Raw genomic sequence first — 269244 nt, 5'->3', positions numbered from 1 at the left:
TGGGAGCTTTTCCACCCTCATAACCTCAAGGGCTGCTGCAACCACTGAACTGGGGACTTCTTGAAAATAAAGTGACATCAGGCTTCCAGCCCCTTTGGGGTCGCTCCCTGTAGCCACAGTCCAGAGCTGAGACGGTGGACGCCATACTGCTTCTCTGCCCATTGTGTCCCTTTGTCCACCCCAGGGAGCCCTTCACGTCACCTGTTCCACACAGACAGTTCCCAACTCCTGCCCAGACTGTGGTGGGCCCTGGAGAATTTGTGTGATCCCAGAGCTTGGACATTTTGTGCGGGCTTCCTGCCGGGGAGAGGGACCAGAAGGGCTGGAGTGCTGGCTGACTTCCATTCAGACTCTCTTCCTGCCCTGCCCCTCCCTCGCCCACTGCAGCAGAGAGGGACCACTGAGCTGAGACTCGCAAAAGCAGCTGTGGTCCCTGTGTTGGTTGCGCCCACGAGTCTGAGGCCTCCACAGAGAGTGGAGCCCACACCTGTCCTCCTGAGGACCTGCAGTGGACCTAGGGCTGCTCAGTCTGGGAGTTCCCTGCCCATCAGCACAGATGCCCGCTGGTGGGACAGGCACACAGCCTGGATCCTGTACCCTTAGGACTCAGTCGGATTACTTGGGGGCACACAGGGGAAACATGAAAACTAAACCTGGGAGTTGAGGGAGCCCACGTGGGCAGAGAGCACAGAGTGGGTCCAAACCGCAGCGATCTGGTGGAGCACCCCTCCCTCCACAAGAGAGCTGTGCCCACAAGGGGCGGGTCCTGGGACAGAGAAGTTCCTAACCTGTGGCACCATTGCTAGCAACCTTAGTGAATTCGGGTGCCCATTTGTAACCAAACACTGAAAAGAGACTCACCGGGCAGGGGAGGAGGGAGAAGAGCAGAAACTCACTCCGGACAGCCAGTCTATGAAACCCAGACAGCCCCTTCCCCACAGCAGACTTTTCGGTTGGGTGAGGCACTTCCAACCCCTTTCCAGCAGCTGTCCCCAGCAGCCTGGGAGCAGACCTTTGCTCCCAAGTCAGTTCTAGGGCCTACCTCTGCAGAGCCAGAAGACCCCACTCAGCCTGGCTCCCCCACCCACCTCTCCTGAGGTGGAGAACTAGGAATCCTCTGGGAGCTCCAGGGCCCCGCCCATGGCCTGGGGCATCCAAGTGCTTCTCCTGAGGGACTAAAGCCAGTCACAGGCCCCCCAAAACAACACTGCAGCTGGCTCTTCCCTGCAAGTGCCACCTACCGACAGGGATCACAAGGTGTACAGCCCACAACAGCATCTACTGACTCAAACAGGGCATGGCCAATTCTTACAAGCACCACCCACCATCTCAGAGATTAGTTGGGTGTCCCAATGTAATTCACACTGCTGGGGGTGGGGGGAAGACAGCAGAATAAAAGCAACCCCCAGGGGCACCACTTTTAAGGCGACAAGTGAAAGTTGCGGCAGCTTGAGCTGTGAGGGGTCTGCCTTTGCCACTGCAGACCTCTGGGTTGATCCAGCAATCCCACTCCTCGGTATCTACCCAGGGGAAAGGAATTCGTTTTATCAAAAAGACACCTGCACTTGAATGTTTATAGCAGCACAATTCACAATTGCAAATATGTGGAATCAACCTGAGTGCCCATCAATTCATGAGTGGATTAACAAAATGTGGTATATGTATACCGTGGAGTACTACTCAGCCATCAAAAAGGATGAATTAATGCCTTTTGCAGCAATTTGGATGGAACAGGAGACTGTTACCCTAAGTGAAGTATGTCAAGGATGGAAAAACAAACACCACATGTACTCTCTAATAAATTAGAACTAATTGATGGACACACAGGTACACAGAGGGAAACAAAAGTCATTGGAAATCAAACGGGGTAGGAAAGAGGAGGGGAGAGACAAAAACCTACCCAATAGGTATAATGAATGCTATGTAGGTGATGGCACATTTATAGTCCTGACTCAAGCATTACAAAAGCTGTCCATGTAACAAAAATGTTTGTACTCCCTTAATATTTTGAAACAAAGTAAATTTTTCAAAAAAGAAAAAATACTTTCATCTCTTCCAATTCTATATTGACATTTAATTTGTGGAATTTCTATATAAGTAAATTTTACAACGTGACCATAAAATGAGTGTTTCTTTCTAATTTCTACTTATCTTTGAATCAAATACTTAAGTATTAAAAATAAAATATTTGTTAAAAAGGAAACAAATGAAATTAATAAAAGGCCATAAGATTGGTATGTCATAGGAGCCTGAACTCTGCAAACATATGGGCATATTTAAAATATATATATAACTGGCCACTGCTTCCTAGCTTGCTCTTCTATAATTGCTCACTACTCAGGAGTCACACAGCTGATGATCATAAGGATTCTTATCTTTCTTCATTGCTCCCGTAGATAGCATCACCCTTACGAAATCTAAGGCTGGTCTTTGAGATGTCTTCCAGACTGCATGCTAGTGACCAATTAACCCAACCAGACCCATGGCCCATAGCAAGGAGCCAACTCGACCGGTGTTGTGACCTGGGAACTGACTCAGCATAAGAAGACAATTTCTGTTTCTTGACCCTGTGAGTTTATCCCCAGCCTATCAGCAGATTGAATTGCCTGCCAAACTATCTTTAAAAGACCTGGCCCCAAAATTCTTAGAGAATGGATTTGAGAAATTCCTCCCATCCCCTTGCATGGCGCCTGTGATATTAAACTGTTTCTCCGCGGTAACCAGCTATCTCAGTGAACTGACTTCCTCTTGAGCAGTGAGCAATGAACCTGGGTGGGCTGTAACATCTGGGTCTCTCTTCACTCCCTCTCCTTTGGGGGTCAATGACCCTGCCAAGGCCTCGGCCCAGTTTCATGTCCCTTCCCCTCCCCCACACTCTATGCCCTCTCCTTTCCTTACTGAAGTCCCCTTTGTCCTTCCACTTTGACTCTTCTCATCCTGAGGGCTCAGCTGTAGGCCTCAGCTTTTAAGTCACTTCCTCTGTAAAGCTTCCCCTGACTCCCACATGAGGGATCATTTGGGGACCACATGGTGGCAGAGATAATGGATATATCGAGTAGGCTGGGCTTGATGGGCTAGACTCAGAAAATAGCTTTCTACATTTTCCTCCTACCCTGGTATTCACATCTCTTTTCCTCACCCAAAAAACTGTATATCCTTGAGCAGATCATTTATCTTTTCATTATCAAGAAACAGGTTTTTGAGACCTTCCCAGAAATCTAGCACTTTGTTCCCTACCCACAGGATTCTCAGGGGTGCAGCATGCACTCCTCTGGCTTCGGGACAGCTCTGCTGGAAAAGTAAAAGACATCCAGGTGTTGTCTCATCCAAGCCTTACCATGATCTTACCAGATAGCTGCTATTTTTATCCCCATTTTGTAAAGGAGGAAACTGAGGCACAGTGGGGTTAGTCTGTGTGTTCATCCAGTAAGTAGCACAGCCAAGATTTAAATTGTTTTTTTTTTTTTTTTTTTTTTTTTTTTTAATGGCAATGCTCGGGCATTGTCTCATCCCCAGGCTGCTTCCAAAACCTTGGGTCAGTCCAGACAGGTCACCAAAGTCTCCCTGAGATAATTAGGGTTGGAAGGAGATAAAGAAAAATATGTTCTTCATGCAATCATTCTGATTCCTGACATAAACCCCCTGCCCTGGGAGATTCTGAGTCTCTACCATGGGGGTCCTGGCCCCAGAGTTTCCTAGGGGGACACAGCAATTCTCCTCCTCCTCCTCCATGTGCATTGGGTCCCCATTGTGAGTCAGGTTCTAGGGACACAGAGGTGGCCGCAGACTGTGCACAGCCTCCGACAGTGACCCTTTTAAATCCTTTGCTTTTACACTGCCACTTTGCAGAAACACAGTGTTACCTACAGGAAAGACACCAGACTTTGAAGTCAGATCTGAGTCCGACTGTAGCACTTATAAGCTGTGGGGTCTTAGCTGAGTCACCCGTCCTCTCAGACCTCAATTTCCTTATCAATAAAATGGGGCTCTGTGCAGAGTTCTTGTTAAGATTGAATGTAAGCATATGTATACACATAGCATTGAAGACGTGAAGTAGCCATTATCTTTCAACAAAAACGATCTCAAGGAAAAACTTGATTTTCCATCTCACAGATTTCCAACTGGACTATGCTATCCTGAAATGTGTCTAGGAGTCAAAATTCTTTAAGAAGGAAAGAAAAAAATCCTGCATTGAGCAGCCCAGCAAAGTTCACCACCATGACCTGGCAGTGTCCCCAGTGGCCAGGTGCAAAGGGTTGCCCAGAGAGAGGTTTTCAGACCATCCCAAATAAAGTAATGCACCCACACAGTCACACACCCACATCCAGATATGGACACAGCAGCAAACACATCTTCACAACCACACATAGACACTCACCTGCAAATATCTACAATCATACTGATGGCCCCCTACACTCACACACATTCACACACCAAAACACACACCTACATACACACACAGTCTGATGCACATGTCAAACTCATGTGTAGGCATGTGGACATACACTTATATGCAGAGCTACATATACACAATAGTCATACACACAATCACACACACATTCATACACATACTCACACATACACTCACACATCTACCAACACACATGTACATATACAAGCAGACATAAACAGCTGTACACATGCTCATACAGCCTGACACACATACTCACACATGCACATATACGTATACACAGTCCCATGCACTCACGCATACATAGACACACATGTACACAAACTCACATGCACAGTCTCACATACATGCATTCACAGAACCACACACATACAACAGCTATACATACACCCACACACACGGTCACATACACACATACAACTTATACACATACACTTATGCTGTCAAACACACAGCTACACAGTTCACATGGTCACACTCATTATCATGTCAAAATATTTTATTTTCTTCATAGCCCTTATTCATTCACTCAAATATTTACTGAGCACTTACTATGTGCTAGGTGTCCTAAGTTCTTGGACTAAATCGTTGAAGAAAACAGGCAAAGATCTCTGTCCTCATGAAGTTTCAATTCTAAAGACATGAGACAGAGGCAAAAAAATAATGAATAAGTAAATTCTATAATATTTTAGAAGGTGGTAAATATTAAGGAAAATAATTCCTGGTAATCGGGAGGAGAGAGAACCACTTTGGAGGTAGGTTGCAATTTTAAGTAGGTGATCGAGGTAAGCTTCATTGGGAAGCTTACAAGAATATTTGGCAAAGATTTGAAGAGGAGAGGGAGTTAGTTATCCATGTGGATACCTGGTGGAAAATCAGTCTGAGAGGAGGGAACAGCAAGTACAAAAGCCCTGAGGCAGGTGTGCCTTCAAGGAACAGGAAGGAAGATAGTGTGGCTGATGTGCAGTAAATCAGGGGTAAAGGAGGAGGACGTCAAACCAGAGATGAAGAGAGTGTGTGTGAAGATCATATACGGCCTTGAATAATAAAGTGAAAACTCTGATGTTAATTTTGTAACAAATTGAGATTCACTGCTGGGTTCCGAGCAGAGGATCCACCCTCTAATTTCCCTTAATAGTATCTAAAATGAATTTAATCATTTTACATGTTATTTTCTGTCTTATCTCCAAACAGAAAAAAAAAATCCATCTTGGTCACCTCTGTTTGCATGTGAGAGCTGCACTCAATCAATATTTGTTGAATAATTGACAGGGATGACATTTCCAGGGAGGACAGTGTTCCGTGGTACTCTTGGATATTTGTCTTCTAAAAATCTCGTGTTGACATTTGATTTCCAATGTTGAAGGTGGGTGGGCTAATGGGAGGTGTTGAGCTCATGGGGGAGGAGCCCTCATAAATATATAAGTGTCTTCCCTTGCAGGTGAGTTCTTGCTCTTTTATTTCCCACAAAAGCTGATTGCTAAAAAGAGCTTAGCATCTCCCCTCTCTCACTCTTGCTTCCTCTGTGGTCATGTGATCTCTGCATGTACCGGCTCCCTTCACCTTCTGCCGTGAGTGGAAGCAGCCTGAGGCCCTCTCCGAGTGCCCAATCTAGAAATTTCCAGCCATCAGAATCGTGAGCCAAATAACCTTTTTTTTTTTTTTTAAAAAAAAATAAGTTACCCAGCCTCAAGTATTCCTTTATAGCAACACAAAACAGACTAAAACAGAAAATTGGTACTAAGGAATGGGGTGTTGCTATAAAGATACCTGAAAATGTGGAAGCAGCTTTAGAACCAGGTAACAGGAAGAGGGTGGAAGACTTTGGAGGGCTCAGAAGAGGACAGAAAGATGAGGCAAAGTTTGGAACTTCTTAGAGGTTGGTTAAGTGGTTGTGACCAAAATGCTATCAACCTAAAATAATCAAAAGGCTCAAGATCTAGTTAAAAGAATTTACTCAAGCACAAAGTGTGAGGGCGCTGTCCTAGGAGCAGAGATACACCAAAGAGTGGTGATCGGTGCTCCCAATGTGGGGAAAAAATGAGGATCATTGATATCGGCAAAATGGAGGTGTTTTTCATACAAGGGCTGGTATACAGATAGAAGATTTGATTGGCTACTATTGATTACACTCCAAGGGAGGTGTTTAACATTCTATTTTAAAGAAGTAACAGACACAAGGGTCTCTATCTCTATGTCATTTAAACTAGGTTTGAGTAAAATATAGGGAGTCTGTCTGGAGTAATAAGAAGACTTTTCTAGTATATTAGGTGGCCTAAATACTTAACTTGTTTTTGACAAAATTGAAGTTTTTCTTTAGAAACCTTATAAGGCTAACTATTGTAATAAATGTATTCTATCCTCTATGGAAACCTGTTTGTTCTCTGAACAAAGAAGTAAATTGACTACATATTGTAGTAAGACAGATATTTCAATGAAGTCAACATCTGAGAGGTATGTTTTTAGTATTTGTGAAAAGTAAGTCAGACTTTCGGTGTATCTGTGGGACATGACTGTCCAAGTATATTGTCTGTCTTCCCAAATCAAGGCAAAGAGAAATTTCCTATCTTTGTCTAAAAGAATGCTAAAGAATGTACTGCTTATGTCTACAGCTGTAAAAAAAAAAAAACAAAAAAACTGCATTAGATGGAATAGCTGTGAGCAGTGTATGAGGATGTGGCATTGTTAGGTGCTGTGGAATTACAAATTTTGCTTAAGCAGCAAAAATTCACTTCCTCTTTTCAAAGAGAAACTATTTACTTCTTGACTAAGTTTGAATGAAAGGAAAGGTTGCAATCCTTAAAATCTTAATGCAGAACTTCAATTCAAGCCAAATCCAGTGTGGAATCTGGTCACTTGAATGAAGTCTGAATCTCAAAACCAGGGAGATTCTAAACCTAAGAGAAGCTTTCCAGAGACCCCTGATAGCTCAGAGGCTAGAAGAGTGAAGGCCATTCATGCCAGTACCAAAGCTCAGAATGTCAGCAAAGCAGTGAAGATCTCAAGAGGTTTGCTTCAGGTCCCTTCATGTCACCAGAATGTCAACCTAAAATAATCAAAAGAGTCAGGATCTAGTTAAAAGTTTGTATTCAATTTTTTTGTGTGTTTTTGCCTTTGTTTGTGTCTATTCTTTTATTGGCAATCTAAGATAAGTTGTCATCTCTTTAAAATAACTTGTTATATCTATAAGATATTTTTTGTAAGCTTCATGGTACCCACAGTACAAAATAGAATTACCAAAAAAAAAAAGCAACAAATTAAAACATACTACTACAGATAATCACTTCACCACAAAGGAAAACAATAAGAAAGTAAGAAAGGAGTCTCAAAACAACCAGAATACAAGCAACAAAATGGTAGTAGTAAATCCTTACTTATCAATAATAACACTGAATATAAATGGTCTCGATTCTTCAATTACAAGGCATAGAATGGCTGAATGGATAAAGAAACAAGACCTGGTTATATGCTGCCTTCAAGAAAACCACTTTACCTAGAAAGACACAAATAGACTGGAAGTGAAGGGGTGATAAAAGATATCATACGCAACTGGAAACCAAAAAAGAGCAGGAGTAGCTACACTTACATCAGGCAAAATATATTGTAAATCGAAGACTAAAAAAAGACAAAGAAGGTCACAATGTAATGATAAAGGAGTCAATTTAGCAAGAAGAAGTAACAATTATAAATAACTATGCACCCAACACTGAAGCTTCCAAGTATATAAAGCAAATATTAATAAACCTAAAGGGAGAGAGAGATTTGAATGCAATAATAGTAGGGGGCTTTAACAACCTACACTCAGTAACAGATCATCCAGATAGAAAATCAACAAAGAAACAGCAGAGTTAAACTACACACTAGATCTAATAGGCCTAACTGACATTTTCAGAACATTTCAGCCAACTTCGACAGAACACACATTCTTTTCATTAGCACATGGAACATTCTCCAGGGCAGATCATACCTTAGGCTACAAAACAAGTCTGAAAAAAGTCAAAAGAATACAAATCATATCAAGTATCTTTTCTGACCACAATGGAATAAAACTAGAAATCAACACGAAGAGGGACCTTGGAAAATACACACACATAGGGAAATTAAGTAACATGCTCCTGAACAACCAATGAATCAATGATGAAGTTAACAAGACTATTTTAAAACTTCTTGAAACAAATGAAAATGGAAGCACAACATACCAATATATATGGGATAATGCAAAAGTAGTGCTCAGAGGGAAGTTTATAGCAATAAATACCTATATCAAAAAAGTAGAAAGACTTCAAATAAACAACCTATTGCACCTCAACAAACTAAAAAAGCAAGAACAAACCAAACCCAAAATTAGTAGAAGAAAATGAATAATAAAGATTAGAGCAGAAATAATGAAACTGAGACTAAAAAACCATACAGAAGGCCAATGAAATGAGAAGTTGGTTATTTGAAAATATGAACAAAATTAGTAAATCTTTAGCTAGACTAAGAAAAAAGAGAGAAGACTCGAATAAATAAAATGAGAGAGAAAAAAGGAGACATAATAACTGAGACCTCAGAAATACAAGAAATCATTCGAGAATGTTATGAGCTATATGACAAGAAATTGGAAAGCCTGGAAGAAATGGATGCATTCCTGGACACATACAACCTACCAAGATTGAACTATGAAGAAATAGAAAACCTCAACAAATCCATAACAAGTAACAAGATCAAAGCCATAATAAAAAGTCTCCCATTAAAGGAAAGCTCAGTACCTGATAGGATTGCTACTGAACTCTACCAAACGTTAACAAAAACTAATCCCAATCCTACTCAGGACAATTGTCTGGGCAAAGATTTGTGTGTGTGTGTGTGTGAGAGAGAGAGATACCCCCAAAGCACAGGCAACCAAAGCAAACATAGGTAATTAGGATCACATCAAGCTAAAAAGCTTCTGCACAGCAAGGGAAACAATCAACAAAATGAAGACACAATCCACAGAATGGGAGAAAATATTTGCAAACTATCCATCTGATAAGAGATTAATAACCTGAATATATAAGGAGCTCAAACAACTCAGTAGCAAAAAAATAAAAAAATAACCAAACAATCCAATTTAAAAATTAGCAAAAGATCTGAACAGACATTTCTCAAAAGAAGATATACAAATGGCCAACAGGTATATGGGAAAAAAATGCTCAACATCACTAATCATCAGAGAAATGCACATGAAAACCACAATAAGATATCATCTCATCCCAGTTTAAATGGCTTGCATCAAAGAGACAGGCAATAACAGATGCTGGCGAGGATGTGGAGAAGGGGGAATTCTCATATACTGCTGGTGGGAAAGTACATTAGTATAGCCACTGTCTAGAACAGTATGGAGGTTCTTCAAAGAATTAAAAATAGGCCCACCATATGGTCCAGCAATTCCACTACTGGGTATATATCCAAAAGAAAGGAAATCACTATATCAAAGAGATATCTGTACTCCCATGTTTATTGCAGCACTATTCATCATAGCCAAAATATGGCATCAACCTAAGTGCCCATCAATGCATGAATGAATAAAGAAAATGTGGTATATGTACACAATGTGATACTATTTAGCCATAAAAAAGAATGAGATTCTGTATTTTGCAGCAACATGGATGGAACTGGAGGCTATCATGCTAAGTGAAACAAACACAGAAAGATAAACATCCCATGTCCCCATTCATACGTGGGGGCCAAAATCTTGGATCTCATGAAGATAGAGAGTAGACTGCTAGTTACTAGAGGTTGGGAAGGGAAGGGTAGACAGAGAGGATGAAGGGGGGAGAAAAAAAATAGAAATGTATTCATTGCTACTGAATTGTACAGTTAAAAATGGTAAAGATGGTAAATTATGCATGTATGATTTACCTCAATAAAAAATAAATTAACATGTTCATAAATAATGTCAACAAAAAGAGTTTATTCAAGCTCAAAGCAGTGAGGACACCATCCTGGGAGAGAGCTACATCAAAGAATGGTGATCAGAGCTCCTGGTGTGGGGAAAATGAGGATCATTTATAATATATAGGCAAAATGGAAGTGCTGAGCAGAATTGCAACATTTTCCATACTAATGCTAACACACAGATATAAGATTTAATTGTCTACTATTGATTACACTTTAAGGGAGTTATTTAACATTCTATTATAAAGAGGTAACTGACACAAGGGTTTCTACCCCACTTCATTTAGTCTAGGTTTGAATGAAAACTGGGAAGTCTGGTTAATGTACAACATCTCAACACAAAGGTCAAAAAGCAATGGGCATGGGTGTTATGTGAACCAGTTTTCAGGGCTTAACTTTTCCCTTTGTCATATTAAATTTGGAAGTTTGTGAAATTTTATTTTCTGTTTACAATGCTGATAGAAATATAGACAGTAACATTAAGGCTGAAGAAGTCTCCAATGTAAATTAGAAACTTACTGGGAATTGGAGCAAAGGTCACTGTTACACTGTAGCAAAGAACTGGGATGCGCTGTATCCATGCCCCAGGGCTTTATGGAAGACAGAACTTAAGACTGATGAGCTAGGGTAGCAGGTAGAAGAGATTTCTAAGCAGCAACGTGCTCAAAACGTGCTGTGGTTACTATCAACAGCTTATGCTGAATTATGGCAGCAAAGGAATTACCTAAAGGCAGAATTCATAACAATAATAAAAGGGAAGCAGAGTACAAAAATTTGGAAAATTCACATCCTGGACATGTTGTAGAGAAGGAAAGAGCATTTTCAGGAGCAGAATCTAAGGGTGCAGTAGAGCCACCGCTTGCTGAGGAGATCCGCGTCACTGAAAGGAAGCCAGGTGCTAATATTCAAGACAGTTGAACAAGGGCCCCAAAGGCAGTTCAGAAATCTTTGAGGCTGCCCCTCCCATTGCAGGCCAAGAGGCCCAGGAGGACAGAACGGTTCCAGGCGATAGGCCTAGGGCACTGCTGCTCTGAACCACCTCAGGATGCTGCTACCTGCATCCTGGCCACGCCTGCCCAGCCATGGCTCAAATGGCCCCAGGTACTGCTCGGGCCACTGCTCTGTCGGGTGCAAGTCCTCAGCCTTGGCAGCGTCCAAGTGGTATTAAGTCTGCAGGTGCCCAGAATGCAAGAGCCATGGAGGCATGGCAGCTTCTACGTAGATTTCAGAGGATGTTTTAGAAAGCCTGGGTGTCCAAGCAGAAACCTGCCACAGGGGCAGAGCCATCACCGAGAGTCCCTACCTGGGCAATGCCTAGTGGAGCTTGTGGGGGGGAGGGGCTGCCATCAGGACCCCAGAATGATAGAGCCACCAGCAGCTTGTGACTTCAGCCTGGAGAAACCTCTGGCATTAGACTCCAGCCTCTGAGATCAGCCACATAGGCTGCACCCAGGAAAGCCACGTGGGCAGGGCTGCCTGCATCATGGGGAGCCCATGCCACACATCAGTGTGTCCAGGTTGCAAGCCATGGCGTTAAAAGAGATGATTTTGGAGACTGGAGATTTAATGTCTGCCCTTCTGGATTTTGTGCTTGCATGGGACCTGTTACCCCTTTATTGGCTCATTTCTCCCTTTTGGAATGGGAATGTTTACCCAATGCCAGTACAACCATTGTACTTTGGAAGTAAATAATTTCTTTTTAATTTTACAGGCACATAGTTCGAAAGGACTTGCCCTGAGTCTCAGGTGAGACTTTGAACTTTGAATTTTTAAGTTTGTGCTGAAACCAGTTAAGACTTTTGGAACTATTGGGATGAAATGATTCTATGTTACATTGAGAAGGGTATGAGATTGGGAGACCAGGGGCAGAATGCTATGGTTTAGATGTTTGTCTCCTACAAACCTCATGTTGAAATTTGATCCCCAGTGTTGGAGGTGGAGCCTAATGGAAGGCATTGGGACATGGGGAGGATCCCTCATGAGTAGATTAATGCCCTCCTTTGGGGATAAGTGAGTTCTTGCTCTATTAGTTCCCCAAACAGCTGGTCGTTTAATTAAAAAAAAAAAAAAAAAAAAAGCTTCTCACCTCCTCTTGCTCTCTTGCTTCTGCTCTTGCCATCTCTGAACACACTGGTTCCCCTTCATCTTCCATCATGAGGCAGAAGAAGCCTGAAGTCCTCACCAGATGCAGGTGCCCATCAGAATCAGGAGCCAACAAACCTTTTTTTTTAAATATAAATTACCCAGCCTCAGGTTGTTAGGGTGAAAAGCCTAGCAGGTGCTCACAGCACAGGTGGAGAAAAGCTTCTCACACAGAGATTAGGATACGTAAAAGTAAAGGGGTTTACTTTATCAATTTAGAAGGAGAGGGAGAGAATGAGGGAGTGAGAGAGAGAAGAGAAAGAGAAGGAGAAAAGAGAGCAGGGAGATGCGTGGCATCCTAAAGAAAGAGAAGGGAGGTGCCCTCCCTGAGTGGCTTGCTGATTTTAAGGGGAATGAAGAGAAAACAATAGTGATGGCTGTCAATTGATAACAAAAGCAGTGGCAGAATGTCAAAGTCCAAGAGTTGGTTTCCCCACCTTTCCTTGGAGACGGGATTATCGCAAATGTGACTCTGCCTTTGAGCTATGGTTGAGGCTGTAACTCATTCTCCTGCTGTTCACTCAGGAACTCTGGAAAAGCAGATTCTCTAAAAAACAATTTTAGAGAGAAAGATTTACATCTCTTTTCTGTCCGTTCAGCTCTTTTCAGAAGTTGTGCAAAACAGAACTCCCGTGGGGTGTCTGTTAGCGGGAGAACTCATAGGCTTGATCTTTAACCGTTACTAGGACATTGTGGGATTAGGTATTATCCTGTTATTTTTGCAAGGCTGCCCCTTTCAAGGTATTGCTTTATAGCAACATAAAATGGACTAAGACCCATGGCTTGCCTTCTGGAACTTGGATCCAGCAGCTCCCGAACCAAATGTGTCTGTGGATCCTTTAGCCCCAGTGTCTGGGAGGACAAATAACTTTTTCTTGAGCTTTCTTTCATTCATGGGACTCTGACTGCCATTCCAAGGACCATGTCCCTCAGTCCCCAAATCTGCTGCATCCATTTGATCTGCAGGAATGATCAAAACAATCTCCAGACCCTCCCTCCGTGCAGGTGTGTCAGTTTGAGTCCAGACTCCTCCTCTAAGCCTCCCATTCTAAACTTAAGTAACTGTGAGTTATTGAGTGCTTACTACGTGCCATGTGTTTGGTTTATTTTTTTATTTCAGAATATTACAGGGGTACAAATGCTTTGGTAACATAAATTGCCTTTGCACTGTCCAAGTCCAAGCTACAAGTGTGCTCATCCCCCAGACAGCGTGCACCACATGCATTAGGTGTGAACATTTCCATCCCCTCCTCCCCCCTCCTACCTGCCCGATCCCCAATGAATGTTACTTCCATAGGTGCACATAAGTGTTGACTGATTAGTACCAATTTAATGGTGAGCACATGTGGTGCTTGTTTTTCCATTCTTGTGATACTTTACTTAGAAGAATGGTTTCCACCTCCATCCAGATTAATATAAGAGGTATTAGTTCACCATTTTGTTTATGGCTGAGTAGTACTCCATGTAATATATGTACCACATTTTACCAATCCACTCATGTATTGATGGGCACTTGGGTGGTTTCCACATCTTTGCAATTGTGAATTGTGCTGCTATAAACATTTGAGTGCTGATGTCTTTTTTATAGAATGTCTTTTTTTCCTTTGGGTAAATATCCAGTAGTGGGATTGCTGGTCAAATGTTAGTTATACTTTTAGTTCTTTGAGGTATCTCCATACTACTTTCCATAGAAGTTGTACTAGTTTGCAGTGGATGAGTGCTCCTGTCTCTCTGCATCCACACTAGTATCTGTTGTTTTGGGACTTTTTGATAAGAGCCATTCTCACTGGAGTTAAGTGATATCTCATCATGATTTTAATTTGCATTTCCCTGTTGATTAGAGACATTGAGCATTTTTTTCATATCTTTGTTGGCCATTAGTCTATCTTCTTTTGAAAATTTTCTGTTCGTGTCCTTTGCTCATTTAATGCAGTTGTTTGATTTTTTTTCTTGCCAATTTGCCCAAGTTCTTTATTTTTTTTAAATGTTTACGTATTTCATTTTTGCATAAATAAATTAAATTTATTAATGCCATTATTGCGTGATTATCAGGAGTGGGTTAGTGACCATGGGAGTGGCTTTGTTATAAAAGCAAGCTCTCTCTTACATGTGTACTCTTACCCTTCCACCTCCTGCCCTTCCCCCATGAGATGACCCTCGCCAGATGGTGGTGCCATGCTCTTGGACTTTGAGCTGAATAAACCTCTTTTCTTTGTAAATTACCCAATCTGTGGTATTCTGATAGAGCAGCAGAAAACAGATGAAGACAGGGGCACAGAGCAGCAACAGCAAGAGGGATTAGAGAAGACACGGAGAAGAGCTTCCTAGAAGAGCATTTGAGAGGCTCATGACTGTGATCAGGAAATACCTTTTGCAGGGTTGTAGAAGAAGGGATGACAGATACCTTCGGGGCTGGCGGAGAAGCAGGCTGGGAGGTGGAATTCTATGCATTTTCTCACAACAGAAAATCGTTGCTGCTCTACATAAACAGGGTTTTCAAGCCCTGTCGTTTCTAGAATAGGCCCAGAGAAAAATATGAAAGGGGCCCAAATTGCTTTTGGTATCTTCCCCAGATGTATCTCCTCTCTTGTCCCTCCAGACCCCCACTTGGACCCTGCTTCTGGGGCCTTCAAGACCCTCTGGCTCATTCAGACGTCCCCTGGCATGGTTCTTTGTCCTTTTGTGCTGCAGCAGTTAGTCATGGCCAGGTATTTGGCACGCACATCTTGTACCTGGCCTGTGGGTCCTTGTGCCCAGTGCTTGCATCTCCAACAGAAATCTCACTATTTCAGGAGCTCCAGCCATGCCTGTCCTGAGGGCCTTTTAGCAAATGGACTTCTGGTGGCCAGCACCCGAAAGGAGTAACTCTGTAAGAGTGGGCCCCTGAGGTTCACACTGGTCAGGGTAGGAGGGAACAGGGAAGCTCTGTGACATCAAGATCACTTTCTCCGTCTGGGGAGATACAAATCTGACATGGCCTATAATTCCAGCAGTCCCTTATCTGGCTGTGGCATTTTTCCCTTTGGTGGTGTTGCTGGAAAACATCGTATCTCAGAAGCTCAGAGCCCTCTGATTTCCAACTGCAGTCTCAGGGCCTGAAGACCCACCATAAGTCAGCAGCCCCAGGCTGGGACACTCTTTGGGGAGGTTAGGGTTTCTAGGCCCTGGCCTGTGACTGACATGCAGTGTGACCACAAGCAATTTACTGTTCTACTCTAGGGTTTCATCTTCTCCACTCAGTGATCTGAAAAGGCCTTTGTTTTCTTGACTTTGTGGATGCCTCAAACAGAGCTGCAGACCTGACATTCCTTCTCTTACTAGATTCCCTGACCGTGCTCAGTGTTTTACAAGCATTGTTTCACCACATCCTCTCACACACCTCATCAGAGAGGGGCTGATATGAACCCCATTTTACAGATGGGGAAACTGAGACTGGGGGGATCACTGGCTGTCACCCAATATCGCAAAGTGGAGTCAGGTTAGAAGAGATGTCTGATTCCAATGCCCGTGCGCTTACCAGTTCACTAAACTCAGGATCACTGAAAACTGGATGGGCGTGAGAGTGAATGTTAGGCATTTTGAGAAGTGTCAAGTGGCTCAGGAGAGGGATGGAAGGTATAAACCATCGCCCAGATCACACAGGGGTCAGGCAGGCCTCAGTCTAAATTAAGCCACACTAGTGCCTTGCCAACCTCTCTGAGAAGCAGAGAAGAATGAGCTTTCAGGCCGGGCGCGGTGGCTCACGCCTGTAATCCTAGCACTCTGGGAGGCCGAGGCGGGTGGATCGCTCAAGGTCAGGAGTTCGAGACCAGCCTGAGCAAGAGCGAGACCCCATCTCTACTAAAAATAGAAAGAAATTATATGGACAACTAAAATATATGTAGAAAAAATTAGCCGGGCATGGTGGTGCATGCCTGTAGTCCCAGCTACTCGGGAGGCTGAGGCAGTAGGATTGCTCAAGCCCAGGAGTTTGAGGTTGCTGTGAGCTAGGCTGACGCCACGGCACTCACTCTAGCCAGGGCAACAAAGCAAGACTCTGTCTCAAAAAAAAAAAAAAAAAAAAAAAAAAGAATGAGCTTTCAGTGGGGTATAGAAAGCCCCAGTGAAAAGAATGCATGATGGGAGCTCAGATAGATGGTCATTTACATTTGAGCTCTCCTTTCTCTTGCCAGGGGATCTTGGGATCTTCCAGCCTCAGTTTCCTCATCTATAAAGAGGGGATAAAAGTCATCCAGGCTTCATAGGGTTGTTCTGATGATGGAGAGGGACGATTTATTGAATACACACTTATTAAACCTACTGAGTTGTACTAAACACTGTTTTAGGACTTGAGAAACAAAAGTAAACAAACATAGAAGTCATTGCCCTCAGAGAATTTATGTTTTAGAAGGAGGACACAAACAAGTAAGACATATGTAGAGAGTGACATGTATGTGGCCAAAGAGAAGAAAGATGGCAGGAAGGTGGAATGCAGTGATGTTAGATCAGGTCAGCAGAGGAGAACTCACTGAGAAGACGGCTTTTAGTAAAGATCCAAAGGCAGCAAGGAAGCTGGTCATTTAGGAGAAGAGAATTTCAGGCAGTGGGAACAGTAAGTGCAAAGGCCCTGAGGCAGGGGTGTGTCTGACATGTAGGCAGAACAGCAAGGAGGTCCATGTGACTGGAGCAGAACAAGTAAGGGGAAGAGTTTTTGGAGACGAGGTCATTGAGGTAATGACCTTACATATGAGTGCAAGGACGTGGGGTTTATCTCTAGGGGTTCATGGTCTGACTTCAGTTTTAAGTCTGGCTCACTCTGGCTGCTGCATTGAGAATAGACTACAGGGAGACCAGAGAGGAGGCCACAAATCACCCTGGTGGAGAGAAAATGGTGGTTTGGATTAGGGCAGAGAATGAGTCAAGTCTGGAGATAACTTGCAGGTGGATCTGAGGGATTTCCAGATCCAGGTGTTAAAGAAAAGAGTCAGGGAGACTCCAAGGTTTGATGCTGGAAGACCTAGAGGAACAGGTGCCATTTGCTGAGATGGGTAAGAAGGCGGCTGCAGTGGGATGATTTGCACAGAGGGATAACAGCAGGTCCTCAGCGTTGGACGAAGTGTGTTCGAGAGGCCTTTTAGACATCCAGGTGGAGAAGCCAAGCAGATGGGGACGCAGGAGAGAGATGCAGGCTGCAGACACACTTGTGGGGTCACTGGCAAGGCAGGTGAGGGCCAAGCCATGGCAATGGGTGAGCTCATGTGCAGAGTGAGTGTAGATAAAGGAGATGATGAGGAGTCAGCAGAAGAGACTGGGAGTGAGAGGAAAGCCAGGCAAATGTGGTGTGCTGGAGCCAAGGGAAGGAAAGGATTAAAGGAGGTGAGAGAGTGTTCATCCAGTCCACTTGAGCTCCATTTCTCTCTCCTTGGTTGGAGCAATAACTTGCTGTCAGTCCTGGTCATGAACCTGCTTTTGGCCCTTTGGATTGAAAGAGCAGGTCTGGTTGGCCCCTGGGGCTCTAGGGCTGTGCAGCCCGTGAACTTGGCTAGAAGGACTGCTGTTAACCCAAGTAAGACTTCAGGGTTACCCACTGTTAATGATTATCTCTGCTCCCCTCCGAGGCTGCAGGGGATTCTGGGGCTGTCTGCTTGATTCGCTGTGCTCTCCTCCAAGGCTGCAGGGGAATCTGGGGCTCTTTGCTGGACATCCCAGTGTGGACCAAGCTCTCCCCAGAGAAACTTCCTGAAAGGACTCAGCAGGTGAGCGCTGTTGCAAGGAATGGACTGATGAGGCCATGCCCCACGATGACACTCACAAATCTTTAGGAGTCATGACCAGTGAGGAGAATGCAAGTCCCCAGAGAAAGACAATCTGCAATTCCTGGGTGCTTTGAAATGGGGTGCCTGCCAGGTCTCAGTGAGGAGACACTGGGCAAAGAGAAAGGTGCCTTCAGCACAGCGATAGTGAGGGACTGGGTGGCTGGGATAAGGGCGGTCCAAGGGACCTGGAAGTTGAGTTGTGGTCAGGGAAGGAGACATCTCAGACGAGGTGAGGCTGGAAGAATGAGAAAGAGCCAGTTATGGAAAGAGAGAGGGACTGGCAGGTACAAAGGCAATAGACATTCCTACCCAGGAGCTGGTAAGGAAATCTTCATTTCTTATTCCATAAAAAGTAAAAGTGAAGACAGAATTGTCAGACACCTTAAGCATTCTGGCTACTGCTGCCTAGACAAAATAAACTGTGAATTCAGCTTTTTAACTGGGCTGACTGGATTCCTCCAATACATCATAATTAAACTTAAATTCTACAGCCTTCTCAGGGTTCACAGGGTGTAATTCAAAGATCAGCCTACAGAGCCCTGGAACAACTTTCCCTGGAGCCATGTATATGGAAAGAATAATTACAAGAGCTATAATTGCTAAAGTGATTGTATTAGGCCCTGTGCACTAAGTGCACAGTATTTAACATGTATCAGTGAAGATTCAATTTAAAGAAATAGATGGTAGTCTGGGAGTGGTGGCTCATGCCTATAATCCCAGCACTTTGGGAGTCTGAGGTGGGAGGATTGCTTGAACCCAGGAGTTTGAGACCAGCCTGAGCAGTATAGTGAGACCCATGTCTATAAAAAATTAAAAAAAAATTAGCCAGACATGGTGGCACACGCCTGTAGTCCCAGCTACTCAGGAGATCAAGGCAGGAGGATTGCCTGAGTGTAAGAGCTGGAGGCTGCAGTGAGCTATGATCATGCCACTGCACTCCAGCCTGGGTGACAGAGCAAGACTCTGTATTTGAAAAGGAAGGAAGGAAGGGAAGGAGAGAGGAAGGAATAAAGGAAGAGAGGGAGGGAGGGAGGGAGGGTACTTGTATTAGTAAGCATTAGCTATAGTAACAAACATCCTGAACATCTCAGTGCCTTTTAACCATACATACAGGTCGGTAAGTTGACAGTGGTCATGCCAGGCTCAGCTTAACTTCACCTGCCTTGTCATCTTGGGCCCCAGGCTGAAGGTACAGCACTGATCTGGAATATCCAACTCTCACGCAGAGGGCAGAGATGCAAGAGTCTCTGACCAACTGCACGATCCTACTCACTCACATCCTATTGACCAAAGCTCTCCCAGAAGCAAGCCAAAGCCAATGAGATGTGGATACATACTCTTCCTCCAGGATGCGCCACGAAGACACACAAAAACGAATGTGGATATATTACTGGAATCCTAATACAGGAAGGGAACAAACTGTTGGGAACAACATTCTCGTCTACCACCCACTGTATTTTCAGCACAAAGGGATTTATTACATGGATTCGGGTGTTCACAAAACTGTCAGAAGTGTTAAAGAGGTAGAATCTACACTGGGTCTAGATTCTGCTGTGCTTTTGGAGAATAGCACACCCTAAGGAGACAGATGCTGAGTGCCAATTCACTCATGACCACAGCAAATTAATTCCTCAGAAGAACGATGTGCACTTAGGGAAAATCTCTGGAAGCAGCTGATGCTTAACAGAGCAATCTATTCAAGAAGCGCTCACCTGTGTCTCCTGTTTCCTTTGCAGGTCTGATCATGCATTGGCTGCGGAAACTTCAGGGACTTTGCACACTATGGGGTGCTCAGATGTCCAGCCGCACTCCCCACATTATTACGAGGCAACTGGCATCCTCGCCGTGGGGCCACCAGCAAGTTCCTGCCACGTTTAACTTTGCTAGAGATTTGGTTGACCACTGGGCTGACATGGAGACGGTAAGGGGGTGGAAAGAGGCACCGAGTGAGACAATTTGGCTGACTTCATTAATTCATTCCATAAATATTTATTGAGCACTTATTATGTGTCAGGCACTGTAATAAGCTATGAATAAGATGCTCATCTTCCATGAAGGCAGCATGCGGAGGGAGGAGGACAGCATGATTGGCAGAAAAAGGTCACAGGAGTCAGGCACAGGGTAGGGCACTCTGGAACCCCCAGGCAACTGACACACAGTTGGCTTCCACATACTTCACATGCTCTGTTGTGACCTCCCGAGACAAGGATTAGTGGGTTGGGGTCACAGAAGAGGTGGGTTTGAATTTGGTAAGAGCAAATCAGGACTGACTAAAGACTAAGCCAGTCTGCTCCGAAGGTTAGGTCATTAGGGGTGTGCAAATAGGGTGGCTACTAGGCAGGGATTTTCCCTTTTTTTTTTTTTTTTTTGAGACAGAGTCTTGCTTTGTTGCCCGGGCTAGAGTGAGTGCCGTGGCATCAGCCTAGCTCACAGCAACCTCAAACTCCTGGGCTTAAGCAATCCTCCTGCCTCAGCCTCCCGAGTAGCTGGGACTACAGGCATATGCCACCATGCCCGGCTAATTTTTTTCTATATATATTTTAGTTGTCCAGATAATTTCTTTCTATTTTTATTAGTGATGGGGTCTCGCTCTTGCTCAGGCTGGTCTCGAACTCCTGACCTCGAGCGATCCACCCGCCTAGGCCTCCCAGAGTGCTAGGATTACAGGCGTGAGCCACCGTGACCGGCCTAGGCAGGGATTTTCAAAAGAGCCCCAAAACATTAGCGAAAGAGAGTGATGCAGAAATTTATGATTTTCCCTTCCAGCCCTGGGCTTCTGGAATTCTAACTCATTCCTTGCTTTACACTGTTGCCTTCACCTGAAATCCTGTGACCCTTCCTGGAGGATGGAAGGATTTGTCCTGGCTGGGATAAGGGAAGGGATGGTTCTACCAGCATGGGCTTAAAACAATAGTGCTCAAAGGAAGTCATGACCATGATGTTGTCTTGCATTCCCAACACCATAACACAACCTTAATGCAGAGATTGCAAATGCCTGGCCGCTAGGCTGAAGGTACCTCTAGGTGTAGTGTACTCTTAAAAAAAAAAAAAAAATAGATCAACATTTTAATATTGAAAAATTATAGACACAAATTTAGATATCTAGATTTTCTTTAAAAGTTATATTTCCTTGGGATATTGAGGAAGGCCCTTACTACCGTGATTGACAATTCTGAATTTATAAAAGGAATTATTTAATACATTTTATTACAAAAATATCATAAAAGCCTCTACATTGACCAACAGCGCCATTATCAAAATAAAAACTAATGGAAACTGGGGGGAAATATCCAACTCAAATGACAGCAAGAGTTAATATCCCTAATATAAAAACAGCCCCTGGAAATCAAGAATAAAAAGGCACAACCCAAAATAAAAGTGGGCAAAGCGTGAGCAGATAGTTCATACAACAGTTAACTCAAATGGCCATTAAACAAAAGAAAAAATGCCCACCCTCCCCCATAATAAGAGTACTGCACGTGAAAACTTTACTGAAATAATATTTTTTAACCTGTCTTATTAGTTAAACACAGAAGTTTAACACCACACTCTTTTGGCAAGGCTGTGAGGAAATAGACACTCTCATATGTTACTGCAAAGTGGTATGACTTCGATGGAGAGGAATTTTGATATGACAAAATTACTAGCATGTCTTCTCTTTGACTTTGCACTATTAATCTCAAACTATGATCAGGGAACCCCTGAGGATACACGAGACTCTTTCAGGGGATCTGTGAAGTGCAAATTATTTGAAAATAAAACTTAGAGAAATTGGAACCCTTGTGCACTGCTGGTAGGTATTTAAAATGGTACAACTATTATGGAAAACAATATGGTGCTTCCTCAAAAAATTAAAAATAAAATTACCATGTAATCCAGCAATTCCTACTCTGTGTATAGACCCAGAAAATCAAATGCCAGGTCCGTAAGAGATATTTGTACGCCCGTGTTTATAGTAGCTTTCTTTGCAATAGCTAAAAGGTCAAAACAACACAAATGTCCATCAACAGATAAATAGATAATCAAACGTATATATTTACAATGGGATACTATTCAGCCTTAAAAAGAAAAAAAATTCCGATATAGGCTTCAACATGGATGAATGTTGAAGACGTTGTGCTAAGTGAAACAAGCCAGACAGAAAGGGACAAATATTGTTTGATTATGTTTATATAAGGTACCTGCAATAGGCTAATTCATAGAGACAGAACGTAGACTGGTGGTTACCAGGGCCTAGGGGGAGAGAGGATGAGGAGTTATTCATAACAGGGACAGAGTTTCAGTTTTGGATGATGAAAAAGTTCTCAAAATGGATGGTGGTAATGGAGGCACAGCAATGTAAAGGTACTTAATGCCACTGAACCATACACTTAAAAATAGCTAAAATGGTACATTTTATGGTATGTATATTTTACCACAAGATAAAACAAAAATAAATAAGTAGAGATAAATATAGAAGTGAATCTAAGATATATTAATAAATAGATATTAATTATATTAATAATTATATTAATTAATAAATATTGCATATTTGCATTTTCACTCTAATTCTCTCATAAGTATGCAGTGACATTCTCCAGAAGGTATGTCTTGGGTAATACTGAAACAGAGTGAGTACAGAGGCAGATAAGAGAATCCAACACTCTTCTAAGGCAGAAGTTAAAAAGATTTGCAAAAATATAAAATGATACTCCTCTTATTATTATTTTTCTTTGTTTTGGAAAGTGTATCTTTTATTTTAAAAATTTGCTTCATGCTAATATACATGGGTTTATTACCATTATTTTTTTTTTTTTTTTTTTTTTTTTTGTTGAGACAGAGTCTCACTTTGTTGCCCAGGCTAGAGTGAGTGCCGTGGCGTCAGCTTAGCTCACAGCAACCTCAGACTCCTCGGCTTAAGCGATCCTACTGCCTCAGCCTCCCGAGTAGCTGGGACTACAGGCATGCGCCACTATGCCCGGCTAATTTTTTCTATATAGATTTTTAGTTGTCCATATAATGTCTTTCCATTTTTAGTAGAGACGGGGTCTCGCTCAGGCTGGTCTCGAACTCCTGACCTTGAGCAATCCACCGGCCTCGGCCTCCCAGAGTGCTAGGATTACAGGCGTGAGCCACCGCGCCCGGCCTATTACCATTATTTTTAAAAAGCACACATTTTTTAACATTCTCAATTTTGATTTCTAATATGGTAAATACAGATAGATATAACCCCTATAAATAAAAACTCTTTAGGGTTTTTAATATTTTTTTAAGAGCGTATGGGGGTCCTGAGATCAAAAATCTTACTAAGCACTGACTTGGCAATCCCAAGACTTGGAAATTATCCTACCTGTTTGTGTTCCAGCACCCCTTAACCAGTGGGCTTCTCTTCCCTCAGGCTGGCAAGCGACCCCCGGGCCCCGCCCTGTGGTGGGTGAGTGGCGAAGGGGAGGAAGTGAAGTGGAACTACAGAGAACTGAGTGAAATCAGCCGGCAGACGGCCAACGTCCTCGTGGGGCCCTGCGGCCTGCAGCGTGGGGACTGTGTAGCAGTGGTGTTGCCCAGAGTACCTGAGTGGTGGCTGGTGACCCTGGGCTGCATTCGAGCAGGTTAGTAACTGACCCCCTTGGACAGGGCACAGAGAAATGCAGCCCCCTCTCCCCAAAGAAGTCCCCTCCACAGAGCATGCCGTCCCTCCTCATATGAAGATACCACCTTTCTTCCATTTATTGAAGCGAACTATGTACCAAGCACTTATGCAAGAGGTTGCTTATGTACATGGTAAACAAAACACAACCTGTGTATTCATGGGACTTACAGACCTTTGGAAAAAGCTACCCAGCTATTCATTGCACACATAATTATTTAATCACAATTTTGAAAAGGGGCATGAGAATTTTATTAGAACCTACGGAAATGAAGTTAGCAAACTATGACCCACAAGCCAAATCCTGTCCACGGATTGTTTTTGTAACTAAAGTTATATTGAACACAGTCGTGCCTTTCTGTTTGCCTATAATCTGTGGCTGCTTTTCCACTATAATTGCAGGCTTGAGTAGTTGGGTCAGAAAGCATCTGACCCATAAAACCTAAAATATTTACTATTTGGCCCTTTACAGGTAAAGTTTGCCAACCTCTCATCTAAAGGGAGACTTGAACTAACTAATCTGAGGAGTCATGAAGTCTCACTGGAAGTGATATTTGATCTGAGATCTGAAGGATGAGTAGAGTTTGGCCAGGAGAGGAGGCAGAGAGGATTGTGCTAAGCAGAGGAAATAGCATGCATGAAGACAGAGGGGAGGGAAGCTTGAAAATTTTGAGAGAACCTGAAAGGATGTCTGTGTGCCCCGAGTCCAGGAAGCAAGAGGAAAGTGGTGGCAATAGAATGAACCTGTCAAGATGGGCAGGTGCTAAATTGTCAGTGCCTTGTGGGCCATGGTGAGACTTCTAGACACTTATCCAGTGGAGAATGGGAAATCATTGGACTGAGTGATGTAATCACTCTGTTTGTGAAATGTCATGCAGGATGCTAAATAGAGAATGAGATGAAGAAGGCAAGAGTCGGGGTGGAAATTTCAGATAAGAGACAAAGGATGATGGTGGCTCCAATTTGGATGAGGTGGTAGAGATGGAGATAAGTGGATGGATTCAAGAGACAGTTGGGGGAACTGATAACAGGGTTTTTTGTTTTTTTTTTTTAGGAAGACAGCCAGGGAGACAGAGAAGTCACAGACACTTCGGCAACTGGGTAGATGCTGCTGTCTTTGACTGAAGTGAGGAACATAGGCAGAGAAAGAGCTATGGTGGGTGTGTTAGGAAAAGATGACAGCTTGGTAATGTTGAGTAAGGGGTGCCTATGTGATATTCAAGGAGGGATGAGAAGTAAAAAGTTGGATTTAAGGACCCAAATTCTGAGATGGAGACAGAAATTTGAGAATCATCAACCTTTAGATAAAAATGATGAGATGTAAAGAGGTTTAAAAAGAGCCTCAAGGAACTCCAGCATCCTCCTTCATAAACTGCTCTTCCCACTTCTCTTCTCACACAGCCCATCCCCATATATTATAAAAGCTCCCACCCCACCCCACCTTCTGGGGACAATGGACTGAGGGGGACATTAAGGAGGAAGATATAAATGTGACCAGGAAGTAGGGGCAATCAGGAGCAGCTGAACCAATTTTAGGGTCTTGGAACCTCATGGAAAGAGTAAACAAGCCATAAGAGAAAGGTGATATGCTGAGAGATTATGACCTGAAGGCAAGGAGAACCCAGAGGAAATGTGTCTGTTCTTCTGTGTGTCTGACTCAGTATGACCATCGTGGTCGAGAGACATTGGAGGATGTTTACAAGTGTGTGGTGAGAATCATTGTGTTGAGAGTTTGAAGAAAAGAAGTTACATTTAAAAGCTATTTAACAAAAGGAGCAGCACGTGGTATCAACTTCATAAAAGGTGAAACATAAGTCTAGTTATTCTACAGAAGATTTAAAAAATTATAGGGGTCTCATCAAGATAGTAAACAAGAACAAGAAATGGAGAGGTGATAGTCAAAGGGTACAAAGCCTCAGTTAGATAGGAGGCATAAGTCTGATTTTTTTTAGATAAATTGCAGAGCATGCTAATAATTGAATACTGTATATTTATATAACAGTAAGAGAGTAAATTTCTAATGTTCTCATCACAAAAATGTCAAATACTTAAGATGATGGTTATGTTAATTGGCTTAATTTAATCATCTCACATTGTTGAGAGATGATTAATTTAAACATCTCACATCTCTCATTAAAAAATCATAACACCACTTTGTACCCCCAGAATATATACAACTACATTGGGTTTGTGTATTATATATACACATAAAAATCAAAAGCATTCTTGCCTAAGAAAATGCATTCAGTACCCCCAGGTTGGGAGAAATAGCCAGGACCTAGAGCACCAAGATATTTCCGGACCACGGACAATTCTAAGTGCCTTTCCTCATGATTTTAGTTACTGTATGAGAGTGTGAGATACAGCAAACCCCTGTAGGGCTTTTTTTTTTTTTTTTTGGAGGGGTGTCAGTGAGTGGGGGAGGATTGTATGCGTCCTAGACTATCACCAGTATGACATTAGGCAACTCAATTTCTTTCCTTAGTCTCAGTTGGTCACTCACAGCTCTGACAACCCAGGGAAACCTGAGTTCCAGTCACTCCTTGATTCTCACTTCCTTTATTATTGATACTCCTCATTGGTCAACACTACTCCACCCTTCCGTTCCCCACTTGCTTCCCACTGGATGTTTATATCGGGCTTGCCTAGGAACAAAGACAGCCCTTCCTTCCAGCTCTGTAAGCCATTTGCCTTCTCTAGGACTCATCTTCACACCTGGGACTATTCAGATGAGATCTGCTGACATACTCTATAGGCTGCAGTTGTCTAAGGCCAAGGTCATCGTGGCTGGAGACGAAGTGGCCCAAGAAGTAGACATGGTGGCCTCTAAATGTCCTTCTCTGAGAATTAAGATCCTGGTGTCTGAGAAAAGCCGAGATGGGTGGCTGAACTTCAATACACTTCTAAAGTGAGTATCTGCATGTCTCAGCCCAGGTTTTCATCAAAAGTAGAAACTAAGCCAAGTACGTACGTGCTGGTGCTTTATCTGGGAGGTCCAGGAAGTAGAGTATGGGACTAGGGAGAGTGAAGCATGGAAGAAAAAAAAGCCAATACTGAGCTTTTTGTTGAGTCATTGCAAGGGCTAAGTGAGGCTTGATCTGCCAGGACCTTCTGAGGAGCACATAGAATGTCTCCCAGGACTTTCCACTAAAGGGCTGATGAGAATTGACACATTAGCACCTGACCCCCATTGGTTGAGGATTATCCTAGGGGCATTGTCTACCCCACACTTCTGGACTGTACATACATGCATGAAGAATAGGATCAGAGTCCCATATCATGGTGGCAACAGAAACCATGGGCACAAAGACCATGGGGCACAGAGTGAATCACCTGTGGTGCCCCCTAGAAACAACAAGGTTTTAACACCAGTAGGTTGCAGCCCACCCAGAACTGTTCACTGCAACATGGCTCAAATCAGAGATGAGGCCAAGAGCATATGAAGTAAAACCCAAGAGATAGCTGATATATCATGTTTCTAGGCTCTTCTTCCCACCTTCTGTATCCTTAAACTAGGCTTCTCAAGGACAGAGGAAGCTCTACGTGTCCTTCAAAAGTTGATAGCAAAACTGGCTGGATGAATGAGTTTCCCTGTCACATCTCATAGCCCCCAATTAGGAATGTATGCCTTTAGAATCTTTTAGAGAGAACGTCCACTTTTTCTTTCTTAATGTCATGAACTTTAAGGTAACTGTCAGAAAAATAAACAATGTGATACCAACTTTGAGTCCAAAATGAGGACAGTAGAGGTGATGTCCAAGAGATGTGTGGGTGCTTCCAGGGAATAGAAGAGGGTGCCAAGAAAGTACTTGGAAAATACATAATAATTGCACAACTCGTGTGCTCTTGGTATGCAAGGGCTTTCAACAACAATTAAATTACCATTTATTGAGTTTTTGCTAAGCAAGCTGCTTATTTCTTTACTGGTATAGTTAACTTTCTCTATAACTCTATACAACATGTATCATTGATCCCACTTCACAGATATTGAAAGTGAGACTCAGAAAAGTTACATAACTAGTCCAAAGTTACATAGTTCACAAAGTGCCAAACCTGAGTGGTTTTCAAGTGCAAGTCCAACTGACTCAGAATCCCATGATCTTAACCTCCCAAAAGTCTCCCTTCTGAAGTAGGTTGACTGACTTGCCCTTGGTCAACATGGGAGATGATAAGGAAAGATGGATCACTGTGACAGCTGGTGTCTAGTCTAGATCTGAGAAAGTGACCACCTGTGTCTCCTTCAGAGAGGCATCCACCACTCACCACTGTGTGGAGACTGGAAGCCAGGAAACCAAGGCCTTTTATTTCACTAGCGGGACCAGTGGCCCTCCCAAGATGGTGGAACACTCCCATGCGAGCCTGGGCCTCAAGAGCAAGATAGATGCCGGGTAAGCAGAGCCCTTTCACTCTATGGAGAACTGCATGACCAGGCATGAAGACTTTTCTGAGTTCAAACCCAATCTTCCTGGGCTGGGCTACCATCTGGTGCTTCTAAGAAAGACAATTGGGAAGAAAGGCTGAAAGGCACATGGGTTCATATGCTTGGCTATCCAGAGACCTTCGATGGGATACTTCTGTTTCAGCTAACATGGGATCTTGAAACCTCTTCCATGTTTTAAGCCATGTGCCTACTAGCACAAGGTTTCTAGGCATTTTCCCCAAAACAATCTCTATCTTGCCCTTTGGGGTGCTGGTAACTTGCTTTGATGCTAATCCACTTTCCAAGAGTACATTTTTGTCAGCAGAAAATTACTTTTCAAATTCATTGAACTGGAAAGTATTATTGGATGAATTAGATGAAACGAGATCTCAGAATTTCTGGATCACAGATCTTATAGTTCAGAATTTTCTTCCACTGCTACATCAACCCCATCTATGAAATCAGAAAACACTGTGCCCAGCTCTTCATGCAAGGATAACTACAGATCTTTGGGGTTTTCTTCAGTAGATCCTGCCTGCCATGTTAATTTTATTATTAGAATGGAAAAAATATTTTAATGCAAAAAACTAACAAAGCTTAAATATCCTACCTATGAGCCTAGCAAATTAAGTAAGTTAGTAAAAATTATTTAATAGAAGAGCTGTGGTAAAATACAGTTTCTAAAAGATGGGATAAATTACTTAAATATAACTAAGATATTAGATTCCCACCCCAAAAAATTTGGTCCCGATGCGCTATGATATAATTGCCCTACAGAGCTGGAAGTATTAATCATCTTCAGGAAAGGGCACATTCTACAGCAACTCCCAGTCACAAGGAAGTTGTTCATGTATAGCCTAAATCATTTTTGTTTTAAACCAGACCTAATACCTTTTATTTTGCCCTACAGAGAGAAAAGAAACAAGTTTCACCCTGCATAAGATCCTCAGCTATACTTAGGCAATTTATGATGCTTGCAGAAAAGAAAACCAAAGATCTACTTAGCCAAACTTGAACTTGGCAAGGCCCCTGTTAGGATATTCATCACTTAGATGCTTTTTGTTAGTAAATTTTCCTGGGTGGTTCTTGCATGCCAGAAACTGTACTAAGTTTGGGGGATAAAATGAGCATGAGATCCAATTATCTGTTAAGTCACGTTAACTGGGTTCACATCTTCTAAGCTCTCAACCCTTGTTGATGCAGGATATGTGGCTAGAACAACTTTCCTCCTTACACTTAGACACATTCCTACCAACATACATAAACACAGGCAGATACACACACACTTGTGCCCACACACCTACTCCTCCTCCACTACACACACCCTCAGCCTCCCCACACCCCCTACATGGATTCATCTATATGTATATGTGTTTTATTTGTGTTCTCAGCTCTTGGACAGAACTGCAACCCTCTGACATAGTATGGACTATATCAGACACAGCTTGGATATTGAACATAATAGGTTCACTTTTGGAACCCTGGACATCAGGATCATGCACATTTATCCATCACTTGCCGAAGTTTGACCCAGTGGTCATCCTAAAGGTAAGAGAGGATCCAGTCTGCACAGGTTGTTCAGAGTGAGCCCAGGGTTTGCACAGTTCAATTTATTGTAGTTTATTTCAATTTATCTAATTTTTGCAAAACCCTGGCCACATGTGTAAACAGTGTTCAGTAAGCAAGATGGAAATGGTCCCTAACCTCATGGAGCTCATGGTCCAGGGAAGGAGAGGGACACATATACAGATAGAAGGAGTATGTTCAGAAGACAGGCATCGTGGATCATTTGTTCACCAAACACATTTAATGGGCTCTTCCTATGGAGTCAGATATCAGCTAGATGATGGTGAACCACATATAAAACAGAGGGACAGAATAGTGGGGGGCAATGTCATCTCTCTCCTGTGTGTTTGTGTGTGTGTGTGCGCGCGCACGCTCATTGTATTTCCTTTTTTATTTACAGTATAACACACATACTGAAGGTAAACTGCATAGAGTGCTGTCATCAAAAGTTTACAGTTTGAAAGATAATTTACCGGCCGGGTGCGGTGGCTCATGCCTGTAATCTTAACACTCTGGGAGGCCAAGGTGGGAGGATCGCTCGAGGTCAGGAGTTCGAGACCAGCCTGAGCAAGAGCGAGACCCCAGCTCTACTAAAAATAGAAAAAATTAGCCCGGTGTAGTGGCACACATCCATAGTCCCAGCTACTCAGGAGGCTGAGTCAGAAGAATCGCTTGAGCCCAGGAGTTTGAGGTTGCTGTGAGTAAGGCTGATGCCACAGCACTCTAGCCCGGACAACAGAGTGAGACGCTGTCTCAAAAAATAAATAGGTTAATAAATAAAATAAATAAATTCTGCACAAAGCAAAGCATGGGACAAAGATGTATCACATAATAGTTAAGAGGGCATGCTGCAAATACTGGTTCTGCTACATGCTGCCCCTGTGACCTCGGGCAAGTTACTTAACCCCGTGAGTCATGATCCCCCTCTTTATAATGGGGATGATGGTACCGGCTCTGTGAGATTATTGTGAGAAATAAATGAGATAGCAAAGGGCATGGCAAATATTCACTACCACATCTTTTTGTAAACTTTCTTTTGAAATGCTGGGTGCTTTTAACTTTTCAAAGAACTTTTTCACCTGAGTTACATCCCAAAAATACTTTCAAGAAAATAGGGCTGGAAATAATGTACTCTAAAGCTGGTTCTAGAAGGTTAAGGGACTTAACTAAGATCACATAGCTGATTTGCAATAGTGGCTGATCTCTTGCTGATGATTGGTGGTTCATGTGCTTCTAAGGTTGTGTTAACGAGGGCAAGTCTTAAATTGGCAGCAATAGGCAGCCAGGATTTGACAAAAACATTCCAAATTAGTCCTGGAATTTGGATACTATGACACATATTTATTTCTCTGTTATTTGTATCTTGAGGGTACATGAGAACTGAGGGGTTCCTTTAGCCCAAAACAGACACAGCAGACAAGCTAGCATTACAGAGGAATCCAGACCTCTACAACTCCGTAGACCACAATTGTAACCACCGTGCACACCAGTAAGTTTGGCATCTGACCTGGCGACTAGTGTCACAGCTGCCTCTCTTCCTCCAGACGCTGTCCAGCTACCCGGTCAACAACCTAATTGGTGCCCCCATAGTTTTCCGGATGTTGCTGCAACAGGACCTGTCCAGGTGATGGGACTTTGGAGGGTTGGTAACAGCCTCTGGGCCCCTCCCCCTGCCTTGCCCACATGCACACACTCCCATCCATCCAACTCTCTGACATGGGTAGCCCCAAAAAGCTAGCCCCATTATCAGAACACCCAGAACCCAGCATCAGGCCTGGGTGGACTTTTGTTCCAGGGAAGCTGAGGAGGAATACTTATCTCTCTTCTGCAGTTACAAGTTCCCACACCTAAAGCACTGCTTCAGTGGAGGGGAGAGCATTCTTCCGGAAATCCTGGAGAAATGGAGGGCTGCGACGGGACTGGACATCCGAGAAGCCTATGGCCAGACAGAAACGGTACCTGTTCCCAGGAGAACACCATGGGCTGGGTGCACCCTTTGGGCTTCAGAGTCTCCTTGACAAAAAAATATATATGTATATATTAGCTACCATTTATAATTTGAGAAATATTTCTTGAGCACCTACGATGGGACAGGCACTAGGTATTGAAAATTCAGCAGAGAGCAAAACAGGTAAAGCTGTTGCTTTCTGGAGATCGCATTCTAGTGGGAGTTGGGGAGAGAGAGAGTAAATTAAGAAATATCTGGCACGGCAGGTGATCAGAAATGCTATAGAAAATGAAAAGCAGGTGAGATGAGATGAGCTGTGGGTAGGTCAGATGTGACAGTCAACACAGTCCTCTGTGATGGAGAAACATCTTAGCAGAGACCTGAGTTTATCAGTCATGTTGTCAAGCCCTGTACTTACTGCTCAGATTGAAGCAAGGGATGGGGAGAGGAACCCACTAAGGCCCCACTGCACCTAATAAGATATCATCTTGGAGGCCTTGGAGTCTCATGTGCATTATATAGATTCACACTGTTCTATATGATGCTACTTATCAAAACAACGTGGGGAATACTTTCCCTCAGTGATCTCTCTCCTTTTCCCAGTGCTTCTTATTGCAACCCTCAGGGCTTCTTGCCTCCTCCCCTCCGCTCTCTTACTCTACAACCTTCTGTGGCTAATGGATCCCCCTGGCACAACTCCTGCAGAGGGCTGCTGGCAGCCCTGTGCTGTGGAATCCTCAGGAAGAGCATTATGAATACAGATGAGGACAAGGGAGTTGTGGCAAACATGTCCTGACAAAGGTTTCCAGCCAACCAGAGGAGGACGTGGTCAGGGTAGGCTTCTCAGGATGCCAACATCTCAGATGGCAGGGGTCATTTCAGAATCCAAGCAGAACTGGTCCTACCATGGGAGATAATTTTAAGAAACATCTTTTAGGCCACATAGACTGTAGATTGGTAATTCCATATGGTTTGAAAGGGCTTTTGGTGTTCCCGTGATCTCTTATTAAAGGGAGGCTCCCCCTAAAGAGATTATAATGTGGTTGTTAGTCCCTCCTCCCTAGGGAGCAGCCACTCAGGTTGCTTTCTGAAGAATTTAGCGAAGCCCCTAGGATTGCAGTCCCAGTAAAGGTGAGAGAGCAAGGGGAGGGGAAGGGAGGGCTCCCACCGAATGGGAGCCAACTGCAGGTCAGTGTCAGAGCCTGCTCTGCTCGATCCTCTTTTTATTTTCTTTCTGTGACCTTGTGTCTCCTTCTGAGGTTTGCCAATTATCTGCTGTTTTCCACAGGGGCTCACTTGCAGAGTCTCCACGACAATGAAAGTCAAACCAGGCTACATGGGAGTACCTATTTCCATTTACGATATGCAGGTTGGCTGCGGGCACTAGGGAGGGAGGGAAAATAGGGAAAACACTAGTTTTTCAGTAATTTATTTATTACGTCGTTCATTGAGTTAAAAACATTAATAGAAAGTAAAAATATTAAGATCATCTAAACAAGAGGGAGAGGAGGGGAGGGGGACGGAGGGATGGAGGAAAATAGGAAATAATTTATATTCTTATTAATTCAGAGAAATCCACTTTTTTCCCCTAGCAAATTAGCTAGACAGCTTTAAAAAAACAGAAATAGGGATGAATCGTGACGTAACATTTTGTAACTTGCCTTTAACATTTAACAATCTTGGGTAACCATCATTCCAGGTCAGTAAATACCAATCTATGGCATGATTTCCATGGGTCAATAGCAGTCGATGGTATGGACTCACCACTCCTTGTGCCTTTTTTTGGCCCAATGGATGACGACTGAGTTTTCATTAGTAAAAGCAACACCCTAATGAATATGTCATACCTAAAGTTTTGCTCCTTTCTTTAATTATATTTGGGCTCAATTCCAAGAACTAGAATTTGTATTTGTGATTTCATGGTTACATGTATAATTCTGTGTATCTAAAGTGTAACAGCAATTTATACTCTATTCAGTATTATGTGCAACTAACTGCCACTCCACACATTATGATAACCACTTACTGAGCCCCGTTTTTAGTATCTTATTTTATTCATGTAAAAATCCTGAGACATAAGCTATCAGTTTCTCTGTTGTAAAGATTTTCATGTGCATTGAGGTAGAGAGCTTAAGTAATTCAAAGTCTGCTAATAAGGTAACAGAGTCATGATTTGAGTTTTGATCGGTCTGATTTTTAAGTCCACAGGTGAAGTAAGCCTCAGAGACCATGGGAGGCTATTATTTTTCCTGAGCTCCTAGAGCCAGAAGCATCTTGCCAAGCTCATCTGACCCAGTCTCAATAAAAGGCTTCACCTAAACCATCCCAGGCAGGTGGATCAGAGATCTGAGTTTAAGACTCTTGGCTTCCCTTGGTTTCTGGTTGCCATTTTCAGTCCCCACTAGAGCAAAAGAGTCATTTGTTTGACCAGCTTCACTCTTTTATGCTGCCATTCAAGTCATCTCCTGCTACGTGGATCATTCTTGCAATCTGCTTCTTCCTCCAGGTCATAGACAATGAGGGCAATGTCCTGCCCCCTGGCACAGAAGGAGACCTAGGCATCAGGGTCAAACCCATCAAACCTATTGGCATCTTCTCTGGCTATGTGGTGAGGAATCTGTGTTATCCTCCTCTTCTCCCCAGTGGGGACAGGGAGCATTAGGTGGGATGATGGAGGCCCAAAGTTAGGTATCTCCCAAGAGGCATTGGAAAGATTTGGGAACAGAGAGTGTCCAATGACCAAGAATTGGTGCTTTGTCGAGAGAGGAAAAGACTGTCTGTTCACCCTTACCATGCTCAGCCTATCACTACAATCTCACTGGAAGTCTTATCTTTCTCTAGTTAGCCCTTGTATCCCTAAGAGCCCTCTGGTCCATGCCAGAAATCTTATTGCCCCTGAAGTATAGACAGCAGCGTTCTCCCAAAGACAGCCCAACTCCCCTCGAGTATTGTCACCATGCTATATGCGACTGATCTCCTTTAGAGCCATGGGGCAGGGGGCACTTTGAGACTTACCATATAGTTGGAGGCATCCCTCTCTTCAGACTTGGAAAGGCAGAGAGGGATCATCTTTGAGTCCGGCCACCTCACTTAACAGGTGAGGGAGGATGGTGGACCAGAGATTGCAAGACTCACTCAAGCCCACAACTGTTGGAAAATCGGCAGAGAAGACCCCAAACACATGCCCTCTGACCCCTGAGGGAATTAATTAATAAACTAACTGTTATAAATAACAAATCTAATAATAGTAGTGGCTACCATTTATTGAATGCATACAAGGCAAGCACTGTCCTAAAGCACCTCGCATACTCTAAACTCATGTAATCCTCCCAGCCACCATTATAAAGTCCTTGGAACTAGCTTGCTGGAGTTCAAACCCCTGCACTACCATTTCACTGTATGGTCCTGGGAAAGTTACCAATCTCTCATGCCTCAATTTTCTCACCTATAAGTTGTGTGTCATGATATCTCATGGCATTATTATGGTCATGTAAAGACACTGATAATTGTGAAACATCTAGAACCTTGCTACATAACAGGGTGTAAATAAAAGAATTGATGTAGATACAAATTATCATTCTGATTATACAAATGAGGAAAACTGAGCCTCATTCTGCCCTTCTCCAAGAATTTCCCCTGCACTGCCCCACTCTAGTCACACACGCCAGTGAGATAGCTAAGGTGTGGGCTTCTCCTCCTTTGACACATGAGGAAACAGACTCAGAGGAGTTAGCAGATTTCCTTAAGGCCACAGAGTTAATGCAGCTGCACAGCAACTGTGAGAAAGTCAATCTAATGGTCAAGAAATTTGGCTTCTGTCCTCAGCTCTCCCATCTGTAATGGCTGTTCGGCTGTACACAAACCTCTTGATCTCTGTGACCTTCAATACTTCTGTATTCCCAATGAAAGAGCTACGCTAAGAATTCTTTATGTCACCTTCTAACTCAGTAACTGAAGATCCAATCTGGAGCCCACACTCCTATACCTGAGTAAGGCATGAAGGTGCACTGACAAAGGGTATTACTCAAAGCAAGTGCCTCAGCTGAATAGAGGGGCCCAGTGACTGTAGAAATATGCACATTGGCTGGGGCCCTGGGACTTCTTGCTATGTCTCCAGAACTTTCAAATCTAATAAAAGAGCCAAGAAAAGTGCCTAATCCAACTGATAGCCTCAAGCAGTGTCATGGAGTGAGCAGGGGTTAGGCTGTCTGTGGAAGGAAGGTGGAATCAGCTGGAAGAAATACCTTAAAGCAGTGGTCCCCAACCTTTTTGGCACCAGAGACTGGTTTCATGGAAGACAGTTTTTCCATGGATTGGGGGTGGGGGGATAGGCACAGTTCAGGCGGTGATGCGAGTGATGGGGAGCGGCTATAAACACAGAGGAAGCTTCCCTCACTCGCCCAGTGCTCACCTCCTGCTGTGTGGCCGGGTTCCTCAGTTCCTAAGTTTCATGGAAGATAATTTTTCCACAGACTTGGGTAGGGTGGTGCATAGGGGGGAAGCGGAACTCAGGAAGTGATGCACGGCCAGTTCCTAACTGGCTACAGACCGGTTCCAAGCCACAGCCTGACAGTTGGGGACCATAGCCCTAGAGCATGAATGAAAGAATACATCAGTATTATCCATCAGCCTTGACCCAGGGGAGTAGCTTAGGGGCCATAGGTGGACTAACTGAAATAAAGAGGGAAGATCCAGTTCAACCTGGAGTCCGGGGTTGTCAGGTTCAAGGCAGGTCCACCATGTGCAGTTGTTCATGTTGTAAAATGCACACCTGCACATCTTTTCGTAGCAGCACTGGGGCAGGGGGATTTGGGGTTGGCATGTGCAATGACTCTGTCTTCCTGTGGTCACCAGAACGATCCCCAGAAAGTAGCAGACAACATCCGAGGAGATTTTTGGCTCCTGGGAGATCGAGGAATCAAGGATGAAGATGGCTATTTCCAGTTCATAGGGCGGGCAGATGATATCATTAATGCCAGTGGGTGAGCTTGGTGTCTGGGCTGGGAAGGGTAATCTGGATCTTTATTCTGGCTGGTTCCAGGCTTTGGGGATGGCCTAGAGGTTGGTTGGGTGTCCAATCTTCTCTGAAGTACAGGTTCTTCTGCAGGTACCGGATCGGGCCCTCAGAGGTGGAGAATGCGCTGATGGAGCACCCTGCTGTGGTTGAGACGGCTGTAGTCAGCAGCCCAGACCCTGTCCGAGGAGAGGTGATGGGGGAGCTGTCACCCGGGAGTGTGTGGACATGACGCACACGGGCAGTGTAGGGTGGCCGTTAGGATCATGGACCCCGGGGCTGAGCAGCCTGGGGCCAAATCCTGGCCCTGCTGCTTACTAGCTATGTGACCTTGGGCAAGCTACCTAGCCTCTATATTCCTCAGTTTCCCCATCTGTAAGGTGAGGGGCTGTTATGAGAGTTCAATGTGTTAATATTTGTCAAGTGCTTGGAACAAGGCCTAGCACATAGTCAGCACCATATAGGAGCCATTATTATGGGGCTGGAGGGATTCCATCCTGCCATTTGGCATTTGAATTAGAATCTGATTCCTGACCAGCAGAACAGAGGAGGGATTTGAGCCAAGAGAAAGAGCCCCTGAGACATGGGGTTCCCTGTGAAAATAAGAGGAATAAAAAAAGATCCCTACAATGGCAGAATTATAGGAATAGGCCCAGATGGAGTCTAATAGAGCTCAGTGTGTGTGTAGGGAAGGGTTAAGGTGGGAGGTGTGGATCAATGTCCTCCTACATTTCTGCAGGGTGCAAGTTTGGCAATATGTTACTTCTAGCAGGTATGGAGCACAACATACAGGAAATCATGAGAGCCACTGGGCAAATAAGGACAATAAGGGATCCTCTACTGAGAAAACGCCCTGTGCCTGGCTCTCTAGCAAAGCCCTGATGTATAGATTTCATTTTATTTCCCATTAATTAGATATGAACATTTTATCCCCATTTTACAGATGGGTAAACTGAAATTTGGAGAGGTTAAATAACTTAGGGTTATGGTCCCTAGTTTTTATTTTCCTCTTCTCTCACTGTGTCTACTTTCTCCTCATCAGTCTCTATTGTCCCTGGGGTATGCAGTGAGGCTAGTCTCAACCTATTGTCCTACCTATTCATCCAGTAAACCACTTGAGAGAGAGATGGAACTTCAGCCATTCCTATCCCCAGTTTCTCTTTCCCTTGACCTGGATGTTGGGAGGTGCAATTGAGGAGATACCAAGGTGGTGCGTGTGGTGGAAGTCTGAACACTGATTTTGCATGGTTCCAGGATATGACTATATACTCTAATCCCTTCTCTCTTGGCCCCCATCCTTGATGCAGGTGGTAAAGGCATTCGTGGTCCTGGCCCCAGAGTACCTGTCCCATGACCAGGCCCAGCTCACCAAGGAGCTGCAGCAGCATGTGAAGTCAGTGACAGCCCCATACAAGTACCCGAGGAAGGTAAGACTTTTGGGCTCCCACATCCCCCAAACTTGGGGAAGGAGAGATGGTTCTCCTATTATAATTATCTTCTTCAAGGTGAGGATGAGGCTTCTAATTGCATTTTTTCCCTAATTATGACCAAGAAAGCCCAAAAAGACAATCCAGCAGCCAATCTTGATACCCAAAACGTGACCACAGTCTTTATGCTGAATTAAAAGTCAAATGCTTCCAAGGAAACAAATTCTAGCCAATAGAATTATAGCTCCACTCTCTGCACTGGGATCTTGCTATAACATTCAGGATCATGCAGCTTTCAGTTGCAGGTGACAGAGACCTAACTCGAAATGTATTGCTCACACAATTGCAAAGTCCAGGGGTGGGAAAAGCTTTCATCATAGCTAGTCCCAGGCATTCATATGATAAGGCCAGGAATGTCTCTTTCACCTCTGAGTCTCCCTCTTTTCTAGTGACTTCATTTCTTGAAAGGCTTTCTCTTTGTATCTCCATCATCTGCAAACATGCATTCTTAGCAGCTTAGCAAACTCCAGTAGGAAAAGACCATGTTTTTCCCCAAAGGCCTCAGCATCAATCTCTGGGTTCTCATCGGACCCATGTAGGCCATGTGCCCACTGCTAAACCAATCCCTGTAACTGGTGGGGGAGGCCTCTGATTGCCTAGTTCTGGATCACGTGGTCATCCTTGGTTAAAGTGCAGGAAAAATGGCAGAGAGAAAACTGCCCCATATCATGACATGGATGGAGTGAGGGAGGGGTGGCTCCCACAGGAAAATGGAACTGCTCTTACCAGAAAAAACAAAAAGCCTAGAATCCACTACACCTGCTCTCAACCCCATTGTGGTCACAGATGACCCACCCTGGGCTGATTTTTCCCAACAGATGGAGTTTGTCTTGAACCTGCCCAAGACCATCACAGGGAAAATTGAGCGAGCCAAGCTTCGAAAGGAGGAGTGGAAGATGTCTGGGCAAGCCCGGACCCAGTGAGGCTTCCAAGGGGCTCTCATTTGGGCTCTCCTCTTCTCTCCCTTTCTCTTTCCTTTTGGGGCCTCAGCCTTCCTGCGAGGATATGAGATTCTTTATGAAAAGGCACACGTGTAATTTTTGTCTTTCCTTGGTTATTAGCACAAAACATGGCCATGCTAGATGTGAAAAAAGAAAGAGAGGGAGGGAATGACAGAGAGAAAAGGGGAGAGGAACAGAAAGAGGAAAGACACGTAAGTCAGAGAAAGATTAAAACATCAAGGGAAAGCAAGCGAAAAAGAAACAGAGTAGGGAGGCAGGGAAAGGAGGAAGAAACAAATGGAAGAAAGGGAGGGAGAAAATATAGCAAGGAAAGGATTGAAGGGAGGATCAGGAAAAGAAAGAAAGAGAGAAAGAAGGAAGGAAGGAAAGAGAAAAAAAGAGGGAGATGGGAGGGAAATAGAGGAAGAGAGGGAGGGAGGAAGAAAGAGGAAAAAAGAAAAGACTTAGATCAATAAAAATAGTAAGAGAAGCTGATGAAGAAATGATAGAAGGCAGGAAGGATGGGAGAGAGGCGGAAAGGCAGGAAACTTGTAAGTTCTCCCACAGAGACAGAGTGACAGCCAAGCAGAAAACTGGAGCTTAAGAAAGAAATGAAAGGCCGTGGCACACCCCTTTGCCCCTGGAACAAGCCCTCAATACAGGGAGACGTGTGTGGAGTCAGGACATTGCAGTCATCCCTAAGTCACCCCAAACCTTGGGGCCGTCATGACCAGGGTAGGGGAACCACCCTTTATTGAGCATTTGCTATGTGCCAGGTACTGTCCTAGACATATTATAAAGACCATCTTGTTTCATCTCTGTGTGGCAACTCCAGACCTCAGATCACAGCTGCGAGAACAATGTAAGCCCCTCAAAAGGTGTCACATCCCCATGGCTCATGTGTTTGGTGTTATCTACTGTTCCTAGAATCAAATAATAAAATCGTTTTAAAATCAAGACCCTGAGAATGGTCTCTGAGGGCAAGGAAGAAAGGGAGGGATGAGATATGTTGGGGAAGCCATGGAGATAGACGGGGCAGGCAGTGTGGCCGTGGTCAGCTAGTGCCTCAGTTCCTGGGGCTACTGGGACACCGGCTCTGTAAGTCCAGGATAGAGGGGGAGGTGAGGACTGTCAAGGCTTCACCAACAACCCAGAAATGGAGGGTGAACCTTCCTCAAAGGTTTGAGTAAGCAGGAGAAGAAAGCAAAAGTTCTCTGAGGACCTATGATACTTCTTCTTCTTAAGAATACTTAGTAATAATAACAATAGTAATAATATTAATCACTCATCAAGCACTTGCCAAGAACCAGGCACTGTGCCAAGCAAATGCATATATTAATCCCACTTCCTGTTTTCATAGTTACCCTTGAATTCAGGCACTATTATTTTTTCCATTTTACAGAAGAGGAAAAAAAGACTTGGAGAGATTAAGTGATATTCCAAAAAGTGACACAGCCGGCAGGTGACAAAGCCAGATTCTAACATAGGCCTATCTATGCATAGGGTTCTATGCAGAGACTAGATCACATAGGCTCCTGGTATTCATCTGGGTTATATACTGATTAGCATATCCCAGGAGGATCACATAAAGGTGTCATTAGTAAGAATAGAAACTTTTGAGCGAGCAAATGAGATCTAGAAGTGAATCCCAGCTCCTTGTCTGCCATAAATGTTACCTTAATTAAGCCTTGTTGGGTTGCAAGATGTATGAAACTCTTCAGACCAGCAAAACGTATTCTATTTCAAGGACCCACGGATAATTTCACAGGATTGAGGACCAGGACAATGAACCAGACCTCATGAGGGAGTAGCCAGCAACCGGAAAGCCATCAGGAACACAGGCTGCTGCTCCATCCAGCTCTATGGGAACAGATTGTCACTTGTCTATCTCTTTTTCCCCCCCTAAGCAACTGCAGCATTTGTTTTCCATCTGAGCATCTAGACTGTTATAAAGTGGCCTCTCCCTCTCTCTGGCTTTATCATCCTCCAGCTTCAGGGTCACCTGGAGAGAATGAATCTGATTGACCCAGCTCATGTGAGTTGCCCACATGTGGCCTGATCATCGCATAGTACAAACGTGGCTGCAGGAGCCCAGCTTTTTGGACTGGGAATCATTCTAAGAGAAGAGGGGCAAAGGATGGCATCAGATGCCTCCAAATTTGACCTCCCACATAGTCACAAACCAACAAGCTCTTGCAAGGATTCCGCTTCATTCCAACATTCTTCGATGCCTCTTTTCTTTTTCTTTCTAAAGTCTTTCTCTTGATGCATTTACCCTCTGCTCGTTCTTTCTCATTGAAATCTTGATTAAAGGCTTAAACCTCAGGTGGACATGTCCAGGGCCTTCTAATGAGGCCTCAGCTGCTGGAGAATATATCTGTTTGGTCAAGGATCTCTCCCAGTGGAAGGCATGGGAAGGATTTATATAGTAGTGACAGGATCTGGTTTCCTAGATGCTAGTTATCTGTGGGCCATGATCCTTCACAGGAGGCACCCTGCTAAACCTGTCTGTCTCTTAACTTATGGCCTGCTGTCTTTATCCTGCAGGGAGAATGTTTTTGATCATATCCCCTACTTACAGCACAGCTCATGGGCTCCTTGACTTCTCCAGGCTCAGGGATGATTGATGATGGAAACCTACCACCTTTAGGGGAAATCTGCGCCCTATCCACAGTATAGAATCTGCCTCCTTTCTCCCTACTCCGTCCCTTCTGCAGATGACTTAGACAAAGCAATCATAATACTCAGTACCTTTCACAAAGACTGGTTTACTGTGACTACAGTGAAATCATGAACTCTTGCCTTGTTCAGGATGAGACTATAAGGCTGGTGGTGGGCACCCCACCCCTCCCTAATGAAAAAGAAGAAGCCCCTCCTATTCCTCAATCCCTGCCCTAAAACTGTAACAAAAAAATTCCTCACTCTTACCGCCGAAACCTTCCCTCCGGAAAAACTCCCATCCCCCAGCCCTAAAAAACTATATAAATCCACTCAGACTTCTGGGCGAGACGACTTCCTGGGTGTCTCTCTCTCTCTCTCTCTCTCCCCCTCTCTCCTCCTGAATCTCGCCCGGGAACACCCCAATAAAGCCTCGTTACTTACCCCTTTCAACTCTACTCGTCTTTCTTTCTCTGGTGCCGACCTATCCACAAACCTTACAGAGACCAAGCTAGACCACCTCATCCTTCCTGCTTGTTTTCTGGTCTCTATTTATAATACCTTGTGAGTCAATCTTTGAAAACACATAGATTCACCCACACCTAAATATACACATACATATATTACTATATAACAAATGACACTGAAATGCAGCAGTTTAAAAAAAAAACACTATGTTCGCAGATTCAATGGGTCAGGAATTTGGAAAGGGGATAGTAGAAATGGTTTTATTCCACTCCAGTATGTCTAGGATCTCTGCTGGGAGGACTTGGAAGCTGGCGTGACCTGATGGCCAAAGGCAACGCTGTGGGTTGAACTGTGTCCTCCCTAAAATTCATATGTTGAAGCCCTGAACTCCAGTGTGATGATATTTGGAGATGGGGACTTTGGAAGGCAGGGTTGGATGAGGTCACGAGGATAGGTCCCTCATGATGAAATTAGTGGCTTTTTAAGAATAGGAAGGGAGTGGGAGAGAGGAAGAGAGCGAGAGAGTGAGAGAGAGATGGTGGGAGACCATTCTTTCTTAACTATGTGAGGATACATTGAGAAGGGGTCTATCTGCCAGCCAGGAAGAGATCCCTCACCAGGAACTGAGTTAACTAAAACCTTGACCTTGGACTTTTCCTCCTCCAGCACCATGAGAAATAAATGTCTGTTGTTTAAGCCACTCTGTCAATGGTATTTTGTTACAGCAACCTGAGCTAATTCAGTCAGAGATCATCTGGAGGCACCTTCACTCACATGGGAAGTCAGCTGGGGTTATTGGCTGGAACACCTGCAAGAGGCTTCTTCAGGTGGCCAGGACTCTCTCACTGCATGGCTGCCTCACACTTTTCACCTGGTGGTTCAACCCCACAAATGGAATTAAGGCTAAATCACTTCTGAAGATCTACCCTCAGAAGTCAGATAATCAACCACTCACTAATGTTGGCCCAGATTCTAGGAATGGGAGACATAGATTCCACTTCTTGATAAGACTTGTGTCAGTGAATTTGTGGACATGACATAAAACTGTCATAATACTTCACCAAAATAATCGTGTTCTGAGGCAACACATTCTAAATCCATATTTAGGGGAACTTTACCCCTCTAATTCATCAATGACATGGCCCTGCCAAAGATATATCCAGTTCACACTAACAACAGAGGCTTTGTGTTAGATAATTTTGCCCAACTGTAGGCTAATGTATGTGCTCTGAGCACACCAGAAGTAAGCTAGGCTAAGGCATAATGTTTTGTAGGTTAGGTGTATTAAAATGCACGTTTGACTTATGATATTTGCAACTTACTATGAGTTTAGTGGGATGTAAACCAATCATAAATTGAGGAGCATCTATATTACATTTTCATTATCATTCAATTTAAAAGCTTTTCTAATTTCTCATGTGCTTTCTTCTTAACCCATGATTTATTTCAGTACTGCACTGTTCTATTTCCAAATATTTTCATTCCAAATAATTTTTCTGTTTGACTTCCAAATGGTTTCATTTAATGAAATGGAATGTGTTCATTTTTCTAGATTCATTACTGTTATTGATTTCTAATTTAATTCTGTTGTGGTCAGCAAATATACTTTTTGATTTTGATTCTTTTAAATTTATTGAAAGAGATGAACAGAGCTGTAATAAGAATACTTGGGTTATTATTTCAAGAAAAGTTAAGTACAGATTGCTGTTTAGCCTGTTTCTAAAAACATTAAAGTTCATTTTCCATATTCACTTTGATTCTGAACCAAGACACTTAATGTCAGATTTCTGAAGTACATACAGATTTGCATAATACAGTGATCTTGTAATTGTGATGAAAACTATGAATATTGAAGTTAGTTAAAAACATAATACCAAATAACCAAGAAGAAGAATCCACCTTCATATTTCATGGCATTGCACCTAAACCATTCAATAGCAACCTTGGAAATCAATCTGTAAAGGAAGACAAATTTTTGGAATGCATGGCTTTCACAAGAAAAGGCAAACAGATCATTTTGAACATCTAGACTGATAAATATTTTGGGAAAAAATAAATTCAATCTGTAATTCAGAGCAATCCACATACCAAGCCTCTGTTTTATGCCAATAAAACCTCTCTAGGAAGCAGCCTCTGAACCCTGTAACACGTTCATCTCCAGCCTCACGGCCAAGGTGAGTGCAGTGTGTGCTCCTGGGAAGCAGCACTGCCTGTGAGCAGCCACTGTCTGAAAGGCAGAGGGAGCTCTCAGCACACTGAGGAAAGATGTGCATCAAATGCACAAAGGGACAAAGGCCGTCTTGACACCAACTGGTAAAATATCTCTAGTCGTGGGCACTTTTGCTACATGTGACACAGAAATAAGTAGTGGACACCTATCTACATTAGATCCAACAGGGCCAGTAACATCTGAGCTTCTCAACAGTCTATGCCCATGAGTCTATGCCCATGAGCAAGGGGCAGGGGGGTGGGACATGGAAAATGCAAAACAAGGTCATTTGTCCAAGTGGAGGAAGATGAGGTAGGAGAAGAGTGCTTAACTGAGCTATGAAAATGCAGCCAGGTAAAGGGGAAAAGTTTCCAGTAAAGATTATCCAGACATGTCCTCCTTGGTAGACTCAAAAGTAGATCCTTCTTTGCTTGGAGGTCTTCATGGGGGATGATTCTGCCTCAATGCCATGGGTGTTCCCATCACTTAATGTTCCAGATCCCTCTCTAAGAAGGTGGTACTGCCCATCACAACAAATCTCATCTCCACAGAGTGTTCTCATCTCCATCTCTCCCCCACTATCCCCTGCGAGGGGTATAAGGGTGTTGCTTTATAATGGGAGAGTGAAAACTTTAAAACTAGAAGCCCATCATTTCTTCATATTTAGACAATCCTAAAGACTTTAATGGTCCTTTCTGTTTTGGGTAAATCAATAAACTGTGCATGACACATTTCACAAAATAAAGGACAATAACTCCCTAACCTCCTTGTCATGTCACTCCTAGATATTTCCCTATTTTAATCATCCCAGCAGGGTGCAGCCATGGATTTTCACATCTGTTGGGCTTCTCAGAGCCCCCATCAAACTGGTTGGACACAGAGTCCCTAGGAGCAGCTTTCAAGAGCACAAGGAAGTAATGACTCAGAAGTTCCTACAAGTCAAGAAACCAGAGAGCACAAAGCACAAATGCCATTTCACTTTCAATAGACTAGTACTAACACCAATGATTCAGTAGGTATCACTGTTCCCAGGGCTGCCAAGTTTCCAAATGTGAATGATGGACTTGTAGGCAAACAACTGCACGTGGGACAGCACCGAAACTTGCAGGAGTTGAGGACGATCTCACACAGGGCTTCTAGGAGCCAGTCAAATGCCCATGAAACTTATTAAAAAAGAATTCCTTATGTTTTCTAAAACAAATTTATTGAGATGTAGTCACATACCATACAATTCCCACCAGTGAATCCTGCACTTCAGTGGCTTTTAGTATATTCCCAAATCCTTCCTTTATGACAGTGCACAGTTACTATGTCCATGTTCCATGCTGTCACCCTTTCCTGTGTTGGAACCAGCCCACCATGATGTGCACAGGTGTGGGCAGAGTGGCCAGGCTGCTCAAGACACCCTCACCTGAGGTCCTTGGTCTGCAGGGAGTACAGAGCTCCCATCATAGCCCCTGTGAAATGCTGTTATGTAAACCACAGTGTGACACAGTCCAATATAAAGGGAGAGACCACGGCGTGTCCAGTGTTTACTCACCTTTGTAGACAGGTAAAAAGTAGCACTGAGCAGGAGAAACCAGAAGAACAGCCTCTTCGCCTCCATGTCAGGGGTCCTCTCAGGGTGCCCTGAGGTCGCCAGGACAGAGGCTGGATGTATCGGGGGTAGGTGGGAGAACTGATGGGAATGGGCCACAATTGGGGAGGGGGAAGGGGGGGAAAGTGTGGAGGGAAGGGGGGTGTTGGGCACCTGGGAGGAGAAGGAAGGGGTCTGGGGGAGTATCAGGGTCAAACCAAGTCCTCGAGGAGTGGGGTGAGGGCTTAACGACAGGTTAGGGTATGAGCAGGTCAGCTCACAAACAGTCTGCAACGACAGGTGAGTGGGACACTCAGGATAATTTGGAGGGGCACGGAGCTCCGCTACCCTCCAAACCTTACTCCTGTGTGGTCCCTGCTCTAGCAACTGGGTGCTTTATACTCCCTGTGGACAAATCCCCTGCACGCCCTTGGTGCATCACAGTGGACACCCCCTTGCCACCTCACCTCTTTCTGAGATCACCACTCCCCCACCCGAACCTCACCAAGAACAGGTCCTCTCTGCAACCTTTGCTGACCTTCTGATCTCTCGTCCTTCCCAACCCAGCTCCCCTGTCCCAGCTTCTGGGCCTTTCCTTTCTTCCCAAACTTCCAAGGGTTCCCACGGTTAGTCTGGGCTGCAAAACACACAGAGCAAATGATGACAGAACCTCAGGAAGGACCATTCAACACACAAGCAGAGTGGGAGGTGTCACATCCTCTCTCAACAACTCATGTTATAAGCAACAAAACATCTGTGAGACAGAGAAGATTCAAATAGAAAACCACCTCAACCATGTTTATTTACTATCTAACAGCTTTCTACAGAACAACTGTTCAGGATACTGTAATTTTAAGCACCCATGGCACATTTACAAAAATTAAATCTATTTTTTGGTCCATAAAGCAAATCTCAATACATTTCAGAGGAATAAAATCACACTGCATGTTTCTGATAATGTAATTGTGCTAGAAGTCAATAATAAAAAGCTACCTAAAAATTCCCATGTGGTAGAAAATTCAAAAGTATCCTTTTTAGTAAAATATAAATGTTAAGAAAAAATCCAAAATAAAAAGTGACTGTATTTGAACTGAATGACATGATAAAATGGCAATAAAATGTCTCCTTCTGGGTTAGAAATTCCACTTTGTGTAACAAGATCGTGTGGTCTCACATCACCCCTAACTAACCTAGACATGTGAATATCTGAAACAAGGGTGGGTTTGCCATTTATCTATGTCACCTTATTGTCTGTGAGCCTGGACTGTACATTTTGAACCTAAATGTAGACAAACATCTGATACACAAAATGAAAGAGGTTTTTAAAAATTTGGGGGGCAAAATATTGAAAATATTTTTTAAAATTTTGTAGAATTTAAGTTATAAATATATAAAGTAGTTATTAATTGAGAAAAATAAGTTACAAACTTATGTTGAATGGAAAATCTAAGTTTTCTTTTGCATATTTATGAATTGCCTGGAGAAAATCCTTTGAAAATCTCCAACAATATGTCAAATTTGTATGAAAGAGTGGGAAAATATACTCAAAATTCCAAATTAAACATATAAATTATATGTGTGTGTATTTGTGTGTATGTAGATAAATATGTTTACAGATATGTCCAAATTAAACATATAAATTATATGTGTGTGTATTTGTGTGTATGTAGATAGAGAAATATGTTTACAGATATGGGTATAATAGGCAGTTATTATTATAATTATATTGGAATTATTATTCCAATATAAATAAACTGCAGGCTATACTTAAGGCCAAGTTTCTCAAATAATTAAAGTTTTCTTTCAATATTGATTTTCATTCTGAATTAGGCATGCACATGATGTCAACTTTTTGAAGTATATAAAAGATTTGCAGAATATAAGAATTCTACATATTACAAGGTGAAAACTAGAGAATCAAGGCTAGTTAAAAAATACAATTGCAAGGGCAAGATGATAAAGCAGGAAGGCCTAGACCCCATATCACCCAGGAGACACGGATTTAACAACAACACACACAGCAAAGGCCTCTGTGAGAAATCTAGGCCGGGCGCGGTGGCTCACGCCTGTAATCCTAGCACTCTGGGAGGCCGAGGCGGGTGGATCACTCAAGGTCAGGAGTTCGAGACCAGCCTGAGCAAGAGTGAGACCCCGTCTCTACTAAAAATAGAAAGAAATTATATGGACAACTAAAATATATATAGAAAAAATTAGCCGGGCATGGTGGCGCGTGCCTGTAGTCCCAGCTACTCGGGAGGCTGAGGCAGTAGGATCGCTTAAGCCTAGGAGTTTGAGGTTGCTGTGAGCTAGGCTGACGCCACGGCACTCACTCTAGCCAGGGCAACAAAGTGACACTCTGTCTCAAAAAAAAAAAAAAAAAAAGAAATCTAGAAGCCAGTTAAAATTCAGGGCACTTGCTCTCTCACCAGAGCTCCTCCCCCTAGCAACACCTGTGCTATTAGTAGGAAACCCCCAATTCCAATCTTTTCCATGGAGAGGGAAAGGATTAGAGCAATATGCGAGGTTCTGACTATTAGGGGGACTGTCCAAGGGACCAGTTTCTGTCTTACCTAAATCCACTGACAGTAATGTGGTGCCAGGTTGGGCGTATCAAAGAAAAATGATGATCCTGGTGCACCTAGTGCAGAGGTCGCAGTATCAAAGACAAACACTAAGACACTGTGGGAAGGAAGCTCCAGTACTGCAGATAACTACAGCACCATAGAGGCCATGGTATCATAGACACCAAGGGGACCTCCCAAGACTGGGGCCCAGTTGTACATGGTGGCCGCCCAGCTGGCCCAGGTGGCAAATGCAACAGGGACCTGGGCAGTGAAGGATGCTACTTGGGGACCCCTGTGACAGAGGAGGCTCCAAGGCAAACCTGACCCTGGACAGCCCTCTCTCCTGGAAGTCACCACTTCAGGAACAGACCCAGAGGCTCCTTCCAGCCACCCAGTCACAAAGGGAGACCTGAGTATACAAGTGCAGTGGGCTCCTGCACAGCTGGGCCCCCGGGAGGTCAGAGCCTTGGAGCTCAAGGGCCCCTCCCTGCCCCTGATGCCAGGACTTCCTGCCCTTCCTGTCCCCTCCAGCTGGGCCCCTCGGTCCCTCCCCTCCCCCACATTGCAGACTCCCCCCTTTGCTCCCTGTCCCCACTCCCTCTCTACCTCTCTCTGCCTGTCCCTTTCTCTAACTCAGTCCCCCAGGCCCTTTGCTCCACTCCAGCCCTGCTCAGGGGTGCTCTCACCACTGACCTCTGTCCGTCCCACAATGAAGAAATTACAGGATACTGGGGCTCTCAGGACTTCTAGAGAAATCTCTGCTCCCAGCTCTGCTTCCCTGGAGCCCACCTGTACTTGGTACTATCGGGGGGCAGCTGGCTCTGTGGGGGAAGGGCCCTGACACAGTCTGAACTTGCAGGGGCTCCTCACTGGCTCCCCCAGACCCCTGCTGGTCTGTCCGGTCTGCCCCATTGTGAGAAGTTTCCACCTCACAGGGTAAGAAGCTGCCCACGTGATCACTAGGCACCCCTGGGACTGGCAGTCAGCAGGTGCTTCATAAATACTTCTAGAATGAACCAACAACACCCTCACCCGTGCCTTGACACAGGGTGTTCCCACCATCCCAAGAGAGCCCTCGTGTTACTCCCAGTACAGACCACCTCACAGGGTGACCCTGCTTCTGCCGGCACCAACTCAGTGTGTGCCCAAACTGCCTGTGCAGGAATCACCCGTGTGTACCCCAGGGGGTCAGCTGGTCTTCCAGGAAGCAGACAGTGAGCCAGATGGAACTGCAAACATTTATTAGGGGAAACACAGGCAAGAATACGAGAGGGAGGAGGGAGCATGGGGCAGGGAACGTGCTGCGAGCACATGCAGGTCTGATACCTTTTCCAGTACTATGGGTGCCTGATGGATATCTGGGCTCAGGGTCCCCTTCAAATTTCCATATGGTTGCCCTGTGAGGAAAAAAGATTTTGGTTTATTTCCATGTGATCTTACTTTTTCCTAGATACGTATCGGTGCCCCTGAGGAATACTTCTGTATCTGGCTATATCTGCATGTCTACAGGTCACAAAAAATAATTGTCTTCAGATCTCAGGTACAGATCACTGAATTTCACTGTATACACATTTGCTTAATTATATTTTCTTTCTTTATCTGATGGGATATTCAGATGCTCCATGAATATTTCTAGAATGAACCAGCACCACCCCCACCCATGACTTGACACAGGGTGCTCCCACCATTCTGAGAGAACCCTCCTGTCACTCTCAGCCTCCTTCACTGCCCAGGTCCCTGCTGCATTTCCCACCTGGGCCAGCTGGGCAGCTGCCATATTGCACAACTGAGCCCCAGTTTGGGGAGGGTGGGGATGCTGGAGCCCATTATCCCCTTGCCCCATGTAAATATTAACAGTACTAGGTATAGAAGGTTGGCACTGGACACAAGTATTACAGGATGAAACTATGGTGACTTTGCATTTGTGACAAAATGGTTACAAAACTGTTGCCTATGATATTTTGGGGGGCAGACTGGATGCCCTCAGAGCCTCTACCTGGAGGAGACATTAATAGGAACATTGGGAAAGTTCGTGTGTATTGGTTTCATCTTGGCACTTTCCCAAAAATCTACATCAAGGAAAAGATCTCAGGCCAGTTTGCAAGCAGTGATGTCACGGAACACAGCTCTGCTAAAGGACCTGTCTTTGCCTGTGGGGACAATCTACTTTGGCTGAGCATAGAGTCATTGGTGTCCCCCAAGATTTAAAGAGGCAAGAGCTTCTAACCTCCACCAAACTGAACTCCAGCAGGTGACCCTGTGTCCACTGCCGTACCATAGTGTCTACCTGAGTGCTGTGTGTGGGAATCACCCATGTGTACCCCAGGGGGTCAGTAGCAGAGAGGTGGACTATGCCTCATCTTTTGAAAAAGGGAATGGAAATCTCTGCACTGAGCTGCCACACACTGAGATTTATTTTATGGACTTCAATGAACATCTCAATGATCATTCAATGAATGATCTTCTGAGTGGAAATATTTTCATCCAAACACTGAGGGGCTGAGTGCCCAACATGTACCAGCCATTGTGCCAGGTTCTTTCTTCATGTGCTTGGTGACTTTGTCCTCACAATGTCCTCAGACACCAACACTGTACCCGCTCACACATAAGACAGCTGAGGCTCTGAGCAGACCCCACAGAAAGGGGTTATTGGGGACTGAGGCAGCAGCACACAGGGAAGGCTGAGGGTATTGCATGGAAACTTCCAGAGAGCAAAGCTGAGCATCAGGGGTAGCTCCAAGAGGGTGCTGGGGCCGAGCTGAGAGGCAGCTCAGAGTCTGCCCCAGTGTCAAGGCCAACGCCTCCACTCCACTCACCCAGACCCGTCCTCACTTTCATTCTCATTGGGCTGCAATAAACTCAGGCAGAAAAGTTCCCCTGACAGACCCACGTTACATCTCCCAGACCCCTGGGCATTCTTAGCACTGATCCAGAACCTTCACACATGCAGGGATCAATCTCTTTTCTATGGATTATGGACTCTGAGGGCAGCAAGGACCTTCTGAGGGCTTAATTCCCAGCCCACATGGTGCCACTGAGCTCCTCACGTGGCCCCCAGGCTCCTGCTCAGGCTGCGGCCCCTGCCCGGGAACAGCTGTCCCGCTCCTCCTACCTGAGCTCAGCACCCCATGGGGCTGCTCCCCATTCCTCCCTCTCCTGGTCATCCCTGGAGATTCTCTCTCCTTGTTTGTACTCAGGGACCTTCCCTGCTGCCACTACAGGTGACCACAAGCTGTGTGCCCTGGGTGGCCTGTGTCTCTCCTACAGGGCACGTGAAGCCCCCATAGGCAGGGGCAGGTCTCATTCTCACAGAGCCAGGCACGTGGCCAGGGCTGCCTGCCCGTTTGCAAAACTGAAATTTCTGGCTTCTATAAATACCCCCTTCCTCATCTACAGGAGACACTGGTGCCCAGTTCATGATGGGGAGAAGACGCCACCCAGTGTGTGCCCTGGAACCCAAGGAAAGCACCGTGTCCTCAGCCAGCTTTAACCTTGTACTGCCCAGCCCTGCAGCACCATGTGTGACATGGCTTTCTGTTGCCTCAGTGAGAGAAAAGGTGAACACGCTGTACTCAGTTCACCCTGTCAGGTCACCATACTGAACGGTGGCCCTTGAGGGGGGTCGCTGAGTCTCAGAGGGCAGGAGGGGCGAGGAAGTGGCCCATGGTCTCTGAAGGCTGATGAAGGGCCAGCCATGGGCCTGGGCATGTTGGCCAGTCCTGGGACACGAGGGGGCCCTCTTGCATCCACCTTCACCTGCAGAGAGAAAATGGTAAAGTTTTGAAACCTGTTGACATGATGGACAAAAACACCAACACCAATAAAAGCTGAAACCCATGAAGCAGGTGACAGACACTGACACCTTCCCCTCCACCAGGCTTCAAACCAGCAACGTCGGTGCCAAAAGCTTCCTCCTACTGCGTGCAGCCAACTGCTGGGAGTGAAGGGAAGTCACGGGGACAAACTGCTGTGACCACACGGCACTGCCTGTGTCTGCAAATGCAGGACGGCTGGGGCCCTGTCCCAGGGAAGAGCAGAGTCATGACACACTGAGGAGGAAGCGTGTTCCCGACAGATGGTGTCCTTGTCAGGGCCACCCCCACCTCCCTCCCCACCTGCACAGCAGCTCCTTCCTGCAACAGTCGGAACACACACAATGAGAGGAATGAAAACTCCACCTCCACGCACAGCTACTCTTAGGAGAACTTTCCACAGGTGGTTAAAATTTGTCCTGTCTCTGATTCTCAGAACCCTATGAGGTAAGTACGACGGTACTGCTCTAAATCTATGGGAACAGAGGATTTCAGAGGAAGAGAAAATTCCCCAGGGTCACACAGTTTGCAGGAGGCAGAGCCGAAGTGGATCCCAGCTCCACCTGCACGCCCCTCCCACTCTCTCCGCCTCCCTCCCAGACAAAGGGTCTTCTCCTCTCTGCAGATGCCGCCCCCTGTGCACAAACATCTCTGGGGAGATGAGGATTCCTGAGTCGTGCAGGGAACTGGACAGGGTTTTCTAACAGAAACAATGTTACCTATAAAAAGCAGTTAAGTATGGCTATAAGATTTATCTTAATTCACAGATAATGCCAAATTTTAACTGCACTATGACACAAATAAATTTGTCCATGGAAGAAATAAGGTAGGAATCTAAATAATGGAATGGATACAAATATGTTTTGATTTCAAGTGTACAAGTCCTATGACATATGTTCTAAGGACTCACCAGCTGTCACAGCTACACAGGCCACAAAGGAACTGAGTTATGTGACTGTGATTCAAGGCCTTTGTTTGGAATTGGTCCTGCAGTAATTAATAACTTTTGCTCTTCACTATCTCACATCCAGTGTATATTTTCTATTACATATATGTAGCCACTGACATTTCATAATATTTTAGCAAGAGCATCACTAGAGGCCTTTTGCATGGCACAGTTAGCATCAGAGATGGGACAGTGATGTGTTACAGAATTTACTTCTTTAAAGAACATTCAAAATTGAACAGAGTACACAATGTAAAGTTGGAGGAATGAGTTTTCACATTTTTCATTTCTGAGCATTACAGCAGATGTTCTAAACAGTTAATCCCCTAACCCAAAGCAGAAAAGCAGTAAAATAACAACAGCAACAATAAAAACCACATTTCAGGGATCCAGGAACTTCTCAAGCAACGGGATGAGTCAGGGGCCCACTGTGCCATGAGACTTAAAGCCCTGGAGTTAGGTCGCATTCTCATCATGTTATTTCCAGAAACACAGCAGTGAAAACTGTTTAGCATTCAGTCCTTGGTCTGTGTGCATTTAAGGCTTATGGAATGTCAGCAAAGGATGAGGAGATTAGAGAAGTCTCCAGGCTCTTGGGAAAGATTTTGATTTTTGACAAGTAAAGGCACAGAAAAGATATCACAGAACACACAAACCAGAGATAAGATGAGAAGAAGGTGCTGTAGGTAAAGAAAACAGTTTCTTGAGATAGTTACAGTGAAAATGACCACAGCACTTACCTTTTCCTCCTGTGCACTGCCAGACGGGATCCCATTGCTGGTGCCCCTGGGCACAGATTGAGGTCCCAAATCGCCTAAAGGACAGAGAAGGGACGAAGACTCATTCTGACTTGCATGTTCTGTGCAGACTGAGACCCCTCCATGGCCCTCTCTGCCATCTCACTGTCTGTCCCACACCTGGGTCCCTCACCACTGGCACAGGGTTTACCAGATCCCTCAGTGACTCTGAGCCCCCTGACCCTCATGCTTGAGGAAGACACCACAGAGCCCAGGTCACAGGTGTTTCCTTACATCAAACAACTGGGGACAGGTCAGAACTCAAACTCCTGGAAATCAGTGTTAAATTGGTAGCTTCACAATGCATAATAGGGGACATCACTTACAACTTAAACACACACTAAAAATTAAAATAAGAACAGCCTTGGATGGGAAGAATATCAATAAACCCCTTTAAATCTCTTAATCTATATTTAATCTGTCTCCCATATCTGACCCGGTGTTAACATATTTATGCCCAGACATGGACCAATATCATAGTAATGAGAAAAAGAAAGAGCTATAGGAACTAACTGTAAAGTTTTAGGGTTACGCTGATAGTGTTAGAGGAATAAAATTATATAACTATTTAGTTTACTAATAGAGTTCTATAGTTTACAATAAACAATTAAAACAAACAAGAAAAGGAGGCTCCAAAAATAGTAAATAAATGTCCCCTGTCTTGAAGCAGATCTCATAGTAAAATACTTATCCAGAAAGACACAGCAAGAAAATGTCCTGTGTCATCAGCACATACAGCCCCCATTCTAAAATGTTGCAGGTATTATCTTTCCCAAATAAAAGGAAAATGACTAGAGGATGGAGGCAGAACTGACCCACTTCCCTTCTGGGATGTGTCTTCAGTCCGGAGTAACCACCAGGGCAGTGTGGGGTGGGGATGTCCAAAGTCACTGGAGAGGCCAGAGCTCCACCATTTACAGGGGACCCACCCAAGTGACAGCTGGGTAGGGCATCTGACCAAAACTGTCCTGCCACCCTGAGAGACTCCCATTCCCTTTAGTCAGTACTCCAGACTGTTTCCAGGGAACAGAACAGTTAGCCCAGAAGGAGCAGCAGAGCGTGTGGATTGTGCAGCACAAGCTAAGCTGCTGCCTTCACAGTGAGCTCCTACCTGTGTGTGGAGGGTTCTCCATGTCCAGTGTGCTTCGTGTAGGTGTCTCCATCCCATATGCCTCTTGCTCCATCTGATATTGTATTATTTCCAATCTTGAAAATAGAGAAAGAATAGACTTGAATAAGAATCAAAACACTCAGTGCTTTATTAGACAATGACAGTTTTACTTTAAAACAGCGAAAGTATCCTTAAAAATGTCCATCACAATCACTCACCTGTGCCTCAAGTGGGCAGCCTCCCTGGCCTGCTCCGCCTTCTCCCTCCTGAAAGCCTGAGTCTTGAGCTGGGGGAGAAAAACACGTCCACATCCTGACCTGGCAGACTATGCACAAAACCAAGGAAAGGAAAAAATCTTACCCAGTAGTACTGAGCTGCCATTTCGCTAGTGGCGATCTGAAAAATTCAACACATCAGAAACCATGTTTAGGGTGTCTTGGGGCCTTTAAGTCATCCACACTGGGTGCTGAAGGATCCCACCACTGTCAGGCAGAACGCACGTTACCTGGTATTTATAGTTGAGCTCTGCTTCCTGCTGCTGTTCTTTCATGCTTTCGATTTGTTTCCTATGGGTCAGATTTGCTTTCATCAGATAAAGCACAATATTGAGTATGATTTTAAATAATCTGCCATGTTCCCATTATCCTCACATCTGTACCTTTACACAATTTATCCATACATGGAAAATACCTTTCTCATGATTCTAAAAGTACAGTAGGATCAAACCGTTGCTGTATTGTTTCCCTAACAATTATTTAATGCCTACCAGGTTCTGAATTGACATAATTTCCGTCCCCATTCTCAGTATTTCCCCAATTTATCCTTCATTGAGTATTTTTTGTCATAAAGCTCTATTCTCCTCATACTAATGTCCTTACCATATTTCACAGGGCAGTGACAACTGGGTTCATAAAGTGGCACAATCATTTTGATGGATGTGGTCCATCCTACAGCTGAAAGCTTTCCTAGGATTATGACAATTTTCATCATCCCTAGAAACATTTGTGTGAATTGAGTTTCCACTCAGTCCGGCCAGCACTGGGGATCAGGAAATGTTTAGTAACTTAATATCATTTGGTCATTTGTAAAACATAAGGTACTTTGTCCTTCTCATGAGAATTCTCTCTCTATGTATATGTCTTCTGACCATATATTTAAATTGCTATATAAATTGAGTCTAAACATTGCATGACACTTAAAAAAAATTCACTAAGAGTTTCCCAAGAGGCTGGTGTCCAATCTCTGAACTCACTTGTAGGACTCTATTTCTTCTACAGCCAGTTTCATGTTTTGCTCCGCCAGTGACAGCTGTCTCTCCCTTTGTGCCTGCTGAAGTATTTTTATTCTCACCTTCCTGAGATGGGAGAGAAATGCACATTACACAGCAGCCCATGTGGAATTCTGCCTTTCTTCCCTCCCAGCATGTGAAGGCTGGGACTGAAAGGCTCCCTGCCACCTTCCCTAAATGTACAGACTGAAAATCACAACCAGAGGGAGAACTGAAGCCCCCACTGAGGGACAAAGGCAAATCAAGCTCTGGCCTCTGGCAAGTCCTCTCCAATTCTGAGCTCCTACTCTTAGCTCTCTACTCTTACTCATTAGTAAAATGTCAAGGAATATCAAAGCACCTGTGACACGCACAATGTGCCCTTCTGGGGTCAGTCTCCTGCTCGAGACAATGACAGTTCATTTCATTGCCATGTGGAACCAGACCTGACCAACTCATCACAACTAGACACATCAGGATGGAGCAGGGCATCCTTACTTGTCTGACCCCTCCCGTGGGGAGACCTGATTCTCAGTCCAAGGCTGAGCCAGGACCCAGACAGCCAGCCTCAGACAGATCCCTGTGGGACATGGAGTCATCAGTCCTGCCGTTCACTACGGGACATTTCTCTGATTCAGGATTGGAACTCCTATCACCTACTTCTAGGGTCCTGGTTGAGGGAAAAGACCAATCTTAGTGCCAGCCACATGTACTGAATTAAAAATGATCTGAAAGGCTCCATTGTTACGGTATTATCTCCTCCAAACAGATGACAAGTGGAAAACCGTTCAACTTGGTGTTCACCAACACAAGGTTGAGTTCATATAAAGCGGAGACAGAAAAGGGCAGTGACCTCAAACCTAGGCTTGCTGTGTTGCTCTCAGACTACTTCATTCATGATTCTGATTCAAAGGATGTCATTTGACAATTTAATATGGAGGATGCATAAAATGGAAAAAAACTCTAGGAAACAGGGACAAAAACACTTACTAGAGAAAGTTAATGTGTTTCTTTGTGGCCACCCAAGAAATGTTTCAGCAAATGCTTTCCGGAGTGGCTCCAATGCAGTGGGTGCAGTGCAAGTTGCTGTGGACACAAAGGGGAGCAGGGCACTGTCCCCACCCTAAAGGAGCTCACAGTTTAATGCAAAGGCACAGCCAGTGAGGACATGGCTCCCCCTGCCGTGCACATGGGAAGAAATAAATAACGCAAGATCTGAGTGTTGAGGGAAGCTGGGGAAGGGTTCTGCTGGGGAATATGGATGAGTGGATCTGCAGCCCCTGACCTCCCCTGAGAACAACAAGAAACACAAGGCTCAATGCATCAAATTGCTAACAGGGCAGTAAAGAAATATGAAGCCAAGGTGGAGAAGGAGGCCTAAGGTCAGCCTGGCATTTGGGGCCAATTTCCACTAATTTCATCAATGACTCCCAGAAGAGACCACTGAGATGCAAAGAACCTGAGCACCTTCCACACACATGCACAGGTATAGAAGGAAACTGAATGGTGTTCAGGGTCTGATAAAATAATGACCCTCACTAAAGTCCACTGGCTTTTGTTGGGATCCAGAAGAGCTGTGCACTAAGAATGAAGGTGGACAGGAAACACACCGGCCTTTTTTTGGGACTGAATCAGCAGTGAGTGATCTCATTGCTGACTGAATTAAGGGGATCCAGTATGACCAGCGACCCTGAGAACCTGCTGTAAGTAAATCCCCATCCTCTCTGCAGCAGAATAACATCATACCAGGTCTTAATTTTTGTCTAAATATTGTTTACCCAGTGTCTTTTATTTAATAAAAAATGACTACACATATCACAGGACAATACAATGGGATATGATGGAAACCTAAAGGATTATACAAATGGATCCAGATATTGAAGTTATACCATGTTGGTCTCACTACCTCCTCCAGCCCCCAGTAAATTGGAAAGAAGAGTATATGAAGAGGGAGAAACAAAGCAGATTAGAGAAATCAAGGCAGGGTTAACAAGCAGAATTCTTTACCTAATTAATTAGCCATAAATATTGAAAAAAGTATTCTAAAGGAAATCACAATTGTCTATATAGAGCCACACATCGTTCACACCACAAACAGTATTGGTATCAATGAGCTCATGAACATCTTACTCTTCTGCTGCAGTCTTTCTTTGTCCATAGATTTCATAAAGATTGTCTACTTTCATCTTCAGCATTCTGAACTTAGCCTCTTTTTTTGCTTTCCTATATTCCAATTCTTCACAGTTGTTGTCCAAGTTCTTTTTAATTCCTGGAAGGAACAAAACAGTTTTCTTTGTGCGAGTGCAGGAGGACCTGAAAACTTGGTTGCGGTGGAGAAAGGAAGTAAAAATCATGAAGGTGGGAAGCCCTTCTTCACCTTCCAGGGAAAACTCATTTCCCCTCTCTGGGGACTTGCTCCCCACAAGTAGCATACCTTCCAGGTGATAGTTATTGGACCTCGAGGCTCTCAGCTTTGATTCCTCCCATTTGTCCTTTACATGTCCTGACTTTAAGACACATTTGAGAAACATCGTTTAAGAAGTAATGACTGGACAACAATGTGAATACACTTAACACAATTGAACTGTACACTTGAACGTGGTTAAGATGGTGATTATCATGTGATGAATATTTTACTACAGTGAAAATTTTTTTTTAATTAAAAAGGACATAATTATGATCAGCTCTCTGAGTTATGTAATCTGTGGGTATAAGTTTTTGTCACCTGCTCCTCCTTGCCATTCGGCTGTGCATTTTCCTGCTGTATCTGCCTCCTCCAGATTTCACTTTCCCTTCCCTGACACCAGCTTCATTAAGGGGAATTTGAACATAATGCAAAACACTCTCACTAATGACTAAATTCCCAAGAATGAAAATTCCATGTAGGTATCATATTATTGTGATCTTTTATGAAATGAAAGATATTTTTTTTTTTTTTTAAGAGACAGGGTCTCGCTCTTGCTCAGGCTGGTCTTGAACTCCTGAGCTCAAGAGATCCTCCCACCTTGGCCTCCCAGAGTGCTAGAATTACAGGCATGAGCCACCATGCCTGGCCATTAGCAACAAATTCGGATTTTAAGCATTCTGATCTCTCTCAAATTGAGATGTGGCACTTGTAGTTTGAATGATGTCATTTGCAATTTTATTAGTTCCCTCAAATTGTTTCAATGTGATACTTAAAACAAAATATTGAACCATTAACAACTATTCATTGCTTTTCCTTTTATTTTTAGATTGCAATCCAGGCAAAAACAAGGGATTTTACCTTAAATTTACGTGGAGTATCCAAGAGAATCTCATTTTCCCTTTCCTTGTCTTGAAGACGTTTCTTTGATTCATTGATCTATATAAATACATGATAAAAATCAGAATTCAAAAATAATAATTACAGTGCTAGAAAAAAACCTATCTTCAACTGTATAACCTGACACAAAGAGAGTGGCACATTACGTATATGAAGCTTGCTTTGAATGTGGACAGTTTACACAACATGTGAACTAGGATACTCGGTGAAAGGTGAGGGAGTAAAATAACTGAACCATGGGCAGTGGAAGTAATTTAAACTATGAAAAAATAAAAGTTGAAAGAACAATGATACCTTCTGTTCACAAATGGATATTTTTGCTACAAGTTCTTCATTTTCCTTCATGACATTTTTGATCTTCTCAGAAATCTGCTGTAGATTAACTAAAAGGAGATAAAAACAAATCTCTAAGATTAGCAAAACCCAATAAAATTGAGTTACCCCCAATGCATTAGCAGCAATTACTAGTTTTAGTTAGTTGCTTTTCAAACGCAAGAAAACAAATATGAAAATAAGAAGCTTATTTCAATGAAATTGCTATTCAAAATGTTTTCAAAGATTGAAAAAAAAATCATCTTTGCCTAATATCTCTCCCATCAATAGACACTATTCATCTTAGAAAATTGCATCACTTCAAATAGCTGTATCCTCATCAGAGATAAAACAGATAGAACAAGCATCCTATCAATATACACTTCTGTCCTCCGATTATCAAGGAAAATACACAGATGGCTTTATAAAAGTCTTTTTTTTTTTTCCTCTCCCAGGTTTGAGCCACTTCCAGCCACTCCTTCCAATTCTGGAGAAGGAACATTCAGAGTGTCAATGGATTGGCCACTCCAATGTCCTCCTGCTGCCCAGAAGGCTCTCCTTCCTGGGATCCAGTGTGGGGCTCCTGCAACGTGGTGCAAGAAATTAAACACACCGGGGCACAACGTTATCTTGGCAACGTAGTCTCGGGAGGATCTGGATACCTCAAACTCCCTGAAAAACAAGTCTTTTCATCCCCAAGATGAGCATGTTACCACCTACTGTAAAGGTGACAGTGTGCATCAAGCACCCAGCTCACAGGTGGGAACACACATAGAGCATTGAGAATGCAGCACACGGTTCCAGATGCATTAGACAGGCATTTAATTCTCTCCTTTGCCATCAAAGTGTGACCTTATCTTCTATTTGCCCATCACAATGACTCTTCTGCCCTGAAATCAAACTTCTCAATGCCACCATGGCTATAATCACTGAAATGATCTCCCCACTTGAGGGCCTACTATATGCCAGGAAGCCACCCTGGATCCCCAAACATAAGGCACCACTTGATCTTCACAGTTTAGGAAGAATGTACAGGATTCATTACCCACATTTTACATCAAAGTCATTCCACTCATTCTCCACTGGCATTAATGGGTCTCTTCACTTAACCCTCTACACACACATTCAACCTCTTGTATGACACATATTTTGCCTGGCAATTTCTGGGCTCTTGTCTAAGCCTTAGGCTTCTTGGTAGGCTCAGGGAGTGTCCTGATCGTTTTCCCGTTTCCCCAAGAGCCAGATCATGCCACAGTACTCCCTCCCTCCACACTGCAGACTCATGTCATCACTGCTTCCTACACTTTCTGAACAAAGCTAAACTCATCCTATTCTCCCCACTCTTGTGATCTCTTCCTCCACCTACTCTCTTATCTCAATCAATGGTAACTCTCCATGTTGTCATTCACACTTTATCGGAGAAAGAGTACAATTTTCCAGAAGTAAGATGTCAACCAGGCATAAGAAGTCATTTTATTTACTCTTAATTAAATTAGAACCCACATGATATACCAATGATGAGAAACGATTACAAACAATATAGAAGCCTGAAAATCTTACCTTGATATTGTGGATGATATGTCTAGGAGAGCAAGAAAAAAAATTAAATCTGATGTCAAAACATAGTAAGAAATATTTATAGTTTCTAATAGAATAGTAATCCAATGAACAATCATTTAGTTCAACATTATAAATTCATCATATTGGGTCTGAAGAAACAATACCCCAAAATATGGCACTTTGCCTGCTGAATGCTTTGAATCAAAGGAAACTCTAAGGCCTCCAATGCAAACCTCAGAGCTAAGGTCTCTGATCTTCTCCTGCCCCCCTGTATGTTTGATCTTCTTTCTTTCTGGAATCACTAACAGGGACTTTCTCTGAAGTTTCCTTATCTGATTAAAGGAAATTCTACCAGAAGAAATATAACTGCTTTGAAATTCCAGTAAGTACAGCCTAACCTCTAGTCAGGTAAACCTCACACTCAATGCCTATGTTCTTCAGTTTCTTTTACCCAGGACATGATGCTTAGCTTTCATCAACAAATTACAAGACATTTGAAAAGACAAAAAGAAAAGCACAATTTCATTAGAAAAAACAAGAGTTGGAATCACACTCAGATATGGCAAAGATGATGGAATTATCAGATTGAAAATTTAAAACCACTAGGATTTATACAGTAAAGGCTCAAATGGAAACAGTGACAGTGTACAGGAACAGATACCAATGCAAGCAGAGAGATGGAAACTCTAAGAATCCAAAGGAAATACTCAAAATAAAAACATCATAATAGAAATGAGGAATGCCACAGCTAAGGAGGGAATCACTGAGCTTAAAGAAATGTGAGTAGAAAGTTCAAATGGTAAAATGAAAAGAGAAAAAGGATACAGTTCAGAAAATCAAAGACCAGTGGAACAATTATAAAAGGTATAACCTATACATAATGGGTAGACCACAAGGAGAAGAAAGAAAGAAAACAATATTTAAAACAATAATGACTCACAATTTTCCAAAATTAGTGGACTCCAAACCACAGATACAAGCAGCTCAGGGTAGGATAAAAATAATCCTAGATATATACTAGTTAAACTACAGAAAATTAAAGATAAAGAAAAAAACTTGGAAGAAGCAAGAAAGGAAAATAAAAACTTCTTACCTTCAGAGTAACAAAGATAAGAATTATATCAGACTTCTCTTTAGAAATCATGCCATCAAAAAGAAAATGAAATAAAATAAAGTGATAAAAGGAAAGAACCACCAAATTAGATTTCTGTAGCCTGCAAAATTATTGTTCAAAAGTGAAGGAAAAATAAAAGCTTTCTTAGATAAACATGAATTTAGGGAAGTTGTCTCCAGGAGACCTACCTGGCAAAAACTTTTAAAAGAGCGTCTTCAGAGAGAAGGAAAATAATATAGGTCAGCAATGTGGACCTACATAGAAAAGGTAAGAGGTAGAGAAGGAATAAATGAAGGTAAAAGTTTTCTTATTCTTGATTGATCTAATAAGAAACCATCTGATCAAAATAATAGTAGCAAAAAAAGAAAAAAGAATAACAACATTATATTTGGTGATTATATTTGTAGATAAATGATTACAAGATTATAAGGAATCAGACGAGGTTGAAAATAGCCTGCTACAAGATACACTTCCTCAGACATGGTATAGTGTTATTTGCAATAGAACATGGAACACTTTAAATGCCTATTTCAAACTCAAAGACAACATCTAAAAAGAGAAAAAAAATACAAAAGCATAATAAGTACAATTGATATGTGAAGAAGAGAAGAAATCCTGCAAAATTCTCCATTAAAGCCAGAGAAACAAACAAAAAAAGAACAGAGGACGAAAGAAATGAAACAAGTAAACAAATATAAAACAGTAACAAATATGGTAGATAATACTCCAACCATATTAATAATCACTTTAAACATAAATGATCTAAATATACTAATTCAAGGCAGTGACTAAGAGAGTGGATAATAAAACATAACCCAACAATATAATGTCTACAAGAAATCCACTTTAAATACAAAGACACGCATATATTTAAAGGAAAGGGATGGAGAAAAATATACAGTGGTAGTACTAATCAAATGAAAGCTGGAGCAGCTATTTTAATTTCACACAAAACACATTACAGAGCAAGGAAACGCATCTGGGGTCCAAAGGGGACATTAATGATGAAGGGGTCAGTTCTCCAAGAACACATGACAGTCCTTAATGTATATTCACTGAACAATAAAAATCACAATGTGTAAAGCAAAACCTGATAGAACTAGAAGGAGAAACAGGAGAATCCACTATCACAGCAGGAAATTCTAGCACCCTTCTTTTAGTCATTGGCAGATTCAGCAGGCAGAAAATGAGTAAGGATATAGTTGAACTGAACAGCACCATCAATCAGCTTGATCTACTGACACGTATAAAAACATTTCACCCTACAACAGCAGAATACACATTCTTCTAAAGCTCAGGTCGAATAATCAAGATAGATCACATTCAGGCTATAAAATACACCCTCATGAATTTAAAGTAATAGTAATGATAGAGCATTTGCTCTCAGGCCACAAAATTAATCTAGAAATCAATAACAGAAAGATAGCTGGGGAACTATAAAATATTTGAAGATTAAACAATACATTTCTAAAGGACTCATGGGTCAAAGAATTTTTTCAACATAAATTTTTAAATCTTTCAATATACATACTAATAAAATAAGAGGTAATAAAATTCGTGGGATGCAGTGAGGACAGTACTATGAATGAAATTTATAGCACTGAATGCAAATAAAACTTCCAGTGACTGTAAAAGTTTCTGGTTATTTATAAGCATACCTATATGGTGTATGTTAGTATACTCACAGGAAAAATAATACTCCAGAAGAAAATGGCCAATGTAATAGTTCCCAAGTATACAGCAATAATAATAATCTTCCAAGGAATTCCAAAAAAGTCAGGCCCAAGATGAACATAATCAGGCAGAATGTGGACTAGCTGCAACAATAATATTGGGAATAGTGAGATTCCTCAATGACATTTACAACACATCAGTCACAAAGACTCATCCTGAGACACCCAAACCCATCCTCCAATAGGAAACCACACCTTCAGATATCTCCAGGGGATTCCACTGTCTCAAGGAAGTTTGGAAGTTTCCAGTTTCATGTGTTTTGCATGTCTGATAATGTTGTTAGACATTGTGAATTTGGGTGGTTTTTTATTTTGTACTTTTTGGCCTATACTAATTATCTTCCTCCCCCACAACTTACTCATTTATTTTTTAAACTGACATAGAAAATTGTATATATTTATTTTGTACAACATGATGTTTTTGAAGTATACATATAGCGTGGAATGGTAATCTAGCTAACTGACAAGTACATTACTGCACATAGTTACTGGGTGTCTTTTTCTTTTCTTTCTTTTTTTTTTTCTTTTGACACAAAGTCTCACTCTGTTGCCCTGAGTAGAGTGCAGTGGCATCAGCCTAGCTCACAGCAACCTCAAACTCCTGGGCTCAAGCGATCATCTTCCCTCAGCCTCCTGAGTAGCTGGACTACAGGTGTGCACCACCAAGCCTGGCTAATTTTTCTATTTTTAGTAGAGACAGGATCTCACTCTTGCTCAGGCTGGCTGGGTGTCCTAAAGTACACTGCAGTTTCTACTTCACCAGGGGCCCTGCCCTCCCTTGTGTCTAATGTTGTGCAAGAATCCCTTGGAATCATACTTTTCTCTCAGATTATGTGGATCTTTAGCATTTAAAGATAAGTCAAAAAACACAATAAAGAGATGACTTTATTCAGAAGCAAATATCAAATTTTAGTGCTTAAAAATAACCAAGGTGACACAAACAGTGTAAAGTTTCTTTAAAATTCTTGACGTTAATTCTATTAGACTCTTATGTGAATGAAGACAAAGACTTCCACTACAAAAGTTCAGACTGATTCTGCTAACTGTCCTAGGGATTCCTCTGGATTTAATTGTATGTTCTTCAAAATTCAACATCTTAATTCTAAATGTTTATTTTAAGACAGTGAATTAAACACAGATAATCATTCAACAGGTTTGACTCAGTATTTACTGAATCAGGAATGAAAAGGAAGGAATTACTGATCCAGCAACAACGTGAGTGATTTTAGACCCACTCTGCTGAGCAGGATGAGGCAGACACAGAAGAGTGGATGTGGCACCATCTGTGAACATGAAATTCTAAAATAAGCCCAATTGCCCTATGATGAGAACAGGGACTGGCTGGGAAGAGGTTGAGGTCACTTTCTGGGGCGACATAACATTGTAGATCTTGAAAGGGCTTTGGGTTATGCTGGTATATGTACTTTCCCAAGTTAGTGACTTACGCTTACAATTTGTAGATTTTGCACTACATAACTTTTTTGAAAAAAGAAATCTGTAAAGAAATACTGAAAATTCTAGTTACTAACAGTCATGCTAAACTATTTAGCAGGAAGTCTATTGATATCTGTGATTCAATTGGAAATACATCCAAAATAAGATCGAAGGAGGGATGGATGGATAGATGGATGGATGGATAGATGGATGGAAGGATGGACAGACATGTGTTTTAATCATGCTTAGTGAAATGTTAAATCAATGCTGTATGTTTGAACATTTTCATAATAAAATGTGGTGGTAATTATCAAAATCACCTGTTTCACATCAGTGATTTTTCTTTTGAACAAGAGTTACAAAATAATTATTATTCATGTTCTATATGTTTGAACAATTTTAGATACAACCCCAATTGTATTAATATTTTTCCCCACTCAATTCATCATTGAGTTGCAAAATGCAAGGATACGCTGGGGGATCTCACAGAGGTGCTTCTTTCTGGGTTTTTATTTTAAGGGTAAAGTCCAAATGGGAAATATATGCTTCATATCTCTTTCTTAGGTAAAGGAAAAATACATTGTTGTAGCTACAAAGGAATTTTACTCAGCAATGAAAAGGAATAAGCTATTAATATTTTTTTAAATGTGTATAAATCTCAAAATAATTCTGCTGACTCAACAGAAGCCAGAACAATAATACAACCCATACTGCATGATTGTTACATGAAATGCTATAAAATGTAGATCAGCAGGTCTCAGGGAGGATGGTGGGATGGAGGAAGAAGAAGGACAGATGGATTAAAAAGAAGCAGGAGGAAACCTTTGAGACTGATGGGTGTATTTAATATCTTGAATCTTGAATGTGGTGATGGTTTAATTGCTGTATATGTATTGTAAAATCAACAAATTATATCCTTTTAATAAAAGATGCTGTTTACTATACATAATTTGGCCACAGTTATACTGTAGGGAAAAAAGCTGATACACAAACTGTTACTTCCTGTTTTCCAGACAAATAACATTGCAAATATTTTTTAAAAGTTAACAGAATTTTATTTATAAGTTTATGAGCCAATTAAAATTGAGAAATAAATAAATATAAACTTACTATGGGTGAGAAGCCTTGTTCTTCTTTGAAACATTCATGAACTGTATGGGTGAAATTCTTTGGAAAATACTCAAAAATATTCACAGACTGTATAGAAGAATGGGAAAATGATAAAAAAAAACTATTAAAGATACAAATGAAAATAACATATACAGATACGTTTATAAGTAGAAATTACTGAGAGAGATGTGTAGTTGTTATAATAATAACTCCTGGGTTAATATTCCAACAAAAATTAAGTACACATTGTTGTTTACCCCATTTCTAAAAACATCAAATTTTTTTTTCAACGTTCACTTTGATTCTGAACCAGGGCACTTAATGTCAGATTTCCGAAGTACATGAAGATTTGCATAATACAGTGATCTTACAATTATGATTAAAACCAAGAGTATTGAAGTTAGTTAAAAACATAATACCAAATAACCATCCACTTTCATATTTCATGGCATTGCACCTAAACCAATCAATCCCAACCTTGGAAATCAATATGTAAAGGAAGACAAATTTTCTGGAATGTATGGCCACCACAACAAAAGGCAAATAGATCATTTTACAAATCTAGATTGATAAGTATTTTGGGAGAAAATAAATTCAACCTGTAATTCAGAGCAATCCACATACCAAGCCTCTGTTTTGTGCCAATAAAACCTCTCTAGGAAGCCGCCTCTGAACCCTGTAACACGTTCATCACCTCATGGCTGAGGTGAGTGCAGTGTGTGCTCCTGGGAAGCAGCACTGCCTGTGAGCAGCCACTGCCTGAAAGGCAGAGGGAGCTCTCAGCACACTTGGGAAAGATGTGCATCAAATGCAAAGGGACAAAGGCCATCTTGACACTAACTCATAAATCATCTGGTTCTGAGAACCAGTTGGACTGAGAGCCAACTCAGTCATCGGCACTCTTGCAACATGTGACAACTGTCTGGACACAGACATTAGTGGACTCCTATCTGGATTACATCCAACGGGACCAGTAAAAACTGAGGTTCTCATGGTCTATGGCCATGAGCAAGGGGGGAGGTGGCAAATGCAAGACAGGATAATTTGTCCAAGTGGTGGAAGAATGAGGTAGGGGAAGAGTGCTTAACTGATCTATGAAAATGCAGCCAGATAAAGGGAGAAAAAATTCCAATAAAGATTATCCAGATATGTCCTCCTTAGTAGACTCAAAACAAGCAGAGTAAATTCTTTGCTTGGAGGTCTTCATGGGGGATGATTCTGCCTCAATGTGATGGGCGTTCCCATCACCAGACTTCACACATCCCTCGTTAAGAATGTGGTGCTGCCCATCACAACAAATCTCATTTCCATCGGGTGTTCTCAGTCTCCGTCTCTCTCTGCCTACACCATCCCCTGGGCATAGGGGTGTTATTTTATAGTGGGAGAGTGAAAATTTTCAAACTAGAAACCTATCATTTCTTCATATTTGGACAATCCTAAAGACTGTAAAGGCCCTTTCTGTTTCGGGTAAATCAACAATCTGCACATGACACACTTCAGAAAAGAAAGGACAGTAACTTCTTCACCTTCCAGTAATGTCACTGCTAGTGACTGCCCTATTTTAATTATCCCAGCACGGTGTAGCCATTTATTTTCACATCTGTTGGGCTTCTCAGGGCCCCCATCAAACTGGTTGGACACAGAGTCCCTAAGGGTAGATTTCAAGAGCACAAAGAAGGAATGACTCAGAAGTCAACAAACCAGAGAGCACAAAGCACAAGTGACATTTCACTTTCAATAGACTAGTACTAACACCAATGATTCAGTAGGTACCCCTGTTCCTGGGGCTGCCAAGCTTCCAAGTATGAATGATGCACTTGTAGACAAACAACTGCACATGGAACAGCACCGAAACTTGCAGGAGTTGAGGATGATCTCACACAGGGCTTCCAGGAGCCAAATGCCCATAAAGCCTATTAAGAAAGAGTTCCTTATATTTTCTAAAACAACTTTATTGAGATGTAGTCACATGCCATACAATTTCCACCAGTAAATCCTAAAATTCTGTGACATTTAGTGTATTCTCAAATCCTTCCTTTCTGATAGTACACAGTTACTATGTCCATGTTCCATGCCGTCATCCTTTCCTGTGTTTGGACCAGCCCACTGTGATATGCACAGGTGTGAGCAGAGCAGCCAGGCTGCTCAGGGCGCCCTCACTGAGGTCCTTGGTCTGCAGGGAAGAGGGAGCTCCCATCATAGCCACCCCGCACTCCCCCTCGGCCCGCTCCATGAAATGCTGTTATGTAAACTACAGTGTGACCCAACTCAATATAAAAGGAGAGACCATGGCCTGTCCAGTGTTTACTCACATTCCTGGATGGGTGACAGGGAGCGCTGAGCAGGAGGATCAAAAAGAATAGCCTCTTTGCCTCCATGTCGGGGTCCTCTCAGGGTGCCCTGAGGTCGCCAGGAAGAAGGCGGGTTGGGTCAGCAGGTGGGGAGGAGGACTTACAGGGAAAGGGTTAGGAATGGGGTCGGGGTCGCAATTGGAGACGAGGGAAGGGGGGCGTTGGGCACCTGGGAAGAGGAGGAGAAGGGGGGCGGTCTGAGAAGTATCGGGGTCAAACGACGTCCTCGAGAAGTGGCAGGAGGCCTTAGCGATTGGTCAGGGTGTGAGCAAGTCAGCTGAACGGCAATAGCAAGGGGCAGATGAGTGGGACACTCAGGTTAATTTGCAGTGGCACGGAGAGCTCCGTTTCCCCTCAAACGTTACTCCTGTGTGGTCGTTGCTCTAGTAACGGATGCCGTATACTCCGTGTGGGCCAATCCTCCGCCCTCGCCCCTGACGCTTCACAGTGGACGCCGCGCGCGACCCCACCGCATGGTAAGGAGCCCCATCTCCCGCCCAACAGAGGCTGTCCCGAGGACAGGTCCGCTCTGGAACATTCACTGACTTTTTGATTTCTCGTCCTTCCCATCCCAGCTCCCCTGTCCCAGCTTCTGGGCTTTTCCTTCTTTCCCAAACTCCTAAGGTTTCCCATGATAATGAATATCATCATTTTCACTATTATTATGCATTCTGTTCTTTGCTGGAGCCCACAAAAGGAAATGTTAACGTTAATAGCTGTTGGTAACTTATAGTTTTTATATTATTGATTATATCCCCATTTAATTACACACATGCTCATACATAGCAGGTGCTCAATAAACACGTGTTGAATCAATGCAAGTTCTGGAGCAACATGCTTAGATTCCTTTTCTGGCTCCATCACTTACTAGCTGTGCAATCTGGGCAAGTTAATTAACCTCGTCGTGCCTTTGTTTCCTTATCTATAAAAGATATAATAAGAGTCCTTAACTCATTCGGTTGTCATAAGGGGTAAATGATTTGGGTTGTTAAATACTAGCTGTTATGATCATCCTTCAAAAAGTGTCATTTTTCAGAGCCACAGATGAGGCCACAGTGCCACCTGGTGGCCATACAGTGTAAATTCACATGCACACCTGCCCTCTCTCCACTCTAGGGCCAAGGCTGGGTAGGTAAGGGCAGGAACTTCACCTGCATCTGCCTTCCCAGTACCCACACACAGACTTCCATATCCTCCTCTTCACTCCTCCTCAAGTGGGGTCCAGGGTGCTTGACACAGCTGGGTGATCCACAGGGAGGAAGAAAGAGGGGTGGGAAAGATTTTTAAAATATAATAACATGATTTTTAAAAAACTAACATTATCCTACAGCACTGATTTCTCTTGTATATTTAAGAAGTTGAGATTTTTTTCCCCCTAAAACATGCTAATATAATAGGAAATAGGATGCAGAATTTGCACAAATGTTAAAGACAAAGTCTTAGGCTGCCAAGAGATTTCATGCTGGGCCAAGCTCCCAGAGCTCTGGGAGGACAAAGCATTCACCCTCCTCTCTCAGCAGAGGCAGTGAGCTAAGAGGCCCTTGGGCAGCATCTGAACCTTGCATATTTAACACGGGTTGTTCAGGTCTTTACAGTCTGTGCTTGTGACACAGGCAGGTCTCTGGCTTCCTATGACCTTTAGTCTCTACACCAAGTGAAAACGTGACTCTCCAAGGCAAGAGACTTGAGGGCCTGAGTTTCCCAAGCCCTGGCATCTGCCCAGAACAAGAAAAGGGCGAAACAATGATCCTCCAGCTACCTCCTAGGGCTAGCAGATGCAGTGAATGCCAAATACTTGTTTAATAAATAATATTGAATGCCTACCATGTGCCTGACATGGTTCATGGTCTTGAGGATACAGCAGATAACAAACCCACAAGGTCTCTCTCCCATGTAACTTCCATTCTTGTATGATAATGATAATGTTTAACATTAATTAAGCTGTTACTACATGTCAGGCATAGTACAAAAACATTTCCATACATTATTACACTTCAACTTGATAACAAGCTTACAAAATAAAGTTATTTTTCCCACTATTTCCCTTAAAGAAAACTGAGACTCAGAACCGTGAAGTATGCTGTCCAACATCACATCGCTAGTAGTGTTGGGACATTGAGGTTGGGAATTAATGCCTGTCTCTTTCTAAAGGTCATGCTATATGCTCTATGGCACATTGAGTGTAATTTTACCACAATCAATGAAATTTTCATAAGATGAGTCCAAGAGTACCTCCTATACCTCCTATAATAATTGCCTCAGGTTATGAGTTTCTGGTTCATAAAGATGCCACTGTAATGTGTAACCAGGTGGCACATGGAGATAAGACCAAAGTAATCATTTCTTACATTTTGAAATATTTAACAAAATATACATCTGGTGATACTTTGACTAGAAGTCACAAAACCTTCATTCTAGCTGTGGAACTCTGCTATGGAAAGAACAGTTGACAGAACTTGCAGAATCACCTCTGCATTTCTGTGTCCCAGTTTCTGATTCATTCATTCACTTACTCATTCTACAAATATTCATGGAAAGCGTACACTTTCTAAATACCAAGACTTCTTGGTAAGCCAGAGCAAACACAGCCCCTGCCTTCATGCCACACTCCAGTGGACTGTGTGACCCACCCAATGGGCCAGCGGCCCATACCAAGAAAACTGCTCAACTGGAATTGTGACCCCAGGGACTAAAACAACACAAGAAGATGATTTCTGCACCCTTATAATTTTGCCCCATTAACAAACCTAATTGCCTAATCCCTTGCCTGTCAAACTACCCTTAAAAACCCTGTCTCCCAAATTCTCAGGGAGGTGGATTTGAGAAATTTCTACTGTCTCTCCGCTTAGTGCTATGCAGAATAAAGATTCTTTCTCTGCCTAAAACCTGCTGACTCAGAATATTGGTTTCTTCTTGGGCAGCGGGCAAATGAACCTGGTTGGGTGGCAACAAGATGTCCCTGTTCTCTTTCTCTTTCTCCTGTCCCCTGCCTTGGGCAAATCAAGAGTCCACAAGCAACACATTGTACAAAGGAAAGGACAATAACTCATTCACCTCCTGGTCATGTCACTCCAGGTGACTCCTTCCCCCATTACAAACATCCCAGCAGGGTGCAGCCATTTATTTTCATATCTGATGGGCTTCTCAGGGCTCCCATCAAACGGGTTGGACGGGATCCCTAGCTGCAGCCTCCAAGAGAGGAAGCAAAGGAATGACTCAGATGTTGCTAAAAGTCAACAAGCCAGAAAGGACAAAGTACAACTGACATTTCATTTTTTAACAGACTAACACCAATGACTAAGTGCCAGTGTTCCCAGGCTGCCAAGCTTTCACAAATATAAATAATATACTTATAGGGAAACAAACTATACACGCAGGATGGGCCTAACCTTGTAGAACTTGAAGCAGGATCTTGCACAGGGTTTCCAAGGATGCCCATGACTCCTATTAAATAAGAATTCCTTATGTTTTTAAAAACAACTTTATGGAGAAATAATTCACATAGCATACACCTCACACATTTAAGGCACACAACTCAATAGCTTTTAATATAGTCACCAATCCTTCCTTTTTCTATGTACATACCACATTTTCTTTATCCATTCATCTGTTGATGGACACTTAGGCTGATTCCATATCTTGGCTATTGCGAATAGTGCTGCAACAAACAGGAGAGTGCAGCTATCTCTTCCATGTACTGATTTCCTTTCTTTTGGATATATAGCCATAGTGGGACCAGTGGATGATATGGTGGCTCTATTTTTCATCTATGTTTTGAGGAAACTCCATAGTTTTTTTTTCTATAGCAGATATACTAATTTACATTCCCACCAACAGTATATGAGCACTCCCCTTCTCTGCATCCTTGCCAGGATTTATTTTCAGAGGTTTTGGTAGTAGCCATTTCAGCTGGGGTAAGATGATATTTCGTTGTGGTTTTGATTTGCATGTCCCTGTTGATTAGTGATGTTTTCAGATACCTATTGGCCATTTGTATGTCTTCTCTTGAGAGATGTCTATTCAGATCTTTTGACCATTTTTAAATTAGATTATTTGGGTTTTTATGCTATTGAGTTTTTTGAGTTCCTTATATATTTTGTCTACTAATACCTTGTTGGATGAATAGTTTGAAAATATTTTCTCCCATTCTGTAGGTTGTCTCTTCACTCTTTTGGTTGTTTTCTTTGCTGTGCAGGAGCTTTATAGCTTGATGTAATCCCATTTGTCAATTTTACTGGTATACATTATGTGCTTATATCAAAATATCACATGCACCCCATAAACATGCACAACTATTATGTATCCATAAAAATTAAAAATAAGATAATGTCTACATAGTGATTTTGCAAAGGACTTTTAATTCTACTAATTTGATATGAATGAATTATTTATCTATAATAGTAATAGAATATAATAACAGTAAAATATAGTAGCATCCCATTATAGCAATATTCCAGATATCTAAAATCTCCACATCATAAAGTTAACCATTTTAAGTATTGTCATTCAGAAGGCTTAATGTGCTCTAACATAGTAAAGGTATTTTTGCTTGTTTGGATTTTTTGTTTTGTTTTGTTTTTGCATAGCCAACCTTTTATTGTTTTACAACTTGAAGACATTTTGTTACTGGAAATATTATATTGCATGTGTGGTCCATAAGTATCAAAATAATCTATTCTTTTAAAATTCTTTCCCTAAGCAATCTAATGTATGTATCATGAGTAACAAAAATAACAACTGTTTTTGCTCTTAAAAAAAATAAATCAACAAAATAATCCTATTAACAGTAGCATGAAAAAGTAAAACAAAATACTTAGGAATGAATTTAACTAAAGGGCCATCAGACCTGTGCTCTGAAAACTATAAAACATCGATGAAGATATAGAGATAGCCTTAGCAGGACAGTGTGCACAGGCCTTTCTCAGTCACCTCCTCTGTAAGGCCAACCCAAAGGCAAACTGGTTTAGTGCATTACTATTTTACCCAAACCTATAATTTTGAATTGTCTCAAGGTGGTTGTCATTAAATCAGTAGGGAGGACTGGTGAAGCCCAGAAGCCAGTAAATGACCCCAGTGTCCAGGCCCCAAAGCTATGTTTGGATAAAATATTTGATTATGGTTGTTTACACGTGGAATTTAACAGATCAAAGTAGACCAGAAGCCAAATGCCTGAGGTGATTGGATGACGAAAGAAACCATAAGTCTGGCCTTCCAAGGCATATACTAGCTTAACCTCTATAGAACACTTGTGACCCCAATTCTGTACCAACACAAAGTGGGCCACAAAAGCCATACTGTCCTCAAGAGGGGCACATTCTCCAGTGGCCACTTCAGAATCAGCCACAGAAGATGATAAACATGAAAGAACTTTCCAGAAGGCAAGACAGAGGAAGAGGTGACAAGAGACATGGAAGGCCTCCCAGAGGACAGAATCAGGGCCTGCCAGATAGGCTGGCTGAGACCAGGCACTGCCAAGATGGGAGCTTTCACGATTCCTGCCCAGCAGGGTTTGGTCGTTGCCACAGACTCATGTCAGGTGGGTGTTGCTCATTCTTCTCTTTCCAGTCTTGGGATTTTTAATGCGATTTTATGGTTCCTGCTCCAGGGTTATATAGTAGGTTTTTTGGAGAGTAGAGATAACTTACATTTTAGTTTATGGTTTGCCAGATGACAGGGAGTCTCATCTTTCCTGGAGGGAGAGTACTGACCAATAACCCAACTCTGAGTTAGATGTAGCAATTCTGCGGGAATTTGAAATTATGTTTCTGGAATATACGAAGTCTTTTGGGGACTTGTGGTTATGCTTCTTGGAGAATATTCTGTGCGTGGGAAAAATGTTCTATGTTCGTTCATGGATAGTTGATTAAACAAAGGGTAGACTATGACAGAAACTATTACTTGTCTCTCAATATTTGTGTCCTCATCTTTCTCATAGAAACAGAATCTCCAGTTCTTAGCTGAGCATATAGACACTCAAAGATCACAGTTCCTAGCCTCTTTTGTAGCTGGGTACAGCCATATAACTAAGATTGGGCCAAAGGAATATGAGCAAAAGTAATGGGTAGAAATCTCTGGTTATTCACTTAGTCTAGGGGAATGCCCTTCCCCTCCCCACTCTCCCTTGCCACTGGCTGGAATGTGGACATGATGGTAAGTCCTCTCTGAAATTCCCTAAAGATGGCAGAGAAACTTCACAGATGGAACCTGGGTTGCTGAGATGGTGGAGCTGCTAAATTAGTGCAATGGTTAATTTTAGGTGTCTACTTGACTACATTCAGAAATACCTAGATAGGCATTAACTCTTGATGTGGTAAAACACAGTAAAGCATTAACTCTTGATGTGTCTGTGAGGGTGTTTCTGGAGGAGACTGGTGTGTGCGTTTGTGGACTGAGTGGGAAAGATCTACCCTCAATGTAGGTGGGCACCTGCCAATCATCTGGGGAACCGGATGGAAGAAAACGGCAGAAGGACAAATTCATTCTCTCTCTCTCTCTCTCTCTCCCCCCACCCTCCTCCCACTTCCTGGAGCTGGGACACCCTCTTCTCCTGCCCTTGTGTGTCAGAACTGTAAGTTCTCAGGCCCTTGGCCTTGGACTGAGAGTTACACCACAGATTTCACTGGTTTTGAGGTTTTCAGACTTGGACTGAGCGTGCTACGAGCTTTCCTGGTTCTCCAGCTTGCAGATGGCCTACTATGGGACTTCTCAGCTTCCATAATCATGTGAGTCAATTCCCCTAATAAATCCTCTCATGTCTATGTCTATTGGTATCTATATCTCCTATTGCTTCTGTCTTTCTGGAGCACCCTGACTACAGTTATTGCCTGCATATGTTCAGACTATTACTTGAAAAAGAAACAAATTTATTATTTTGTGCCCTTGTTGAAGCAACCAAACCTATATCTAACCCATATACCACAATAGGGAATTTATTCATCTTAAAGGCAGCAGGAAGTTATTGACAGGATTTGAACTAGATAACTTATTGGAATATTCTAGTTTTAATGTTAGATATATTTATGATATGAAACCATTCATCTCAAGTTTCTGGAACTAGAATAAGTCAACCCATCATCCAAAGCCAACATTATTTTATTCTCTCTAGTGATTGAAAACATGGGCAGGAATTGCGATAAAGGACACCAACCCCCAGTAACAAAGTTACATATCACATAGTTATAAAAATACAGTTAAAATCTCAACAAAACAATAAATCTTTAATATTTTATTGAAAAAATACTGTGACCCCTTTTAAGCATATATAATCAACACTCCCTTTCAAATAACCCTTGTAGATTTTGCTAATTTGTGACTTCAAAGTGTACCCTTCCCTCCTCAGCTGGGCATCAGGAGGTCTGGCTCCCTACCTGAATGTCACAAGACTTCCCCCTACTCTACCTTGAAAGGCAATCCCTAGAGGGCCTTGGATGTGCCAGTTTATAAAATAAAGCCTGTCATTTTAATAAGTTAAAGAACAAGGGTGTGGGATTACCTCTCCTGGCTGATGAGCAATTCTCTTCTCCCTTTCTGCAGTGCAGGATTTTGCAAGCAACAAAATCTTACTCAAATTCTCTATCATCTTCTTTTTCACCACACTTGGCACAGTACAGTAGCCTGTGACATATTTCTCCTGACACTATCATAAAAAGCAAGACACACTTATTGCTTCAACTTAGCTCACAGCCTAGAAATCCTATCTCCTATAAGCAAAGGAGACTAGACCACCTTTTAGGATCAGGAGCGAATGAAAGTGAGCCAAGATTTAGTTTGCTCCAGAGCCAAGGAAATGCCTCCTTCCCCGCATCTAGCAACTCAATTGTAAGAGATAATCAGTTCTCAAAGGAGACCAAAGGCTACAGCTCCACCATCCTACCGACATCTGAGGTCCCTCCACAGAGACTTTTCTTGGAACTGGTAAGTATTTGTGCTCATGTGTTTGCTCATATTTATAAGGAGGTTTGTTTGCCTTATAGATTCATTCTCAGCATTGCAATCTCAAAGATTCTCTCTCTGAGCTACTCACCTACTCCCTGTCTTTCCCCCAATTTACCTAGGCAATTCCCTGTCTGACCCAAATGCTAGGCCAGTTTCAACTCTTCTCTTTGGCCCGGTGTTCCAGACTGGGATGTGGACCCTGTTGCCAACCAAAGCGAAAATTTGCTGCTCAGACCATCGAATATTCTGGCTCCAGGCCCCTAGGCCAAGCAGTTCCCCAGCACTTTAATTTTGCAAAGGATGTGCTAGACCAGTGGTCCCAACTGGAAAAGGTAACACTTGTTGTTTTCTAACTTTGAAATATTGGCCAAGGCCAGCTGTGTAAGCTGTCCAAATATCATGAGATTCAAATCCTATCTTTGGCTTGCACTAGAAAGGACAAATTTGGAGGAAAAGAATTATAGCAAAATGACTGAGAACACAGGCTTGAAAGTCAGATGGATCTGTGTCGAAATTGTGGCTCTGACACTAAGTAACCATGCAACCTTCTAGAACCTTGGTTTTCTTGTCAGTAAAATGGAGATATTAATGGTGCCTGTTTCATAGCGTTGTTGAGAAGATTAAATGAGATAATCAATAAAAAGTGCACAACACAGGACTTGAAAGTTCATAAACACTCGATAAGTTAGGTTTTCTTGTCACTAGTAATATTATTGTCAGAGTGATATGATTTGTTTCTAATCAATAAATATTTTGGGATATCTCCTAACACATACAAAATTTCAGAGACCAAACACAAAAAGAACTAATAGTATCTTCTTTTTTTTTTTTTTTTAAGCAAAAGATAGCCACAAAGTGCTGAAGTGTGGGAGGCAGGGAGTGCCAAAGGAAATAAGTGTGTATCTGGATAATGGAAGTTAGAAAGATTTGGTGAAGTGGTATTTACTGGATCCTGGGAAGAATGAGTAGAATTTCAACAAAAGATATGGAGAAAGATGCTCTAGGCTGGGACAACTGAATGGCAGAAAGAAAGCAGGAGGAATATTCACAAGCAGTTTGGCTGAGTACAGGGCCATAGAAACGAGTATTGAATTAGGAGGCAAAAAAGGCACGAAGCAGCCTAAATTTGAAAGGCCCTGCTGTGTGGAGTTGCCTCCCTCATTTCATTCTCTAGCTGGGAGACCTGGGAACAAGCCATTTTAACTCTCCAGGCCTCACTTTCCCCATCTATCAAATGGGGCTGGTGGTGCTGGCAGGAGAATCCAGTACTAGACGGGAGCTGGTGGGGAGAGGGTAGCGAGGTGAACACTGTTTGGATGTGGACGGATGGTTGTCCCTGCAGCCCCCTCTCTTCCTCCAACCCCAACCTGACCCTCCTCTTCTCCATCACCCCCACTGGGGGTGGGGAATGCCTCCCCTCCACCTCCACCAATTCTGTCTATTGTACTGAGAGGTCTAAAACCCTCAGAACAGGGTAACCATCAGAAGCTAGGTTTCTCTGGGGTAGGTGGAAAAAAGAGAAGAAAGGTGAGAGAAAGAGAGGTATGGAGGAAGAAAGTTGTAAAGGAAGAAAGAAATGAAGTTAGGGAGGTAAGAAAGAAAGAAAGGAGGAAGGAGAAAGAGGTGAGAGGGGAGAAAGAGAGACAGGACAGAAAGGAGGAATAAAGGAAGGAAGGAACCAATGAAAGAAAGAAAGGAGGAAGGAGAAAGAGAAATGAACCTTACTTCCCCCATCCTCAGGGAAGGAAGGAGGAAAACCTGTGTCATTTGGCACAGAGGAGAAGGTACAATCAGAATTGGAGATGCTTTGAAAGTTCTAGGTATCTTCATCTGAGCCTTCACTAAACAGTACTGGAAAACAAATTATTTCCTCCTCAAAAACTGCTCTACTAAAGAACAAGTTGCAAAGGGCAATAGGTATCGGGGCAAGAATGGAATCAGAACGGGCTAGGAGAAAGGCACTCTTTCTTTACTAACAGGCTCATGCCTTGACAAATCTTTGCTAGCTCCCCACAGGGCCAGTTTCACCACTCCATGGGCCAAATTCTCTCGGGTGGGGAGGCGGAGGGGTTCTTTCCTTGGCTCAGGCCTGACATTATGCTGAAACCTACCAGTGCTGCCGCTACATATTTAATGTACTGTAAACATTAAATATGTCCTACCAGTTAGGAACAGTGTGTGCTTCCAATGCCCCAGGGATCCTGGCCTCTCTTCAAGATCACTTGAGGATGGTATCTGACACACGGGGCCTCCAGTAGCCAGTGTTCACGCTGACTAATATTCAGTATTTTGAATGTCATCCTGCCTAGGATGGACTCAGGGGGCCTTACCCTGCCCTCTGGGAGGTTGATGCCAAAGGAGAAGACAAATGGAGCTTTGAAAGGATGGCTTGTCTCTCCCAGAAGGCAGCCAGCAGCATCCTCTCGGACACCTGTGCCTTTAGCTGCAGAAACCGACTGATGATAATCCTGCCCCCAACAGCCGAGACCTACTGGATCTGCCTGGCCTGTGTGCGACTGGGTAAGGCACGGGACAGTGACTCCCTGGGTTGGAGGCTCATGTGAATTCCAGCCTCAATCATTCACAGAATGGAGGGATGTTGGAGGGATGTTAGAGGGATATCCTGGTACCTGAATTCTTCCCCACAGCGTGGAGGTCTTTAAACAGGCCTAGATTTGGGTCTACTGTTTACCACCTATATATAATTATGCCTCTCTGAGCCTCTGTTTCCTTGTCTATGAAATAGAGACAGTAAGAGTAGCAGTCTTATAGTATTGTTGTAAAGATTATATAACCCAAACAGAGTCCTTAGCTACCTTGTAGGCCATTTATCATCTCAGGGAGACATAGACCTCTGTCCAAACATAGTCAACATCAAAGTGGAAGACAGAGCAGGCACACCTTTGCCCTCTCTGGGCCTCAGTTTGCCCATCTATAAACTAAAGAGTGCGGAAACATCTCTAAAAGGCCTAAAGGAGTCCAGTATTAGAGAGTCCTTGAGAATCACCCTCAATGAGCCTGGGATCAGCTTTTGGATTCTGCTGGGATAGAGCTACTACTTCTGGGCACGCCATCGATGACTCTGAGGCTCACTCCTCCAACACAAGCACCACTAGCAGGACATGTCTTGATCATAAGCCACTTCACAATAGAGACAAAGGAAGGATATTGGAAAGGAGCCCACCCCTAATATCATTCATCTTTGTCTGCTATTGTACCTGACTTTATTCTTAGGATGGAGACATACATTTTTTGGTAATTGGGAGGCTCCTATGGAAAACAACAAAGTACCCTGGGATGGGCCAAACTTACATCATTATGAGTTGCCACCACTGGCCTAGCCTATTGCTTTTGCCTGCTAACCAGGCTGCCACATGAGAAAACCCTAAAAAGTGGTTCAAAGAGTGGTGTCCTAGAGAATGCCAGCTGTCAGTTGCGTGAGGCACACAGAAGACAGGAAGGGAGTGAGCCCTGCCCTCAAGCCTACCCAGGCTCCTAACGCTTTTCCAGTTCCCAATGGACTGAGTTATCCTGAGAGACAAATGATCTATATCTGAGAAAAGACATGGCCCACTTCAGTCTGAGCCACCAGAAACTCTTCCTATCTGATGTCTATATTCCTATCTGATGTCTATATTCCTATCTGATGTCAAGTTACACAAAGTGATTTTCTTGGCTATGTCCAGCATAGAGTCTACAAGTACCAGTCCAAATGGGGAGCTATCATTTGTACTTAAAATAACGAAATTTTTTTATTGATGGCATAAGCCATCTGCTTAACAGATATTAATGAAGCCTCTTTTGTGGTCTTTTCAGGAATCACCTTTGTGCCTGGGACCCCCCAGGTGACCGCCAAGGAAATTCTCTATCGATTATGCATGTCTAAGGCCCAGTGTGTTGTGGCCAATGAGACTGTGGCCCCAGTGGTGGACTCCATCATGTCCAACTGCTCAACCTTGAAGACCAAGCTCCTCGTGTCAGATAAGAGTTATGACGGGTGGCTGGATTTCAGAGTTGATTCAGTAAGTGGGCACTGAAAATGAAAATGCTTAAATTAAATAAATGCCTGATTTTGGAAGATGGGATGAAATATGAGAAGGTGGTAAGAATGGGCAGAATGGGATGCCGGACAGCAATTTCTAGTCCTGAAACCAGAGTGTGCTCCAACACAAGAATCCCTGATCTGGCTTACAAGTTCCCAGTCTGAGTGAGAGTCTCATCTCCTGATTCATACTTGAGGGTGAATTTTGGAAGAGGGTAAAAAAATAGATAGAAATATAGATGATCAATGAACACATTAAAAGAACAAAACAAAAAACATTTATCCTCACTAGGATATGGTTAAAACAATGAGATGATGCCATGTTCATCCTCAGGTAAGCCAAATACAGTAGTCCCTCCTTGTCCATGGTTTTTGAGAGACAGGGAAAGAAAGAGAGATACCACATTCACATAACTTTTATTATAGTATACTATTATAATTGTTCTATTTTATTATTATTAGTTATTGGTAATTTCTTACTGTGTCTAATTTATAAGTTAAACTTTATCCTAGCTATGTAGGTATGGGGAAAAACACAATGTAATACAGGGGTCAGTACTATCGGTGGTTTCAGGCATCTCCTGGGGTCTTGAAATGCATCCCTCATGGATAAGGGGGAACTACTGTATTAAATATGACAATTATAAATGTCATCTCTACAGGGCAACATTTCAGCATTCGGGGATATGAAAGAGACCATGACAGGCAAAGTCTCTGCCCTTGTGGAGCTTATATTCTAGACAACAAAATGGACCACAAACAAGAAAACACATAAATGATTAAGATAACACAGGATGCAAAAGAAGCCCCAAAGTAAAACAGGTAAATGAGATAAAGTAACCTGATATCTGTGGAGATGGTTTTATTTATGGGATTATTTTAGATTTGGTGGCTTCTGTGGACAGGACATTTAGGCTGAGATTGGAACGCCATGGAGCCAGCCTTTTGAAGATCTGTAGGAATAATGTCCTCGGCAGAGGGAACACTAAGGTAAAAGACCTGAGATGGGAATGAGCTTGACCTGTTTGAGGAGCATAAAGAATACCAGGGCACCTAAAATTGGTGAGTGAGGAAGAGAGTGGGAAGGGAGGAGTGAGGAGAGCAAGGGAGGGAGAGACTGCAGTGGGCTCCCTACAAGGGTCATGTAGGGAGCAGTCTGGGGGACACCAAGGGGAAGGGCTTGATTTGACTGACATTTTAAAAATTCACTCTGCAGTTGTGTGAACAATGGGAGCCAAGAGAGGAAGCAAAAAGACACTGTTTCTGTCATACAAGTGAGAGGCCATGCTGGTGTGGACCAGCATGGTGGCAGTGGAGATGGGGCTGGGAAGAGGTAAGGCAAATGAGGAACCTGCCTCAAGGACAAAATTTAAAGGGGCACCAAAAAATTCAATGATCAAGAGAAATAATATTTTAATTTTAAAATAATTTTTAAATTAAATTATAAAAATTTTTATAATTGATGTTTTAAAATTTATATATGATTTTAAGTATTTATTTTGTATATTCATATTTATAATTTTAGTAATTTTATAATTTTTTTTAATAATTTTAATTTTTTAATTAAAAAATTAAATTGGCAAACTTCACCCAATAGACCAGCTACCTGTTGTTTTGGGGGGGGTCTGTTTTTTTCTTTCTTCAGAATATTATAGGGGTATAAACATTTTGGTTACATATAATGCCTTTGCCTTACCTAAGCCAGGGCTACAAGCCTGACCTTCCCCCATACAGTGCACTCCACATCCATTAGTTGTGAGTTTACCCACCCCTCACCACCCATCTCCTACCTGACCAGCACCCAATGAATATTACTTCCATGTGAGTACCTTAGCTTTGATCACTTAGTACCAATTTGATGCCAAGTACATGTGGTGCTTGTTTTCCCATTCTTATGATACTTCACTTTGAAGGATGGGCTGAAGCTCTAATAAGGATAATATGAGATGCTAGTTCACTATTGTTTTTTTGTAGTTGAGTAGTAGTCCATGGTATACATATACCACATTTTATTAATCCACTCATGTATTGATGGGCACTTGGGTGTTTTCCACATCTTTGCAATTGTGAACTGTGCTGCCATAAACATTCAAGTGCAGATGTCTTTATTATAGAATGTCTTTTTTTCCTTTGGGCAGATGCCTAGTAGTGGGATTGCTGGATCAAATGGTATTTCTATTTTTAGCTCTTTGAGATATCTCCAAATTATTTTTCACAGGGGTTGTACTAATTTGCAGTCCCACCAACAGTGTAAGAGTGCTCCTATTTCTCCACATCCATGCCAGTATTTGTTGTTTTGGGACTTCTGATAAGGGCCATCCTCACTGGAGCTAGGTGATATCTCATTATGGTTTTGATTTGCATTTCCCTAATGATTAGAGATGTTGAGTACTTTTTTATATGTTTGCTGGCCATTATTCTGTCTTTTGAAAAGTTTCAGTTCATGTCCTTTGCCCACTTTTTGATGGGGTTGTTTGATTTTTTTTCTTGTTAATTTTCTTAAGTTTTATATAGATTCTTGTTATCAGCCCTTTATCAGATGTGTAACATGCAAATATTTTCTTCCATTCTGTAGGTTGTCTATTCACTCTAAGATAGTTTCCTTGGCTGTGCAGAAGCTTTTTAATTTGATCAGGTCCCATTTATTTATTTTTGTTGCTGCTGTGATTGCTTGGGGGTCTTATTCATAAATTCTTTGCCTAGGCCAATGTCTATAAGAGTTTTCTCAACATTTTCTTCTAGAATTCTTAAGATTTCATGCCTTAAGTTTAAGTCTGCTATCCATTATGAGTTGATTTTTGTGACAGATGAGAGGTGGGGATGCAGTTTCAATATTCTGCACATGTTTATCCAGTTTTCCCAGCACCATTTATTGAATAGAGATTCTTTTCCCCAATGTATATTTTTGTCTGCTTTGTCAACAATTAGATGACAATATAAGGATGGTTTTATATCTGGGTTCTCAGTCCTGTTCCAAAGGTCTACATCTCTGTTCTTGTGCCAGTACCATGCTATTTTGGTTACTATAACCTTGTAGTAAAGCTTGAAGTCTGGTAGACTAATGCCTCCCAATTTGTTCTTTTTGCTTAAGATTGCTTTGGCTATATGAGGTCTTCTCTGGTTCCATATGAAGTCACACTTATAAGTGGGAGCTAAATAATGTGTACACATGGCCATAGAGAGTGGAATAATAGACATTGGAGACTCAGAAGGGTGGGTGCAGGGGTGAAGAATGAGAAATTACTTATTGGGTACAATGTATACTATTGAGGTGATGGCTATACTATAAGCACAAACTTTGCTACTATGCAATATATTCATGTAATAAAAACTGGGACCCCCTAAATCTATAAAATAAATCATAAAACACGATTTTAATATACCTCTATATTTCATTTGCTAATGTTTTATATAGGATTTTATAATGATATTCTTAAGTGAGATTAATTTGTTGCTTTCTTTTAGGGTTTTTCTTGCCAATATTATACTAGCTTCATAAAAAGAATTTAGAAATTTTTCTTCTTTTTATTTTCTATGCTTTGGAAAAATTTAAATAATATTGGAACTATTGGTAATTTGTATTTTCTTTAAAATCACCCTTTTAATTCAGGATCTGATTTATTTGCTTAGAGTTGAGCAAAGTGTCAGTTATAAATCATTCCATTTTCTCTATATTTGTGGTTATTCCATTATCATTTCTAATTTTTGTACTTTTGTGTTATCTCTTATTTCCCCATTTGATCAGATGACATAAAGGTTTATATTTATATATGTTTTTAAGTTTTTTTGGTAGAAGCAATTCTTGTATTTACATATTAGTTCCACAAGTTTCTCTTTTTAAATTCATTATTGAATGCTTTTTTACTTAGGATTCTTCCTGTCTTCTTTTTTGGGATTCTTTTTTTCTAACTCTAGTCTCATTTGTAAATAAAAATTTTCGAGAGATGAATTTTCCTCTGAGCTTTGCTTTGCTTGTATCCCATGTTTCTGATGTACTGATGAGTAAACGGTCATTTGATAATCAAGCAGATTTTCTCAGTTGAGCAATCATGTCCTGTGAAGGAGATAACCAAGTGATCTATCCTTTAGATCAATATGTTTTCAGGAAGTCTCTTAAACATTAAAATTATTCCCAATAATTTTCTGCCCTTCCCAGTGAGAGAATGTATTTTGTGCACCATTGGCATCAAGCTTGGCCTTGTGGCTTGTTTTGGACAACTGACTGTTAACAGATGGTCCATTGTGGAATTCTGCCATTCCTCTTTTCTCTCTACCCTGAGATCAGCATGTCCCAGATTGGAGTGTTCCTCCTTTCTGGGTCTCAGAATGAAGAAGATATGAATTACAGGTACGGCCAACCAGTTAAGGGTATGTAATGGGAGCAAGAAAGAAATCTTTGTTGTAAAAAAAAAAAAAAAGTGGGATAATGAAGTGAAATTCTGAAGACGTGACATTTGAGTTGAGACCTGATGAGCATGAATCAGTTATGTGGAAAACTGAGGTAACACACTGCAGGCTGAGGGAACAGCAAATGCCAAGGTCCTGAAATCAGAGCAACCCTGGCATGTTCAATGAACAAAAAGAGTGTGGTGAGAAAGGCGGAGAAGAGTAGGAGGAGATGAGGCTGGGGACATGGGCAAGAGCCAGACAGTTAGGTAGAGCAGTAGTTCTCAATCCTCACTGTTCACCAGAATCCCCAGAATAGCTTTGAAAAATACAGATGCCTGGGCTCCCACTTTCAGAGAAACTGATTTAACTGGTCTGAGTTGGGACTCAGGCATAGGAGTTTTGAAAAGCTCCCTCAGATTTAGATGGATATCCAAGGTTGAGACATACTAATATTGAAACTCCTGGAGAGTCTGTAGTAAGGAGAGTATATGTGAAAGACTGTGTGTGGACGTGGAGAATTAGTGCAAGTTAAACCTGGGAAGCTGAAGAATCATTTCAAAGAACATTCCCCCACAGAGAAATCTGAGCAGTCTTAATTGCCAGACCTCCTGAGAACATAAAAGCCATGCTTGCCAAGAAAACTTGGCCCAAGAGGCACTAATAAAATGTAAGACTTCTCCATCTTTCAAGCTAGCTAACATGGATTGAATCTGTAATACGTACATTGCATACTAAGCACTGTGCTAGATGCTCTCATCATATCTTCACAACAATTTCATCCTATCTGTGAGGCAGGACTATTTTGGAGATGGCCATACTAATCGTAGAGAGATTAAGTATCTTACATAATGCCACAAAGCCATTAAGTGGTAGAGGTGGAATTTGAACTCAGGTCTCTCTGATTCTGTAAAATCTGTGATTGTCCCCACTGTACTGTATGTAAGGCCTAGTTTGCTGATATTCCAAATTAGCCAAACTGATTTCTTTAAAAAGTACTTTTCTCTAGGAAAGTGCTCTTGGCTTCTGTTAAAAAAAACTTCCAGAAATAGAGTGAATCTAGAACATTCTGGCAAAACAACAACTTTGGTAGTCATTACTCAGCTACGCACCCCCCAGAAAATGCTACAATTTGTACTCAGGCCATGTGACAAGTTCTGGTCAATGAATTGTGAGTTGGATATATTTTATAACTTTTCTAGGCTAGAGCATACAATTTCTTTCTCTTCCACACTTACAGGTAATCCTTCAGATAATGGTCATTCCATCATCCAGGTCACAGAAGACCACTCAGTTGACCCATGCTGGACAAGTAGTAAGAGCAAAAAATAAATAAACCTTTGTTGTTTTATAGATCACTGAGATTTGAGGGATTATTTATTATGTAGCATGGCATAGTTTATACAAACTGGATCCGCCCTCTCTGAATTTGCCTACAGATGACAAATTTCCAGCTTTACTAATGCATGCCACATGCCCAAAAGTGTGCGTGTGTGTGTATGTGTGTGTGTGTGTATGGTATGTGTGTGCTTTATTATGCCGCTAGTAAGTCTATTAAAAATGGAAAACTCCAAGTCCATCAATGGAAAACATTCCTCTAGTCTAGATATTTTTTCAGGACAAAGGATGTCAGTTGTTCAATTTGACAAGGAAATTAATGAATGGGAAACTAAAGAATAGCCACATTCAGGCCACAAATACTTCCTTTGGGAAGAAAATGCATATGTGGGCCAAGCAAGGGCAAAAGGAAGGTCCTCAAAGAAGAGCCCACACATATTAATGTTGCTATGGGAGAACTATATTAATTCATTTAACAAATATTGTTTGAGAAAGCTACTATGTGCCAGGCATTGTCCAAGGTGCTAAAGGTAGAATAGTGACCAGAAAAAAGATCCCTCCTTTCATAGAGTTTATATTCCAGTGGAGAGAGGGTAGATAATGACATGGTTCTAAAAGCATTTAATTTTACCAGTGTAGACTTTCCCCATTTCTCACGATCTGAACAACCACCTGAATAAATTAAAACTGTGGTAAGCCAACAACCTCCCTCTTACTGGCATTTAGGGTAAACTCTGAAGTGATACATGTGGAAATCCAACCTATACTGTCTGGGGCCCCTAAAATCATTAATTTCACTTAAACTCTTAAGTACTGGTTTTTTATTTCCATTCATATGAAACAATAGCTCTTTCTTCTCCTGGTTGCACCTGGGGTCCCGCCCACTGGCCTAGAGGAGGAATTGGAGTCGATGTTTTGATTACTGCATCTGGCATCTAAGAGTCCCTTCATCCCCCTGAAAACCTCAGAAGATATGAGTACTGTTTTTAAGAGCAGACTACCTACCCCTAGGGCAATTAACCACTCAGGCCAGAGCTCAGGATGTAGAGCCTTGAAGTCAATGGTAACACCATCCTTGACTCTAACTGGTATGTCTGCACAAAAAATGCTGCAACTCGTGGTCAGCTATTTGTCTAATGTATGTGCCATCAGTTCCAAGGGGGATAAAGATAGGGAGTGACAGCCACGCCCCATTTCCTTTACTCTAATTCCTATTAATACGAGCTCTTGTGTATCTGTACCATGTGTATTTCCAAATGTTGCACAGTCTGGTACAAAGTATGTCAATGAGCCAATATTTGAGGAGTAAATAAACTCTTAATAATCATAGGCTTCAACCAAATACAGGTAGATACAGACATATAATGATGATTATATGAGCAGGGCAGTCAGTTCAACTTGCTGTTTTGCTTCAGGGCTCTTTTCTGACATTGTGCACTATGGGCCAAAATGCCACAGTTACTAATCTAAGACTATACTATAAGGCCAAACCTGGTTAGTCATTCTTATATTAGTAAAGCACAATAGCAAATGATGGTTGATTAACTGATTGTCAAATACTATTATATTTCTCACTAAAAGAAACCAGGACTGCTTGGAGAAATAGCTGATTTTAGAACTGGGACAGGAAATGTACAAGATAAACCTGGGACACATCATTGCACCAGAAAATAAGGAAGCTTTCAAAGACAATGGGGTCATGTCAAAAGGACACAAAAGGCAACCCAAAAGGGCTCCCCCGTGGTCACTTTGGGACAATTTGAGCATTTTTAAAAAAATTATTACGTTAGGTTGAAACACTTTGTATGCATGTATGTATATGTATATAAATATACATAATTACATCTTTATGAGTTTATAATCATTTTTACTTTGAAAATTTATTAGTCACCATTAAAGGTTGGTGGGGCACCAACTCATTATGCAGAAAATTGATGATAATAATAAAGATGAAGAATCAAGTATTATAATAAGACTTGGCCCTGGGCAATTTACTTAACATCTCAGAGTTTGTTTCCTCATTTATAAAATAATGGTACTAGCAGTGCCTGCTTCACAGGATTTTTGTGAGGATTAGATGAAATAATAGCATATGGGATCCTAGGAAATTATAAAGTACTACGTGCATGTAAAGGAGCTGCTGTTACTATCCTTTCTTTTTTTTTTATTTCATCTTATTATGGGGGATACAGAATTTCAGGTTACATACGTTGCCCATGTACCGCCTGTCCCCCCAAGTCAAAGCTCCAGGTGTGTCCATTCCCCAGAGAGTGCGCGTTGCACCCATCATATAGGTATATATCCATCCCCTCCCCACCAACCCCCGAGTCAGCACCTTCAAGCATGACCATTTCCCAAACGGTGAGCAATGCACTCATTATGTAGGCATACACCCCAGTCTGATATCCGATTGGTATCGTTCCCAGATGTGTATTTAGGTGATGATCAGGGAAACCAATTTTCTGGTGAGTACATGTGATGCTTGTTTTTCCATTCTTGGTATACTTCACTTAATATAATGGGTTCCAACTCTCTCCAGGAGAACCATAGAGATGTCGTATCTTCGTTATTTCTTATAGCTGAGTAATATTCCATGGTACACATATACCATAGTTTACTAATCCAATCATGTATTGATGGGCATTTGAGTTGTTTCCACATCTTTGCAATTGTGAATTGTGCTGCCATAAACATTCGGGTACATGTGTCTTTGTTATAGAATGACCTTTTTTCCTTTACAGAGTATACATTCTTCTCATCAGCTCACGGGACATTCTCTAAGATTGACCATATCCTAGGACATAAAGCATGTCTTAAAAAATTCAAAAAAAATAGAAATTATACCATGCATCTTCTCAGATCACAGCGGAATGAAAGTAACAATGAACCCAAACAGAAACCCTCATTCCTACTCAAAATCATGGAAGCTAAACAACTTTCTCCTGAACAATTATTCTATAAAGGAAGAAATCAAGACGGAAATCAAAAGTTTCTTTGAATTAAATGACAATGGAGATACAACTTATCAAAATCTATGGGACACAGCTAAAGCAGTCCTGAGAAGAAAATTCATATCCATAAATGCCTATATCAAAAAGACAGAAAACTTGCAAATAGACAACCTAATGAATAGACTCAAAGAGCTGGAGAAAGAAGAACAGAATGACCCCAAACCCAGCAGAAGGCGAGAAATTACTAAGATCAAATCAGAATTAAATGAAAAGGACAACAAAGAAACTATAAGGGAAATTAATAAAATAAAAAGTTGGTTCTTTGAAAAGATAAACAAAATAGACACACCTCTGGCTAGACTAACCAAGAGCACAAAAGTAAAATCTCTAATAACCTCCATTAGGAACATGAAAGGAGAAATCACAACCGATGCCACAGAGATACAAGATATCATCTATGAATTCTACAAAAATCTTTATGCACACAAACTGGAGAATGCGGAGGAAATGGACAAATTTTTAGATACACATAGCCTTCCCAGACTCCACCAGGAAGAAATAGAGTACCTGAACAGACCAATATCAAGAAATGAAATCGAAACAGCAATAAAAAACCTTCCCAAAAAGAAAAGCCCTGGTCCAGATGGGTTCACACCCAAATTTTACCATACATACAAAGAAGAACTGGTGCCCATCTTACATAAACTATTCTCCAATATTGAGAAGGATGGAATTCTCCCCAACACGTTCTACCAAGCCAATATAACATTGATACCAAAACCAGGAAAGGATGCAACAAAAACAGAGAACTACAGAACAATTTCTCTCATGAATATAGATGCAAAAATTCTCAATAAAATACTAGCAAATCGAATCCAAGTGCTTATCAAAAAAATAATCCACCACGACCAAGTGGGCTTCATCCCAGAGATGCAGGGGTGGTTCAACATATGTAAATCTATAAATGTAATTCACCACATAAATAGAAGCAAAAACAAAAACCATATGATCCTCTCAATAGATGCAGAAAAAGTATTTGACAAAATTCAACACCCTTTTATGTTACTATCCTTTATATGCATGTTTCCAAGTGAAATGGATCTCTGAGCATTTATAGATGTCTAGCTTCAGGATTGAGGTGGGAATAAGACTTAAGGGGCAAGTCAACCTTCTCAGCCTCTGGTCCAAGGAGCGCACCTAAGGGGTTAAGTGTAGATTCTCTAATCTGACATGATTCGCCATCTTCCCCTTGAAACCTATGCTGGGTTGCTGGGGATGAAATATGCTCCCTAAAGGCCCAGCTAATGATCCAAGCTGTACGTCCATATGTTCCCTGGAGTCTCCTGCATAACAAGGTCCCTGGTGCTTATCAGCACTAGAAGAAATCTTAGTCCTTCCAAAAGAACCATTAGACGGCTGGTGGCAATCCAATGGTGACTTGTTATCTCTCCTTCCTAGGTTAAGCAAGAGGCTCCCACAGGACACCCGTATAACCAAGTAAGAAAGCATGGAATTCACACTGTCCCTTGTAGAAGGAAGAATCTAGCTCTTACAGTCTTTGAAGCATTCAGAGATGCTCAAAGAGCCTAATGGACCCCAAATGACAATGTTTGGATGATCTCAGCCCCAAATACTGAAGAGAGAAAATATCTGAGAAGTTGAATTCAGGAGAGTTACCCAGGAATTAGTAATTTTTTTTTTTCATGATATCCATGAGAGAGAAGATTAGGCAGTATCTCACGTGCCCTCTTGTGGTTGGCACTTAACCCAATCCATAGCTTTTCTCCAGAATTTTTCTAAATAAAATAGCCAATCTCTTGAGTGACAGGGGTCTTAAGATGAAAAACTTAAGAATTGACAAAGGTCTATGTTTTCTACCTTGTGGAGAAAGTCAATTTTCGGGAAAAGAAAATGCAGTCAACCCATGCAGAGAAACAAAGACAAGAAACAGAAGAGAGACCTTTGATGATGTCTGAGCCTCTGGTTTTCCTAAGGTCCAGCTGCACCTTGATCTCCTATGCTTTGACTGATCAATACATTCTTGATTCAGCAAGCCAATAAATCTACCTCCCGACTCCCCACAAGCTGTATAGATTGGGATTCTGTCACTTACAACCAAAAGAATCTTGATCAATATAGTATTGGTTCCTCCCAGTTTCATGTGAAACATAAACAGAATAAAGTAGCTAACTAACCTTTCTATTTCACCTCTGGAACACCTCTCAGCTCCTCTCTGCCTCTGGAGTCTTCCTTTCCTCCACACCATTGTCAGAGTGACCATCCTAAAATACCTCTTCTTTATAAAACATTTCCTGGCTTCTACATCTCCTTCCCCACCACCATCAGGGTATAACCAACTACTCCCTTCATAAACCTGTTCATATATTTATCATAACACATGCAACAGTTTAGTACACTAATTGTTTTATGTATCTCTCCCCAGCCAGAATGAGAGGCTTGGTCTGTGTACTTTCAAAGACTCATCCAGACTCAACAATCTAACAAACTACAGGTTTTGTCAGTGGGCTGAGGCAATGTCTGCTTTCAGACAAGTCATTAATTTAATAGCTCTTGAGCTCCTACTGTGTGTAGTCGCTGAGTGTATTCATTTCCGATTGCTGTTGTAACAAATTGCCACAGATGTGCTAGCTTAAAAACACATGAATTTGTTATCTTATGGTTCTGGAGGTCAGAATTCTGAAATCAGTTTCACTAAACCAAAATCAAGGTGTCAGCAAGCTTGTATGTCCTCTGAAGGCTCAAGGGCAGAATCCATTACTTCGTCTTTTCCAACTTCTAGAAGCCACCTGCATTCCTTGGCTTGTGGCCCCTCCTTGACGTTCAAAGCCAGCAACATAAAGTCATCACATTTCCTTCACTGACTAACCCTGCTGCCTTCCTCTTATAAAGACTCTTGTGAGTACATTGGCCCCACCCAGATAATCCAAGATAATCTCCTTATCTCAAGATCCTTAATCACATCTGCAAAGTCTCTTCTGCCATTTAAGGTAACATATTCACAGGTTCTAGAGATTAGCACATGGGTATCTTTGGGAGGGAGAGCCTTTATTCAGTCTTTCACACTGGGTTTAGTTTTGGGCTTCATTTCTTAAAGGACCAAGGAGCCCTCTTCATGTCTGAGCCCACAAGGGATACTCTCCTCTGGATATTATGTGGGGTTACCAATAAATTCTCAAGGTGAAAAGTGCTATCTGACCACTGTCACCATCACTGTCACCAACAGGCAACATATGGGCACAGACTTCATGAAACTCAGTCCCTGTTGCCAGCAACTGATATGCACAAGGGCACACAAGGCGACGTTTATGTTCAAACCAGTTGGCAACATTGTCTCAAGATGATTTCTAAATGACATAACGTCAGGACAGACATCCAGCAGTGGCCAGGCACACAGTAGGTGCTCAATAAAAGCCAGGAGGTTGGAGGATCTCTCATAATCTCTTCTAATCAATGAGTTGAGGGTTTAGATGGGATTTCTTTGGCTGTACTACTTTGGCAGGTTTGCCAGGCCAGATCGAGTTATGCCACAATAATCGAGCGTGCCAATACCCTGGGCTACTCAATAATTACACAGAGAGGCTCTAATAATAGGCTACTTGAGCAGCATGGATCTCTATATCTTCACCTCCATGAGAATAATCTGCTAATGTGCTGGGGCTTGTTATGGTCTGAGATGCGAGAAATAACCACCTAAAGACCGAATTGAGACAAATCGGGAGTCTTTATTAGCTGGCCAGCGACTACTCTCTGCACTGCCCAAAGGTGGAAGTTCAGAGAGCAGCCCTCACCCTTTGAAACAGAAAGTTTTTATACTGTTAAGTTTGTGGGTGGACAATTACTAAGATAGAGTAAGCACATGTACAAAAAGTCTTCAGTAAGCATTACATCACTTTCTTTTCTTTGGTGTAACAGGATCTGGACAGTTTGGGCTCTGGGCCATATCTTGTTTACGCAAAACATAGTATTGTAACAGCTTCACGCAAAACGTGGGGGCTGTAATCATTTTATGCAGAACATGGGTGTTATAATTGTTTTATGCAGAACATGGGTGTTATAGTCACTTAGGAATTTCTGTGTTGGGGGTAGCAAGCGGGAGCAAGCAGGTTTACAGAAGCAGAATGACAGATTAATGATTTTTCGGCGGGAAACTCGACTGTAACAGGGCTTAGCCATTGTTTGGCACTGAACCATGAGAGGAGGTTTCTCCTGTACTGCCTTTCTCTCCTCCCAGCTGTGCCTTATAAGTTGCTGTCCCTTTAACCACAGGTTGTCCAGAGAAACAAAACCTCCCCTCTCAGGGAATTATAATCCTTCCAACTGCACACCAGAGACTCGGGGATCCAGTGGAATAGATGCCTCCAAAAGAAAAGAAGAAAGGAACCAATTCTCTGGCAGACAGAGCCGAGTCTTTGTGAAGGAGCTAAAGGCCTTTCTGGATCAATAATACCATTTTCTGGTAAGAGAAAATGCATGTGGTAACATGGAGGTGACTGTAGTAACTGAGAAGTTGAGAAAGTATATTAAATCTATGGCGCAGCAGTAAGAGAAGAGGCACATTATCTTGCCATAACTGGATAACTGCAGACCCAACCCCAGATAACTGTCCTTTTCACAAGAAAATGGAATGTTCTCCTACTTTATGGGTGGTAGAAATGTAGCAAAATTCTTTGACGGCATTTCCTTGAATATGCTTTGGAGACAACAAAGGCAGGCTGGAATTTCTGCCACTTGCTAGATGAATGGCTTTTCATCAATTACCTGCCTCAGTGACCTTATGTGTAAAATGATAAATTGTGTATGTAAAATAAAGTACCCGCTTTCTAGGGCTATTGACAGAATTAAACAAGATATTGCATGGAAGTACTTGACATGAGCATACATCAATTGCTCAATAATTTTCTTCACTGTCAAGGTTTCCCTTAACAGTCTGAAAATCATTAAGATGTTAAAAACTATCTAGTTTGATTCTCTCACTTTTACAGATATTTTCTGAAGATATTTTGTTAAGCACATTTATATACAAATTTCTACACAGATAATGTTTTGAGTCATAACAGTCAGTGATCCTCAGATTTTACCCTGGAATCATATGAACTTTCCACAGAACCCCAAGACAGGAAATGGTTCTATTCAATGCAAAATGGCAGCTCTTCAGAGTTTTGTGGTCTCCGTAAAGGCCTATCCATACCTAATCGATTCTGAAAACCAAAGGCAGACCAAAGAGAGAGAAAAAGAGTAAGGTTATTGGCAAAAATTTTTTACAGTTTAATTGAAAAATCCTACTTTGTGATATCTTGATTTGTATATCATTACTAATGATTATGTTTGCATATGCAAGATGTATATCACTCTATGCACATAACACAGGAAATGCTGAAATATATATTCAGATTGGATCTGTTTACATTTAGTTTTAGACGTGTGGGTATGCTGATTTTATGATTTACTAAGATATGGAAAATTTGTCCATGGAGTTATGGGAAATAAAAGAAATTCATGAAAAATCATTTTTCAATTTGGAGGAGATGGAGTAGAGATTTACATTAAAAACTATCCACTAAGCAAGAGTGAGACCCCGTCTCTACTAAAAATAGAAAGAAATTATATGGCCAACTAAAAATATATACAGAAAAAATTAGCATGGTGGTGCTACAGGCATGGTGGTGCATGCCTGTAGTCCCAGCTACTTGGGAGGCTGAGGCAGGAGGATTGCTTGAGCCCAGGAAGTTGATGTTGCTGTGAGCTAGGCTGACGCCACGGCACTCTAGCCCAGGCAACAGAATGAGACTCTGTCTCAAAAAAAAAAAAAAAAAAAAAAAAAAAACTATCCGCTATATTCTCTGCACCATTCTCCTTAGGAAGCAAGAATGTTCCAGGTGACCCATGTCCTGGAGGTCTTTCCAGGTCATCGTTAAACTAAGATCAAGACAGGACAAAGTGATGCCAGGAAAAGCTAAAAGGCTTCAGATTGATGGGGGCTCAGGTCAGCCTCAACAGCTTGCTGCATAGTGATGGGGCATTAAAAGAGGCAGAAATAAGATAAATGTTAGTGACTCCGATTCAATAGCTTTTCTAGTGTTTCTGTATGTCAAGCAGCTAAAGCCCTCTGCCATAAATGGTTATGAGGTTTGATTTTTAATATACAGCATGTATTGATTCCCAGCCACACACTGGGCATTACACTAAGGTACTCACTTAAACCCCAAAACCAGCCAATGAACAAAGGTATTATCAGCATTCTCACTGTATAGATGAAAATAAGACTTGGAGAGATTAAGCAACTTGGCAAAGGTCTCCAGAGAAGCAAGTGTGGATAGAAGTGTGTTTGCATAGGGTGTGTGTGTATGTGTGTTTTCGGAGAGGAATGGGGGTCTCACTTTTGGAAGAATGCTAAAACATGAGAACAGCACACTATGCTCCTTTCCCCTCTCTTCTTCACTCTTGATACCTCTACCACACTTCCAGAAAATTACCCAGGTAAGGTATAATCCCTCTTCATTCTACCTTGACATAACAGCGAGTTTAGTAGCAACAATATTGCCAGAAATAGCTCTACCTGGGCTACAGTAAATTGTATTTGCACCAAATGGACCTTTCACCTGTCCAGACATCACTCTGAGCAGCACAGAGGGCTTGGCGACAACAATGAGGGAGTGGTACACCCCACATCCTTTGTTCTGTTGTTTATTTGTTATCACTATGCTGCAAACACAGGCATCATCCTTTACACCTGCAGATTTTTCCACTCCATGAAAAGCAACTACATAAGACTAAAGGGCAAAAGGGGGAAGGTATCCACCATCAACAAGAAACCTTTACTGAAGAAAGCAGCACAAAGGGAATGGAATAGCAGAGAAGTTGAGTAGGCAAGCTCTGATGCCACACCATAGAGATTCAAACCTTGCCTCTGCCACCAAGAGCCGGATGACCTTGGGCAAGTTCCTTAAGTCTACATGACTCAGTGTCTTCATCTGTAAAATGGGGATAGGAGCAGTAGCCTCACAAGCTTGTCATGAATATTCAATGATATCAAGAAGGCAAAGTGGCTGGCCTACAGCAAGAACTTAATAAACACTCTCTCTCTCTTATTATTGAAGATCCTCTACGAGTCAAGCTTAGTGCTGAGGATGCAATTACATAGCCTCTACCCACACCATCTGGGTAGGTTAGGGAGGCAGGGCATATATATTAAAAACCATAATTGATAAAATAAGGCAGATAACTGTCACATGAGTATCACAGATGCATATTATGGAAATTCAAAAGAAGAAATAATCACAGAATTAGAGGGAAAAAGGTTAGATAACAGATGACAGTCCAGAAAGGGTAGTGAGTTTACCAATGTCACAAAGCTAGTTTTGAAAGAGTTAGGAGTAAAATGTAAGTCTCCTGATTCATACTGTAAGCCTGTTTCATGAAAACATGCCATAATAATACTAAGAGAAACATTCTTGCTGGGCATGGTGACTAATTCCTGTAATCCCAGCACTTTGGGAGGCCAAGGGAAGAGGATCACTTGAGGCCAGGAGTTTGAGACCAACCAGGGCAACATAGTAAGACTTGTTTCTACAAAAAATAAAAAAACTTAGCCAGACATGGTGGCATCTGTAGTCCCAGCTACTCAGGAGACTGAGACAGAAGGATCACTTGAGCCCAGGAGTTCGAGGCTTTAATGAGCTATGATAGCACCACTGCACTCCACCCCTATTGGCAAAGCAAGACTGGGTCTCAGGAAAAAAAAAAAGTAAGAAATAGAAAAAGAAGAAAAGAATCTAAATGATAGCAGTAATTAATCCTTCAAAGTCAATTTTTATAAGCTAGGCATTTTATACACATTATCTTATGAAATCCTCACAATAACCCCAGGAGGGAGGTACTATTAATATATTTTCCCTATTTTACAGAGGAGAAAATTGAGATGCAGGGAAATAAGTAGTTTGCCCAAAGTCCTACAGCCAGAAAGTGGCTGAGCCAGGACTGAAACCAGGTTTCTCACCAATCATAATGGAGGACTGAAGGGAGAGGAGGGCGGGATAACTAGAAGCAAGGGGAATAACAGGCCAACTCTTAGCCGTAGAAATGGACATTCATGAAAAGCAAATGGGTGGCTTTTATGGAAAAGAAATTGAAGTAGAGGTGTCAGCAGATACAGTTAGAACAGAGCAGAAGGCAGATGGAAAGAGACCTTGAACACTGCTCCAGGCAGCAAATTATCTATTTGTCTGGTTGGGGAGAAGGTAGGAACAAGAAAATGGGAGCTTGACAATTCTATGGTTGTGGGGAGGTTTTAGGCTAATTTGGTTACAGGCAGAATGAGGAGGAAGAGTTAGTGGTAGGGAGACCTGTCAGTGTCTAACAGGAGCAGCTCTGAAGAAGGATGGGGTGTTGTTCGGGTGTTTCCCAACTTGCCAGGGGCACACAGTCACAGCCTGCCTCCCAATCTCACCACGGAACACTGAAAACTGACACTCTCCACTCATCTCTCTCCACAGACTGTGGCACTTCTGCATCCAGAGCAGTAGACGAAGTCTATTGGGAATCATGAAGATTTTTTTCCACTACCAGACATTTAGGTTCATCTGGCTCGCTAAGCTATCTGGCCGTCACTTTCACAGAGATCACCAACTTTGGACGCCTCTGACTCTTGCTGATCTTGAGGCCATAAATCGCTATGACAGGCCGTTGCCTAAGAACTTTAACTTTGCTGGGGATGTGCTGGACCAGTGGTCCCAAAAGGAGAAGGTATGAGATGATGGGGCTTCCGTTAGAGGCTCAGCGTTCAGTTATCTCTCGGTCTTCCATTTCCCCATTCTGTGGTCCACTGATCAATTTCGTTGTAATTCTTTCACTCTCTTGGTTTCCTTTGTTTGTATTCCAACTATCCTCCTCTCTCCCCAGGGAAGATCTTAGATCCTCAAGCACATATGTCTGCCTTTCTCTGGAGCCTCCTCACCCCGCCCCCTTCCATTGTGGTTACTCACAGAGTCACACTTCTTTACCTTCTCTTTTCTCCAAGTCCCTCACAACAGCTCCTTGTGTTTGGGCTGGTCACAGCCTTATCCAAAAACTAGTAATTTGAGCTTCGGTTTTATGAATATTGCTATCCTTGGAGTATTTAGGAGAGAATCAGAGATTGAGAAGAGTAAAGCAAGCAAGCCTTACAGAATATTTGCAGTGCAGCTTGAGGACAAAATCCCTGCTTACTCATCCCCACTCTGGCCAGGCACCGAGCTGAACACTCTACCTACCAGTGCTTATCAAAGTGACCTGCAGGATCTGTGGTTCAGAAGGTGATGTTAGGTACTGGATACACAAGGTATTAAATAACATTGAATCAATCCTCCCTGTTAAATAGAGGCGAGAAGGCCTTCTTTGAATGCCATTGTGTTCTTAACATCTAACACTTGACTAAACTCTCATTTGAACAGAGAAAGCATAGTTTTGTTTTCAGTATATTTATTTTTCAGTAACTTATTTTTAGCAAGTGGTACTGATTTTCCAACTATGGTGCTGATTAAATGCAGTTTCCTTCTTAAGTATAATACGTACAAGTGTAAGTGAGTAAATGTAAACAAATATGTACAAACTACAATGGCACAGGTGCAGACATATCTGGCAGAAACAGTGACACTCAAACAACTAAAGATTGTGAAATACTGACCTATATTATTTCATTAAATCCCCATAACCACCGTGGGGGGTATGCAGATAAAGAACTTAACCTCACAGAATTTAAGCTACTTACCCAAGGTCACACAGCTCCAAAAGAAGCTGAACCAAGTCCCTGATCTTATGGAACTTAGATAGGGCAGGGACACATCTGTAATATAATACAGTGTAATGGAGCTGCCTGGAACATGAGCATGATGCTGAAGGAACACAGAGAAGTCAGTGGGGAAGCAAAGAGGATGCCAAGAAAGGCTCACAGACGAACTGAAATGTCAACTGGGCTTTGAAGTATTTTTCAACTAGGGAAAGTAAAAGAAACGTTCCAGTTGAGGGGGAAGAAAGGGAAGTAACTTTTCTCCAGGTAAAACATAAAGCAAAGAGGTTTTGCAGTATAGATGACTTGCTTTGTAGAATGATGGGAGAGAAGTTTCCTTCAGAAATCAATCAATCAATTGATGCCACCCTCCACTCTGCTCCTTGTGACTGGTGAAACCCACATCTCAGCCTTTGGGTACAAACAGATGTCAGATTCCTAATCAAACTTAGTACATCCATTAAGGTTATTTGGATGGGACCAAATCTAACTTAAGCAAGAAAGAAATTTATTCTAGAAATGCAGGAGAGCTCACAAAATTGGGCTGGAAGCTGGAGAGTCCATCTCAGTGAGGACAGGAACCAGGATAGGTCTCTGGGGATGCATAAGCACCAACAGCCCATAGACAGGTTTTGCTCCAACCATGTTCTATCTTTTGATTCCTCTCAGAAAACTCAAATTCCAGGGAGAGAAAATCTGATTGGCCCAACTTTGGTCACACGCCCTCCTATGGGTCAGGGATGGGTAAGCACCCTGATAGGTCATCTTGTCAAGGCTGTGTTCAATGAGAGAGGAACAGTCCCCCCAAAGACAAGCTGGGGTGCTGTTATCAGCATGCACAGGAACAGATGCTAAGGGGGAGAAATGGCAAATGCCCCATCTACCTGGCAGCCAGCCATGTAAACCCACTCTTCTCTTTCCCATGTGTCCCTGGCCAGACAGGGGAAAGACCAGCCAACCCAGCCCTGTGGTGGGTGAACGGCAAAGGGGATGAGGTGAAATGGAGCTTCAGAGAACTGGGCTCTTTGTCCCGAAAGGCAGCCAATGTACTTACCAAGCCCTGTGGCCTGCAGAGAGGAGACCGGGTGGCCGTGATTCTGCCCCGAATCCCTGAGTGGTGGCTGGTAAACGTGGCTTGCATGCGAACAGGTCAGTGCCAATATTTAACATGTCTAAATCATACAGAAAGAGAGATTGAAACTCAAAGGTTTTCTGAAATGTTAGCTCTGACTAAAGCAGTACTTACAGTGGACAGAAAAAGAGGTGAAATTAGACAATCATAATGTAGTAATATTATCATAATGACCTTAAGAGGTAGGTATTATTGTGATAACTGTTTTGCAGAAGAGGAAACCAAGGCTCAGAGAAGTTAAGAAGCTTGCAAAAGTCAAACAGTTACAACACTATGCAATTAGGTTTTAAACACAAAGATCTATAAAAGAACATGTGAGTACCAATGCATCTTTGCAGTGGCTGGCTAGATTATGTATGACATGTTCACCTAAATGTTGCAGAATTTACTTCTCTGAATATATCTGGGTTCTCCCTGACATGACATATATTCAATGTATTAATATTTAATGTATTCAGTAACACACTTTCTCCCAAGGTATTAATACTAATTTATAGTGCACCCCAAATTAAAATTCCAACAGGATTCTTTTCCCTCTAGGACAAGAGTTAGCAAACCATGGCCTGTGGGTTGGCCACTTGTTTATGTAAATAAATTTTTAATGGAATACAGCCATGCTCATTTTTTTTATATATTGTCTATGGCTCCTTTTGTTCCACAACAGCAGAACTGCTAATTGAGACAGAAATACTATGGCTCACAAGGCCTAAAATATTTATTATCTGGCCCTTTATCAAAAAAGTTTGCCAATCCCTGCTTTAAAACATGACAACTGTTTATAATTCAGTTAAAAATAGTCCAGGTGCAGGGCCTCACACCTGTAATCCCAGCACTTTGGGAGGCCAAGGTGGGAGAATCGCTTGAGACCAGGAGTTCGAGACCGACATGAGCAAGAGCGAGACCCCCTCTCTCTACAAAAAATAAAATAATTAGCCAGGCATGGTGGCTCGCGCCTGTAGTCCCAGCTACTTGAGAGGCTGGGGCAGGAGGGTTGCTTGAGTCCAGGAGTTTGAGGTTGTAGCGAGCTTTGATGACACCACTGCACTCTAGCCCAGGAGACAACAAGACGCTGTCTCAAAAAGGAAAACAAAACAATAAATCAATTAAAAATAAATAAGAATACCAAAGGATAAAATATTATAAAGAACAAAAAGATGTTTGCTGCAGTATCATTAATAATAGTAAAAAATTGAGAACTTACATAGAAATTATTAAATAATTTATAACTTAGCTGAGATTAAAATTTAGCTGAAGTATTTTTATTGCTGATTGAGATTATGGCATCTGAACTTGGAATATCACTGAAAGGTTGATGTAACCTTTTAGTCCTAAATAATCCTCAATAAAGGATACTGAGTGATAGAATATCACTAAAAGAATGATGATAAGGATTTCATAATAGTGTTGAAAAATGTTCTCATTGCCAATGTTAAATAAAAACAGCAATATATAAAACTTGCAAATGTAAAACAAATTGTGGATTGAAAGAAGATTAAGGATGGTTTGGTTTATTTGTCAAAAAATCATGTACTTAATACTACTTAATGTATGCAATTTATGAAATACTAATGAAAAATGAACACACAAGCTGAGTGGTTAAAAAAACACCACTCAGGTAACTAAATATAAAGCAAGCAGCTGAGGATTATGTTTCTAACTCAGAATTATTAAATCTTCTGTGTAAACATTGAGATTTCTTGTACTACACCACATGGCAAAACATTTTGGTTTTTGCTATAAAATATATGCCGTAAACCCTAAGATATCTGCTACCTGAAATCTAACAGAAGAAAATGTCTACCAACCCTGCAGCTAGAGGTCTACCCATTGAACACATTCACATCACAAGTCATTAAGAACAAGTGATTTGTAAAATAAATAATTTTGCATTTTTATATTGAGTGAACATTCTGAGATCTTCTAAGGTGTTTTTTTAAGTTCCTTATCCTCATGTATTTATTCATCTCGAGAGAGGATGACATCTAAAAGCTTTTAAAATATATTCAATAAAATAAAGTCTCCTTTGTAGGAATTCAACTCCACAGCTCCCTATTTCAGGGAACTCACCAAGAAATAAGCAGTCTGGTATATGGCATAGGTCTTGGGAGTCTTGGAATGCACCTCTGAATTCTGGCTGTGCTACTTATTGACTTTGTGACCCTTGGACAAGTTGTCATCTATACACTGGGATTAATTTTAAGTGAATTACCAGGCACATAACAAGTGTTCAATAAATAATAATGCTTATCTGTAATACTTTACATACACTCCACTTTCTTCCCATTGATTCACTTTAGAAAGTGCAAACTACCTTCTCTCTCGTTTTCATCTGATTCTGCCATATATGTTCTTCCCATAAGGAACTGGTATTTTAAAATCAGGCTTATCTCCAACCAGTATTTAGGCTAAAGTGAGCAGGTGGGATAAATTAAGCATTGCCAAAGTGATCTAGGCAAACCTCAATGAGGCCAGGCCCCTGGGATCCACAGATTTAAGGGCTGGCTCTCCCACTCACCAGCTCCGACCAAATCTCATATTCCATCAAATGGAAACAACTGCATGGACTGACCAGGGTTGCTGAAAACAGGAGTCTCCAGGCAGTTTGGGTGTTATACTCTATTGATAAAATATTTAGGATGCACATCTTCCTACCTAAATATAGTTATTTCTGTTGTTCTACTGCATTAATACAGTATGTGTATTATAAAACATAGACACAAATGAGATAAAAACATAAAAAGAATTCCAGTATTTCAATAATTTCTTTAAAATTCTGTTATCTTCTTTGCTCATTCCCAATGTATTGTCTTCTAAGACTCACTTTGAGGACCACTGGTTCAGAGGATTAAATGAGATAATATTCACAAAAATGTGTTAAAAACTATAAAGTGTTATACAAGCATTGCATAATAATGATTCAAATGTTACATAAAATGTTGCATAATAATAGCCCACCATTCTAATGCCCACTGTATGCAAGACACTTATTGTTATTATCCCTTTTTAACAGATAAGGAAAGGAAGGCACAGAGAGATCGAAGTCACAAAGCTAGTAACTTACAAGGCCAGGATTAGACCGATGGTCTGTCAGTGTCCAAAGACATGTTCTAAGAATTTCTCAGTGATTGGTCCTGTGGGATGTCCCTGAGAACCAAGGCAGGGGTAGCTGAAGGCTCCACCCTGAAGGTCCTCCTGGGCATAAGGCCCAGGTTTTCCACAGTCCACGAAGTCTTACCTAATGGACAGCAGTTCTGTTCAGCTCAGGGCCTCTGTCGTTTCCCAGGGCTTGTCTTCATGCCAGGAACAACCCAGTTGACAGCAAAAGACATCCTCTACCGGCTGCGAGCATCCAAGGCCAAATGCATTGTGGCCAGTGAGGAGGTGGCCCTGGCAGTGGAGTCTATTGTGTCGGAGTGTCCCCACCTGAAGACCAAACTCCTAGTGTCTCCACACAGACAGAATGGGTGGCTCAGCTTCCAGGAATTACTTCAGTGAGTATTTTTTCCAGCTTGTCTGCAACACCAGCAACAACACAACTGACAGCTACATCTCAGAGTCCCCTTGCCTCCAAGGACTCAGTAACACTGTGAGTTGAGCTGGGCTCCTTCCTAGAAAGGAATTGCCTATTAAAAGGATTTAAGGGCAAAAGGAAGGGATGTAGCTCTGCCTCTATTTTTCTGCCTCCTCTATGGCCTGTGAGGAGTATCCTACATGGCTTGGCCCTTGTCTAGCTCCTGGACCACATCTCCCACCACCTTCCCTTTTATTCCTCAAACGTGATTTCCTCAAATGCAGATTTCAATTCAAATGTTTGAACAGCTATATAGAAGATGAATTTAAGGAGGACCAAACTGGATTCGGAGAGACGATTAGGACCTAAATCTGGGCTCTGGTGAATAGGATATAGGGAAAGGGGAAATTTAAAGAACTAGCAGGACTTGGAGACTAAATTGGATGTGGAGGATGAAGGAAAAAGTCAAGGCTGATCTTCTGCTTTTTTACTTAGGTGATTGGGTGGATGGGATACTATCCGCTGGAGAAAGAGCCAGTAGAAGAGCTTAACATGATGAGTTTAGAGTTGGACGTATTGAGACCGAGGGGTCTGTGAAACAACCAAATGTCTAGGAGGTGGTAGATATATAAGTCTCAGGCTCAAGGAGGTACAGAGAGAAATCTGGAAGTCATTGGTACATAGTCTGCACTGAAAAATTCAGAAAGGGCTAGGTGTGGTGGCTCATGCCTGTGAACCCAGCACTTTGGGAAGCCAAGAGTTGGAGACCAGCCTGAGCAACACAGTGAGATGCTGTCTCTATAAACAATTTTAAAAAATAGCTAGGTATGGTGGCATGCACCTGTAGTCCCAGCTATTCAGGAAGCTGAGGCAGGATTGCTTCACTTGAGCCCAGGAAGCCCAGAGTTCAAGACTGCAGTGAGCTATGATTGCACCACTGCACTCCAGCCTGGGTGACAGAGTGAGACTCTGTCTCTAAAAAAAATAAAAGAAAGAAAGAAAGAAAGAAAAAAGAAAATCCAGAAAGATTATAAGTTAGAACTCAGGTATCCAAGGAAAGAGAGACAAGTCAGACAATTGGAATCACTGCTTGAAAATCTCATCACTCAACAGATTGTGATGTCACTTCTTTTAGTTAAACAAAGACTTACATCCAAAGGTTACTGTACTGGATTAAGAAGTGTTCAGATATAAGAGGTTCCTGCCACCCAGGGTATGAGATGCTTTGAAGAAATCCTCCTCTCACTAGCCCAATACACACCTATATTTATACTGAAAAAAATTAATACAATTGAACAATCTTTTTCTATTTTAAAAGAAGGAAGAAAGTTACCAGGAAAACCACATTGGCCAGGCACAGTGGCTCACACCTGTAATCCCAGCACTCTGGGAGGCCAGACAGGAGGATTGCTTGAGGTCAGGAGGTTGAGACCAGCCTGAGCAAGAGTGAGACCCCATCTCTACTAAAAACAGAAAAAATTAGCCAGGCGTGGGGGTACACATCTGAAGTCCCAGTTACTCGGGAGGCTATGGCAGGAAGACCGCTTGAGCCTAGGAGGTTGAGGTTGCTGTGAACTAGGCTGATGCCACAGCACTCTAGCCCAGGAGACAGAGCAAGATTCTGTCTACCAAAAAATTAATATTTCATGAAGTTATTGTTGACAAGGTAGTGTATGTTTATAATCATTCCTCATTGTTTTACAGATTCAATGGCAATCTTACTTGTCATCAAGATGAATTATTATGAAAGGGCATCCTTAACCCTGTTCCCTTCAACCAGGGAAATTAAAAATATGATAACAGAAGTCTCAAAAATTCTTAGCTATTGTATCAGTTATCCATCACTGAATAACAAACCATCCCAAAACTCAGTAGTGAAAATAACAATCATTTTCTTTGCTCATGTTTCTGGGTCAGCAGGTCTCTGCTCCACATCTGTTTGATTGGGGCTGGAGATTCCAAGGCATCTTCACCCACAAGTCAGGCTTTGGTGCTGGTTGTCAACGGAAGAACCTCAGTTCTCCCGCACATGGCCCCTGTCTCCAGAAGGACAGTCTGAACATCTTTATATGGTGGCCAAGTTTGCACCACCACAGCCCCACCCGTCCCCTACCAGCCCCAGAGAAGTGAAAACTAGAAGCCTCTTGAGGCCTGGGCTGAAAAGTCCCAGACCTTCTGCCACACTGTAGCCCTCAAAACAAGTCATAAGGCCAGCCCAGATTCAAGGCAAGAGGACATATATTCCACCCTTCAATGAGAGAATGGCATAGTTGCACAGGGATGGAAGGAATTGCTAGAGCTATCTATACAGACAATCTTAACACAGATTGTTATCAGTTAGAATGCTTCTGGGTTTAGTAATCCCAGTAAAAATGACTTAAGCAATACAAATAATTTTATTATCTCACGAATAAGTACAGAAGTAGGGTGGACTGAAAGTTGGTTAATTCAGTGGTTCAATGAAGTTAACATGGACTCAGATTCATTCATCTTTCCATCGTGCCATCCTCTGTAGGATCCCAGCATGGCTAGGGGGCTAGGTTACCACCAGGCATCCTGTGTTTTCACAATATCCAAAGGCCATCAAACAGGATGGGTGGGGTGGAAGAAGAAAGCATCCCTTCTTCAAGACTCTTTTTGGAACAAGGATATAAAAATCTTATATTGCATGTGCCCATTCCTAAGCCAATCAGTGGTGAGGGAAGGAATGACCATGACTGTCTCAGGTAAATCAAGAATTGCCCCCAGGAGTTACACAGGAACAGTCTCCCCTGACACACATCACTTCCTGATACCCGTACAAAATCAGAATGTTATTAGTGCAAGGAAAGAAGAAGGGAATAGCTATTTGGTAAGCAACTGGTTGCATCTGCTAGCAATATTGAAGATATTGAACAAAAATTATTAAAAAGTTTGATTCAAATGCCAAAAGATCTTCCTTTAAATAATAAAGACTCCTGAAATGTTAATAGAAAATTACAAAGATTCAACGCTGATTTTTAAGAAGCCCTGGAAAAAAAATGTTTAAATAAATAAAATTTATGTTCCTTTATTATTAATACTGGAAATTATCTTGGCTATCTATTTGGCCTAGAGATGAAATTTAACAAAATAAAAGAGAGAGAGAAGGAAGAGGAGGAGGAGGAGGAGGAACAGCAGCAGCCTAAGTAGCAGAATAAAAGAAATTTCTGAGTTAAACTGGTCTGCCATTTTCAGTCACCATCTTGGGGCTAATATTTTGCAGATCTGCATCTGAAGAGCACAGCTGTGTGCAAACAGGAAGTCAAGAACCAATGGCCATTTATTTCACCAGTGGGACCACAGGCTCTCCTAAGATGGCCCAGCACTCGCAGAGCAGCCTCGGAATTGGGTGCACCCTTCCTGGAAGGTAGGGAGGAGAACTCAATTTGTTTTTGGTGAACTCCCCTGTGAGATTCCAATATGTCTACCCAACTGCCTAATTGGCACCTGTTCTCGAACGGCTGTATCTCCAATACAACATCTACAAAATAGAACTCTTGAAGCCCTTGCCCAACCCTAGCTCAGTAAATGGCACCATGTGACCAACTGATCAAGCAAGAGCTTAAGAACTGACCTCGATGCAATCCTATAACAGCATGTCTGGCTCCCTCTCCTCATTGCCAGGTAAATTTATCTACCGAGAAAGGTCTTTCTAAAAGAAAGGCTATCCTAAAACTGTCACATTACCCTGTCTTATTTTCCTTTCCTTATAGTACTTATCACTATTTGAAATTATGATATTTAATAGTATATTTAATTCACTTTATTGTGTACTTGTTCACTATCTGTCTACCTAAAATAAGAGCAGAGATCTGGCCTGTCAAGCTCACTGCTGTAGAACAGTGCCTAGCACAATAAATATTTGTTGTAGCAATGGACAAACTCAGAATATCATGCCACATCCAGCCTCCCCCTCTACTCTCAGACCATCTACGATTCTGAACAAACCCTCTAGGAAAAGTGGGGATAGAATCCCTCCCCTTGCCTTGGGGCTTCCTTTGACCCTTTTCTATAGCCTTTCAGGTACTGGAGCTAGGCCACTCCTCAAAGACACCGGTTTGTCTGCTTTCCTGTTTTTTATTTTATTATTTTTGATCGGTCTTGTTGTTTCTTCATAACATTTAGATATTGGTTGGGCTTGACGTCTTCAGATATCATATGGAACATATCTGACACAGGCTGGATCAAAGCTGCCATCGGCAGCATGTTTTCTTCCTGGCTTCAGGGAGCCTGTGTTTTTGTGCATCGGATGGCCCAATTTGACACAGACACCTTCCTAAATGTAAGTCGTGACCTCCGCTACATATATCTTTAGAGCTTTCCTCATCTCCCACAAAACCACAAAGAAAGGTTCCTCCAGAATACAGGGCTATTGGGTTTTTGGAAATCATTCTTTTTAAGAAGCAAAGTTTCCAGGGACTTGGCTTTTGAAATGTATTTAACAGAGTGAAGGGGGAACACCACCACACTGTCAAGCATGAAACCTAGAGTTCTGCTTCAAATTGCTCAGGATTTGCTAGTTGCTAAATCTGTGGCTGCTTAAGAGCCTGGTTCTAAATAATAGAAGTCTCAAGTCTAAACAAGTATTTTCATTTCTGATTCAGTGAAACAAAGATAATAGCTGATAAGTCTGAAACAAATATTTTCATTTCTGATTCAGTGAAACAAAGATAATAGCTGATAAGTGTGAGGAGATTAAAGAGGAGGTTGCCTTTCTCCCAGAGTAGCTCCTTCCGTTCTCCCCCTACCCTAAACTTCTCATTTTGTTCAGTCTCAGAACCCAAATACTCCTGGAAACCAGGCATGCCCTACTCTCTCAGCCAGAGACAGCTAGATTGAGATAATGGATACTCCAATCTTTTTCAGCCTTTAGAAAAATATGATGCAGGCCAATTGTTGAACCATGAAAAATCAATTATGTTTAATAAAATACATATTATTAAGTATACCCCACACCTATGTGAATAAAACCTGTTCACTTTGTTATTTTGCTAACTGGTCTGACAAGATGGTTTAAGGGTCTTAACAGAAATGTAGGCTAACCTAAGAACTAAGAAACCTAAGTCACATTTACAAAGTGGCATGAAGTTGATAAGTTAACTTTGCCGTTTCAAAACCTACATTTGTAAAATAAGAATTATACTTTTGTTTTACAAAGATAATGTATTTTGAGTGCTACAAAAATCTTTATAGATTTATGCTAGTCTTAGATATACACATTACACTTCATAAAAATAATTAGAATATAGGGAGTAGGTACACAAAGAAGAAATGCTCACTTACAGATAAAAATTTACTTTTAATCTATGACAATCCAGATAGTTATTTTTAACATATGACAGTCCAGATAGCCCAGACATACATTTTGTGAGCCTTCTCTCAAATGCTTAAATCTAATGTAAATTGTCAATAGATTAAGTGACTAGTGGAATTCTCCAGAAAGAGGATCTCTAAAACGTTAGTATTTTTCTAGACTTAAGATGACTAGGTCATTCTTTGATTTAAAGAACTGGAAGTCTAGTGAGGCCAGCAAATTTTAAGCAATTAAGAAAAGTCCTGAAAAATGCCTATTTCTGTATTTATTCAATCCTCTCAAAATGACTGATGTCTCTTATAGGAATGGTGCTGGAAAGGTCCTGGTGGGTTAGCTTGTACACTCAGTCTGTACTATACATGAATATATGGTCAGGAGGTTACTATATTCCACCATGAAAGGTAACTTGCAGCCCCAAGGTAGAATAAACCAGTTCACACTTTGGGTTGTTCTCAAATTCACTTGTTGAATTTGGTTGTGTATGTCTGTTTCTGTAACATATACATATTCTTTCCAATAATTGGAAATTCCCAACAGACACCCAGTCACTAGTGATAACTGATGAATATTTGCTTTCTTATTCCTGGTAGTGACCTTGAGACAGGCGCATGTTAATGAAAGAGAATGAGAGGCTACACACATTAGCTCTAGTCATAGGCTTTGACTGACCACTTCTAACATGTGTGTCTTTCTCCACCATCCAGACGCTTACTACTTATCCCATCACGACCCTGTGCAGTGCTCCCACTGTATACCGGATGCTTGTGCAAAAAGACCTTAAGAGGTACTTGGGCAGAAATCTCTATCTGAACCACAAACAAAAGCTACCATCCAGCATCACAGATCTCCCCTTTTCAGCACAGGGTAGCCCAGGGTTTCTCAGTCATGCCACTATCAACATTTTGGATGAAATAACTCTGTGACATGACGAGGGTTGGGGGTGCCTGTCCTATGCATTATAGGATATTGAGCAGCATCCCTGGCTTCTACCTATTAGATGCCATTAGCACCACCATTCCCCATTTGTGACAATCAAGAATGTCCCTAGATATTTCCTAATGTCTCCTGGGGAGCAAAACTGTCCCTCTGTTTAAGAACCCCTGGAATAACCTCTAGGGGCAACTGGACATTTTCCTGGGGACAACTAGAGCCCTACAGTCCCAGAACTCCCACTCAAAAGAAAACTTGTCCCGAAGTACCACTCTTTTAGAAACACTGTCATTTAAAATTAGCTATAAAAAAGAAAGGAAAAAAAAAAAAAACCTTCAAGCACATTTATACTGCCTTGAAGAGAAGCTAATGAAGTTTGTGACTTGAAGGTTATATTCAATTTAGCCAAGTCAGCTGGACCTGCAGGAGAGTTGCAATGCATATTTATTTAATTACTTCAATACATGAGGAGAGAGAGAGAAACAATTTAAGTAGTGCAGGCTTGTCCGTCTCTGTTCCCTTCCCAGGAGGGAAACTGCTATGAGAGACAGAATCAAGCAGATGAACATTCTTTTCCTAGTCAGTGCCAACTCCTTTGTGGCCCCAAAACGTGAGCACCTTGCATTTTGAGTATGCATGACTTGTTCTTCCCACACCCTCCCACTCATTTGGCGCTTGCTGTATGAGAATCAGGCTGGTCCAGGCTTTCTCACCTGAATCCAGTAAGGCCAGTGGTTAAAAGCTCAAGCTCCAAAGCTCAAGTCCTCCAAACAGACAGGGCCCTACTACTTACTAATAGTGTGACTTCAGACACTCAAGATGACCTTGTTAAACCTCCACCAACTCCATCCAACTCTATCCAAAAGACAGGATTACGAGCCACCTCACAGGGTTGTGGTGAGAATTCAATGCAAGAGCCGTGCTTGCTGAGATCAGCCTGATAAGTGGGAAGTGCACAGTTTGGAGTATCCAACTCAGCCCTTTGTTTTTGGGAGGCCTTTGGCAAGTTCTTTAACCTCTCTGAGCCTCAACTTCCTCATCTGTAAAACAGGAGTTGTGAGGATTTGAAGAGTGCTCCTAAAGCCTTTACAACATAGCAACTGCTTGATCAACATGAGCTGTCATATCATTTGGCTCATAATAAGCACTTAGTATCACTCTCAGCATTTTCCCCCACCTGTTTACTTCTTTTTTTTTTTTTTTTTTTTTTTTTTGTTGAGACAGAGTCTCACTTTGTTGCCCAGGCTAGAGTGAGTGCCGTGGCGTCAGCTTAGCTCACAGCAACCTCAGACTCCTCGGCTTAAGCGATCCTACTGCCTCAGCCTCCCGAGTAGCTGGGACTACAGGCATGCGCCACCATGCCCGGCTAATTTTTTCTATATAGATTTTTAGTTGTCCATATAATGTCTTTCTATTTTTAGTAGAGACGGGGTCTCGCTCAGGCTGGTCTCGAACTCCTGACCTTGAGCAATCCACCCGCCTCGGCCTCCCAGAGTGCTAGGATTACAGGCGTGAGCCACCGCGCCCGGCCCTGTTTACTTCTTTAAGAGCTAAATTCTCCTCTACCTGCTAAAATGGAAGCTCTGTTAGAAATCTTTGTTTTCATCCTTAACCCCACATGAGCCCACCTCCCAAGCCTACAACAATTTCTGGCAATATAGTGGGTGCTCAACAAATACTTGTAGAATGAACTTCCCTAGGACTTGACTCTCCAAGCTTCTAGGCTTGTTGCTTAAACTTACTAAAGATCTTGCAGTGAAAGCTACCCAGATTTCTCTCCCAAAGACCCCATACAACTCTGTCTCTCCAGATACAAATTCAAGAAGCTGCGGCACTGCTCTACAGGAGGGGAGCCACTCAACGCAGAGGTGCTGGAACAGTGGAAGGCGCAAACTGGGCTGGAGCTGTATGAGGGCTATGGACAGACAGAAGTGGTATATCTAAAGGGCAAAGTTTACGTTTAGCATATTGGGGGCCTTTCTGTCTCAGGACTGTCAACTGAGCCTCTGAATGCCCCCATCCTGCTTTAAATTTTTGTGCAGTTTCTCAGAATACCTCACCTTCTCAGAAGTTTCCAAAACTTGTGAATTGCCCAATTAGTGCTGGCTGAAGGAGGATTATGATTATACCATATGGTCTTCCTGCCTCCCAAGCAGGCGAAATCTCAGGGGTATTAGGAGTGGGTGAGATTCAGAATTGAGTAGCTCATCTTTCCATTGTGTTGGGAAGGACCCTCTGAGAGCCTCTGTGGGGAATTTATTCCAAGATGCACTTAATGGAGTTTAAAGGTGTGGTTTTCAAACCAGCAGGGGCAGCACCTGGGAATTTGGTAGAAATGCAAATTCCCAGACCCCACTCCACACCTGTTGCATCAGAAACTCTGTAATGAGGCCCAGCAATCTGCGTTTAAACAATGCTCCAGAATCTCAAACTTGATTTTGATGCACACTCAAGTTTGAGAACTACTGGTCTAAAATAATATATTTCAGAAGATGAGCTTGCACACTGGGAAAATCCATCAAAAGTGAATCTCAGGTTTCATTATCATGATATAAATAGCTACAGAAAATGAATTTTTGTATACTTATATAAAACATGTCCTCTCAATAGGGAATAATTTGTGCCAATCAGAAAGGACAAGAAATTAAACCGGGCTCGATGGGGAAGGGAGTCGTACCCTATGATGTCCAGGTGGGTTGAGAAAATATCTGGTTCAATAAAGAAGAAAGAACATTTTACAGTTTTTTGCTATTCCTTATACAACTATTCACAACCTGTTTTCATTTTGTGACAAGGAAAATGTTAAGAACCTGAATCGTTTTTTTCATTCTAGATTATAGATGAAAATGGCAATATTCTACCACCTGGGAAAGAAGGGGAAATTGCCCTCAGACTGAAATCTACACGGCCCTTCTCTTTCTTCTCTGAATATGTGGTATGAGAATGTAAAAAGTGCTATTCATACTCTAATAAAGAGTGGGGTCCAAATTTTATATCCACCATGTCTTGCTATGTAACCTTGGGCAAGTGACAAAATCCAGGTCTATTTCATCAACTGTAAAAGGGGGAGGATATCATCTAACTCTAAAGAGTATTGTAAAGATTAAATTCCATACGTAAGAAACCGGCTGCAATGGTTGTCCTCAGAAAGGAAAACTGGACAGGCAGGGGTAGGGGTGGAGACAGGGAGGTGCTAGAGGTGTAAAAGAGGCTGATAGTTTATCATCCTCTTTTTGACATTTTATATTTTACACTAGGCACTTTTTAAAATAATTTTTTTCTTTTACAAGTAGGATGTGTAATATACTAGTCATTTACTGGGTGCCATACCTTTGTCGCTATTCTGACCCAACTAACCCCCGAACACCATCTTTGATTCCTAGGACAATCCAGAGAAAACTGCTGCCACGTTAAGAGGAGATTTTTACGTCACTGGAGACAGAGGAGTGATGGACAGCGATGGGTATTTCTGGTTTGTTGGCAGAGCTGATGATCTCATTATATCCTCTGGGTTTGTACATTTGTCACTCTTAAAATGCAACGATTTGTCAGAGAGGGGGATCTACTGGGAGGGTGTAGTGATCAAAAGCCTCTTTTCCTCTTCAGGTACCGCATTGGGCCATTTGAAGTGGAGAGTGCACTCATTGAGCACCCAGCAGTTGTTGAATCGGCTGTTGTCAGTAGTCCAGATCCAATCCGAGGAGAGGTAGAGTGAATCTCATTAATTAAATAGCAACTTCATATTTTCTTCCTTTTTCTCTCTCTTTTTTTTTTTTTAAAGACAGAGTCTCACTCTGTTGCCTGGGTTGAGTGCCGTGGTGTCAGCCTGGCTCACAGCAACATCAAAATCCTGGGTACAAGTGATCCTCCTGCCTCAGTCTCCCGAGTAGCTGGGACTGCAGGCACACACCACCAAATTTTTTCTATTTTTAGTAGAGACGGTGGGGAGTGATGGTTTTCTCACTCTTGCTCAGGCTGGTCTCAAATTCCTGACCTCAAGTGGTCCTCCCACCTCATCCTCCCCGAGTGCTACGATTACAGGCGTGAGCCACTGTGCCCCGCCTGCAACTTCATATTTTCAAGTTCTGTCCATTTGACTGAATCAAGAGTGGTCATTTAATTCGCATTATGAGGCATGCATACAGCAAACATGTACACTAGGCAATCAATTTACAAATGAGTTGTGTACCAAAGGGGGTGCAGTAGGATTCTTTTGGTGGCAAATGACAGAAACTCAACTCAAAATGATTTTAGTTTAAAAAAAATGTTTTGGCTCACATAAGTGGGAAGTAGTCAGGTACAGCTACATCCAAGGTTCATGTGAAGTCGGCAAGACTTAGTCTCTCTCCATTTTTGGCTCTGCTGTTCTTTATCCTGGCTCCATTTGAGCAGGTTCTTCCTATTGGATAGCAACAGACTCCAGACTTACACAGTTTAACAATCCTTCCCAGACCTTCAGGGAAGGATAAAGCTCTTTTCAATCATTTCAAGGAGCTCTCAGGATCTTATCTGCCAATCTTAGATCACATCTCTAACTAACATGGGCCAGGAAATAGTATATGCTGACTGGCTGGGCAGACCTGGTTCATATGTCTGTTGTCAGAGGTAGGGTTGGTGTCAACCCCACTGAGAAGTTAGGGTAATACTCCATAGAAAAATCGGGGTACTGTTACTAAAAGGGCAGAACAGATACTGCCTAAGCAAAAATAGCAGATTTCACTGAATGCACAATTATCATGGAATTCAGAATATATTTTCTCACAGAAACAATGCAAAAAGGAGATTGTGGCCAACTTCCCAAACAAGTGCCACAAGCCTATCCAGGACTTCATGAAAGGGAACTCTGGCAATGACAATAGTAGCCTTAGTTCTAAGAGGAAGCCCTATGGTATGGAAGGGAGAAATTTCCTTTCCTCATGGAAGTTTCCTACAGACTCAACAAGTGACAAAATTTCAACAGTTTGTCTATCAGCATCTTCCCCCATCTCCTTCTGTACCTCCCTCTGCGGAGACGCTATGGATCCCACATTCTTCCTTCCTGCATCCCCTCCACTCTTCCATTCTCCAAATTAGTTTCCTCCTGCCACCATATTCTCATTCTCTCAATATAACTATTTTCAGCTGAATGGCAGAAGTAAAAACCAGGTAGAATCAACATACAATTAATAATTTAAACAGTCAACGGAAAATAACCCAAACTTTATAAAACAATTTAAAGAAGTTTATTCTGAGCCAAGTATGTGCAACCGCAGCCCAGAGAGTCACATCCAAGAAATCTTGAGCAAGTGGCCCCACCCTGGTTGGGTTACAATTTGGCTTTATATATTTTAGGGAGACAGGAATTACATATAAAATCATAAATCAATACATGGAAGGTATATATAAGTTTGGCCCAAAAAACTGGGATATTTTGAAGTGGGGGGCTTATAGGTTATAGGTGGGTTTCAAGATTCTTTCATTTGCAATTGGTTAAAGAAATGAAGCTTTGTCTAAAGGCTTAAGATGTTTTAAGTTAAGATAAGGAAGTCTGTTAATCAGAGACAAGCCACCAGACATGCTGAGACTCAAGTGATCTGTTAAGTAAACTGATGACCTGCAGGTCTGGCTTAACCTTTGCTTACATGGCCTTAGGCCTTAACATGATTTAGTATCTTATGGTTACAAAGAGTAACTCCAGGAGAGAGGGGGCTTAAGTAAGCCTGTCTAACCTCCCTTCTCCTTATGGCAGGCAACTCAGCTTTAAGTTTTTCTGGGGTGTCCTTGGCCAAAAGGGGGTCCATTCCATCTGCTGGGAGGCTCAGGATTTTATTTTAGTTCACAAAACTATACTTCCTAACCTCAGTAATTACCTAATTTTGGTGGGTTTTAAAAAGTATTACAGAGAAAGAAACAATAAAAGGCAAGAACGACCTCTTAGAGATAAATTAATCCTTCCTGAGAGTTGATTTCCCAGGACACAGAATCCTCCACTAGAACTCCCCAGATTCCCTGTAAAGCACATGTTCTCTAGAACCTCCATGTGTCCCCTCCTACAAGCTTCTACCAGTATAGGCTTGAAAGAGCAAGTGTTTATCTGTAAATGAAGGACTGCCCGTATAATAAATAGGACCAGCCTGATTGAAATGTTAATACATACGTGACATGTAAATAGGACTCAGCCCTTGGCTTTACTGAACCACTGTGCTCCTTACACTCACAAATCATTTACCTGGAATTAGATCTCAAAATCTCACTTTATAACCATATCCAAGCTTTATTCAGAGGTGATCTCTGACATTTTCAGTCATCATTCAAGCTGCTGTTAACAAATAATGACTCATGTTCAGCATTGGTTCCAAAACCTTGATGTGTCTGAAAAACAAACAGCAATAATTGACTTTTCTGTTGCAGGTAGTCAAAGCTTTTGTTGTCTTATCTGCACCCTTTAAATCCTCCAACCCAGAGAAATTAACTCTTGAGCTTCAGGATCACGTGAAAAAATCAACTGCACCTTACAAATATCCAAGAAAGGCAAGTACTTTGCCCAAAAGTTAAGTTTGTGTTACCAAACTAAGGTCTAAGTTAGTATATAGATTTTATTGGATTTTGACTTTATGGTAGCCCATTATATAGGTAGAAGACACCTTTTCAATTTGTTTGGCTCTGAGAATTTTGGTTTAAAATGATTTTTATTAGCACACTAGAAATGCATAATAAACTAGAACTTTTTATCTATTCTGCAATACTGAGTAACTACTAAGAATCTTCTAGGACGAATTAGTCTCATTCCATATCAGATTTTAAAATGGTGGCAAAGAAATACCAAGTGCCTTGTCATTAGGGACAGCACCTGATTTACCTATCTTAGTACTCTTGGCACCTATAAATTTAAAGTGCATGCCTTTAAGTATCAATTGACCTCACTAAAGGCTCAGAAAGAAGATAGTATCCAAATAAACTTTGCAATCTTTCCAGAAACCATCTTCAAGGAAGGATTTTAAAATAATTCTAGATAAAGGCACAGAGATGGCACTGCAATTTCCTTCTAACCCTGGAATCCTATAGGTTGATATTGACTGATTCTCTGCATGAGAATTCCATTTTGGGTGGTATCATTATAGCCAAAGGGTAGTTAATTTCAATTTCAACCTAAGAACCACTCACATTTTCTCCATTCATTTACATCAGTGACTCTGATTTGCAGAAACATTGTTTGAGTGCATTTTTAAGTACTTAAACACAGTAGTCACAAGGAAAAGGAACAGAGAGGATTTTACGGTCAAGTCAGTGCAGAAGCAGAAAATTGTATACTCCAAATTATTCCTAAAAAATCTTCCTCAGAACCTTCAGGACCCAAATCTTAAAAGCTCAAAAGCCAAGAACTTCTTTTCCTTTTGGATTCAGGTGTAGCCTCCATTTCCCAGGGGCAATAGAGGCCTAGGTCTACTTTGAACTGGAGGAAAGCAATGGGGTAAAAGTATTCTTTTCTTCTGGCAAAACATTCAAGTGAATTTGCACTAAAAACCCTTAAGAGAGAGCTACATTGTCATCCTTCCTATGTAATGGGACCAGTTTCTGGTGTTCACAAAATTCAATGAGCTTAGGCTAAGACAATCTTGACTTTAAAATTCAACCTCAAGTTTCATGAAAGTTCTCCTATTGTACTGACAGTTGGAGGAAGTCAGAATGGAATCAAATGTCTCATAATGTTTTTCTGTCAATTAGGTGGAATTTGTTCAAGAACTCCCAAAGACCATCACTGGGAAAATCAAACGCAATGTTTTACGAGACCAAGAATGGGGACGAACATAGCTTAATAAGAAAACTGACGGACTAAGTAGTAACGTGGTTGCTTTCTTTTAGTATTTGCTTCCTGAAAATTCAGTGACTACTGTCTTAAAATGTTCTAAGATTTTTCCTAGTTGAAAACTGTTTCGTATTTAGCCAAAAAAATTCAAAAGTAAAAATATAAAAATACATGGATGAAAATGTTATAATGACCAAACTGAGAAAGGTAATGATTACAATGATTTGCAGTGTTTAAAATAGCAGGAGTGAAATGATTCCTAAAAAACAAAAGTGCAAAATGAATCTGTATTTCATTTAGCCTGTGCCTGATTAATTCAAAATAAACAACTATCCTAAGAGAAATGCTGGAAACACAATTTCTTCTGCCTAACATCTTTGAGACCTGACCTTTTAAAGTATTAATGTTAAAATAGGATAATGTTAAAATAGGATAGTTCAAAAGCCAATAATGGATTTAACAGAATTATGTAGTTTTATTGTACCTCATTCTAAAGGAAATTCACTGCAAAACATCTGAAACTTGGATTATTTAGGAGTACTAATTATTCAATTAATTTTTTATAACTTTACTTTTTAGGACCATGTACATGACTTTTTTGATACATAATTTGACATATAAACATCTTTTATTATACATATACATACTATAAAGCAAAAGATTTACTAAAAGAGAGAAAGAAAAAGTACAGAACACCAACCTTTAGGGAACAAATTTATTTTGATTTTTCTGAAAATATCAAGAACTATGAAAAACAAGCTGAATGGTTGGCTGTAGCAAAAGCAAAATACAAGTAAAAATACCATTTGAAGATGTTTAACGTTAGAGAAACATGTTTGAAAATATGAAGTTTAACACTCTTTCTTCTATGAAGCAAAACAATTTTATTCAACCACAACATTAGAGGTTTTTTTAACTGACTTTTTAAAATAAACAACTAAAAGAAAAAAAAAAAAAAGCACTCAATTCCCACCCTGGAATCTCGTCATTTATAAAATAACATCCTCAAATGTCAGTGAAAATAAACAGGTAATAAACCTAAAAACAAATTTTTAAATGAGTGAATTCAGTTTCCAAGAATATACCATATTTTATAGCTGGGAAAGAATAGCTTGTATCACACCTGGGTCTTACCAAATACAAATAAATTCAAAACACAATTAAAAACAAACTATCAAATCAAAATCTTTCTGTAGAGTAGCAGCTTTCACAAGTAAAAGGAACCCAGTTCCAGAGTTGTATAGGCATGTGGCCAATTTTATTCCCAGAGTCCTTTTGTCTTGCACTATCAAAATAAAAGTATCTTTGTCTTGGAGTGAGTCCGCTGAAGGCACCAAAATCCTATCCTCCCTCTTCCCACATATAATACTAATAATACTCTTATTAATCCTTTCAAGATGACTTCAACCTCATTAAGACTTAACAATCTATCTGAAGATATACAAGGATGGTTCTGTCCTGCCTATTCTCTTTGTCCCTCTGAAATCCTCCCACTCCGGTTTACCAAGCAGAACCACTAGATAAGGGGATATAAAAATATATTCCCATGGTCACTATCCATTAAGTAGACACAGCCACTTGTGTGGGAAGTCTTAACATTTATACTAGGTTCCTAACGTTTTTAAAATTTAAGAATAAACCCATCTCCAAAAGCTAAAAAATTTTTACAGCCTGACTTTTACAGTCTCAATCTAAACAGTCTATTTTGCAGACTTTGTTGGTGTCTGTCTCTTCCAGCCTTTTTCTTTCTTTTTTTTTTTTCTTTCTTACCATTTAGGTTTGTGTAAGTGCAGCCTTTTTCAATTGTTTTACTCAAGAGAAGCCCTTGAAAAAAACTTTCAAATTCAGGAGACCCCTACAGGGAACCCTTATGGTACATGAGCATGAGCACTAAGTTGAAGGATACTCTTATTTCAAAGAAATCCAGAACTGTCAGACTAAGGCTAAGTTCCTTCTCTTCTTTCAGAGAAAGAAATCTCAAGCTGAGCAGATTTTAAGGGTTCCTCATCTAGTCAGACACTAGTTCTGGGAAAAGAAGAAGAAAAGCTATTTAATTTCATCTTGCAGTTCTTCCAGCTGGGTTCTAGCAAGACTTGAGACTTGTATCCTTCATTCTGAAGCCCAAGTGGATGCTGAAAGACTTCAGGAGTTCCTCTGGCAAGGTGATTGTTCCAGAGTCCATTTCCTTTTAAACCTAAGACTCTTGTCACTTTAAGAAAAAAGTTTTTCCCCAGGGCCATACAGAAACTTGTTCATGTGATGAAAAATGTCTGCTAAATAGGCTAGTTTCTGTAGCCATTCTTCATTTCTTCAAAGCACTCAGCAAAACGTTGCCTACTAATTTTTTGTAAGTATGTTGCCAATTCACCTTTCAACTCAAATATCCTATCAGGAACTCTTCCTCTGATAAGCCATTGGATATCTGGATGAAGCAGGACACTTATGTGCTGTTTGTCCATTTTTTAGTTTGGGGTTTTTTTTTCCCCAACATTCTTGCATAAATGGGTCTTTAATGATAAAGTTAATCATTTTTATAGCGTTATTCAGAACTTTCTTCATTTCATCTCCAAGTTTTTGATATCAGCATCTCTGTGAAGAAAGTAGTGTGCTCTAATGTCAACATCAGGATTTTCTCTTTTAATGAGGCAAATCTTGTCATGGAGCCAACTGCTGATGGGGCACCACGGGTACAGATGACAGACCTTTGGTTTTCAGACATGAAGACATTAAATATATATTGGCCTTTGTTTTGGGAGGCTCCTAGCAGCAGAAAAAGTTTTTTTAATTTCAACATCATTTACAAATCTTACAAATGCTACAGCATGACAAATATTACTGAAAAAACTATTGATCACCAACCCAGATAAAGAAGCTGCTGCTCTTTGGTTAATTACACAAAACCTTTTTAGCATCACGTGACATATCATCAGTAATTCAACTTATTGAGAGTCAAGTCTTTTCAACTATTATGCTGCATCTTGCCCCAGCAGCATTTCTGTATCGGTATTATTAGATTGTCACCAACTGTGTGAATTTTTCTTTTCTGGAATAAGTTCTGCTACTAAATAATTTGGTTCCTAAACCCTTTCACTGAATATCATTTTTGAACGAAAGTTTTACTGTTTTGATATTCCAAAAGCCATTTAAAATAATCAATAGCCTTACTTGTCAAGTGGCTGTGATTTATAGTTACAAATGCTAGATTTTTAAGTCTCATGCCTACAGACGATACACAATGGAATAGGACAGCCTGGCTGACAAGTCCATATAAAAGCAGCTTTCATTATAAAGACAGAATTTGTGTCCCTTGTTGCACTACTATACTGAAGTAACTCAGAAGACTGAAATTCTTCAACACCAACCTTTTCAGACATGTCCCTAGCTCTATTTCTAGAATGGTCATCTTCTATTTCATACCTTGCCTTCAAAAACTGCAGCACTGAACTATCAGATTTGTTACACACAAATGTTAACAAAATATAAAAATAAACAAAACCAAACATGAAAATCATGAAAAGTATAAAAACAGCACAAAACAATTCATTTCTAAGCTGCACAATCCACATTTTTACAATGTTTACAACAAAGTGGCAGGGGACACCTGAGTTGTGGCACATAAAAATTCCCTCCTTAGAATGAAAAGTTCCCTCTAATTTTCTACCTCACAGAGCCCGTTCACTCCCGTAAGTCAGTTGGCAGTGCATAAGGGGAGGCTGGGAGAGGCCAATATCCTCCTCCTGCCACCCACCCCTCTGTGCAAGAGCACGAGGGCCTATGCACACTGCCATACAGGGATGAAAGATCTCTAACAAAACTGTTAACAGGGCTATGTGATCATTGTTCACTACTGTGAGAACAGCATCACGCAGCACACAAAGGTCAAAAACAATGTTTTCAGTCACAATTTTATGTGGAACCTCAGCAATATCTCATAGAACCCCAATTGAGAAACTCACCTTCAATGCCAAATAATCTCCTATGAGAGGTCATTTTCATTTGACTTGGATCCTTCTGTAACCTGACTCGCAATTTCAGGTTTGGCTCCTCCCTCATTCACCACCTGCATCTCAACTGTTGGTTTTATCTGCTCCAGCTCCTCACTAATCTCTGGTACCACCTGCTGGTTATTTTTTCCTTCTGCTGGGTTGTTTTGATTTAATTTGTCACCAGATTCTAATTTAGTTTCTTTTCCATTTCCCTGCTTTGGGTTAAGCTGTGATGGGTCCTTAGCACTCTTCACCACCTCCTGGAGATTGTATTTTCTGAACAACGTGTAATCTTTCACAACACTCAGGCAACAGACAGCTTTGATGATTTCTACTACCACCGTGTATTGTGGATTGGTGAGATCCACTTTATTTTCTGGATTGAGGCTGCCCACTATTCCTGTAACAAAAATATGAAAATACTTAGATTGAGAAGGATACTATTAAGCTTGATGGATACAAAAAAATCCCTTCCTGTTTGGGACTTGCTAAAACAAGATACGTACTAATCCATTCTTCTATGTGGACTTCAAATTCTCTGAACAAATTAATAAATACAGATTAAATCCTGAGACATTTAATAAAAGCACTTTTTTCCCAAAGAAAATTCAATCTTGACTGGAAGACTATCAAAAAAATCTCATATCTAACATACTGAAATCAGTTAGGTCTGATTTTTTTTTTTTTTTTTTTTTTGAGACAGAGTCTCATTCTGTTGCCTGGACTAGAGGGCATCATCAAAGCTCATTCCAACCTCAAATTCCTGGGCTGAAGCAATCCTCCTGCTTCAGCCTCCCAAATAGCTGGGACTATAGGAACATGTCACCACACCTGGCTAATTTTTCTATTTTTTTTGGAGATGGCCTCACTTTGTTGCTTAGGCTGGTCTCAAACTCCTAGGCTCAAGCAGTCCTCCAGCCTCAGCCTCCCAAAGTGCTGGGATTACCAGTGTGAGCCACTGTGCCCAGGCAGGTCTGATATTATTTTAAGGGCATTTTAATATGCTTGGTTCTACACTTAAAAATTTAAGCTTTAAATCTTTAAAAAAGAAAATCCTTAAAAACAAGTTGTTTACCATTGAACATCTATGTAAAATCACCAACAGAAACATACCTGCCAGTTCTTTGATAACCTCTTCTCTGTTCATGTGACTGTTATTTCGAGATTTATATACAATTTGAAATGTCCCTTTGTTTGGAGCTTTAAACCACGGTTCCAAAAATGTTTCTGCATATTTTTTCATGTCTTCTAAGAAAGCCTTGCATGTGCCTGAGATGGGTAACATTCGTAGAATAACTCGAGTCTTCTTCTTCTTGGTTTTGTACATATCCTGAAGAATATGATGTACCAATTTCTCAGGTTCTAAAAGAAAAAAGAAAATCAACACAGAACAACTAAGTTAAGAAGATAAGTTTTCAGACATTTTAAAGATTCTTCACCTTCTAAAATAAATTTTCACTGGCTGCAAAATATTAATAAATTGACAGAAGTAGAAGAAATTCTCATATTTTAAATGAATCTAAAAACCAATCATCTTTTCCAACTAATATTTCTTCAGTGCCTACTATATACTAATACTGCATTTAATATTTTAACTTTTCATCATTATTACTGCTTTTGCTAAAAACAATTGGTCATGTAGACACTGAAGTTAATATTTTTGTGATATCTTCATTTATCCAAACACAACACCATGCTGTTGACTTCTTATTACAAGTAGCAACTATCAGAGTAAGAGACATTAAACAGTACATGCTTTTTTACAGAAACAAAACAAAAAATCTGCAAGTCAGTTCAAAAGATTTAATTAACCTACTAGCTAAGTTAGTATATAACTCTAGATCTCAGACCTATGAGGAATTCCAGAACCATGCAGTGTATAAGATAACGAAGTGGTGGTCTTGAGGTTGCATCCTGCTTACATACAAGTTTGTTTGGGGCTGCTCAGTGTTTTCAATATTTTTAAGTTAGTTGACCACATTTAAAAATCAAGAAACTTCTTGAGATTTCCGACTTCTTTTGAAAAATTGGAAAGTCTGGCCCTATATTCCCAAATGGCAACAACTGCCGACAGCTCAGCAGCAGCTGCCCCTTTTAGACAGAACAAGCACACTTGTTCTGCCTAAAGTTATACAAAGGAAGCAGCAAAGGCTTCCACTCTGAAGCCAATGTTATATCTACCACCGCATTCTATCTCTCCATATGCTTCTGCTAATGTAGTGTAGAGAAAATGTGATCAAAGGATTAATTAAGCCATGCCTATGTGTTGTAGGCTGTATTCTCTGAGACAGGAAGATACCCAAATATTATAAATAAATAATCTTAAAGGCTATTAGTCAGACACACCTATCCCAAGTGTCCTGATGAAGACTACATTATTCGCTCCACTCTCCACTGACTGAAATCTTCTTAGCCTCATCTCTGTAGATGTCTTAATGTCACCAACTTCTTTCTTCAAGGCAGCCTCCACATCGTCATCTTCTCCCTCACTTCCAGAGGTCTGCTGATCCTTGTCTGTAAACTATTCACATAAAACCAGTAAGCAGAAACTACATGATAGACCATGTTTAAACACTATAATTAACTACTTATGTGATATCTCTGGTGGCAGATGGCTCAATATTGACAATAAAGGTTTTCTATTAAGAGACTTGAGACACCACTCCCTCCAAAATGCAGAGGATGAAGGGAGTTCCTTCAGACTGCAGTACGTATAATTTGAAAATGTTTTCAAAAGCATCTTGGCAGTCTGAGATAACACATTTCCGACAGAAATGTGCTCACTAGACGAACCTTTTCAGGGTGGACCTTAATACCATCACTAGATATCTCTGTGCCGATAAGACATTCTCCTTTTGGTGAGATTAGACCATATACTTAAAGAATTAAAAACCCTTTCTCCTGTTCTACTAAGGAACGGGGCACAGCAAGTTCATGAACTTGCTCAAGATATCAGTGTAGACAGGACATGCACCTGCTGCCCAGTTCTCTGCCCTACCAATGGGGTTGCCAATCAGGCATTAATAACTGTGCACATTTATGGAGCCTTTATTACATACCAAGATGTACTTTATGTACGTAAGCAACTCTCTACCCAAATTTATGAAGTACTATCATTATTCTCTTTTTTATTTAGTTCACCAGAATTAAGTAATGCACCCAAGTCCCAGAGCTAGTAAAAGATGAGGCCTGAATTCAAATCCCCTTTGTGTTATCTTTCTTCATTTAATTCCTTAGTGCACATGTGTGTACTGGTCCAGATTCTAAGCCAATAATATAGTGACTTCCAAACTGTGATGGGACGATAAGGTTTTAGGTGGTGTTGGTACAAAAGTTTTTAACTTTTTAAATGTACTTTTATGTACATTTGAGAAATAACCAGAGCTAGTACTGAACTCACTATCTCAGAGATATCATTGCTTAGGACAAACACACATTATTACTGCCGAGCTCGCAAGGATGTCATGAGAAGTACTTGTTTCTGAAAGATTCAGCGCATCGCCTGGTCCACAGGAAGCAACCAATAAACGGAGCTACCGTGATTTATGACGGAAGAAAAGCCAAGGCGCAAGCACAAGACGGACCACACAGGAGACTGCACGCGAGACAGCGCGAAGAAGGGACAGAGGCGAAGCCACACCCCTGGCCGTCACGCACGCGACAAAACGCGCGCATGCGTACAAAGGTAGCCGACCCTCAGGCCTTCCCTCCTCCCGGAAAGGCCTTCTGCCCGCCAGCGCCAGAACCGGTACCTTTTCTGGCCCATACATGTCGTCACCGTACTCGTTGAGCAGGCTGTAGGCCTCCTCCACGCACTTGCGTTCGTTCATGTTGCAGGTGATGAGGATGCCCTGAAGCCCGGGCTCCAGCTGCCGGGGCCCGCCGGCGTCGCAGCGTCGAGCCCGCTTGGCCGGCACGTACTGAGCCTTGCCCTTGCGCTTCCCGCCGCCAGGCCGAGTAGGTTGCTGAGCGGGCGCGGCCATGGTGCCTGCGAGCTGAAACAAACGATAAACGAGCTCCTGCACGGTTCTCGGCGTCGTGCCCTCCGCTAGCGCGGGCTGATTACGTCAAGCGTGCGCGACGGCCTCCCCTAGCCCGCCTCCAAACCTCATTCCGTACTGCGTGGGGTCGTAAAGCCCGTCGGCGGCAGGAAAGGTAGAGTGAGGTCCGGCTCTGCCCTGCCCATCGCGAAGATCAACAGGCACGCACTCTCATCTCACCACCTGGAGGGGTTTTCCTGGAGAAGTGTTCTGTGTGTGAAGCCTGCTTGTAAACTTAGTTTCTGAACACCAGGTCGATATAGCCCGTGCCTGCAAAGAACCGTTTCATTTACTCGTTCATATTTATTGATTTCTTCAGTTAATGTGCTAGTCGTTGTCCTGACTACTGAGGTTGGGGCCATTAGAAGAGCAAGACACTGTTCATTGCTCTTACAGGCAGAGTTTCTTATAAGTATGTGGGCCTTCCAAACCACTCTACTTACTTTTTGTTCCTATTGAAAGGTGCATATTCAACAGGCTTTCTTGTAGTGCTCCTGTTGCAGGCCTCCAAATCTAGAAAGAAAAATAAGACACAAGGTATGAAGAATTCAGTGAAAGAGAGACCTGATTATCAGAATGAGATATAGTATATTAAAATACAGGGAAAGTTGGCCAAAATTTTTTTTTTAAAGCAGACTGGGCTTCGTTATGTTGCCCAGGCCTGATCTCGAACTCCTGAGCTCAAGCTATACTCCTGCCTCAGCCTGTGGAGTAGCCCAGATTACAGGTACAAGCCACCGCACCCGGCTTTGGCCAAATTCTTAACATTACATTGTCACTGGCTGGTCCGATGGTAGTGGTTCAGCAGAACTTACTGACATTAGTGTCATTAAAGTTGGTACACAACCTCCCACTGCTAAATTTGACTGGCTACAAAATAATGATAATGAATTGTCACTATTGTGAAAATTATATATTTTAACTAGTAAAATATATTAATACCAAAAGTATTGTCCTTATCAATTTCTTCATACAGTGTTATAACACTGATGTCATAACAAGTGATAGGGACATTTTGGTAAATTGTCATTGTGCACTTGGTTTGGACAGGAAAGTCACATTCCTTGCTTCTGAACAAAATCATTAGGAGCCAAAAGAGTGTTTTTCCTTTGTTGCCCTAGGATAGATTACCTAATCCAGTGACCCAAAAATGTGGAGTGGATTATAGTAGAAAGTCAGGAATAAAGAACCTCTTATTTATTGTATTGCAAGCATCTCTCAGAGTTCCATTCTTGTAGCTCTCATGAGAAAGTAATGCTGATATGAAGTAATAGCCTGGAAATTCATACACATATAAAGGAAATTGCATTAATAGTAAGGGAAAATATCTTCTTCCTCCAATTAAGTATACCTTCCTATTTTCTCCATACCTGTTCCCCAACTATTTAAAAACCCACTCTTTCAGCTAGATAGGTAAGCAATCCCTTCAGAGTCAACGTCATAATATTCCCCACACCCCTAAAGTGGTAATTCATCTCCTCTTTGGGTAGCTAGAAGCCAACTTGAACATTATAAATCCCTTGTGTTGGGGTTGCACCTTTGACAGCGTTGTGCTTGTGGTGAACAAATGTAGGAATGCTGTGCGTTTTACTGACCTAGTTATATTTTAGTCTCACGTTCTGAGATTTGTTATGTGTGAAGCGACAAAATATTAAAAGGAAAAGTAATTAACCTAATGATGAACTGCGTGATTAACTCTTTTTTCATTATGTGTGTATAATTTTATATATTTTTTTCTTTACATAACTTTATCTTCCCTTAGGTTCTTTTGCTTAAATTACCATAGTTAAGATTAGAGTTACTGATAAGGCCTTAACTATCCTATTCCACCCTGCAGAGTAGGACAAATGGAAAACGTTAGTTTCCTTTTCAGGGTGTCCCCTTTCTGGCCAACTATGGAAGTGACTTCATAACAACCTGGATGCTTGAGGAAGGGTTTTCCAAACATGTCTTCTTAATACTACTATTCTAAGAGGCAAAGGCAGAGAAATAACCAGATTCTATCACCAGCAGAGGACGATTGGGGTAGCGCACATACCATGACTACTTTCTCTATAGTTTTGGTCTAAATTGTGGTTAACATTTTTTGTTTGCCCAACAAATGAACTCCCCTTCTTTGTTGAGAGGAAAATCCATCACTGGATGAGTCTTGAGTGAAAGGCAGGGCCCCAACCTTGCACTGTAGAAGCTTGAAATGTCAGCTATCCCTCCTTGTCGTTCTGTGGTGTGGGTGCATCACCTCAGTTTCAACAAAGATACTCCTGTCTGGGACTGAGAATTGGGAGCAAATGTGTAAAGAAGCAGGGCCTGTCTCGAATTCATCCCACCAGTGGCAGAGGCATCCTGAATCTGGTGTCAGCAGCAGAGCAGCCATTCTGGAATTAGAGGCAGGGGCACCTTCTCCAGCCCCTTGCTGCTGGTTCCAGCCTGCTAGCTTCCCCCACCTATGCTTGGCACTTTTGTTCCTTCAGCCTTCCCTAAAATTCTGTCAGGCTATCCAAAAGGCTTCCAATAAATTCCTTTTCAGCCTCAGTTTGCCAGAATATGTTTCTATTTGATTAATGACCAAGAATGTTGGCTGGTGTTAAGTGTTTCACACTGCTTTCTCTGTGTTCTTTTTATCCATAGTCTTGGCAACTATTATGTTACTATCTATTTTATTTTATTTTATGAGAAAGTCAAGTGACCATCCTACCTCGGCCTCCCAGAGTGTTAGGATTACAGGTGTAAGCCACAGTGCCTGACCAGGGTTTGGGATTTTTATTGGGGTTATAAAAAGTAAAGAAAAAAAGTAGTTATCGCTGCAAAATGATAACAGAAGGCGGCTGTGTTTGTCTCTCTTCTCTGCTAGGCTAGCTTTATCAGTCTTCTCAGAATGTGTTCTGGAGGATATGGGGAAGGGTCACTCCCCTGCTATCTGTGGGAACTCTTAAAGTGTTATAAAACAAACTGTTAAAGACGACAAGCCAAGCCACAGGTGGTTAAGCAAACAAAGGGGCAGTTGTGTGCTACAATTCCCCCGCTTTTTTTCTCTATTAGATAGTTTATTAGCAATGCCGTCCTCTCACTGCACACCTTCAAAAGGCCCAGCAACATCCTGTGCCAAGGGATTGGGAGCCTCCTTTGGAGCTGGCCCTCCATTACCATTCCAGGGCAGCTCCTCATGTGCTCAGGCAGATAGTGAGGACATACATACCTTCAGGTAACCCGGCAACACCTTGAGCTGAGCATTTGGGGGCCTCCCCCAAAGTATGGCCCCCCATGGCCACTCCAGAGGCAGTTTCACAGGCACTGAGGCAGATAGTAAAGACACACACACCTTCAAGAGGCCCAGCTACACTCTGTTCCAGGTGTATTGGGGCCTCCTGCAGAATCTGGTCACCCATGGCCACCACAGGAGCAGTTTTACCGGTGCTAAGGCAGATAGGGAGGACCTGCACATCTTCAAAAGGCCCATAAACACCCTGTGCCCATATCTTTTGGTCTATACCTCGGATATTGGCTCCCCAAGACACCCCAGGGGCAGCTTAACAGGCATTAAGGCAGGCAGTGAGGATGCGTGCACGTTCAAAAGTCCTAGCAACACCCTGTGCTGGGAGATTGGGTTCATCTCAAGGAGCCTGGCCCCAAATGTCTACTCAAGGGGCAGCTCCACAGGTGCTCAAGCAGATAGTGAGGACCTGCACAACTTCCAGAGTCCCAGTAATACCCTGGGCCAGAGCATGGGGGCCTCCCCTGGGAGCATATAGCCCTGTGGCCACTTTCACAGGCACTGTGGCAGATCATGAGGATGTGAACAACTTCAAGAGGCCCAGCAACACCCTGTGACAGGACCTTGGGAGCCTCCTGTGGAGTCTGGCCCACCATGGCAACCCCAGGGGAAGCTTAACAGGTGGTGAGGCACCTAGTGAGGGCGTGCACACCTTTGAATGGACCAGCAATCCCCTGCACTGAAAACTTAAGTGACTCTCACTGAGACTGGGCACTCATGGTCACCCCAGGGGCAGATTCATACAAATTGAGGCAGATGGTGAGGACATGCATAACTTCAAGAGTCCCAGCCCTGTGGAGCCTGGACCCCATGGCCACTTTCACAGGCGCTAAAGAAGATAATGAGCATATGCACAACTTCAAGAGGCCGAGCAACACACTATGCCAGGAGCTTTGGGGCCTTCCAGGAAGGCTTGCCCCCCATGGCCACCCCAGGGGCAGCTTCATAGGCACTGAGGCAGATAGTGAGGACATGCACACCTACAAGAGGCCCAGCAAAACTCTGTGATGGTAGTTTGTGGGCCTCCAGGTGTACAATGTGTACGTTCCAGCCACCCCACTCTCAGCTTACCTGATGCCTAGGACATTCTCGCTGGGCAAGAGCCACAGTGCCATGGCATTGCCACCCCTGGGGCCTCAGCCAAATCTCCCCCACCCCAGCACCCCAAGCCCAGTCATGTAGAAATACCGCATGGGGGCAGCCCTCAGCAGAGGCCTTTGGTGAGGAAAAGCAGCATTGGTCTCCATCATTGCCACCCATCCACAGGTGCAGTGCCCTCCCTGCAGTGGCCAGTGGCCGACATCCCCGATCTTGCTGCTGTGAGATCTGTGCATATCCTCCACTTGGTGGAGAAAACGCAGGCCAGTCTGCTGCACCCATGAGTGAGCAAGTCAGTTCTTTCCTGCTGGGGAAAGCAGGTGTGGCCCGACCAGATAGCACAAGTTCTGAAGATGTCTATGTGCTAGTGCACCCAGGTCCCCCTGCCTTGCTGGCCCCAGAGTGGGCAGGTGCTGATCCCCAGAGAGTCTACACCCCCACCAGTCCAGGGCCCCATCATTCTGACCTGTGTACCTCCTCACTCACACCCTTCCTGGGCACCATGGCCCTAGCCGAGGATGTGAGATCTAGCCATGCCCTGTCAAACACAGCCTCAAGCCTGGCCAGAACATTGTAAACCTTGCCAGAAAAATCTGTTGTCAGACCACGTGTCCCCATTTTGGATTATCAAAGTATGATTACCACAGACACAGTGGGATCTGAGGACATGACTCCAAGGCTCCTCAACATGGGCAAAGCAAACCCGACATCACTTGCCTTGAGAAATAATGCTGCCGTCAATGAGAGCCACTTCACTGCTGCCGTCAATGAGAGATACTTCACACCACCCATCACCAGGTCTGGATCTAGGCCCAGCCACACCTTCGACTCCAGCTCCTCCCTGCACTGCTGCCCCCAACTTCACTCAGAGTATCGCCGGCATGGACTTGGAAGACAGCGTAGGGAGGCCCATGCCTGTGCAGAACCCAGCATCTGCAACTCTGGTTCCCAGTGGCATGAAGAGTCCAGACCCTGGAAAGAATCCTGGCAGCGTCAACTACATGGCCCTGGACTTCTAGCCGAGCAAGCCATCTGCATCTGATGTCCCTCCCAGTGAGGAGGTGGCCTATGTTCACATGGATGAGGAGAAGGCCCAGGTCCTGCAGAAGACTGTGCTGGAGCGGATTCAACTGTAGCAGGTCTCAGAGCCCTCCAGGGAGGGGCTAGGATGCATCTCCAGAGCTGGCTCCCCTGTCCCCTATCCACCTCCTCTCTACTTCACTGGCACAGAGATCCTGGACCCTTCCCCAGGAGGGGAGGGCCTGACTGTGGTGCATCCTCTGCCTGCTGGGCCCACTTGTGGCTTCTATTGGTCATGGCCATGCCTCCACCCACCCTACTTAGGAGCCATTGCCAAAAGTTACCCCAGCCTTGTCCTGCCCTTCACATCTGGGATCTGAGCCAGATCCCACATCTCTGGGGGTATTTCCCCACCAGTACTAGAAGAGTTGAGTCATTTTGCCAACCAGAGAGCCCAGAACCAGCAGACCAAAGATGTGGACTTTTCTATCCCTGTTTTTTTTTGTTTTGTTTGTTTGTTTTGTTTTTGTTTTTTTGGCAGGGTAGAGGCAAGGCTACCAAAGAGGAAAGTCAAGAAGGAAGGTCAGAGGTGGTTTTGGAAGGCAAAGGACTCAGATCCCCAGATGCCAAAGAGCAGGTGATGATGCCTGCAGGGGACCCCACTTCCAGGTCAGGGTCATAGCAAGGCAGCTGCTATAGGTGGAAGAGGCAGAAGGACAGAGGACAAGAAGAAGGAAATGGATGATGACAGCAGCTAACAGCAGGACTCGGAGTTCCAGAAACTGGGAGGGCACCATGGAGTCAGGGCCCCCAGAATCTGGAGCTGCAGGCCTGCTCTGCCATTCTGGGGCATGGCTGGGCCTGTGCCAGGCCATGTTTCCACCACCCTCCTCATCCCTGGTGCTTGCTGTGAGTTCAAAGAGCCTGAGGCTAGAACATGAAGTCTGTGTTGGAGAAAAAGCAAGGAGGCTGGAGTGGCTGTGCAGAGTGAGGCAGTGGAGGAGGAGCATGATGTGGGTCAGCAAGGACACTGTGCCAGATCATACAGCTCCTTGCAGTCCACACAAGGACTTGGATTTCACCTGGCATGAGCTGAGAAACACTGAAGAATTCGAGCAGAGGAGTAACTTGATAGCATTTGTTTAGTCCTGACCAGTTCAACAGGTAAACACAGCAACTGATTCCTAAGATCTAGGGCAACCCATACCTGCCCCTCAGCTTCTTTCCTTTCCATTTCAAGACTCTTTTATGTCCTGCTCCATCTATTCTTCCCATCTGAGAAAGAGCTTCCTCTGCCCCTTCACAGGACTAACCACTTCAGCAACTCCTTTCCCTCTTGAGAGTAAACTGCTTACCAATTTCCTAGAAAACTTGTGATGTTTGTAAATCATTACCTGTAAGAGGGATAGGACATGCCAGGATTATAAACCTTCAGTGTAAATTTAACCCAGAGCTCCGGCTCCTCCCTCTGTAATGTTTCCACCAATCAAGGAAAGGTCTCAGGGCAAGCCTTGCTTCATCTGATTGTCAGGCTACTTCTCCCTCTTCTTTGGACTACTACCAAGACTAAAGCAGAAGAAACTCAAGTTTCAGAGCTGCTCTTCTAGGGAAACAGGTCTGCCATCATCATTGCCAGCTGTGTTGGAATCTGTAACTTTAGTAAGTACTTCTTCTCCTCTCCTGTATAAGATTTGCTGCACTCTCACATCAATTTTGGGGGCAAAGATAACAACAAGCGAACAAAACCAACAAATCAAAAATGCTCTTTCTCTCACTTAAGTCTTGGGCACCCAAGGTGTATCTCTCAGGATTTCTCAGTTGTATGATAGTAGCTAACAATATGCATACACAAAAGGCTGTAAACACAGCAGCTGAGTTTTCATCTTAAGCCTTTTGGTGCTATTTGATTTTTTTAAACTATGTGCATGTGTTAACTTGATAAAATGTTTTAGAAAAAAATCAGTTGAATCCAGGTAGTGGCTGAGTTTTTCACTATACTATCTACTTAGCTCCCCACCCTGCTCAGTGGCAGATGGGAATCCATTTTCTGCATCATCTGGAAAGTATGCAAACTACCTCTACGAAACTTTGGGTAAAACTTATAGATGCAAACCTAAGAAAATAAACTGGAGACAGCCATTTTTCTCCATTAGGTGGTCAAGGACTGCTCCAAAAGTTCTGTATGGAAGAGGTTTAAGGAAGAGTCTGTTGGGGTTAGGGAGAACAGCTGGGACTTCACCTTGTGTTGAGGCTCTATATGCCAAACAACTGTTATTACTTGGATTGCTTAGGGGGAGGGGTGTTGATGGACACGTGGGGAGGCTAAAGCCCCTGGTGGCTGTTTATATGGATATAGAACTTGCATTTCAGATGGGGCCTTAATTACGTTCAGAAGCCCATCTAACCTGTAGTGGTACTGTATTAGAAGTACTGTCTTAGAAGAGTTTTCCTTAGCAACATTTCTGTGCCTTAGTATAAAAATCTGGACTCACAGTGGCAAAATTATCCAGCTCTTTTACCTACAAAGAATTTTACAGACCTGGAAAATGAAAGTTGTAAAATCCTAAGATCACTGAAAAGGCAGGAACAGAACTTTGTTGGGGAGAAGCAATCTTGACAGTTTTGATGAAAAGGGCATTGATATTTGCTTTTTGGTAGAACAGAATGGTTAGGTTTGTTTTAAGCTCCAAATGACTGGTCAATTTTCTTTACAACATATGTTTGAAGGATTCTGAATGTGGTAAAGAGTTTATATGGGGGATAGGGAATAAATCATACAGAATTCTAATTCTACACAGTATCAGCAAGCTGAGGGTACAGTGTATTTATCCCCAATGATAGTATTATTTGCATAGTTGTTTAATGTCTTCCTTAATAGTCTATATGCTTCATGGGGGCAGGACCAGCTCTGTCTTATTCACAGTTGTATTTGCAGCATTTAGCATAGGTCTGGCACATAGTAGGTGCTCAATAAGGATCTGATGAATGAATGCATGCATTGTGCAATTTGGATATGTGTGTGTCTCCTTGTCTGTAAAATAAAAAATAACAAATGACTACAAAGTACTTAGCACAGTGGCAAGCAGCCACTTGCCAGATCTCAGAAAAAATGTCACCTCCCTGGAGAAACCTACTAGAAGAGCCTCCCTTTTCTCCCATTATATTGTTTTTTTGTGTAACATCATATTTATTTGTTGCCTTGTTTATTATATATGTCTTTCCATAAGATCAGGGAGGACCTTGTCTGTCTCTCATTTACTCCTATACTGTCTATGTCTGAAACAATTCATGGTCAGTGCTCAATCAATATTTGTTGAATAAATAAATGACTTATGCCAACCTGCCAAGAATGAAGCACATGACCCCAAGACATCTGTTCTGATCAGTCTAAATTCCTGACTCTTATTTTAACAGAATTAGATTTTTTTCTAATTTTTCTTAGCCATTTTAAAATATTTTGTTTTTATCATCCAAGTAATGAAAGAAAGAATGAGGACATTCCTTTTGAAGGAAACAGTTTCAAAATTTAATCTAAATTGCAAAATAAAACAACTCAATTGATCATTGATAGGGGACTGGTTTAAGAAATTACGATGCAGTTGTTCATTGGAATATCATGCAGCTGTTAAAAAATAAAAAACAGAATGAAGATCTTTGTGTAATGATATGGAATGGCCTCCAAAAATACATTGTTAAAATTATTTTTAGTGGGCAGAATAGTGTGTATTCTAGGCTACCTGTTGTGTAAAATCAGTAGAGAAATAAGAATCTATAGTCACATTTGCTTGAATGCACATAAAGAAACCTTGAAAAGATATATAGACATAGTAATAGTGGTTCCCTGAAGGGTCAGGTGGGATGAAACTGATAAAACCCTTTCGAGATTAAGAGTGGAAGGCAGATTTTTCACTGTGTACTTTTTATGTTTTTTGAAACATTTGAAAACATTGTGCAAACAAGTAAAAACAAAGACAGGCAAGTTGTATCTAAAAACTTAGTGTTGACTACTTTCTTCCTTCAGCCGAAGGAAACCTGATGCTAATCATACCAGGAAGAGAGATGGTACAAGCTGTAACTTGCCGGCAAACATCAGAGACCGGTCACCAGTGACAGACAGAATGTTATTTGAGGACTTGGGGCTTAACTCAGAGAAACCAAGCCTCAGAGCAAATTTATTTCTGTTCTAAAAGGCTTTTTCTCCTGGAGCCTGTGAATAAATTTCTGTTAATGATTTTCCTCCCACAGCCTATTTAGGCAAGAGAACATTGGGCAACACTTTAGTAAAACTCAACCTTTAGAAAAATCTTATTTTGGGAAACTTCGCCCTCAATTTTCCTGTATCAATCCAGTTCCGAACTATTGTCAGTATAGATCAGCATTGTCCAAAAGAATTTTCTGCACCAATAGAAATATTTTACCTCGGCACTGACCTATATTTGGTACCCACTAGCCACGTGTGGCTATTAAACACTTGAACATAGCTGGTGTAGGCCAAATGCTATTATAATTCCCAGGGATAGTAGCATGAACATAACAGATAAGGCTCCTGCCCTCATAGAACTATAGCAAAGATAAGTGAACTATAGCCCATGGGCTGGATCCAGCCCTCTGCCTGTTTTTGTACAGCCTTCAAACTAAGACTGGTTTTTACATTCTTAAATGATTGGAAAGAGAATCAAAAGGGGAATAATAATTCCTGACACATGAAAATTACATGAAATGCAAGTTTCTGTATCCATAAATAAGGTTTTTTTGGAACACTGCCATGCCCATTTTATGGATTGTCAACAGCTGCTGTCTCAATAGCAGAGGTAAATAGTTGCAGCAGAAAGTGTATGGCCCACAAAGCCTCAAATATTTACTATCTGGCTCTTTACAGAAAGTTTGCCAACCACTGTTCTAGTAGGGAGTAATGTGCTCAGCACCATGATAAAGCATTTTGCATGCATTATCATATTTGATTTTTGGGATAATTCTCTGATAGAGGCTCTATTCGTCCCTCTAGTGGTAAAATGTGCAACTGATGTTCAGAATGGTTAGTAATTCAAATAAAGTCACACAGTTAATAAGTGGCAAAATTGGGACCCTATTCCATGACTGTATGATTCAATAGCCAGTGTATTTAGCCATCACACTATAGGCCAGTCCTTCTCACACTTGAATTTACACACTGATTACCTGGGATCTTGTTAAAAATGTTAAAATCCACTAATTCAATATGTCTGGAGTGAAGGCCTGAGAATGTACATTTCTAACAAGCTTCCAGGTGGTGATGATGCTCATGGTTCACAAATCACAGCCTTCATTGTGATCAGTGATTGTCAACCTTGGCTGCACATTGGAATCTTCTGAAGAAATTTTTGTAAATATGAGGCCCAGAGCCCACTCCTACAGATTCTGATTTAATTGGTCCAAGACCTAGAAATCAGAATTTTTTAAAAAAAGCTTTCCTGGTGATGCAAATATACAGCCAGGGTTGAGAATTACTGCTCTACTGAAATCCTGTTGAACTGTAGTGAAAACATACAAATGGGAATACAAAGGCCGAAGTTCTAGTTCTAACTCTGGTATGACACGTTGAAACAAACTCTTTCCCCTCTCTGGGGCTCCAGTTTTCTTTGCAGGTGAAAAATGAGGAATCTCAAACTGGATGTCTTAGAGGGCTCAAGATCACAGACATGTCAGGTCCCCACAGAAATAGGAGGGAGGTTCAGAAGAAGTACCTACGTTTCCCAATGTGATGGGAGTATCAATATGATACCCAAACACCAGGTACATATAGGATAAAGCTTACTGTATTATGTGTGAAAGGTTTCCACATAGCCAGGCTGCCTTACACGCCACACAGCTAGAACTGCAGTTAGAATGACGATTTAGGCCAGGCGCGGTGGCTCACGCCTGTAATCCTAGCACTCTGGGAGGCCGAGGTGGGCGGATCGTTTGAGCTCAGGAGTTCGAGACCAGCCTGAGCAAGAGCGAGACCCCATCTCTACTAAAAATAGAAAGAAATTATATGGACAGCTAAAAATATATATATAGAAAAAAAAAATTAGCCGGGCATGGTGGTGCATGCCTGTAGTCCCAGCTACTCGGGAGGCTGAGACAGGAGGATCGCTTGAGCTCAGGAGTTTGAGGTTGCTGTGAGCTAGGCTAACGCTACGGCACTCACTCTAGCCTGGGCAACAGAGTGAGACTCTGTCTCAAAAAAAAAAAAAAAAAAAAAAAAAAAAAAAAAGAATGACGATTTAATGATTGTGAGAGTAGTACATGTTTCATTGTAGGATATCTGGAAAATTATGAAAAGTTTAACGAGGAGAATGCCAAGTAAATGACATGGTAATCACATGATTTCCCACAGAAGCACGGGGTCACCCTGGGGGGAGGAGCCTCCCCCACAAAAGTCCTAAATGTTAAAGCCCTATTATTACATCTCTGGTAAATGCAGCTCCAAGCCCGGACTGGAAGGTAGCGTGGGCACCTACTGGGAGCATGGGAACTGCAGCCTATAAACTGGATAATTTATAAACTGTGACAGTGCTTTCATGTGTAATTGGTACTCGGCTAGTCTCAGTTTCTTTCTCTGTAGATTACCCGCTGTGAAAACTTCTCCTTAACATTTCTGCACTACTTTTGAAGTCTGCAGGTAAAAGATATTAGATAAGGCTTAGCCTTTTGCTTTCAGTGAGATTAAGTGGGTGACCCAGATCTTCACCTCTTTAGAAATGCATATGGGAAGCAGTAATGCATAGTGTCAGGAGAATGGGCTGGAACCAGATAGTTCTGGGTTCAAATCTAGCCAATGCCTCTTACTAGTCATTTTCTCAATCTGTAAACAGAGATGATAATCGTATCCAATTCACAGGATTTCTCTGAGGATTTAATGACAAAGTGTATGTAAAACACTGAGCACAGTGTTTGGAATACAGGGAGTACTCAGAAAATTGTACGATGATGATGACTATTAATAATAAAAATAATAAAACTTAGCCGCTTTAGGTTATGGCTATCTTCGGAACAGAATCAGATACATGTCCTTTTTTCTTGTCTTTTAGATGGATTGCTCTCTGTGGAAATACTGAGTGCTGAAACGTCCAACAAGACTGATGCTAGCTCTGTCACCATGGGGATATTACTTTATGCCAAGTGTTTTCAGCGCCTTGCAATTCCTGGTTCTGTGAGAGCATTGCATAAAAACTATAGAACAGCAACTCCTCAGAATTTCTCCAGCTATGAATCTATGAAACAGGACTTCAAACTGGAGATTCCAGAGTATTTCAATTTCGCTAAAGATGTCCTGGACCAATGGACCACTATGGAAAAGGTATGGAGCGAGGGCCAGTCGGTCTACAGTTTCTCAACTGGGAGTGATTTTGCCCCTAGGGACATTTGGCAATGTCTGGAGATTTTTTTGTGGCCATGACGGATAGGGGAGGTGCTTGCAGGGATAAGTGTTTGATACTGCCATCTAACAGGGATGTTGTTAAATATCCCATAATGCACAAGACAGCTCCCAAAACAAAGAATTATCTGACCCAAAATGCCAACAGTTCCATGGTTGGTTGAGAAAGCCTGGGTTAAATAGTTCTAGGTTGACATCATTCTAGGTTGATTTTTTTTTTTTAACAAAAAAGAATAAAAAGTGATTCTAAGAGTCAGAAATGGTAAGAAATGAGGCACAGATATGGCATTGAGAGAAATTTAAAGGGATGAAAGAATTCTAATCTTTTGGAAAGAAAAATGATCAGGCTAAATGAGAAATGACATGGGCCAGAAGAAATGACATGGTTACTAATAGCTGGAAATAAAGAAACTTACTATTTTTTTTCTGTTATTTTTAATTGACATGTAATAATTACATATTTATGGGGTATAAGTCAGGGTAATTAGAATATCCATCACCTCAAACACATATCATTTCTTCTGTGTTGGGAACATTCAAAATCTTCTCTTCTAGCTTTTTGAACATATACAATAAATTATTATTAACTATAGTCACCCTGTAGTGCTATGGAACACTAGAATTTATTCCTCCCATCTAGCTATAATTTTGTATCCATTAACCAAACTCTCTCTATCCTCCCTTCCTCTATACCCTTCCCAACCTCTAATAACCATAATTCTACTCTCTACTTCTATGAGCTCAATTTTTTAGCACTCATATATGAGTGAGAACATGCAGTATTTATGTTTCTGTGCCTGACTTATTGCACTTAACATAATGTCCTCCAAGTTCATACATATTACCATGAATAATAGGATTTCATTTCTCTTTATGCTGAATACTATTACATTGTGTATATATATATACTACATGTCTTTGTCCCTTCATTTGTTGATGGACATTCAGGTTGATCCCATCTCTTTATGGAATCACAATTACAATCAACCTAAAGATAGGTTGACCAAATTTTAGGATGGTTTATTTCTATTTTTGTGAAGAATGTCATTGGTATTTTGATAGAGGTTACATTGAATCTGTAGGTTGCCTTGAGTAGTATGGTCATTTTAGTAATATTAATTCTTCCAATTCATGATCATGGAATGTCTTTTCATTTGTTTGTGTCCTCTTCAATTTCTTCATCAATTTTTTCTAGTTTTCATTGCAGAGGTCTTTCATCTCCTTGGGTAAATTTATTTCTAAGTGTTTTGTTGTAGTTATTGTAAATGGGATTGCTTTCCTGATTTCTTTTTCAGATAGTTCATTATTGGCATACAGAAATGCTACTGATTTTTGTATGCTGATTTTGTATTGCACAACTTCACTGAATTTGTTTATCAGTTCTAAGAGGTTTTTGGTGGACCCTTTAGGTTTTTCTATATATAAGACCATGTTGTCTGCAAAGAAAGACAATTTGACTTCCTCTTTTCCAATTTAGATGCCGTTTATTTTTTTTTTCTCATGTCCTGGACAATAGTTCATAGATGCCTTTATTTCTTTCTCTTGTCTAATTGCTCTGGGCAGGACTTCCAGTACTATGTTGAATAAGAGTGATCAAAGTAGACATCTTTGTCTTGTTCTAGTTCTTAGAGGAAAGGTCCTCTCTTTTTCCCCATTTGGTATGATGCTAGCTTTGGGTTCATCATATATAGTCTTTGCGTTGGGGTATGTTCCTTTTATACCTAATTTGTTGAGAGTTTTTATCATGAAGAGATGTTGAATTTTTTTGAGGGTTTCTAATGTTCAATTAACATATGTGAATTTTTCAACCTCTCAGTCATCAGGAAAATGAATATTAAAACCAAAATGAGGCCACAGGTTAGCAGATGGGCAAACATTAAAAAGTCTCACAACTCTAAGTGTTGGGGAGGATGCTGATAGCAGGAGTGCTAGGAAAAACCCTTTAGAAAGCTCTCAGGTAACACCCACTAATGCTAGACATACTCATGAGCAGCATTTCCACTCCTAGTGGACAGAAATGATCATGCTCAACCCAAATGATGAGGTGGGGACATTCCTAGTGGTATGACCTGTGATAGCCACATAGTGAAGGCAGCAAATGCCCATCTCCAGCAGGTTGGGTAAATGACAGTACATTTGACGACAGAAAGTAACCACTGATGAAGACCAACCAGCCACTGCTGTGGGCCCTCCAACCCCATGGTATCTGCAGGACTTTGCAGATATAACTTCCCAACCCCCTATAAATCTAGTAATGACCTGGGGCCCGAGTCTTGTCCACAAAGTCATCCCTCTTGTGGTACCTAGATGTGGCGGTAAAGACCAAGGATCCCTCAAAGGGGTCTTGGTGTGAGAGGAGCTCTGTAATATCAGGGAATAACCAAGTGTTTGGTGAGAAGTTGCAGGCATAGTCTGAGGCCACAATGGGCCTGGTGTTGGGTCTGGATCTGGACCTGGGTAAATGGGTCTGGGGCATGGCCTGGGACTGGACCTGGACCTGGAATTGGGCCTAGGAATGGTCCTGGGGTGGGGCATGGGAATAGGCCTATGCCTGGGGCTGGAATTGGGCCTGGAGCAAATGGGATGCCCTCCTGGGTGCCATACCCAGGCCCCCACCACCACCACCTGGTCAAGGCTGTAGATGGTGGGTTCCACTACTGGGAAGATTCCTGAGGCGCTGGACAGAAAGGGGCTCTGGAGACCTGGGCCTTGCAGTAACATGGGATTCACAGGGGGAGGGGCTCTGGGGTAGATGGGTACAGTGTGGGCTCCGCAGCCTCTGTGGCCTCTACACCCCAGTAATTGCTGGAATTGTTGCTGGAGCTGCTATAGAGAGTGTTTGGTCTGGCAGTTCTTGAACCACATCTACACTTGGTACTCCTTCAGGCTGGGTCTTTCCACCAGGGCTTCTCAGTCCTGGTAGGTAGAGTACTTGTTGATCTCATAGTGGTTTTCTAGCTCATGCTGATTCCTTGCTATAGACCATGAGCTCCAGCTGCTGCCTCTTCAGGGGGACTGGGGACAGTGGGGGGCCCTGGAAATAATTAGGATCTTCCATTCGGCTCCTCCTGCTCTATCCTGGACATTGGGATGTTGAATTTTATCAAATGCTTTATCTGCTTCTATTGAGATGATTACATACAGTTGTTGTCCTTCAGTCTGTTGATGTGATGTCAATTGGTGTATGTTAAACCATCCTTGCATTCCTGAGATTAATCCCACTTGGTCATGGTGTATATCTTTTTGATATGCTATTGGATTTAGCTTGCTAGCATTTTGTTGAGGATTTTTGCATCTACGTTCATCAGGGCTATTAGCCTGTAGTTTTCTTTTTTGTTGTATCTTTGTCTGGTTTTGGTGTTAGGGCAATACTAGCCTCACAGAATGAGTTAGGAAGAAATTCCCTCCTTCTCAATTTTTTGGAGCAGTTTGAGAAGAATTTGTGTTAGTTCTTTAAAGTTTGGTAGAATTTAGCAAGTAAAGCCATCTGATCCCAAGATTTTCTTTGATGGGATATTTTTATTACTGAATCATTCTTGTTGCATGTTATTGGTCCATTCAGGTTTTTTGTTTCTTCATGGTTCAATCTTGGTAGGTTATACATATCCAGGAATTTATCCATTTCCTCCAGGTTTTCCAATTTATTGGCATATATTTGTCCATAGTAGTCTCTAATAATCCTATGCATTTCTGTGGTAACATTTGTAACATCTCCTTTTTAATTTCTAATTTTTTTGTCACATCTTTTTTTTTTTTTTTTTTTTTTTTAGTCTAGCTAAAGATTTGTTAATTTTATCTTTTCAAAAAACTAACTTGTTGTGTTGATCTTTTGGGTTTTCTTAAACCTCAATTTCATTTATTTCTGCTTTGATCTTTATTATTTCTTTCCTTCTACTAATTCTGGGTTTGGCTTCTTTTTGTTTTTCTAGTTCCTTGAGGTATATTATTAGAATGTTTACTTGAAATCTTTCTACTTTTTTTGATGTAAGTGTTTATTGCTATAAACTTCCCTTTTAGCACTCCCTTTGCAATATCCCGTATATTTTGGTACATTGTGTTTCCATTTTCATTTGTTTCAAGAAATTTTTAAATTTGCTTCTTAATAGCTTCATTGACCCAATGGATATTCAGTAGCATATTGTTTAATTTGTATGGATTTGTATGCTTTCCAAAGTTCCTCTTACTATTGATTTCTAGTTTTATTTCATTGTAGTCTGAGAAGATACTTGCTATAATTTCAATTTTAAAAAATTTGTTGAGACTTGTTTTGTGCTGTAACATATAGTCTATTCTGGAGAATGTTCCCATGTGCAGAAGAGAAGCATGTGTATTTTGTAGCTATTGAATGAAATGTTCTGTAAATGTCTGTTAGATCCATTTGGTCCAAAGTGCAGTTTAAAGCCAATGTTTCTTTGTTAATTTTATGTCTTGATGATATGTCTAATGCTAAGAGTGGAGTGTTGAACTCCCCAACTATTATTTTATTAGAGTCTTTATATCTGTTTAGATCTAATAATGTTTGTTTATATATCTGGATGCTCTATTGGGTGCATATATATTTACAATTGTTACATCATATTGTAATATAAATATATTAATACAATTGTTATGTAATGACCTTCTTTCTTTTTTATGTTTTTTGAATTAAGGTTTATTTTTTCTAATATAAGTATAGCTATTCCTGAAAGCTTTTGGCTTCTATTTGCATGGAATATTTTTTCTATTTCTTCATTTTCAGTCTATGTTTGTCTGAAGTGAAGTGAGTTTCTTGTAGGCAGCCCATAGTTGGGTCTTGGTTTTTGTAATCTATTCAGCCAGTCCATATCTTTAAATTGGGGAATTTAAACCATTTACATTCAAGGTTATTGATAGATGAGGACTTACTCCTGTCATTTTCTTTATTGTTTTTTATTTTTTTAATATCCTTTGTTCCTTTTTTCTTATTATTTATCTTTGCACTTTGGTGGTTTTCTGTAGTAATAACATTTGATTCCATTATCTTTCTCATTTGTGTATCAGCTCTACCAGTTGATTTTTATACTTTCATGTGTTATAATGGTAACTATCACCCTTTTGCTTCCAGGTACAGGATGACTTCCTTAAGCAAGTTCTCATTAGGCCAAGCTAGTGGTGATGAATTCCCTCAGTTTTTACTTGGCTGAGAAAGACTTTATTCCTCCTTCATTGCTAAAGAATAGCTTTGCTGGTCATGGCTGGCAGAGTTTTGTTTTTTTTTTCTCCCCTAGTGCTTTGAATATATTAATATCATCTCATATATACTGATGAGTACTGGCAACCTCTAGTCAGCCATCTTGATTACATCTTGTCCAGAGTTATTTCCAAATTACTCCATCCATGTCCTTACTAATGACTTGTGAATTTTCTTTGGAGAGTATATTCTGTTAAGTCAGCTGAAACAGAACTTAACTGTATAACAACCTTTAAATCTATGACTGGTACGTCTTTCCTCAGGCTGGAAAGAAACCTTCCAATCCAGCCCTCTGGTGGATCAATGGGAGTGGAGAAGAGGTGAGGTGGAGTTTTGAGGAACTGGGATCTTTGTCCAGGAAATTTGCCAATATACTTACAGATGCCTGTGCCCTGCAAAGGGGAGATCGAGTAATTGTGATTCTGCCCAGGATCCCAGAGTGGTGGCTTGCAAATGTGGCCTGTCTTCGAACAGGTTAGTAATATGTATAATGTAATCATATTTATACTAAACTGGATGAGAAATTTTCTAAAACATCCAACTAATCATGAGACATTTATTTGGATAAATTATTTGAAGAAGAACTGTATGTAATATAACATTAATATTATTCTCAGGAATCTTAGAAACATGTTGGAAACATGCCATACTGTTGACCTAAACTAGAAGTTGGGTTTTTCATAATGAAATAGATTCATGAAATGATTGCTAATCAACATTAAAATACCCTCGTATTACTCTCCCTCTCCTCCTATGGGATCCATGATCATCTGAAATTCAACGCATCTGACACAGTTCTTGTTTCATGCCTTTGTTCCTTTCATGGTTAATTACCATCCATCTGGTGTCCTAAACAGCCACCTGCAACTCCTGCCTAACAAGTTCTTACATTTTATAAATTTGACCTCCTAAATGCCTCCAAAGTTCCTCCTCTTCTCCAGATTCATTGCCATTGCCTTACTTCACATCTTTATTATCTCCTGAATGGATTTCCCTAAAAGTCTCCCTAATTCTGGTTTTGGGTGTAGCCACACCCCCTCCAAATCTCCCTAGCCAGTGTTTTTTCTAGCAAATTTATTCTGTCATTTTCTATTTGATCATTGCCTACTAGATAATACCTGAACTTTTTTGGGTGTATCATGGAAGACTGTACCTATTTTCCCTTTATTGTTCTAATTTCTCCACCTTTACACTCCATGCTCTAGCCATGCCAAATGGATTCCTAGAAAGTTTGTGATCATTCCCATCTCCTGGCTCTTCTGCACACTTTTCCTATGCTTCGAAAGCGTTTCCATCATACCTAACCTCCTAAATTACTCTTACTAGACTTTCAAGTCTCAGCTCTAATGTTACCTTCTAAGATAACCCCACCCTGATATCCCAAGCTGAGTACTTTCTTCTTTGAGCTCTCCAAAGCAACACTTTTGTATTTCTAATTTAACAGGAACTATATTGTGTAGGTTACAATTTGCTTATAAATCTGTTATTCCCATAAGACTACATAAGTTCCTAAAAGGCCATGACTATGATATATTCATCTCTGCACCCTCAATGATTGGCATATAGAAAATGTTCAGGCCGGGCGCGGTGGCTCACGCCTGTAATCCTAGCACTCGGGGAGGCCGAGGCGGGTGGATCGCTCAAGGTCAGGAGTTCGAGACCAGCCTGAGCAAGAGCGAGACCCCGTCTCTACTAAAAATAGAAAGAAATTATATGGACAACTAAAAATATATATATAGAAAAATTAGCCGGGCATAGTGGCACATGCCTGTAGTCCCAGCTACTCGGGAGGCTGAGGCAGGAGGATTGCTTGAGCCCAGGAGTTTGAGGTTGCTGTGAGCTAGGCTGACGCCACGGCACTCACTCTAGCCTGGGCAACAAAGTGAGACTCTGTCTCAAAAAAAAAAAAAAAAAAAAAAAAGAAAATGTTCAGTAAAATATTTGTTAAATTAATAGTCCTATTGTCATAATAAATCATTATATTAAGTAACCATTCTTAATTTATTATAATCATTACTTCCATTTGAGGAGAGTTAATATATTCTATTTCATATGTACATATGAATTACACATAGGAGTAGCAGAGCCAACTTTTAAGCAGTTTTTTAACAAAATGATTGCTTTCATGAATGCTGCTTAAACTCACTCTCTAGGGACTGTCTGATTGTCAGGACCAGATATCCATTCATATTAGTTCAATAAGAAAGAAGAGTTATTATCATTATGTCTATTTACAGTGACTTTGCATATCTCTGTCCTGATCTATTTTATGTTGAGTTTGTACTTTAGCTCTTGGAAGGCAACAGCCATTTCCTTTATTTCGAAGTTCTCAGAGAAATCTGTCCCATAGTCCCCAGTGCCAACAACAAACTCTCATATCATACTTTAATTTTCAAACTGTTTTCTATGTTTCATTTTCTCAAGCCTAGAAGTTATTTCCTGCCCCAGAGCCTTTGCACATGCTTTCCATTCGACCAGAGGGTCAAAACCCTCTCAATGTTATGAATGGTCTTCAAATAAAAAATAATTACCAGCATTTAACACCCTTTCATGTTAGGTCAAAAGGGTCATAGACTCTGAGATCCCTTGAAAGGCAAAAGCAGATTAAGTAAAACAAATAGGTAGATATCTTCCCTGTTATACTAATTCATTCTGAGAAATACAGAAAGTATACACACTAACTACACTACCCTAACTATTATGATGAATAATACCTTTCTTTTAAACATTGCTTCTTTTCTGCTCCTTTAGGTACAGTTTTAATTCCAGGAACCACTCAGCTGACTAAGAAAGATATCCTCTACAGACTACAATCTTCAAAAGCAAAGTGCATTATTACCAATGATGTTTTAGCCCCAGCAGTAGATGCTATTGCACCTAAATGTGAAAATCTGCACTCCAAGCTGATTGTGTCTCAGAACTCCAGAGACGGGTGGGGGAACCTCAAGGAAATGATGAAGTGAGTAGCCATAATTGTTGTAGAACAGCTTCCCAAAAAGAAAGGCAACAGTAAAAAGACATTCAACTCAGTAGTGATCAGAAAAACACAAATTAAAACAATAGGCAAAGGGAACAATTGGCGATTATTGTTATACTAATAGTGCTAGACTCTGAGGTAGGAATGAGCCTGGAGTGTTTTTCATAGATTGGAATACCCTAACACAGAGATTGGTGTATACTGTGTTTATTGAGGCGTTCCCTTGGGATCAGTACCTGTGAAGGAAGGGGAAGGATGTGGGATTGGGCAGAGGGTGAAATTTACCTGCAATGTATTCCCTACAAAGCCCTCAGTCAACCCACTGAGACCTTCAAAGTTTGGACAGTTCATCAAAGCTGTTCTCAGCTAAAGCAAGAGGTCCTGGCCTTTATACATCCACATTGATCAGTAATTGGATGTGGGCTATTCCTAGGAGGTGTGGGAGGATGTTTAACAAGGCAGCTCTCTTCAGCAGAGGCAATCTCTAAAGACGGCTCCCAGCACCTGCAAGGAGGAAGTTCATTCCTTCAGCAGGATCTTAGAAATTCATCACAGCATCAATCAGAGAGCTATTATCATCTCCCAAGGAAATTGACCACATTCAGTCCTTCTGTGTTGGCTATGCCATTCCTTTGTTGATAGCAATGCTTCTATCAGGTTAAAGTAAGAAAAACCCATAATGTTAATGGGTGCAATTATAAAACTGAATTACACTCATGTTCAAGCCCTGCATGAGGTGCTTCCAGGGGTTACTTGGAACTCTTGCCAGGTACTGGTTGTACCTCAGCATTAGGCTAGCAACAAAAGTCTTCTACCTTTACTGAAGGATTTGGGAGCATGCTTGCAACTATGGACTCATTCCTACACCTTTAAGATAGCTAAAATATTGAGTTCTTGCCAAAGGCCAAGTATTGTTCTAATAAAAATAATAATTGCAATAATAGCTAACATTTATATGGGATTGGTTATGTGCCACAAACTGTTCCAAGCACTTCAATTCATTAAAATCTCACAACGACCTATGAAGTTAGGAGGTAGGTACTATAATTATACAGACGAATAAGGTCAAATGCTAGTATCGGGCAGAGTTGAGTTTCAAACCCAGGCGGTATGGGTTCTGATCCCACATTATTAACTGCCATATTTACTGCCTCTAGTAGTAACAGATCAATATGACAACCCTGCCTTAGGTTTTGAGGGCAACCATACTTGTGATGGAAGTGATAAGAACATAGCTATAGGTACTAACTATTTTCAACTAAGATAACTATGGAATCATAGACTGAACACCTGGACTGTGTTAGCTTTGAAAACAGCTTTTCTATATTTCTTATGGCCTTGATGTTTCTGTTCATTCTCAGCCCAATATTCCGAGATAAATCTGTGTGCTTCTTAGGCACTTGATATGTACGTGTGCATAGTTACCTTCTCTCAGCTGCCCTAATGTGTGACTTATATAAGAGCCCAATTATGGCCAGGCATGGTGGCTCACGCCTATAATCCCTAGCACTCTGGGAGGCCAAGCCAGGAGGATCGCTTGAGCTCAGGAGTTCGAGACCAGCCTGAACAAGAGTGAGACTCTGTCTCTACTAAAAATAGTAAAAATAAGCCAGGTATGGTGGTGCACACCTGTAGTCCCAGCTACTCAGGAGGCTGAGGCAAGAGGATCGCACAGGAGTTTGAGGTTGCTGTGAGCTAGGCTGATGCCACGGCACTCTAGCCCAGGTGACACAGTGAGACTCTGTCTCAAAAAAAAAAAAAAAAAAAAGCCCAATTACCCTTTGGAACTAAAAGGTTTTTGATTTTTTTATTTCAAAATATTAAGGGAGGTACAAATGTTTTTGGATACATGGATCGCTTTTGTAATGCTTGAGTCATGGGTATAAATGTACCCATCACCCAAATAGTGTTCATTGTATCTGTTAAATAGGTTTTCGCTCCTCTCCTCCTCCCCACACCCCGCTGCTTGATTTCCACTGAGTTTTACTTCCCTCTGTGCACATGTGTGCTCATTAGTTTGTTCCAATTTAATAGCAAGTATATGTGATGTTTATTTTTCCATTCTTGAGATACTTCACTTAGGATAATGGTCTCCAGTTCCACCCAAATTGTTGCCAAAGGCATTAATTCATCCTTTTTTATGGCTGAGTAGAACTCCATGGTATATATATGCCACATTTTATTAATCCACTCATGAATTGATGGGCACTTGGGTTGATTTCACCTCTTTGTAGTTGTGAACTGTGCTGCAATAAACATTGAAGGTGCAGGTGTCTTTTTGATAAAAAAGACTTCTTTTCCTTTGGGGAGATATCCAGTAGTGAGATTGCTGGATCAAATGGTTGTAACTAAAAAGTTTTCTTTCTAACTAGAATCCTTCCTTCACAGGATGGATGCTTAGATCCTCTCCAGTATTACTGTTTACTATATCCAGAACTACATAAATTCTCTTGTGGGAACAGAAAACCATCCTTTCAAGAGTTGGCAAACACTTTCTATAAAAGGGACAGTTTTGCAGGCCATACAGTCTCTGTCACAACTACTCAATTTTGCCATGTAGTGTGAAAGCAATCACGGATTATACATCAAAATGGGCAATAAAATTTTGTTTAAAAAAATGAGAGACAGGCCAGATTTGGCCAGTGGGCTGTAGTTTGCTGACCCCTGCCATTATCCACGACTTGCACTAACAAGTATGGTATTAATATACTCATTTTTAAAAATCACATTTTAAAATATCCACAATGGAGGGGAAGGGGAAATTCTTCATATATCCGTGATTCCAATATCACAGACTCCTTACTCTCCTGGAAGTATGAAAGAATCCTTGAGTTTTTTAAATGCTTCAATCCTTCTTTATTATACAGTAAAAAAGCTATGTAATCAGCTATTATAAATAGGCCTTGGATTGGGCAACGTTTAGTTTAATTCTAGAAAGCACCTAAAAAGATGGAAAGAAAAAGAGTTTTTACCTTATAATTCAATCTGAGTCACTGGGGCCTGATTCATGAGATGAAGAGGTCCAAGTAGATGGTTTCTCAAATCTTTTCAGTGGTAACAGTCTATGATGCTGTGTTTAATGTGCAAAGTCACTGTAGTTTTTCCTTCACAGACATGCCAGTGACAACCACACCTGTGTGAAGACAAAACATAATGAGATCATGGCCATTTTCTTTACCAGTGGAACAACTGGATCTCCTAAAATGACCGGACACACCCACAGCAGTTTCGGCTTAGGATTATCTATAAATGGAAGGTACTTCCACAGAACTGCAGCTTGAAGTGTCAAAACAGCAAAGATGATGGTTTATGTACTGGTCTTGTAAATTTTTTTTCCTATATGTTGGGCTATTCTTTGTTTTCCCAGGTTCTGGCTAGATTTGATACCCTCAGATGTGATGTGGAATACCTCAGACACAGGCTGGGCAAAATCTGCGTGGAGTAGTGTTTTTTCTCCATGGATCCAGGGAGCATGTGTATTTGCACACTATTTGCCCCATTTTGAGCCAACTTCCATCTTGCAAGTAAGGCAGGACACAGGAGGTCAACATTTAGAAATGCATTAGCAGTACTGCTGACAGAACTTATGAATAAAGTAACTTGCAGAGATTAGAGTAGACAACGTGATTTAAGATGTCATATCCAGAAAGTCAATAAGCCTAAAAAGATAAACAGCTCCCTCGGTACCTGCAGGTTCCACATCCTTGTATTCAACCAACTACAGATCAAAAATACTTGGGGAAAAAAATAATCATAGAACAATAAAAATAATACAAATTTAAAAATACAGTATAACAACTATTTACATTGTATTAGGTACTATAAGTAATCTAGGGATGATTTAAAATATACAGAAGGATATGCGTAGGTTACATGCAAATACTACACCCAAGAGTTTACTTTTTCTAAATTGCAGACACTCTCCAAGTTTCCCATCACAGTCTTCTGTTCAGTACCAACTGCATACCGAATGCTTGTACAGAATGATATGACCAGGTAAGAAATGTTGGTAAATAGGCATTTAGTGAGCGAAGGGGAGAAGAGGAAGCTATAAAACATCTTTCTGCCTAAAGACGTAGCTGCAGACTAGTAGCTACAGGCTTTAGCAATCTCTTCCTCGACCTCTTTCTCCTTGCTTACCTTCTGTAAATGATAATTACTGTGTCCAGGGCAGGATCCCCCAAGCAAGGAGAGGAAAGGTAGGGTTTAGCCACATCTATAGCTCTGAGCCCAGTGGTTACGGGTAAGAGATTTAATATTTTGGATGATGGTGGTTACCTGAACTGAGAAAGTAGAGAAGTTGCTCCTCTTTGGAACCTTATCCCAGCAAATAAAAAAGAGGATGCATGTCTTTTATCTGCTGATTCCATTTGAAAGGGTGCATTATTAATCTGAAAAGAAAAAAACAATCATTTTTCTATACTTACAACACTTTATTAATAGTCTGGTCTCCAGATGTGAGAAATTTTTTTTCCTCACACCAACCAATTCTCCAACATCAGCTGGGTTTCCTGCAATTTGATTCAATTCTGACACTATCTACTTGCAGTTAGCATCATGTGCCACAGGTTAAGGGCTCAGTCCCACAGACTGCTCCCTATTTCAAATGCCAATCACAAGTCCAGGCTGTCACCTGTGCTTCTGACCAATTGGCTGTAAATCAGAGGTTCCCCATGACCCTTCCTCCGATTCAGTAATTTGCTATCATGGCTCACAGAACTCAGGGAAATACTTACATTTACTGGTTTATTGTAAAAGATATGATAAAGGTTATAGGTAAACAGCCAAAGACATACACAGGGCAAGGTCCACAAGGGCCCCAAGTGTAGACGCTTCTATTCTTGTGGAGTTGGGGTGCACTACCTTCCCAGTATGTGGCACTCTCTAAACCCTGTATTTCAGGGATATTCTTGGAGGCTTCATCACATACGCACGATTGTTTATTAAGTCAATTTCCAGCCCCCCTCCCTGAAGGATGGAGGGTAGGGTTGAATCATGGCTTAGTCTTTCTGGTGACCAGCCCCCATCCAGAAGCCCCATTGAGAGTTGCCTCATTAGAAGAAAAGACACTCCCATCACCCAGAAAATTCCAAGGGATTTAGGAGATCTATGTTAGGAACCTGGTCAAAGACCAAATATTAGAACAAAAGATGCTCCTAGCACCCCTATCACTTAGGAAATTATAAAAGTTTTAGAAGCTCTATGCCTGGAATCCAGGATAAAGACCCAATACAGGTTGAGTATCCCTTATTCAAAATGCTTGGGACCAGAAATGTTTCAGATTTTGTATTTTTTTTGGATTTTGGAATATTTGCATTACACTGGTTGAGCAGCCCTAGTCTGAATATCTGAAATCTGAAATGTGCCAATGAGCATTTCCTTTGAGTGTCAGGTCACTGCTGAAAAAGTTTCAGGTTTTGGAGCATTTCAGATTTTGGACTTTCAGATTAGGGATACTCAGCCTCTATATATTTCTTGTTACATTACAATATCACAGGTGAATATTTTTAAATTGATGTGAATTATTTCCTATTCAAAAATTAATAGGAAATAATTCACATGCCTTAAAATCCAATGAGTATATAAAAATGTATAGTGAAAAGTCTTACTCCAAACCTTGTCCGCAGTCACCCAGTTCTCCTCTTCCATGGAGGCACCCTGTGTTTCTAGTTTCTTGTCTATTCTCCCTGGAAATACACAAGCCAATATGCATATGGTCTCCCTCTCTCCATTATAAATACGATATGCATAATGTGCACATAGTTCTGCACCTTGCCTTTTTCCCCTAACAATATACATCCTGGCACTGTGTTGTCCAATATGGTAGCCACTAGCCACAAGTAGTTATTTAAATACAAACTTTAATTAAATAAAATTAAAAATTCAGTTTCTCAGTTGTACTAGCCATTAGCCATGTTTCAAGTGCTCAATGTTCATACAGGGCTAGCATATACTGTAGTAGATAGTGCAGATTATAGACCACTTCCATCATGACAGAAAGTTCTATTGGACAACACTGTCCAAGAGATTCCTCATTCTTTTTTACAGCTACATAGTATTCCACTATATAAATATCCCAGTCAGTTTAACCAAACAATTGTAAACTTTTCATTGCTGATTTAAAATGTTATTATGGGTCATCTTCCCTAAGGATAGAATGGCTTATCTATGCAACAAATGACAACCCCCTCCCCACCAAAAAGGGAGAAAAGAAAAATAAAAATTGATATATTTGTTATCATTTTATAATGTTAGAATGGCTTATTTTGTATTGGGGAGAGGAATCAGGAAGAAACTAAAATATATTTTATATTGAAGTTCATTAGAAATCATCCTAATTTCTACTTCTCTCCATTTTCCCTCCTAAATCTAACTCATTATCTGTTTTCTGAAAAGGTATAAGTTCAAAAGTTTAAAGCACTGTGTGAGTGCTGGGGAACCAATCAACTCTGACGTGACTGAACAATGGAAAAACAAGACAGGCCTGGATATCTACGAAGGATACGGACAAACTGAAACGGTATCTAACCTCACTGAAAAGACAGGGCTGAACTTGATTTGGTCAGATGACTAAAAACCCAAGTGTCTATTATAAACTTATGATTGTTTGAGAGATAGAGAAGGAGTGGATTATTTATTAAACAGTTTAAAAAACAAAGCTTGAGGGAAGCTAGTTGCAAAAAAGCTCAATAGAAGATAGTTGTTTAGCCATTCATTGAGAAAAACTACCAATAACTAACCAATCAGGGTGAAAGCATTACATTATCTTTTTAAATGAAAAAATACTGGATCTACCGAAAGAGAGATCTGTCCCTTATGTGATAGGGAACTTTCTTAGGGCTGCCTCATAATGGAAAATGCTGAGCTCTTTGTTACTTAAGATATTTAAGAGTTTGCTGGACAACTCCTTGGCAAGCATACTCTAAGAAGGTTTTTTTTAAAGAGCTCATAAGAATAAATAGAAATTCTATAGGAAATACACGAAATAGAAACAAAAGTGGTTATTTTGTAGAAAAGAGTGGGGTAAGATAGAGCAGATGAGAGAAAGATTGACAGAAACTTTTTACAGTGTGTCTTTTTATAATGCTTCAATTTATGAACCATGAGAATGTATTACCTGGTCAAATATTAAAATACCAAAAATAAAATAAAAACAAAAATTGAAAACTTTATTAAATGGAAACAGTATAACAAGTATCATACTAACATGAGTACAAATTTAATATACTCATGTTTTGGCTGGGTTCGGTGGCTCACGCTATATAATCCTAGCACTTTGGAAGGCTGAAGCGGAAGGATTGCTTGAGGCTAGAAGTTTGAGACAGGCCTGGGCAACCTAGCAAGACATTGTTTCTACAAAAAATACAAAACTTAGCTGAGTGTGTTAGCATGTGCCTATAGTCCCAGCTACCCAGGAGGCTGTGGCAGGATCACTTGAGCCCAGGAATTTGAAGTTGTAGTGAGCTATGATGACACCACTGTACGCTAGCCCAGGCAACAGAGTGAGACCCTATCTAATAAATAAATAAAATAAATAAATAAATATATACAAACACTCATGTTTTAATCAATATGGATATTTTAGTCATTATAATTTTATTGTGCTGTAACTTTATTACATATGTGTATTTATTTGTATATTGTTTATCACTATACTCCATGAGAGCAAAAACTGTTTATTGAGCCTGATTGATAGTAAATTCTCAGTATTTGTTGAATGAATGCATGGTGAATGAATGAATCAATTTTAAGTTACTTGTGATTTTACCTTACTTTTTATTCTTCTTAACTAGGTGCTAATCTGTGGAAATTTTAAGGGAATGAAAATTAAGCCTGGCTCAATGGGAAAGCCTTCTCCTGCTTTTGATGTTAAGGTTGGCACACACCCTTCCCAGGAGAATGTTTAACAATGCAGTCTGTTTGTGACCTATCCCTCACCCCCATATACACTCTCCCTGTTTTGGTAATGATTCCATGTTACTTCCATGATACCTTAATCTCCATGAAAAGATGAAAGTGGGTTAGAAATATTAGCTTATCGGTTTCCATTATTTTGCAAATACCTATGGTGTACCATGTAGTTCTTTAATAAATGTTAACCCATTTAATTCCCAGAAGGAACCTATGAGAGACATACTAACATTAAAATCATTTTATAAATGAGGCACAAAGAGTTTAAGGAACTCACCAAAGGTCACATAGCTAGCTAGTAGCTGTCAGAGTTGGGATTCAATCCTAAGCAGTCTGGCTCCAACATCCATACGCTTAACACCAATACAACACTACCTCTTCAGGTGAGGGAGGTTAAGACCTCCTAAAGAGGTCAGCTAAGCCACAAGAGCCTATAGTTTATGGTGGCTGCAGCACTCTCCCTCTTTGCCTCCAGGATTGCCTGCCCATTTCTAGGCTTTCAGTAACCACTGCCATTACTGTCATCTGATCCCCAATGGGCATTCTATTTCCCCATCAGCATACTTTGTACCAAGGCTAAAGTTGTTCTCAGCTCAACCAAGCTTCAAAGCTAGGTATAGCCAAAGAAACTTACACTAATAAAGATGATCCTCAATTTATGATGGAGTTACATTCCAATAAGCCCATTGTAAGTTGAACATATCCTAAGTTGAAAATGCATGGCTGACTGGGAGCTGTAGTCACTGCTGCTGCCCAGCATTGCGAGGAGGATGATTTCTAATGAATGGTTATTGCTTGCACACTGCTCTAAAAGTTGGGAAATCATGTCAAATGCTCTTAAGTTGGAGACCATCTGTACGAAAGAGAAAGCAATAGCAGCAAAAAATGAATGCATTAACAGAGTAGAGAGCTCTTAGATCAATGTTTCTCAAGCTCATCTGATCATAAAAAATCATATGGGTATTTGTTAAAAATACTAATTCTCATGCCCCTCCCTTGGAAAATCTGAATCAATAGATTTGGAATGGAACCCCAAAATCTGTGTTTTTAACAAGCACCCCAGGTAATTCTTCTGATCAGGTAAGTTTGAGAGAGTTTAGATGAGCTTGATTGCTGTTGTAACTGTTTATAGAATAAACCAGATGTTAGGTCCTTTTCCTCACTTTGATCTTGTTATGGGAACCTTGCCCAAAGATAGGATTGTCTAGTGGTTCAAGTATATCTCTGCTGTTCACTAGCTGAGTGTCTTTGGGTAAGCTGTTAAAGTTCTCTAACCTTCAGTTTCCTAGTTTTTAAAATGGGGAGTTGGGTGACCAACCTGTCTCAGCTTGTCTGGTGGTTTTAGCACTAAAAGTAATACATCACAAGGAATGTCACCCCCCTATCCCCTGCCACCTCAGTCCTGGATGGCTGGTAACCCTAATAATAACACAACTGACTTCATAGCTTTCTTGTGAGGATTAAATGAAATAATACTTTTAAAGAGCATATTAGACTGCTTGGCACATAATAAAGTTCCAAAAGATAAATGCTGCTATTATTATTCACCTCTCCCTCCCATTCCCTTCATTTGAAAAGCTTTTCTTAAAAAAGAAATGGTAGGAGAACCCTTGTTATATTCTTAACAATAGTTTATTGGTTAACAGGCTACCTTAGGTTGGGGAAAGAAATATTGATAATTAGGCATGATCATGTCTGCATGACAGGTAAATTGACATTTCACATAGCTATGTTCTTTTTCTTCCCCCCTTAATAACATTTCCTAACATGCAAGGCTATCAGGGTCTCACAGACGTACCTGTACTCACAGTGATCCCAATGGCAGTATACCCCTGCTGGGCCCTCACTAATTATAGCCTAGTGGTTTTCTGGAGCAGTTATCTTTGAATGTAAAACTGATATAGCTGAGAGGAAAACAGCACTCTGCTTGCATCCCCAATCATCATTGCTACCTTCATTTTTGACTCTTCCCCAAGGGCTGTTATTACTGGGCTTCTTGTTACTTAGCTAAGAGCATCTGGGGATGTGCTCCAACCAGCTGAATACCAGATTCCAACAACTTCAAAGCCCAATGCTTATAATTTTCATGTTTAAACATTTTAAAACCTCTTGAACAATGAAGAACATGATTCTCCCCAGACATAGAAGATTTTATCTATTTTCCTATCTACTAAAGAGATGTAGTGATAAGTAATTGAAACTCTTAACATATTTCCTTTCCACGAATAATTTCTTTATACCTAGAGCCAAATATTTCTTTAGATGACTGGTAGGAATTTTTATTTTTTTATTTGCAAGAGCTTAAAAGGAAGTTTTTACATTTAGAATTCCTTTGTCATTCACATTTCTCATTCAGCACAAAGCCCCTTTCCTTCTGGAAAATGGCAGATGAGTATTATACTTATTCTCCATGCAAGCTACACCTCAGATTTGAAGGTATTAATACCTGGTGGCATATAAAAACAGAGTAGAGTTTGATACTTAGAAACAGCTGAAACTCATTTAGAACAAAATCTGGATTGTAAAATAAGCAATCAACTTGAGTAGTGCTATCTAGATTTTTAAAAATTGGGTTAAACTCTCTAGAGACATTGCATAGAGGAGCGTAATGATTAAAAGCGTATGATATGGTGTGTGATTGCTGAGATTTCAATTCCAGCTCAATCATGTACTATGTTACTTAAACTCTCTGCACCTCAGTTTCCTCATATGTAAAATGGGTATAATAATAGTTCTAACCATGTAAGACCACTGTAAGGATTAAAGTAGATGTAAAGGTCTGGGCATGGTGGCTCACATCTGTTATGTGAGACCAAGGTGAAAGGATTGTTTGAGGCCAGGGGTTTGAGACCAGCCTGAGCAACATAGCAAGACCCTGTCTCTAAAAAAAATTTTTCAAAAATTAGCTGGGCATGGTGGTGCATACCTGTAGTTCCAGCTGCTCAGGAGGCTGAGGCAGGAGGATCACTTGAGCCCAGGAGTTTGAGATTACAGTGAGCTGTGATGACACCACTGCACCTTAGCCTGGGTGACAGAGCAAGACCCTGTCTCAAAAAAAACAAGCAAGCAAACAAACAAACAAAGTACATATAAAGTACTTAGAGCTTTAGCATTTATTACTTTGCATGTAGTAAATGCTTAGTAAACACTAGCTACTATCAGGTACTTCAGGGAACCCTGAGGATTGGTGAGAGTAAGATAGCAAGGCTTTGGCTTACCTACCACTGTCTCGGCCAGAGAACATTTCCCTTTTCCTGTTCACTAAAATAATGTTTTGTATATTCCACAGTTAAACAAAGTTTAAAAACTAGTAATGAAGATACGTATTTATTGAGAGGAAAAGACATTAAAAATAAATTATTAAATGATAAAAGCAGGTTGTAAAACTGTCTATTATAAAGCAATCCTATTTTTTCCATGTCAATATTGTCTCAGAGGATATTACCAAAATGTGACTATTGCAGGATGGTAAAGTTTAACAAAATTTTTATCCTTCTTTCACGTTTTGGTAACCTGTATTTGATAATATTTATGCAATATGAATTTAAATAAACATATATGTCTTAGGAATTTAAAGTCTACTTAAAATGTTTTTGAAATCTGCATGCTTAATGGCAAAAAACAAAATAAAACATGCAAAGTTAAGGTATAAGAAGTGACATTAAATAAAAATTCCCTTAAATAAATTGTTCTGTTTTATCTTAGATTTTAGATGCACATGGCAATATTCTACCTCCTGGAGAAGAAGGAGATATTGGCATTCGAGTTCTACCTAACCGACCATTTGGCCTTTTTACTCATTATGTAGTAAGAGACTTATTAATAATCTCTTATTTTCTATTTATTTCTCAAAAATGCTTGGTACTTGAAAGAGTGTGAAATTCACATGTGGGCAGAGAAAGATTTTTCACACAAAGACTAGGATATAAAGAAGTAAAAAGAGAGGAAGAAAGAGGAGAGGAAAGAAAATGGCATGGCAAGGACGAAGGTGGAAAGGTGTTGGCAGTTGAGGAAAAGCTGTTCGGCTTTTAAAAGGTAAAAATAGTTGTTTTTTCTTTGTTGTAGACTGATAACAGAAGCACCCATGAAGCTGTTCTTTATTTTTTCTCTTTTTTCTGTGAGGCCAGATTATCTGAGTCCTTGACATGTGTTTTTGACAGGAACTGAGGCAGAGAGCTGGAGAGGGTAGTTTGCAGCCCTACTGTCCACTTAGGGCTCTTCAAGGCTGAGAAAATGAGTTAGGCCACAGGTATTTTAATTAAACAAAAGAGATACTGAGTTAGGCCACAGGTGTTTTAATTAAGCAAAACAAAGGGGGTAGTTGTGTTGTTTTTTCTTTAAAGGGGCAATTATGTGTTGTGAGATTATTTTCCTTAACTTTCTGTCTGGAGTTTATTTTCCTCCATTAGATAGGTTATTAGTAAGGTCACCTTGCAATAACTATCCCTATTTGCCGCAAAACACACCTAGGATAGGTACTTAGCCCTTTTTGAGAGATTCATTGTCCTGAATAGTAATCCCACAGACAGGTAATTGAAGAAACACCTAAATGCTTCCTAAAGAAAAAAAGATCATGCTGGTTGCCTGAGGCTACATCACTGTTCCAGGCCCATGAAGGCAAGAGGAAGAGAACCAGGACCATAAAAATGAGGCAACTTCTTAATATCTGTTGATCCTCTCAATTACCAAACAAGACCCACTTATTTTTCTGAAATCTGATCAGTGCTCTCCTTTCTTGGAAGGAGGGAGAGGGACAGAGAACGGGGCAGTGGGATTAAGCAAATTTCTTTCACTAGAGGCTTTCTGAGTTCCTTACTGTTTGCAAGCAGATTTTCATCTCTGATCACAGTACACAAATTAGAGCAAAGTCTTCATCAATTATAACAAAAGGTTCAGATTCTTCTTGCCAGTGAACAATATTTCATTCATTTTTCTTATACCAGAGTTATAGAACCAATTCTGTTTTTATGTAAAACAAAAGCAAACACAAACTGCTGCTTTTTGAATTATTAGGTATTGGTGCTTTCTTATAACTTGGAGTATTCACTTCTCTTTTCCTACCAGCATTAGATATTAATCAGTTAGCAAAAGATTTAATTTAGCCTAATGCTCTGAGCTCCTACAATATTTATTTTGTGATCCATCTAAGAAAATTCTCAGGATGGAAGCATGCCTAGTCTTTGTAGTTTACCTTTCTTCTGTTGGGCTAGCTCCATGCTGGGATTTCATCCCTATTTCACACTCTGGCTCTTTTTCATTCTAAGGCTTCTCCAAAGAGCCAAAATTTTCCTTTTCCTTGAACATTTAAAAATCTAATTGATCAAAATAGTCAGATTTATAATAATATTAACAAAATACTATTTGTTTTGCAGGATGATCCTTCAAAAACAGCTTCAACTCTACGAGGCAATTTCTATATCACTGGGGACAGAGGGTATATGGATGAAGATGGATATTTCTGGTTTGTTGCAAGATCAGATGATATCATATTATCTTCTGGGTAATTTTCTTTTCCATCTTTGCATGTCTATGTTAACTGATCATCAGCGTTCTGGAACGAACTGCTCACCTTTATAAGTTACTGCCATATGCCTTCCCAGTTACCGAATCGGACCATTTGAAGTAGAAAGTGCCTTGACTGAGCACCCTTCGGTTGCAGAGTCAGCTGTTGTCAGCAGTCCAGACCCCATTAGAGGAGAGGTAAAAGAACTGATTCATCTCAACTTTATAATTTGTTGGCAATCTAATGCATGCTTTTAAACAGTAATTCACTGAAACAGAATTACCCAAATGATTCATTCACTAAATATGCAAGTCAGATAGAAATTTGCTAGTCAGAAAATACTGCTACTGAATAAGACTGAAAAATATATATTAGAAAGAATGTGAATCCTTTCCACGGAGGAATGGGGCAAAGATAGTGTGAATGCCAATAACCCAGGCGCACATCAGGATGGGATGCCAGAAGTCAGCTGGATAGAATCAAGTTGTTACCCAGAAAGTCTGGAAACCAACAAGGTCCCTGGTATAGCTGAGGAAGATGGGCTGGCATCAGATATCAGGGTGGCATCAAGGTGAGAGGTAGGAACCTGACACAACCATAAGCAGGCTCGGTAGATAGATAAATAGAGATTTCAGGAAATAAGCTATGAATAAGACAGGAGTCCTAAAAGCCCACTCCTACTGGGGCTGACCACCTAGTTGTTTGGGCTTAAAGGTATGCCATTATTTTAGGCAGAGATAATCAGAAACAGGTCAGAAAATAGATTTCAAGATATAGTTAGATGAGAGAGTTCAAGAGTAGATCAAAAACAAAGCAAGGGTCCCACAAGCACTCTTGTATAGGTACAGACCAGGAGGTGTGTAGGAGTCAATTGGCTGGTTAAGAGCACAGAGCTGGGAACAAATGCTGTTCAACACTCCGGCCCACCCCACCAGGCACTTAGATTCCCAGTTAGAGGAAGCAAACAAGCCATACTAAAACATAAAAATACACAACTCATCTTCTTGGCGTTTCAAATATTTATTTTAGGTAGTAAAGGCTTTTATTGTTCTGAACCCTGATTACCAGTCACATGATCAAGAACAACTTAAAAAGGAGATTCAGGAGCATGTAAAAAAAACTACAGCACCTTACAAATATCCCAGAAAGGTAGGCATCCTAATTATGATGAATATTGGCTCAGAATTCTAGAAAATTTCAGCTGTTTATTTTTTCCTTTTTAATGAATACTCTCCTCAAACATGCTACACCAAATGTTCCAAACTGAACTAATGACATATAGGTAAGAATCAGAGTCTTTGAAATTAAAATGAAACCGCTAACCTAATTTGTTTGGTCATTTGGCTTGCTGGACTTGTAGTAAATACTAAATATCAAGAAAAATCTCCTCAACAATTCCCCCTCATCCCTTTTTTGGCTGTTAGCCAAAACCCACCTCAATGGGTGCCCTAATTCTTTCACTCAGAATTCAAATAACTGCTATATAATTGGCTTTTATCTAAAGATGAAAACTTCTGGGCTAACTTTCTTCTCCTTGATATCAACAGGTAGAATTTATTCCAGAGCTGCCAAAGACTGTCAGTGGGAAGATAAAAAGAAATGAACTGAGAAGGAAAGAATGGAAAATAGTTTAGATTCATTCCATTAATTATTATGGTATCTATAAAACAAATATGGTATCTATCAATCTGTAGAAACTGCAAGATAAAAAAATGTGGTGGTATGCTTAGCAACTGTTGATTTAAAATCTCTTGTGGTTATGACATCAGGGCTGAATTTTAAAATGAAATATTTGGTAAATCCCTCTGCATTAGTGTCAATGTTGCTATAATTTGTTAATATAAAAAGAATGTCATTAATTGCTAAGAAATTTTTACATGTATAGTGTACGAGGAGTTTCTGAACCAAATCTTTGTCCCAGTGGTTTCCAAACTTTACTCGAATAATTCTTCTGATATGTTGATATACAAGTCAGAACCTATGTTCAAGCCATGAAATAAAACTGAACAACGTATAGAAGTTTTTAGAAAAGTAAAACGTATTAGTTAGAAGATTATCGTAATTCTCAAAGTACAAGTATCTACTTGAAAATAGACTAGGAATTTTTATCACATTTTTGTTCAAATAATTTAAAAATAGTTTAAGACTTGTTTCAAGGCCAAACTATAAAAGAAGGATATCAGTTCTTGTTGCTTATTATATTGAACCTATTAATAATAAATACAGTTTACAAAATATTTGTGGTACTTTAAGAAAGTATGATAAATTCGCCAAATATTAACATATGAAATATAGTGTAAGACATTACCAGAATATTCATATTTGGGAATTCAAGAAACAATTAGGATTCATACATGAAAGTTTATCAATTCCTCATTGAAGGCCTGAGTCTCAAAGAATTTTTAGTGGAAAAACTTAAATTTCTGTCATGAATATGGCTTCTTTCTGGAGAATGAAAAGTGAGTCCCTCTGTGGAATGAGACAGAACTACCCTGTTGGCTCTTTCCTTTTGAAGTGTTTGTTCCCATTTGAAATAACCACAACATTTTCTGTTTTCTTGGTATTTCCCAATAGGGCAACAATAGAAGACTTTTCCATGGTTGGGTCCATTATTAGAAACAACAAGTCTCTTAGATCTTCGGCCACACTTGCATAAGGGAGGTGTCATTTTCCCACTCTTCCAAGGCTCTTGTACGTTAACTGTAGACGTTAAAATAGAGGGGAGAACCTTCCGGGAAGAACTTCTTACTGGAGGGCAATCAGATGAAGTAGGCTTTTCTTCATGAATACTGAAGGTTTGTTTTTTTGCTGGTGGAAAATGTGGGGGATTGGATGGATTCCTTTTAGTACCACCTAAAAGAAGAGGGTATTTCCCCAAAACTAAAGGATGAGCTGCATTGGCATTAACACTGTTGAAGATACTTGATTTGTTTTCAGGTAATTTAAAGGCAAAAACATCTGAATCTGGATCTTTGGCTTGTTTTATATTATAAATAGTAGTATGAGGACTCTTGTACACAATAGACTTAGAAGTCTCAGATTTTTGAGGAGTTTCTTCTATGCATCCCAAGTTTTCACAACTTAGCTTTTCTGATTCTTTTAAAACCATTAATCTTTCTCCAGAATTAAATGAAGTATCTGAGTCACTAAAGGGAATTGTACAATCTACATTTTGCTCAGGCTGAGAGGCTGGCAGTAAAACTATATCCTCCCAATCAGTCAACATAGGTAAACAATCAAGAGCAGAACTCATTTCCATATCAGAAACATGATTAACAGATGAAATGGTGGTAGAAACAAGTACCAATTCTGAACCTACTGAAGACTTAGATTTGGTATTAAATGTAAGATGTTCATTTTTTCTTTGCTTCTGCATATAGATAGGTGAATTCAAGGTAGGAGACTGCAATTGCCCCAGAGAAGTAGAGGACTTTGTATTAGGAAGAGACAAGCAGCTTTTGACATTGTGAAGACCTACTTTTACAGTCTTTACTTGTAATTGATCCTGCTGTGCCTGTATAGGAGAATTTGTACAAATTGACTCCATTTGAACTTTTTCATGAGAATTTATTGTATTTTTAGGCTCCCTATCATATATGCTGGGACCCTGTATGCTAATGTTGTAGGCAGATGTTTCTTCAACTTGATTTGTATTCACATTTCTGGCCAGAATGCTGGGATTCTTCTTAGTGGAAACCTATGATTCCATAGACAAATCCAACACCTTTAGATACTGCACATTCATAATTTCTTCAGTACACATTATATGACAGAAAAGAAAAATGTCATGGATTATAAATGGTTTCACACATGCAATCTACATTTCAATGAACCTGTGACTACTTCTGGAGTTTGAGATGACAGAATAGAGGCAAGGCACCACTAACCTTGTTCAAGGACCTTGTAATTTTCATTAGGCAACCATCCCTGATCATTTTCCAAGCAAGAAAGGCAGTATTCCGTGAATCATCCAACCCTTAGAAAATAGATATCAAACACTGACTCTAATGGTACTACTATAAAAAAAAAAAAAAAAACAGCAAAAGAAATCACCACGTAGAAATTGGGGCATATTGTTAGTTTTATGACCATGTATTAATTTTAATCATTATAAACTGGTCTTGTGGAAAGCTGTGGCAGCATTACTAATGAAAAATAAGATCTTCCACATTTACAGAGGAAGATGTGAAAAGTTGTTAGACAATTCCCCAAAATGTGACCACCATTCTGTAGGGACTATGATTTGTGAGTACTCTAATAGTCTTGTTCAGTTTTTCACTAGGCCACTGTATCATTTGGGCACTTTAGTCTCCCTTTTGGCTTGGCTTATTCCTTTCATTCTCTTTAGCAACTAGAAATCCACTAGATGGCAATCTTTGTCTTAACAATAATTTATGAAAAGTGATAATTTGAAAGTTTTAGAAACAATTTGAATTGTATAGATTAGGTTTTTTTTTTTTTTTTACACTGAAGGATATCCCTTATTAATGACATTACCAAAAAACTAAATGCATATGGAAGATTTTATAAAAGTCAAATGACTGACATAATAAAATGATTTTTAATTTCTACTAACCAGAATGTTCCCGTCCTGAGAACTCTATTCCCACTTCCTGCAAGGCGCCACTTAGTCCTTTTGGTTTTCTCCTATAGAAAAGCTCATCAAATAAAAGAAGACGTATCAAAAAAAATAATTACTATTTGAAAGGCTATGTGTTAACCACTTTTGATAATTTTTAGTTCTATTATATTTAGAATGTGCTTATTTTTGTTGTATTGTTTTTAAATACTTTAAGAAATGTATTTATGTGAACATTCAGAAAAAATATATTATTTGTAGAAACCCATAACCATGTGTGATAAAATTTAATAATTTTTCAAAAGAAGGAACGTGAACATGCCCCCATCTTTGGCTGTTACCTTGTAAGTCGCTCTGAGATCAATCCAAGAATTTAAGAACACAGGTTTTAACAGCTGTTTTCTTTTACACTCATACTCCAGGCAAACTCCCAAGTCCCAGTCTGTAATAAGTACATTAAAATAGGACAAAGTCAATGATGCCAGCATTTTTTACTTATGCTGCCACCATTTACAAATAGAATGTTGGAAGATGATAAAAAATAGAATAGTAAGATTTAGTTGCTCTGCTAATATCTAAAAATTATTCACTTCATATAACTTACTATTAAGAAACTGATTTTTAATCATGAAACTAAGTCTCAAAATGATTTCTTAAACACCCCCCCCAAAAAAAAACCGTATTTCAGAAAGAGTAAGGTATTAAATTACAAGGCTTATATTTCCTGTAGTCTAGGAAAATATTTTTAAATAACATAATTGAGAAACCAAACATGTAGTAACTGGAAACCAAATAAGACTATCAGTGCCATGCTATCAATGGCACGGTATTGCTATCAATGGCTATTAATGGCAATGCTATATCACAGTCACACAAAACACCTACTTTAAATGGCCCATTTTTTTCTTGATGTCTACATTTGTAAGTATCAAAATATAAAAGCAAATGATGTAAGCTGAATGAGGACTCTTTTTATTCAAGGCTGTAGAAAATAACATAAGAGTTTTTACTAAATCATCTTCATCTGAATTCAGAAGAAAGGAGAAGAAAATCTTTCTGATTCTTAAAGTTAAGGCTTAAAATTTTAAAGTATCCCAGAATGGTAATTTTAAAAATATGAATTTACTTTTTGTTTAACATCTGCTAGGCACTTGGATTTCTTTACTTTATCCAGGAAGTTAATAAGTGTAATGCTAGGTTAGTAAGTATAAAACTAGAAATAAAGAATTACATAGTGTTAATTCAACCCATTTGTGATTTGATAGGTATAACTTATTTTTTTACCTGACCAAGTAACAAATGCACATAATTTTACATCAGAAGTAGAAGGCTCTGAAACCCCAGTAGCAAAAATAATTTTCTTCTGTTGCTGAATCTTATGAATCCATTTACAGAACTGCGATATGCAAATCTTCAGAGGGGCCCCTTCATCAACTTGTGCCTGAATAGAGTCACAAAATTGGAATTCATCGATTTCATAATTGTTGAGCACATATTACAATAGGGTAGGCACTGTGGAAGGATATAATGAAGAGATTCTAACTGGTAAAGAGTTTAGCTTGTAAAAAGACGTTAAAACATATGGGAGAGAAATAATGATGAGAGCTTGCCAAGGTAAGAAAATTCAGGTTGATAAATCTAAAATCACTCAAAAATATAATCATTAAATCTAGACGGACAGAAATAAAAGACAAATTTGAGTTACTTAATTTCTGTAAAATAAATTTTATCTTCATTTTTATAACACTATTCTTTTTTTTTAATCTAGTCCTGAATCTCGAAGAACACTATTCTTTCTAATTTTTAAAGATTCCAGTGGACTTCAGGAAGGGAAATTACTTCTCCTAACCTGAAAAAAATCTAATTCCAAATGGTATATAGCTTGTATTTTCTTTTTGAAATTGATTACTGAATTTTAAAATTTGCGTCATACCTGCTTTATGCCTGTCAGTTCCATGCAAAATTCTGAAAGAAATGGATGTTCCTGAGGCTGAACATAAGCATGGAACTCAGATTCAATGTCTCCAGTTGATGTGTTCAACAATACAGCTGGAAATTCAACTAAATGAAAGAATTATCAGTTGACACTTGAAAACAAGTATATATAACTTTTGAATTAATGCTGTAACCACCCTAAATTAAATATATTACCATCATAATGGCATTATTGAATAGTTTCAGTAAAAGCATATTAAAATGACCAAAGCAGTGTGATGTAAAGGTTATAATAGAGTTATACCAAAGAATAAGTCAAAATATTGAAGTTATAAGTATATCTACTAAAAAAAAAAACTTTGAATACAATTAAATATAAAGATCATACGAAATTTGAAATGCACTCCTTTTTTGCAAAGGTATTTTTTTCAGTTTCTATGCCATTGAGGTTTTTGTATATAATCCTAAAACAATTATTTTATATAATGACACATTTAGATATTTGGGATTTCGTTCTTTTTTAGTTAAGACAGGTTTTTTATTAAACTACCAAATCACAGATCATTTTGTTTTCTTACAACTACTGTTTGGTTTATATCTATAAACTTTAAAGAGACTCATCTAGTGCTAGCTTTGGTATTGGCAGTCCTGACTTACTTATTTCCTGGCTACGGTGGCACTTCCCATCATTCCAGCATGTCGACTCAAAGTCAATGACAATTAAGTAGTCAAACAACTGCTCTGCAAAAGATCAAGGTGTACATATGCTTTACCAGTGTTGAAAGTGCAAGGCTACAAAATGTAAAGAAACTAAGCACACTACTTACTGGACTTACTTCTTCCTAGATTTCCACTTGCTGGTGCAATTGACTTTCTCCTAATTAATCCAAGCTGCCTAAAAATGTAAAACGATCCATATGATCAATGAACTCATTCACACTCCTGTTTGAATAGACTACCAAACTAATGGTACTGGGCATCTAGCAAAACCCTCATTATTAATGTATTGTGACTGAGAGGAAATTGAACTAGACTTTGGGTTTATCTGCATGAGCCTCAAAAATATATATTTGCAAACTTAGGCTAACTGTATCTGCTTCACTTATTTTACGGTTGTTAAAGTAGGTTTTGCCTAAAGTTGCCTCCTTAAATATTTTAACTTTGGCCTCAAGATTTTTTCCTAGTGAGCCATAACCTGATTGGATATGTAAACAAACCGTAACTGACTGCTGTACCAGTCACTGAGTTTTGGCCAATCACAGGCAGCCAAAGGCTCCAACCTTGTTCCGCATAAGGCAAACACCAAGCTGAAATCAATCTGGCCATAACCTCAGTTCTGTTTTCAGTCCATAAATCCTCTCCCACCATGCCAGCAGTGCAGTGGGATCACTCTGAACCTATTCTGGTTGGGGGACTGCCTCATTTGCAATTCTTTGCTCAATTAAACTCTGTTGTATTTAATGTGTCTAAAGTCTGTCTTTTAACACAGTAATCCTGACTCAAATGATTATAAAGGTAAAAATGCACCGAACAGCTTACATTATTTTTGCCATTGCATTTTTCAAGCCCTCACTACATGTACAGCACAGTTCTAAGGAAATAAAACAATAGACCGCCTGGTTCAGTCTTCTACCTTAAAAATCTGAGTAAAGAAACAAGATATCCATGGATCCACTGCAAAGTAATCTATGATAAAGGAACCCCAAAGGCAATATGCTAGAGTCCAAAGAAAGAAAAGACCTTACAGAGGTCCTAAGTGCAGTCTTTAGTGCAGGTGAGACAAACCACTTTGATGAGTAGGTAGAGTTTTAACCAGGCAGACACCTCCAATTGTAGTTTTTTGTTTAAGACGTGATAGGGAAGAACCAGGATTTGGGAATAGTAACAGCTGGCATTTATTATTTACTACATAGCAGGTACTTCTAGTGGTGGGGAACGTGCGGCCTTCATATTTCAAGACTGTTCTTTTTTAAGCACCAAAGGAGGCAAGAAAAGCTTCATCTTTCTCTACTGCATCCCTTTTAATAAAAGAATTTGTTCTGTAAAATTTAGATTTAGTCAAAAGGCTGCACTTATGGACCTAGAAGGCCACATGTGGCCTTAAGGCTGCAGGTTCAAAAAGCTAAGATAGATGGTGACCTTATCTACTCCTTAACAACTGTAGGAAGTAGACAAAATTTTGCTACCTATATTTAATGGATGAGAAAAGTGATTCAGTGAATTTCACAAAGAACACCGCCTTGGTATGTCAACCCAGCATTGTCCAACTCTGAATCCCACCCTATTCACTAATACCTTACATTGCTTCTAGAAAGAAATGTGAATGGCATGTCCAGGAATCAGGAAGAAAGTCACAGTGATTCATATTATGAATTAAACAGACAACTAGGAGGTGGTGGGGTGAACGGTTGATGTCCTGCCTGAGACCTCTGACTAGCCTACAGGGCACTGTCACGTCCAGTCGTTTCCCGAGGCCTAGAATGGGCAGAAATTGGCTCAAGGCCACACAGTCAAGAACCTCAGGTTCCTCAGCCTCCAGCTCCTTCCACCTGAGGCTCGCGACCGAGACCCAGACAGGAGCCTTTCTGCCCGAGCTAGAGACGCCGGGGTGCGGAGAATGTAGGATGCCACCGCAACGCCACCTGCCCAGCCCTGTGGCGGACGCCAGCACGCGACCAGGAGCTAGCCCCAGAGCAGAAACCCCTCACGTACCGCGCCAGCCGTTTGGTCGCCATTCCCGACACTCCTTGCAGTTCGCAATCCAACTGCCGGAAGTCGCTCGACTCCCACTTCCGGCTCATTCAAACGCCCGGCGCGTCTGACGGGGCTGCTGAGGCGGCGGCTGAGGCGGAGACTTCTACTCTCTACCGGGCTCCTGTTCTGTGTTTACGGGGCTTAGGGGTGTGAGGAGTAGTTTTAGGCCGGAGAGCAGCTTGGCAGCACCCCTCCCCCTCTTTGCCAGCGGCCGGAGGCGCGTTGTTGCCATTGCGGAGCCGTTTCGAATTCGGCCTCCGACGCGGATGGTAAAGCCGTTTGGCTTAGCGCGGTGCGGGCGGCGGGCGGCGGGCGGCGGGCGGCGGGGAAGATCGTTGGCACCCTCGCATTCCGGGGCGAGGGACGGCTCTCTAAACTCTGAATGGAGGAGCGGATCCCAGGGAGGTTATAAGCTGTCCATCCTTTGCTGCTCTCCCCTCGGGAGACGGCCTGCCTGGGATTCTCGGCGTCGGAGTTGCCTCAGCTCTAGCTGCTCTTTCTCCACAGCCTCATGGAGCCAGAAAAGGAAAGGACCGGGAGGCAACCCAAGAAGGGCAGGAAGAGGAGGCAGGCCCCGAACAAGGTGGTCGGGCCCGCTGAGTCGATGAGAGCGGGTTGGGATCTTGAGGAGAGGCAGCCTGAGGCCAAGGGGAGCAAAGGGGAGCCCTAACAGGCGGCCCAAGGCAGTTTGGAACTCCCAGACCCTCATCCCAGCCGTTTCCGGGGTCCCTGGACGTGGTCAGGGCTCACCCATTCGCTGGCCTCTCCGAACCTACTCTCTGATCCGTAAATGGGAATGATAAATACAACATCACCTACTTCGGGGCTGTTATTGGCGATTTAAAACCGGTATAGTGCCTTGAGCGTAATACGAATGTTCATTCAACAAATAGAATCGTATTATGTTCTAGGGATAACCCAGTGCACAGAAACACAAAATTCCCTGCCCTTGTGCAATTTACATTCCAGCAGAGGAGTAATAAGGCTGATCATCATCCCTGCCATTTATTGAGAGCTGTATATACTTAATTCATCCCTTCAGGCATTCATCAGTTTCTCATTGTCTGCCATGTGCCGGACACTGACGTAGGCACTGGGGTACATCAGTGATTAAACAAAGATTACTCCTCTAATAGGGCTTATGTTCTAGTGGACAGACAGGTGATAAAATAGGGAATGATAAATAAGTTATATAGTACGTTAGAAGGGGATTAGGGCCATGAAAAATTTTTTCTTAAATGGAATTCCATTTTTTTGCCTATCAGATTGGCAAAAAATATATTTAAATGTTAATGTAATAAAAAGTATAAGGAGATGACAATCTCTTTTACTTGTTTGTTTATCTACCTACCTATTGGTCTGTTTATTTAGAGCTAAGGTCTATGTTGCCAGGCTGGTCTCAACTCCTGGCCTCAAGCGAGCCTTCGGCCTCAGCCTCTCTCTCACTGGGATTACAGGCATAAGCCACTGCACCCTGCCATTTTTAGTTTATTTTTAATTTGTTTTGGGGTTTTTTTGGTACCCCAGGTGGGACTCAAACCCACAATTCTTGGGGTAGGAAGTAAATACTTTTTTTGTTTTGAAACATTCTCAAATTTAAAGAAAAGTTACAAGAAGAGTACAAAAAACTCCTCCCAGCCAACATTATTTTTTTAGAGACAGCATCTTGCTCTGTTGCCTGGGCTAGAGTGCAGCAATGTCATCATAGCTCACTGCAACCTCAAACTCCTGGGCTCAAGTGACCTTCCTGCCTCAGCTTCCAGAGTAGCTGGGACTACAGGTGTGTGCCAGCATGCCTGGTGAATTTTTAAAAGTTTTTTGTAGAGATGGGGTCTCGTTATGTTGCTTAGGCTGATCTTGAACCTCAGCCAACATTTGAAAGTAGTTACTGACACAATGTTCTGTTCCTATCCACACCCCTAAATATTTTAGTGTATATTTCCTATAAACAATCCTACATAATCACAATGTAACCATCAAAGTCAGGAAATTAACATGGATGTACTGGTACCATCTACTATTCAGATCTCATTCAAGTTTTCTCTGGTTGTTTGAGTAATCCATTTTAGCAGTAGGGGCCAGTCTAGAATCATGTTAAATTTAGCTGTTATGTCTCCAATCCAAACAATTCCTCAGTCATTCCTTGACATTCATTACCTTACAGCTTCCTAAGTAGCTGGGGCTACAGGTGCACACCACCACGCCCAGCTAATTTTTCTACTTTTTGTAGAGATGGGGATCTTACTCTGGCTCAGGCTGCTCTCAAACTCCTGAGCTCAAGCAGTCCTCCCACCTCAGCCTCCAGAGTGCTAGGATTACAGGTGTGAGCCATCACACCCAGCCCGACCTTATTGCTTTTAAAGAATCCTGGGCCAGTTATTTTGTAGAATTTCCCTCAAGTTAGCTTTGTCCGTTTCTTTATTGAGTAGATTTAGATTATATATCTTCAGCATGAATATCACAGAAGTGATACTCTAATCTTTTGCAGATTTTACATGATTTTGATTTGTTCCATTTTTGGTGATAATGGCCTTGAATAATTAAGATCGTGTCTGCTAAACTTCTCTAAAGTTCTCTTTTTCTCCTTGTAATTTCATGGGAGGTACAGCTTCATTACACTTTCAATTTATTTACTTTTATTTACTCAGTGATACTTAATTTTGTTCAATGTGTTATAATCTGTTATTTATTGTAATTCTCTAAATATCCAAGATTTTGTGATTAAGTTAGCTTCTGCATCTTTTTGCATGACCCCATCATTCTTTGAGCATTTCATTACTTTCTGGCATAAAAAGGTATTATTCCAGTTGCATATGTGCTTTTCCTGCCCCTGAAATTAGGGCTTGAACTCTTAACTGCTATACTTTGCTGCCTCCCAGACCAAAATGAAAGTGGTAATTATCTCTGAGTTGTAGAGGTGACTTATTTTTGTTTATCTATTGTGTATCTTTTATCTTTTTTATGTTTCTCATCTGAATCTTATAAAAAACATTAACTACTTAAATAACCAGATATAAGTGTAAATAAAGCCTTTTTAAGGAGGGTGGAGAGAGCTTCATTGAGCTCCCTATTGCCCTAGCATAAATTCTGACTCCTTAGCTTAGACCACATTGATCTGTCATCTGGCTGCTGCTTCCCTCTCCTCACACCTCTCCTACTCTACAACAGGCAATCTTGGCTCTAGCCTAACCAAACTACAAGTTTGAAGACAATGTTCCCTCCAACCTGGTAGACTCATTATTAAGGCTCAGCCTCAGTATTTTTTCATCTCAGTAGCTACCCCTAAACTCTCTAACCCCATAAGCAGTTAGCCTATTTGCTCTCATACTTTTGTAATAGTACTTACCAACACTGTGTTAGAATTACCTATTCTTGCATTTTTTTCCCCATCGTAGAATGGACTCATTGAGAGCATGAATTGTATTTTATTCCTCCTACTATTTCTAGCATGTAACCAAGTATCTATAATTCAGGTTCTGTGTCAGTGTTTGTTAAATATCCTATTAATAACTAATAATGTCAGCAGGTAGTTGTTTTAGACCTTCATTTTCAATTAAGAGCACTCTTTAATGTTTGGATATACTTGTATGTTAAAATAATGAGAAACTAGAATAATAATTTGCCTTGCTTTGTTGTTTTTCTAAACAATCATGTTTGCTATGTCCTCTTTTATCTTTGCAGAAAGCCCGCTTATCTACCATTTTATTTGCTAAAAACTGTGAAGTAACCCATGGCCAGCTATGTGAATTGCTGAAATATGCAGTTCTGGGCAAATCTAGTATTCCTAAACCCAGGTATAGAATGAACATAAATGGTGGGTATAAACCAGAGGTTCAAACTGGTGTCTAGAGGACCATGTCTGGCTTATTGACATTATTTTTGCCATGTAGCATGTCCTAAATTTTTTTTATGATGGATGCCAACAGTTAAATCTGGGAATTCTTGTAAAAAAAATCCAGATTTTTTGACTTCTTCAAAAAACCCAAAGATCTGGCAGTTGTCCTTTTATTCCCACATGGCAATAATTTGTCAAAGCTGAGTGGTGGCCTCTCCTTTACATGGGGCATATATACACCAATGTCCTACCTGGCCTGCTTCCCTTATTTACAGTTTCTGTCTGGCTACTATAGATATTTTAGTTTGCTTCCCCCAGTACAGACCTAGTTAAGATAACATGACGATAGGTTAAGAATTTTAGTCAATCTTTTTTTTTCTTTTACAAATAAAGGGCAAAGAGAGAATTTGCTATTCTGATATTGTCAATGCCATTATTAAGTGTCTTATGAAAATTGTTTTTGTATATGTACCAATAAAAAGATTTTCTTTCTTTCTTTTTTTTTTTTTTGAGCTGGGTTCTTGCCATGTTGCCCAGGTTGGTCTCAAACTCCTGGGCTCAAGCAATCCTCAGCCTCCTAAGTAGCTGGGATTACAGGTGCGCACTACTGCACCAAACTCAAGATTTCAAGTGTACACATTTTTCTGGGGGAAGTTGTTATGAATTGGCTAGATGGTTCAAAAGCCATCTTCTCTATCAACAGATACTGCCATTATTTTATTAGTTTATCTAAAGCTGAATTTCTTGAAGCCAGCCATTTGATTATCTGGCTTAGGAAGGGCTGCAGAGTAGGTTGGGATTTTGGAGATGAGTCTTAGTAAAGTGATCTTAATTCTGATTTAAAACAAATTTTAATAGGACAATGGATTTAAATACGTTTAAATACATTGCACTTTGTTTTTATTTGATTTAAATGTGACAAATATTTGTTTCAAGAGATCTTTATTTGAATTCTGTAATGTAGACAGTAATTGCTGTCTTCCAGTTCCAGGCAATCAGTGAGTTATGATAAATTCTATTAGCAGTCACTCACTGCTTTTTTTCACACTTGCTTTCTATATACCTGTAACTGACTTGAGGGTATCACTCTTAGTCGTGTTGGTTTGATTTTTCAACAGCTGGTGCCAGCTTTTTCATCAAAACCACCTGAACAATGTGGGGGTTTTTGTTCTGCAGGGAATGAGTCAGCTACACTTCTACAGGTTCTATTTGGAGTTTGGATTTCTCCGAAAGGCATTCAGACATGTAAGTTATGAAAATTTTGTATTAGGGGTTGAGTTAGGTCCTGTCATCCTTAAACTAGTACATGTGCCTGAGACCATGCTCCTTGGTAACCCTACTGAACAAGCAATAGGAGATGTAGAAAGCAAAAGGACTAAGATACAATGGGCTCGTGTTGAAATTAGATTTGTCTCTCATTTTTCTTTGGTAATCTAGGCAAAACACTTATTCTCATATTACAATCTGTAGCTCCCAGGTTGTTACTGTTCTATTTTATTTGGGCTATGGTGTTTTCAGAAATTGTAAAATTTACATAAACTCTATGTTTTTATACCTCTCCAAAAAAAAAATCACAAGATTGGGCACCATTAGAACAGTATATGGAGCTGAATAGCAGCTGTCATGTTTATAAAGAGGCATGTGCCCTCCGTTTTCCCATATCCTCCTTCATTTCCTATTGGCTTGTTTCATACATTTATCCCTGAAAGTGTTTGAGTTGATGAGCCCTAATTTAATCTCTCTGCGTCGACCTTTTCTTTTTGCTTTCATTTATTGAGCACTTCCTATGTGCCAGGCCCTATATTAATCATGGATAGCATGCTACGTGCATCATCTCTTGTAGTCCTGTAAGAGCTAGATATTTTTATTCTCATTTTATACATAAGAAAATGATTAATTTCCCCTAGTTACAGTTAGTAAATGGTGGAGCTGGAATTTAAGCCCAGGTAAGCCTGAGGCTGGAGATCTCAACCTTTTTGGCATGTAGCATCATCTGTCCTGACTGCATGGCATGCTGTCCAATGAAATAATAGATATGGAAGTGCTTTGAAAAATATAAAGGGCTTTCCTTAAGTTGTACATTTTTGTAAAGTTTGTCCTTTTTACAATGTGTAATCCAAGAAGCAAAGAAAATGTTTTGGGGTGGGGGGGTGGTAAGTGTGGCTTCATTTACCTACCTAGTTTTCCACATTAAAGAAACAGTTCTCATTTTACAATGCAAACAACTGTTGTCTAGACCTTTCTTTTCATGGCACTGAGCTGACTATAAAAGTCCAGGCTTTTCACAGTATTTTAACTGCTTTCAAGCATTTAATATAAAACCTGTTAATATATTTTCAGAAGTTCGTCCTGCCTCCTCCATCATCTAATTTTTTAGCTAATACCATTGGTCTACAAAAGAAACAAACAACTGGAGATCTGCCCAAGATGATGGAAGGTATTTGACCTGCACTATATTTTAAACATCTCAAATTAGATCACTGAGTGAGCATTATAAGATCCTAGGCTCAAGGCATCAAGTTTTAAAATAAAAGGTATAATCAAGAAAAAGAAATTTGACATGCTGAAGAATATAGCTTGTTGGGGACGCTGAGGGGAATAGGAGAAGGTAGTGGTGAGAGACAAGGCTGGAGAAGCAGATCAAGGCCATGTCCTGCAGGGTTTGAATGCCATGCCTAAAGACCTTGGATTTTATTTTGTAGGCCTTGAGGAGCCATAGGGGTTATGGCTACTTCTCCATCCTCTTAAGTATTTCCCTGAATCTTCCCATGCTAAATATCAAAGTCCTCAATGCATACATAGTCCATAGCACTCTGATCTGCCTTCACTTCAGTCCTTCCTTTGGAATATTCATCTGTTTTTCCCAAGCTTACCTATCAGTCTTCTGTGTATGACTCCTATATGTTTATCTCTAGGTGTGATGTTCCAGATTGCAGTCATATATTTTCAACTGCCTGCTGGACATTGTTGCTTGGATATTCTACTGTTCTGTCAGTCATAACATCTAATAGCATTTTTCTCACCTCTAAATAATGAGCTCTTCAAATTCCTTCTGTCAGTATCATTTTTCTCTAAGGCACTAGTCTTGAATTATAGAATTACTTTTCTTTTAGCTTCCTTCCAATCCCCAATCTCTCTGTATGGCTCATTCCTTTTCCTCCTGCAATTCTCTATTCAGATGTAAACTTGGTATCAGAAATATCTTTCTTGATTTCCCTGTATAAAATATATGACAGTCACCCTTTTCCTGCCCCAGCATTCCCTGTCCTCCTTCCCCTCCTTTACTTTTCTTTATAGCCCTCATCCCTACCTGATATATTACATGTTTATTGTCCACTTCCCAACTAGAATTTAAGTTCTATGGGGAATTTTGTTGGTTTTGTTCATTGGGGAATTCCTAGTGGCTAGAGCAATGCCAGGCATATAATAGGCAGTCATAAATATTTTGTTGACTGAATTGAATTATTTTGTCACCATGCCCTGCTAGTTTTTCTTGTGTAATGTTTCTTTCGTATATCCCTTTTTCTCCAATCCTTCTACAATCTTAATCCAGATGCTAGTCATTATTTTGCCAGAATGACTGCAAAGCTTTTTCTAATTTCTCTCTGTACTCCATTTTTCATAAATCTTTTGAGCTTGATCTTTCTTAAAATACTGTTTTGGTTATGTCATTTCCATTCTCAGGAACTTTTTATTGCTCTAAATTATGTATTGAATAATGGACTAAACTTCAAACTCTTGAGCCTGACATATGTAATGGTCTATAATTTATTTGGGTCTTTCTCTCTCAACCTTGTTTCCTGTACTCCTTTCTTACACAGATCCTTTTTTTCTTCCTTACTGGTCTACTCCCTGCTGAATCAAGTTTGCTTTCTACATTTCTGTCTTACCTGGAATGCCCTGTTCTATTTACGATAGTTTGGCTATTTTGGTTGCAAAGGCAAGATACTCATTTGGGCCACCTTAAGCAAGGAGGGTATTGCTTGAAAAATGATGCATGTGGACTAGAAAGCCATCAGGAACCTAAGTACCCCTAATAAAGAGCTGTTCTCTGTCCCTTTCATAGCATCAACTTCTCTGTGTATATTTTTTGTTCTCTTTTGTTTAGTTCTTTATATTTTCTCGTTAAAATTCTTGAAGCAGGCAGTCTGATCAGCTTTGCTAATTACCATTGTCCCTTTTGAGAGCATGTCTTGACAAGGAACATCAAGTCATTGGTCAGTCTACAAATGGGTCCCTCTTGAGCTAGGCCCACACCCTAAATCCAATTAATGATGCCCCCTAGTTAAAGAACAAGCTAGTGCAGCTTGAGTAGGTAGCTGGGAGTGGGGTGTATTTAGCTAGAATGGGCTGTTGGAGGAGTGGCAGGCACTGTAAAGAACGGGTCTAATGTACTATCTGAATTCTGCCTTTAAGATTCTACTAATCATTCCTCGTTTGAACTATCTCTAACCACTCCGGCCTGAAGTGTATTCCTCTTCCTTTCCCTTTTGTTTCCTGAGACAGAGTCTTGTTCTGTTGCCCTGGGTGGAATGCAGCAGTGTCATTATAGCTCACTGCAACCTCAAACTCTGGGCTCAGCAATCCTCTTGCCTCAGCGTCCCGAGTAGCTGGGACTATAGGCACACACCAGGATGCCGTGCTAATTTTTCTATTTCAGTAGAAAAGGGGCCTTGCTGTTGTTCAGGGTGATCTCAAACTCCTGAACTTAAGCAATTCTCCTGCCCTGGCCTCCCAGAGTGCGAGGATTACAGGTGTGAGCCACCACACCTGGCCCTTCCTTTCCCTTTAAGGGCCTTTATTGTTTTAATCCATTTGGAACTTATTTTCTATTTATGTTTTCATAGCTATTAGATTGCACATCCCTTAAAAGTTGAGGCTGGGTCTTAGAAATCTTTTGATCTTCACCATGCTTAGCCTACACCATGTTAGGAGACATGTCTTAAAGGGTTCTTAAGCACACATTCTAATATATGTACAATTGTTCTTGTTTCAGGATCTTTACCTTCTGCCAGTTCAAAAGCCAACATCAATTTGCAAAATGACCCCATCATTCAAAAGTATGGCTGTAAGAAAGTGGGCTTGACCAGATGTATTCTGACAAAGGAGGAAATGAAAACATTTAACTTTCCATTACAAGGTTGGCTTAGACTTAATCTGATATTGCTAACAATATAGGAATATCTAATAACAGTTTGTTAAAATACTACTATAAAAGTTTATTTTTCTGTCTGCTTTCTGAATGCCTTGCTTTTACTTATTTCATCTTCTATTATATTAATGAGGAAATATGTTAAGTACAGTGTGCCCCAAAGTGTGTGATGGTATACCATGGTTGGTAAAGTGATGATTTTAGGTAGTACATGAACATGACATTAAATAGCATCAAAATATTTAGTGAGAAAGTTATTCCCTTTCTTTCCTTTTCATTTGGTTTTCTTTAATTCCTTCTTAGTTTATTAAAAAGAGTCACTATGTCTTTAACATTTTATTGCTTCTCCAATACTTAGAATCCTCTTCCCATGATACCCCCACATTCTTTAACAAATATAGCAGGTCTGAGCTCAAAACCTTGGTCAGTTATATAGCAGGAATTTAATAAAAATACTTTTATTTCATTTTATTTTCTTTGTTACCTCCTAATTACATCAGTAATAATTACATTTCCTTTTTAAAAACTGCAATATAATTAACATACCCGTTTCAAATATATAACTTAGTATTTTTTTAGTATGCTTACAGAGTTGTATAGCCATCACCACAATTTCAGAGCACTTTTATCTCCCCAAAACAAATCCCATATTATTGTTTCCTTCCAATTGCCCAAGCCTTAGGCAACCATTAATCTACTTTCTGTCTATAGATTTACCTATTTTGAGTATTTCATATAAATGGAATTGTGCAATCTGTGGTCTTTTGTGACTGACATCTTTCACTTAGCATAATGTTTTTAAGGTTCATCTATGTTATAGCATGTACTTCATTTATTTTTATTGTTTAATGATATTACATGTATGGATATAGTATATCCATCAGGTGATAATTATTTGGCTTGTTTCCACTTTTTGGTTATTATGAATAATGCTATGAGCATTCAGGTATAAGTTTTTTTGTGTGGACATATGTTTTCATTTCTCTTGGGTATATACCTAGAAGCATAGTTGCTGGGTCATATGGTAACTCAGTGTTTAACCCTTTGAGGAACTGTCAGACTGTTTGCCAAAGCACCCACTAGAATATGTGAATTTTCCAATTTCTGTATAGTCTTGCCAACATTTGTTATTATCTGTTTTTGAATATAGCCATCTTAGTGGGTGTGAAGTGGTATCTCATTGTGATTTTGATTTGCATTTTCCTTTTAGCTGATGATTTTGAGCAACTTTTCATGTGCCTATTAGCCGTTTATATCTTTGGAGAAATGTCTGTTCAGATCCTTTGTCCATTTTTTAATTGGGCTGTCTTTTTGAGCTGTTGGAGTTCTTTATATTCTAAATTTCCTTTTAAAATAAAGTGAAAATGCCATCTGTAAAATGGAATTAAAAGTTAGTTCTTATATCATAGAATTACCATAAGGATTAAATTAATTAATGTACAAGAGGTGCTTAGCATGGTACCTGGCACATAAGTACTTAAAAAACATTAGTTATTTTTTATCATTGCCACTAATAATGTAGATAAGGTGGGCAGCAAGTAAAGTATCTTTCAGATTTGGGGATGCCTTTCTTTTCTGGGTTAGACCATATTTTGATTATTTTTAATAGCAATCAGTTGGAAATTTCAGGGTACTGAGAAACAGAAACTGGTCAAAGGTTTGCATACCTCCCTTTGTTTCTTGTCAAACAAGATCTAGATGTTACATTTACTTCTTCAGCCTTAGAACTCTTCAACAGTTCAAATGCTTTTGGGTATGAGCTGAATATAAGTGGTTATTGACTTAGGGTACACAATGGAGGGAGTATGTTAAGCCTTTAGTTGAGCCTTTCTATAGGGCATATTCAGGCAATGATTCCAGAAAATGCAGGCAAGTCTCTGAACAGAGATTTCAGAGAAATCTTAAGGTTGGAGTTGGGTGGAGGAACACAATGTTACTTAAATGTTCTCCCTACTGTGAAATCCTTTTAGATCTCCACTGTCTTAGAATCTCATTCCTATTTTCTCTTTATTTAGGAACAAAAGATGCCATATACATTTATTTGCATACTTGATTCATCCTCTCTTGGTGCCAACATGAAAAAGGCCTAGTGGCTTTGGGTTTAGCCACAATTCAGTTATCTCTTTTCTCATAGGAGGAAAAATTACTTGGTAACTGCCAGGAAGTCCAGGTCCTAGGATCTACTTAACAGCAGCCTACATTATTTTCTTAGAATATAAAAATAAGTGGGTGGAGAAAAACTTGAAGACAGAGATTGCCTCTTAGTCTTTGTATTTCAAGTATCTAACATAGAGAAGGTGCCCAGCAAATATGGTATTTCAGTTTTACCTGGGTGAATCTAAGAGTGATGTTTATCATCTGTAGTTCTAAAGGCAAATATTTTGTTCCTTTTCTTTCTAGGTTTTCCTGACTGTGAAAACTTTGTACCTACCAAATGTAATGGTTCTATAACAGACAACAGTCCTCTCTTTGGACTTGACTGTGAAATAGTAAGTATATTTTTGATTTTTCAGTTGGAAAAAGGTCTAGTGGAAGATGATTTCTTGAGTCTAATGTACCAGTAAACCAATATATTCAGTTCTGGTATTCAGTTTAAATAGCCAAAAGTAGGTCCTTTTACTCACATTTTGGAAAACTTGGATCTATGTTCTATCTAGGATGAAGAATAAAGAAAACATGTTTCCTAACTAGTTACTATGTTTAACCAAGTCATTGTACATTACTGGAGTTTACTCCTATCTTTTGAATAAATGTTTTGTTGTTGTTACCATGAATGCTTTGCCTTGACTACCATTGGTTTGGCTTAGTTTTACACACTGAAGATCAGAAGTAGGATTTCCCTGCCTAAGTACCCCTTGTGCTTTACTTTGTCTAATTTTAGTAAGTTTCATTCCAAAGATAGTGCATCCCCTCTCAATACTAAAGACGTAGTTTCTCAATTCTTAATAGAGTGGCTAAAAGCTAAAGTTTTAGAGTCTGACATATCAGGATGTATATCTTTGCCTTGCCTTGTTAGTGGCTCTTGGACAAATCCCCTAACTTGCTCAACCTTATCTTCTGCCTAAGGCTACCTCAGAAGATTATTATGAGCTGGTATATATAAAATACTTAGTATAGCACTAGATCATAATAGAATGGGCTTAATAAAAATTACCTATTAGTGGTACTTAGCGTAATGCTGGATATAGTATACACTTCATAAATGGTAGACATAATTATGATTAAATTATTTGCATTCATCTTCCTTGAGCACATCCTTTCCAGAGAAATTACACTGTGTTGATTCTCTTAAATGTAACATTCAGCAACCTAGGTGCTTAGCTTTAATTTCACTCATATTGGATCCCTCTAGTAAGCAAAAAGTCTGTGCCATTGCAATGACCCTAGTAGATTAGGATAGGTGGCAGTTGACATAGTGTGAATAATAAGAAGAAGCAATAGCTTCTACAGTTCAACAGTCTGACTACATCCTGGTCTCTTCAGTGCTTCACATCCAAGGGGAGAGAACTAACACGCATCTCACTGGTTGCCGAAGGAGGTTGCTGTGTTATGGATGAACTGGTCAAACCTGACAACAAGATTCTGGACTACCTCACCAGGTATTTTTCACCTCATCTCCAACTCTGCCGGGAGCTATCAGACTAGAATGGAATAAGACTTAACAGGAACTGCCCAGAGCTTCTGTTTAGTTAGGTTTTATCTACTTAAATATTATCAGGCTGGGGCCTTTGTGTATTTGAAACTGAAATGACACAATGCCAGTGTATAATGCTCTTGCCTTTCTTGTTCTCTAACATTCTTGTGATTTTAAGTTGGCAGAATATTACTTTCCTTGCCCTAGAATCTCCCAATTGTAATCATTATCTAGTAACTGTCAAACAGGTGGAGCTTTGCTTTCTGATAAGACCTCATTTGAAAATCCACAAGTCATCATTTGCCTTGCCCCCAAAAATAAAAAACTAAACCCTGGTTTTTCCCATAACAGAAATAAAATGTTATTCTATTTTTCCAAAGATTAGCATGTAATTTCAGAATGTACACATAGTGACTAGGCAAAGAACAAGCCAGTGAAACATTACTGTTTCCACCCATTAAAGTTGTATCTATTGAGTCATGCTTATTTAGGCACAGAGGGGCTATGGTAATGATAAAGACTACCCTGTTAGCAGGCTTGATAATTAGACAATATTCTTAGGGGACAGTCATGTGTGGCAAAGATGTATGTATGTACAAGTGTGTTTGTCACAGTATTGCAAAAATATGGGAATATAAATGTCCCAAAGCAGAGGATTAGTTAAAATATTCTGTATCCCTATAATGGAATACTCCATGACAATTTAAAAGGATGTCCTAAAATAGATTTATTGATGTGAAAACTTATTCATGATATGTTTCAAATGACTGGCTCATGTTATAAAGTAGCATGTGCATTATGATTGCATTTTTATAAAAAATATTTACATAAATGTATAGGTATCAAAAATATGGAAGGATATTTACTAAAATGTAAAAAGTGATCATCTCTGGGTAGCAGGATTATGGCTAATTTTAATTTCTTCTTATTTGTATTTTCAACCTTTTTGACACTAAGCACATATTAAGTATAATTTTTTAAAATATTCTTTTGGAAATGATTTTCCAGGTAGGAAAACTTGTTAATAGCCTGTCCATTTCTCTTTTTTTATTGAAAGTTTTTCGGGAATCACAAAGAAGATTCTTAACCCCGTCACAACCAAACTCAAAGATGTACAGAGGCAGTTAAAAGCTTTGCTTCCTCCAGATGCTGTGTTAGTGGGCCACTCCTTAGACTTGGATCTCAGAGCATTGAAAGTGAGTATCTGATTTAGGACTTTATTTGTAGTTTTTCTACTATAAATGCCTATTCCATTTATCTCAAATCTAAACATTGGGCTCCTCAACCTTCCAACCCACTTATTTTTTCCTTTAGCATAAGATGCTACTCATTATATTCTCTTTCTTCCTCAGATGATACATCCATATGTTATTGATACATCAGTGCTTTATGTCAGAGAGCAGGGCAGAAGATTTAAGCTAAAGTTCTTAGCCAAAGCTATTTTGGGGTAGGTTTGTTTACATATTATAATAATGTCCTGACAAATCACATATAAGTTAGCATTATGCTATCTGATGCATATTGCAAAATTTAGGGTCTTTGCTCTCCCTCTTAGTTTATAAAGATTATTCTTTTCATTTCTTATGAAATGAAGAAATTGCGGCAGTAGAGAAAGGGGTTTACATTCACAGCTGAGGCTTGATGGATAGAACTGGACAGGGAAAGGGAGAAAAGTTAACCAAAATTTCGAAACATAACATACCTATATTGAATGTATTTTATTGTATAAAAACACACATGTACAAAGATGTTCATTTTAGCATGGTTTAAAATAGCAAAAAAAAAAATAAAGCTGAAAATATTCTAGAGGACTGGTTGAATAAATTATAGTTATCTGAATTATTGAATTTTTTTGCTCAAAATAATGTGATGGATCTGTATGTGCTAATATGGAAACCTCTTTAAGATAATACTGATTAGAAAATATAGATGCAGAACAAGATCTGTATGTGCCTAGGTAATGATGTGCTACAGATTAGATTTAGATATATCTATATGCATATATATATTTTAAGTTTTTAAAAAACAACCAAGAAAATATTTCAGTACATATAGATGCTTATATATAAATAGAAAATTTTCTGGAAAGTAACTTTAAACAATGGTTACATCTAAGAAATGAGTGAAGGGCCTGGCTGGGGAGTCACCCAGAGACTTTTTGTTGGGTAGCCTTTTGTCCAGGTGATATGCTGACTGTGGACAAAGCCATTCCTGATTGTTTTGGATCCCTAGCATCTCTCTCAGGACCTGGCAATTGCCTGGAATAAAAGAGTCTTGAATGTTGTGATGCGAATCTAATTATCAGAATGCTAAAATTTTTCAGGTAACCAGAACATTTGAGGTATTTGGAAGAGTCTATCATTAAAAATGTTCCCAGGCATGAATTTTGTCTGGACTTTCCAGGAAGGATATAGAGTCCAGACAGGGTTGGTCATGATGCCACAGAAGATGCTAGAACAACCCTTGAATTGGCTCGATATTTCCTTAACTATGGCCCAAAGAAGGTGAGTATCTTTGACTGTCGTGTTTGCCTTTCTTAAATTGTGGGACTAGATGAGACAGTCACAGACTATCATCTCCTATTGTTGTCTTTCTTAACAAAAATGGGAGTGTGAAAGATTGTTGCATTCTTGGGATGGAGGGAGCATAGCATTGTTTCAACAGTTCAGTGGGGACAGATTATAACAGCACATAAGGAAGACCTTGAAGAAAGGACATAGTTTCTGACAGACTTTGTTACAATGCATTCTAACCTATTAGATTGTCCCCATTGCATAATACGTTCCATCATGACTCCATTATGATATAAATTGTAGTCCACATAGAATGATAATCAGTAGCCAAAATAGTGTTTTGTATCACAGTGGTAGAAAGATATTCTAAAAGATCCTTTTTAGGCACATAAATAGTAATAGCCATCATTCACTGAGCTCTTACTAAGTGTACTGTTCTAAAATGCTTTATATACATTGTCTTATTTAATCCTCGCAGCAACCCTGTGTATTAACTATTATTCCAATTTTATACATGAGCCTCATTTTATACATAAGTTATTTAACGAAAAGTTAAATAACTTATCTGAGATCCTGCAGCTACTCAAAGGTGGAACCGTAATTGAAACCGACGTCTGTTAGATTCCAAAGTCTGTCTGTGCTCTACAGCAGGGTTAGCAAACTTTTTCTGTAAAGGCCACATAGTAAATATTTTGGGCTCTGCGGGCCATATTATCTTTATCACAACTACACAACTTGGTGTTATAGTGCAAAAGCAGCCGTAGACAATAGGTTGACACAAATGGGCACAGCTGAGTTCCAATAAAAATTTTTTACAAAAAATATGCATTGGGCTAGATTTGACCCAAGGGCTAGTGTTTGCCAACCCCTGCTCTAAACCACTACAACAGAGGTTCTAAAAACTTTTTGGTCTTATGACCATTTTACAAAGAGCTTTTGTTTATGTGGGCCATATAACATTTATCGTATTAGAGATTATATGTAGGAAAATATTTTTAATATTTATTAATTTGTTCAAAATATTAAATAAAAAAATTATATATTAACACGAATAAATTTTGTTTGAGATGAGATCTTGCTGTGTTGCCCAGGGTAGCCTCTAACTCCTGGGCTCAAGCAGCCCTTCTGCCTCAGCCTCCCAAGTAGCTGGGACTACAGGTGCATACCACTGTGCCTAGCTACAAATAACTTATTTTTATGGAAAAAACCATTTTCCTTAAAAACCATCATTGTTTTACATATTTTGCAAATCCCTTTAATGTCTAGCTTAGTAGAAGGCAGATAGCTTTTCATATCTGCTTTTACATTCAATCTGTTGTATTATGTAGTTGGGGGAAAAGACCTCATGAACCCCTTCTGAAAGGATGGTTCTTAAACCACACTTGGAGAACTTATGCTTGATTTCTAGTGAAAATTATGTCGTACTTGGGTAAAAACTAAGGAAATCTGAATTAAGCATGGACTTTAGTTAATATTAATGTATCATGATTGGTTCATTCATTGTGACAAATGCAGTGTGCCAATCTATTACTAATAGGAAAATAGGTGTAGGGTATAATGGACTTTTCTGTACTATCTTTGTAAATTTTCCATAGGTCTAAAATTATTCTAAAAGTTTCTTTTTAAAAGGTTTTAATTTTTAAAATTACCCTTTGCATCACAACTCTCAAGTGGATTCCCACTTTATGGAAGAAGAAATATCAACTAAAATAGACTTTTTATGGTTTTGCATTAAACTAATAAGTAGTCTTTTTTGATGTTGCTATAAAAGCCATTCTTTTTTCATTTCCAAAAGTTTCCATGTTTTCAGAGAAGTAAATTTTAAGTGACTGACTATGGAACGAGTGATGAGCCAAAATTGCCATCTCTGTTCAATTAGCTCTACTTGGCCCTTTCCCATATTCATGTAAGAACATCAGTAGCTGGTAACAGATTGCCATTTTTGGCTAAGCAGCCATAAACCATCTGGTAACTACTAAAGCCAGCCTAGGACTGTGGCAATGCCACTGTTTAAAGAAGCAGAGAACACTAGTTGGTAGATTTTTGGGTTTTTTGTTGTTGTTTTTTATTTCTTTTAACTTCAAATGCTTTGTAAGAAATTAGATGAATGATTTCTATCACTTCATTCAAGATTGCAGAACTAAATCTGGAGGGACTAGCTAGTCACCCAGAAGTGCAAGCAGCAGGCCAAGAGCCGAGAAATGCAACGGAAATAGTTCAGCGCCCAAAAACAAGGTAATATTTTTCAGTTCTAAACAAGAGCAAAGGCAAATGGAGTGTCTGGTTTCTTATTTAACACCACCACCTGGGAATTTTTTTTTCCTCTTTTGAGTCTATTCAGAGTATTTACCAAAATTATGAAGAACATTTATCTCAAAAACCATGCAAGGAAAATACCATCTTCTAGCCTAAATAGTATCTAATTTCTAATTTTCTGAATCTACTGGCTGGTCTAAAATGACATCCTTTACAGGAAAAATAAAACATTGGAATACATTGCACCGTGTAGCACTAGGAGAGATAATAGACTAGTTGGTATGTTGGCTACAAGAGTCAATCTATAGCCTTGATGTATTGCCCAGACTGGGAAAAACAAAAGCAAAAAACAGGCTTAAAAGGATTTTGGCTCCAGATCATAATGAATATATCAAATCTTTAGAATCTGGCCTAAACTTCTATAGAGAGCTTTGCATGTATTTCTCTATGAGAGCAACATTGTCCAATATGAATTTCTGCAATGATGGAAATGTTCTACATCTATGCTATCTAATATGGTAGTTACTAGTCACATGTGACTAATGCAGTTGAGAAACTGAATTTTTAATTTCATTTAATTTTAATAGCTACATGTTGCTAGTGGCTACTGTATTGGACAGTACAAGTATAGAGAAATGACTATCAGGTTATGGAAAACTGTTATTCTACCTTAACTCTTCTACTTTTTTAGTGTTTTAGAATGCTTGGATTCAATGGGTCAGAAGCTCCTTTTCTTGGCCCGGGAGACAGATGCTGGTGAAATTCCTTCTTCCAGAAACTGTCAAACTATTAAATGCCTTTCAAATAAAGAGGTGAGTGGCCTGCTATACCTTTGCAGGTTGCAGCCAAAGCTGAGGGGAATGTAGCCCTTTGTACCCTGTGGAAGTGTCAAGGTTTTTTTCATCAGCAAACCTGGCTACAATTACCAAGTCTGGCTTCTATCTCACATCTTGTGTGGAGCACTCTAAGCCCCATTGGAGCAGAACTGCCAGCTGCCAGTGTCTACTTCCAGAGCCCAGCAGGCCTGAGGCTTTGGCCTTGCATACTACCTTGAATTTTTGTTCTGTTTCTGGTTCATGGAAATGTTTATCTTGGTTTTGAGCCTGGCTGTGTATGTATATATGTGTGTGTGTGTGTGTGTGTGTGTGTGTATATATATATATATATATATATATAAAAATATATATATTTTTTTTCATTTTGACTATCATTGCTTATGTGTAAAGCAGAGGGGATGCATCAAAACATAAACTTATTGTGTCATCATATTCAGAAGATCTGTATTTTTTTTTTGAATATTGTATTTGGAAATAATTTCAAACTTACGTAAAACTTGCATAAATGGTAGGCCATCTGTATACCTTCTATCTAGGTTTAACTTTTATTAACACTCTGCCCCATTTGCTTTATTATTTCATGTGTGCTCATATGCTTATGCTTTCTTGCTCATGCTCACTTGCTCTCTCCTACCTCTCTCCCCTCCCCACTCTCCCCTTATCTCCTTGTATGGCATTTTCTCAACTATTTGAGAGTCAGCAGCGCACATCATGGCCCTTTACCCCTAAATAAATACATCAGTGTATATTTCATGAGAATAAAAATATTCTCTTACATAACCAGAGTATAGTTAACAACTTTAGTAACTTTAATATTGACCAGGTACCTTTATCTACTTTTCATCTGTGTTCTAGTTTCCTTGGTTGACCAAGTTATGTCCTTTATAGCATCTCTTTTCCCTTCAGAACAGTATACATTTTAGGGTCTTGTGTTGCATTTTGTTGGCATATCTTTTTAGTTTCCTTTTTTAGTCTTCTTTAATCTGGAACCGTTCTTCAACCTTTCTTTTTCTTTTTGTCTTTCATTTCACTGCAACCTTGGACCCCTGGGCTCAAGTGATCCTCCTGCCTCAGCCTCCGAAGTAGCTAGGACTACAGGCCAGCACCACCACACTTGGCTCATTTCTTTTTTTATTTTCTGTAGGGATGAAGGCTCAGTATGTTACCCAGGCTGGTCTCGAACTCCTGGCCTCAAGCCATCCTTCCACCTTGGCCTCCCAAAATACTGGGATTATAGGCATGAGCCACCACACCCAGCCCTACATTGGTATTTTTTGAGTAATGTATGCCCCTCCTCCCTTTTTAAACAGAGTATTCCTTATTTGGGGTTTGTGCAGTGTTTCATGATTAGATTCAGATGATGCATTCTTAGTGAATACACACAAGTGATGTGTCTTTCTCAAGGTGTCACATCCAGAGGCACTTATCTATCTGCCCCTTACTTTTGCTATGTATTTTGATCATCTGGTCAAGGTGTTGTCTGGTTTCTCCACTGCAAAGTTCTTGTTATTTTTCTTAACTCTAATAAGTAAATGTGGAGAGATACTTTAAGGGCATACAAATGTCTTGCTTTTTATCAAAATTATCCCCCAATATTTAGCAAAATTTGATGATTTTCACCTAAGTCAGTTTTATTGTGATTGTTGCAAAATGGTTTTCCAACTCTAGTCTCTATATACTAGTTGTTACTCAGCATTCTGTAAGCAAGCGTCCTCCCTTTACCTCATTCATTCATTCAATGTAGACTAGTGGATTCTTGTTTGTTTTTTTTAATGGTTTATAATTCATGATTATACTGTTAATTTGATGTTTAAATTTCCCAGATCTGGCTAGTGGGAGCCCCTTCAAGCTAGCTCCGTTGTCCTTGTGACCTGCACCCATCATTTTGTTAAGCATTTCTTTCCTGTCTGCACAAGATTTTCAGGCTCATCTTGGTATTAGAAACCAATACCTGAGTGCTGGCTATGCATATTGCTCCTGGGGTATCTTTTGCTTCTAGATCCTTAAGAAATACATGCATGCATACACACACACACATGTATACACATAAATATATATGTACACACATATGCATATTTTAGAAATCATGTGTCTGTACCAGTATCTCTCATTTCAGCCCATTCATACAGGGTTCTTCCTTGCTTTCCCTCATTCCATATTTGTATCTCCTTTTTTCCACATTGAGAATATTGGCTCCCAGTGACATCAGCATTTATTCATTAGCTCAAACCCAAACTGTATCCAGATTAGTTTTAGATTTCATGTACCCATATTCCCACAGAATGAATTTAGAATTTGTTTTACAGTTTTGCTCTCTTCTCCCCCCAATCTCCACCCCACCCTTGACTGAGGGTATAGGATATATGAATATTTTATTTATAAGTTACTTGGATTCTTTTCTTCCCCCTTCAGATTAGCTGTATTATGTATTTCAAACACAGTTGTGTTCATTTGTTTCAGTTTGCTTTTTCAGTTTTTCAGTTTTTTTATCCCCTTCCATCCTTGTTAATTTAATTTAAATTTTTGGATCTATAAAACAGTAACATGCTTCCACAAGGCAAAAGTATACTCAAAGAAGTGTCATTCCTTTACATATCTCTTTTTTTTTTTTTTTTTTTTTTTTTTTTTTTTTTTTTTTTTTTTTTTTTTTTTTTGAGACAGAATCTCGCTTTGTTGCCCGGGCTAGAGTGAGTGCCGTGGCGTCAGTCTAGCTCACAGCAACCTCAAACTCCTGGGCTTAAGTGATCCTACTGCCTCAGCCTCCCGAGTAGCTGGGACTACAGGCATGCGCCACCATGCCCGGCTAATTTTTTGTATATATATATTTTAGTTGTCCATATAATTTCTTTCTATTTTTAGTAGAGACGGGGTCTCGCTCTTGCTCAGGCTGGTCTCGAACTCCTGACCTCGAGCGATCCACCCGCCTCGGCCTCCCAGAGTGCTAGGATTACAGGCGTGAGCCACCGCGCCCGGCCTTACATATCTCTTTAACCTAATTGTACCCCACCTTGTGTAAATAAGTGACTTTCTCATTTATCTTTCTTTTGTTCCTTTTAGTAAAGATAAGTAGATACATATATGCATTCTTATTTCTCTTACTTACACAGAAGGTAGCAAACTATATAAACTCTTACAGTTGTCTTTTTTTCCCTTAACAATATATCCTGGAAATCATACTGTATCCATTTATATGGATCTTTCTCATTCTTTATTACAACTGCATGGTACTCCAGTTTTTATTTCTCCTTTTTCAATTCTTATGTAGCTAATTATTTTCTTTTTTTGAAATGTTATAGCTAATGCTATAATCCAGAGCAATGTTAGCTGAGGTTATTGATTTCAGACTGTTCTTTTCTGCTGTGTTTAGAGCTATAAATTTCCTTCTAAGTTCTACTTTAGTTGCATCCTACAAATATTTATAACTTGTGTTTTCATTTCTTTCCATTCAGGATACTTTTTAACTTTCTTTTTGAATTCCTTTTTGAATTTTCTTTTGATTTTGTGATTTTTCTGGGAGGCTGTATGGTGTCACCATTTTCCTCCAGACCTGGAAGTCAGCCCCATATTACTTTTTTTTTTTTTTATGCTTTCTCTCAGCAGTATCACCATATTACTTTTTAATATGGGTAAAAGGACAACTATTGTTTATATTATTGTGGCTTATTTTCAGGACCCACAATAAAGTACAAGTTTCCTCCCTTATCCAGGCTGTGCTATTCTCTGCAGGTTCTTGAGAACGCCAGAGTGGAAATCCCCTTGTTTCCCTTCAGCATTGTTCAGTTCTCTTTTGAGCCCTTTTCGCCCATCTTCACTGAGAAGATGAACGAAAGGGTAAGTGGATGGGTTCTGCTGAATGGTTTATTTAATGATTATTACATGCATTATTAAGTTTGATGTGCATTTTTTTCTATGTGGGTATTAACATTAAATACATTTTTATAAAAATGGGAATCAGACTACATACTGTTTTGCAACTTTTTCATTTAATAGTATATCTTGTACATCTTTGCATGTTATCATATATCTTATTTCGCTTGTTTTTCATGGCTGCATAGTATACCTATTACTGTATAGTATACCACTGTATAGTATACCTGTTGACAGCATTTGTGCTTTATAAATTTTTGCTATAACAAGTAATACTGCAGTAAACATCCTTGTATATTTGGCAAGTATTTGTGTCAAAAAATTATTTTGATGTGGAATTATCCCATGTTTTGACTCATGATTGCAATTCTCTTTTTATTTTTGGAGACAAGATCTCATTCTGTTGCCCCAACTAGGGTGCGGTGGTGTCATCATAGCTCACTGCAACCTCCTACCTTAGTTTCCCAAGTAGATGGGACTACAGGTGCACATCACTACACCTGGCTAAGTTTTAAATTTTTTGTAAAGGTGTCTTTCTGTATTGCCCAGGCTGGTCTCAAACTCCTGGCTCCTCAAGCAGTCCTCCTGCCTTGGTCTCCCAAAATGCTAGGATTATAGGCATTGAGCCACTGCACCCAGCCCTCATGATTGCAAATTCTCTTCCCATGTCTACCTCCATACTATATTCTATTGTTTTTCTTCTGGATGAGGATGAAATGGACAGAGATGTCAACTGTCTATGCTGGGCCATTTAGCAAAAATTGCAACCTCAGGGCTCTGAAGAGGCTGTTTAAGAGCTTTGGCCCAATCCAGTCAATGACTCTTGTTCTTGAAACCCATCAGGTAAGGATACCAGAAGATTCAGATTTTGTTCTTCTAGATTAGTGTTAGAAATTCAGATAACAAATAGTGAAGTGAGCTTGATTGTTATCAACTGGAGTGAGACATACTTTGATGAGAGCAGTTGTGGATCCACAAGAATGTATACCCACTATTGCCATATATTCTGATTTTTTTTAAGAATTGAGAAATTTGTCAATTTTCTTATGTTGGCTACAGTTTTCTTAAATGTCCTGTAAGCCAGACAAAAAATATGTCTGCTGATTGAATGTAGCCTGTGGGTCTTCTGATTGTGATCTTGGCTTTAAATGATTAAATACCCTTTCAGAATTAGCAATAACTTTCATGTCTTGGGAAGTAGTCTATAGGGTGTAACTACAGAGTAGGCTCATAGCTTAAGATACAAGAAGAAGATTATGGGGGGTTTTGTTGTTCTCTAATCTCTTAGGGTAAATTTTTAGTATTGGGTTTTTATTTAGATAGAATCCCTTTAAAGAGTTTAATTAGCTTTGCTTTTTAAAAAATAATACTTGTGTATGATTTGAAAAATTTTATAGTTCAGAAGGACTTAGTAAGTCTCCATCTTCACAGTCATTTCAATATTAAATCGTCAGTAAAGACTAAAGTTGATATATACAAAGCAATAAGATTATCAGCACATATAGAGACATGGAAGAAACCATGAAAAGAATTAAAACTAGAAACAGTATAACAGAATATTTGTAGAATGATGTACAAAAATGGGTATAATGGAGGCCCTTGGGAGAGGAACTAGGTTGCTGGGGAAAGAGGTTAGGGGAAGACTTCACTGTAAATTTTTTGTACCTTTAGAATTTGCAACTAGGTAACTATTAAATTGTGATACTATTAACTATTAAAGTGAAGCAAAAACAAAAAGATTTCCAAAGTGATTCAAGTGTAGAATCCTAGATATTTAAAAATAAGCTTTCCCCAAATCTTTTATTAATCCCTTTCCTATGACTAAAAATACAAATAAAAAGATTGTCCCCAAGAAGATGGACTAGGGGATGGAAAGTATATAGCAAGTACATTGATAGTGTTCTGCAACCATCACCATCCATCTCCAGAATTATTTCATCATCTCAAACTGAAACTCCTCATTAAATAATAACTCCCTATTGTCCTGTCTCCCAACCCCTAGTGATCATTGTTCTACTTTTTGTCTCTATGAATTTGACAATTCTATGTACCTCATATAAATGGAATCATATAATATTTGCCCTTTGTATCTGGCTTATTTCATTTAGCATGATGTCTGTAGAGTTTATGTTATAGCATATATCAGAATTTCATTCTTTTTCAGAGCTAAATAATATTCTATTGTATGTATACACCACATTTTGTTTGTCCATTCATTAATGGACATTTGGGTTGTTTCCAACTTTTGGCTATTGTGGATAATGCCGCTATGAACATGGATGTAAAATACCTGTTCGAGTCCCTCCTTTCAGTTCTTCTGTGCTTATACCCAGAAATGGAATTGATGGGTCAGATTGGTAAATATGTTTTTAATTTTTTGAGGAACCACCCTACTATTTTCTACAGGGGCTATACCATTTTACATTCCCACCAACAAAGAGCAAGGGTTCAATTTCTCCACATCCTCACTGACACTTCTTGTTTTCTATTTTTTTATTAATAGCCATCCTTACGGATATGAAGTAGTATCTCATTTTGGTTTTGATTTGCATTTCCCTAATGATTAGTGATGTTGAGCATCATGGGCTATTCGTATATCTTCTTTTGAAGGAATGTTTATTCAAGCGTTTGCCATTTTTTAATCAGGTTGTTTGCGTTTTTTGTTGTTGGGTTGTAGGAATTCTCTATATATTCTGGATATTATTCTCTTATTAGATATGTGATTTGCAAATATTCTCTTCCATTCTGTTGACTGCATTTTGACACTATTGGTAGTGTCCTTGGATGCACAAAACGTTTTAATTTTGATGAAGTCCAATTTTACTATTTGTTCTCATGTTTCCTGTCTCTAGTGTCATATTTAAGAAGTCATTGACAAATCCAATGTCACTAAACTTTTCTGTGGGAAGGCTTTTATCTCTGTGGTGATGCTATGGCTCAGATACCCACAGATTTAGCTTCTCTGAGTCATAAAGCAAGAAAGTAGACCATTTGAAGATGGGGCCTATCTAGTGGAAAAACTTAGCATGGCCCCCACCTCCCCAAGCTCATAGGAGAGCTGCCTATCTAAAATTAAGCTGACAAGACAAATGAGAATCTCTGTCCTTAACTTGCAGTGATGACTTTAGTGATTTACAATAAATATTAGGAAAGCCAGTTGGATAGTAAGGAATTAGTTAGTGTCCCATACCACCCAGGGCAGAGGGCTTCAAATTCAAATGACAAATAAAGGTTAGTTATTGTCTCAAAACCAGTGACAAATAAAGGTTAGTTATCGTTCTGAACTTTGGTGATTCCACTTAAAAGTGACAATCTACGACCACTACCTGTCTAGCCTGGCATAGCAAGGGCATCCATTCTGATGGCTTTGACCACTGTAGTTTGGGTCCTTTTCCCAGCCCCTTCTTTAGCACTTTGAGCTAGAAAACAATGGTGGGGAAATCTTGGTCTTTCTGCAGCCTCATCTCTGTATACAGTATGAAGTCCTGGAAGCTGCCCAGCTGGCCATAGAATCCTTGGATGGCATTCTGGTAGAAAGTACCTCTATCAAGGTAGGATGGCTAGAGAAAGCCAAAAGCAGCCCTTTTCACTGAACCCTGCCCTAGCACAGCCTGTATTTATAGTGCCCCAGGACACGGGAAACACCCTAGAAAAAGGCCCAGGTGCAAGACTGTTTATTATGGAAAGTCTTAAGTCAAGTCTGGCTTTCTCCTAGCAGTGACCTAAGACATAATAGGTTTCATTTCTGTCAAAACTAGCCTGGGCTAGATTGGGGTCTTCCGTGTGCTCTTTATCAATAATTTAGGTACCAAATGGATTATTCAGAGTGGTTCTTTGGGATTGTCCTTTCCTTCAGCTTTCAGGGGGATCATGTGATGGTATTTTGAAGTTTCTTATGGAAAGAATTTCTTTGGGGATGGGAGGCAGGGAACTGAAGAGAATATATTTACATGTAAATACATATTTATATATTTATCAATTAAATCGCTGTTACAGTTCTATAAGGCAATTATCATTAGCCTCCTTTTACAGGTTAGGAAACTGAAAAGTAAAATTACTTGCTAGTATACAACAGGCCTGAGAGTTAAATTGGTGACTTTCCACCACTAATACCGTCTTTCCTTGGTTAGGTGCAGAGGCCTGTGACAGAGCTCACCCTTGATTGTGACATCCTCGTGAATGAGCTGGAACGAGATTCTGAGAATCAGGGTACTATTTACCTCTCTGGAGTGAGTGAAACCTTCAAAGAAAACCTGTTGCAGCAGTCCAACCTTTTCCTTGGCCTGGAAGCTGTGATCTTGCCTAAAGATCTTAAAAGTGGAAAGCAGAAAAAATACTGTTTCCTGAGTAAGTCTATGCCACCTAATGTAGCTTTCAGGAGGGAGATTGGAAATGGTGATAACATGAGGTCAGAGAAGGGGAAAGGTTCACCAAACAAGCTCTCCTGGGCTGGACCAAGGCAGCAGCTCCTGACTCTTTCTCCCATGGCCCTGGCCAGGCTCCAGCTTGTATGGTGATCACCTTTCTTGGCCCTTAATAACAGAAGGTGGGGGTATTCTTGCTTTCAGAATTCAAAAGTTTTGACAGTGCCCAGAGGGCCCTCAACATTCTCACAGGCAACGACTGGAAGCTGAAAGGCAGGCATGCCCTAACTCCCAGGCACCTCCACGCATGGCTCAGAGGCTTACCACCTGAATCAAAAAGGCCCTCAGGCATTCGTGTCATACCTCCCCCATTGGAGCAGCAGGCCTTGCAGGTGAGTAAGTTGAGGGTATCTTGGTGGTCAGAGGGGTAAGTCATCTGCTCTGGTTTGCTAGCTCTGAGCCTTGGCCTTCTGTTTCTGGAAATTAATAAGGAGAATCCTGCTCAGTGGCACTTAATCCTTCAATCTTTTTTTTCTGCCCTGGGCTCAGTCTTATTTCACTCTCCAGCTTCCTCTAGTCCTGGCCACATCTGTTTTTCTCCCAGATCTCTCATACTTTCGCCCCATTCATACCTGCCAAAATCAGGTTCTTAGTCTTCCAGGTAGCTCTCCAAGGGACTTTGAGGGACTGAGGCAGGAGGTCGGAGGTCGGGGAGCTGGACAAGTCTTCAGTCATCTAGTCTAGGGTTTTCCAAAGTGTGTTACACACACAAGATAAATTATGGTTGTCATAAATGGTCTTTTTTTGGTCTTCCCTTTTATAGTTATGGACTTGTTTTTCTAACACTCATTAAAGTATACAATAACCACATGGAACCTATGATTTCATGGACTGCTTTTTATTAACACTTAGACAAGGCTAGGGAATAAATTGACTCCCTTTAAAGAAAAATGTTGGAGGGTTACATAAGCAGAAGAGTGGAGGTAGAAGGTGAATGGCTGAAGCTTGGGAAACCCTATCCTAGTCTAACATTTAGCAGATGAGAAGTAAAGGCTAGAGTTGGTAAGTAACTTGCCCAAGGTCACAAAGATACTTAATGGCAGAAACCAGACTAGAGCCCTCATTAGTTATGTAACTACCCTAGCTTGGGGCCCCGGAAGACCCATCTGGATGAAAGATCAGCAGCCATCCTCCCCCGAGAAGATCCTAAACTGACTTGGAGGCATGGGGATGCTATGCCAATAGGGAACCCTGCACTGTTGGCTCCAGCTTCAAACAGGGGATCTGTCCAGGACCTTTACTGGGATCCCATGGCCTTAGAGCCTGAGGAAGAGTGTTGCTGCCTCTTCAAAGGTGAACAGAGTGTGCTCTGGCTGAGTGTTGACACATGGCTTTGATCCCAGACTCTGAAGATGGACCACCCAAAGATAGCAGCCTGGTGCTGGGGCCGGAAGATTGAAAAGCTCTACCACAGCCTGTGCCCAGGAACCCTCTGCCTCATCCTGCTGCCAGGAACCAAGAGGTAAGGACTGTGTAGGGTTACCCTTCGTGACTCTGGTCCCTGGACTTCAGCTGTTCTTAGAGAAAGGCCTTTTGTTGATGTCCAAGCACAAAATGAGGACTTACATGAATCAATTCTCACAGTTATAAGAAATAGGTATTATATTCCCATTTTATATTTATATGCTATTATATATAACTACACTTATTAGTCCCTCAAGGAGACAGCTCATCCCAGTTTAAAACCAGAGGTCTTAGGTCCTATAGTCCCTTTGGGGTAAGAAATACCTGCCCAACACTACTTGAGTAAAAAAGGTGAAGTCCCAGCACGAGGCCCAGGCTTAGGTGTGACTAGGGCCTACCTTCCCCACATATCAGGAGTGTGATCCTGCCTTCCCTGCCCTTTACTCCATTGCTACCTCTGTTTACTTTTAAGAGATGGTAGGGCCCATTTGGCTGATTCTAAGCCCGAGTACTTTAGCAGGGCTTTGGGTCCAGTTCCAGCTCTATTACCTCTCTCTTCTGACAGGTAGTCAAGCTACTTTCCTACTATAGGTCTCAGTTTTCCTTCAGTAAAATGAGGGATTTGGAGTAAATCAGTGATTTTCAAACCATTTTAACTGTAAACCCTTTCTTTAAAGAAAAACTGATGTTAAATCTTTTATATATATATATTTATTATTATTATTTTTTTTTTTTTACAACAGAGTCTTGCTTTGTTGCCTGGGCTAGAGTGAGTGTTGTGGCATCAGCCTAGCTCACAGCAACCTCAAAAATTCCTGGGCTCAAGCGATCTTCCTGCCTCAGCCACCTGAGTAGCTGGGGCTACAGGTGCTCGCCACCATGCCCAGCTAATTTTTTTTTTTCTATTTTTAGTTGCCCAGCTAATTTTTTCTATTTTTAGTAGAGACAGGGTCTCGCTCTTGCTCAGGCTGGTCTCAGACTCCTGACCTCAAGTGATCCTCCCGCCTCGGGCTCCCAGAGTGCTAGGATTACAGGCGTGAACCACCGCGCATGGTCACGATAAATCTTAAAGCATAAAAATGGGAAGTTCTGCATTGAGTGGGTGAGTGGGTGGATAAGTGAATAAGTATATATATTGGAGGAGGGAGGAAAAGAAGATAGTAGCTTTTTTGAGTAGTTTGAAACCACTGGATTGTGTTATTTTTTTTAAAAGTCCTTAAGATTCTGACATTCTAGGAGATAGATGGCAGAGCATGAATACTTCAGGCCTTGAAGCCTAGATCAGAAATTCATTTCCTATCATAAAGTCTTTGTAACTGCATGTGAGGGCCACTAGTGAGATGGTCTACTTGCTGGGCAGCTTGAAAGAACTGCTGTCTCTGAAAAGCTGAAACAAGTATTAGGTGTTTACATTGGAAAGAAGCCAACTTAGACCTTAGACTGATACACTTTAAACAGGTTTGTGGGTAGACTAAGAGCAAAAGGTTAAAAAGTGACCACAAGTTGCCAGTAAAGCTTTTTGGTTAAGAGCGTGGACTCTGGGGGACACACAGATTTGCCCTTAGATAGTTTATCAGGGACAGTGTATAGAAGTAGGGGTGACTGGGTCTTCATATTCCCAGGTAGAATACTTCGATTGCAGTCCCCCATTGTGTAGGTAAACTGAGGCAAGAGTGTCCCAAATCATTCTCCTTCTAGAAGTAGCCTGGATATTCCATGGAGGGTGAAGGCTTGGGAGGGAGTATTAGGGTCAGGGAGCAAAAAGGCTTGGGCTCTGACGGAAACAAAGATCCTAAGATAAGATTGACAAGTCAGGAGAATTAAGACCTTCTAGAAGCAGCAAATCCTGCAGTGAGGCAACTTAAGTTGCTCCTTTCTTTTAAAAGTCACACTCTGATTTTTGTGGACATACTGATTAAGCCCAGCAGCAGTAACATGCATTCCCCTAAACTGTGTAAGCTTGCTGTGTGACTGACTTCTCTGGGCCTTGTCTGTGCAGCTGTCTCCATGACGCCAGCAGATACCCTTATGAAACCAAGTCGTTCAGGAAAAAGGAGTAGCAAAGACAATAGAAGCTTTCCTCAGGCTAGGGGCCTGACTTAGCCCTTAATCCTACATTTTTGGTAGCTGCTAAAATTAATAATCAAAAATAATAACTGCTCTAATTTATCAAACTCTTAATAAACGTCAGGTACTGTGCTAAAGGCTTATATGCATTTTTGGTTGAGGTTGTTAGAATCCCTATTTAACAAGGGGAAAAAGTCTCAGATTAAGCCATTTGCCTAAGATCACACCACTGTTAAGGGCATAGTCAGATTTTGGACTCTGATGGTTCTAATTCTAGAGCCACTCTCCTGCCCTCAAAGCTCCAGTTCTCCATACCCAAAAGGCCAGTGGTTGCTAGTTTAAGTTCAGATACCAGGTGGAAACATTCTGTTTTTCTTTGCTCATTTCTGCCTGCTTTGCCTTGGAGAGCTCTTCAACCCTCTAATCTAACCCAATTGCATGAATATTGATTACAATGTGGCAGGAAACTAACATGTACTAGAGGACTCCTAAATTCTAAGCACTTTGCCAGGTGTTTTACAACAAACATTATTAAATAAGTTAATGTTTTATAAGGTTGTTCAAACAGTGCCTGGTACATAGTAGGTGCTATAAAAGCATTTTAAATGAACAAAGACAAAAAGACACCAGTAGCAATTTATAAGGACTCTAATAACAAATTGCCATTATTGAAATCCTGCTTCTGTCACTTAACTTTTGTATGACTTGAGTAAGTCATGTCGACGAGCCTGTTTATTTAAACAATGGAGATAATAGTTATACCCACATCAGTGAAATGTCTTGAGGATTAAATGAGACAAGTGCTTAAAATAATGCTTGGCGTGTAGTAAGTGCTGAGTGTATATGGGCTGTTTCTGTCTAGTCTTCACAAAATCCTGTGCGATGGTAATTTAAATATTTTATAGTTTTATAGTTGAAGAAATGAGGCTCAGTTGAGATGTGCCTCATATCTCTTAAGTTGCAGAACTAGGATTTAGTCTCTGGGACTGGTCAGTATTCTTTTCATTGAACTGTCTTCAGCAAGCAACTTTCCATAACCTCTCTGCCCCTTGCCGCATGGCAAATACACATACTCAAAAAAACTTGATCTTCTCTAGCCAGAAGTTTATAACCATTCATTCAACCATATGGATAAAAACCTACCTTTATTTCTTATTTATTGCAGCACTCATGGTTCACTCTCTGGCCTAGGACTGATGGGAATAAAAGATGAAGAGGAAAGCACCACTGGGAGCTTATGTTCGTGAATCTGCGCTCCACTTTCCATGTGCCATTTCTGATCCCTCGTGGACAGTGGCAGTGAGTATGGTCAGGCTGTGGCCTCTCCAACCAGAAGACAGCTTTTATGGAAACTTGGTGCACCAGCTAAGGAGTTTAGTTCATTTATATGGCATGTATGAATTTTTAATAAATGCCTAAAATTCAAGCATTCCTCATTTAAGACAGGATGAAGGAGGAAACCCACAGTTTGTTTCTTTGGGTCAGTGAGTTTATGTACACAGGCGCTGAAGCAGGTACTCATCCCATGTGGCACTCCTATCACACAGCATATACAGATAAGGAAACCGGGAGGAGTGACTTCTCTATGGAGAAAACCAGCCAGTTATGTAGTTTGTCAAAGTTGTAATATCTGCGAAGCAAATTTCTGTAAGACAAACTGTTTTCTTGTTGACAGCTCTTATGAAATTGAAGGAAAAAGATAGGCTGAACTGAAATTCTTAAAGTCCACCAGCCAGAGGAAAGTGAAAGATTCTTTTAGCTTTTTACCAACCCTGGAAACCCCAGGGTTTCTTCATGTTTCGGAATAATCCTTCCCTTCAGAACATGGCTGCAGTGCCCCCCTTCCCCAGTAGGTGCCTCCATCACACCAGCTTTCCCCCCGGGAACTGGAAACTTCAGATTCAGTAAAAGCCAGTGTTCTGCTTTTTAATCAACTCTCAAACTGATAATATTCTGTGTTGGAAAAGGACACGGGGCACAGGCACACAGTTCCAAAACTGGTAGAGATATTAATTGCCCTCCAGAAGAAAATGAATTAAACTGGCATATAATATGTATCATACCAAAAACCTTATAAATTGCTCTATACACTGAGAGCCTGCAATTCTACTTCCCGAGTATTATGCTAGGGTCATAGGATATTTTCACAAAAACATATAATGAAGGAACTATCACAGGGCTCTTACAATGGAATTCCAGATAGCCTTTTTTTTTTTTCTTTTTTTTGAGACAGAGTCTCACTCTGTTGCCCGGGCTAGAGTATTGTGGCGTCAGCCTGGCTCACAGCAACCTCAAACTCCTGGGCTCAAGCAATCCTACTGCCTCAGCCTCCCAAGTAGCTGGGACTACAGACATGCATCACCATCCCCAGCTAATTTTTTCTATATATTTTTAGCTGTCCATATAATTTCTTTCTACTTTTAGTAGAGACAGGATCTTGCTCTTGCTCAGGCTGGTCTCGAACTCCTGACCTCGAGCGATCCTCCCTCCTCGGCCTCCCAGAGTGCTAGGATTACAGGTGTGAGCCACCTCGCCCGGCCCAGATAGCCATTTTTAAAAAGAGAGAGAGAGAGAGAGAGAGAGAGAGAATGGACATAAAATCTCCAGTGAAAGATATCCACAAAAAGGCAGTAGACATCTGGATCCAGAGTGCTTGACTCTGAATCCCAGCTTTTTTACTTACTGGTTGTGTGAACTTTAATAAATTGCTTAATTTATTAAAGTACTTCCTGTGCTTGGAATAATAATGGTATATATCTCAAAGGAGTGTTGTGAAGATAAATGAGATTATACATTCATAATACTGTATATTGTATGAATTGTGGAGGGATACAGAATAGTATGTACAGTTTAAGTCCATTTTTGTAGGAAAAAATATACAAAGTTATACATAGACCTGTAACAAAACCTGAAAGGCTATATGCCAAAATATTAACAGTATTTACCTGTGGCTGTTGGGATTGGCAAATTAGGTTTTACCAAATGCTCTTCTTTGTGTAGGGTGATTTTTTTTTTTTTTTTTTTTAACATTCAGCATTTATTGCTTTTACAATTACAAAAAAAAAAAAAAATTCTACTTAAAATTAACTCTCAAGGTGGGGCAGTTGGGGCAGTGTTTAATGCCATAAAAGTAGCTTCTGTAAGATTTAGTCCTATATGGAACCAGAAGAAGAGCTTGATTTGGGATTGGGACACTGCAACTTGAAGCCCCTTCACTAGAAGGAAAGTTCTCCAGGTGTCCTGCCAACTTCAGCTGCAAGGCCCTGAGAACAACTTGAAACTGACAGTGCTGGACTCCTTCCTGCCCAGCTGAGCTCCAGAGCTGTGGGAGCGTAGCTTCTGTTTACTTCTTGGGGCTTCAGTCCTAAGAGACAAATTAAGTGCCTGCCTTGGATATGGGCAAGCCAGGGTTGGAACTTCAGCTTTGTGCCTGAGTATTCTTGGGCAAGTCATTTTAACCTCATTTGAGTCCATTTTTACAGCTGTATAAAATGAGGAATAACTACTTTTAAGGATTATTGAGAATTCAAAGATCCAGTTTGTGGAAAATAACAGAATATTGAGTTATGTATGAATTTTCCCTCCGTGGGCCTCCTTTTCCTCACCTTTAAAATGGGGAAATTAGTACTTACTTCATAAGGTTGTTGTGAGGATGAAAATAGGGAAAGCCCAGATTAAGTGCTCAATAAATGACAGATACTATTTTACTAAGGATCATCTTTAAAATGCGGGAAGAGCAGATTAGGGCTCCCTGTACCAAAAGTACTCCCCCTGCTCCCACGAATAGCCGAGGCCATTTCCTTCTGGATAGGTGGGTTAGGTTTCCCCCTGGGCTCCAACTCCCAAACTGCAGAGAGGGGCCTGGACCACAAGACCTCTGAGACCTCCGTCTGCACACTCTGTTCTTTCAGCTGATGCTCCCACCTTTGGAAGCCAAAGCTGCCAACTTGGCCTCTTGCAAAACACACATTCCATTTATAAGTGCGTTTGTGCATTTTTCCTCCCACACCCTTCTAGGCAGCCAATGCAGAGCTGCCAAGGCAGCTGCTGGAAAAGCAGCTTCTCATTTGGGGGGGGAAAAGCAACTTCAAGGGCTTTTACAGAACTCATGGTTTAGACTTTGAACATATTACTTCCACTTTCTGGCCTCCCTGAAGTGGGGTTGTGCAGGACACTCAGCCATGTTCATTCTTATTTCCTTTTGGTCCCCCCTTTTGTAAATAGCTTCTTCCATATTATAAAAGAAACCCATTAATGGAAATTTGAAAAATCCAGAAAAATTAAAATCACATCTGATCCTGTCACCCAGAGTTGTCAACTGCCAATATTTTATAATCGAACAAACTTTTCCATAATGATGGAATTCCATTATTCAAAAGCAGAGTTTTTAGTAGCTGTATAATATTCTAGCATTGAAGTATGCCATAATTTCTAAACAGTATCCTGTTGTTGACACTTAAGTTGTTACCAAATGATGCTGTCAATTATATCCTTGGCAGATATTTCTTTAGGAAAGGCTCCTAAGTGAAATTATTGGGTTAGAGAGTATGAATACAAGGTTCTCTTAACTCCAGAAAGGCTTTTACTGTTTAACTGGCATGGATTTGTTTCAAATCTTTGCCAATTTCATAGGTTTTCAAAAAGACAAAAAGTTTTCATTATAGGTTTAATTTCTATGTATTTGAATATCCTTTAGATTGGCATCCAATCCTTTGCCCATTATTCTGTTGGGAAGCCAAGTACTTTTCCACACTGAATTTTTAAGGGCTCCTTATGGATTAAGTATATAGTGCCCATTTATAAATTATTGCAAAAATGTTTCTAGCTTGCTTTTTATTTTAAGGTACTTACATTTTAGAAGTTTATTTTGTGATTTCTTCTATTTGCTTTTATGTTTGGAAAGTCTTAATTGATGCAGAGATCAATTTAATACCCACTGACAAGTTTATATATTACAAATGACTTAATTTCTACATTTCATAGCCTTATTCTTCCTGGAATTTATTTTGGCATCAAGTAACTTTTCCCCAAATATTTAGATAATTTTAGCCAATTATCTATCTTTACTTACCCAATCAAGGAGAATGCTATCTTTAAGTCCATATATGTACTAGAGCCAGTATCCATGTTTTCTTCTATCTTGTCATGCATACTAGTACCATACCATTTTGTAGCTCTGTATTTTACTATTCTAGCAATTTCAGCAGCAACACCCCAGATAAGCACGGGGTCCCTGTAGAGTCCCTATCAATATGGATTACAAAACATCAATACAATGCTGTTGACTGCATTGATGCTGCTATATTCCACTAGGACTTTTTTTTTTTTTTAACACCGCTGAGTCCAGAGACAGAATCAAGGTCAGAATATTGCATAGAAAGAAGCTCAAACCCAGGTAGAGGCTTTATGGCTTTTTAAAGACAGGGCATCCTCAGAAGTCAAAGTAGAGAGGTTAGGCTCCCTAACCTCTCCTTCCCAGGTGGAGTATCCCTTTTTGCCCTAGGTCAAAACCCATAGCTAGAGGAATAACTTCCAGAGCCAACCCAACCATGTGCTTTGGCAGCTAGGTTTGAAAGGTGGGAAGAAGCCGGTGCTGAGGTGACTCTTCTGTGATCCTCTGAACCCTCAGCGCCACCTTCAGTATACCTTTCTTGATAGAAAAAGTCCACTCCACTTGCAATTAAGTCCATCTGGTAATTGTGTGAAGTTTTTTGTCCCTCATCTAATTGAAAATAGGATTTTAGCCATATATAACCTGTATAGCACTTTGAATGCTCCAGGCTCACTACAAGCCCCCAAATCAGTATCTTCCACTGTTATTTCCTAAACCTGTTCATAAGGTTCTGGCTCAATTACTCAGAAGAAACTGGCCCAAGAGCCAACTGGGGAATGTTTTGGAGACAAAAAAGTTGCCCCCTAATTTTCCTTCCAGTCCCCACCTGGGTTCTGACCTTGGTAATATGGGAGGAGGAGGGAAAGAACTCTAGATCATTGAGGAAACTTAAGAAACTTCTGCCTAGGTAGTGAATGTAGCTGTGACTCCCAGGGTCTTTGCAACTGAAAAGAAAAAAACCCATCTACTCCCTCCACTATACTTATACTTAGGAGATACTAACATGAGGGCCTCCATCAAAGAAATAAGATGACCAGTCAACAGCTTTCCTGAATATAAGTAACTAGACAGAAAATACAGTGGAAGGAAGCTAAGGGTCTTAAATGGTCTGTTGTAATCAGACTTCCAATGTATAAGATGAGAGCCTCGGGTCACGTTAGCCTGAGCTTCTCCCTCACCCCCAATTTGGCAGAGAGAGAAGCCGAGCTCCTAAGAGGGACAGTGTCTTGTGAAAGGTCACGGATGACCAACCCCCGACTCCTGTTCTGTGGATTCCCAACATTGCTCACCTAACATCCTTTTGGAGAACCTTAAGAGAGCTTGTAATGATTGAGCACTTAGTGTCTTGGGTGCTTTATAAAGACTTTCTTTTAAATTCTAACACTGATGGAGGTAAGAGTGCCTTAATTTTACAGGTGAGTAAAAGGAAACTTAGAGGTTCACTAAACTGCCAGAGATCACACAGCAGTGGCACTTGACAGTTAAAACCAAATTCAGCTTGTCTCTTTTGCCTTAATCACCACCACACTGATAGATCTAGGAGCCATGCAGTTAACACAGGGCTCAAATTCAATTTTTATTCCTTATAGGAACTTACATCAGTTGCTAAGTTAAGACTATTTGGGTAATGGCCTTGTAAGAACTCATTTGCTTTGCCTGTAAGTACTGGAATCCCCAAAGCACCCCATTAAGCTTGGTGTGTGGGAGGTGTGGGCACCCACATTTAGAGTCTGAGGTTCATGTACTATCTGGATTGTTTCTCAAAGCATAGGAATTGTTCATCAATATATTGGTAGAGGCTCCCAGTGGGTAGTTTAATCTTGCCCCAGAATAAAGCCACATTTTTTTTTTTGTAGAAATGTTAATAGTCAAGTAAACAAATTTATTAAATCCAACAGCAGGTAACCTTCCAAATAAAAAAACATTAAAAGAAAAAAATAATGTAGACATCAAAGACAAAAATGTGTGTAACAAGTTAATAAAAATATTCAAAGGGCCATTTGGAGAGTGCAACAGTGCAGAGAATACAAACAAAAGTATTAACTTTTGTCAAGTTTGTACAACCTCAAGAAACAGACACACTGGTCACAACCCAAGAGGGATCCACAAAGGTGGAGGGTCACATGAGCAGTGGACTCATCACCTCAGCGGCTTAAGGCAGGGTATCCGTGGGACCAATTCATCCAAGCCCCATTTGCCTATTGCTTCACATTCCCCCTTTGAATTAGTGCAACAGGTAAGAGCAATTCATCACAGACTGGGAGCTGGGGACCAGGTTCAGAAGGAAGACGCTTCTCCCAGAGCTAATATATGTGTGTGTTGGGGGTGGGGAGGGGGGATCCGCAGCAGCTGCTGAATGGCTTCCTTTGGCAATATCCAAGATTTGTGTTGAAAGTATCAGGAAAAGAAGATGGGTGGTGGAAGTAGGCATCTGAGAGCAGGCTGGGTGTCTAAGAAGAGGGGAATAGGGAGGACATGATGCCCTAGCACCTGAATCAGAAGCAGAACCCAATGGTTACTCAAAGCTATTCAAACCACCTTGGCTTCTGCAACCAGTGCTCAAGCATTTATTTATTTCATCCTTCAGAGTGGGTGGGGGGAAACCCTGCTGATCCTCACCATCATGCAGTCCCAGTCCAGATTCAACTGGATATGTTATGTTAATACCATAGGAATAAACTCTGAAGGGGGTTAGAAGGGGTGGGAACCCCATTTATATAACTCAGAAAACATTGTGGAGTAAGAGGAGGGTCAATGTCACATGTCCTCAAATGAGTCTCAATTAACACACTTCAGTAACTTTAATAGTCCTTTCAGCCATTTAAACAAGATATTGATTGCTGTAGTCCCCCAAGGAAGACCTTTGTCAGTTACCAAGATGTTCAAGTCATAACTAACCAAACATAGGAGACACAAGAAAAACAGCAAAGCAGGCAACTTAAAAAAAAAAAAAAAAAGCAAAAAACCCTAGCAGCAGCTTTCTTCCAACTTTTATCTTGTAATTGTATAATTACTCTACCTTTGGGGCTTTGCTACACTGAAATTTCACTTGAAATATGGCAAAATAAATGGTCCTAAACAGATATGTTTTGGATTGTAAACTTTTAGACCAGTCCTTATCCAGTAACTTCCCACCATTGTTTAATACAAGTTGGGCAAGGTGTATATAGTATATAAAGCCATCAAGTAAACTATGGCATGCAATACCTTGCAGCCTCCGGCACTGAGGACTAAATTTTGGCACCAGCCCCTGGGAGATTAGTACTGTTTCAAAGACTGACTAATACTGTGTGGCTTAATCCTTTCTTACTTTCCAAGAAGGCTGGTTTGAGCCTTCCTTAGGGAAGTTGAATATTAAAAACACTGCCTTATACATCTTCAGTTATATTTCCCTGGGCTTGGAGGTTTGGTTGAAATTTAGATCTTCACCCAGCTCTAGATTTTTCTTCTTCCCTTATCAGAAGGGCAGATAAGAGTTCCTGGACCCAACTCACACATGTGGGCACACTGGCAGGATGAGGGGAGAGCTGCTGAGGCAATCCACTGAAGCATAGCAAAGCGTCAGTACAGAAGGTGGGGTTGAGAATGATGCATTCAAATTTGGCAATCCAGCATGAGAGAAAGAGCAAGTCAATGAAGCAACACTTCAACTCACACCAGCTTTCTAATAAATTGCTAAAGAAACACCACAGAAGCTCACAAAGCCATTTGCCAAAACCAAGTAATCTCCCAACACAAATACTCAGTTTGTGGTAGTTACCCTCAGATGTGCCCGTTTTCTAAATGGCATCCACATCCTGCCCTCTCCACAGCACCCAGGTGTGCCCTTGCTAAGCGAGGGTGCACTGGCTTTATCTGAGGGGCATTGGTCTCTACAGAATTACTGCTTACCCCTTCAGCAGCAAACATACTTCTAGGTTGAGAGGAACAAGGCTTTTCGTTTCTCAGAAGTATAACTGCAGACCCTACACACACCTCACCTTGGATCCCTTTGCAATAAAACTGCTCTTCCTGTGCTCATGAAAGAGTCAAGCTCTGGCCCAGAGCTACTGCAGAAGCTTGAAATCTAGGACTAAAATCTGGAAGAAACTTGTATTAAGTCCCTTCCTGACTGCTCCCTTTTTTGGCTTCTCATTTGCATTTCTGTAACAAATGGACCATTAAAACCATAACCAAAAATAATTTTTTAATTGGCTCTTTTGTGGGGGGTGGCAAAGCTGAATAGTTAATTTAAAAATAAAACAAAAGCCACCCACTCTAATACACTTAATGTGTGGAATGTTTTCTCATAGGCTGCAGAAGGAATCTAGTTCCTCCAGAGTCCTTAGCTGCCTCCCTCTTCCGTGCACCTCTCCCATGCACCCTTCTCATCTGGGATAGAAAGAGCCTTCCCAGGCTAGCAGCAGCCTGCTTTTCCCTCATTCAACCTCTGCCCAATCGAGAACTGGAAAACCAGGTTGCAAACTGGCTGGATGAAAAGGTGGTCCTTTAAAGACCTCAGTCTGGGTACCTCAACTGCAGCTGAGCCCACAGAATCTGCTCGGGCCCCTGGAGGCTCTCATATAAGGGTCTTGTGTCTTATTTATCTAGAACAAAGCCAGACATCTGGCCAAAGACCCCCTTCAGCCTTCCAGTATTGTTAACCTACTGTGGATGTTTTAAAGTTTCCCATCTGCCCTGCTGAAAGGAGGAACTGTCAGGTTTAGGATTTGGGAAAAAAAAAAAAAAAAAGCAAATTCCAAGTTATGTTCCCTATGTCAATATCAATTTTATAAAAACATCAACTGCTGAAACTCCTTAAATAATCATCCTTGTAAAGATGGGAGCCCAGAGCTGTAAGGCTACTAATATAGGAATTCAAAACGTGCAATTCCTGCCCAGGTTGAAAAACACACCTGGCAGGTAGAGGGGAGAAACTCCAAATGTTTAATAGACAAAATTTCATTACCTCAAGAGTATAAATATTTTTATAAGTTTTTATTTAAACGATTCCCTTTTTAATCTGATCCAAAGTGTTGGAAGCTGAACTATACAAGTTCCTGCCACCCACCTGTCTGGTACAGTTTTTTGAGGACATATTTTTTAAATGGAAAAATAACAAGAGGACCCTCTACTGAAACCAGGTAGGACCACAGTCAGCTCCTCAGCCCCTGTGGCAGATTTGGCCAAAGCCAGCCTTCCAGAGCAAACACGAAAGGGGTCTGAGGACCAGGCCCTCCCTCTTAGGAGGAAAGGGCTAAGCAAGGTCATGTTCTCCTTAGTGAAAATGGTCCAAATTCAGATTTGAAAACCTCCATAATGACGTTCCCTGGCACTCTTCTTATACTTTATATATTGAAGGCAGCTCCCTCTTTTATGGCCAGTTTTAGCAGGCAAAGAAACAAAGGAATATAGATACATATATGTGTATATATATATATTTTATATAGGTAAAATATATACATATTTTATATATGTATATATACATATTTGGGGGTAGGGAAAGGAGAGGAGGATCATGTAAACCTAAACAGTCATCACATTACCCCAAATGAGCCTGACATTAACAAAAAGATAATAAATAACTCCTGGGGGTTAAGTGACAACATGGGTGCAGCAAGAAGGGAAAGGGCACACATTTAACTATTAAATACACTTTGATATTTGTTTGGCAGAGTTCAGGCCAACCCCAGGCTTCTGCACTTGCCAGACAAGTAAGCTGATGATACTCAAAGAAAAAAAAAAAAAAATTCAAGCAGAGCTCCATACCACAGTTTTCCTTCAAGTTAGTTGGCCGGCTGGCACAGTTTCCCGACCACCAGGAACAGAAACTTTGGCTCCAAGGCAAATGAAAAAAAAAAAAAAAAAAAAAAAAAAGTATTTCCACTTTCAACATGAAAATACAGAAACTTCACCAAAGAAAGAAAACTATCGAAGAAGTCTACTTCCAGCAAAACTGAGGTAGCACTGCTTTCTCTGCATTCAATGCTTAAGTGGTTCTCAGTACAGTATGTTTTTTAAAAAAAAAAAAAAAGCTCACTTGACTGACAGGTACAGCATGTTGATGGATAAACTCAACATGAAATGCAATAGGTCAAAGGAGGAATGAGCAAGAAGTGGGGGAAATACGGGTTTTGGATAAATTAGCTTAAAAGGGGGTTGTCACCAGACTAAATGCTCTCGGTGGGCCTGGGCTCTCCAAGAGCTCTAAATTGCCTGGGAATTAATGCAATGTGGTTAACAGTTAACACTGCTATTCAAATCTGTGTAAATCTTTAAAAATAATTATTACAACCTAAATTCAACCATGTAAACAGCACTACACACAGTACAGACCTGCCCTGAAAAACAATATGCAAAACTGAGATCTGGCACTGTATCATTTTGTCATGTTAATTCAACCTATCGGTCCCATCCCCCACCCTGCTCTACACCCTCCCCCACAAAAAAAAGCTAAATTTGTGCAAGAAATGGCAGGCTTATTCTATCTGAAGGCTTCAAAAAAAGGTACACAACATGTAGCCAGGTTCAAATATTTTGGGGGACCCCCCAAAAAAGAAATAACCAAAATAACCAAAAAATGAAGAAAGTGCCTAAAACATGATACAGCATTTTAGAGCCCTTTCAGATACAAGGCAGAGAAAGGTGTAAAGTAGAAAATGTCCGGATCTTCAGTAATTTCCACAAAGGTCCAATTCCTCGGTTGGCTGCAGGGCAGCGGGCAGATCCTTGCTGCTGCTCCTGGGACAGAGCCACTAAGTCTGCTCCTCGGGACACAAGCCCTCGGGCCCTGAGCTGAGCGCACCTCTCCCTTCCCCTTCTCTTTTCCTTCGCTCCATTTCCCACTCCACAAAGGTATCGAAGAGACTTGGCCAGGCCTCATCCTCACTGTAGTTGCTGAGGTCGGGGCCAATCACCTGAGTGAAGTTAAGGAACATGTTCCAAGTGTCCCGGGAGATGCCCTTGATCCCCGAGGGGTTCTCTGTTAGGAAGTTTAGCCACTGGTCCAATACAGGAGGATTGTTCTGGGTGAAGACTAGTTTCCACAGGGCAATGGCTATTTCTCGATGCAGTGACCGCTGCCCTTCTTCAGAGTCCAGGCCAAACTGAAATGTAAACCGGTAGAGATCCTTGAATTTATCCTCTTGTTTGGCTTCTGTTAAGAGGCTAGGGAACTGTGCACAGATTCCGTCAATGCTGTCTGCACTTATTGCTTTGCAGCCATCAAAAAACTCCTTCCTGCAACAGGAAGGAGAGGGCACGATTAACATTTATAAACTACCGTTTACCGAGAGGCAATACAGCATAGCGGCTAAGAGCAGAGCACGGCTTTGAGGCCAGATGGTCTGGATTTGAATTCCGACTCCTCCACTAATTAGTCCCACTTCCTTATCCGTCAAATGGTGAGACTACCACCCTGCTTCACAGGGCTTTGGTGAGGACTAAACAAATTAATAAACACTAACTGCTTCTAACAGTGCTGGCACAGGGTAGGCAGCTGGTAATGGTTCATTTATTCACTCATTCATCTTCCCGAAGCTAAACTCGGGTCTCCTGCTCCCTGCCCTGTTCCCCACCCTGCAATAGTGATTGAGCTGTAGATTCTTCCTCCTCCCAGAGGGGGAGGCTTCCTGCTTCCCTTCGGATTCTCTGTGGGTTGTTTGTTTTCGGTATATTTTTGGCAACTGCCAAGGGAGACTTTTGGAGCCAGAGAGATTCTGGATGAAGCTGGGTAACTCTGCCACCAGAGATCAAAGTTCTATTATTAAAAAGCGAAAGTTGGTTTGCATTTTTAACATCTATACAGCCTACAGCATGCTCTCACATCATCTTATCAGGGATTGCTGTACCCACTGAAGAGGTGAGGCATCTGAGGTCTGGTAACCTACCCAGGGTAGGAGGCACGTAAACTAGAAATTCTATGGTTGGGTGGCAAAGTCAGTTCTTATTCATTCATAACCCCATGGTCTGCAAACCACACTTCCTAGGGACGCATGACCATGACGATATGCACAACTATTGTTTCGTAACGGGGCCAGCTGTCCTTGCTGCACGTAGGCTTGGCTGAGGGCAGGCAATATGCTAAGAACCAGAAAGGGCAACTGGCATCATGGAGGGACCAAGGCATATCCCCAGAGGCACTTACTGTATTGGCACCCACAGGCCTGGCACATGATAGGTACACAATCGATACTGAGTGAGCGAATGAAATGACAAGGCAAAGAGTGAAAGAAAAGAAAAGGTCCAAGACAGCAGGGAGCTGACTGGTAGCTTGGCAACAGGGCTCACCCTGGATTATTCTCACTTAAGGCAAAGATGATCAGTGTGCCCCGTCACTCAGGAATGCTAGGATAGGCCTGAAATCCGACCTACAAATTAGGCAAAGGCATTATTCTGTGAGAAGAAATGTGGGGTACACATTAGAACCAGATATGAAGCTTTATCAAAATGCAAATGTGTGAGCTTTATCCTCCGAGATTCAGTAGGTTTATATCAAGCCAGGTTTACATATTTTAAACCTTTAAGAGTATCATGGGGACCTTCTCTGGATCAGAAACACAACTTAGCTCAGAACATTTAAGCTTTAGAAAAATTGGTCGGAAAAAGAAAAACTTACCCAAACCCTATGAAACCAAACCTGTTCTATCCTAGCTGGGTGCCACTACCCAGTGGTGCTCTCTTTCCTCCTCTGCTCACCTGGCGACATGAAGTATTTGTGACTAACCTGGTGAATTTGCACATGGTTGCAGCCTGGAACTTCCAAGCCAAGAGCAGCACTCGAAATTCTGTGGGGTCGACACACAGGTCATTGCAAAAGCGCTCCATGCCTTCCTCCAAAATTGCATCCTCCCGCTCATCCTTGTAGCGCCTAAACAGTTCTTCCAGTCTCTGCAAGGACGACTCCTCAGCATTGGACTTGGATTCCCTCCCAGCATCTCCCGAGGACGTTGGCAGCTGGCAGGCCTCAGTGGCAGCCTCCGCCTTCTTGGTCCCGTTGACGAGGATATCCCCACCTGGCTTGCCACAGGGTGGCACCTGCTCCTCACGGTGGCCTGCACCCCGCCTGCTGTGTGACTTGCTGCTGGGGTCACGGTCTCCATTCTTGCTGCCCAGGGTCGATGAGGGATTCTTGCACTTGGTGACACACTGGCCCATGGTGCTGGTGGCCCGGCCTTTAGAGTGGCCCCCTCTGGCTCGGATGCCCTCGCTGCCGCTGGCCCACAGACCTCAACATGCCATCAGCCAGAGGAGCCAGCCAACCTGGAAGGAACAAAAAGCAGTCACCTCTGGATAGGGGCGCCGGGGTATGGACACTCTACCCTCCAGGGGCTGTGCGCTGAAGACTGCTCTATTTCAACGGGTCAGCAACGAACCATGGGCGATACCCGAGTACATCGTCTCCCTCACAAGCCGGCTCTATAATTTCACCTGGGAAATGCAGAGGCTGGGGCACATATGGAGAACCAATAAGGGAAATGCCTGAAATTCTTAAGGTAACATAGGTTACAAAGAGGCTGATTCATGTGTAGAACACATCAAAGACTACAGTTTTGACAGAAATATTCCAGAGGAAATCTGTCTTGCCAACTTGCCATCACATAAGAAAGTTATTTGGACCTGGGTTAAGCCAAAAAGCAAAAATAAAAGGCTCATCTAATCTAGTTCCTAATGTTAACATTCTCGTATTTTCTTTTTAAGTAGGATGAGTAGGGAGAAAGGTGGCCATATCCAAGACAACTATGCAGTCTCCTAATGGGCCACTGAGGTGAAGGATTTGCAGCATCAAGACTACAGGTGGGGGCCTCGCCAAGCAGCAAAGTGAAATTGGCCTGGCCCTCCAGAGTCCTTTCTGGGCCTGTCCCACACAGTAGGCGAATGCCCTTCCTCTGCCCTGCTCCGCCCACCTGCACAAGCCATCCACCAAGCCCGCGCTCCAAACCGAGCTTCCCCGCCAAGGAACTTCTTTTTTTCCCTCCCTCGGGTCCTCAGCAAGGCTGCACTCGGACGCAAGCCAAGTTCCCACTAACGGACACTGTCCTATAGGACCTGTAGGCTCAGTCTTCCAAAGGGGTGTGGCTCCACTTTAAAAGAAGGGCTGATCTGCCCAAATACAATCTCTGAACGGTTTGATAATTGCCAGATGAAAAAGAAAAGTCTGCACTGATACATAACAAACTCATCATGGTGGTTTATTCATTATTCAAGTAATTTATAAGTGTTTTTTTTTTTTTTTTTTTAAACAAATTGCTAGGAATTTCTGAGCCAGAGGTGAAGTGATTTCTCTAAGACTGCTCTGCCTATTCAGGACTCTTAGTCTTACCCGCAACTAGTTTGCTAGAAAATCCATTTATAATTGAGTCCCTGTAAAATTTTGCCAACTGCTATAATAACGGCAGTCACTGTAATGATGTTGTTAGTAGAAATGTGGACCAGGAGCCAGAAATATAGCAGGGAACGCAGACACCAAAGTCAATGTCACCCCACATGCGCCTCCCCAGTTCTAGGAGCTTTCATGGACCTTCCTGATCCAAACCCAAAGCTCTTAGAGCACTGGCAGTGGGGCAGAAGGGTGGTTTTTATGAAAGGCTAGAACTTTATGCCTAAAAAACTCAGCTTCCTCCAAATAGTGCCTGGATAAGCCGAGGGTTATCTTCAAGAGAAACGCCCTCTAAGGGTAAGCTCTGAGTACAGAACAGGTTTAGAATGAAGAGCAGAATCATTCCTGTAGTTATTGGAGACGAATCATATCAGGGCCTGTCCCATTCTCCACCCTCAAAGAGAATAAATGACAAAAAGACATGTCCATACATGCCCTCAAAACTCTGCAGTTTCACTTAGCTTCAAAAATACACTAAAACCCTTACAAGGTCTTTTGGTGTGGAAAATGACAGTCCCAAGTAAGTTTTCTAAAGTCTTTTTACGCTTTAAGACTATAGCTAGTGAGCCATAAGTACGATCTATTAAAATTTCAAAAGGCAAGGGGTTAATTCTTGGAAGACCATCTTACAAGGGAAGCAACTGTTTGAGCTGAATTATCACAAAAAAAAGAAGGACTATACCATGTGGAGGGTCTGGTTTCCAGATTTGTGTTTCTAAAGACTAGAATGCTGAAAGAAACAAAAGGCCTAAACTTACACAAACCCCACATGCTCACAGACTGGCAACTCTAATTCCCAGGCACGCTGACTCACCAGGGTTTGCTGCTCAGCTCCTGCTGCTGAGGGAGGCACAGGCACCCAGCGAGATAAGAGGATTTCCTGGCCTCCATCTGACCCACCTACCCCAGGCCACTCACCCCGCCCCCACTGGACAGATGCTTCATTATAGCAACTTCCTCCAAATCCTGGCACCAAGGCCTTCAGGTAGGCACAGAACAGATGGGGCTCCCAAAGAGGCCCTAATCCCATTTACCCAACCAGTCCTCCAGGTAAGAGCATCTTCTGATGACCTGACACAGCAGAACCAGCTGAAACCTGAAGGCTTTTAACATGCCCAGCAGATGAGAAGAAGGAGGAGAAAATCAATTTCAACAGCTGATCAACCAGCAAGGGCCAGAAGGTTGAATCCTCCTTCCATTCTGGTCCCTGTCTTTGATATGCCCCCACTCCAGTTGAGTGTTGAGGTGATTGCTGGTCTCGAGCCAGAAGAAAATATTTTCAGATCTGATGGTGAGTATGGCCCCCCGATTACTCCGATTCCTGCCCAAAGGTCTACCTTCTTCTGTGTCTACCCCTTTCCTTGGGAAAATACTTTTGCTCCCAGAGCTTTCCCCAGGCTCAGACACAGTGCCCAGCCCTGTGTCCCAGGCTGGCAGCGCTTCAAGTGTTTTAAAGCTGACTGTCTCTGCTGGACTCACTAGCTGTTGGCTAATAATTAATAATAGCAGTCACCAATTATCAAGCACTTGATATGGTGCCAGGCACTATGCTAAGCACTTTAGGGACATTAACTCACACATCCTTACCAAAACCCTATTTAAAAACAGGGAAACTGAGGCTGCATAAAGTCATTACCCAAGATCACATAACAAACAGAACCTGATTTGTCTGGCTCAAGAAACCATGACCTTTACCACTAGGCTAGACTGCTAAGCCCACCTACAGCAGAACACTAAGAGGAAACACCGACGGATGGGCCCCGAGTTCAGGAGCAACACCATGGCAACCCCAGAGCAGCAAATCGCAAATCTTACCATCAGCCACTGGAAAGGGAACAATACATGGTCTGTGCTCAGTGCTCAGGAAGGACGTCCTACCCACTGCCTTCTCCCAGGTCCGCCCGGCTGCCATGATCCCCGCAGGCAGGATACCCCTGGGCTCGGCCCCGCCAGAGGTCGGTACTAGAATTAGTCCAGATGCCCTAAACTTCTGATGTCCACCAGCATGATTAAAAGCTCCAACTCTAAATCAAAGCCCAATTCTGCTACTGGCTGGTTGTTTGACCCTAATGGAAACCTGAATTTCCTCAATCTGCAAAATGGTATCCACCTGATAGAGCTGTTGTAAGGATTCAGCCAGGAAATGCAGATGAAAGGTACTTGGCACAAACTGTCTCCCAACCCACAGAGAACACTCGCTATGATGGCTATTACTGTATCAGTAGCAGTAGTAGTAGCCGAGTAGTGTCTGGTTAGCCTGTTGGAAGCCCCAACTTGTCTCACTTGAACAATGGGTTCCAGGCCTCAGTTTCCCCATGCCCACCCAGGGCTATTCCTGCCTGAGTCATTAGCCTGGGTCTTGTTCAGAACCAGATTCTGACACCACAGCACTGCCCCCTACACCACTGCCCAGAAATACCTGGAGGGCCAGACTCTCTAGAGCGTGGGATTTCCTTGTGATTGATCCTGAATAAAATCAAGCTATTTGCTGTGCTGAATGGACACTCTCAATACGGGCCATGCCCTGTCCCTCACCTGGGGCAGGCTTTCAGCCAGTTCCAAACTCCTTCCCCTTTCCACTCGGTCTCAGCTCTGTAGATGTGCAAAAGACAGGATTTCTAGCTTTCTATTCAGTTCCCACTTGGTCCTCCTCCTTGTCACTGCCACCCCAGAAGTGGACAGCCTCAGCACAATCTGGGCACCCCAGAGCCAAATTTTCAACAGTAACAGAGCATTATTATTAACGAATATCACTTTGTATTTGTTAGTACATTATAATAGTTCTATATAAACACAGCTCTATGGAGTAATTACCCCCATTTTACAGGAAAATAAATGCAGACACACCGAGGCCAAGCCTTGCTAGGAAAGGGGAAAACAGGAGCACAGTAATTATGAAGATGAGCTCAGACAAACCTAGATTTGAATCACGGTGATGGTTAACTGTAACCAATTGTAACTGTCAGCGTGAAACCTTAAAATGGAGCAGCTGTACCTTAAAGCTGCAGTCCCCAACCCCAGGGCCTCAGACCAGTACTGGTCAGTGGCCTGTTAGGGACCAGGCCTCAGAGCTCCGCCAAGTGCCCCCCCTCCTCTGGCGGTACTCTGTGGAAAAACTGTCTTCCAGTAAACTTATTGGGGGGGGGGGCGGCACCGCACAGAAGGAGGTGAGCGGCAGGAGGGAAGTGGCTGCTCCCCACGGCTTGCATCACCTGCATCACCGCCTGAGCCCCTTCTCCCCATCTGTTGAAAAACCGGTTCCTGGTGCCAAAAAGGTTGGGGACCACTGCCTTAAAGGACTGTTGGGTAGAATAAATGAGATAATCCATGTAAAGTGCTCTGCTCCACGCCTGGCTCACATTTAGTAAGCCTTAGCCCAGGGCTGGGCAACCTGCAGCCTGCCTTAAGGCCGCATGTAGCTTTCTAGGTCCTTCAGTGCAGCCTTCTGAGTGAATCCAAATTTTACAAGAACAAATCCTTTTATTAATACATTTTTGTTCATCTCTTATATTTTTATTTTATTTTTAAAATGAATGTATTTAAAGTACCAAAGAATAAAATAATGCCACTGAAGCAACTTATAAAGTAGCTTATATACTCAGGGAAAAAGGAAAGCCATTCAGTGATGTAGCATTTGTGAAAGAATGTCAAAGTTGTAGGATGCTCTGTTAGACTTCCGATAACATTTCAAAGTACAAACAACCGTCTCTTTCAAGGAGAACCATAACTGATCGGCAGCATGAATTGGCCTTCGACTAAATAGAACTTCATGCAATACTTCAAAAGGAAAATATATATTATTCAATTGCTTTGGATAAATCAATTGGTACTACGGACTCAGCACAGATTTTAGGGTCATAACAGAAGATTTTCTGTGCTACAGTTACTCACTTTGCATAGTCTTATGAACAGAACATGGGTAATAGATATCTTCAACAACTTTCAAGACAAATGTCATAAAGTTGGACTGCATTTGGTAAATTTAGTGAGTGTATGTACAGACAGTGCACCCTCCGTGACAAGAAAACACGAAGGGTTTATTGCGCAGATTTAAAAAAAGTATTCACAGATCCAGATGCTCTCATTTCTTTTCATTGTATCTTGCATCAGCAAAATCTCTGCGCTAAAGAGAGATTTGAAGTGGCTCTTTGCAACAAGTTGTAAGTATTGTTAATTCTATTTATGCAAATGCAACACAGCATCCTCACTTTCGTAACATGCTAAAGTTGAACAATGAGGTATTCAGTGTGGATTTGCCGTATTATTCTAAAGTGCATTGGCTATTGTAGGGACAGGCATTAGCCAAAATTTTATCTCTGTGAGAACAGATAAATTACCATTTCAGCCTCACCTAGTTGATATCGCACCTAAAGAACTACACATGGAATTGATTGAGCTCTTGGTAGATTACATTTTAAAGTCATTGTCTGATGCTAAGAAAGATCCAATCGAAATATGGAAAAATGCAGCAGAATACCCACACCTTCGGCAACATGCCTGAAAAATGTTTTCTTTGCTTTTCAACCACTTATTGCTGTGAATCTACATTCTCCTACCTAACCCAAATCAAGATGCCCTTCAGGTCAGAAAGGACTGATCCCCATCTAGAGGGTCAACTGAAACTGCGGACCTCCATGCTGCAACCAAATATTCAAATACTTTCCAACAAAAAGCAGACACAACAAAGGCATTAAAAGGTTAGTTAACTTTAAAATTAACAAATTGTTTTCATTTTTTGAAATTATTAAGTACATAGTGGTTAGATTTTTATAAAATAATGTACATTTTTAAGTATATCTATTTGAAGTTTCTTGAATGTGGCCTTATTGGATTACAGCTAAGTTAATGTAGCCTTCCAACATGAAAAGGTTCCCTCTATGATAGTTATTATCATCACAAAGTTGGTGACAAAATCAAGCCTCCCTTGTAGAGTAGTGCCCTTGTCAGCAGCCAGCCCAGACCTCCTACAGCAATTCAGGTGTGCTCAGCAGCAGCTCCCCTGCTCTCGCGACAAGCCACTGGCTCTCCTACTTCATTCAGTTAAGGGCCACAAACAGGCTGAATGGAGTCAAGGACAAGGAGGGGTGGGGAGAAAGGAAAGGCAGGAAAAAAGATACAGAAAAAACCCACAAACTGGAGAAGGCTACTTCTAGGCTTTTCTTTTTCTTTTCTACTTATAGCTTTGGGTGTTTACCTGAAAGATCAAAGAGAGTAACTCTGCCCAGCTCTGCTTAGCCTATGCTGGACCAAGATCACCCTCCAGCTTTTCTCCCTCAATCTCAGCTCCAAGTGTTTCTGCCTCTCTCCCCCTTCTCTGCACATCAGCCTCCAGACACCCTGCTCCCCATGCCAGCCCTGGCTGCTATTCCTGGGGAAGGGCTTGGCTGCCTGCCTGGCCCTAGGCCTGGAGCAGCCACTGCAGGGCCCAAAGGGCAATCCCCAAGGCTGCGGTCCCTGTGGATGCTCTGCTCTGGCTCCAAAGAGGGATCGGGAACGTGTTCCTCCTATTCCTTAGGCAGTTCGTGAAATGGCAACCAGGCAAGTCCCTGTCTTCCAGGGGCTTACCCTCAGGTGCTGAGATACGATTGCCTCTTATGGAACGGAACTCCCATGGAGGGCTAACCCGCACTGAGACTTGGTGCGAATGGAGACAGGAAAAAGAGAGAGAAGTGTGAACTGCCCTTACAGAAAGAAGGGTAGAGAAGGACTGAGGAAGCTGGGGCTACATGCTTATAGGCATCATCACCCTCAAACCTCACGACCACCCTGAGAAATAGGCTGTTACACCTCTTATAGAGTAGGAAACTGAGGTTTCTTAACTACTGAGCAGCATGACTGATAAATAAAAACAGTCTGTCAGACTTCCTCTGGAAAGGCTTCACAGAGAAGGCAGGTCTTGTTCTGGTCCTTAAATGACTATAAGTATGAAGTGAAAAGAAGGTGGGAGAGGGCCAATACGGTTGGTCTCTGGTATTAACATAGATTAATAACAATATTTTTAAAATAATTACATATATTTATTGAGGGGATTGACATGAATTATCAAATTTAATCCACTATAACTCTATAAGGAAGATAATATAATCTTCATTTTAACAGAGGGAGGAAGTGAATAGAGTCTGAAAGAGTTGGCCTGAGGTTACAGAGCCAGTCTAAGAAGGAAAAGGGATTCAAATCCAGGCAGTCTGACTCTAAACTGTCCCCTCTCCAGCACTGGCTTCACTATTGCTCTCTGCCATGTGTGCCAGAATAGCCCCCTCCCCTAAGGAGATGATGATGCCCCAGGAAGAAAACATACGACACCTAGGTCCGGAGGTACTGAGTCACTATGAACAGAGCAAACTCCCAGGAAGCCTTTGGTTCTCATCTGGCATCTCCCTGAGCCATGTGTGCCCTTGAGCCAGTCATTTAACCTGAGTTCCTGTGACCCCCATGTTAAAGTGAGGAGACGGTGTGGGTTAGTCTTCCCAACGTCTATTGTTCTGGGACTACCTTCATTTTTTTGTCATTCAAAGAGGCCAACGTTCTAAATTTGCAACCCTCTGAGAACAGGCACTTTGTCTCCTTAGTGAACAGTTTTCACACTTCTCCTTGCCCAAGCCTATCAGAGCCAAGGAAAAAGCAGACGTCCAAAAGGAGAGAGAAGTCCAATCTGAACAAGAGGTGACAACTAACACCGGTTTTGCAGACCTCCCTCTCCTTAATCACCTTAGTTTGATCTCTGCAGGGTCAGTGATGATTCCTGCCATATAGAAAACAGACCAGAGCAAGCTGGCTCTTTGCTGCAGCTGGCCGGGTCAGGAAGCGCACTCAGAGGAATGCTGTGCTGGCTACGGATGCGGAACCTGTCACCCAAGAAGCAGATTTGTGAAACGAGGAGCTAGAAAACAGGAGGCAAATGCTGGCACCAAAAAGTAGTGTCGGCAAGGCGCTTGAGACGTACTCTGAGACTTCCTTGACAGAAGGGACCAATCCATTCCACTCCTCCATTCCACTCCCATCTAGAGTCTATTCAGCAGCACAAAACCACTGAGAGACGCTGGTGTTTCTGCGTATTAGCAATACAAGTAACTCATCTTTTCAACTTGCATCTAAACAGTTTGTAGGGCTAGCTGGGTGCATGTGTTTATTTCTTCCTATATCTGCCAGATACCCAAAGACCGGAGAGCCCGAGTACATGGATTCCTCAGACAGCTTTTCTACAGCTGCCAGAGGCAGAAGCGGCTGTGCTGGCAGTGGCCATCCTCTGGGGAGAGGCTCAAGGCAAGACCACAAAAGCCCCCTGATCCCACCTGGCAGCCGCAGGCTCTGAGTGACCTGAGAAAAAGGTGGCAAATGGGTGGTGTCCATTTGTAAACTACTTCCTATAAAGTAAATTTATCAAATTAATGAGAAGGAAAGATTGAGGGAGTACTTTAAATGCAGAGTTGCTGCTGTCACTTGGAACCTGGGACTTAGAAGATCACCTTCGGAGATTAGGTCTTAGCCAGAGCTACTTGGGAGGGAAAGCTGTTCCCTCTGCCAAAGCAAACGAGACCCGTCTGCTTCTATTTTCATGCTTTTAAAAGACTTTTTGTCCTAAAATGTACTGCAGCAGCAAGCTAATTCCAGTTAGGGTTGGGTAGGAACACATGACTGTCTACATCAACCAATCTCAAAAGTGCAAAAGAGGGATGAAGGAAGGGAGAAAGGGAGGGAGGGAAGAAGGAAAGAGAAAATGTTTTAAAAAGAAAAATAAACCAACTGCTTACATTTCTGTAAAATAATCTTAGGTCACATGACTCAGACCAGCCAGCTTAGCACAAAGTCATTTCTTTTCTTTTTAAACTGTTCTTACTGTTCCTTACCTTGTATACTTCAAACATACTACTAAGAATATACATCCAGTTGAGGCCTGAGGCCTGAAGCCAGCATGGGCTGGCTAGAACAAATACCATTGCCAAATACACCCAAGCCAACACACACATACTATAAAGTTTCCAAATTCCAAATAATGAAACATTTTTAGTCTCTGGGCTTCAGAACTGAGCTACATATTTAATCCCACATGACTTAACTGAAAAAGGGCCATATAATTTTGCAGGCCCACAGTTGAAGTTCTTTTTTTTTTTTTTTTGCTGTTGCTACTGATCTGGGCGGTTCTGACTACCCACTTCACTCAGCTGCAAAGGGGACACATCATTAAGGGGTATTAGATTTCTAGGTTGGCCACTCTTTTTCCACACCAGCTTTTTCAGTGACTTTCCCTGTTTAAAACCAAAGGGCCATCTTGGATTTATGCTCTGTAATAAAGATGGCATGCCTGCTACACTCTTCATCTCTGGCTATATGCCTGCCACGTGTCCTATTCCTTAGGATAGAGCCTCATTAGACCCCACTGAAAGTAAACCACTGAGTGAGTAGACACTAATTCCCTGCTTCCAGTTAGCATATGAATATCAGCCATCCTGGAGGTCTACCTGATTATAGGTGATTAGTCCTCAAACACCCAAATACCACATCACCTATTTACTTTTTAGTCGCCTTCTGAGGAATTTAGTAGTCAGCAACTGATTGAAAAATAGTTAACTGTAGATGAGATTAGATTTTTACATCCAAGTAAAAGGCAAGAGAGGAAATTGTGAAATGGGTCAAAAGATGAGGAAGGAGCACAATGTAGAGATGATAAATGACTGCATCCGAATGTCTTAAAGAGGCACCTGGATGACCGCAAATGTATGGAAGGGGTTTCTAAAGCCACACAGCCTCTAAGTAGGCCTCAGGTTCATCACATGGTAACTAATCAATCTCTTAATGTTTGCTAATTCTTTATGAGGAAAAAAAACCCTAAATCCATTAAGACCACATTTATCAGCTTTTTCCTAGAGGCCCATGATAGAGGCTGGCTGCTAATGCATAATAGACAGGAAGAGGAAGAGGGACAGAAAAGATCTGTGCAATAAAAGAATTCCTGCTTTCAACCACATTAGTAACCTGGTCAGAAAAGTGAGGCCACTAAGGCTTTCTTTCCTGCTGCCAGATTGTAAAGTATTACACAGTTATTCTGTAAATTTAGATAATATAGAGAAGCATAAAGAAAAAAAGTCAACTACTAATCCCACCACCTACAATTAACATTTGAGTATATCGTTTCAGTCTTTTATACAAGCACATATGGATGGTACACATAAATATATACATGTACATTTTTGCACATGGAACTTTAAAAAAAACTGGGGTCATATTATATAACGTATTTTGCAATCTTTTTCACGGAACACTTTTTCATAAAAATCTTGTCTCATAAAATGACTTTAAAAGAGCAGTAATTCAGCAATAGTTTTGGTATCACCACTGCTGCTCCCCTCACATAAAGCAGGGACTATTTACACCCTACTACTCAGTCTGTCAAAAATTTGGTGCTGCTCTGCAGAAGAGGGGCAAAGCAGGTGAGACTCTCTGTGTTAAAACATTTTGAGTAGCCAGATAAGTGTTCCATTGAATGGGGATACCAAAATCTGTCAATTCAATCTCTTATTGTTAGACATTTAGCTTACTTCCAATAGTTCACTATTATAAACAATACTGGTGGGACAATAAATAGAAAAAAAATACATATATATGGGAAGGGGGGGAGGGGGAGGGAGGGAGAGGGAGAGGGGGAGAGAGAGAGAGAGAGAGAGAGAATCAATCTGACTTCCAAAAAAAGTAGTGTCAAGTTATTCTGGCAGTGTATTGAGAGTGCCTATTTCTCTCAACATCTACTTGCAGTATTTGCCAACTAATTCAATTAAAAAAAAAAAAAAAAAAAAAAAAAAAAAAAACCCTTGCCAAAAAGCACATAAACTTTAAGACTATATCTAAGGAAAAATATCAACCCTATCAAACTGCCAAAGGATAGAAGACAGGTAAAGAAAGAGACCACTTGCTTCACTGTGAATCACGTCAAAAAGGCTATCCAATGCAATCCAATGATTCTGGCTCCAAGGATTTCATGAAAGTGTTCTTCAATGATGGGGTGGGGGGGGGGGGCATAAAAGAGTTTAATCATAAGGGTATCTTTCAACTATATCTAAATTTCCCCAATTTATTATTTCAAAAGAATATCAACTCTCCCCTCCCCACTACACACACACACACACACACACACACACAAAGAGGCCAGGCACCATGGCTCACGCCTATAATCCCAGCACTTTGGGAGGCCAAGGCAAGAGGATACCTTGAGGCCAGTAGTTCAAGACCAGCCTGGACAACACAGTAAGACCCCATCTTTACCAAAACAAAATTTTTTTAATTAGCTGGGCATGGTGGCGCACACCTGTCGTCTCAGCTAGTCAGGAGGCTAAGGAGAAAGGATTGCTTGAGAACAGAAGCTCAAGGCTGCAGAGAGCTATGATCACGCCACTGTACTCCAGCCTGGGTGACAGAGCGAGGCCTTGTCTCTTTAAAAAAAAAAAAAAAGAAAAGAAAGAAAAAAAAATGAGGCCCACCTTGAGGTCTAATGAGTAATGGTCCCCTTACCAAAGGTCTGGCATCAGAGGCGAAAGGGTCTAGCCCATAGGACTGGCCAGAATCATTCCCAGGGAGCAAGAGGCTCATTCAAAAGGGAACTGTGGAACCCCTGAAACAGTCAATGGGCTGCATTTAGCCCCTAGGCTTATCTATGGTCTTTCAAGCAACAGATTGGAACAGAGGTCATTACTGAAAATAGCGGACTTGTCTGCCTCCCCAGCATCCAGGCTCATCATCAGGTGATTACCCAATTTTCACTAGCAGATCCCTCTCCCTCACTCTTGGCCAATGGAATATGTGACTCAGGCCCATCAAAGCCTCACATGCCCCTGGCTTCAATGACTGGATCAGGGATATGCCAGTAACTTAAGCCAGCCAAAGTGATTCTCAGCACTGAAAACATAGGAGGTTAGAGATGCTGTAGTCATCTAACCAGAAAGAGCCACTAGGGAAAATAATGATGCCTATCAAAGGGTCACTGTGAGGATTAAATGGTCCCTTCTTAGCAGAAGGGTCTCAGCTCAAATGCATGTAGAACCCAGGAATGAAACCACCAGTAGAAACAGTGCCAAGAGACAAAGAGAAACAGTTTTGAAGGCATTATTTGCACCCTGAATCCAACTGTACCTGAACAGTCAAGATCAAAGCCTGAACCTCGCAGATATGTAAGCCAATAAATTCCCTTTTGCATAAGCCAGATGTCAGGTTTTCTGTCACAATTGAAAGAGTCCCTACCAAGACACAGTTATGCCACTCAGATCTCTTCTACTCACAGAGCAAAGAAAGAGATCTAAGAAGCAGACATGCTGATTTATGGTCTGGGACCAGGCCACAATTCAACTAGGCCACAATTTCAACTCAATACGTCATGGGAACCCTTAGCTGAACAACAGGACCAATGATCCCAAGCTCAGGAAAGATGTCAAATTCCATTACAACTGGGTGGGCCACTAGGATGCTTTTGAATAGATGGTATGACTAATGAGCTAAAGGAACTTTTCTGATTGCAATTTTTACATTAGGCCTCCTTCAGGTAGATATACCACAGAGTACTTCAAGAGACTTATTCTATTCTATTCTTCATCATCTTGTTCCCAAGAAGGAACCTCCTCCCAGCATTCAGATCATGTGAAAGGCTATAAAGCTAGAACTCCCGGAAGTCTCTCTCTGTGCAATAATAACATAATCAATCTTTCAGCTGAAACAGGTATTCGATCTAAGCCACATCCTATGAAACTGAAAGACCAGATCTGATCAGAATTTGGCTACCCTCTTGGTTTCAATTACTATCACCGAAGCAATTTCTCTTTGATTTAAGTGCTACAGATCCTATTTAGAAAGTGTTCAGGTTTTGGAGACAGTGACAGGAAATGCTGTTTGTGCATTCTTTATTAGAAATACATTCCCTGCAGGTTGCAACTTGAGGCCCCAAGGTCTGGGCTCTCATATATTTTTTTAAACAGTTACTTACTTGCACAAATGCTCATATGGCACAAAGGCACAGGGTATATTAACATGTGTAAAGATAAGCAGATAATTAAATCAAAAATAGAGCTCTGTTCCTGATGGAAGGCATTGTGATTTTGCGAGCTTTGCAAAGTAAGATACCTGATGATTCCTGCCCAGTTCCTGCCCACTTCCCACCCACATGACCTGCCAAAATTGCCGCCACCTAATGGCCATCAAAATGCTGTCTATTAAAACAGTGGTTAGGCCCTATTTTAAGAAAAACCAGCATGAGAAAATTCTAAAATAAAGCAACAGCACCATAAGCTCTTTGGTCATCAATAAGTTTGAAAATCCAAGGATAGCTATGGGCCCCAAAATATTAATAAGGTGTATGTGTGCACGCGCGCGCGCGCGCGCACACACACACACACACACACACTCACACACACGCTGCATCCAACGATGGCTTGGGGTGGTGTCCATGGAATTATGTGCAGCTTTTCTGAACCGCCATCAGTGTTTTGCCTGTACTGCCACCACATTCAATTCCTTCACTCCAAAACCAACTGCACAGATATTGCAGCTCCTGCAGCTGCCCCAGTACAGTCGTGTGCCTTCTGGGAAGGATAGGACATGCTTTGGATGCAGAATGACTGGGTTTGCACAGACCACCAGCCCTATTATCTCTCCAGAGCACATTTAACCAACCCGAATCTCAGAATCCTCATCTGAAAATTGGGAAAATCAAAAGATCACTGTGAACTGGATAACCATATGCAGATTCAAACTGAAAAAAAAAAAAAAAGAAAAGAAACTAGATCCCTATCTCTCAGCATATATAAAAATCAAATCAAAATGGATTAAAGACTTAAAATAAGACCTGAAACTGTGAAACAACTAGAAGAAAACATCAGGGAAATATTCTAGGACATTGGTCTGGGCAAAATTTTTTTGTGTAAGACCTCAAAAGCATAGGCAAAAAAAGACAAACGCGATTACATTAAGCTAAAAAGCTTCTGCACAGCAAAAGAAACAACCAAGAAAGTGAAGAGACAACCCACAGAATAGGAGAAAATATTTGCAAACTATCTATCTGACAAAGGATAACCAGAATATATACGCAGATCAAATAACTCAATGGCAAAAAACACAAAATAATCTGATTTAAAAATGGGCAAAAGACCTGAACAGACATTTCTCAAAAAAAAAAAAAAAAAAAAAAAAAAGACATACAAATGGCCAAAAGGTATATGAAAAAATGTCCATCATTAATCATCAGAGAAATACAAATTAAAACCACAATGAGATACCATCTTACACCAGTTTGAATGACTGCTACTAAAAAGTCAAAAAATAACAGACGTTGGTGAGGATGCAGAGAAAAGGGAACACTGACTGGATAACACTGTTGGTGAGAATGTAAATTAGTATAATCTCCATGGAAAACAGTATGGAGATTTCCCAAAGAACTAAAACCAGAATAGCCATTTGATCCAGCAATCCCACTACTGGGTATCTAACCAAAGGAAAAAAAGTTATTATATCAAAAAGACACCTGCACTGATATGTTTATCACAGCACTATTCACAATAGCAAAGATAATGGAATCAACCCAAGTGTCCATCAATGGATGACTGGATAAAGGATGTGGTGTGGACTACCACTCTGACATAAAAAAGAATGACATCATATCTTTTGTAGCAACATGGATGGAACTAGAGGCCATTATGTTAAGTGAAATAAGCCAAGCACGTATCACACATTCTCATTCATATGTGGGAGTTAAATAAGCGGATCTCATGAAGATGGAGATGGTTATCTTCTCCAGGTAGTTATCAGAGGCCAGGATGGGTAGAGGATTAGTTAATGGGTACAAAAGTACAGTTAGATAGAAGAAATAAGTCCTAGTGTCAACAGATCAGTAGGGTGACTACAGTTAACAATAACCTATTGTATCCTTCAGATAGCTAAAAGAGAATAACTTGAATGTTGCTAGCATAAAGAAAAGATAAATATTAAAGACGATGGATATCCCAATTACCTTGATTTGATCTTTACACATTATATGAATGTATCAAATTATCACATGTACCTGAAAAATATGTACAACTATTATATACCAATTTTAAAAAAAAAGGTCACTGTGAATAAATGGCTCCTTCATATCAGATGGATCTCAGTTCACATGCTAAGATGTGTTCCCTGTCCAACCAATCTAAGTGTCACTTCACTCTAATCCAGCACAACACTGTTTCATTTCTTCAGAGCACTTAACACTCTGAAATTCCTACTTGCTGACTTTTTATTGTCTGCCCCCCTTACTGGCAGGGACTTTATCTGTCTTATTCACTTTATCCTGTTCACCTAAGCTGTGTGGCATACAGCAAGAGTTTGATACATATCTGTTGAATGAATAATCACTGACACTTACTGAGAACTCACTTTGTACAGGACTTTATCACTTTAAATGCATTAACTCATGATTGAATAAATGATGAATCTGACATGCTTAGCACTTTTCCAATCACAGTCAGTACTCATAAAAGGTATTTATACCGATTCTAATCATATAATGTTAACAAGTACTCGACAGTAAAGGGAGTTGAGTCCTAACGATGCAGAACTCAGTATCAGTTCTCAAGGTCTGATTCTTAAGGTCCAATTTCTCCAGGACCCCTCCACTCACACCACCCACTACCTTCAGAGAGAAGAGAAAGGAGGGAATCGTTTCATTGTGCCAATTATTCCCTACCTCATCAGTTTCTCAGATAATGGGACACAAACAAGGCCTATTGGCCAGCAGTATACAGCTCCATCTCCCCTCACTTCACAAGCTAATTTTTTCCCCAAACATAGCAAAAAGCCAGATTTTGAAGCTGAAATAGAGAGATGTTCAACCTGTCATGTCTCTTTTTGACCTGCACCTCAGTCCCTTGGAAAAAATTCATATTAACACAAATTACTCCTGTCTCTTCTTTCAGCAAAGCGTAAATCCTAGGGTGTAGTGAAGCCATAACCACACAGCACTCTAAGAAGCCCCAGGGGCTCACCAATCAGGCGCACTCCTGTGAAAAACCTTCGGGGTGCTGGTCTGAACTGCATGTCTCCCACCTCGATAAAAAAAAAGCATCACAGTTAAGGTGTCTGGAGATGCAAGAGCAAAAGCCAGCAGCTTTTTTGAATACTGCATACTGTTCGTTTTAAACAGGAAGGGCTCACAGCTGATTTTCCACCGCTTGAGACGTTATACCACTGTGATATTTTACTAAGCTTCACTTGATAATGTGAAGGGCTGAAGCACGTTCCTTGTCAAAGAGAGTAAGAGATGTGGACGGTAAAGGTCCTCCACCTCTTTAGAACCACTGGAAACAATGCACTATGTTTCACATGATGGCAAGAAAGGCCAAGAACTAAAGTCTTAAACAGGGCCCCAAAGCCAGACGTACTTGCCGAGAAAGCACAGAGCAGATTCCACCTCCGCTGGCTGGCAGGCCCACACATTCTGCTTAGCCATGTGCAACAGCCAGCTCTCGCTCTCCCCGCCCCCAGGCCCAGTTATGATATTTGGGGTAGAGAGAGAATAGCAACACCAGTGACTTTTCTAGGAGACTATTTTATAAAAATAGAGCTTCCAATTTTAGGCCTAAAATTAAAAAAAAAAATAGCCAGAATTAGAAGTTTGTTTTAACACAATATATTGAAAATTACAAGTTTAAGTGCTGGTGGCTGGGGACGGGGGATCACACCACCACATGACTTCTCAGTGAGTCATAAAAAATAGTACAGGCTTGCTTAACAGTGAGCGTCCACCAGTGATAGAATTAAGAAGTCCGGTTGTGTCAGATGATGAAAAACCAAACTGACACTCCTCCTGCATTTGTTTCACCAGTGGCAGGACTGACAAAAATGACTTGCAGCAGCAATTACAAGACAGAAACATTAATAAACCTTTTTTGAGGCCAGTCAAAGAGGAAATGTTTGAAACCCTGAATATGACTCATTTTTCAGAAGTTGTATCAGTTTAACAGGAAAAAAAACCTCTAAACTATTAATAAATCACTGAAACATTTCTGGATTTCTAATGCCCAATCTTGATTAACATACCTTGTGTCAAAGTAAAAGCCAAACGCAGGCATTTAACAGCAAGCTGCTACCCTGTCAGTTAGGCGAATCACTCTGGTAGAACTAGATGAGAACAACAAAAATTAATCTTCAGGCCTAGATGGATACTGTCATGATGATAAGATAATAAAGACCTCCACAAAGGGCTTCTGGGTACCATAAATTACATAACAAATGCACTTCTGCCAGGCAGCCAGGATTAACTCCTATTCACCCAGGTTACAACTCAGTATTGCCAATAGGCTTATCAAAATGGAAAAGTCATTATCCACCACTGCTCAACAAAAGGCAAAGTCATCTTTCTCACTGAAAATCAGTTTGCTGACATCAACTACTCATTGCAAGAGAAGTCAACTTAACAACCTCAAAAACAACTTTGACACTTGTGTTTCCAGGCCAAAAAAAAAAAAAAGTAAGAAACAGAAAGAAAAATATTTCATTAATTTCTCTCCCAGTAAGTTCTTCTGACTAAATTTTCTTAAAGTGCCTAATATGACATTTTATTATAATAGACACTTTATTATGTCTCTTATGCGTGCAAGGCTTGAATGTATTATACATTATTTACTCCTATGGAAAACAAACATTCATGGTTCCCAAGCAAACAAATATAACATGTACATAAAAGAGAAAGGATGTTCTTGTTTTAGTAAATTGCCAGCTCCAACAAGGGAGGGAGTGTGTATGGTGACATGAAAAGGGCCAACTGGTACCTAAGAAATACTTTCTAAGGAATCAAATGACATATAAGCACTATTATGTATCTAGTGCACTGCACAAATCTACCTACCTGTCGAGTAGTAGCCACTTTTCAGTAATGTCCACAAAGTTACCTAGGTTTACCATTGTCTTTTTTTGGTTTCGTTTTGTTTTTTTGAGACAGGGTCTCACTCTGTAGCCCAGGCTAGAGTACAGTGGCATCTGGATGGCTCATAGCAACCTCAAACTCCTGGGCTCAAGTGATCCTCCTGCCTCAGCCTCCCTCACCAGTAGCTAGGACTACAGGCATGCACCACCACACCCAGCTAATTTTTCTATTTTTTATAGACGGGTCTCACTCTTGCAAAGGCTGGTAAGGCACCACTTTCAAAATATTTTTACACACACCAACAATCCAACAATAATGCACTAGAGGGTAGTAAGTGGCAAAGCCAAAATTTGAACTTTCTCACAATTAAGGATAATGCTTTTCAAAGCTATATTTTAAAAGTATGGAGGTTTAAATCACCACTTTCAAACAAGCATACCATGATATAGGGGCCTTTTGTTTGTTTTGGTGTGCATAAGTCTTTCAGTCACTGAGAAATGAGAGCTTGAACTGGAGCAATAGCTTTCAAACTTCAACTGCAACCTTCACTGAGAAATACATTTTATGTCCTGACCCAATGCACATATAAATACATGTACAACTCAAAGAAAAGTTTCATGAATATTTATCCTTTTAAATATTTAGCCAATAAATATCCTTACTTCTATGATATACTCTGATTAGCACTATTTCTTTTTTTTTATTTTATTTTTAATTGTTGGTAATAACCTACCAATAAGATATTTCAAACTAAGATTTCCATAATTTGAAAATCTCAACCAAACTTGAAGATTCTCTCCAATGTCTTTATTATGCCAGACACAATGCTAGGCATTTTATAATCATATAGCATTTAATCTTCACAGCTACCCTAGGAGACTGGTACTATTATTATCACTATTTTACAGACCAGGAAAAGTAAAGCAACTTACACAAGTACCTACTCTATGACAGAGGAAGGTCAGCTCACCAAACATTCCATCTGCTCCCCCAGTTTCTGAGCATCCTTTCAGTTAGGTGGGGAACTGTGTCTACTTCTGGCCAATGGGGTGTAGGCAGAAATGACACAATGAGCTCTAGGCAGATGGAATACTTATCAGTTCCAGGCCCAAGCACAGAGTTGACACATGACATCTCAGCCATCTTTTCCCCTGCCATGTGGAACCTACATCAGCCTCGGTCTCTGAGTGACTGCATGGAGCAGGGCACACTGTTCCACCTACTGGCTCATGTGGGACATACAAGCAATGGACTTTTATCGGATTAAGCCAAACTTTGTAAATTCTAACTCCTCAATGTCAACCTCTCCTCAGTTAATTCTACAGTGACTTAGTTTAGGCCCCTACCATCTTTATTGCAGTATCCTCACAAATGGTTTACCTACCTCAGGGATTGCTCCCTCTACTATCTCTTCCACATTGCCACTAGAATGATCTTTCTAACACACACATACACACAATGTGAGCATGCCATGTCCCTACTCAAAATAATTTAATAGTTCCCCTTCACCTACAGAATAAAATACAAACTAAAGGCCTACAAAGCCTTTCTGGATTTGGCCTCATCTACTGTCACCATTCTTTCCCTCTCATCTAAGGATCTCAGGCATACTGAAACACCTGCCATTCTCCAAGAAGTCACAGCCTCTCACATCTCTGTGGTCTTACACACGCTATTACCAGTACTTGAAATGATCCTTATTCCTCATTCTTTAGTTTTGCTCTTTCAAGCCTATCTCAGATTTTACTTCCCACAGGACTCCTTCGTGCTGACTGAGAGCCTCTCTGCCCCTCAGCACCTTCATTTATAGCACTGCTATTTTTATAGCACTGATTTTATAACGTTTTCTAATTGTTGTGTCTGGTGTTCCTACCAGACTAGACCATAAGGTCCTTAAGAGCAAGATCTACAATAGGCACTCAAATTTGTTGGAACCAGTAGCTGGCAACATATAAACACATTTCTTCCTGAAATACCATGTATCCAATCCTAGAGTCAGTCTTTCAGAAAAATTCAGACTACACACACACTCCAGTTTGAATACAACCATGAAAGCATTAAATTTTGGAGGCCAAAATTTTCTAGCTTACAAGACTGGTTCTGAGTTTCAGAAGTCCCCTATGAATAATCCACATTCTGTATGGGAAAACCAGTCCTTTGTCCATTTATTTCTCTCTTTTTTTTTTTTCTTTCTTTCTTTCCTTTCTTTCTTTCTTAAGAGATGGGGTCTCACTGTGTCACCCAGGCTGGAGTACAGTGGTACGATCTTAGATCACTGCAGCCTTGAACTCCTGGGCTTAAATGACCCTCCCACCTCAGTCTCCTGAGTAGCTGGGAGTACAAGTGTGCACCACCATGCCTGGATAATTTTTAAAAAATTTTTAAGAGACAGGGCCTTGTTATGTTGCCTAGGCTGGTCTCGAGCTCCTGGCCTCAAGTGATCCTCCCACCTTGGCCTCCCAAGTGACTATTTCTAACTTGAAAACTACAAAGTCCCATTCCTCTTAAGGAGGAAATCTTATACAGGTTGAGTATCAGTATCCTTTACCCCAAAATGTTTGGGACTAGAAGTGTTTTGGATCTCAAATTTCAGATTTTGGAATATTTGCATGATATTTATTGCTTGAGCATCGTTAATCTGAAAATCTGAAATCTGAAATGTTCTAATGAGCATTTCCTTTGAGCACCAATGTTAGCACTCAAAAAGTTTTGGATTCTGGAGCATTATGGATTTTGGATTTTTGGATTAGGAATACTCAACCTTTATCTGTCTGGAAAGCTTAACATTGTTAAAAGTGTTTTTTAAAGTTTTTTTTTTTGTTAAGCTGCTATCATAACTGAAAGCTCTTTTGCTTAAGCAGGTTATATCTACAAGTATTAAATACTAGAGAGCTTTAGAACTTTGCCTTGAGTGAATCAATTTAGACCGTATGCAAACAGTAAAGATGAAAACCAGAAAGGGGAGGAGCTCAGGCAGAATTGCTCAGAGGGAAGGAAAAACAGGTTTCTTTCCAAATGGGGAAAAGGCAACTGGAAAAATTTTTACCTGTTGCATAACTTTTTATCATCTCTTTGACTAGGCCAAGCAATGGTTGAGAGCTGGAAACTCAGAAAAGCAAATGCTCTGATAAATTAAGCAATTCCAGTTTTTTCACTAAGTAGGTTTTAAAGTCAGAGTTAAAGATTAAGTCTTCGATTAAACATTTTTCTTTTTTTTCACTTGGATTTATCATGAAAGTTCAAGTTTCCAACATCCTAAAAGGGCTTTATTTTAGAAGGGAAAAGATTCCAGATAAACTGAAAGATTATTCTACTCTGGGAAGACCACAGTAAGTGGTGTTGGAAACAAGTAAGAATGGCTTGAAAAGGTATTGAACTCTACCATTACATTTGTACATCTCTCCTTCTGACTCTAAGTTATATGGTATCTGTTTAAATGCGTGGTCTTGACTGCTTATACTTTTATGGAAATGATACTCCCATGGAGATAATTATTTGTATGATTGGGAAAGAACAGTCTTCTTTCATGTGACTCTCATCTTTCAAACCCCAACTGCTCAGAGGCCCACAAGAGATCTTAACCAAGACATATCGATCCAATGGCAATTTCTCAAGAAAAGAAGGAAATAAACAACCCCACTCTAGCTTTGCAAAACCTAGTCTTCAGACCAAAGGCAAATGTCACAACTCCTGCCCCTCCCCTTTCAGAATTTATCTAGACTTATCAGCCATTATCTATAAATAATGACTAACTTCCACACTAAGGGAAATGAACTGTTTCAGAAACCTGATCATCCACCCTGAGTAAGGTGGTCTTGTGATTTTTACATCCAAGGAGCAAGGTACGTTGTGTGGTTTAAACTCAAATAAAATCGCACAAAGGATGCCTTGCTGCATGACATGAATTAGATCTTAGTGGGAAGGAAGATTTTTAATCCTGCAAAATATAGCCTTGAGTAAAAACAGGCTTTTTCCTTTTTCCCATGTGCCCAATGACATAAGTCATGACCTCTCTCAGGAGATAAGACAGTATGAATGACAAAATCAAAATTTACAAAAAGTATGAGGACTTGAGGCATGAACACCTGATCCCACCTCAGTTGGGATCTGAGAGTTTCTCATTATGAAATCATGTAGAAAGCTTGTATTAAGTAAATGAAGTAGGAGAAAAATCTTGGGCTACATCATCATCACCATTTTGCTCTATTTTAACCTAATCTTGACTAGTAACAGTGCAGAAAGATATTAGACTTGTAACCATCTTTATAGCAATTTTTTAAAACTATAATATGAAACACTAAGCAATTTATTACAAGGAGCTATACCAGATCCATGGTCCTTCATGTTGAGTTAATTTAGAACAAGATCACTTGCAGAGCACAGACCACCAAACAAATGTAGACAATAAAAGACGATAGTGTTAAGATACACATAAAATGTCTAGGGAGTATGGATAATTAAGGCTTTAAAATTAAAAGAAAAAAATCAAGAAACCAGATACCACATCTGAAAACTGCTTTCTTGACTTCTACTGCTCAACAGAGATTTCAGTTTAATTCTGAGTTTTACTGAAAAAGAAAGCACCTCCCACAATAGTTTGCATCATTTCCACCACTACTCGTTTTCTTCTCAAGACCTCGTGAATTATGAGCAATGAGACAGAAAGTGAAACAAGATTTTAAATACTGCCTGCCTCGGTGTTCAACTTCATTTACAACACATGTCACATTATCCCTTTAAAGCAGTTTCTAGCAAGACGCCATGTCCAGATTAGCTCTTGAGATGGGGCAGAGCCTCAGCCTTCCAGAACCTTGAATCCAAGCACTGGATTCAACAGAACAAGTCAGACCTTAAATCCTACCATGGGGAGTCCCAACACTAAAGAGTAAAAGGAATAAAGATCAATCCAGATTGCAGGAAAACTGCTAAATGTAAAAGAAGAAACAATATTATTCATTTTTTTCATTATTAAAAAAAACCCACCAATACTAACATCTATGATATCTTAAATTCTAAATAACCTACCTATGGGTATTTTTGCCATAAACGCAAAAACAGAAATTTCTCAATTTGCTTCAGTTAGGCAAGTCTTTAAATGCACTCAAATTTGAACTTGCTCTCCTGTGGCCATCACCACAAAGACTTCATTAAGTAAGGTATGGTACTGCACTAGATTTCGCCTTGGAACTTACAAAATTTAGCCATTCCTATGCCACCTTTATGATCTTAATGTGTCCATTTACCATCCCAGTCATTATTCATCTAACATTTCTCTGAAAAGCTTAAAAAAAAAAAACACCATATCTACTGTTAAATAAAAAATTATGGAAGGCCATCGTTTTGGACTAAACTCCTGTACTAGGCCCCAACAGACCAGACTAAAAATCAAAATGGAGTCACCCAAGCTAAAGCTCCACATGCCCAAACAAATTTATCTGACCTCCCCTGACCTTCCCAGAAACCAGAAGAGATAATAGCCAATTTCCCAAACAAACCAGTTTAAATCTTCAATCAGCATGATAATGAAGTTGCTCCGCTTTAATCCCTACACAAAAAAGGCAGCCTGAAGTAACCTGATGTTAACTAATCAGTTATTTTTCTATTGTTCTGTCTCCGGGTCCCCACCTTATAAGAAAAGTAGCTTTGAAAGGACTAATATGCTCTTTGTTCTTTGCTTCTGCTTTCTTCAGGCCTTCTGTCTATAAAGCCCACTACTTCTCTCAGCTCATGGGAATACTTATTCTATTTTATAGAATGAAGTGTTGCCCAATTCTAGAATAGCAAATAAAGCTAATGGAGATCTGTAAACTAAATTTGTTGCAATCTTGTCCTTTGACACTACTTTAGTATCATCCTAAGCACCATTACCCATGTAGTTATGTTATGGACTAGTTATGTTTTCATTAATATGCATTAAATATAGAACTTATAAGCACAAGTATTCATCATGTACCATTAAAAATCATCTTACAACCATCAGTGGTACAAAAAACACATTTGAATGCTCATTTTAGCAGCACACACATTAAAGTGCAACAAAAGCCATACTCTGAGAAACAGTGATTTAATTCTAAATCCTTTATTTCATAATTAAGAAAACAGACTCAAAGAGGGGATGTGACCTGCCCAATTACACACAGCAACTGGTGGCAGAGTTTAGACTAGAATCGCGGACTCAGTGCAGTGGGGGTCCCACTAGAGTATTCTCCAGATGGCTGAGCTGCAGGAAGAATTAGAGATCTGGCCTCAGAGGAGTTCACCAACAAGTGAACCTTTTAAGCAGTCAGTAAGCCCTTTGCATGTAGATCTGTGGCTTTTTACTTTCTCTGAGAAACAACATATAGAACATGGTACTTGCCAGCTGACTCTCTCAAACATTATCTGGACTGGCTAAAATAAATCTGTTTCCTTCCCAAAGTCTCGTGGTTTTGCCCAACTCATTGAACCCCAAGGCATGGGGCCAAAGATTAAAATGTCTCCTGGATCAGTTTCCCAATTTTTGATCCAATAGTATCCTAGCTCCTGTCCCCACTGCTAGATTCAAACAGGCTCTATAGGGTTTCAGGAGGAAGATTTTCCATCTCTGGGTTTTAGGACAGCTTTGGAAACAGGCTGGAAGTTTCCATTACAGAGTCACTAGTGTATTTCCCAGATACCCAGAGGGCAGGTTTTATTTTCAAGTGATAGATAACTTGTGTCAACTGTGTGCCTAAATTGCCTATAAGAGGTAAAAATTATATGCATAGTTCCCAGCCCCTTGGGAGTTGCCAATCCACGTGGGCTTAGCTATGAATGCCATGTAGCTAACAGCCAATATTATTAAATGTTTATTTATATGTCAGGCACCGTACCACGTCCTTCAAATGCACTATCTTATTGAATCCTCCCAACTGTTTACTGTGATTATCCTCACTCTATACATGGGGGAACTGAGGCTTAGAGATAAGTGGCTCAGCCAAGGTCAACTGGCAAGTAGGTGGTAAAGTTCAAACTCAAATTCAGACTTAGTCTAGAGCCTATACTCTTAACCAATGCACTATGTATATCCAAACCTTTCTAAAAATCATTAAAAGGTAACATGAAATCTATATATCTGACTTCTTATAAAGGGAGCTTTTTTCCTGCGTTAGAGAAGTCTAGAGTGGTTGCATCTGTGAAGTTTGACTACTGCACATTCTAGGAATGGCATTTCATATGATTGAGGGAGGAGTTCACTCCTTATAGTTTGAAGCTATTCAATTTGTACTACCTGGATGTCAAGAAACACCAAATGTTAATTATCATCTGAATAAACTTTAGGTAGCTTTATTCCATTACTAGTTACAGGACACAAAACTGGAGCACTAATGTGGTGTAAAAAAATATATATTTGGTCACAGTCCCAGATTCCTGCCAGTGCCCTAAAACTCTTGGAATTTCCTGACTGGGTGTCTTTTGTTATTCATGAAGAGACCCTTTGGACCACACCGGAGTTTATGCTAACAAGGTGATTTCAGGGTGGGCCCTTAGACAGTTTTAAGTGAAGGGCCAAGCCATAAAGACCAAGCACAAGATTAGACTTTAAAGCGCTACCTTCCATGCTCTGGGGAGGGGTGGGGTGCCTAGAGACAGAGTTCAATCTCCAATAGCTAATGACCATGCCTACAGAATGAAACCTCATTTAAAACTCTGAAACAATGCGGCTAGAAAAGCTTCCGGGATGGTGAAACCACCCACACGCTAGGAGGGAGAGTGGCACACGCAGGAGGGGTATGGACGCTCTGTGCCCCTCAACTCATACCTTGCCCTGTGCATCTCTTCCATTTGCCTGTTCCTGAGTTATACTCTTTATTTAAGAAACTACAATCCTTGCTTTCCCGAGTTCTGTGAATCATGCTAGCAAATTATTAAACCTGGCACGGCGAGGTTGGGGTGAGTATCATGGGAACCCCTGAATTTGTAATCAACTGGAAAGAAGTTCAGGTAACGAGAATACCCAAGACCTGCAGCTGGCATCTGAAGCGGGGCAATCTTGTGGGCCTGAGTCATTAACATGTGGGGTCTGTGCTAACTCCAGACAGCATCAGAACTAAATTCCTAGACACTCAGTTGCTGCCTGAGAACTGTTAGAACCATATAATTAATAACCTCAGAAAAAGAGGCTCACATTAAATCCAAATACAGTGATGCTTAGAAGCCACTTCCCTGCTTGATCCAATCATTAAATCCACATCTGTCGCCAAACCAGAGCACTGCTTGCCATTTTCAGCACTAGTAGGAAATCAGGCCCCATGGATAGATCCACAAGTACCTGGTAGATTAAAAATTTTTTATAAGACAGACTAAAGAACTAATTTGACCTGCTAAAGTGAACACAGAAGTTGTAAAAATGGGAAGTAAAAAATTATTTTGTTTAATTAATAGTTTTAGCTGTGATTTATTTCACATCTATCATAGTTCCCTCATGAATTACCTCAAGAGCTGACACGTAACTATTCCCTTTGGATAGCAGTGTTAAATGACAAGAGCCACCACCTGGTACTCTCTTCATTGTGTACTCTAACCCAAACTCTAATGGACCCAGGCACTTTACAATCCCTCTTATTTATCAACTTCTGATTTATTAAAATAAAATCATAAGACATTTCAAAAAAAAGTTAGGCCAGCACTCCACAAGCAGTCCACCATCCCTGGCTAGTCAATCCTGGAGACCACTCTGGTCAAACCAGCTGCTGGGTCCCTGCGCTCATCCCTCTGTGGCAGACATACACTTTCCAGTTGGAGGAGGACTTGTGGTCAGGGCCTTGGTCAGGGCCACTGCACTGCCCAACTCCACAGTAGGCCCTTGTCCCCCTCCTTGTGAGTGGTATTCCCTAGAGCCGGACAATCTTGTGGGCTTGTTCCTTTCCTACCCACTGTTCCCCCAGTAAGTGCCACTGTTAGCATTTTCCACCCTTTCCCAGCTGAACCACTGATGGGCATCTCTCCCCCCCACCCCCGACACCCAGTCCACAATATGCCACCACCACCAGCACTCTTCCCTCACAAAGGCCTGCTCGCCTACACACACTCGTCCCCCACAACTGAACTACCTATCTTAATGCCGCTGGAAAAGTCTTTAGGCCTTTTCATAAAAGGTTAGGAAATCCCCAAGCAGAATTCTCCTAACCATGGGCATGAGCTACAACCAACTCTTTTGAGTAAATGACTGGACAACTAGTTATTTCAAAGAAAAATTAATTTGCTAAGAGCAAAAGAGCCATGAAAACAGTCTTAAAAATGGACACAGAACATTCACTCTATCACTCCTCATTCTCAAATTCCACTTACTGAGAAGAAAGAAAATGTCACCACAACTGGGAAAAATAACTCCTCAGAGGGCCTAAGGCTTCCAGCATGGCCCTGATCCTGCCTCCTAGGACCCACTCTGCTGGAGCCCCAGCACCCTCACCCTCATCTCCCCCTCCTGTTTAAAGAGCACCCACTACATAGAAAGCAAGTGTTTAATTAAAAGCAAATTTGCTTCATAGATATTAAAAAAAATAAGGAATGTGTGTCCATGGTGGTTATTTCCACAGAGCTGTTCGAAAGCTTTTCTGTCAATAGGTACAGCTGGGTTTTCCTGTTCAGATTGCAGGGCAGGTCACTGGGAAAAGGAAGTATACAGTTCAGCATTTTGCACAGGTGTTCTCTAAAGCATGCCCACTAGCTTATCTTAAGAACTTAGAGTGATAAAGCCTCAATGCCTATTTGAATGTAATGTGGTCACTTTCAGAAATGTTCTGAGGAAAAAAGGACAGCTCTCCTACTAAGTACCCACAACCTCTTCTAAACTAAGGAGCTTCCTATCCCACTACCCATTAATAACTCCACTTCACATAAGCTTCATTACAAGGAGTCTTCTCTGAAAGACTAATAGTTTGTTACAAAATGTTTGAGTACAGAACCCAAGAATATAGAAGACAAAGCACCAAGGATTCAATTAAACTCAAACTCTACTGAGTGCCTACACCGACTTGTTTGAGAGAGGCAGTGTAACTGAGAGAACAAGAATAAGTGCAAAGGCCTGAGTCTAGTACTGCTGCTGCCTGTACCTTATTATTCTGTAACTTTAAGCAAATTTACTTGCCTTTCTTGATTTCTGTGTTCCCACTAAAATCACAGCTTTCCAACCTGTTTTCAGCTTCAAAACATTTTGTTCAACTGGCATCTTACAGGGAAGCCCAATATAACACAACATTACAGTAACTTTTCACAGAGGGAAGCAGTGGGTGAAATGGAAGGAAAATAGCAAAACCCGCTCATCCCTACCACAAGCATATTCCAGCAATAGCCCCTGAGAGAGCTCCTCCAAGCCCAGCTTGAAATAAACATCACACCAGATATTCTAAGGTTCTGCAAGGGTCTGACTTTTTCCTGCTTCTTCCTAAACTAGAGGAAGAGAAATCAACTACATTCAATATAGTAAATGCTATGACTTGAGACTTGTTCAGAATCAAACTTGCAGGACACACACCAACCCACTTTAGGCAAACACTGCATAGAGTGCAAACCCTTCAGAACGAGCTGAAAGCTGTAACTGAACTCTGCTACTTGATTGCATGGAAGCAATCTGCTACTAAATAAGGGGGCATGTCTTCCCGACACATTCTCTCCTGGACTGACAGGCAGAGAAAGTGATCACCAGATGCTAAACACGTGCTGAAAATGAAAAGTCTCACACTCGCTGTGGTGCTAGCCACGATCCTTGGTCCGTCATCAGATCTGGTCTGAATCTACAGGCTTCAGTGATACAATTACTTCCAGGCACCAGGTCCTTAGGTTGAGCCCTCAGCAGGGCAGAACAGGAACACAGATGATGCTTCCCAATGCTATGCAATCTAAACTGCCATGCTGCAATTCAGCTCCAAACCCAACAACACAGCACAGCTCAGAGGACAATCTTGAGCAAGGCCAAGCCCTTAGGAAGGCAGGAGGAGTCACCAACATGTCTGTCTTTGCTTACAACCAGGTTGGCATCGAGGTGCTGGGCACAGGTGACTTATTCTGCCACAACAAGGGCTAAATCACCACCTCAAGACTCATTTGCTGAGCTTCCCTATTACAATGTATGGTATTTAAAGGTCTCATGTGCACACATCTTAAAGGAGATGATCTGGCATTTTCCCCCTGTCATTTCTTCCTTTCAGCATAACACAACTTCAAAGAATTAGAGTTTGAGCCACTTCAAATCTTTTCTCTCATTATTTCAGTGCAGCCAGGCCTCAGCATCAGCAGATTCAACCAAGCATGGATCAAAAATATTTGGAAAAAATAAATTAAAAATACCATAAAAAATAATACAAATTTTTAAAAATACAGCATAACAACTATTTACATTGTTTTAGGTATTGTAAGTAATCTGGAAATAAGTTAAAATATAGGAAAGGATGTGCATAGGTTATATGCAAATACTAAATCATTTTATTGCTTTATTTATTTATTTATTTATTTATTTGGAGACAGGGTCTCACTATGTTGCTCAAGCTGGCCTCAAACTCCCAAGCAACCCTTCTGCCTCAGCCGCCTGAGTAGCAGGGACTATAGGTACGTGCCATTGCACCCAGCATACCAAGCCACTTTATTTAAGGGACTTGAGCATTTGTGAATTTTAGTATTCACAAGGGTCCAGGAACCAATCCCCTAGGATACCAAGGGGATATAAATTGATATATTAAATTCTAGTTTGTGATTATTCTATAATTAAATAGTCAAGTGCTGTGGTAATCTCCTTTTCCCTCCCAAAAGAAACAGTACTCTCCATCACCTAGAAAAACAGACACAAGAACTAGTGAAACTAGATTTGAATTGAAGGACACTAACTCAACCCTAGTTCATTGTGCAAAGAGCTTCAGAACACTGTTCCAACATTTAGGCAGAACTGATTCTGGTTCACTGGTATCAATATCTGTAAACAGACACAGAGGTAATTATAAACTATCAAGAGCTGGGGAAACAGGAGTTACCACCCACTTATTTAATACTATTGTTTCAACAGAAGTTAATGCTTCTGCACCTCAGAACTGATAGCCAGTGTACAATTAACTCTCCTTACTGCAGCACATACAGATGGTCCTTGACTACTTCAAGTACCCATACAACATTCTGTCTTTCATTTTCAGTATAGTATTAAATAAATTACCTTAGATATTCAACACTTTATTATAAAGTAAGTTTTTATTTGTCCAACTGTAGGCTAATGTCCTAGGCATATTTAAGGTAGGCTAGGCTATGATGTTCAGTAGGTTAGGTGTATTAAATGCATTTTCCACTTACAGTATTTTCAACTTACGATAGGTTTATGGGACCCTGCCCCATTGTAAATAGAGGAGTATCTGTATACCAAGACAGTACTAAAATCAGATTAACTTTAAGTCATTTAATGCAATGCAAAACCACTTACCCACAACTCCAACAGCAAGTGGCATCAACTGGTGTTCTAGGTTGCCCATCTTTCAGAAGAGTTTATCCAAAAGTCCGCAAAGTTTAAGAAACAAATCCACTGGTATCCTAAATTAAAAGGCCAGCTCAACTCCAAGAATCTAATTCACTTAAATTTGCGGATTCTTTCCCCAAACACAATTAGTGGCCAACGTAGGCGACAATGGCTTCTCCCTGAGTTCAAGTCCCCTCCTACCCATCCACCCCCTTTCAAAAATTAGAAAAGAGCCACTAGTCTCCAAACTGGCTGATGAAATTTCAGCCTACAGGGTATTTTCATACTTGAGTTATAATAAACCATTGAAACGAAGATGAATAGTGGACAACTTAGTAACCCACGAGACAGAGCATTTTATGTCCAGCATTAGCAGTAGTATACAAAATTAAGTCCAAAATCTTTAACCTGGGTCATAAACAAATATATCTATATCTGTATCTATCCCCATCCCTATCAGTTCTCCATTCCTTTGAGATACTCTTAAGTATGGAGGGTGGAGTCTGTTGTTTGCCTGGTCCTAGCTTAACTGTACACTTTAGTCATTTGCTTTCTAACTAAAAGACTTTTTGTTTGCAGTAAAGTCAGAATTCGGTAACTCAGTACTAGGATCTGTTCCATCCCCTTAATTACCCTAGGACTGCCCAGAAAGCTCTATTCAAGTTGGTTTTGACAATCCACCTACAGGTGCTACTAGAATACTAAAACCTAAAACAGGTGACAAGTCCTCAATTTCTGCTGTGTTTTTCCTCACACCAAAACGTTTTATTTAGCATTTCTAATACTGAGTTTACTACGAATAGCCCTAGCAACATTTATGTCTCTCAACTGCCTAGCTCAAAGACCCAATTCACTCAAAGAACACACTGGCCACTGTTGTGGGGTTCAAAAGAAAAAAGCATATTCTTTCTGTTTCAGCCCACTGTGACATGGCTCAAGAGGGTCAAATCAAGGAGAGGTCTTGATTGGGCCATTCAAGTGGACAATCTGGTCAAGGTGAGGCTAAAACTCAGCAGACTATTAGAGATGAATGCCCCCATCAGAAAGCAAAAGTAGGTTACATCCCTTGGTTACAGGCCAGCCCAAAGATGCCGACATAGTGGAATGAAGCCCAACAATGGTCATTTATCTAATGTAATCCACTGAGTGAACTTTTAGCACCAACCTACACCTCAGCTGAGTGTTATTAGTCATCAGGAGGACGAGACAAGAGCGGAACTATTGCAACATAAACTCTGCCTCCCTACAAAAAACAACTTGAAACTTAGATCCTGATGGTCATCTTTGTAGACCAACAGGGATATATTATTAACACTTGCCCAATCCTTCAACCTTAAATTCATGCAGAGCTAGAAGCAAAGGAGGATTCATATTAGAACACACTCAGAGGATTTATGCAATTTTAAATAGTAGCATATAAAACAAAATCCTTAAGGAAAAAGGTGTGCCCTCAATTGAACATCCTGCTGAGTTTTGAACACATAGCTTGAGATCTATTGGGCAGAAAAGACCCAGGTTATCACTACCTCCTCCTCTCCCACTCTCATCAGGGTGACTTTTTTTATTACAATAGTCCGACAGTACCTGTAAAAAAGTGCATACTTATCACTTAGTAAGTGATAAGACCTTACAAAAGGCAACAGAATTAATAAAAAAAAAAAAAAGGGAGCATCACTTTCTTTCTACTTCCTTCTTCTTTTGGCTCTTATTTTGTCTACCTATTCTGAAGCCTACCTCCATCTCTATGACCTTGTCTCCTTTCACTCTCCCCTTTGCTCACTAATTTCTAGCCATTACTACTCCCCCATACCCCTCTCAACCTATCCCTTTCTTCCTAGTCCCTGGAATTTGTCAAACTCATTCCAGCCAGTTTCTGTACTACCTACTCTCTGAACTTGAAAAGCTCCTCCCCTTATCTTTTCATGGCTAGCTCCTTCTTTTTATTTAAAGCTCAACTTAACTGTCACCTCCTGGGAAAAGTCTTCCTTGACTGCATCACAGTCAGACACTTACTATCACATCACTCTTATTTCTTCAGCACTTACTCAAAACCTGATTTATTTGCTTATTTATTATTTGTCTCTCTGTCCCCTCCCACCAACTCCGATGTAAGCTCCATGAGGGGATGGATGTTTTGCTTGTGTCCACCTTTGTACGCCTACACCTAGTGCCTGAAACATTGGCTGGCACTTAGTAGCCAGTCAATAAATGTTTACTGAATCAATGAATTTTGGACTTTTTATTCAATAGCAAACTAGGTTCCAAATCAATTAAGGTGAGAACAGTAGTCATTCTTTTGCTATATTTCTGTGAAACATCTAAACACACTGTTACATGTACAATCAAGGCATTAAGTATTCTGTTTTATCAGGCCTGAAAGTCCTGAGAAGTAGTATGATGGGACTCTCTTCCCAGCATCAGAATAACACCCACTATGATAATTCTAGCGATATGCATAGCTTAATTACAGAGGACAGGATTTATGGACACTTCCCAATCAAAGGACCCCTAAAATTTGGGCACTATCTCTAAAGTTCTTCAGAAAACAGTTTCAGATTCAACAGAGGATTTCCAAAAGAATGTATCAACATCAAAACAAAAATCATTACACTTCACTCTGAAATTCATATGACAGGCTAGAGGAGTGCTAGTTGGTGGGTTTTTTTTTAAACCAACAGCCTATCAACAAAGAGACCTTCTTTCCAATCATTCTTTGCTTTCTTCAAACAATTTTCTCACACCCGTTATTGGTTTGTATTCTTCTTTAAAACAAACTAAACAGATCACATTGTGTCATTTAAGACCACCTATACACAAAGAATCAGCTAAGTAAATAAGATGAAAATCAGCACAAGCTGAATGTGTCACTGAAGATTTGTGTGCCACACACAAATGGAGAAAGAGATAAAAGAGCTATTGTCCAATTGTAGAAACAAAAAAGTAATATGGGGTTTTCTGTTCTCTGAAGTGCATCATGAAGAGTGGGTGGAGAGAAACACAGAAATCCAGAATTAGCCTAGCATCAAATCATTTTGTAAAGAGTTGACAACATGTAAATTCCTCACACATAAAGTATTTAGCGCAAGAGACCTTGATTCCTGGGCTATGATGCCATTTAGGATTCCTTGCAAGGGCTTTGGAATCCCAGTATCCATAAAAGAAAATGTTCATTATAATCGGGAGCTACCAGGCATTGAGAAGTACTCCCGATGTGACAGCCTGTAACTGAAGTATTACAAAGCTTGCAGTTAAGATCTGGGATAGAGACTGAACACCAAATTCAAAAGAGGTAGCCAAGGTACTAAGTACCATAAAGGAAGAAAAGGAGGGAAAAAAAAAACCCACGATTGCCACTCAGCCACAAAGAATTACAGTGGAAACGAGGGGTGTGTATGGGGGAGGATGAGGGGTGACGGGGAGTGGGAAAAACAATACATTTGTCACCCCGTCCCACTTCCTATACAGGATACAGGCAAAGCCTCCAGCCCCATTACCTCAGGCACAGATGGTTATCGTTTATAGCAAAGGTGCACAGAAAGGCCTTCAGGTCTGAGCCCCTTAATTCCAGGGCTGTTAATGATTAAAGAGAAGGATGGGGGTGGGGAGCGAAATGAGGGCGGAGGGAGCTAGAGATTCACCCACCACCTCCCCTTTGGGCTCCTACCTCACAGCGCTTACCCAGGACATAGGACCAGAGTCTGCACCCCCTCCAGGGCAGCTCAGTCCCCAGATCCCCAGGCACTGGGTTGAGGGGTGCTGGCGGTGGGGAGGCAGGGACAGTAGGTAAGTTTTCTGAGCCCTGCGGCTGACACGCCACAGGCTCCCCTCACAGCCTCTTCTTCCAGAGGGACCAGTCCAGACAAGGCGCTGATTTCCACTCCTCCCCTTCCACCCCCCCTTCTCGAAAGTACCCAACCCCCGCCCCTTCATCTCTCAGTACCCCCCCTTTTCCTCAACTCCCCCCCCAAACTCACAGCTGCTCCAGAGGTTCCTCCAGTCAAACCCTTTCTGGAAACGACGGCGGCCCGGCGGGTCCAAACCACCTACCATCCCCGCTCGCGTTTCCAGGCTCCCTACCCACGCCGCCGCCGCCTCTTCTTCCACCACTGCCACCGCCTCCTCTTCATCTGCGGCCCACCGGTGGCGGCCGCCCCGAAGCCCCGCCCCCTCCATCGCCTCCTGCATCATCACTTCCGGTAACCCCGCCGGCCGCCAGCTCCAGGAGGGAGAATGGGAGAGGGGAGGGAAGAGAACGAGTCGAAGATTGCGTCACGACGTACGCAAGGCGTACGAAGCCGTCGCCAAGTAAGGGCAAAGGCCTAGCAACAGGGAGGGCGGGCTAGAAGGGGCTGGGTTGGACCACTTTTTTTTTTTTTTTTTTTAAGGGATGGAGGGAGGAGGATAAGGAGAGGATAAAAGGAAAATAGGGAGAGGATGAAGTTGGCTATATTGTTGGATGCGGCGGAGAATGGGGTAGAGTTTGAGGTTTAGGGAGGCTTGAGACTACCCCTGACCTGGAACTAGTGCTCCCGCACGGGCGGGCCTGGTGGTTCGGTCCGGCCTGGCCTACCGCACTAGCCAGTGCTCCGTCGGCCACCTCTCGGCTAGGCTCCTGGCGCCGCCTCCTCCTATCCCGCCCAGGGCTGCGGCGCTTCTGTGGGTGGGGGAAGGCAGGACTGACGCAGAGTGAGTGTAGGGGATGGAGACGCTGACTCCAGGCGCGGGAGACTGGGGTGAAGGGGTTGGCTCCCCAGGGGCAGGGGGGGTGAGGGTGGGGGCGCGGCGTTGCTAGGAGACGCGCCTGTGTGACCCCAGCCTCGCGAGGGCGGCTCGGTGTCATCGCTGCTGGCCTCGGGAACTTGCCTCGCGGAAGTGGCCGGCAGGCCTGGTTTGGGGACGCTGAGGTGCCGTTTGGAAGCCCATTTGAGGCTTTTGTGAAGCTTTCGGAGCCCAGAGTGTAAATGGGAGGTGGTCGGGGCAGTTCCGGGGGCGAGAGGCGTCTGGCTGGGAAGGTCACCCAAACGAGGCACCGTACAGGAACGGAGACTTTCTAGGACAGTGAGAGCCAACTTCCTAGTTCCCTCGATCAACAAACTTGAGAATAAGACGGAGGCCTTGGTCCGTAACTTTTCATTCGAGTGCAGGAGAGAGTTAACAAGTAAATCAATAACGAAGATACCAGCAAGTGAGAAATGCCCCAAAGACCGGATGAAGTTATAGAAGATGGGGGGAGGGCCACTCGAAATCCGGTAAGGCTGTTCAGTGGAGGCCGCGGTTTTGCGGGGATCCAAGAGAAGAGGGAAGATAGGGCATGAGCTTTCTAGGTGGAGAAAAAAAGCCATTGAGAAGGGTTTTAAGGTAGGAAACAGCCAGAAGGCCATGTGGCTTCAGCCGAAAGAGGAAGGGGCAGGCAGAGTGCTCTGTGATGAATTTGGAGAAGTGGCCAGGCGTGACCCAGCAGAGCCTTTCAGCCCAAGGCAAGGGTTTGCCTATTGTATTACCGAAGGGTTTTAAGAAGGGAAGTGACCTAACCTGATTTACATTTTTTAAGAATCACTCTGGCTGCTGGATAGAGAAGGGTGGAAGTAGTCAGACCTGTTAGGAGGCTGTTGCAGTAGGCCAAGGGAGAGGTGACAAACAGTGTTTTTTTTTTTTTTTTTTTTTTGAGACAGAGTCTCACTCTGTTGCCCAGGCTAGAGTGAGTGCCGTGGCGTCAGCCTAGCTCACAGCAACCTCAAACTCCTGGGCTCAAGCGATCCTCCTGTCTCAGCCTCCCGAGTAGCTGGGACTACAGGCATGCGCCACCATGCCCGGCTAATTTTTTCTATATATATTTTTAGCTGTCCATATAATTTCTTTCTATTTTTAGTAGAGATGGGGTCTCGCTCTTGCTCAGGCTGGTCTCGAACTCCTGAGCTCAAACGATCTGCCCACCTCGGCCTCCCAGAGTGCTAGGATTACAGGCGTGAGCCACCGCGCCCGGCCGACAAACAGTGTTGAAAGGGCCATCGGTGGAAATGGAGGGAATTAGATTCATAACATATTTTGGAGGTGATTCTTGTAGGACTTGTGGGGAAATTGGATGTGAAGTGTGTGGGAGAGGGAGGAACCAAGGATGACTCCCTAAGAGAAAACAGTTTGGAAAGGAATATCTTAAGTACTCTGGAACATACTAAGTTTGACAAGTCTATTAACAATTCAAATGAAGATGTCTGGAAGTTAGATATACAAGTCAGGGGGAAAGTCATTGTTAGAGATAGTAAATGCAGGGTTTTTTGTTGTTCCCTGCCCCCCCCCCCCATATCACCTAAGAAGAGAGTGTAGGTAAAAGAGAAAGGCCCCTAAACCCCTTGGGGCTCTTAACATTTAGAGATTATCTAGCGAAGGAGAAGCCCAAGCAAAGGAGACTACTCTTCACACAAACAAGACCTCAAAGAAAAGGAGGAAGCCCCTTTAATATCCTGGAATAATTGGACCCACACTCATAATCAGTGAGACTCATCCACCCACTTGCCAGCTCTACTCATCCTCTAAGGCTTGGCTCAAATCTCTTCCCTCCCTTCCTTTCTCAGTTGTCATTTCTTTTGGACATGTGCACAGGTAATTTGTGTCCATTATAGAAAACCTGACCTTTTTGATAAATTGTTTATATATCTGTCTCCCCCATGGACTGTTGCTTCTCTGTGTCTTGCCCACTAGGCTCTGTACTAGGCGGTTATAGTTAGGCAGGAGCACTGTTCATAAGGTATCAGCCATGAAATTCAACGGCTTCTGTCAAAGGGGTTTTTTTTCCTGACACTGCTCCCAAAACCACCACCATTATGGTCAATATCATAATGTAGAAGAAAGGGTATCAAAAGAAGAATCAGAAGGCCTGGGTTGCAGTCTTGGCTCTGCTACTGACCAGCACAGTGGCCTTGTTGGATAAGGCCCCTTCCCTTTGCATTGAAGGGTTGGCCTAGATTTGAAGTTGCAAACTGACAAGACAGATATTGCCTGCAAACATATTGTTCAGCCCACACAGTGATTTAAATTCTTTTTTAAATTTACTTGCCAACGTTTAAAAATTGGACATCCAAATCCAGATTTTCAGCTTCATTTGAAAAATCAGACAATCTGATTACACCAGCCTTAGGTTCCTATGCAACAACAGTTAGCTAGAGCTGAAAAGCAACTTCCCCCTTTGCATGTGGCTTATGCTCAGAGTTTGCCAAAGGCGTCCTCTCCCTTCCACTACCTGGCTGACCCCTGTGGGCATTTGATTTGCAATTCTTGGTCTAGAGCTGTGCTGTCCTACATAGTCACTAGCCACATGCAACTATTTAAATGAAATAAAAATTCAGTTCCTCAGGTACACTAACCATATTTCAAATGCCCGGTAGCTACATGTGGCCAGTGTTTACACTATTGGACACAGCAGACAGAACATTTCCATTGCAGAAAGTTCTACTGGTCAGCACTGGACTGGAGGAACTTGAAGGTACTCTGCATGCTCATCATTCCCCACACGTACAAAAGTCAAGAAAGTTAGTTAGGAGCTCTGCTGTCTCTGCAGATGAGAAAAGTTGTTCGTTTGACAGTTATTTTGATGGGTGGAGGATACTTAGATGTTCTGAAGGCATGAACCCCTGCGCACAGTTATTTTTCAGATAGTTGGATTGAGGGTCAGGTGCTAGAAAGCTCCAGCTGTATCTAATTGTAGCCAAAACTCTTTGGTCAGTTTCCTAATCTAGTTCCTTAGAAAATTATCACAAAGCAGGAATTTAAATGAGTGTTTTGTGTTCTCAGACTTCTCTAATTGATATGAAGGGTTGAAGATCCTGGCTGGGGAGTTATGAATGAATGACTGGTTGATCGTTAGCGCTGGCCTTCTGTTTCCAGCCCCTCCTGTGCATCTCTGACACCACCTCCTACTTCTGGCAAATGGTTTCCACCACCTCTAGCTGACCCTTGTCTTTGTCTCTTAAAATATGCTAAGGAAACAGATACTTCGATTTCTGTTGAACTGAGGGACTCATAACCTGATTTCCATGTAGAATTTTTATCCCTAAAGGGAAAAATAGCTGTTTATCTATTGGTGGTTGTATCTTGGTTGCAGTAGCCTGATTGGAGTTCCCCTTTACAAATATAATCTTGTGTGTGCTTCAGAGCTGGTGTAATATATATAGAATGGGTATGCTTGCCTCCTGTGATCTTGTTTGGGGTAGTTATTTTAGAAGTCTTCCACACATTAATATTTTGGTTTTTCCTTATGTTCTGAAAAATTCCTATATTACAGGACCCTTATCTTACATCAACTAAAAATATGATCTACCCTTTCCTCCCTGCCCCCATCACGGACACACCATATTCTTGTCACTTTCTGTGTAAAAAAGTGCTGTTTCAGAGAATAGCTGTGGTATGATTAAGTTCACCACACAAGCATATCCTGAGATGTGCAAAACAGTGTGTGGCATTACACTTCCCTTTTTGGATTCTAGTAACCAAAAACTGAATCCAGGAAATAAGTCCACGGGGTGTGTGTGTGTGTGTGTGTGTGTGTGTGTTGGTGGAGGGGAGGATAAGAGACCAGAGATGTGTGGAGCACAGTTTCACTTCAAGGTTATTTGATTGGGGTAAGGATGATATTGTATAGGGTATGAGTGTACGCCAAAAAGGGAGTGTAACAGATCTAGAAGAAAAGTACACTGAAGGATAAACAAGGAGTAAGAGATAAAGGAAGAAAAATAGGAAGGGAAGCCTGGTCGTGCCTTTTGTGTTGGCACCTGCATTATATTTCCAGTAAGAAGTATGTGCTGTGGTCTGAAGATAAGCAGTGCCTCCAACAGGGTTATTTACTCGTACCAAAGAACAATAGCCCTTTGCTGTACAGGGATTATTAATGATCAGAGGGAAACAGCTTTAGGAAAATCCATTACTACCACAAAGCAATAAATTCGCCAACAGGCCACACATTTCTTTTCTCTCCTCTGCAGACAAAGCTTAGCACAGATAAAAGAGGCCTCATTGTTCCTCTACTATTTCCTCCTATTCAGGTAACATTTACCTTTGTTAACTCCCAGTGCTAAGTGATTTACACAGATTGTTCTATGAATAATCCTTACAACTCTTTGAAGAAGGTTCTGTTGTTACCCCATTTTACATTTTAAGAAACTGAGGCTCAGGAAGGTTAATAATTTTCCCAGTGAGGTGAAGTCGGGATTCAGACTCAGATTTGTCCACTCAGAGCCCATATGTTCATTTTTTTTGTATTATATCTGCTGTTCTTACAAATGTAGTCAAACTTTAAATGCTTAAAACTAAGACAGACATTCTCTAATTCTGCTATCTAGGGTAAGAAAGTCTGCTTGCTCTGGCATTATCAAGAGCATTTCAATTCTCTAGAGATTTTCCAAATGACAAAAGTTGTTTTTTTTTTGAGACAGAGTCTCACTCTGGTGCCCCGGGTAGAGTGCAGTGGTGTCATCATAGCTCACTGCAACCTCAAACTCCTGGGCTCAAGCAATCCGCCTTTCTCAGCCTCCCAAGCACCTGGGACTACAGGCGCGCACCACAACGCCCGGCTAATTTTTCTATTTTTAGTAGAGGCAAGGTCTCACTCTTGCTCAGGCTGGTCTTGAACTCCTGAGCTCAAGCATTCCTCCCTCTTCGGCTTCCCAGAGTGTTAGGATTACAGGCATGAGCCATGACAATCTTCTGGATTGGGTTTAACCCCTGATCATTGGGTACAACGGCCCTTATTCCCCAAGAGGATTGTTTTTCAAGAAAAAAAGTATCAGAACCTCATTTTTCTATATGTTTCGTTCTAAGCTTTACGGACACATTGGAAAGCATTTCAGTCCAGTGGACAAACCCTAACTGACCTTAAAAGAACTTAAGAGTGAGGGTTACATCACAGCTGTGTATCTTGTGCTGCCTTAGATGGAACTGAAAGGCCTTCTCCCCAAATGACACTGAATCTTCAGTTCTTCATCCTGACACCCACTGCTCCTGAAAACATTGTGAGGGTTACTAAGTATTTTAAAGTACCCTGAGATCTTCAGTTGGGAAACTTGGTCCAAACCACCATGTATATCATGATGAGAGTAGACATTACTAGTGACCGTTCCATATGTATAAATTTATTCTTGTAATATTTGTCATGTTCCAACTATGTGTCAGCCTAGGAGGGTAATGAATGAGACAGTCCCAACTCCCCAGCACCCCCTCCCCTACAACACACACACAGTGGAAGAAGAAAGGTAAGTCAAACAAAATTACAATGGAGTAGGACAAATGTTATGATGGGAGTAAGCTACAGGTGCCAAGAGTGTACATGGCAGGGGCCCTGAGCCGGTCTCAGCATGAAAAAGGTGCCCCTCGAGGAATGGTGGAAGCCAAAGGATGAGAAGCAGCAAATAAAGGAAGGATATTTCACTTGTGTGAGTTAGAGCCTTCATATGGCAAAAAGGAAGAGGTCCCAGTTCTAAGGAGATAGGGCATAAGGACATGAGACATGCCACCGATGGTGCACAATGAGCACATAAGACCATGGTTTCATCTAGGGGGATTTTACAACCCCCCACCACCACCCCCCTCCAAAAATTCATAAAGTACTTGGGAGAGAAATTTGACTATATTACAGTCATTAGTTATGAGGGGGGGAAAAAATGTCTTTCCTGAAAGAATGGAAAGGTATCTTTCCCTTAACCTCCCAGGGCTTAAAAGTCAGGGTGAATTCCCCTTGCCTTTTTCTTACTCCCTCTGTTGTTTGTTCTGCAACACGTTTTCTTCAACAGAAGGCAAAGCCTCAGGAGAGTCCAACATTTGGAATTTTGACATTCCTGAGACCAGAGTCATACTTCTATAAATTTCATCTGGGGAAAGGGAATTTTCATCTCTGCTCTTAAACTCCAAAGTTGTTTATGCCGTGATAGTCTTTCCAAAGGCAGGGGAAATTGTTCCAGAGTTGGGGGAAAAAGGTGAAGTGGATAAGGCCCCTAGTACTAGCAGATCTTTTCTTTAGGCCTCCTGTAGAACAAGGTCTAGACATACCAAGTGCCTAGGTGAGCCATGTAGAGTTGGTTCTTGGAGCCCTCCAGACCCTTTCACTGTACTTAGGCTCTTGACAGTGAGTAGAAAGCTGAGTGGGTGTTTGTTTTGTTGTTGTTTTTTTAGATTGATCACTGCCCATTATGAGTCTCCATTATTGACTCCAAAATAAAAACAGGGAAAAGCTTGAAGTCAGTTGGGGAAATAATCATCTAGCTTGTTTGGCTCTTGATCCCAACTCAGTCCTGTCAATTAATTGGGGGCATTAGGCAAGACACTTGTTTTGCCCTCTATAAGAGTGGTGGAATCATACAGTAGTTTGATATCCAGCACATTTTAAAAGATGTGATTCACACCATGTTACCCCAACTTGCTTAAGATCTTCTGGTGTCTTCCTTTTGCTCTTAAACTACGAACCAAACTCCTTTCCAAGGCCTATGCCTCCTAACCGGTGCTAGATTCTGTTGACCTGTGGCCTCCTCCCACAAAAGCTCTTGCTGCATTCACAGTCATCTTTGAAGTTCGTTCCTACCTCAGGGCCTTCACTCGTGCTATTGGCTCTTCTTGTACCACCCTCCCCTTAACTTAGTAGGCTCCCCACAGCATTCGGGACTCAACTCAAATATAAAATGGATCACCCAAAATAAGATAGCCCCCACCTCTGCTCATTTGTATCATAGTACTGCTTCCCTCCTTTAAAGCACATCACTATCTGAAAGTCTTTGTTTTTCTTGGATATCATTTGCCTCTGCCACTAGAATATAAGCTGTAGCGGGGTTATAAATATGGCTGCTTGTTTATCACTGTATCCCCTGGCACATGGTGAGCACTTAATAAATGCTGAGTGAATGAATGGATGGATCCTTGGGAGGGAAGAGTAAGGCCTGTAGGGTAGTAGCACTGCAGTGAGCCCCTGCCCTGGTGTCTGTTTTATGATGTCAGCTCCCTTTGGCTTTGGAGGGGACAGGGTTGCCATAGGGCACAGAGGAGCAGCTCAGTCCAGCCAAGTGCCCAGCCTGCTCTAAAGGTGCTGGGATGGAACATAGTTATCGAAGAAGGGCAGTTGCAGCCTAGGGGCAGAGGCCGATAATAAATGGGAAACCTTATGAAAACACTCTTGTAATCCATATGAAGATATAAAAAGAATTGCTTCCTTTGCTCTTTGTATAGGAAGGGAATAGAATTATTTAGCTCCTTTTGTCACGACTAAGCTGTTTAAAGCAATCAACAGACATTCAGCATTTATTGAGATTGAGCAGCCTATTTAGTGATTAAAAGCATGGCTCTAACTCCAGACTGTCTGGGTTTGAATCTTGGCCCTGCTTATTACTACCTGTGTGACCTTGGACTAGTTACTTAATCTCTCTTTGCATCAAGTTCCTCCTTTATAAAATGGGGGTAATAGTAGTATCTACCTTATAGGATTGTTATGATTATGGGACTTAATATATACAAAGCACCTAGCAAAGCATCTGGCACACAGTAAGTGCAAAGCAATGTAGCTTTTATTATTATCACTATAATGAACAAGACACAGTCCCTGCCCTGCAGGAATTCAGAGACTCTGGGAAGAAAAATACGTATAATAAAATAACTGCAGAAGAGCGACACATGGCCATGATAAAAGCAGGGAAGAGGGTGCTTTGGATGATAGTCAATAGGTGTCCACTCTGTGGGGTGTGGTGGCTAGCAGAGAAGAGACATTTTAAGTGCAAGGCTAAATCAGGACAAACAGAAGCATGACACAGCAGGGCACTTTAGAGCAGCAGCCCCAAACTTCTGCTACTCAGAGTCCACATGACAATTTTTGCTATCACTTACCTGTATTTTAAAGCAGCTTAAAAATGTTTGTAACTCATTTATTCAATGGAAGCTCTATATCACACAAAATCTAAATCATGGATTTGATGGGCCATTCTAATATGCATTAATCACAAATAATAAAATAAAATCACCTTCCTAACCAATCTTTGGAACACCTGTATTAGGAGAAACCTCCCAATTATAACCAGAGGCCAAAACACTAGCAACATCATTTGTCAGCCTTTCCTTAATGGCACAGGCCTGCACATAGTAGGTGCTCAGTAATGAACTTCACCTTAGCACATGTGTATAAACCTGTGTTTATACACGGGGTGTGATTTTAAGAAAAGAGACCAGTTTCCAGTCATTTCCTTCTGGGCACACCCCACATCTTCAGTCTTTCCTTATTCTGGGACTTGGGGGTTAGGGAGAGGAAAAGGAATAAAGAGTTTCAAGAAATATCAATCTCTGAATAAAGTTTGTAAAACTTTGTAAAATTTCTATAAGAATAGACTTCATGGCCAGTTGAGACTGCAGTTCAACTGTCTTCTAAACAAATGAATAATTCTTGATATGTTGCCATGGGAAAATGCCAGCAGACCCCATTGTATCAGATCAACCCCTGATATTAATGAAGAAGGACAGGGGCTACCTTAGTCTTGTGTGAATTGTGAGAGATAATTGATAGTTTTAGAGGAATAAATGTTGGTTTCAAGCCATTAAATTCAAAGGGGGGAAACTACTTGGGAAGAGGCAGTTTTTCTAAATGAGTTGCTTTCTAGGAACAAAGACAAAAATATAAACCAAAAGGAAAAGAGCTTTTTAAATTTTTTTATATAGGGCTGATTCTGTTTCTAGAATCACAGGCTTTCTGTAGCATGAGATATTTGCATTTATTCAGCAAATGTTTGTTGAATACTGATTATGCACCTTTCTAGGTGCTGAGAGTTAAGCAGTAAATAAGATGAATGTGGTTGCTGTCCCCATAAAGGTTAGAGTCTGTTGGGGGAAGACATTTACCAACCATTACTTAAGTGATGAGCACTACAAAGAAGAAATACCAGGAGTTGTGGAAAGGTTCACCAGAGAGACCTGACCCAGTGCGTGTGGAGGAAGGAAATGAGGGAGGATTTTCTGTTTTCACCGGGAACTGAAGGATGAATAGAAGTTGGTAGGTAAAAGGGAGGGGGATCAGGGGAGAACCTTCTAGAAAGGGGGAACAGCATGGTTATATGCCCCCTAAGACAAGAAAGAACATGGTTCCCTCAGAGAACTGAAAAGAAATCAGTAAGAAAAGAACAAAAGAAGCGTTTTTCTTGTTTTCCCTTTTTCTCTCAAGACTCAGAAGGAAATGGCATGCTAGATTTGATAATAGCACACAATGGTGAATGCAGCTTTAGGCCCTCTGGAAATCTTTGAAACTTAGGTTTTCTGGGTCACCTGATATTTGCAGAGGGAGACATCAGTTAAATTCCTTTCAGGATTAGTTTTTAAAACACTTAAACATTAATTAAAGTGTTTTGAAAATAGTCCTATTAAGTACCAATTATTAGTACTGCTTATTACCTTGAGTAACCTAATTGCAGGGCTTGTGTATCAGATTATGGTACGTGATCAGTTAAGAGTTTGAGGTGGTGGTTCTTACAGTACTAGAAGGATACCAGTTAAAGTCGGGCTTTGGAGAAGGTCGCTGCTATTTTAATATGTCTGACCTTCTTCACTTTCCTCCTCAAGTGTCTCGCAGTCGAGGAAGTTTCGTCTGTTAATGACAGGAAAGTGAAGCAATCATTAATAGATGTTACTTACAGACTCCCTGCCCTTCACAGGAACTGACTCACGTATTTTCATATGAAACCATGGAGTTTTAGGGAGAGCCAGAAACTCGGAAACCTGTTTCCTTACCAGGAAAAATGTCATCATCTCATCTGGGTTTTTATTATGATTAGCCACAAAGCATGATGATGTTCTCTCTTGGTTTTTATGAATTCCTTTTAAGCATTTTTTCTGTGAAGCATCATGGACTCAGAATTAGTGCTGAATATAACTTTGGTCCTTTTAACCTTTGAATTAGGTGAAGTAGTGCTTTTAAGCTTTTCATCAATTGCTTCATTCCTTGCTCAAGAATAGTTTCAAGAAAGGTCCCCAGGGTCAAGGGTAGACAGGAAGGGCACTCACATTCAAAAGAGAAATTCTCTGTAAGGCAAATTCCTTGCAGGTACTTAGAGTTTTTAGGTAAACACACCTCCTTCCAGTTCCTATCTGCATTCTTTAGCTGCTCAAATTGTCATAATTTCAGGACCACCCTGAAGCATACTATCTACAGGGCTCATGCCTCCCCATTTGGGTTGGAAATGGATCATATTCCTGAAGAGCAGTGAGCAGCCTGCTTCATGATCCTGAGCCTGCCTGTTTGAGGAAAACCCAGGACTCAGAATGCGATGTCCAAGTGCCTGGCCCTGCGACTTACTCACCAAATCTGCCCTTGCCTTCCCAGCCTGTTCTCTTGTTTAAGACAATGCAATAGTCGTTACTCTAATTCTGGCTAAGCAGAATCTTCCAGGAGTGGCGCTTTTCTGTTTTCCCTGAATTTCTTTTAGATGTAAAAATGTAAATAGTAAAAAAAAAAAAAAAAAAAAGGTCTAAAGTTTTTGCATAAGTTAAAAAGAAGAAAAGCAAACACCTAATGCCCATCAATAGTTGGGATATCTTCATACAGTGGGCTGAACTGCAGCAGTGAGAATGTATGAACTAAAGCTACATGTCACAACATGGATGAATCTTACGAATATGACGGGCAAATTGCATTATTTATATATATATATAATATTTAAGCTTACAAAACAATGCTATTTAATGTTAAGTATAAAGATATGCATGGCAATGATAAACAACAAATTCAGGATAGTGGTTCCTTCTAGGAGGGAAGAAGGGGCCGGGGGTTTCAACTATAATATATACATAATTTATTCTTTAAGGCCTATTGGGAATATATGGCTATTATATTATTCTCTGTATTTTTGTGTATCTGAAATATGTTGTAATAAAAATAACTTAAAGATGATGGGAATTTTACTTTTAAAAATACAGTTAGCCTTATGGACTATACTTGGGTTGGTTCTCATTTAGCCAAGTCCTCTGACATTAAAACTGATGTTTCAGAGTAAAATCCCAGAGGGGCCACAAGCTCTTCAGTCATCAGAAAGATTTTTAGTTATACTTATCATACAGCTCTTACCGGACAAGAAAGTAGACCGATTTTGAGAAGTATTTTCAAAGAAGTTTAAAAGAGAGGTTGCAATCTGAGAGCCTCTGGCCAGAGCTGGGCCCACAGACTCATTTTGTTTGGCCTGCATGGTACTCACATTTTCAAAAGTGAAGACTTAATGTCCTTTTTTGAGATTTCATGTTTTAAAACTCCAGATAGCCACCTATTTTTACACTGTCAAGAAATCTGGCATCCTGAGGCCCTCATTACTACATGGCAGCAGCTGGTGGGAGCTGAGTAGCAACTGTTCCCTGTCAAGGGGGCATGTCCTGTCCAGTTGGCCATTGTCCTTATCCAGCCAGGTTCCCTCATTTGTATTACCTGCCAGGCACAGGAGGCACTTGTTTGCAACCAGTGTATTAAATCCCAGTTCTCACTTAACTAGAAAATTCAGTTATCTAAAATGTGCCTTCTCCTGGTCATTCAGGTTAGTGATATGATTTTACCAGAATACACACTAAAAGCATCATTTCTAAGGCATTCTGTTAAGACTGGTTTAAAGAGTAGTAAATGTGCGTTTTGGTTTTGCCCTGTTCATAAACACAGCCTTCATGGCAAACAGCATGGTTAAGCAGCCCACAGCCATGGGATGATGTACAAAGCCATTCGAGAGCTGGTGTTTCTACTACGCCTTTCTGGCAATGCTACCCAACAGATCTTTTGAGAAAGAGCAGTTATTTGTAGACTAATTAAAGATCTTGATTTTTAAAAATGTACATCTGCCTAGCTGCCTACTGTCAAATTGCATTTTTATGCAAATTTTCCCTCTTCTATTTTGGTGGGTCTGAAGATGACAACAGCAACACGACAAGAAGTTCTTGGCCTCTACCGCAGCATTTTCAGGCTTGCAAGGAAATGGCAGGCAGCCTCGGGGCAGATGGAAGACACCATCAAAGAAAAACAGTATATACTAAATGAAGCTAGAACACTGTTCCAGAAAAACAAAAATGTAAGTAAGTTGGCCCCAGTTGGAGATTGCAAGGAGGAGAGTAGTTTCTTGTGTTTGTTCATTTCTTCTCTGACCGAAATTGAGAGGACTGAGTGGTACAGTCACGGTGGCAGAGTGTGGGACAGAAAGGGGCCAGAGGCACAGCTTGGCTAGCTTGCCCAACCACTGGAAAGTCGAGCCTAGCCTATGTTTCTGTGTTCACTTGTTCCGGGTCTCAGTCCAGCCTGTAAGTGGCCCAGCGTCCTCAGAAGACCCCATAAGCCAGGTGACATGAGTCAGCCAATGACAGTTTTCAGAGGAGCTGTTCCTCACATACTGTGCCTGTTGCCAGCCACTCCCACAGGAGGTACACAGGGAAATGGTTTTTCAATTCATAAACTATTCAAAGCATCCAAATATAAACCCACTCAAAGGAAAAAGAATAGGATTAAGACACAGGGTTCCCTTCATAACTTAGCTTTGAACTCAAGCCTCTTTGCCTAGCAGAGTGAGGTTGCCCTCTGGGACCACAGAGTTGGGTAGAATACAGCCTCCATTAGCTAGTGTAACAGCATTGTGCACCCAGACAGACTCCAGGGAGCCAGATTTGACCCACCCCAACAACCTGTTAGCTCACCGGGAAGACCACCTAGCACTAAGCACAAAAGAGGCTTTCGCCCCTAATTTTCTTCAGCCTTTTTGTTACCGATCTGATGGATTCAGTGCTGTGGCTGTTTCCCTCATGAAACTTCCTAACAATCTACTCTCACTAGTTTTGCCTCCCTGACCTCTGACTGTCTCCTTTTTGGTCCTGTCATCCTCACATCCCCTCCCACCAGCTATAGAGTCCTCTGGAGCTCAGCCCTCTGCGCTGAGGCCCATGCAACATACAGCCACCTGTGGTTTCAGCTCTCACATCTACATACCTAGCCTTGGCCTTTGCCTGGCCATCTGAAGGACCTCACCACAGCATGATGGTCCAAAGCAGAGTCATCTTTCCACAAGAGCGCTCCCCTTCCCAGCCAGTCCATTGCTGTCACACCCTGCTGTCACCACTCTGCAACTCTTTGTACTCATTCCTCATTCAACAAATATTCGAGTACCCGCCATGTGCCAAACACCAGACCAGACGCTGAGAGCCTAAAACTGAGCAACACCAAGACAGGTGCCCTCAAAGATGTTTGAGAGTTAAATGGAAAGAAATATTAATATAAAATTACAATTGAGACAAGTGCTACTAAAGAAACCCTCCTAATCTACAATGCCTTACCCTTCTCGGAATTACTGAAGCTTCCCTCCCTGCCATCTTGCTTGTGAAGCTTCTCTCTACCCTTCTGACCATCCTCTAAACCCAGCTCCTCCAAACTTTTTCTGCTCTGCTAAGCAGAGCACCTGTTCTGAATTCCTGTAGCAGTCATTACCCTCATTGATTATAGACCACTGTGCCTTTTCTGTAGCTTTATGTATCAGAGTTGTTCTGCCCAGGCAATAACTGGTTGTCAAAGGCAGTGTCCAGCCTCGTGCTGGGGATAATGTAGTCCCTGCCCAGTAAACCTTTGTAGGTTTACTCACCTGAACACTACCCAAGAGTCTTTGGATTTTCAGTTATTGTGTTAATAATAATCCTTCCTTTGCTTCTGTTCAGACTGGCCCAAGGGGTAAACCAGAGGGAGGTATGTGCCACTAATGGGACTTGAGATTATTTGGGGGGGTGGGAAGTGCATGGGTTTTTAATTTTAAGATATGTACTCGTTTTGTCATTTATTAGAAAGAAAAGAGAATATCACACTACGGTTTCACAAATATTGCTTAGGAGAGAGTCCATTTAAAGAAAAATTTTACTATTAGTATAGGTAGTGTATTCATACGGCAAAATCATGCAGGCAGCCCATGAACAACCGTTTTTAGAGTACCGTAGCCCAGACTTGTTCAGATGGACAGCTGGAGCCCCAGAAGCCCTGACCTCCTTAACCATGTCTTTGTCAGGGGTTTTCCTTTCTCCCCAATCCCTCATCCAGACATAAGCAGTTTCTCATAACTTCAGTTCCTCTGAGAGCTTAATAATCCGAAGCGATCCCATGCATTGCTCTAAATTTCAATGGGCAAATGGAAACATGGAAATCTATTCCTAATGCGGACAGCAGAGCAATAGCTTCTGAGAAGCAGAAGTTAGAGAATTGAGCCTCTGCCCCAAGGGACTCAACTGTGGTTCTCTGCATTGCTGGTCCTGGAACTCTCCAAGAGGTACCCCAGGACAGGAACTCCTTTGGAATTTCTAAGCCACGTGGATCCAGACTTTGCTGTGGGTGTCATCTGGGGCTGATGCAATCCTAGCTCTGCTTTGAGGCCCACTTGCAAACTTGTAGTAAATCCACGTCTTGATTCATTTTCCTCCCTGGGAATGAAAGTTTCTCCCCTTCTCCTACTTGGCTTTCTGTTTTTCAGAATGAACTTTCCGTTCCTCTACTTGAAAGTGGATTACCAGGATTTGACTGTCTTGGAATTTCAAAAGCCCTTTGATCCCTTTGCTAATGAGCAAGGCAGTTTACTGTTTAAAATAAGAGGTAGATCATTCTCCAGTATCTTACTCAGGGATTTTTGGACAGCGCCTTGCAGAAACAGTTGGGTGACTTAAAGTTTAATCAGCATGGGGAGGGTGTGAAGAATCGCTCTCATTTAGTGTTGGTGGGAATAAAATTTATAGTTTGTTGGTGGGACTATAAATTGGTACAAACTCTAGAGGATAATTTGGGAATATCTGTGAGAATTAAAAGTGTATGAAGATATGCCCTTTGTCCTAGCAGTTCTCTCTCTAGGAATTCATCTTTTAGAGATATATATATATATATATATATATATATATATATGAGCCAAAGAAAGTTCAGAGGGATCCATGGCAGAATTGTTTATAAGGGCAAAAGATTGGAAGTAACCTAAATGTCCACCAGTAGGAGATTAGTTAAATTATAATGAAGCCTTATGTTGGAAGTTTGGATAGCTGTTGAAAAGAATGGGACAGCTCTATATGTGTGAAAACAGGAGGAGTTTCACGTTATGTCAGTGAAAAAGCAAGGTTCAGAACAAAGTGAGCTATCATTCATGTAAGGAAAAAAAACTAATCCTCTATATAGATGTGTGCTTATATATACATACAATATTCCTGGAAGGACACACAAGAAACTGCTAACTGTTGTCTCTGAAAAGGGGAACCAGGAAACAAGGGTATATTCTTTTGTATTATTTGAGTTATTTTTACCATGTGTATTTATTACCTATTTTAACAATTTTAAAACTGTAATCCACAGTAAGTTTTAATATTAAATTGCTTTTGATATTTCAAATTATCAGTATTTAATATTTGATGCTGGCTAGTGAACTAAAAAAGTTTGAGAAAATATATACCTATACTTTATGTACCATTAGAAAGAAACTAACAGCCTCATTTCTTCTTCCCTTTCAATAGCTTACAGACCCAGACCTGATTAAACAGTGTATAGATGAATGCACAGCCAGGATTGAACTTGGGCTGCATTACCAGATTCCTTATCCCCGGCCAGTAAGTGTGACTCCAGTTAACAGGTGGTGGGTACTTATCCTCATCAACCCAGTTATTTCCAAGAATGTGTACCAAGAGGACTAGTGCTTGCTGAGAAGCCCAGAGCCACTGTGGGAGGCATGTTGGAAATAAGCTATCCTTGCATGCCGCCAACCCATCACAACAAACTAAAATGTCAATGAATGCGTGATTTCTCCTACTTTACAGCTTTCCCACATATGGAAGGGAAAACCAGCTCATAAGTATACAGCTTTCTCTTTTGACTTTCATCTTTTTTATGGAAATGTTTTTATTTTCCTTATTATAAAAGACAGGCTTGTTATTATTAAAAGAATAAAGTTCAAGCATTAAGGGAATGCATTAAGTAGAAAGTGAAAATTGTCAAAAATTCTTACCCCATGGAAGTGACCACTGTAACTGTTAGGTTGGACCACATGAAACTGCCAATATTCAACTATTTGACCTACAAAAACAACAATTTTGTAGTGTATTGGTTCAACCAAGTAGTTTGGTAATACATCCTTTTAGTCTTTTCATGTACATACATTTTCTCTACATTTGCAGGATTCTGGGCATACTTTTCTACTGCCTACTTATTTTACTTCATTGCTTTTGGACATCTTTGTATATAGCTCTGCCTCACTCTTTTTCAGTGGTTGCATTGTATGCTATTGTAAGCATATGCCATTGTATTAGTCAGGGTTTTTCAGAAAAACAGAACCAGTAGGATAGAGATAGATATATCTAGATACGGAAATATCTAGATATACGTGTGTGTGTGTGTGTGTGTGTGTGTATAAAAGGAGGTTTATTATGAGGAATTGACTCAAATGATTATGGAGGCTGAGAATTCCCATGAGTTTCCATCTGCAAGTTGGAGACCGAGGAGAAAGCCAGTGGTATAATTCAGTCGTTGAGTAAGTATAGGTTTAGCACTTAGCAGAAAGTATGGTACTTAGTAAATCCACAATGAATATAAGGTGCTGCAATGATTATGAATGTGGTTCTTAATATCATCATTATTACTATTATTATTCAGATTCATCTGCCTCCAATGGGCCTCACGCCACTACGAGGCCGGGGACTTCGAAGCCAAGAGAAACTGAGGAGACTTTCCAAACCAATATATCTCAAATCTCATGATGAAGTTTCCTAATCCAAGAAGAAAGTTTATTTCTGGGAATGATGAGCCAGCTAGGTCTTGAATGTAAATGAAATGGCAAAACACTTCTTGATGAGGGGCAAAAATTCAAATATCTTCGTAAAACCTCCAAAACTGATCCTCACCCCACAATGTGAGCCCACATATCCCCAGAGTTTGCCCAGGTCTTACTGCCTGAGTGGATGGCATTAACCCTAGACGTCATGGGCCTCATATCCTCACTGAAATCACCTTTGGAAACAAGACTAAGGCCTGTGGGAGGACGGCTGAAGGGTGAGAAAGCTTTTCATGGGAATGCCATTCACCACTTGTACCAGCTCATGCAAAAAAACTCAGCCAGTTGCTAGAATTTCTTATGGCTACTGTAAAACTATGTACCACTCTCAGGATTTTTTTTCAAGTTATAGATTTACTTTAAAGTGGGGTGTTTTGTGCGTGCTTTTTTTGTTGCCTTTTGACCCTTCCAATTTCCAGATAAACTCCCCTTAAAAAGTGCATCATTGGATTGATCACGGTTTTTCATGGAAATTTTATATGGGACTCATTTCTGTCTTAGTTAAATGCATATGTTTATCTTATTTTAAAGCCTGTGATTACTTAGGCTGCACTTAGGATCTGAAAAGCTCACTTAAAACTCATACTGCATTCATTATATTACTGTAACATAATTGAAAAGTACAAGGTCCAAGCTGGCTTTCAAATTATATCTAAAGAGAAATGGGACAAATATAGATGAAAATATAAAGGATTTACACCCCTGCACCCCTAACTGTGGAGTTAGGCGAAAGTCCCATGCCAAGTCATTTGTACATCAGTGTCATTCCCTCTTATCTATGAAGAAGATGGGCATCACCAATAAAGGCAAACTTCTATCAATTTTGGGCTCTATATTCTTTTCCAAAATGGACTTCTGATCCTCAGAAACAGCAGTTGGAACCTATTCCTATCAGTAGAAGCATATTTTTTTCATACTCAGGGTATGTATTACATTGTTTGGCAATGACATGGAGAACAGATATGATCCTCTATCAGTGGAGAAATAGCATATGTATGTTTAACATGAATGCAGCTATAGGCCTTAGTCTGTTTTGTGCTGCTATAACAGTGTATGAGACTGGGTAATTTATAAAGAACAGAGATTTATTTCTTATGGTTCTGGAGGGCTGAAAGTCCAAGTTCGAGGGGCCTGCATCTGGGGAGGGCCTTCTTGCTAAGTCATTACATGATGGGAGGCATCCCATGGTGAGAGAGCAAGAGAGGGGTGAGCTTGCTTTTATAACAAACCCACACCTGCAACAAGATATCCTATCTCATCACTCTTAAGTTCTACCTTCCACAAAGTCCCAGGACATGGACACAATTCCACCAAGTTCTTTGCAACCATATGACAAAGGTGGCCTTTACTCCAGTTTCTAATACCTTGTTCATTATTTCTCCAAGACCTCATCAGAATGGTCTTTGCTGTACAATTTTCTAATCAACCACGTAAGTTATTCCTAAGAAGATTTAGGATTTTCCTACAGCTCTTGTCTTCTTCTCAGTCTTCATCAGAATTTCCCTAATGTTCCATTCCTGGCAATCTAGGCTTTTTCTAGCCTGCTCCTCCAAATTCTTCCAGCCTCTACCTATTACCCAGTTCCAAAGCTGCTTCCACATTTTCAGGTATTTGTTATAACAGCCCCACTTCTTGGTACCAATTTTCTGTTTGTTTCATGCTGCTATAACAGAATACCTGAAACAGGATAATTTATAAAGAACAGAGATTTATTTCTTACAGTTCTAGAGGCCAAGAAGTCCAAATTTGAGGGGCCTGCATCTGGCAAGGACCTTCTTGCTGTGTTGTCACATGGTGATGTCATCACATTGTGAGAGCAAGAGAGGGCTGAACTCACTTTTATAACAGCCCACTCCTGTGATGACATTCATCCATTCGTGAGGGCAGAGCCCTCATGAATCTAATCACCTCTTAAAGGACCCACACTGTTGCATTGGACATTGTTTCTAACATATGGACTTTGGGAACATATTCAAATCATAGCAAGGCCTTTGGTGAGAAGAGACAGAGAAATTTAAATGTACCGGCAGGTGTGTTGGCCTTTCCATAGCCATTCAGTGCACACATATCCCAACCTAGCTTGAACTGAGAGACATGAATTTGCTCTTCCTTCTGCCACTCTTCCTTCCAGCCGGTCTCATGGTGGAGGCACTCCCCTGCCCAGAAGTGGTTCTAATGTTTAAAGTTAAGTATTTCCTATGCAACATGGAGCTTGTGAAGTCAAGCCAATTACTTCATTTGGTGGTCAGCCA

At 41.0% G+C, this 269244-nt stretch overlaps 9 protein-coding genes across 26 annotated transcripts; 6 read left to right on the top strand and 3 right to left on the bottom strand.

Moving 5' to 3' along the window:
• Positions 1-5871: 5871 nt before the first annotated feature.
• Positions 5872-40226, top strand: LOC138394657 (acyl-coenzyme A synthetase ACSM2B, mitochondrial-like). 8 transcript variants are annotated; one of them, XM_069486853.1, is made up of 16 exons: positions 5873-6047; positions 12042-12076; positions 18122-18207; positions 20004-20188; positions 23645-23855; positions 26594-26801; positions 28138-28281; positions 29705-29861; positions 31424-31503; positions 31711-31834; positions 33116-33196; positions 34334-34435; positions 36682-36809; positions 36935-37034; positions 38149-38268; positions 39147-40226. In XM_069486853.1, exons 4-16 carry the CDS (start codon positions 20012-20014, stop codon positions 39249-39251), a joined length of 1737 nt encoding a protein of 578 aa, XP_069342954.1. In that variant the 5' UTR covers positions 5873-6047; positions 12042-12076; positions 18122-18207; positions 20004-20011; the 3' UTR covers positions 39252-40226. The 8 variants fall into 8 exon arrangements, with proteins under 8 accessions (XP_069342961.1, XP_069342954.1, XP_069342952.1 ...); XM_069486851.1 differs by having other exon boundaries at positions 18077-18207; XM_069486852.1 differs by having other exon boundaries at positions 18070-18207.
• Positions 40227-75500: 35274 nt separating this feature from the next.
• On the top strand, positions 75501-87277 carry LOC138394659 (acyl-coenzyme A synthetase ACSM6, mitochondrial-like). 2 transcript variants are annotated; one of them, XM_069486865.1, is made up of 8 exons: positions 75501-76317; positions 77650-77862; positions 79840-80050; positions 81347-81552; positions 82478-82562; positions 82789-82905; positions 85729-85920; positions 87199-87277. In XM_069486865.1, the coding sequence occupies exons 1-5, from the start codon at positions 76291-76293 to the stop codon at positions 82484-82486; spliced, it is 666 nt and encodes a 221-aa protein (XP_069342966.1). In that variant the 5' UTR covers positions 75501-76290; the 3' UTR covers positions 82487-82562; positions 82789-82905; positions 85729-85920; positions 87199-87277. The 2 variants fall into 2 exon arrangements, with proteins under 2 accessions (XP_069342966.1, XP_069342965.1); XM_069486864.1 differs by lacking the exons at positions 82789-82905; positions 85729-85920; positions 87199-87277 and having other exon boundaries at positions 82456-82776.
• An 11276-nt stretch (positions 87278-98553) lies between these two features.
• LOC138394655 (acyl-coenzyme A synthetase ACSM4, mitochondrial) lies at positions 98554-119060 on the top strand. The gene is made up of 13 exons (XM_069486849.1): positions 98554-99010; positions 100970-101180; positions 104447-104654; positions 107919-108062; positions 108821-108977; positions 110714-110793; positions 112750-112873; positions 113550-113630; positions 113773-113874; positions 114323-114450; positions 114546-114645; positions 117330-117449; positions 118644-119060. Exons 1-13 carry the CDS (start codon positions 98810-98812, stop codon positions 118728-118730), a joined length of 1743 nt encoding a protein of 580 aa, XP_069342950.1. The 5' UTR covers positions 98554-98809; the 3' UTR covers positions 118731-119060.
• Positions 116978-126757, bottom strand: THUMPD1 (THUMP domain containing 1). 3 transcript variants are annotated; one of them, XM_069486863.1, is made up of 5 exons: positions 126464-126757; positions 125058-125232; positions 123825-124073; positions 122682-123111; positions 116978-117290 (listed from the first exon to the last, which is right to left on the bottom strand). In XM_069486863.1, the coding sequence occupies exons 1-4, from the start codon at positions 126692-126694 to the stop codon at positions 122702-122704; spliced, it is 1065 nt and encodes a 354-aa protein (XP_069342964.1). In that variant the 5' UTR covers positions 126695-126757; the 3' UTR covers positions 116978-117290; positions 122682-122701. The 3 variants fall into 3 exon arrangements, with proteins under 3 accessions (XP_069342964.1, XP_069342963.1, XP_069342962.1); XM_069486862.1 differs by lacking the exon at positions 116978-117290 and adding an exon at positions 119695-121485; XM_069486861.1 differs by lacking the exon at positions 116978-117290 and having other exon boundaries at positions 122469-123111.
• Positions 126758-126905: 148 nt separating this feature from the next.
• Positions 126906-162773, top strand: ACSM3 (acyl-CoA synthetase medium chain family member 3). 3 transcript variants are annotated; one of them, XM_069486842.1, is made up of 14 exons: positions 126906-126963; positions 139193-139461; positions 145012-145222; positions 147500-147707; positions 150838-150981; positions 151093-151249; positions 151642-151721; positions 154122-154245; positions 155519-155599; positions 159342-159443; positions 161009-161136; positions 161237-161336; positions 162169-162288; positions 162687-162773. In XM_069486842.1, exons 2-14 carry the CDS (start codon positions 139261-139263, stop codon positions 162771-162773), a joined length of 1743 nt encoding a protein of 580 aa, XP_069342943.1. In that variant the 5' UTR covers positions 126906-126963; positions 139193-139260. The 3 variants fall into 3 exon arrangements, with proteins under 3 accessions (XP_069342943.1, XP_069342942.1, XP_069342944.1); XM_069486841.1 differs by lacking the exon at positions 126906-126963 and adding an exon at positions 133685-133799; XM_069486843.1 differs by lacking the exons at positions 126906-126963; positions 159342-159443; positions 161009-161136; ... (1 more) ...; positions 162169-162288; positions 162687-162773 and adding an exon at positions 133685-133799 and having other exon boundaries at positions 155519-155753.
• Positions 162141-170430, bottom strand: ERI2 (ERI1 exoribonuclease family member 2). The gene is made up of 9 exons (XM_069486840.1): positions 170366-170430; positions 168481-168548; positions 168311-168394; positions 167652-167779; positions 167003-167159; positions 166060-166160; positions 165716-165797; positions 165027-165115; positions 162141-164836 (listed from the first exon to the last, which is right to left on the bottom strand). The coding sequence occupies exons 1-9, from the start codon at positions 170386-170388 to the stop codon at positions 163505-163507; spliced, it is 2064 nt and encodes a 687-aa protein (XP_069342941.1). The 5' UTR covers positions 170389-170430; the 3' UTR covers positions 162141-163504.
• Positions 170431-170918: 488 nt separating this feature from the next.
• Positions 170919-201642, top strand: REXO5 (RNA exonuclease 5). Its single transcript, XM_069485690.1, has 19 exons — positions 170919-171060; positions 174093-174201; positions 175361-175487; positions 176583-176679; positions 179239-179382; positions 181795-181883; positions 182878-182993; positions 184086-184224; positions 184381-184475; positions 185445-185532; positions 187673-187776; positions 188489-188609; positions 192360-192462; positions 193204-193343; positions 195959-196051; positions 196631-196847; positions 197069-197256; positions 198268-198386; positions 201561-201642. Exons 1-19 carry the CDS (start codon positions 170919-170921, stop codon positions 201640-201642), a joined length of 2313 nt encoding a protein of 770 aa, XP_069341791.1.
• A 9878-nt stretch (positions 201643-211520) lies between these two features.
• On the bottom strand, positions 211521-249275 carry DCUN1D3 (defective in cullin neddylation 1 domain containing 3). 2 transcript variants are annotated; one of them, XM_069486000.1, is made up of 3 exons: positions 249240-249275; positions 214213-214748; positions 211521-212726 (listed from the first exon to the last, which is right to left on the bottom strand). In XM_069486000.1, exons 2-3 carry the CDS (start codon positions 214641-214643, stop codon positions 212243-212245), a joined length of 915 nt encoding a protein of 304 aa, XP_069342101.1. In that variant the 5' UTR covers positions 214644-214748; positions 249240-249275; the 3' UTR covers positions 211521-212242. The 2 variants fall into 2 exon arrangements, with proteins under 2 accessions (XP_069342101.1, XP_069342100.1); XM_069485999.1 differs by lacking the exon at positions 249240-249275 and adding an exon at positions 249167-249214.
• On the top strand, positions 248853-267813 carry LYRM1 (LYR motif containing 1). 5 transcript variants are annotated; one of them, XM_069486004.1, is made up of 4 exons: positions 248853-248975; positions 262082-262240; positions 265683-265775; positions 266815-267813. In XM_069486004.1, exons 2-4 carry the CDS (start codon positions 262082-262084, stop codon positions 266929-266931), a joined length of 369 nt encoding a protein of 122 aa, XP_069342105.1. In that variant the 5' UTR covers positions 248853-248975; the 3' UTR covers positions 266932-267813. The 5 variants fall into 5 exon arrangements, with proteins under 5 accessions (XP_069342105.1, XP_069342103.1, XP_069342102.1 ...); XM_069486002.1 differs by lacking the exon at positions 248853-248975 and adding an exon at positions 249363-249388 and having other exon boundaries at positions 266815-267797; XM_069486001.1 differs by lacking the exon at positions 248853-248975 and adding an exon at positions 249388-249497.
• The last annotated feature ends 1431 nt before the right edge of the window (positions 267814-269244 follow it).

This window comes from Eulemur rufifrons, chromosome 14, assembly GCF_041146395.1.
Source record: "Eulemur rufifrons isolate Redbay chromosome 14, OSU_ERuf_1, whole genome shotgun sequence".
Taxonomy (NCBI): Eukaryota; Metazoa; Chordata; class Mammalia; order Primates; family Lemuridae; genus Eulemur; species Eulemur rufifrons.
The sequence above is the reverse complement of the archived record's forward strand: the minus strand, read 5'-3'. Positions and strand labels throughout refer to the sequence as shown.

Excerpts from the sequence above, each read along its gene's own strand:
- LOC138394657 (XM_069486859.1), top strand. The coding sequence starts at position 20,012 with ATGCATTGGCTGCGGAAACTTCAGGGACTTTGCACACTATGGGGTGCT. Across the intron at positions 29,862-31,423 it reads ACCCAGTGGTCATCCTAAAG|ACGCTGTCCAGCTACCCGGT; the intron begins GTAAGAGAGGAT and ends CTCTTCCTCCAG. Across the intron at positions 36,810-36,934 it reads GATATCATTAATGCCAGTGG|GTACCGGATCGGGCCCTCAG; the intron begins GTGAGCTTGGTG and ends GTTCTTCTGCAG.
- LOC138394659 (XM_069486864.1), top strand. The coding sequence starts at position 76,291 with ATGGGACTTCTCAGCTTCCATAATCAT. Across the intron at positions 77,863-79,839 it reads AGTGGTCCCAACTGGAAAAG|GATGGACTCAGGGGGCCTTA; the intron begins GTAACACTTGTT and ends CATCCTGCCTAG. Across the intron at positions 80,051-81,346 it reads CCTGGCCTGTGTGCGACTGG|GAATCACCTTTGTGCCTGGG; the intron begins GTAAGGCACGGG and ends TGGTCTTTTCAG.
- REXO5 (XM_069485690.1), top strand. The coding sequence starts at position 170,919 with ATGGAGCCAGAAAAGGAAAGGACCGGGAGGCAACCCAAGAAGGGCAGG. Across the intron at positions 181,884-182,877 it reads TTGGACTTGACTGTGAAATA|TGCTTCACATCCAAGGGGAG; the intron begins GTAAGTATATTT and ends TGGTCTCTTCAG. Across the intron at positions 196,848-197,068 it reads GAAAAAATACTGTTTCCTGA|AATTCAAAAGTTTTGACAGT; the intron begins GTAAGTCTATGC and ends TCTTGCTTTCAG.
- THUMPD1 (XM_069486863.1), bottom strand. The coding sequence starts at position 126,694 with ATGGCCGCGCCCGCTCAGCAACCTACTCGGCCTGGCGGCGGGAAGCGC. Across the intron at positions 124,074-125,057 it reads CATCAGGACACTTGGGATAG|AACCTGAGAAATTGGTACAT; the intron begins GTGTGTCTGACT and ends TTTTTCTTTTAG. Across the intron at positions 123,112-123,824 it reads GGTTATCAAAGAACTGGCAG|GAATAGTGGGCAGCCTCAAT; the intron begins GTATGTTTCTGT and ends TTTTTGTTACAG.
- ERI2 (XM_069486840.1), bottom strand. The coding sequence starts at position 170,388 with ATGGCGACCAAACGGCTGGCGCG. Across the intron at positions 168,549-170,365 it reads GCGACCAAACGGCTGGCGCG|GCAGCTTGGATTAATTAGGA; the intron begins GTACGTGAGGGG and ends TTACATTTTTAG. Across the intron at positions 164,837-165,026 it reads TTACAAGGTCCTTGAACAAG|GTTTCCACTAAGAAGAATCC; the intron begins GTTAGTGGTGCC and ends ATGGAATCATAG.
- LOC138394655 (XM_069486849.1), top strand. The coding sequence starts at position 98,810 with ATGAAGATTTTTTTCCACTACCAGACATTTAGGTTCATCTGGCTCGCT. Across the intron at positions 114,451-114,545 it reads GATCTCATTATATCCTCTGG|GTACCGCATTGGGCCATTTG; the intron begins GTTTGTACATTT and ends TTTCCTCTTCAG. Across the intron at positions 117,450-118,643 it reads CTTACAAATATCCAAGAAAG|GTGGAATTTGTTCAAGAACT; the intron begins GCAAGTACTTTG and ends TCTGTCAATTAG.
- LYRM1 (XM_069486001.1), top strand. The coding sequence starts at position 249,423 with ATGGGAGAGGGGAGGGAAGAGAACGAGTCGAAGATTGCGTCACGACGT. Across the intron at positions 262,241-265,682 it reads TGTTCCAGAAAAACAAAAAT|CTTACAGACCCAGACCTGAT; the intron begins GTAAGTAAGTTG and ends CCCTTTCAATAG. Across the intron at positions 265,776-266,814 it reads AGATTCCTTATCCCCGGCCA|ATTCATCTGCCTCCAATGGG; the intron begins GTAAGTGTGACT and ends ATTATTATTCAG.
- DCUN1D3 (XM_069486000.1), bottom strand. The coding sequence starts at position 214,643 with ATGGGCCAGTGTGTCACCAAGTGCAAGAATCCCTCATCGACCCTGGGC. Across the intron at positions 212,727-214,212 it reads ACCATGTGCAAATTCACCAG|GAAGGAGTTTTTTGATGGCT; the intron begins GTTAGTCACAAA and ends TTCCTGTTGCAG.
- ACSM3 (XM_069486842.1), top strand. The coding sequence starts at position 139,261 with ATGGGGATATTACTTTATGCCAAGTGTTTTCAGCGCCTTGCAATTCCT. Across the intron at positions 145,223-147,499 it reads TGTGGCCTGTCTTCGAACAG|GTACAGTTTTAATTCCAGGA; the intron begins GTTAGTAATATG and ends CTGCTCCTTTAG. Across the intron at positions 150,982-151,092 it reads GGATTATCTATAAATGGAAG|GTTCTGGCTAGATTTGATAC; the intron begins GTACTTCCACAG and ends TTGTTTTCCCAG.